This window comes from Hippichthys cyanospilos, chromosome 3 (genome assembly GCF_059441005.1).
Source record: "Hippichthys cyanospilos isolate Australia breed blue-spotted pipefish chromosome 3, RoL_Hcya_1.0, whole genome shotgun sequence".
NCBI lineage: Eukaryota > Metazoa > Chordata > Actinopteri > Syngnathiformes > Syngnathidae > Hippichthys > Hippichthys cyanospilos.
The window spans coordinates 28,636,633-28,922,475 of NC_142371.1; the positions used below are offsets into that span (position 1 = coordinate 28,636,633).

The 285,843-nt window shown below is 39.0% G+C and overlaps 21 protein-coding genes and 2 long non-coding RNA genes across 32 annotated transcripts in view; 12 read left to right on the forward strand and 11 right to left on the reverse strand.

Moving 5' to 3' along the window:
* Window positions 1-20,634: 20,634 nt before the first annotated feature.
* Window positions 20,635-27,400, reverse strand: LOC148426712 (sperm acrosome membrane-associated protein 6-like). Its single transcript, XM_088410696.1, has 9 exons — window positions 27,175-27,400; window positions 24,896-24,982; window positions 23,383-23,454; window positions 23,123-23,146; window positions 22,965-23,042; window positions 22,439-22,548; window positions 21,657-21,813; window positions 21,106-21,268; window positions 20,635-20,982 (listed from the first exon to the last, which is right to left on the reverse strand). The coding sequence occupies exons 1-9, from the start codon at window positions 27,398-27,400 to the stop codon at window positions 20,922-20,924; spliced, it is 978 nt and encodes a 325-aa protein (XP_088266822.1). The 3' UTR covers window positions 20,635-20,921.
* A 38,805-nt stretch (window positions 27,401-66,205) lies between these two features.
* Window positions 66,206-74,490, forward strand: LOC148426713 (uncharacterized). The gene is made up of 5 exons (XM_088410849.1): window positions 66,206-66,382; window positions 69,699-69,876; window positions 71,462-71,599; window positions 71,683-72,022; window positions 73,270-74,490. Exons 2-5 carry the CDS (start codon window positions 69,704-69,706, stop codon window positions 73,513-73,515), a joined length of 897 nt encoding a protein of 298 aa, XP_088266975.1. The 5' UTR covers window positions 66,206-66,382; window positions 69,699-69,703; the 3' UTR covers window positions 73,516-74,490.
* Window positions 74,491-75,827: 1,337 nt separating this feature from the next.
* Window positions 75,828-100,057, forward strand: LOC148426714 (intermediate conductance calcium-activated potassium channel protein 4-like). Of its 2 annotated transcripts, XM_088411525.1 has the most exons (9): window positions 75,828-76,249; window positions 83,500-83,595; window positions 85,286-85,722; window positions 87,018-87,153; window positions 90,368-90,478; window positions 93,967-94,088; window positions 95,474-95,543; window positions 95,807-95,973; window positions 97,929-100,057. In XM_088411525.1, exons 1-9 carry the CDS (start codon window positions 75,863-75,865, stop codon window positions 97,930-97,932), a joined length of 1,530 nt encoding a protein of 509 aa, XP_088267651.1. In that variant the 5' UTR covers window positions 75,828-75,862; the 3' UTR covers window positions 97,933-100,057. The 2 variants fall into 2 exon arrangements, with proteins under 2 accessions (XP_088267651.1, XP_088267652.1); XM_088411526.1 differs by lacking the exon at window positions 97,929-100,057 and having other exon boundaries at window positions 95,807-95,977.
* Window positions 98,333-104,045, reverse strand: LOC148426715 (uncharacterized). The gene is made up of 2 exons (XM_088411527.1): window positions 103,972-104,045; window positions 98,333-101,664 (listed from the first exon to the last, which is right to left on the reverse strand). The coding sequence occupies exon 2, from the start codon at window positions 101,536-101,538 to the stop codon at window positions 100,066-100,068; it is 1,473 nt and encodes a 490-aa protein (XP_088267653.1). The 5' UTR covers window positions 101,539-101,664; window positions 103,972-104,045; the 3' UTR covers window positions 98,333-100,065.
* A 64-nt stretch (window positions 104,046-104,109) lies between these two features.
* On the forward strand, window positions 104,110-111,065 carry LOC148426716 (nonsense-mediated mRNA decay factor SMG9-like). Its single transcript, XM_088410733.1, has 13 exons — window positions 104,110-104,796; window positions 104,876-104,950; window positions 105,534-105,768; window positions 105,847-105,944; window positions 106,023-106,135; window positions 107,691-107,802; window positions 107,883-107,978; window positions 108,078-108,163; window positions 109,176-109,282; window positions 109,376-109,483; window positions 109,679-109,804; window positions 109,883-110,030; window positions 110,565-111,065. The coding sequence occupies exons 1-13, from the start codon at window positions 104,650-104,652 to the stop codon at window positions 110,641-110,643; spliced, it is 1,530 nt and encodes a 509-aa protein (XP_088266859.1). The 5' UTR covers window positions 104,110-104,649; the 3' UTR covers window positions 110,644-111,065.
* Window positions 111,066-111,545: 480 nt separating this feature from the next.
* On the forward strand, window positions 111,546-113,543 carry LOC148426717 (uncharacterized). The gene is made up of 5 exons (XM_088410668.1): window positions 111,546-111,792; window positions 111,876-111,995; window positions 112,554-112,700; window positions 112,844-112,954; window positions 113,022-113,543. The coding sequence occupies exons 1-5, from the start codon at window positions 111,744-111,746 to the stop codon at window positions 113,216-113,218; spliced, it is 624 nt and encodes a 207-aa protein (XP_088266794.1). The 5' UTR covers window positions 111,546-111,743; the 3' UTR covers window positions 113,219-113,543.
* Window positions 113,544-113,830: 287 nt separating this feature from the next.
* On the reverse strand, window positions 113,831-119,192 carry LOC148426718 (sialic acid-binding Ig-like lectin 13). The gene is made up of 12 exons (XM_088410667.1): window positions 119,062-119,192; window positions 118,667-118,744; window positions 118,196-118,588; window positions 116,076-116,375; window positions 115,786-115,885; window positions 115,661-115,693; window positions 115,555-115,587; window positions 115,448-115,489; window positions 115,049-115,084; window positions 114,898-114,963; window positions 114,311-114,338; window positions 113,831-114,231 (listed from the first exon to the last, which is right to left on the reverse strand). Exons 2-12 carry the CDS (start codon window positions 118,710-118,712, stop codon window positions 114,169-114,171), a joined length of 1,140 nt encoding a protein of 379 aa, XP_088266793.1. The 5' UTR covers window positions 118,713-118,744; window positions 119,062-119,192; the 3' UTR covers window positions 113,831-114,168.
* Window positions 119,193-122,495: 3,303 nt separating this feature from the next.
* LOC148426719 (sialic acid-binding Ig-like lectin 14) lies at window positions 122,496-129,401 on the forward strand. Its single transcript, XM_088411112.1, has 9 exons — window positions 122,496-122,544; window positions 122,624-122,986; window positions 123,989-124,276; window positions 125,625-125,876; window positions 126,500-126,760; window positions 126,845-126,929; window positions 127,864-127,926; window positions 128,018-128,087; window positions 128,161-129,401. The coding sequence occupies exons 1-9, from the start codon at window positions 122,496-122,498 to the stop codon at window positions 128,203-128,205; spliced, it is 1,476 nt and encodes a 491-aa protein (XP_088267238.1). The 3' UTR covers window positions 128,206-129,401.
* Window positions 129,402-131,205: 1,804 nt separating this feature from the next.
* On the reverse strand, window positions 131,206-134,219 carry LOC148426720 (uncharacterized). 3 transcript variants are annotated; one of them, XM_088411156.1, is made up of 9 exons: window positions 133,738-134,219; window positions 133,283-133,648; window positions 133,160-133,192; window positions 133,047-133,076; window positions 132,847-132,958; window positions 132,190-132,264; window positions 131,819-131,896; window positions 131,458-131,536; window positions 131,206-131,390 (listed from the first exon to the last, which is right to left on the reverse strand). In XM_088411156.1, exons 1-9 carry the CDS (start codon window positions 133,799-133,801, stop codon window positions 131,319-131,321), a joined length of 909 nt encoding a protein of 302 aa, XP_088267282.1. In that variant the 5' UTR covers window positions 133,802-134,219; the 3' UTR covers window positions 131,206-131,318. The 3 variants fall into 3 exon arrangements, with proteins under 3 accessions (XP_088267282.1, XP_088267281.1, XP_088267283.1); XM_088411155.1 differs by having other exon boundaries at window positions 133,035-133,076; XM_088411157.1 differs by lacking the exon at window positions 131,819-131,896 and having other exon boundaries at window positions 133,035-133,076.
* Window positions 134,220-135,492: 1,273 nt separating this feature from the next.
* On the forward strand, window positions 135,493-141,416 carry LOC148426721 (TBC1 domain family member 15-like). The gene is made up of 10 exons (XM_088410898.1): window positions 135,493-135,877; window positions 137,520-137,705; window positions 137,784-137,902; window positions 138,630-138,733; window positions 138,974-139,041; window positions 139,121-139,267; window positions 139,345-139,435; window positions 139,568-139,716; window positions 140,329-140,470; window positions 140,684-141,416. The coding sequence occupies exons 1-10, from the start codon at window positions 135,679-135,681 to the stop codon at window positions 140,850-140,852; spliced, it is 1,374 nt and encodes a 457-aa protein (XP_088267024.1). The 5' UTR covers window positions 135,493-135,678; the 3' UTR covers window positions 140,853-141,416.
* Window positions 136,773-140,783, reverse strand: LOC148426722 (uncharacterized). The gene is made up of 3 exons (XR_015865105.1): window positions 140,654-140,783; window positions 137,768-137,890; window positions 136,773-137,689 (listed from the first exon to the last, which is right to left on the reverse strand). It is a non-coding gene; the product is annotated as an uncharacterized LOC148426722 (long non-coding RNA).
* Window positions 141,417-142,188: 772 nt separating the features above from the next.
* On the forward strand, window positions 142,189-146,605 carry LOC148426723 (heat shock cognate 71 kDa protein-like). The gene is made up of 9 exons (XM_088410920.1): window positions 142,189-142,328; window positions 143,546-143,759; window positions 143,847-144,052; window positions 144,136-144,288; window positions 144,539-145,094; window positions 145,166-145,368; window positions 145,442-145,640; window positions 145,758-145,990; window positions 146,105-146,605. Exons 2-9 carry the CDS (start codon window positions 143,555-143,557, stop codon window positions 146,282-146,284), a joined length of 1,935 nt encoding a protein of 644 aa, XP_088267046.1. The 5' UTR covers window positions 142,189-142,328; window positions 143,546-143,554; the 3' UTR covers window positions 146,285-146,605.
* A 1,180-nt stretch (window positions 146,606-147,785) lies between these two features.
* LOC148426724 (chymotrypsin-like protease CTRL-1) lies at window positions 147,786-150,732 on the forward strand. The gene is made up of 7 exons (XM_088410122.1): window positions 147,786-147,927; window positions 148,072-148,175; window positions 148,262-148,341; window positions 148,966-149,047; window positions 149,136-149,316; window positions 149,402-149,532; window positions 150,415-150,732. The coding sequence occupies exons 1-7, from the start codon at window positions 147,882-147,884 to the stop codon at window positions 150,574-150,576; spliced, it is 786 nt and encodes a 261-aa protein (XP_088266248.1). The 5' UTR covers window positions 147,786-147,881; the 3' UTR covers window positions 150,577-150,732.
* A 232-nt stretch (window positions 150,733-150,964) lies between these two features.
* Window positions 150,965-155,029, reverse strand: LOC148426725 (protein lin-37 homolog). 2 transcript variants are annotated; one of them, XM_088410124.1, is made up of 10 exons: window positions 154,690-155,029; window positions 154,221-154,296; window positions 154,092-154,142; window positions 153,927-153,956; window positions 153,749-153,834; window positions 153,505-153,668; window positions 153,300-153,431; window positions 153,032-153,105; window positions 152,463-152,561; window positions 150,965-151,385 (listed from the first exon to the last, which is right to left on the reverse strand). In XM_088410124.1, exons 1-9 carry the CDS (start codon window positions 154,721-154,723, stop codon window positions 152,474-152,476), a joined length of 735 nt encoding a protein of 244 aa, XP_088266250.1. In that variant the 5' UTR covers window positions 154,724-155,029; the 3' UTR covers window positions 150,965-151,385; window positions 152,463-152,473. The 2 variants fall into 2 exon arrangements, with proteins under 2 accessions (XP_088266250.1, XP_088266249.1); XM_088410123.1 differs by lacking the exon at window positions 150,965-151,385 and having other exon boundaries at window positions 151,574-152,561.
* A 149-nt stretch (window positions 155,030-155,178) lies between these two features.
* On the forward strand, window positions 155,179-161,757 carry LOC148426726 (uncharacterized). 2 transcript variants are annotated; one of them, XM_088410587.1, is made up of 13 exons: window positions 155,179-155,450; window positions 155,577-155,685; window positions 155,769-156,007; window positions 156,088-156,239; window positions 156,329-156,426; window positions 157,475-157,560; window positions 157,644-157,768; window positions 157,869-158,107; window positions 158,187-158,833; window positions 159,492-159,657; window positions 160,466-160,616; window positions 160,812-160,893; window positions 161,013-161,757. In XM_088410587.1, the coding sequence occupies exons 2-13, from the start codon at window positions 155,623-155,625 to the stop codon at window positions 161,068-161,070; spliced, it is 2,106 nt and encodes a 701-aa protein (XP_088266713.1). In that variant the 5' UTR covers window positions 155,179-155,450; window positions 155,577-155,622; the 3' UTR covers window positions 161,071-161,757. The 2 variants fall into 2 exon arrangements, with proteins under 2 accessions (XP_088266713.1, XP_088266712.1); XM_088410586.1 differs by having other exon boundaries at window positions 160,476-160,616.
* On the reverse strand, window positions 161,092-162,296 carry LOC148426727 (alpha-crystallin B chain-like). The gene is made up of 4 exons (XM_088410588.1): window positions 162,172-162,296; window positions 161,941-162,103; window positions 161,580-161,702; window positions 161,092-161,487 (listed from the first exon to the last, which is right to left on the reverse strand). Exons 2-4 carry the CDS (start codon window positions 162,094-162,096, stop codon window positions 161,323-161,325), a joined length of 444 nt encoding a protein of 147 aa, XP_088266714.1. The 5' UTR covers window positions 162,097-162,103; window positions 162,172-162,296; the 3' UTR covers window positions 161,092-161,322.
* Window positions 162,297-164,977: 2,681 nt separating this feature from the next.
* LOC148426728 (gamma-secretase subunit PEN-2) lies at window positions 164,978-169,207 on the reverse strand. Its single transcript, XM_088409298.1, has 4 exons — window positions 169,069-169,207; window positions 168,740-168,819; window positions 167,250-167,354; window positions 164,978-166,040 (listed from the first exon to the last, which is right to left on the reverse strand). The coding sequence occupies exons 2-4, from the start codon at window positions 168,798-168,800 to the stop codon at window positions 165,901-165,903; spliced, it is 306 nt and encodes a 101-aa protein (XP_088265424.1). The 5' UTR covers window positions 168,801-168,819; window positions 169,069-169,207; the 3' UTR covers window positions 164,978-165,900.
* A 951-nt stretch (window positions 169,208-170,158) lies between these two features.
* Window positions 170,159-195,732, forward strand: LOC148426729 (histone-lysine N-methyltransferase 2A-like). The gene is made up of 36 exons (XM_088410495.1): window positions 170,159-170,491; window positions 171,765-171,843; window positions 171,987-175,502; window positions 175,607-175,782; window positions 176,695-176,814; window positions 177,098-177,284; window positions 177,516-177,753; window positions 177,833-177,900; window positions 177,996-178,244; window positions 178,391-178,497; window positions 179,831-179,956; window positions 180,451-180,564; window positions 180,670-180,816; window positions 180,904-180,996; window positions 181,069-181,186; window positions 181,326-181,439; window positions 181,549-181,733; window positions 181,823-181,924; window positions 182,449-182,559; window positions 182,848-182,924; window positions 183,058-183,281; window positions 183,384-183,487; window positions 183,616-183,753; window positions 185,311-185,469; window positions 185,559-185,676; window positions 185,769-185,847; window positions 185,973-186,133; window positions 186,246-186,413; window positions 186,516-189,543; window positions 191,189-191,286; window positions 191,456-191,593; window positions 191,674-191,926; window positions 192,068-192,175; window positions 192,263-192,346; window positions 193,031-193,160; window positions 193,324-195,732. The coding sequence occupies exons 1-36, from the start codon at window positions 170,162-170,164 to the stop codon at window positions 193,597-193,599; spliced, it is 11,523 nt and encodes a 3,840-aa protein (XP_088266621.1). The 5' UTR covers window positions 170,159-170,161; the 3' UTR covers window positions 193,600-195,732.
* A 1,778-nt stretch (window positions 195,733-197,510) lies between these two features.
* On the reverse strand, window positions 197,511-207,313 carry LOC148426730 (uncharacterized). Of its 3 annotated transcripts, none has more exons than XM_088411099.1 (5): window positions 207,251-207,313; window positions 202,191-203,117; window positions 199,643-199,731; window positions 198,460-198,612; window positions 197,511-197,879 (listed from the first exon to the last, which is right to left on the reverse strand). In XM_088411099.1, the coding sequence occupies exons 2-5, from the start codon at window positions 203,093-203,095 to the stop codon at window positions 197,644-197,646; spliced, it is 1,383 nt and encodes a 460-aa protein (XP_088267225.1). In that variant the 5' UTR covers window positions 203,096-203,117; window positions 207,251-207,313; the 3' UTR covers window positions 197,511-197,643. The 3 variants fall into 3 exon arrangements, with proteins under 3 accessions (XP_088267225.1, XP_088267224.1, XP_088267223.1); XM_088411098.1 differs by lacking the exon at window positions 207,251-207,313 and adding an exon at window positions 207,053-207,088; XM_088411097.1 differs by lacking the exon at window positions 207,251-207,313 and having other exon boundaries at window positions 202,191-203,333.
* Window positions 207,314-212,889: 5,576 nt separating this feature from the next.
* Window positions 212,890-252,079, reverse strand: LOC148426731 (amyloid beta precursor like protein 2-like). The gene is made up of 17 exons (XM_088411921.1): window positions 251,817-252,079; window positions 225,122-225,301; window positions 224,224-224,353; window positions 221,758-221,870; window positions 221,483-221,670; window positions 221,098-221,405; window positions 220,159-220,286; window positions 219,847-219,921; window positions 219,619-219,777; window positions 219,424-219,552; window positions 218,523-218,622; window positions 218,266-218,433; window positions 218,163-218,183; window positions 217,464-217,522; window positions 216,400-216,465; window positions 216,166-216,309; window positions 212,890-215,967 (listed from the first exon to the last, which is right to left on the reverse strand). The coding sequence occupies exons 1-17, from the start codon at window positions 251,880-251,882 to the stop codon at window positions 215,869-215,871; spliced, it is 2,133 nt and encodes a 710-aa protein (XP_088268047.1). The 5' UTR covers window positions 251,883-252,079; the 3' UTR covers window positions 212,890-215,868.
* LOC148426732 (uncharacterized) lies at window positions 219,500-252,272 on the forward strand. Its single transcript, XR_015865245.1, has 3 exons — window positions 219,500-219,705; window positions 247,771-247,877; window positions 251,442-252,272. It is a non-coding gene; the product is annotated as an uncharacterized LOC148426732 (long non-coding RNA).
* A 337-nt stretch (window positions 252,273-252,609) lies between these two features.
* LOC148426733 (suppressor of tumorigenicity 14 protein homolog) lies at window positions 252,610-280,526 on the forward strand. 2 transcript variants are annotated; one of them, XM_088411919.1, is made up of 19 exons: window positions 252,610-252,839; window positions 259,556-259,703; window positions 260,254-260,411; window positions 262,690-262,760; window positions 263,889-264,061; window positions 265,485-265,520; window positions 266,185-266,413; window positions 268,741-268,880; window positions 268,966-269,069; window positions 269,348-269,457; window positions 270,550-270,680; window positions 271,064-271,168; window positions 273,374-273,481; window positions 273,553-273,666; window positions 275,146-275,265; window positions 275,620-275,800; window positions 276,439-276,707; window positions 279,128-279,264; window positions 279,348-280,526. In XM_088411919.1, the coding sequence occupies exons 1-19, from the start codon at window positions 252,819-252,821 to the stop codon at window positions 279,507-279,509; spliced, it is 2,517 nt and encodes an 838-aa protein (XP_088268045.1). In that variant the 5' UTR covers window positions 252,610-252,818; the 3' UTR covers window positions 279,510-280,526. The 2 variants fall into 2 exon arrangements, with proteins under 2 accessions (XP_088268045.1, XP_088268046.1); XM_088411920.1 differs by lacking the exon at window positions 252,610-252,839 and adding an exon at window positions 252,973-253,100.
* Window positions 280,527-281,586: 1,060 nt separating this feature from the next.
* LOC148426734 (kin of IRRE-like protein 1) overlaps window positions 281,587-285,843 on the reverse strand; it is a 42,171-nt gene continuing 37,914 nt past the window's right edge. The window contains exons 11-15 of one of the 2 annotated variants that reach the window (XM_088411523.1): window positions 285,746-285,843; window positions 284,135-284,242; window positions 283,906-284,015; window positions 283,673-283,762; window positions 281,587-283,565 (exon numbers count right to left, since the gene is read on the reverse strand). The exon at window positions 285,746-285,843 is cut by the window's right edge and continues 101 nt beyond it. In XM_088411523.1, coding sequence (XP_088267649.1) covers window positions 283,074-283,565; window positions 283,673-283,762; window positions 283,906-284,015; window positions 284,135-284,242; window positions 285,746-285,843 — 898 coding nt within the window. In that variant the 3' untranslated portion in view covers window positions 281,587-283,073. Of the gene's footprint in view, window positions 283,566-283,672; window positions 283,763-283,905; window positions 284,016-284,122; window positions 284,243-285,745 lie in introns of both variants that reach the window. The other variant, XM_088411522.1, reaches the window with a different exon arrangement.

The window sequence follows — 285,843 nt, forward strand, 5'->3', positions numbered from 1 at the left end:
ACCAAGTAACAGCCAGTAGAATGATCAAATGTCACAGACAGCCATTCTGCAACCAGACTTATCCATTCAAATCCAAGTTAAAAAAACATCTATATATTCACAATTCTGCATCTTGTTTTTTACTTAATTTTCTTACTTAAAAATCTTGTTTGTGTTATGAGAGTGTTGAGCATGATTGCAAATATGTATTTAAATAAAATCATGACTGTGCACGATATAATAAAAGGACTAATTGATGACACTTTTTTACAATTTGAGGGAAATTGTTTTGAAACACATGAGAAAATGACAGGAAAGTCACAGGTGTTAAAATCTTCTTCTTGGTGTGGGTGTGGCCAGAGCGTGACCACATTGCTCCCTCTTACTGAAATTATCAGTTGCGTGCATACAACTCAGAGCAAGCGTGCCCACACAGCACCAGATATCTTGTGGAAGTAGAAATTTAGGTTAAATCTGATGTGCTGGACTTAGACTTGATATTGTCCAAAAAGAATTGTTGAAAACTTGGTCGTGTTATTGCCTGACCAATATGGTTAAAACGGAATCTAAAAATAGTCGTCGATATTGTATTTAGCCTGTCTAATGTGGTACAAACACCGTTAAAAAATAAATGTTGAAAGATCATTGACCTTGGACCGAGGATATTGGGATTCCAATTGCAATATCCAGCTAGATTCCTTGGAAAGTTGCTTCATGTAATGTGTTGACACCTCAGATGAGTGACTCAAAGAAGAATAAAATTATATCGACTTGGATATTGCTTTTTCAACAAGATCCGCGTTGGTTACAAGACATCTTTTCAACAACTTGAAAAAAGACATTTTCATCTTTCACTTTTCAATCAAATTTAGACTGGACCTTTTAAACCTTTTAAAGACATCTTTTTGACAACGCTAAAATGACGTCTTCAGATGACTTTTGGAAGTTCAAAACTGATTTTTTTTTACAGAATTTTTTTTTTTCTCCAGTAGCCATCATGGGTGGTTACGCATGCGCACACCCGGCTGTTTACATTGAGCATCAACTTGGATTATTATGGCATTTTCAAAATATTTTGATGACTTGTCAGTTGATCCATAAGTCAACTTTTTTTTCTCTCTCTCTCTTGAAATAGTTTTAACACTCAACCATTTTATTGGCAGCCTGAAAGGGTGTTTACGCAAGCAAATTTACTCAATTGAATGCCATACACCAAGATGGTCAATGAGAAAAAATACAAAGCAAACGTGTCGGTGCAGAGATATTTGTTAGATACCCACTCGTTAACAAAAAGTCAATTCTTCTGAAAAAATCATAAACATGAATGAGAAAACAGATAAGGCTGTGGAGGAACTGGGAGACACCCTTCCAAGGTAATGCCATACAGTATTTAGATGGATGCAAACTACACAAACAAAAAGCAGGATCGCGTGGCACGTGTTTGGCTCACTGTTGACTTCATCAGAACTATAAAAAAAAAGGCAATATATCTAATCAGTGCCATTTGTGTCACGCTACTTTTATTTATTTTAAAAAGATCATTTTTTGTTAAGTCACAATGTATCTAGTGTTAACATGATGTCAGAATAAATATCTTATTTTATTTGCTAATTCTAGGTGAAAAACTAAAAGAAATAAACAAACAAAAATTTGCCCGAGACGGGCCAGTAAACACTTGAGCACATATTTGTACTTTAAGATTTGGGTTTTGAAAAAAAGACATCATTTTTATCTCTCAAAGTTTTAAAAATTGCTCTCTCTCCCGGTCTCTCTCTCTTTTGCTCTCGAGTGCGACAAAACAAATGGCGTTAATCTTCTGGCATGAGCCATGTTTATTGAGATTGTTAAGATAAAGTGTGTGTTATATTGAAGTCTGACAGCTGTAAATGGCAAATCACATGCATTTATTTCATCATGGGAACTGTTTTTATAAAGAAATATTTGAGCCAGATAAGTCACTGGGCTGTATTAAAGGCCTAGTGTACACTCTATGGCTTCATTTACAACATTTTGGAAATTGTAAATAGGTTTACACCATTACTGATTGGCATGCAACAAAATAGGTTGAATGGCGAATTGACACAAATACTGTTCGTATCGGTATGACTTCACTGGAAGATGACTGAAATAGATTGGTTCAAGCACCGTTTGAAAGAGGGAGAATTTGTGCTGACAATAAAAGAATAAGCTTGTAAAGCTTTAAAACTTGGTGCAGTATAAAATATCTTTAAAAAGCCTTGACTCACACTTTCAAGTAAGAAATCAATGGTGTGAACTCAGACATCATAAAGAAGGTGTTTCCAATTGTTCAAACATTTGGGTGGCATTTGATCAAATGAATGAAGTTTTGTCCTACACTTAAGAGTCCCTATATCTCTCATGTTTATTTGTATGCTCTCAAGGTGATGGATCTACAGTATGCATTCTGACTGTAGGAGTGGCTGTGGATGGCTGCATACTGTATGTCGATTTTTATGCATGAAAAAAAGACAAAAAAAAAACAACAACACCATACAGTGGTGTATCGCGTACGTATGTAAAATGCAGCATTTTCTGGACACTCACCTAATTCCCATTAGAAAGGGAATTAGAAAGAGTATATGCCAATCTCAATTTTAATTTTCGTAGACGTAAGCCCGATTAAATGAAAATTAATCACACTGAATTTTGTTTTATCAAGAGTCCTTCACACAATCTCTTTTTAGTACATGCACACGAGACATGCCAGCCATGCAGTAGCTACGGTTATTTTTGTTTTAAGTATAGTTTAATACTATTTTGGAGCACAGTACACAGTAGCATTGTAGGGCACAATAATATAATACAACATTAATACAAGTAGATGTTTGGAGCCATCGTTCATCGACAAATAATCAAAATCCTCAAATGTTAGCCCCAAAACAGTAATTATTCTGATTTCTCTCATTCTTTGTGAAAGATGTATGATTATCTTTTGCGTTTAGTCAAAATAAGACATTTGATTTTACTTTGGAAAAGCAATGACCGATTCAATGACTAAATCGATTTCAAAATGTAATGAGTACAACATCAACAACTTGTGTAATATACCTTAGTTGTTGTTAAGTTTTTTTGTTATAAAATAATACAAAATAAACTGTAAATGAAAAACATCTTTTGTTATACATGTTAACGCAAAATATTTAAAAAAAATACTCAATTAGTCAATGGAATAATGGATAGAATAATCAGTTGTGAAAATATTTGCTAGCGACAGCCCTAATCAATACTAAAGTCTCGAATATGGCACAAAGAAAACATGTGAAGCTCTTCTGCACAGCGGATCTAAGCTTGTCTTAATATCTTAACTTCGCCAAGTGCTTGTTTGTGTCAGGCTGGGTCAGTTGAATGAAAACTCAACTTTCAAAATGCCAAAAATGACTATAGACCAGCATTCTACTTCCCTGGCAGAAAATAGATGTTATATTTAAATAGCTAGGTACGTACTCTATGTGGAGTACTGGACTCAAGCTAGCAATGTTGGCTGCTGTCACACTAAAGGGTTACGAGTAATAGAATTTGCCATGTGAGAATGCAGGTGGACACTGTTCATCCAGATGTAAGATGAGGTCAGAACCAACATGGACAGAACCACAGAATGTGAAAAACCTCACGTTTTCATCCCGAAAGTCGGTGAATCACCATCTCCGTGGTTGTCAAAACAGTTGCAGTTTGCCAAAAGAGAACATTTTGTCGTATGAGTAAAAGTTACTGCATTTCCTTGAGGCTGGCGTTGTCGTGACTCATCCGTGATATACTGGCGTTCGATGAGAGTTCTGGTCGAAGGCCGGCATCACTTCCCTTTGAGGCTGTTTTCAATTAGGGTGACCTCCCCCACCCTGTCTGGGTTTTCCTCCCTTCTGACGTCAAGAAGGAGGAAGCTTTTTGGCTGGGCTGCTTTGGTACGTATTAGAAGCACGAGTATGGGCTGTCCTCATGCAGTTGTTTAGGGGTTAATATCAACTCTGACGGCAGTTCAGCTGGAAGCCATGAACGTTTCCATACAACTGCAGTTACTGGTGTTGCATGAAAGGGTAAACAATAACACAACTGCTATCGCTGCAATAGAAGGGACAAAGTGCACTTATGATCCAAGCAAAGCTGTCAGTGACTGGCAAAAGAGTGCAACTTTCAAACTTATCAATTCCAGGTAGCTGTTTTCCTTTTGTTTGGATTAATAAATGGTCTTCTTAGGAAAGAACAGCAGTTAGGGCTACTCAGTCAATCATCTTTTTTTTATTAATCGATGAATCTGATCAAAACATTTCAGTTTTCATTCATTATAGGACATTCTTTGGAAATCATGCCATTTTACCATTGATTGATAGTAGTATTTGATAGTAGGACTAAGTTTGTCCCTTCAGAGAAGCTGTAGCCGTAGTCAATTCCCCTTCACCATAAAGGCCCGATCCCAATACCCACAATTCCATCCATGATCCCCTCCAATTGCGTGTTCTCGTTGGCGGTGCGATAATGCAGGGCGCTCAGCTCTCGCTCTGTTGTTAAGTATACCACAGAGCTCTGCTAGGGCTCACTACATGAGCATCTTTGTTGCGAGTGTTAGCTGTGGATGCTGCTTCCTACATAGAATGCATATCACTCAATCAAAGGTGCTGTGGGGCAAAAAAAGTTACATATACCATTCACCACACCAACAGAGCTCACATCTTCTTTCATTTTTACCTTTCCTGAACTTGCCTTCCCACACTCAAAAGGTGCCTGTTCAGTTGTCTAATGCAATGAGAGCCAATCATTGTCTACTTAGGTGGTAAACAGCTAATTTGCTGCCATGACTATTGATGCAGAGCAAATACAATTGGTTAAAGTGGATGACTTAACACACACAGTTCTAATTTCTGCAGTTTTCGCATGCTGTTTGTCTGCACTCTCAAATACTTACATGTACTTCTCCCACGTCTGAACTTCGACTAGGACCGTAGGGTGTTGCGTGCGTTTTGCAATTGGGTCTGGATTGCAAGGAACGCACACTCTAATAGATGTCCATCCATTTTCTACAGCCGCTTCTTACAAGGGTCACAGGCTTGCTGGTGCTTATCCCAGCTGGCTTCGGCCAGTTGCGGAGGACACCCTGAACTGGTTACCGGCTAGTTGCGGGGAACACAGAGACGAACAATCTTTCATGCATGTAAATCAGACCTATCCAATACGTCCATTTCATCTCTAATAGATGTCACAAAAAAAAGAAAGAAAAAAACGTACATGATGGCGAAGAAAAAGTCTGACGCACATGTTATGGTGCTAAGAAACCAAGGAGAATCTAGTCTGGATGACGGCGATAGTTTTTCACCAACAACTTCGAAACGAGCAGTGTGGGTGTAATCTGTTTTCTTATAGGACAGCAAATGGAAAGTTACATTATGTCAACATAATTACTCTCTATGCAGAGAAAAAAATCAGTGCAGGGGGCAAGAGGTCAAATCTTGTGAATAATTTTTGTACTCTCCACCCAAAATTGTACACCGCCCAAAACCTTACTGTACTATATTCATCTTTTAATTCATTTAAGTAGACTCCATGGTTTTACATTCAGGATAAAGTTCACCCTTTTGGGGCTTCAGTTTTAGGTTTACATTTCTTTTGGTAATAATAATACTGATACAAAGAGTAATTTTGGTCACTCTGGTCGTGGTATTTCCAAACAAAGAAAGAAGAAAAAGGCTGTGCGGATCAGAGATCTGTCTCCTTAACAGGTATTGGAGGCGGGCAGCCGGGTAGAAACAAACAAGCTGCCGAGTTGCAGTCTGTGTTTTTTTTTAAATTTGATTTTATTTTACTACTACTACTATATTAGTTTTTTCTTTTGAAATTTTGCATCACCATTACGTTGAAACAACCACCCCCTCATTTTCTCCACTTTACACTACCCCTAAATGCTTCATCAGTGAAACAAGCTGCCAAAATGTTCCTCATCTGCTTCTGCCTCTGTGCACACCAAATTGGCTGTCACTGAAAATGGAAAATGTAAAGTCAGATGTAGTGTATGTGAAAATGTCAACATTCTAGAAAAACTGACTCATGTAATTTTGTTTGAGAAAAAAAAAAGTTAATCCATCCTTTTTATACAGTAGAACGCTTAGGGTTGTGGGTGAGCTGGACATAGAGGCAAACAAACATTCATACCTGCGCATCTTCATACCAATGGATGATTGTGAGTCTTCAATTAAGTTAACGTGCATATTTTTAGGATTTGGGAGGACGCCAGGTGCGCTGGAGAAAAGCAGCACAAGCACAGGGAGAACATGCAACCTCCACACGGCCATGCCTGAGCTCAGGTTCGAACATACAACTTCTAAACTTTAAAGCCGATGTGGCATTGTGGTTACCTTATCTTTACTCTTGAATGAACTTTAAAATGCAAAACTGTTCAGTGTAGCCTGCTCGAGGAGGTTCTCTGGGTTTAAGGGTCACCACATATGAAGTTTCGAAATCCGAACAGCACGCAATGAACTAGTGTGTTGGCTGGCACAAAAAGGCACTCACAGTTACCACCGTACCAACTGTTTTTCATGCCATTGCTCAAGTCTAAATGCCCTTGAAATCTTTGTCATAGAAATATTTATGATTTTTCTAACTTTAGATTCGCACGAGCACAGTTAATGACACAATGCTAACATTTTATGTGGTTTCTTTTTTCTCTGAAAATGCACTTAGGTACAAGTTGCTACCAAAGCTCCATAAGAAGACGAATTGGTGTCAAGAAAGTATGTTGAAAGATACATCTTGACTTCTACACAATCACTGTATGTGAAAAAAAGCTTAGTTTAACTTTAGAGTCTTGACCTATTTTGCATGTCAATGTCTACGTCCGGCGCACATTTTCCAAAATCAAGCTGTTTATTAAAACAGAGAGCCATTACTTTTTAACGCCGAAAAGATAAAAAAAAAAAAAAAAAACCCTTTTGGGACTACAATTTGTGGTATATTGATGGGTTTTATTGGCAATTTTTAAATTCTGAAAACAATGCTGCGTTGAAGCGGACTCTAGATTTGAGGGTTCTTAGATTTATGAAATGAAAGCCAAATTTATATGAACCACCTGCTGCAAATCAAAAAGGAAAACTAAAAGGGCTCATTCGATTCCATATTCAATAAAAAAAAAAAAAAATTGCAAATAATATCCGATTAAAATAATCATTTTCACCCCGTTTTTGCTTTCAAACATACATACATTGCATCCATTTCTTTCTTGGATGTTTAGATGTTTTGATATTTTTAGCAAAATCATTTTTTGTGTTATAAGCACACCATAAACGTTGAATTCAAAACTACATTTGCACAACAAGCAAACTAAAATAAAAACACAATTGTAATATGGATAATTAAGGCCTGCAATAGAAAAAAAATGAACATTGAGAGATCAAATAATTGTAATCTGTATCTAAATAATCTCATTTTAATCTCACCTAAATATTTCTGAGAAAAATCATCACTCAATATTCTTTCCATTTGGATACATTGTTATTGTGGCAGATCAAAAGTAGAGATGTCAGAGTGACAGATTAATTGTGATCAACTCATTACAAAGTTAAAGCGCTACTTTTAATAGCATTAATCACATTTTTCACCTCTAACATTGACATAAAACATTGTCGGTCCTTCCAGAAATTCGAGTTTAGTTTGGCAAAGAGCTCGCTACATTAGCGTCTTTGTTGCTATCGTTAGCAGCGGCTGCAGTTGCTGTGGTGTGCTTTGCACTTATGTGGTAAGCTAAACTTGAGCTACTTTTGTGCACCCACAACAGGAGCCTGTCAGGTTATGCCAAACACCACGACAGCTAAAGAGTGTCCGCTTCAGGTTGTGATTGACCTTTGTTTTCCAACCCCAACAACTAAAGTACAAGAAGCCCGGTGCTTAAAAACGGACCTAATCAGCACACGGAAAGCATAAAATAAAGCATAAAGTAATTTAGAGGGCATTCCGTCTTCTACATACGTATTCGAGTTACGTGGTTGTCATAGGAACGGAGCGCACTGGCCCTGGAATAGCTTATTTTTACTGTTACAAATTTTTAAAGTTTTCAACTTCAGATGTTCCACTTTTCTTCAATTAGAATGTACTGTATGTATTCCAGGATCTGACTTTGCACACAAGTTCTCATGAGGACACGCTCATGAAAGGCAGCACATTGCTGGGCGGAGGTTGAACACGACAATATGACACAGGGACTTCAGTCACATTGTGCCCGATCAAAAAGTCCTTTTGGAAAAACACAGCGGCAATGTAACAATTTAGTTCCCATGCAAGTCAACCAAAGGACTTGTGAAAATAAATGGATGACGCCAAGAGCATAATATTTGCAATAATGACAGACGCATGGCAGTTTGAAACAAAACAAATGAAGTGGGCCATGGTCGCTTTCTATGACACTCTTGAAAGGAAGGCTTGAAGTCCGGCCACACCCCCTCATACAGAAAAATCTCAAATAAAAAGACTTATGACCGTGTCAACAACTTTTTTTGAACGTCTTGCACTTTACGCATCCTAATAGCAATATCAGTGGAGAAGACCAAAGTACATTCAGATGATGACGTCACGCACACAGTTGACACTTCCTCCTTGGATGCCAGTGCATGTGAGTTACCATGGCGATGAAGAATACCAGTGGAAAAAGTCCAAGCAATGTCTGTGAAACGTCACGTTGAGAAGTTGAGTCATGTCTGACTATATTTAGAAATTTACAACTCCTTTTTAAAGGCTTCGCGCAGCCCGCTCACGCTCACACTTCTTGGTGCTGCACCACCACCAAGACAAGAAAGAGCACATTCTTGGCAGGACTTGAGTGCTTCCCTACAAAAAATCTCAGCGTTTAATAAATTCGACATAATAAGTCCATGACAGTAAGATTATAAGTTCAAAGCTCTTTAAAACAATAAAAGAAACAAAATTGGAACGGTGCCTTTGCATACTATTATACACGGGGGTAGATTCTGGAACAATTTAAACAAAATGTATTTGAGAATTCAAATTAAACGATTTAATTGGCAAAAATGTTAAATGTTGTATTTTTCTGATTATGAAAACGATGTCATACTTATTTCGTCATTTTTAGCAGTAAAGCGGGAATATTTTGGTTGTAAGTGATTTTATGAACTTATTTTTAATGTTCAATTAACTGCAAATTAAAACTCGCAAATGTTGGCAGATGATGCCTCAGGAGTAAATCGTAAGCTTAAAACATTTTGCCCCGATTTCATCTGTTGAGATGTTGAACTTACTCAGACTGTAAAGTCTTCTATCTCAGATGATGTCCTTACCTGCTTTTGGAAGTTACCCTCCAGTGGTCTTTTAACACTTCTTGAAAGTTCGGGGTCAATACCTTTTTTCCTAAGTTTTTGATGGCTCCAGACATTTGAAAGATAGAAGGGCCAAAACCGCAAAGGCGTTTTTCTCAAAACTATGGATTCTAACGTGGCAACTTTAAATCTGCTGTAACATTGTCAATTTCTGATCTGGCCGACCACATCATTTTATGTGGCCAGCGAAATGATAATTACGACTTCCAATTTCTGGCTAAAATACCAAATTCGCATTTTTCTTCAACTTTTACACATTTTTGGAACAGTTTTTATCGGATTTTAACATGTGTCAAATGTATTTGACTTCACACTCACAATGGCCCTCCGACAAAAACGGTAATTACAATGTGGTCCATGATAAAAATGAGTTTGACGCGCATGTTATACTGTATATCAATATCTCTGATTTCATTTTCATCAAAATATATCACACATATGGACTAACAATGTTGCTTACTCTTGACAGTGAAAATACCACAATGTGTCATTTTGTTCGAGCCATGAAGGGAAAACAAAGCCCCTCAAGGCCCAAATTCTCTGTGAAATGTAAAGGCAAATGTGATATTGTACGCTGGATGTTTGATGCGGTGCACTTCGTCCTTGAGAGGCTTTTATTATTCTGTACAGGGATCCCAGCGTAAAGCACGCACTGATAAATTTGTTCAGTTAAAACAAAAATGAAAGTATTATAATGTCAGGTGACTGCCCTCATAGGCAAATTGTGAGTCCATGAGTCCATTGTAGCCGGGCCACGCAAAGAAACTGCCGGAAAAAAAAAAATGGGGCACATGAAATATGGACAAAGAAGCTCTTGACTGTAAGGGAGATGTGCTCTGACCACTATGACGCTGTACTGCATACATCACAATATAAATGCCTACATACAAACAATTACATTAAAAATCTATAAAGGAAAAGTAGATTTGTAAAAACATCTGAAGCCCAAAGTATATATCAAGTGTTATTTTGTAATATCAACAGCTTTTTCAGCATTTAAAAAAAAAGAGCAAATTTAATGATTATTGTTTTGTTTGAACAAAGATGGAACAAAAATTGATTTTGTCTTACTTAAGATAAAGAGATGCCTTTTTTTTTGACAGTGACCCATATCTTGATGATTTAATGTACTGACCTGCCAAGTATATAATCACATCCTCGCGGGTGATTATTTTATGCTTGAGGGTTCTTAATATCCTGGAGCATGAAAAGTAAAAATATGCCGCCCCGTTCTGACTTGCTTTGAAACATTGTTTTTGTTTTTTGTTATTTTTTTTAAATCAGGTGCTGGGAAACCTCCTTCTTAGATCTCAGATGCTCCACAAATAGGGAATAAATTATAGGGAATAAAGCCAATTTCACATAGACTGGAAAAATTATGGTTTATCTACACTCAAATATACGAACATTCATTTTGAGGATATGTTGGATCTATTATTGACAATGGGTGGCACATATCCTAATATTATTCATTAAAACATTTTTTTTTGGGGCACATTTTTTTATAACTAATGGCTATTATTGTCAACCCCTTCACACCAATAAAGAAACTAGTCACCAATATGTCAAAACATCATACTGCTCTTACGCATGCAAATGGGTTTTGCTTAACTCTTCAAACCTTTGTAACATTTTTCATATTTCTCTGAAACTATTCACACAAGCATACAATGTAACTAGCGATTCCCTTTTCTGAGCACATGGTAGGCTATGTCAGTTTAAGATCAGATTTTTTTGTAGGTCTATAAACAAATAGGAGTCTGAAATTCATATTTTTATTCGAGACATTCAGAACATAAAAAAAATACAAATCTGTCACCCCACTACCAAACAGTTACTGACCTCTGACCTCTCTTGTTGACCGCTATCATGTATGTATAAAGTAGATTATTGAATTATGATGCGTATTGGCATGAGGCAGTGCTTCTCAATTATATTTTGCCAAAACCCCCTTAAAAAAGAAAACTTTTCGCACCCCCCACACTCAAGGATCTGACCATAAATAAGATTATTATCTTTAGAAATTGTAGAAGTATACCTATGCCTGTACCCTTTTTAACATTAACAACAGAAAAAACCCCAATATAAATTAATGAATAATGTTTTTTTTACAGTGTTTATACAGGTTACATCTTAGTCTAAAACTTAAAAAAACAAACCAAGTGCATCAAAGTGCCTGAAACTAAAAAAAATAAATAAATAAAAGATGGAAATTCTTATTTTATTGCAATTACACTTCACATGACAAAAACAAAGCCTTCCCCCTGGGGTCATATGCGAAGATTAACCCTATAACACTCCCACCAGTGGAATTCATTCGCTGCCGTCTGAATGCCAAATTTACATGAATTTGTCAAGTAAATAATTCAACCTACTTGACAAGTCACATTGAGAACTCACATATTGATCACTGTACACACAAAAAAAGGAATGCAATGATTTTTGTTTTCTTTTTATTTGGTATCATCACAACGCTCTCTTTAACTATTTCAGAACATAATATTTGCAAGAAAATGGAAATCTGAAGGCACAAAAAGGAAAAAGTGTGAAAGTGTTTGGCTTGTGTCTGTAATAAAGAGTGGCGGTCACAGCATAACATGACAGAGACAGCGGGCATGGAGTTTGGGGAGCACCCATGCTTGTAATGTTCCAACCTCTGCGTCACCACGTACTGTATATGTTTTTGTGCGCGTGTGTGTGTGCGTTTATGTGAGATGGTGGTGAAGGGTCGATGGGTGTGGGACTGACAGTGTTCAGATTGTGGCACACAGCATTAATTATATTAAAGAAATGTAGCCACTTGCGCAGTCTCAGGCACACACACACACACATATGGACACACGCATGAAATGTAATAGCAATCATTTAATGGACTATTTTTTGTGTACTACTGAAGAATACATAGCTCAAATTGGACTTTTGATACACTGGCACACAGAGACAAACGGACATACACAAACTGCTTATGTAACGTCAGCAAGTAGGGCTTGCGTCAAACTCAAGCAGTGCACTATGGAATATCTCATGACTTACATAATTGCATTTTTGACGTGTGAGACACTTAGCCACAAACTAAATCAAACATTATTCAAGGTATCAAATGGGGTGTGCCAGAAAATCATTTCACATAAGAATCGGGATTCTCATTTACCACTATTTATATCGATTTACTGTAAAACGTCACTAAATCGATATTGAAACTGAAAACATATGGGTACCCTTCTGTCGGCTTGGATGGAGGAAATTCAACTGCCCCGTTCTCATCGGATGCAGTCGTCGCGTTTTGCAAACTTGGGCCACACGTGCGCAAATGTAAATGCAACGTTTCACTCTGTTGCTAACGAACGGAGTTTGACCATCATGGATCTGCTGATTGAGTAAGCATTAAAAGTCGTTTTCCCTTTTGCGGGTCCCAATTACATTGAACCCGGCGTCGACGTGATTGTAGTATCACGTATTATTAATAATATTAAATATTCTGGCCACCTTCCTACTAAATAGACGAACAAAGATAAGAATAGCATTTTGTCATCTTCTGTTTTCCCTTACACCCACTATCCTCACTCTCTCACACGTACGTGAATTAAATAAGGTGACTAGGAACATATTTTCCTACAGTACAGTAAGCAAATGGTCTGTAATAAACACAAAACAAAAATTTAACATGTCTCGTGGCTTGCAAAGTGTGGTCTTCCTGAAACACCGTAGTGTGTGCTTCAAAATCATTGCCTTGTTTAGGTTGACCACTAGATGGCACTAAATTCTACACACTGTCACTTTAAACATTTGTGCATCAATCTAAACGTTTACATTTTAGCACGCGAGTCGTATTGAGATGACAAAATTATGAACATGTTCATGTTTACCATAAGACAACTGTTACCAAGAAATTAAGGCATTTTTTGCCTTGAAATTTTCTCAGCAACCCACAATAAATGACAGCCTGACAAGAATTCATGATAACACATTAGAGATATTAGCCTGTGAGTTACAGTATTTTTACGATAAGTGTGAACGTTGAGCTGAGTAGTTGAAAGCAAGGCTCACAAAAGCTTATCTTTCTTTTTTACAGCGTTTTCTCTTTTTATGTACAATTCACAAACTTTTTTACTGGAATGGCGTGCGCACACAGGTGTGTCTTATGTAATGCATGTAGGACAGGTGTGTCAAACATTTTTTTTCCAGTATCACATCAGCACTATGATTGTCCTCATTTGGCAGGCAATTAAAAGATAATGTAGTTTTTTTTTTTATGGTAAAATGATGTAACTGCCCTATGCTTTCATCTTTACTGAATTTAACCATTACTAAATAACTAGCATTAAATACAGAAATATCCAAGTCGATTTGCACAACTAGGGCAAATGAGATCACAATTTGATCGCACAGCAATAAACCTTTGCATGTTGAAGAAATAATGCATATATCATGTTGATTATCAGAAGCGGAAATCTGCATGCATTAAGATAAAACACTTAAAGAGAGTAATTTTCTAACCATCAGAATATCTTATCTTGGCACGCATCAGTATTATCAGTGTTTTATCAGCAGTTGATGAAAAAGTGAGATAACCTCAGACGCAGTGCCGCCACCTTTTCCATTTGCCCTCCGACTGGTGGGCCTGGGAACAAACAAAATAAGTTAAGTCTCGTTTCGAAATCTACATTAAGTCTCTTACTTTTAAACAAAATGTCAAGATTAGGAGTAGTTGTACATGATAAGGTGCAATAGAAAGAGCGCAAAATCTCAAATCTCTGACATCCTGGAACAACCTTGCACGGCTGCTTTTAGTTTGCTTGCCCACCTCGGAACAAAACAAACTGTTCTTCGAAACTTTGAAACGAGGCTGTCATCAAAAGCACGCGAGAGATTTTGAATCCTCTCAACATGCAGTGACTGTGACCACAAGACTGCTTGGAAACGTCACACTGCAAATCAACTCAGCTGGAGACTCCCATGCCATAAGCGAGAGCTTCATTGTATTATTAAAATAGTTTCAACGAATGGGGAATTGAAGTTCATGAGACGACATCTATTTCTTATTTGTCTGATAGCATTGCATTTTCACACAATTTTATAGATAGTCAAAAGTTAGCTTTAATACACTGATGGCTTTTACAGAACAATCATGCCAAAACAACAAATTACAAATAGCATTCGTTTCATCCAGCCAAGCCAGTCACAAAATCAAACCATCCTGTACAGTAAAGATCTTTTTAACAAACAGAAAATGTCATTTGCAAAACAAAACATACGCGCCAGAAAATGCTTTTCACCGCTCACATTCCTGCAAGCAACATACAAATAAAAAATAAAAATGAAACATTTTCAGAGTGCTCAAGGAATTTGGTGGTGCTCTCTATGATGGTTAAACGCACTAGAAAACGTGGTGTGAAGGCCACCTTTATAACAAACATTACTTGAGCAAATAATATGCTGACACGACTACTTTGGCTCGCTTTTATTTTGAAGGTGTTCCCGGTAGCATGTTGTGGCATAACACTTTGACTGTACCGCAGTTGGTCATTCATAATGAAGTGCAAACGTGTTATTGGGTCATCTGTGTTTGTTATGATTTTACACCTACCAAAAAATATAATTTTTACTTTGATCTGAATACTTGATGTTTGTTTCAAAATTTCTCAAGCATAGCTGAGTACCAAAAAATATCCAATAGCTGCACAGCCCATCACATGGTAGCGACTCATCTTTGACAGAATTCCCACCCTCAGAAAGCGTTCTCACGTTTTTGGTCTGTGTTTAATGATCGGAAAAAAATACACTGACTGAGAAGCGACCGACGCAGGGATACATCTATCAGTCTAGTTCAGTACAGAAAGTTCTTCCTCATTCTCTGTATTTCTACAAGGTTTCCCATCATAAAGCATTTACAGAAAGTGTGGAAGCGCTCGCTGAAGGTGGGTGTTCCATCAACAACGAGTCAACACATCTGTAATTTGTTCAGCTTTGGCTTGTAACTAATGACATATGACAATGTCCAATGATTGCAAGAGCAGGGTCTTTAAGTAACAATATGTAAGATTTAGACCACTATTCATTTTGAAAACCAGTATAAATATCAATAAGGTGTAAATAAATGTGTTATATCCAACCAACATATTTTTTTATACATATTTGTAGGCAGTTTTGGGCAAGTTACTTCAAAACTGTAATGCATTATTTATTATTACTGTCATTTCAAAGTACTGAAGTTGGTTACATTACAATATTACTGTATATGAAATTTAATGCATTACACTACAATTGCATTATTTATATTTCTCTCACCACCATACTGGAAATGTGGATTTACCATTCTAAATGTAGCTCATTACGCTCATTAGACATCCAGTGAAAGATTGGCTTGAGTCTAAAACCAGTACAAATAATTTCATCTGTATTTTAAACCTTTTAACCAAGATACAAAATCTTTTTTTTTTTTTGTATTTTAATACCTTTATAACTTAGCTTCACAGCATAGCGATGCACTGTTTATTAGGCAAAAAACGTTTGCATTTTGTTGTGCATTTCACAATTTCAATGTTAATATTCAAATTCAAGATCAGTTAGTTGGGTGAGAGACAGATGTTTCAAAAATAGGTGGTGTTGGTGGGACTAACTTTAGCAGGTAGCTTACATCATTGCTATTGTGTATCATCTTGATACACATTGACCAGAACTATTTATAGACTACTATTAATAGCAATTGTATAGTGAAAACTAGCGTTAGCTTACCTTGTCATTTTTGCTCGTTGCGACTGGGATCTTGCTGACAAAGTTTCCAAATGCTGCTGAATCCACTGTGGAAAGCGGCAGCACATCCCCTGACAAATCTCCTAACCTCTTGAGGTGGAAGTGGCATCCCTCAGCGAGAGAGCGCAATTCTCCACGTGTTTTCTTTTTGCTAACTTGACGTTACTATGGCCCCGCTCTTAATGGTTAGTCAAATTACTAGTCCTATTTCGTGAAGTGGACAGCTTTTTAGTGCACTTAACGATTGTATTTTTCTTGTCTTTATCGCTGATTAACTCAAAGTACTGGTCGTATGTCCGTCTTGTGAACATATTGTCCATATTCAACCTACCGTTTCACTTTAGCTGTTGTACATCAGCAAGTAAATATTTTGGCCTGGACTTTTCTCCTCCGATCCCGTGGTGTTTTTTGAGAATTGGGGGGGGGGCACTACTTTCAGGCTAAAAATGATATATTATAAATGATATATTACTTGGGGAGCAGTCATGTTAATTTTAGCTACGGAGAGCGAGGGGGGAAAACTTTCCCCAAAGTAATTCAGCTACGTTAGACATTTTGAGCAACAAGGTTTCGGTCAAAATTCTGCCACTTCATCGCACTCATCCATCAAAAGCACTTCTGTGTTTCGCAACTTGGAGAACATTCTGCCGAATGAGCAAAAATGAGCAGCGACTCATGCCCTGATATGAAAATCAGGATATCCCAGCCTTTGCACTTGGCAGCATATGCTATGTTTACAAACAAACAAACAAAAAAAACAATTCATTTGAATATATCTGGGCAAAGGAAGGACCGGGGCTACATCTGGCTCACCCACAGTCTCTGACAGGCCTTCACATTGACCAAGATGTAAAATCTAAAATATGTGATGCCTTCAATTTTGAAATTATGATTTATGATTGATACACACCCAACATTAACAAAAGAACATTTGAAAATAAATACATTTGTGGTTCTGAAAAACACCTGAAAATCATGGATATATTTGTGGAAATAATTTTGAGACAAATCTCTCAGAATCGATAAAAACGAAGCAAAGCAAACGACAGAAAAATTGCATTCAGTTTACTGTAACAAGTCTCTCGGCTTTGGAGAAGAAATCATACTGTAATCAATAACGCTAAACAGAACCATAAATCGGAAACGGAATACATTCTGCAACAGTCTACGTCAGTGGGAAGGACTGGCTTATTATGAAACTTATAAGGTTAAAGGTATCCAGCTGAAAATGTTTCTAGACGTAAAAATATAATTTGCTGCTGTGCAAAGTTTGAATTCAATTAAAAAAACCTGCTGATTATATGAAAAATGAAAAAAAAGTCATATTTTATATTTTAATTGTCTTTTTTTTGTTCCAAAATGGTATGTGTCATACAAATTTATATCCAAGCCTCGCTTACTAACAGATAGATTCATAAGGGATATACTAATGTATTCATAATAAAAGATTGTGACTGAGTATTCACTGTATTTTTTTTAGAAGTGTAAATTATATCAAGAGATGACAGATGAAGTGCATCACCATTTCTCTGTCGTAGATGATACACAGAATGCACCCTAACATTAATTTTTGCACAACAGCTTCCACCTCATTGAACAGAGAAAACGTGAAACATTTGTGAAATATTGAGCAACAACTCACTGGAACTCTGAGAAAGGATTTAAAGATGACATTTTGTGGACAGAACAACAATGACACATCCTTGTCGTCAAGGCAAATGAAAAAGAACGGCAAAACTGATGTCATCCCATACCACCTAGGATGATGCAGTTTATGTAATTTCTACAGCTTCAATCTACAATTTTCTATTGTGTTTATTTTCAGTAGGGTCACCAGGGAGCGGAAGCCAATGGGGAATAAAAAAGGAAAGATCCGCTAAAATTGACCCAAGTAGCGCATCGGTCTCTTTTTAACCCAATGTGGTACTTGTTCATTGTATATTGTGCATGTTAATTTTACCCAGCTCTCATTTACTGCAGAATGGACTCAAAATGTTTTTGGTGATGCAACGGTTTTATCGCTGCAAATCTTATAGCGGTCAAGTCATAAATACGCCATAAATACTTCGTCTTTTGTAGATTTTGATATGGATGGCTGGATTTTTCTATTTTGTGTTTATTCAAGGCACTTTTGCTAGTGTTTTATATGTGCATTTATGATCATGTTTTCAGGAACTGTATATTTTAGGGCAAAAAGGAGGAGATACTTTACCCACTATGGGGAAAGAATTCAAGACATACAGTAAAATAAAAACAAAAATTGCATCATGTTTTTAAGATGTGAAAACAATGTTTCACACCTTAATATACTCGGTCTTTTTTTTTTTTTTTTTTTTAAATCTGTTTCTGAGAAAACCATTATTCTTTTCTTTAATTTGAGTTGGTTGATCACAAGATTGATATGCAACAAAGTGTAGCTTCAGTGATATATTTTTTAACAGACGCAGTTGTAAGGATATACCTTCTGCTTTGAGACAAGTCCCAAATGCTGGCCGCAACCTTCAGGTTTGATCATCAGGAAGGATTGTGCTGTTTTTGTTGTTGATTGGCAAATAATTAAAAATGAACATTGAAACGTAACATCGTCAAAATCCTATCCAGTCCGTTTTCCAGTTTAGTCTGGCAACAAGTTTTGCTATGGTTTGCTACAGTAGTGTCGTTTTTTGCTATCGTATCATGCAGTCGCAGCCGGGTGCTTTGCATTTATGTGGTAGGCTAAATTCGGGCTGCTTCTGTGAAGATGTAAGAGTGCCATTCCACTTTTCAGTCAGTGTCCACATAAGGGCACCTTATGACCTTTAACAATGACAGTAATCAATTAGTCGCCATTAATCTGTTAAGCTCACACCCCTAGCATTACTATACGTACAAGATTGTCTTTTATGACTTAAATTAAAAAGGCCTATACAGCTCGGATGCCACCGTGTAAAAGTACTTAAAACATTTGCTTCATCGGTTTGAAATTGTGGTTTTGAATTCAGGCTGTGTTGTTGTTGCATAGTGCTGGTAGAAGGCAAATTTGTGCTTCGCATTCAGGACATTGGGACCCAGGGCATTAAAGACGGCGAGGACATATTGGGTGGGGGTGGGGAGTAAATGAAATGATGTGATTTCAGCTTTACTGCTCAGAGACACCCAGGCAGTAGTATTATTAGCACTCATTGGATTTATTGGGATAACATTTCTGCATCTACTGCCTAATTACATAACATTTAGTCATTTACATTCCAAAGGTGCATATTTGGTATGCTTTCCTCTGTACTTAAGTTCCATGCTGACAGGATACGTAAGTGGAGACAATGTATGTGAATGTTATGCAATTGATTTCCCTCTGGCCTACTCTTGACCTGACCACAAAGGCCTTCTGACACATTAAGTGTAAGGGGTGAGGCCTTCATCAAAGGTTTATAGTTGAGTTATACCTTAGTGATGGCTAACAAATATACAATAACATTCTGTCGGATTCAAGTATTTAGCAATCATCTTTGTTTTCTGAAAGGCGCCCATATACTGACGAGAGATATAAACGATAAGGGTCAAATGCCTCTTGAAGACGATGACGTCCTCATCTTCAGAGGGGCGTGTACAATACTGGCTATTTTGTGCGTCCTGCTGCCTCTCTGTGGCCGGAAGAGTAACTACAAGCATCGAGGACACATTCCAGTCTACCAAATGAATATCGCGTAAGCAGAACTACCTGCAGGTATAAATTAATTTCATGAAATCAAACTGGAAAAAAAATATTGATCTATAACTGCGCTAAATAAAATGTGCTGGAATTTAGCTTCTTAAAGGGAGATACAGTATGACCAAAAGTGTACTGTTAAAACAGCAATTGTTTCGTAAAAAAAAAAAAAAAAAAAAAAACATGCGATCGGGTAGAAAATTGTGATACAAATAAAATTGTATAATTTAAAAATAATCATTTTTATAATTAGTAACCTGTATTAATTACATAATTCAAAGTAAATATATAGATGCAGGGTGACAGACTGTTTAGTCCGTCCGCATCACAGTTCAGAGACTTCCTGTGCGGATTTTGCATGTTATCCCTGTGCCTGCGTGGGTTTGCTTTGGTTTCCTCCCAAATCCCAATAACATGCATGGTGGGTGTATTGGACACACTGCAGGGATTGGGAACAACAGTTGCTGCTATCATATCATTCCTTTTTTTTTTTTTAATCAAATGATCAAATGATCAGCTCATCAGCAGGCTCTGTGGAACCCTGTTAACGATCCTGATGATTTGAATCAGATATGTTGACACAAGCAGTCATTATGGCGGGATGTGGCTGTCGGGGAACCAGGCTTTCCCTACCGCTCCTCTAAATTTTCCTTCGTGGGCGATTTTCTGATGTGTGTGCCCTGCAATGGCCCAAAGACAGCTGGGATAGGCTCAGGCACACCCATGACCCTTGGAGGATAAGCGCTTATGATAATGGATGGATGGATTAAATCAATTCCAAATATAATCGCCAGGACAAAGTAATAATCACAGCCTATACACCTATAGACATACACGTTTAAAGAAAAACATACTGATATGTGGATGAATTGATTGATTTATTAATTGGAGGCCATGTGTTACAATTGCTGAGTTGCATGAGATAAACTGCTCACCTTACACGGAAGGACCGACAGACAGATTCTTGAAAAGTTCTTGATAAAACATAAAAAAAATGGAATGAGACAAATTACGCTTATGAGAACAATTTGCAGCAGTAGCTCATGGATGCCCTCTCAAGCAAACGCTGCTGCTTAAGATTGTGTTTCTTCCCTCTCTAGTGGTGAAAAGATTGAACCATGACCCATTTTTTAAGAACAAAAGCTAAGGGCTTTGAATCTCTAGCTTTCAGATCACGGTTCTACATTTCGTCTGGTCTGGTCATTGCCACTTGCTTTCCCCCAAAACACGTACCTGCAAATAGCCACGATAAGACTTAGAAGGATAATGGGGAGAGGTGTGCATAAAACGTCTAAAAATAGACACATTTACTTGCCGTTCATTTGCAACGGTATGCAAATAATAACCTCATCTTACCCCAAGGAGAGGATGAGGAGCAGCAGCAGAGATGTAAAGCAGATGGCGATGAGCGCGCGTGATGGGAGCCTGAAATGCACATTGTGTAACCTCCCTCCTGGGCGCAAAGACAGCGCAAATATGTCTTGCAGTTCGGAATGGCCTACCACAACGTGGGGGGTCACTGGAAAAGGGAAACGGTCAAAGGTGTGTGATATTCAAATAAATAATAAGTCGTGTGATAAAAGTTTTAAAACTCATGTTCCACAACTATGTGCTTCAATTGGATGAACACCCACGTCCCTCACATATGTGATGTCCCTGCTGTGTGAAAGCCAAAAGGTAAGCAGAGCTGCATTGAGTTGTGTTGGATCCACAGATTAATCAAGGTTATTATAGCTAAGCAAAACTAATACAAAATCAAAAACCACCACAGCACCACACTCGGGGTGGGCCTTGTGTCAGTCAATTGGACTCGGTTGATTTTTTTTTTGTTTGTTACGCTTCATAACGTTTAAATTAATCTCCAGAGTAAAGGCTTTAAGCGACATGTCATGTATTTCACAGACTACCTTTAAGAAAGTAGTAAATTCTGGCAATGGACATCTTTTCAGAGTTGATCTCACACTGGTAGGTGCCCTGGTCTTGTGTCCTGGTGGATGAGATGGAGTAGACGTTATCCTTCCCGAATGTGATTTCTTCAAACAGCTCAAACTGCTGAGTTTTCAACTAGCAAACAGGAGAAAACAAAAACGTTTAACTCGTTCACTTGAAAATTATTTTCGACATGCAAAAAATATCCATGTACTGCAGTGATCAATTACTTTAGTACTTAGTTACCCAAAGTAATTAACTAGATTAGTGATTAATTAGAACTTGATTACTTACAGTAATCAATTACTTTTGTACTTCATTTGTTTTGTACCAGCCATTTTTCGACCCTCTTTTGGCCAAACACGTGCATTTGGAAAAAATATCCTTTGGCCAAATGCTTGAAAAAAAATGCTGAAACATTGTGTGGGATTGAATCCTTGGACTTTCAAAGGTAATGTAAAAACATGTCTTTGGAACTGAATGAATTAAAAAAAATATCCGCTATTTCAATTAAAAAAAAAAAAATCGTTACTTCCATAAGGACATGGAAAAAAATTAAATCTCAGATTCGTTGAGTAATTGACAAACTAATACATTATTAAAATAATCCTTTGTTGTAGATCTTTAAAAAAAAACCTTACAAAGGTGTCGTTTGGTTCTGGAACAGTTTAAGAAATAATTTCTATAAAGTATGTGTGTATGTGAGAAAGGGGTGTTCTCGCTATTCAGTCTGAGAAGACTCAGCGGCAATGAAACTCACTTGCTCTGCAAACTTCCAGATCTTCGTGATCTCAATATTTTGGGGTAATGCAAATTGCACATCGCACAACATTTGAATGGGCTTTCTTTCTTCCACTGTCATGGTTTTAACTGAAAAAACACACACACACACAAAGACACACAGGCTGTACATTCGTTCCCCCGGGCCACCTTTTGCAGCCCGAAGCCTCCTTAATGATTCCACTTAAGCCGAATCTCTGAGGAGAAGCGTCGGAAGTGAGCATTAGCCGTGCTGTATGGGGCTGACATGATACCATAGCGCGCGGGATCCGACTGTCACCTTGCATAAAGAAGCCAAAGGCTTAAAGTGGAACCTAGTGCACGCGCTATAAAGTGTGGAAATAAAACCTCGCCGCCAGTCGCTTCCACCAAATCCTGACTCGGTACTAAGAGCATTTTGAAGATCAAAAGCGGAGCGTTTCCAGGAACAAGGATGCTTGGGAGGGTGAAATCAGACTTATGTAAGAACATGTCAAGTGTGGATTGCAACACTTTTTTTTTCTCACCTGGGCAGTCAAGAGGAAAATTGCAGGAAACGATTTTGCAAGCTTCACAGTCGTAATGGCTATCTGCAGTCTGATATCCTGGTTGAAATATTTCGTTTTATACGCTATCAAGAGGCCTTGTGCAAAGTGAACATTTTTAGAGGATATTTGGCACTGACCGCATGGAGGGATGCATCCAGTGGCTGAAAAGAAGCAAACAACAAGGTTACTCTCATAAGAACTGGACAGATTCGACGTGGCCGCTCACTGGTTGCTCGACCTGATAGCGTCTCGTCTTCCCCGCAGCGCGAGAAAAGCTGTGATAACGCAACCGGCCTATTACAGTGAACGCACGGAGATCTGAGGGAGCTATAATGACTCAATAGGGGCTTCGCAATGGATGAAAAGATGAAGGGAAGGGGAGGAGACCACGTCTCACCTCGAGGCAGCTTGGAGGCTTCCGCGATGAAATTGTCTGCCGCCGTCTGCAGCCTGCTCTCATACACGCTCCCTAATAGGATAGGACAAAGACGAAGAAGACAGGCGCTCTTTTCACTCCATGTTTCAAGCTGTGGGGCGTCATTTTGAAGCGTCTCAATTTCAGCGCTAATGTGATTCACATGCCTGGGTTGTCATTTAGAAGTAGTGTCCACACGTCATTCAAAAAAGAAGGCTAAACAATCACCGCAAAGTGCCAATGAGGACTAGCGTCAACATTTTTTTATTAGAAACCATATGTAAAAATGTCATTTAGGAATGATGAGGATATGCCATTGAGGAATAGGGCTGAAAAGTCAATTACAAGTAATATTAAAAAGTCATTGAGTCTGATGACAAATGCCAATTAGGATTAATGCTGAAATGTCATTGAGGAGCAATTTCAAAATGTAATTCAGCTGAATGATAAAATGTCAATTTGGGGTAGTATGAATATGCCATTCGAAGGCATGTAAAAGAGTCATTTAGGAGTCTTGTTAAATCATTTAAGAGCAGTGAAGCGTGCACCTAATGCATGACTATTTCCAGTTAATTCAAATTAAACTTACTCCTCTGACATCATCATGAGCTATTTTTGATTATGTTTAGGCTTCAAAAAGTAGATAACATGAGAATTCTAAGAGAAATACATACTACCATTCCATGTCTTAACACCAAGTCACTTGGCTAAGGGACCAGTGAGAAAAAATTAAGACTTTAATAGAAAGCACACACTTCTCAATCACGGTGCAATGTAAAACCAGTAATGTTTAATAAAATACTGAAAATCAAATGATTCCTAACACTCATTTCAGCCCATAAAAACACCTCCACATAATAAAACACCTAATAAAAAAACCTCTCGTAGTGAACATAGTGCAATGTATTATGGGAGTATTTGATCATATTAATTCTGTTTATTATGTGAATTATAGATGTTTTGCATCACATCTGGTTAAACATGTCGCGTTAGACTCACTTTATTTGGGAAATTATTAAAAATGTATTTTTGTTAAGTCTGGAAAGACACAAATTGGTTGAGTGTAATCCCGAAAAATCAAATAATTTGATACAATAATTTCAACTTAAACAGATTCTGTCTATCATTTTTAATAAAAACAAACGCTATTGTTTATCGGCATTATTAAAAACACCCTTCCAAACAACTGGCAAAACTGGCTTTTCGTTAAGTAGGGTGGTCGGAGTCTGCAAAAAGTAACTTTCAAAGTAACTTGTAATCTAATTGAGTTAGTTTTTAAAGCAAGTCATCAGTAATGAAGTTACTTTTTAAGGTAACTGGCAACGCTGTGTTGAACTAGAGGTAAAATGTCATTTAGGAAAAACAAAAACAAAGTATAATAAAATGTCATTTGGGAGTATTGTAATAAATTGTGGAGATGTATTAAAATGTCATTGAGGAGTCATGTTAAAATTTAATTTAAGAACATTACTGCACGTCTGTTCGGTTTAGCTACCAGGGTTGGTTTTTTGATGAAACTCTTTCTGCAGGATAACAAATTGTGACCTCATGGCTTCCTTTAGTTTTGGCTCGTAGTTTTTCCCTGTGAACACACACACACACACACACACACACACAGACACAGTAAATGTTTTTTTTTTCCCCCAGAAAATTATTTGTGGAAATCGGTAGCAAATATACCATGATATCGCTTCAAAGAGGTCATGCCTGGTATTTGGGCTCACTCTAGTGGTACTTGAAAAAAAGCACTGCCCAAGCATATTTAATTTGTGTTAGTCTTCAAACTATTCATAACGTTGAAGTGACACACAATATTATTTTCATGTTGGTCATCGTAATGGTACTTGGGGCACTCAGTATTTCCTTAGGTGGCTCTTGGTGTAAAAAAAGATTGACAACCTCTGATCAACCTAACTCTAGCCAAACAGAATTACCAAGGACACTAACTGCATCAGGAATCATATACTGCAGTGTTTGAATTTTTCATGAGTTGCTTAATAGAAAGTAATTTAACAAAATTGAACTTGTTAAATATTTATCTACCACCAGAACTGGGATGTTTTGATTCATGGGACACACCACATAATAACCTCAGAACTTTTATTGGCCCAACATGGTAGGGAGGACAAATTAATGTATTGCCGCATTGAGCTCCATATGTAGTTATAGCGAGTACCTTTGAGATTTTTGCCAATAATTTTGAATGTGGCATTCCAGATTAAGCTTCCAATGTACCTGTTTGTCATGCATCTTACAAGTGAAAATTCTTAACAGAAACACTCAAACGCTTAGCCAACATACAGCAAACTGTATGAATACTCAAATTTTTTCTTTCTTTATGTGTTGTTTGACTCAATATCAGTTGCGGTTTCTGGTATGTGCAACATATGAGGTCCCCCAGCAAATAAAGGTTTTTCAATTGGAATCATGCCAATAGTAGTCTTAAGGCCTATGGGAATTTAAAAACAAAACAAGTCATTCATGAATAAAACAGTTACAATTTGTTAATTTTTCTGTCAATCACTTTACATTGGCTGCATGAGTCCACCAACCCAGAGGCGAATGCCTAGCGCCATGGCCACCCACGTGCCAACAAAAGACCAATCATAAATCCTGAGAGTTTATTACTAATGTGCCACTTTGCCGCTGCGGCAGTTTGTTAAGCCTGCTGACGGTGCCTAACAATGTCACTGTCTGATGATGGACAGCTATGTCAGTAGTATCGAAGAATCGGGAATGGAAGGGGGACCGAATCATTCAGATTGGAAAGTTTCAGTGGTAAATTTCCAATCCTAGTTAACCGTGTGAAAGGACGGACAAAAAAAGATTGTGGCCCCCTCGCGGTTACACAGTAGTCATTCCCTGCTTCTCTCGGTCGATCCCGCTATCCACTCTGCATCAGGTTTGCGAATGGGCTTTGACTGCTGCGTTATTCATTTTCTTGAGGTTTTTGGAAAAAAAAAAAAACGTTATGTGAAAAAAAAGTATATAAGATGCAGTTGCTGGTTAGAAAGGTTTTTTTTTTGGTAACTTAATGTGAAGTTGGCAAATAGTAAAAAACAAAAAAAATCAGTCAAGAATAGTTCTTAAGATTAGTCTAAAAATAAATCTGCTTAGGTCCTGTATTTTCTTAATGATTTTTTTTCAAAAAAATTCTGAAGACATTTAAAAAAATTTTTTTTGATCCAGCTGTTCAATCCTAGGTAATCTTATTTACTTTTTGTGTTTGGTTAAAGGATGGTCTAAAAGTGGCTGGTACTACATGAGATATTTAAGTACTCTTTAGTACTACATTAGGTAATTAAGTACTAATGTTATTTCTTTAGGTAATTAAGTACCAAGGTAAGTAAGTAAAAAGGTAATACTTTAGGTAAATATGTACAAACGTACCAGCAATCATTTACTTTAGGTACTTAAGCAAAATAACTTATTGCTTAAGGAAATTAAAGTAGTAATTGATACATTCACCATTTAATTACATTGGTATTTACTTACTATATACTTTATTTGAAAAAAAAAAAAAAAAAACGATAAAAGAGAGCCATTAGGTTTGGCACACACACTTACCTAGTCATACTTTTTTTGATCTACATTTTAAAAAGGTCTCAGATCTTTACAGGCAATGTGGCTTTTTCCTTTATGCAGTTATAAGTTTAAAAGTTAAGATCTTGCAGACCTTGTTACTTTTGTTTTGCATGCTTCCCCCAGTAAAGAAAAAAAATGGCTTGAATCCCAAGAATGACGTCACGCAAGTGTAACCAAAGGAATACCTACCGACTCTGGCGGCCTCGATCACTCGAGGATTGTAGTTGAACAGACGGTTAATAATTGTCTCGCATGCTCTTATGTCCCTTGAAGTAGAAGACCCTTTTGCTTGGTAGCCCCTACATATATCAGTAGTTTCCTGATCAGTCACAAAGCACTCAAAGCAGCCCATGGACAGCCTGAAAACACTAAACAACATCCACAAAAATAAAAAGCACAAAGCGAAGGTATACATTTTTAGATATTAAGTTCAGAAATTTAGTAAAAATGAGCAACAACGCACGCAAAACCAATGAGTCATCACCGTGATGTCACAGTTTCGTCATACCTTTGTGCTTTATGATGAATTTTATGTCACTAACGGGCGCATTCACCTGACACTAAATTTTTCAAGAATTTCTCATGCACGTACACAATACTTGACCATTGCATAAATATGATGAGTCAGATTTGCTTGTTTGGTAACAGTTGCACTTTAGAGGAAAGTAATTAAAGAGTGATTTTTTTTTTTTTACTGAAGTACACATATTTAAATCTTAGTTGTAATCTCCTCCCTCCCAGGAGTTCTATCTACGCTTGTCCCCATTGGTTGATCGTCAACACCGGGAGCCAATCACGTATCTTGTAGCCCGCCACACTCACGAAACACACACACACAGAGTTAGGTCGCGTTGTAAATTCTGATTGTTATGTTTGGTCAGCTACAGGCTTCACTCTAATTAGACTTCCGGGTACAGCTAATATAACCGTGGCTCTCCGTGAGACTACAGCCAAAGGGATGGGAATGAGAAGGGACAACAGTAAATTACTAAATAAGGTTTAATAATTTAAGATTTTAGTAAATATGTGTACTGCAGTAGTTCGATAGTTAACTCGTATGTTTGGCAAGCGAGGAACCTGCACAGCACGTCTTACTCTTTAATGAAAAAAAAATCTGTGCTGCACTGCGGACACGATACAGGCGCGACGTAGCAAGGGATAACTATCTGTTGCTTCATAGAATTGAAAAATGCAACTAATTACGGAAAATGTATTAATGGTTAAAAAAAAGTTGCAACTTAAAACTTATATATGACTGCTATGTAATTGCTTGTTGAGCCAAATTACTTAATGAAGGTTGTGTAGGTCCATTGACCATAATTATAGATGGTATGTGCATCATTTATACAACGCTCCCCGCAACTTACGAACTGTTTTACGAACATTTGGGAATACGAACACAGATGAAATGATTCATTCAAATTTGAGTCCGATTTTGTATTAAGCACCTACGTCTTTCTGCCACCGACACTGTACAGCCCTGCGATTGCAAACAAACCTTCCACCCAGTGTCACTTTCCTGACCTTTTTGCCGTGACTTGTGAGTTACCTGAATGTTCAGACCTCATCAGTGCAGTCTCGTTTTTTTACACATACGAACAACTTACAAATTTGCCTAAGGAAGGGCTCTTCGGAATGTAACGTGTTCCTAAGATGGGGAGCGTCTGTATCAAGTACATTTTTTTTCTGGCTTCCTGTGTATTATTATACTGACATACTCTAAAACCAGTTTGGTTAAATAATAAATTTGGGGACCTTTATAGGTTTTTTTTTTTTTTTTGCACAAAAAAAAAACCTCATCTGCATCATAAACCGAGAGCTACGGCAGCTAAACCAATGATCATAAATACTGTACTTCTTTATCATGTACTGTTCATGGTCTTTGAGTACGACTCTTCTAAAGTCTAGGTGTCATGTGGTATTGTGCTGCCTCTCACAGGTCTGCTGTGGTAGTTTTCGCCATCACGTCTACACCATCCACTTCAGTACATGACTACCCCATCCCCTACAAGAGAAGTGAGCCCACCTACTTAGATTTTCCCCGTCTTTCAAAAATCACTCAATATGTTAAAAATTGTTAGGTGCGGCCCAAGGATTCCCACATGCATAATTACGAAGCGCAGATTCCCGACACCCCTCTCCCATCTTTTGTCTTCTCCGGTCTACCTCAATGCACCAGTTTTACTGCAGAGCAGAGAGATGGAGTGAGGCAAAGAGGGGTGGGGTGGGGGGGTGGTGGTGGGTGGGTGGGGGGGGGGGGTTAATGCTGATGTATATATGGGGAGGGACGGGGATGAAATAAGGAAGAATGTCAGTAAGAACGCCTCAAGAGAAATAACGCCCTGAAGTCTAACCGGTCGTCCAGGAGGAACAAAGGAAAGCAAGCGGGTTCTTGGTGGCACCGAGCAAATGAGGCAAAATGAGGCAATGAAGGAGCAAAGGCAGCCAAAGGGACAACAGGGAGGGGAAGAGGAAGGGGTGAGCGAGGCCACAACTGACAAAAGGGGGAGATCGAGCAGGCGGGACTACAAATCACGCCGACCGCCTCATCACATCCTGTATCCCCCACTTGTCTACCATCCTCCCTCCTCACTATGGCTGCGTCTCCATGGCAACCAGACAGGGTGCCTAATACACCAACTTAATATATTTCCAGTTGCAGGGTGAGCGGGCTACTAATGCGTTCATCTGTCTCGGCGCAGACAAGCCAATCAATATTAGACAAAAGTCTGCTGCTGGACTGCCAAAGTTTGCAAGCGCATGGGGAAAATCCCAAGTGTGTGTGTGTGTGTGCGCGCATGTTTGTGTGTGTGAGAGAGAGAGGGCGGGCGAGGGTGGGAGTGTTCAATCTGTCTCTGATGTGTATGCTGCCAAGGGCACTTTGATTGAATCTCGTTATGTCCTACAACACTTAAAATGTGCTTGTTCACATTTTATTATAAAAAGCTATTTTATTTGTGCGCAAGTTATTTTGCGCTAGTTATTTACTCAATTGCGGGGGCTGGCAGTCCAAAATTTTAACAAACATTTTTAAATAAAATAGATGCAATACACAAAATAAAAAGTTTTAGAGTAAAAAAAAAAAAAAGGTTTTCATTTTGCTTATAAATATATGCAGCAAATCATCATAACCCAACATAGCCTGGGTACAAAGCTCAATTCAGGCTAGAAGTGAGGATTATTTTGATAATCTTTTATCTGCGAATTTTGTCAGATTTGTTAATTTTTTTTAGAAGCAAGTTTTAAGTGTGATGCCTTTATTTGAAATATGCCATTTTCTCAAATTTAATTCTGATTCAGTCACGGTCTTAGTTGAAATTTAGAACATTTGGACAATTTTAAATTGACTAAAGTATCCAAACGAGTTGATAACTGATTAGTTGTCAATCCATTGTTCCACCAGTCATTAAAAAATGTAGTAATGCTTCACTACTTTTTCCTGTAACGCAGGGAAATTTGAATATTCATAGATAACAATTAGTTTGTAACACAAATTAAAAAAAAAAAATAAAAATTTGCTTCAGACTCTCCAAACTCCTGCAACAATTCTTTTCAAAAAAATAAAAACTATCATGCTCTTAAATTATAATTGTGATGTGGGGTCCAATAAATCTGCTCAGGACTGTAATGTGGTCAAGGAATATAAACATGAATGAAAACACATGAACTACCCCATCATGAGTCTGGTGAAAAGATAATGATCAAAAAAGACAGTTTCTCTCATGAAACATCAGGCATTCGTTTTTAGTCAGCAACTGAATAGAGCTTGGCACTTAACTTTTTAAAATGTTTTTGTGAACAATGGATTGAGGCAAGTACAGTCAAACTTTTTTCATTACCCCTGTAGGAAAGGGATGCTGTTTGCAAAAGGCATTTGTCTTGTGAATGACATTACAAGAAAATATGCCATTTCCCCCCGACACGAGTGATAATTAACGAGCCCTACTTACGTGATGTCACTTGATGAGAACATGAATCAGTCTGCATCATAAAGTCACAACTTGCTTGACATTTTGAGGGCAAAAACGTACAAAGAGGTAAGAGTGCTGACTGGTGGCAAAAATGGCGGGGTTGCGGCTCTTGGCTGTCTTCCTTGGCCCCGTTTAGGGTGTATGTCACAAAGCCAGCCAGTAGAGTCACCCCCCTGAAAGGCAGCGTCCTTGCCTGGCCTCAGTCATGTGATCAAAACTTTTGACTGCCACACAATCCAAAATGGTAGGTTGCACACATGGGAGAGAGAGACCAAATGGGATGCGTTGTTGGAGACATTTGTGGGCAGAAGCAACATTCAGACCTGAGGGGCTTGGGCGAAACTAATCGAGCCATCTACAGCCTGCGACACAACGCAATACAAAAAACCCGAGGAATCATTGTAAATAGCTTGCCAAAAATGTACCCAAAAATGTCCATCATACTGAATACATGTTAATAAAATGTTGCTTTTTTTTATTAAATGTGGTATTAATTTCGGAGGACCTTAAAAAATTGACAAGATCCCTGATTTAAAAGGCTGAGAAGTTATTTCGCCACATCCTGATAATCAAGGTTGTAGTTTTTAAATGCGGGTCTTTCTAATTTCGTGCCTGAGCTGAAAGGTTCACACATCACACAGAAAACAACAATTGCAGCTTTGAAAGGAGCGTTGAAACTGAATGCAGCCCTGTTCCCGAGGACCTCACCTGTGACCTGCTTTGACCTCACAGGTTAAGGGTCTCAGGGACAGAGGGGCATACTGGGAAATTAAAACACAGCTTGGACGGCAACGACAGGAAAGAAAAAGGGACCCCTCGAGAGGAGACGCCAAACAGTGGTCGCAGCGCCAAGACAAAGACATGACCTCATCTCACATTTTGGATTCTGCGGCACCGACCGACCCGTCTCCTGCAGCCCAGTCGGCACACCGAGCGAACAATCGCCACGCCATCGCGTCCGTCTTCGTCAACATAGCCATCTGGCTTGGCAAGGCGCCATTTGATGGACAACTAATGCGAGTCAGGGCGGGCACAAAAACATTTCGACGCAGTTGATTAATCGACAAACTGCCGCTTCTCTCGGCGGAGTGAAATATACTCAAAGGGGTGACGGAAAAGACATCACACTTACCTTGCGGAAAAATACACGGTGCGTCAATCGCCACGGCTGCCTGTTAAGAAAATTAAACGACGCTAAAGATGAAGGATTTACCATTTAAGTCGACTCAAACATGCGCCTGAGTCGTGGCCAGTCCAATTAAGAACATTATAGACTGGCGCCCCACTCAAAGCTGGGCGGCTTGTGTGTTAAAAGGCACATAAACACATTTAATTGCCTTGACGTCATAGCATGAAACTTGACAGGGACGGCGCGTTTGTGTTCATGTGTATGCACGGGCGGCTCTTGGCCGAGCCTGATGGTAACCAACCTGTAATCCTTTAGTCTCGGTTCGTGATGGAGGGGGTAGAGTCGAGGCAGCTGTGTCACACCTGAGAGACGACAACTGCGTCAGACTTCATTCACGTTCACTAACGTCTCCAAGAATGAACACGCGGCATCGAGTAATATTCCTCTGTCAAGTTCACCGTCGCGTGTTACAACATTTAACGGGACCGGCGTTTAAATTCTTTGTCAGCTGCTCACTTGATTCATTCACCTGTCAGATTCAATAGCGGCGCTGTCTGAAAAATTTTACAATCGCTTGACAATGACACTGGACTATTTTTAAAAGGGATGCAACACTTCAAAGTGACAAAGACAATTACAAAAAAGTCTTTCCCGTAAGAATTACCTTCCAGTAGCACTTTTCCTCGCAGGTTGCGAGCGCGCTCCTTCGGAGCAGCCTCCTCTCTCCTGCTGCTCGACACCAGATGGCGAGCCCAGTGGCAGGTAGCTCACAGGAGGGAATATTGATTGCGTTTGCTGTGTTGTGCTGTTGTGTGTCTGCCTACCTGACGGAACATCCATGCACCACTGCAACCTTTTGTCTCTGCAGGGCTGCCGCCACAACGCTGCAAAGAAGGAAGTGACAAAGAGATCAATGCTTACTTAAACACCAACTAACTAGCCATTGCGTAGGATATTCAACACTTGGAGGCGACACACACCAAATCATTTACCCTCTGTGTTGCATTCAGTCGCCACGCGCCTCTTTGCATCACAAGTATTATCCCCTCCTCCTTTTTCACCCTCTCTCTGCATCGTCCCTCCGTGTCCCTCTTTTTCCCCGCACGTTTTCGCAGCCACACATCTGCACACACCAGTCTGTCAGCCACTTGCATGCGTGTTTGTGTGTGCGCGCGCGCGCGTGTGTGTGTGTGAGAGAGACAAGGGAGATGGAGGGCGGGAGTAAGAGTGCAACGAGTGCACAGATGTGTGTATTTGTGTGAGACTACGCAAGAGAGGGCGCATGCACGTGTGTGAGAGCGACGGAGAGGGGAGGGGTGGTGGGGTTGGTGGCAAAGCCGCTAGCTAGAAAGTGGGGATGAAGGGGGAGGGTCAGAATCCACTAATAGGATGAAAATAGAGAAAATATGAAGCGCGGGGGTACAGTGAACCTTCAGGGCTGATCTTTGCCGACTCCTACATGCGCCAATCGTAACGACATTTTGTCATGGATGAGCAACTCCATGGTGCTAATGTTGACCGATGTTTTGTTAAAGATCATCTTGACAAGACACCTTGTCATGTCACAGGTGGAAAACAGTAACCTTTGGTCAAAATGAAAACGTCAATATGAAGAAAATCAAAGAACTTCAGTGCACGTAAAAAAAAAAAAATGCATGATGCCACATCAGGGCAGTTAGCATTTTTAGCATTTTTACTCTGCACACATGTGCCGCTTTTCATTTGGTGTTTTGCCAACAAGAGGCAAGCAGTGATGAGCAACATTTACGTCACTTACGACACTTCAAGGGGGATATACTACTTAACCATTTTCAATAGTGAAAAGTTAGCACCAGTAAGTTGTCGATACAAAACTTAGTACCAGTATGTTGTCTATAAAGTTAGTACCGAAATGTTGGCTATATAATTTTATAACTAAACTCGAAAATGTGCGATTCCTGAAAAAAATTGCGTGTGGAGGCATATGTGCTGAAGGGAGAGGAATGGTGGAATGATGTTGAATGTTTGAATGGGTTGAATCTGTGAAGAAATGTGAATATTACAAAGTTGGAACAGTTTGAATAGACCAAATAATGCGGAAGACACAAAGCTGAAAAACGTGAAAATTGTGTTGGAATTCAAATTGCAAAAAAATTATTAATAGGTGAAAGGAAATGTATAGCAGTGGAAAGGACAATCTTTAATATATAAAGTAGGAACGGTTTGAAAAGGCAAAATAATGTAAAAGACACAATGGAAAACTGAAAAAAATGGAAATTGTGTGGGTATTCGAATTGCAAAAACATTGAATTGATAAGTGAAAGGAAGTGAATGGTAATGGAAAGAACAATCTTTAACATATAAAATTGGAACGGTGTGAAAAGGCCAAATAATGTCGAAGATACAAGAGAAAAACTGAAGGGGAAATTGTGTGGGTAAAACATGAATTAATAGGTAAAAGGAAGTATATGGCAGTGGACACAATCTTAACATATAAGGTTTGATCGGTTTGAATAGGCCAAATAAATAGAAGATACTGGGTAAAAACAGAAAGTGGAAATTGTGTGGGTATTCGAAGGGCAAAAATGTCACAATAGGAGAAAGGGAGTGTATGGCAGTGGAAAGCACAATTTTAACATATAAAGTTGGAACCATTTGAATAGACTAATGTAGAGGTTACAAAGGAAAAACTGAAAAAGTGAAAATTGTGTGGGTATGATGGGAATGATCCATAGGCGATATGAATGAGTTAAATGTTGTGAATATGAAATGGGAAAGCTCAAAATATGAAATGTTAAATCTCCCATTGGGAATGAATGGGAAGCCCTCACATTGGAAATGAATTGTTAATTATTAAAAGGGTGAAAAATATGAAATTATAGGAAAATATTGGAAATGATTAATTACTGAAATGATGGGAGTGATCTCTAAGGTGAGATGAGTGAGCTAAAATATTGAAAATATGAAATGTAAAATCACCCATTGTTAAGTCAATAGGATTTTTGGTGTGGAAAACGGAATTGTGGGAAAATGCTAAATAATTGGAATGAGAAAAATGGACGTGCACTTCTCACAAATAAGTGGAATAATATTATATTGAATGGTGTTAATCGGATGAACTGGGAATGAGTTGAAACATAACAAAACATAACCAAAAAGAGGAATAACGTGTGTGAAGGCTTACACATTGTCCCTTTAAGTTTTTGGTACAGACCATAACGTACTTGTTTTAATGCAACATACTTTATGCAGTTATGTAGTCATTATATTTTTTAATTGATCATAAATGTATTTATCAAATAATTATATAAAATCTATTAGCATTTTACTTGTGAAAATGACTTAATCGTTAAGGATCCCTTTAGATAACTTGGATTTGGGAACATACTTTTTATTTTTTTTTAAGAACTAACAAGTTCTTCACTGATACACATGCGGCTGTGTAATATTCTGTAACTTATTTAATATTTAGATTTTGCTTAAGTAAGCCATTTGTTTTGATTCAACAAGAAACTTGCATTTGGGCATTGTGACGGGACTCTTTTTACCAACTCAACAAAAACATGACCAACATTTTTGGCATCCCACTATTAAAGACAAATATCATCCTTTAAAAAAACAGATTACAAATTTGACAGCACCTGAATAAAGCACACACTTCAGTTCAAAATCTCCTGATGATTATGTTTTACAATCTTCTCAATGGGGACCATCATTTTTGTTCAGGCCTGTTTTCATGTCTTTGTTGTGTTGCTGTTTTTATTTTTTTCATACTTGTATTGAGCCAAGCTGTCATTTTTAAAAATTCTCAATGCTTCACTTTCATAAAAATCTTTGCTTTTCTTTCACTAACAGATGAGTTCCAGAAATTTTGTCCATGCATGGCCCCAACTACTGACAATTATAAGCAAAAACAAGCGAGAAAACAAGTGTGACTCACACTCAGAAGAGGCAGTCTTGACCTCACATTTAAGCTGTGTTAAGAAATTAGTGCATGAACTAGTTTAATTCAGAATTAAAAAACAAAAAAAAAAACACTTGTATGGTGCAAAGGTGTAAGAAAATTAAGCTCACGAATCCAAAAACCAACTACTGTACTACGCTACGAAGCTCTTTATTCCCAATTTCTTGCTCCAAGCTATGACTCTCAAAATACTGTCATTTCCCCATTGTTGTCAACCGTTCAGCCTCAACGAGTAGCCAGCTGCAACTTTCACCCTACGGACTCAAAAACATGACTGTAGACCTGAATGTGCAAGCACAATTACAATCCGAGGTAGGACCCAGGCTGAGGTAGGAAATTAGATGTCGCTGCCTCTATGTCCCTCTATCTGCCCCCCAGTCTTTAGGCAACCATAAAACCAGAGCCCACCTGCTACTTTAGACTGATCCCAAACCAACCGCTGCAGTAGTTTTCACCACAGTACCATGTTCGCTTTGTAAAGATTGATACCATTTTGGTTGTAGTTACAGATCAAAATGATCTGTGTGAGTTTGCCTGGCTGATATTTGATATTTGATGCAAAATCAGTGATCGGTTCAATTTACAGAGCGATCACTGATATCATTGAATGGTTCCTTGATTCCTTGAATTTGACTTGGAATGTTTCGATTACTTGATTAAATCTTTAAATCCCGTCTAAAACACATTTATATACGCAAGCATTTAGTTAATGGGTCTGTCTGATTGCAGCTTTCTTCTTCTCCTTCCTGCCCCCTTCTCCCGGCTCGGAGAGAGATGATTTGAACGCCGCAATCCAGCCCTGATCGACCATCGCGGGTTATGAAATGGACCGCCTCCTCTGCGGCGTTTTTGTTGGGATGGACCCACTTGGCCGGACTGTGGGGAGAATCCTGGCTGGTGGCTTCGCCTGCTGTCGAGACATCTTTGCACTGGACATTTCCTGCCTAATGTGTTCATCTGTATTTGTGCACTCAGCATCCACTTCAACCTGTTGAGCCTTTAAGGGGGCTCCTCCCACCTGTTTTCCCTTCTGAGGGTTTCTCGTTTTCCCTAAATTGGGGTTTTTGAGTTTTTCCTTCCCCTTCAGGAAGCTTTGATGAGGGGATGCTGTTGAGTGTTTATGATGAAAAGAAGTCTCTTTGTGACTTCACCTGTAAAGCCCTTTTGAGATTTCAGTGATTCAGGGCTATAGAAATAAATGTAATTTGATTTGATTACACCTTTTTTGCACTACTGGGACTTTTTAGAGTTAAAGCAATTTTTGCTATCAAATAATTTCCTTGTTGGCTGTATTTACTTGGTGCGATAAAGTAATTCAGTTGCAATATAGTAATTTGATTTCTGTCATGTTTTTATTTTACATGACTGAAGTTTCACACTGTCTTGCTCATTCTTGAATTCCTTCTTGAGGTCATTAATGTTTTTACCTGTTTACAGTGGTGTGGTGGTTGCTATACAGCGTATATTCACTTATAAGCCCCCTCTTTCTAACTCCCCGATTGCCTGTTTTCCCTCAAGGCTGGTGAAACCGTAACCTGCTGTGTATCTTTATCGGTTTTTGGTATGCTAAAGATTGTTAAAACCATGGATAAATACATACAACACATATACAATAGAAACCTTTTTGATACCCTATAATCTGTACAGAAGTATACACAGTAAATAAACAAGTTAAATAGATATATTTCCCCATAAAGTGACCAGATACTGTAGGTGGTTGACAGTTGTTTTTAAACTTGCTGATAGGCAATTCTGATTGGCCCCCCAAATCCTAATTGTGCAGTCTAGTTTTTGTACAGTCCGTAAAAAATTGCGGAAAAGTCTCTTTTTTTAAATCCATTTATATTAGTTATGGGCTGATGGTTTACACATTTTTTTTCCTAATTATAAGCGTTTGTTAAGATGCCCATTCAAATCTGACATCTTGAGTATAACACTAAGAGTTGTTAACCATGAAGCTTTTAAAAAAAAAAAAAGCTGAAAAATACACGGCCCTCAGGTGAACTACAAAATGACGGTAAATACAATTTGAACCATTTGATCAGAGGACTGTTCGACTGGGCGAGGAGACATTATACTGTGTATAATTAAGTGTTCAGACATAACATGAGCAGCGTGTCACACTTCTATACCTCAGTTGATAAAATACATTTGTAGTTTCCATTTGGCCTATAGGTCTCAGACGGCCACTATGTTTAACACCAATGTCAACAACAACAAAAAGACCATCTTCTAAGAAAAGTAGAGTCAGCTTTAGCAAGGATTTGCAAAGCCCTGCTGCCGAGGCAAGAGTTGACGTGAGGGGAATCAATTAGGACAAACTCATCTTCACCTCTGTTAAAAAGGCTTTCAGATGAGGATCTCATACATATGCATAGTCACTGATGCCAACCTTTTTTTCTGCTGGAATATAGGTTAGAAAAACAATCTACACATTCATAACTCCTGATGAATATTCACGACGCAGCGTGTTGTTTTTAGACCTACATGTATACTGCGCGGGTTCATCTACGTTCAAATTTGCCCCGGGATGCTTCTGTCTGGATGCACGTCTGCTCACCTCAATCTGATCACTTTGCACCGAAGTAGTGTGCAATGCAGGTCATTAACGCCAACATTCAAGACTACACATGCACAAAGACTGCAGCCATCACGGGAGCCATTTTGTCCTGAAACATTGAGCAAAGGCGTTTCTCTTAGGTCGGAGCGTAACTCCCGGCCACATAGAGAATGTGACAGTCAGGTGTGTGTGTGTATGTGTGTGTGTGTGTGTGTCAGTGTGTATGCGTGTGCCTGCGGCTGTACTCTGCAGTGCCACTATAAGAGACAAAGCACTCGGAGTGCTCCACAGGGATGACATCACCAGTCTGGGATGGTGTCTGCCTTGTCTGTCTCAGGGTCGAGACGCACTCATTTTACGCCCCAAGACCGTAGACGCCATGGCAGGAAAAAAACAAATGTGGCATTTGCAGATGCTTCAAACGAACCAGCGCTTATAATTTGCAATGGACTTTTTGCTGCAAACTTTGAGAGCGGCGCATGAATAAAAAATTAAACATAAATAACGTTGGAAATGTGGGACAGAGGGAAAATGAGGCAGACGTTTAGAGTTGCGGCTGTCTATCCACCTTGCTCATTATCCTTGGCCCACACACCTCACTACTGTCAGGTGTTCATCTGTCTCCACTGGCAGGAGGGCGGCGTGCTGCAGGGATGATAAAGACGACCGGCGGTGCCGAATCAGCACTATTCTTATAGATGCCCCTTTTCTGGGTGGTGGGAGGGGAGACGGCTATAAGGCACTAAAGTCGGCGTGTACTGCAAGCTGACAAACTGAGGAAATAGGAGGAGGAGGAGGTAAGGTTATTGGGTTGAAAACCGGAATAAATTAGTGAGCGAGAGAGTCAACAGGGTTGCCGGGGACGGTGGAAAAATGACCATGGCAGCGAGCGAGAACAAAGTCATTGACAAGGCCGCTCTACTTGCTGTATTAGGGTGGAAAAAAACATTGAATTTACTGCCAAGGACAAACAATATCCATAGCAAGGCCGTGTACATACATGGTTGGCTGGCCTGGAGGAGGCTCTGAGCGTTTGAGCTTGGGCTGAGTTAAAAATAAGTTGATAGTAAAACCGATATTCCATTCCGTAGCACAGTATCGAGTTAATGAGTTTTTTTTTTTTTTACTCAAAAATGGACATGACTTCTCATGTTGCGAGATTTCATCACCGCACGAAAATAGCGTATCCAAACAGTGTGGCAGAAGCAATAAAATCATCAAGCTTGAAGGCAGATGTCTGCAATTTTTTCAGTTAGAAAATATGAAGACGGCACAAACTTTGTGAAGACTGTCACATGGAATTGAAAATCTTGACTTTACAATACGTTTTATTTTTTTCTCTTTTTTTGTGTAACACAGGTGACAATTGTTCATTTCGTAGACCTAAAATTTAAAATGGCGTTAAAAACAAACCCCAACTCGGTTCTATTTACTTACTGTGGCAAATGGAATCTGCTAACTTGGCAAACAAACTTTAGAGGACAGACTAAAATGGATGTTTAAGTAGTGTTAACTTAAAAAGTTGCTCAAAGGCCCAGACATTTGCAAAGGCAAGTTCAAACACCGTATTAGTTATATATATTTGCCGTGTCATCTCAGAGCAAAATAACCTGCTAAAGTTACCTCCACAGGGCCTTGCAAATGCTGCTGAGTGTGGCACTATGGGCAAGAGACACATTTTGAGAATTGTTTCTCAGATGTGGATAGGAAGTCTAGAAAACCAATTGTTATTTTTTTGGAGGGTGGCGGTTCTTTAATTTGAAGCTTCAAAGACACAGGTCTTAACAGAGCAGTCTGCTGGTCTGGAAGTGTGTGCAGGTACAAGTGAAAGAAGATTCTTAAAGGGCCGCTGTGTAAGATTTGACCGTTTTTCATTACGGACAGCATGAGTTGCTGCATTTACCATTGTCTGTAGCTATAACAAAAATGGCAGCCTCCGGAGAAGTGGCCCCTCCCCCCCGTGTAATATAATTTAATAACTAGACCTATGATTATATTTAAAACATACCGTTGGTCGTTTTATTTGCACATTTTTGAAATTTATAATTTCAATTAGTCCATTTTAATGAAAAAGGGTCTAAATATTACACGGTGTCCCTTTAAGGCTATGGAAGGGAGGAACTAGAAGGGGGTCAAAATACAATATATAGACGTCTGTGTTGTTGGAACTCACTTTTCTGTCAAGGTTGTCTCATTCTATTCTTTTTTTTTTTTCATTGTTATGGCAAAGTGGTCAACCAGTATTAAAACAACATTTAACAGAATGCTGTACTAATACTGGCACAATACTATTAGTTTTTTTTTTTTCTTATAGTCTTCAAATAGAAACAATTCTCAAATCTTGCCACTTGCTGGTCGATGTCAGATTTGATAGTTATTTTCAACAGTTGTTTTTCTGGAAAAAAAACATATTAGACTATTAACTATTAAAAGTTTTTAAAACGAAGTATGTGTTGATTTTATATAAATCAACAGTCTTTAAAACTGTTTCATTCATTCCAATATTTTATTCAAGTATTACAAAATTTATAGTTATTAAAATGTAAGTTACTGAAAATACAATTAATTGTGAACATTTTAACTGGCTAAACGTGTAAACATGTTTAAGCAGTTTGAATATAAAAAAAAAATCACATTGATTTCTTGTGAATCAAAGGCTAATGAATTCAGCGAATTAGTAAGGATACCAACCTCCAGTTTGAGCTTTAGTGGAATATAAAGACTAATCTGCCACGGACCGAACATCTTTTCAGAAAGGTTTTCCACACGACACATAGAATAATCATAAAAACTTTCTGATGGCTGTGAAACGGCTACCGTTAGGCCCGGAGGGGATAATTGACGCAATATGAACGCAAATGAACGAGTTACGTCGTTATCCACAAAGCGATGTGCTCGCCGAGTAACATACTTACCTCTCGGCCGGGGGTACATTAGACGTGGCAAGAAGTGACTCCGCAGGGAAAGCTAGAAGGTTGTACAGTTATCTCCGTGCTGTTTATTATGCGAAACAATACAACCAACTACCTCACGCTGCAGAGCACAGACGGTCGAACTGCACCCCCAGACATCATTTCAAGAGTGTAGAAATGCAATTTTTTTTCCAAGTCCATAAGTGGGTTAAATGTATTCTAAGTCACATTTCTACGGCATTTTGAACGTATGCTGTCTTTGCACTCATATGCCATCTGTGCCGAAAAGCAAGCAGTAGATTTAAGACTAACACGTAAAAAAAAAAAAAAAAAAGTGACTGACACAAATACACTGAGTGAAAGTTTGTCATCAATTAATAAACCACATATTTACAGCTATCATGCAGGTGAGCGTACGACCGAAGGTTTGATTTCATGTTCATTCATGGACTACTCGTGTATTTTTCTAAGCATCTGACGCCCTCTACTGGTGGCTGCCCCTCATTGTTACTTTAATGCCAAAGGGCTGTTGTACTATTTGGAAAACCAGAAATGACAGAAATTTGGTGAAAGATAACGTCAATATTTTATCAAGTTCAAACAGGCATAGTCTGAAAAATGACCCAACACCAAAACTGCCTGAAAGCACTTCAGGGGCTCATATTTATACTTAAATATATATTTATAATAAAATATATTTTAAAAGTAACACCCTTTAAAAATATTTACTTTTTAATATTTCATGAAAATCCAAGGGAATATGATCAATTTTGGTCGGTTGTAGATTCATTGTCATTATCCTAAAAATCCAGTCTTCCCCATATGGGACAGGTTTCTTTTACAAAGTAGTTCTGTTTTGTGATCACAAAAGAGGACACCTAATATTGATCACTTTTGTGCACATTTAGTTCTTTTGATCTCAAAATAGTTCACGCGAGGCCACTCGACAAATGACGTTCTTAAGTCAAAACAAGCAACTATGGCTAAGCACAGTTTTATGTATTTATTTGTAACCAGTAACACTTTGCCATGGTCCATGGGTACATCCCTGAAAAAAGGTTGAGAACCACTGTTATATGAACTATTTCTTCTATTAAATTAAGCAGCGCTATGACACAGTATTTTCGCTTGCATTTTCTCAGCCTTTACACTGTATTGTTTATGACCAATTTTATCTTCACTTTTCTTTGTCATTTTTACAAATCTCCATATCAGCTCTAATTTAACGTATCACTCTAATAAACTTACAACTGTTCTAGAAACTAATAAAAGTAATACTTTTTGCAAGATCTGCCACAGCGGCGCAGATGTGGGTGACAGCGTTTTGACAGACAGCAATTAATGTCCGTGAATAGCTGTCAGTCGAAGGCAATCAAACAGAAACAAGAGTGATGGCTGCTGCAGTGTCAGCCATCTTTGGTCATCCCATAATGGCGCATTTTCAATGTAAAGCAGCTGCTGGCAAAACACAGTATACGTAGGTGCACTATTTGCATGACAAAATATTAAAAAGCAAAGAAGCATTTTGAATACAGATGACATTTGTCATATTCGACCTTCTGTTGAACTTTGCAGTTATGAGTTTACAACATGGAAAATAAACCATCATATGGTAAGACTTTCATCCCATTGTTTCACATTGCTACTCCTACACTGACCCTTCTGCCACCCCCACCACTCAACACACAAGTCCCTATTGCCCACCTCTTACCCTTTTTGCCCCCTCCGTCAGCATTTCGCGCCAAGTCTTTAGACAGCTCTCACCGCCTCTACCTTAGTTCCCAGTGTGTCGAACATTCGTAGTCAAATCACGCAGAAATGCTGTGTAATTGTGCCAGTGTCAGCCATCCTTCTCTCGCGTCCTGTTTCCTCTGCACTTTATAGCAGCAGGCTTGTCTGCCAAAAGGCATTGCTATGGACATTTTCTTCGGGGTGATCCATTAATGAGGCTTTACTTCAAGGTTTCGCTTAATTATAATACTCTCTGGCTTTGACACAAGTTGGCCTGCCTCTTTATTTGAGATGATGGCCATCGTGCTTCAGAGACATAGAAGAACTACATAGTAAATGATGCGCATCGCTTTGAAGCTTTGAGTTTGCGGCGGTGATTAAAATGATGGGACATAGAGATTGGGGAAGCTATGCTGAATGTTCGGTACACTTTCAGCAAGTACCACAGCAGCGGGGCCAATTTTCACGATCAAACATCCGTGTCCTCACTTCCCCTCCCTCACAATGCAGCAAAAGTGCGACATGTTGCAAGGCTGATTTTGTTTTCCTAACCAAGCTCCTAAACCAAGATGGCAAAAGGAGCGTTGCCATGGGAACCATTTGCCTGGCAACCCAAACAGCCTGGCAACTAGCCAAACTGTTGCTATGGCACAGATGTGAACCTATACATGCTTAGTTGCAGCTGTGATTGGCCAAAAACATGTTACCCACAACTTTTTTTTTTTTTTTGCCAATTTTCTACACTTGACAATAATAGCTTGTTACAATATCTCTAAAGAGTTCATCTTTAAGAGTTTAAATAGTCAAACAGAGCTGTGTGGGTGTTCTTCACTTTTTGTGCTGTGTGTGTGTTCTTCACTTTTTGGTCATAAGTTTCATTGAGTAATTTGACACGCACAGACAAACAAGCTCACACATAACTCCAAATTTAACCTTTGCGGGTAATGCCATTGCTCCTTTAAGTACATACAGAACACGCATGGTCTTATTTATTGAGCCGTAACTCTGCAGCACCAAAGCAAACAAGCGCTTGTGTCGGTGCCAAAGTGAAACAGAAGACTTTAAAGTGATGAAAGTGTAAAGTACAAATTGTACCTTACAATGAAAATATTTTTGAACAGTGACGTACATATAATCCATCAAATCTCGCCAATTGCCTTGGATTAGGTCCTCCACAATCATTATCATCTTTATTTTGACTAGAGATAGCTCTGCTTCATGTATTGTCCTGTTTTCTTTAATCCTGCTTTTAAAATGTCTTACTACGGTTTATTGAGTCAGCAAAGCACTCGTTTCCTGTCTAGGAATACCTCGGCATACCTGTCTAGGTATATCTCGTCAATTTGCTTGTATTTTGTTTAACCGTTTCCTTCCTTTCGTTTTGAACAACATGTTGCCTGCTATTTTTCTTGAAAAAAAATATGAAAACCTAAAAAGATCAAGTCTAGTTCTTTGTGCTGATCCTCACCACAGTAATGCATTGTTCCTTGGCATACTGTATATCTAACACCTTTAAGAAAATTGGGTTTTCCTTCTATTCAAACGTCAGGGTCTTTGCTCTATGAGGAAGTGGATAGGAATAAAAAATACTGACAGGTCACATGCATAACATCAAAAAGACCTTACCTTCTGCTGCCTTCCTGGTTCTCATGAAGCAGGTGAACCCAAGCCAGAAGGATGAGATACAGCTGAAAAACACACACAAAAACAGGTGGAGTTTATCGGGCCTGAAATGACTGGTTGACCAAGAGGTCACAGGGTCAAGATCTGCAGCAGCAAGTGTCACTGGACAAGACCATGACATTCACGAGCTGCTCAGACAACGTCATCTAAAAATGCGGTGGAAAATCCATTATCTTTGGAGCCTGGCGGAATACTAATCTTTTTAGCGTATTATTGTGTGGAGAGCAGCTAAGTCACATAATTCACAAAACTCACAAGTTCAGGTTACCTATGGTCTAATTATTTGATCAAATAATCCAATCATAGCCAAACTTACTAAAACATTTTCAAAACGTATATTATCAAATGTCTACAAAGATTCTCAATGGCATTTTGGTGAAAATGGCTCATTTGTGTTTTGACTGTTTTCTGAAACGACATGATCCGCCTTTAATGTCATACAATTACTGCTTGACAGCAGCTGGGAGGACATGGCTGCTGGAAATGCGGACAAACAAGGCATAAACATGTGCAGTATTAAACTTATGATATCTATAAAGCATCTAAATGGAGAAAAAAGCGCTAAGTCTACTGCTTCGGTCTGACTAATAGAACTTCAAAGAAGCAGCCAAACAGCTTTAGCTGTCCGACTACACAATGAGCATAATAAGTCCCTGCCTGCTGGGAGCTGCAGCCTAGTTCATTTAGCCATGTCCGTGCACATGTGTCTTTGTTCGACCGCCAGCTTCTCAGAGGCTCCCCACCTTCTGCCAGCTACAAAGCGGATGTATATAGGAACCTTTTGGACCTCAATTTTACAGAGGAAATGCATCCCCCTCCCTCTCTTCCCTTCTATTTGCTCCTCACATGTAATGCCTGATTGACCACAGCACCCCTTAAAAAGGTCAAAGGGCAGACAAAACAGTCTGGCGTCATGGCAACCTGTATGCCACCAACCAGAATGTTGAGGGGAAAGCAGGGGGGCTCAGATGAGCTGTCAGTTAAGCCTTTTAAGAATGCTGCCTTGTGTTTAGACTGCTGTGTGTAATACAGAAACACACACACACACACATAATGCACCTGCACCATTAAAAGGTCGCTTCAAATCTGCACCCCAGAATAATGAAGTCAAATCCCACCGAGTGAAGCATACAAGTGGCCGCCTATATAAGTATTGAGATGATGCGGTGACGTGTGTTCGCCTCTGTACGTGCACGCACTCCTACGTGTATATATTGGCGGGCTCGGGCCCGGTACACTCCTTTGGTAAGAGGTTCATTGTGACCGCTCGATGCAGTGGCAACGTGTCCACGATGAAGGGAGGGGGACGGGATAAATGGAAAGCAAATGCATTCAGATCAATACTGAGTTGAAAGAGGGTGATTGGGGTTGAGAGGAGAGAGTGGAGAGGTGGTGGTGGGGGAGGGGGGGGGGGGGGGGGGGCTGTGGGGGTACTGATTAATCATTCCTGTATTGTTATTGACTTTCTGTTAAGGGGGTGAGTCAGACTCTGAATTATGTGCCACTGTGTGCTTCAGTCCTTATTGGGAGCACAAAGTAATCAATTAGTCCCAGACTTCCCAACGGTTTCATGCTCTATAAACCCTTTGGAAACTCTGCATGTAGTAACTTTTTTCACTGCCGTTTTGTAAATTCAGAACAATATCACAGGACGTTTAATTGGCAATACCTCGTTGTAAAAAAAAAAAAAAAGTGCAAATAATGTTTTCAACGGTGAACAGGAACAAGGAAGAGAAGGGGGCGAACAGGAAATCCCCTGTGAGGAGCTAATGAGGAGCTGACGACCGAGCAGACATAACAGAGGAGGGGGCTGGCCGGGTCACAGGGGGCAACGGGGTTAAGGGCGTTCTGACATTGGCTGCGACTTTGTTCGGAAGCGGGCAAGCGCACCTGGGCTAACATGCGAGCGCAAGATGAGGTTTATGCAGTGTGCACCCTTCACTATGTGAATGGAACCTCCACTCAGCATTACCTTGAACTTGAACAATGAGCCTGGTGTTTGTGCTGAGGCCACTTCCTGACCTTTCCATCCCTGTATGGAGGCAGCCGACCGCGGCCTCTCCTTTCATCTTACAGATGTGACCCTGCCGACCAGAATGGACGAAGGCAGCTTCGCTTCCTCCTTACTCATGACACTTGTAAAGTTTTGTTTGAGATGCTCTGCAAATAGCATGAGAAGTACGTCTATGAACCATTGTTTATATACAACAAGGTCATTTCTAGACAGACTCAAAGTGTGTGTTGGTATAAAAGGGCTGTGTAGGAAACCTACTGAATATTTTCTAACAAGAACAGACTTCCACCAAGACCTAATTTATTTAGCCACTTTCAGCGGTATAAAGTTCCTATTCTGTATATTAATCATTTGCGGAAAACAAACGTTTTATTTTCTCCGATTAACACCCCAGCCATTTGGTGGTTAAGATGTATAAGATCTGTTTTTATTGGGCTGGCAGCAGGTAAGTTTAAATGCATTCACTGCCATTGACAGCTATCCCAGTACAAAATCCATTTTAATTGGACGGGCAGCTCACAGCTCAGGTTGCGAATACCGCATGAACAAACCCAAAAAACAGGTGAACCTTCTGCACCTTGTCATTACCGGAGCCGTGAGCACAGTGATGTTATTTTCAGTCGACGGCAAGTGGCATTGATGGGAAAAGACGTCAAAGTTCCATTTTTACTTACATTGACAATCATATAAATCGAAAACACATTTTAACTGAGCTTGTGCCGAATGAGTTAAAAGACATTCATTGTACATGAAAAAAAGTTATCAAATTAAGTTAGCAAGTGAAAGAGTTAAAACATTAATTGTACTGTACATGAAAAAATAGTTAACAACTTAATTAAAGAAATAATAACTTTGTCTATAGCCATTTTAAACATCTTTTTCACACCACCTTCTGTCAAATGAGAATGAGTTCACGTGGCCTCGGGGCTTAGGTAAGGACCAATCACAATTTTCTGGGTTTGGTCATGTGACTTTCACAACACCGGAATTGGTTGTTACTCCTACCCAGTGCACGTGATGTCATTTTCATAAAACACCACGCGGCAAAATGCGTTTTTAAAGGTACATGAAAAATAATGACGCAATCAAATGAACTCATTCACTGCCATTGACGTCAAAGATTCATTTTTACTATGCTAGCAGCGAATGAGCTAATTATTCCATGTCCTATATGTAAGTTGCCGGCATACTATGTATGCAAAAATAAGAAAGCATTACTTGCAGTAAATAACTGATTTCACCTGACATTTTGTGGAAGAACATTTAAGTCATATTCTGTCATTGATGGCGATAGATGTCAAACTGGGCTGACAGCAAATAATTTAATTATCGACGAAATATTATTTTTTTACTGTTGAAAATGGCTTAAACATCCCTTTCAAATTCAAATCAGTAGTCGAAAACTTTCTAAGCAATAACATGGTCTACATGCCTCCCACTAGTCTAAACGTGTTATTGTGAATAATATTACATTTGTTGAATAAGAATTAAGAGTGATCCACCCATTTTCAGCCATCCAAAGAAGCTGGCATTTTATGCATTTTATGCCACCTGTTGTCGACTGACATTTGATGTCAAAGTGCCCACGAGGTCCAAACCTTGCGAACATCACGGCTTACCTGTGTTTTGGGTTTTGTCACATGACGTTTGCAAGACGTCCCCATGGACACTTTGATGTCTATCTCAGTCGACAGTAGGGGACGGAGCCATTAAAAAAGCATGGGAGGATGATATATTAATCAAAACACTAAAGGGGGCACATAGAACATACGTATACTTGAAAAGGCAATATTCAATTGACTTCTGTTCTAAGAAAAAATCATTCAAATTCAAATGAAAACAATCTGAAAATATTTTACCAATAATTAACAGGCACATACTTACTCAACATAGACTAGCAATGTAAAAGAAAGATGCACACCCACAGACCCATCTTGAAAGAGATGGTGAAGGTCACGATTTGTTGAGCAGATAATGGCCAAGAAAAAAAATGCTACTTTCCCCTCTCCAACAATTTGATCTAAGTCACAGACGGTTTGCTTCTATCTGCCTTCATCTTTCTTCACACAGAGTCCGCCTCCTCCTTCTCCTCCTCCTCCTCCTCCATGTCTGGCACCAGAGAGGTGGCACACAGGCAGATAATACTTCTGCTACTGGTGAGCATGTGTTTCACATAATGGAGAGCATTGTTTGCACAAGATGAGCCGATGTTAAGAATGATGAATTAAAAACGTCAATTTCGCACTTAACATTTTCAAAGCTGAAAAATGTTCATTTGGTAGAAACAGCCACTTCAACATAACGTGTAAAATAGTTATGCTATGGATTACTATTCACTCTCAGTAGCCTAACTCACCAAAATCCAGACAAATACAGCAGTAAAACCAACGCAACATATTTGAGGGTGATTTAGGAAACAACAAGATAGAAAAGTTCCATCTTCGATCTGCAGGCGTCACAAATTTAACAAGATTTGGAGCCACTGAATTGCCTGGGGTTGAATTTACATGTAAATGGTTTTCTGTATCTAAATACCAGCCTTGTGACTAACTGGTAATCTGTCCAGGGTATAATTCGCCTCTCCCAGCGTCGGCTGGTATCGCCTCCAGACGGCCGTAACCAAGTACACGGTGAGCATTATGGCAAATGAGCTCAGGAAGAATACGCATAACCTCAAGCAACTGGCACAATTAGCCTGCAAGAGCACCGACTGCACAGGAAGAAAAAGTAGTAAAAGGCCTTCATTTATAGAGAGCCTTTCTAAATTCAAAATACCCAATGAGTCTTTACAAATGGTACCTCATTACCACAATGATGATGGCGTATGGTGCAGTGAAAAGAAAGTAAATGGCTCATTCACCCACTCATAAGGGTTCACTATCTAGCTCAAGGACATCAAGATCTGGGGGAATCAACCTGCAGCTTCACAGTTGAGAATGCTCCACCACCTGAGCAAAACCAGCTCATTGCACAATGCGCGTTTACATCCCAGTACAAAGTAAAAAGTTGTTAGAAGTGGTCGAACTCTGCTCTTCTTATAAGTCAGAGCTAATTGGATAATTTCATGTTCAAAGAGGAGACATGGATGGAAAAAAAGAATTCATTGTTCCAAAGGCTGATGACTTCAAATGAGTGTTTGATCATTGTTCTGAACAGGAAGATATGATGCTGAGGACAGCCCTGTTTCTCTGGGGTCGTAATTTTCTCCACATGTTGAAATAGATAAAAATAACCGATGACATGCACAATGATGGCACCGAGTCAATTAAAAAAAAAAAAAGAAGAAGAATCAATCCACTGTCACCCTAGTGCTTTAGCCTTCACAAGAGACTTTCTAATAGGGGTTATTGGACCAAAGTTTCCACAAATTGGCATACATTGTCGAAAAAAACAAAACAGCATATGCGGTATAAAAGGAAGCGATAAAATACAAAAAGTGTTGAAAGAAGATCAAATACAAAAACAACACATTTTTAATGCTGACTTGTAAAACCTTTGCACTATTTTGAAGCTACTTATCCTTCCTCACCTCTGCCTCCAAAAGAATTCACAAAGCCACCACTCAACCTTTCTAACAGAAATTATATTTATATAAATACCGCTGTAGTATATAGTCAAATTCTTCATTACAGTCAAAAGTGAATCAGAAATATATACAAAATAAGACAAGTTAGTCTCTAAATTCCAATCCAATCAATATTATTTCCAGCATCAAGGAAATGCTTGACAATTCATTTGTGCAAAAACAAACAGGAAACATAGCAGACATGGTGCTACACATGCTATGGCATCAACCATGAGAACATGCGTACAAGGTAAACAGTTTTGCAGGTTGTTTTCAATTCAGAGAAAAAATGAAATGGCTTAGCTGTTTTAATGAAATTCTTTAAACTGGGATGTTAAAAATATTGTTTTCCCGGCAAAGATACTGTACATGGAAACCGTGAGCAATGTGATTCACCTCTTTGTCAAAGCCGCCAGACTCTAAATGACAAGCACAAATGGATGCTGGGTTAACCCGTTTGAAGATCAAGTCCATTCATCATCCGACAGTAAAAGATTTATATACCGGCTGATTTAATTTTTATCAAGAGGAGCATGTTTCATAACTGTTATCTTGTCGTACATAAAAAAAAAGATAAATTGTCTCCATGAATGCTGTAAAAAAAGACCTGCATCAAGATATGTACAATTTTGTTCTCTTTTTTTGTGCCTCAAGCACTGTCAGCAATATTTAACCTTACAAATACTTGAGAGAATGAGATATTCATAAAAACACACATTTATGTAATTTTCATATTTTTTTTTTACTAAACACCACCACAATGGTCTCGAAATTAAATGAACACGATGTGATTTACCTGCAGGCTTTAAGCTTTAACTTGAAAGTGTTTAATGTACAGTATTTCCAAATCTGTAGAATGGTATTGAAATTAAAACAATTTGCATATGTGCCTTCTCCTTTTAAAGGAACTACAAGTAATGGAACAATCCGCTGCTCACCTGTTCCACATGGCCTGAACGGCTGCCAATGGAAGTGCTTATCTCATACTTATTGCTGATGTGACTGCTGAAAAAAGCAGCAGGATAAATTCTTCTGTGTGGCAACACTATTTGTTCTTATAAAGCCAATTGCCTCAGGATTCATATAGGACAGCATTTCACAGTGTAGATGGACAATAACCCAAAGCACATTAGAAGAGCAACCAATATTTTCTTTTTTTTCCTCAAGCAAAAAAGAAACTTATAGAAACGTAAAGTTCCCCAAGAACAAGCAAGAACTGGAGACAGTCACAGTAGATGCCTGGCAGAGCATTATCAGGAATGAACACCATGATCTTGTGACGTCTATGAATTCCAGACTTCAGGCTGTAATTGACTGCTAAGGATTTACAACCACGTAATAAAAAGTGAAAGTCTGCAATTTACGATTGTTAATTTTTCCCATTACTTTTGGTCCTTTCAAATATGAGCGGCACATATACAAGTTATTATAACTCCTAAACCATTAACCGATTTGAATGCAACTACCCTCCAGTTAAAGCTGAAACTCTTTTTTTATATCAGCGTTTGTTTTATAATGCATTGCAGTGGTGGGTATAGCCAAAAGTTGAAAATCATGTCAAAGTCCGAATATTTATGAACCTGACTGTGAGTCAAGGTAACGCTGTTGTGATTAATGAGAACAACTGGCTTTGGAATTCCTGAAACAATTGTTGCAGGGAACACAATTTAGAGTGTTCTATAGCCGTGCAACAGTTAATTGGGGCCCTTTTACAAATCACCTGAATTATGTAAATTGTACATAAATTAAAATGTTGATATTTATTTGGGGGGGGGGCATCTATTTATGTGATCTTTCCAGGATTAATAATAATTTTAAAAAAAGAGTATATAAACGTGCCACAAAGCAAATGGTATTTGTTGTTAACTACATCACCAAAATTCAACTTTAATCTTAGTGCTCTGTCTCGCTGAGTGAAACTGTGCACATGAAGTAGGAACACCCTGTGGGTATCCAGATGGAGCTCTCCCCACGTAGCCCCATTTCAACCCTGTGTCCCAGAGAAGACAGACAAATGCAACTGGAACACTTAGTCCAGAGGGAATATATAGCACACTCAGACCGTGAGAGATTTAGCACAACACTCACTCACTCACTCACTCACTCACTCACTCACTCACTCACTCACTCACTCACTCACTCACTCACTCACAAAAACCCCCTCACACCCCCAAACTGGATCATGCCTGCTGAGTGCATGTACACCTTCACACTAGGGCTGCATAACTGATGGGAAAGAACAAGTGATGTTTCATTACACAGCTGCAATCCCACAATAGTTTGGCACACGCTCATTCCAATGTTGCTGAGCTTTAATTTTCAACACTTCAAGCCAAATGTGGCAACAATCACGTTCACAATTCCGTGGCCAGACTAATCAATTTCATTTTGTCAGTAAAAGGTCAAGTTGGATCTGATTTTCTTGTAGGCTGAGCGTTGTATTAAAATTAAGCTTACTTTCAAATCTGCTTTAGAAACCCAAGTGCTCTGTTCAGAATAAAGAAATCTAAGGCCATGCTTCTCATATCTTTAGAAAGTCCTTGATAAAAGTCTTAAGGAAAATCACAGGATACAGGTGCGAACCTTGAAAAAACCTGACTCGAGATTTGCCTTCACTCCTTGGTTTAAGAGATATTTGCCACATCTTTAGACAGAATGCCTTTCAAACCTTTGTTGAAATATTTGAGATATGTTATGACATCTAGATTTTCAAATGAGTTGACAAATGGTGCGCAAGTTAACTTACAGCAGTGTCTCAAAAAAAGCCAAAAGTTGAATTGAAACATGGTCCAACAATCAATCCATCCATCCATCCATCACCACAAAGGATGCAGGCTTGCTGGTGCCTATCCCAGAACACAGACACGAACAACCATTCATCTACCCAATCACACCTAATTACAATTTAGGATGTCCAATATACCTGCCATTCATGTCTTCGGAGTGTTGGAGGAAGCCGGAGTGCCAGGAGAGAACCCATGCGAGTTCGGGGAGAACATGCAACCTCCACACACGGAGGCCAGAGTGAGCTTGGAACTCTGAACAGTGAGGCAGACAAGCTAACCACTGTCCCGCCAAGCCGCCAGTAAGAATGGTCCAAATCAGTCAAACTTGTTACATCAGTAAGGCTAATTTAAACCTTGAATAGAGGTTATCATCAAGGTATTTCAAGGACAGCTTTTGAAATTTCCACTTGGTTTTCTAAACAACAAAAGGCCAATTTCCCAGCCAATATATTTTTATGTTTACATATTTCTATTTACTGTTGTTATTAGTGAGGTTTGGGGCATGCCATATAATAATCACAAATAACATTTGGAAGCATAGTAATCTAAGCGGGACTGTGACTATTGGGTTTGTTAATCAATTATTCAATCAGTTATTACACATTTTAATTAGTTAAGCTGCCAGCACATTAGAGAATAGTAAAAGTAAGGAGCTAATGTTAGATGGAAAGAACTACTTTCTGCCATGGAGCAATTCAAAACAATCCAAAGAGTAAATAGGCATGAATGGAACAACAGTACAGTATTTAATTTCTCAAATTTCTGAGCTACAGTATATCTTTGCATCCAACTTCTTAAAGGTAAGATACAAATAGTTTTAGTTAATTACATCTCTGCGTTTAACACAGCACGAGATGTATGCAGTCTAGTGAAAGTGAGAGATAGAATAGCTCTTTATTGTCAATGAACATGTGCCGTGTACAACAAAATTTAAGTGTAGGTGTAATGTAAGTGTAATTTTTACTGTCATTTAACTACTGGTAATGACTGGTATTAACTCTCTAAATCTGTAAACATAATATTTTATGAACGTAATATTATTATAGGTTGATTGTCCCAATTGTGTTCTTGAATGAACACAGAGAAGAATTTAGAGTACGTAATTGTTAAGGTGCCATTGAAAAACTCTAGACGACTCCTTGCAAACGCTTACCTAGAAACTCCCTCACCACAGGTGTCAAACTCAAGGCCCAGGGGCCAGATCCGGCCCGCCACATCATTTCACGCGGCCCACGAAACGCCCATTCCAATTCAAGTTTCCGGTCAAAATATCACATTTGTAAGTCAATTTGAAATTGTTTGGGGGAAAAAGCAAGCGCTTTTTACCCTCACCCTCTTTCTGATTTCAAAACTTGTTGGAAGTGGGACAAATACACCCAAAATGTATTTTATCACGGTCATCCCGGCCCTCTGACAAAAACTGTAACTGCAACGTGGCCCTCGATAAGAACGAGTTTGACACCCCTGAATCTAGACAATGCCAGGTCAGAGTTCCAAATGAGAATCTTTTACCTGAATAAAAAAGGTCAGCAAAATAAATAAAATAAACAAGACATACATTTTCAAGTCAGATATTTGGTATGGTTCAAAATAAGTGTCAATAAAGGCTGAGCTAATGTATAGCTATGAAGACCATCAACAAGTCAGCCTCTGCGATTTTCTGCCCTCAGCTAAATGCCGTTCCCTAGCCGAGGAGCCAAGCAGAGGCATCTTTGTCAATTTGCATGCATGGGCACTGAAGTTCAAGGCCGGAGAGCTATAAGCAGGTCTCCATGGAGATAGGTAGGCTTGTTAAGAGCCTGAATTGAAAGAGGATGTATCACAGGCCCCGGAGGGCACATGTGGAGAGAAATGGTCACAATAGAGCACAGATAAGAGGGACACAATCACACAGGTACTAAGAGGTGTATGAAAACATTTTGAACCTAGGCAAAATTGGATGTTTCGTCACTGTGGAGGAAAAGGGACAGACAAATCAATAAAAATCTTGATTTCACCTTTTAGACTGATAAAAGCTCATTTGGACGGATGTCCTGTTAATTATATAATTTACAGACATCTAAAGTCAATGGAACCGTTTTTCAATTCATCTAATGTGCCTTTAGCTAATAGCAAGCTGACATTGTGGCTACACCTTAAACTGGAAAACACAAGAGATAAAATTTATGGTCGGAATAGAGGAGAAGCTTGGATGCAAGGAAAATATTCCAGTTGAGTGGCAAACAGAAGCATTTACTTTACAAACTATGAAACCCATGCTCCAAATAGACAAAGCAAGTGATTACAAAAAAAGTTTAACTCTAAAATGTGTTAAATTTTCTTGTCAAAAAACTTCAAAAGAAATGTAATACTTTTTTTTTTTTTTTTTTTTTACCTTGTCCCGCGTTTTCAACCACTTGATTCCTCCCACTTGGCCCACTCAGGAGTTAGTCCTGTCTCTCTAAACTAGCAGGCTTACATTTCTGTTTTCCCTCCAGCCTTTGCACCAATCCACTCTTCACATTCTGTCCGCCACGAGTGGTAAAATGAGCGGGTCGAGGTGCTGCATGTGCTTCGGCCGAGCAGAACCGGTTCCTCTGGATTGGGAGAAGAGAGCCACCAAAGTCTCGGGAGCTGAGAAAAGCCAAGGAAGGAGAGTGCATCAATCGCCTCGTGTGTATGTGTGTGAATGTGTGTGTGTGTGTGCGCATGTGTAGGTGTGTGTGTTGTGTGTGTGTATGCATGGTAGGAATGAAGGAGAAGTGAGAGGGAGGGACTGCAATTCAGAGAAAGGAAGGTGGGAGGGAAAATGTGGAAAGGAAAAGGGGAGGAGACAAATATCCTCAATTTTTTCTGTTCCGATCTTTTTGAATTCCCTCCTTTTTTTTGTCCAAAATGATCCATAAACTGTGCACCAAGGAAGCTTGCCAACAAGTCATTTCTTTCTTCATTTTTGCAGCTGTTTTGTTTCCCTTTGCTATATTCTCCTTTGTCAGAGCCAGCTGTGTCTTTAAGCCCATGCACTTGAACTCCGAGTGCTTTTCTTTCTCAGTGTACTTCCCCTCTGCTGGCCCCCAGCATACAGGAAAGACACTCAGCTTGCAGGAGTGTGAGTGTGTGTGTGTGTGTGTGTGTAGGGAGAGGCAGATAGAAAGAACGCACAGAGGAGCAAAAAGGGGCCGAGGGAGAAATGCAGATGGGGGGAAGGGAAAGGTTTGTAAATGGTGGTTCAAGGCTAGGGCAGCCATTCGTGTCACATGAAACGGCATTTCCGAAGACTGTACACCGAACTGCGACATGTGCGCCATAATCAGCACAATGACGCCTTAATGAGAACATGTGTTCTTTTACTATTTTAAGGGCGGCATCAATATTAACGGGCTGCCTAATGTGTTTGACGACTGCTGCTGAAATATTGATTGGGAGGAATAACGTGTGTTTGTAGCAGCCAACAGTCAAGAAGAGAGTGCAAGGTTAATGTCAGACCACTGAATAGATCTGCTCATCTCCATAGCAACTGCTGATATGTTTCACAAGAGCGCATTTTCTTCGTGCTTGGGGTCAGATTTTTGCTTTCCAGCATTAGTCTTGAACACAACTGAGAAAAAAGGAAGAGCCGAGAGAGTGAGGACCGCCCGCTCACCTTGAGTGATTGGATTGTGAAGACAGCAAAGAGAGGAGGAGGCCAGTCAGGAGATCTGGAAAGATTCAGTCGGAGGCCAACAAGGGCACACTGTAAACTGAACCACCCTCCGCCTCTCCTCTTGCACAGGCTTGCAAATGTTCAATTGTTCTACTTGACACATGTGGCCCCTATTGAGGCACACATTTTGCCAAGACGCTCAAAATCTCTAGAATGAAACAATTGTAGGCTATTAAATAACTAAACAATAACATACAAATGTGGTTCTTGCTAATCACAGCGCATACAGTATTGTTTTAATTCATGGATCGGATCTTCATATTTTTCAATTCAAATGAATGAAAATGCCATAGGTCTGTTGAAGCCTTTCTCCACATAGAAAATGAAAAAATAGTTTTTGAAAATCAAACCATTTTCATCACTGCATCATTTGAATAGCCGTTGTGCTGCTTTTCCTGTCGTGTCCACCTTGGCCAACAGGGGGCAGTCTACGACACATGCGCATACTGTTCATGACACAACACATCCTTACAGTTCTTATCCACATACAATAAAGAATACAGTCTATGACAATGACTACTGTTATATTGTCCATCCACATGCGCTGAACCATGTAATGCTTGGATGGTCATTTTAGCAGTCCTCAGAGTCAATATGTGACTAGCTGTGCTAATACCCTTTAACTCTTTCGGTGCCAAGCGTTATCGGAAAAGGCAACCTCTAGAGGGCCAGAATATTTCGCATTTTCATTCATTTTCCATTCCTTACTTTGAATTGAATGTTGGTAATACCTGTGTTGTATGTGTGGAAACACTGCCATCCAACAGTCACAGTTATCATTACAGTGCTCAATTGGCTTATATTAGGTTAACATTAGTCAAGGGTCTCAGCTACCCTTCCAAAAAAGTGATGAGAATTTTATTTTTTATCATTGTTATTTCTAGTTCAAAAGATGTGAATTCTCATCCATGGCACTGAAAGAGTTAAGCGGCACAGTCTGTATCCAATCCCTTGCTTACAGATGCCATATAGCATTAGCATTATGCTAGCAAACTGAAAGGCTCAGCTTTGTGGTTGTTTTTAAATACACAAGGTGTATTTCTCTTGAGCTGAACAATAAAATTGAATTTTGAGTGGCAATAACTAAGTGAAGCCTATTTTGAGGGGTTCATTGTTTGCTAAAGAGTTAGTTCACTTCTACTAAACAGAGGGTATATCTCATGTCGGCAAGTCGCAAGTCAAAGAAACAAAAAACTCTTTCAAATGATGGCATGCACTTAAAAACATGTAAATTGAGTCACATATCTCAAGGCACTAGCTGTATACAGTGACCAGAATCCTCTGCTGGGTCAAGGGTGGGTGAAATAACTAACCAGAGTGCTGTGTCTGAAAGCTAATCCAGGGTTATTTTGCCTAATAATGCATTCTGCTGATGAGTAGAGCCACCATGTTGGGTTTAAGATTTTGAATCAAAACCAATCCATGCTGCTAGGTTGAATCAAACAGGAATTGTGTTCCCCGGAAAAATGCAGATTTTTTTTACCAATATTCTTGGGAAAAAAGAAGAAAACAACATTTTAAAACAACAAGAAAAAGAAGCAGCAGCAACTGACAAAGGAACCCCTGTCATTTGCCGCCACAGTAGGTCATTCGGAAATGTTGGAAAAAGTTGTTTTTGTTTTGTTTACGCCAGTCGCCCTTCCGGAAATCCATTTTCTGTTGGCACCCTGACCAAAATTTGAACCCGGATTCCTGTCCAAACTTTTGTGTTACCCAGTTAGCCATCCACCCATCCACCACCACCACCACTTCCTAATCATGCTACATTAAATTTACTGCAGTACCAAACCCATTCAAACACCACATACTACTCCAAATACATACAGTAATAACAGCTAAGTAAAGCACTCTTCTTGGAACCACAAGCATGTGGATTACTTGTCGCACTACTGCAATCTCTCAAGATGTGATTTATTTCTACTCCACAAGGTTTCATTCTTTTCATGTTTGTTTTGTCTATTCCCAACCCACTTTAAAGCGCAGTGTATATGTAATATATTCTGTGTTTTGATGGGACCAGAGCTAGAGTGGATCTGTAATGCTCTCTGCATTTTGAAGGCACCAAAGCAAGGAGTGGGAATGAAATATGGGCAATTAAAAAGCCACAAGCAACATTCCATCGAGTGAGAAAGAGCCAGCTTGCTGATTTAAGATGATATTGGAGTTGATTTAAGGCCAACTTAACTGCTGAGAAAACATCTTTACATCAGATATACATTCCGAGAATCCCCCCGAAAAATTAGAAGGGGTTGTAACTAAAACACTGTCAACTTAATTGATAAAATAGCATAATGGCAAGATCAAACCCAAGGGCACAGAGCTAAATGGTGGCCAGGCCACCATGTATTTAAATGTATATAATAACTTGGGTTGTCAAAGTCAAAGTGTTCAGTTTAGATATTAAATTAAAATGACGAAGCATTACAAAAAAATTAGCTCCGTTAACTCAGTTCAATTGCCATTTTGTGAGCTCTAATTAGCAAAATTTGCAACCAAATTTGGAGGCGAGACAGAAACAAACATGGATGTTGAAGTCATTTGACTTTAAAAAAGTTGGTGGCTTATTAGAAAAATCAAGAAAAACGTGCACTTTGTTAAGCCAACTTCAAAAATCAGGTCAGTTCTAGATATTTTGTGTGCCATTCAGAACAAACTACCGGTACTCTGCTCAAGTCACCACCACAAGACCTTGCAAACCTAAACCAAGCAAAAGTATGTAAAATTGTTTCTATGGAAAGACTATAAGAAAAATTGCCTGTATTATGAGTCAGGTTTGGTTATTTTGTTCAAAAATTGTATTTTACTGGAAAATTCTTGTATTAAAGTATACAATCAAACTATTAAAAAAGCCTTTGAAATGAAATATGTTTTTTATTTGAAGATATTACATCAAAGATTTTACGCAAGTTAATATTTGTTCCAAGCTTTGCTGAAAACAGTTGGTGAGAAAATGCGATTCATCACGATTATGGCATTTTTTTGCACTGAATTAGTTAAAATGATAATCGTTTGAAAGCACTCCAAAAAATAACTTTACAACTTTACTTTTCATGAAATCATGAGTGCGTATGGTATGATAAAGAAAGAATGCAAGAATGATGCAATTATTATTCCGCTGTTATGAGATTATTATTTAAAGTTTAATTCTTTTTGGGGATTTCTATGATCAGTACAGTATAATGTCTTTTTCAATGTGAATTGAAATGAGTAGTTTCAAACAATGCAAATACAAATAGGTATCGATCCACAGCAAAGTGGAGGAGGATATGGAGGAAAGAGGATGCTAAAGGTCAAAGGAGGAGGTGTGAGCTTCATTTGTCCTGACCTTTTGTTCGGAAGGCACAAGCGTGTCGACCGCATTGGAGGAGCAGAGTGGAGGGCCCTAATGTCACAAAGACACACTTTTGCAGGCAGACAAACCGGTCCCAGGCCCAAGGTCGGTCATTACCTGAGGGAAAGAGCCGGCATGTGACTTAGGGCGAGGAATGCTTACACTGATCTTGAAATGGCCGGACCGATCGATGGCATTAAGCTCCCTGTGAAAGAGAGAAATCGATACGTTTTTTCAAAGCAAAGCAGGCTGCATGTGGCTTGTGCGTGTGGCCCACAGTGATGGCTCCAAATGTGTTTGGACTACAGCTGCTCGCCAAAAAGGCTAATGCTCACGTGCACTTGTGAGAAATATGTTTAAATCACAATTTTGCCGGTTTGTTACTTGCTCACAGCATAATGCGTTTGAGTAGCACAAATGCCATACCCACAGGGGAAAATCAATTCAGCATGGTGATGCACAGCTTGGAAAACAAGCATATCGTAAATACGCTGATAAATAAACTGGATGACCTATGACGCTTGGAGAAAATTAAGTGTTTGTTTAAAGACTCTGTAATGCAATCAGTGTTACAGTTAATAAGGGGAAGGGCCTCCATGGTTTCAGCTCAAGAACTGGTGGGCTGGCCGTTTGACCCACTATGTAAACCGGTAAACAAATCAAACCACTAGGAAGCTGCATTTATACAAAACAAACAAAAATCATATACACGAATGATGATTAAGTAATGCAAATTAGTTTGATCTATGATTATAAAAATAAATTTTGAATAGCCATAAAGAAGCACTAAAGAAGGTTAAGGGAACATAAAGTTCTTGGTAAAATACGTGAAAAAAGAGCAAAAATGGGAAATGCAAAATCAGGAGAGGAAATTAGAGTAACTAATGGTTCAGTCATTGTGAGATAATCACATACCCACAAATGGAAATATATGGGCTATAATCAGGCATGGAAATGAAAGGAATAATTTCTGACATCAAATTATTACATTTCTCAAAGTAACATGGACTAAAATACATAATGAATGGAAAAAAACAGACACAAATGAACATCCACTAAAAGAAATAATGTTTTACGAGAACAACTCCATCTTAAAAGTTAGGTTGCAAAGCAAGCAAGGTGTCAACTGTCACTCAATTAAACTGAGTTAAAGCAGTAATTAACTTATAACATTTATGGTTTTATTTAAGATGAAGCGCGTCACGATTTTTAGATATAAATTGAGACACAAGGCTGCCCTTTAGCGGTCACAAAGAGAAACGCATGACAGTGAAAATTCTAACTGATGCATTGTTGATAGAAACACAGTAGTGCCTCCTTTTATGGGTGTGAGACATTCAGTTTTACGTACGGGTAAATAAATATAGATTTCTAGGCACATATTAGATTGGATATTTGAGTGTAGCGAAGGTAAACTGACACTAAACTAACAACAGTTGGGTCGAAAATAAACCAAAATGGATCAAAAAGTTACTCATTCAACTATTTCGCGGGTGTTCATATAACCCAAAATGTCCTAAGTGACCGTTAATTCATCCGAACCCACCATTGTGGGTGTTTTATTTTATTTTATCCCAAAATGTGTGTCAGTATGCTTTTAATGATCAATATATGTTATTAACGACTTTTAAAAAAATGAAATAATGTTAATCCCTCCAAATTGTTATTTATTTATTTATTTATTTATTTGCCGCCCGGAGGTTTTGATTTGCTATCAAGTCCGTCAGTCAGAGACATAAATCAGCCAAAAGAGGGCAGCAGATTGAAGGAGCTGGGACGGGGATCCGGTGCATCGTCCGACTTATTCGGCCTTCTCGTGTCGAGTTTCCATGTCCCCCGTCGCGAATGTGTGGGTCTTCTCCACATTCCAAAAACATGCATGGTGGGTATGTTAGGAGGTTTTCACTGCAAGTCTTAATGTTCAATTCCAACTTATTTTCTTTTTTTTGTGGAATCCGACTTTTTCGTGAGGTCATTCATATTCCCAAATAAATGAGACCTTATATGACTTGTGTGTGAACACCAAATGGGGGACGTCGTGACGTCACAAGCAGCGGGCGCACTTAACGTTCGTGTTTACGGAGGGGAGAATGGCTGTCATTCTGGAGACACAATATTTTTTAAATGTTACATTTAAGGTTGAAAGAATGGAAAAAAGTGCAGTATTTGGCCATCACATCAACTCTCTTCTCTCACTCTTTGTGCCCTGCAATTGGCTGACAACCAGTTCAGGGTGTCCGCCCATCCACTGCCCGAAGATATCCGGGTTAGGTACCAGCAAGCCAGCGACCATCGGGAGGATAAGTGGCTATAGAAAAAGGTTGGATGGTTATTATAACGAGATGGTGTTTTTTTTTTTTTCCTTATACCTGCTTTGGCGCCCCCTGGATTCTCTGGCACTCTGAACATCTGCCTATTCCACCTAATAGACCCTGAAGTCGCGTTTGTGGGATGGCTATAAAATATGTACCAAAGTTTAGGGTCATGGCTGAGCTGGAGCCTATCTTAGCTGGCCTTGGGCAAAGGCAGTGTACACTCTGGACCAGTCACCAGAAAATTGCAGGATGTCTACTTTAGAGATAAACAAGCATTTATACTCCAATTCATACATAATTTACAATACATTTACAATGCTTAACTGTTCTAACATCTGTGTTTTTGGAATGTGGGAGGAATCTCTCACAGAACATGAAAACTCCACACAGGAAGGCCAAAGCCGTAATTCGATTGCAGAACCTTGTAACTGAGAAGCAAACATGCTAAGCACTCCTGCCAAATAGTGCAAAATATGTAAAGAAAAAAAAAAAACATAATTTGGTGTACAATGTTAACTTTTAAACACCTTTTTTGACCATTGAAATATACATTTCACCTTTATAATTTTTTCTTTAAGCAGTGCTTAAATCTATTGTTAATATCTAACTAATGATGTAATGTACTACGTTATTGATCGGTTAATGATTGACGTACAGGAATCTGTGATTGTAGGATTGTGTCATGACAATGAGTATTTATGTACATGGCGTCGTCCTTCAAAATACTGACTCACATTGTTATGGCTGGATGTCTGCGGTCTAAAGAACACCGGGCGTGTAAAAGGGAGCTGCATAAAACAGCTTTGAGATAAGCAAAAGGCCCTGAAAAAGAAACACACAGTGTCAAACCAGTGTAGTGCATTGCTCAACAAAATGACAAATTCAAAGCCTGTTGAAATTATTCACTGATTAAACCATTTCTCAACCATTTAAGATTGATCAGTTTTCAACATTCATCCTCTCACCAGTTTATTTCAAAATGTGTGTTAGGGGAGTTTTTGGAAAATTATAAGAAGAAAAAAAATCCTCCATTCTGTTCATTAAATCAACTATATTTATATGGCACTTAAAGCCATTGCTGCATGCATCGGTGTAAATCAGTGATGCAACAACAAGGTGAAAACAGTAAGGTAACACAAATCAAACAAAAAAAAAATATTAAATAAATAACTAATAAACTATTTAATACATGTTAGAATAATTCTATTAAATACGTTTGCCTGAGGAAAATGCACACTTTATTTGCTCATCATATTCATAGTTATTAGTAAGTAAGTATTAGTAAGTAATAGTAATTAGTGTTATTATTTTTGGCATATTTTTTTTAAATAAAATAATACCACAAAATGTATCCAACATTTATTTTACAACTCTACTACTTGAAGTCCTTCTAGAAAATAAAATCTATGCATCATACTCTACATAAATCTTGACCCTCGAATCTTGACAGTCCAACATGGCTGACATTATGCCTCTATAGTTCATTTGCATTAGAAACATCTCCATTGATGCCCCTGTCCCTCTTCGAGCAAATTAAAGAAGTGACAGTTTTCTATCACCTTAAAAATATTGCCGCATTTGCCCATCCATCTTTCTCTGCAGATGAAACCCTTAACCATGCCTTTATATCATCTCACATTGATTACTGTAAAAGCATCCTTTACGCCGGCAGACCCGCAAATCTCCTGAGCAAACTTTAATACGTACAAAACTCTGCCGCTTGTCTCCTCATCCATAGATGACTCCCATTGATCACATCACCCCTGTCCTCTACCCCTGCTGCCCTTCGTTCCTCTAACAATAATCTCCTGACCTTTCTGAGGACGAGATATCGTACTTGGGGGGGACAAAGCATTCGCTGCTACTGTGCCCTCTTAAATGTCATCTGTGACATTGTTTAAAATGTATTCACTTGCGAGGACACATTTAAATCACATCTATTCAACACTTTATTTTAAATCTCTAGTAACTACATCAATGGGAACGGATGCATCATCACTTAAATACCTGAACACTACATAAGCTGCAACCACTTTTATTTATTCTGGAGTACATACAGTATAGTATACTACTACTACATAGTACTACTTTAATCCTGGATTTAAACAATGAACTGCTTTTAAAATATATAAAATATATAAATATGCTTTTGTGCGTATATATATATATATATATATATATATATATATATATATATATATATATATATATATATATATGTCACTTCCGTACTATGTCAAAGGCGCAGTTTGCCATGACGTCGACTCGCAGTCTGTTCTGGAAGGTCAAGCCAGTGAGCAAGACGCACAATGACAATGGTGGGAATTCAAAGGCCCCGTCCTCATTGAAAGCAGTCTTGTGTGACGCACATAAGCCACCACGAATGTGAGTGCAACGTTTCACACCGCAACTAACAAAGTTTGCTCGTCACTAATCTGCTGATTAAAAGAGGCCTTTCCTTGTTGCAAGTCCCAAACACATTGATGCGTTATTTTGCCAAACTTCTATTATATAGATTGAACAACGAAAGGAATAGTGTTGTCATGTCTTTTTTTCTTCTTTCCCTCACAGGCGGCGACTATCCTTGTTCTAATGCACATGACTTAATTGCGCTGAGAGGAACATATGCAGTATTCATAAAGAACAAAGCAAATGGTCCATAATCAACTAAACTTCAGCATGTTCACAAAATAAAACAATACAGGATCAAATACAAAACAATGTATTCAAACTCCAAATTAATTCTCAAGTACATTACTCACATACATGGAAATTAATAAAAAATACTGTCTGTACTAAATAAATATGCAACTGTGACTGATAATGCTCCCGCTATGCTCACAGTGGCATGTTTCATGCTTTGCCCATGTTCTCAATTTAGCTGCTCACTACAAGAAGTACACAAGAGTATAGCAGTTGTCCCCACGCTATGTTTATGGGACAAAGCATGTTCCTTACAAATCAAAGCGCAAAATGTGTAAAAAAAACAAACAAACAAAAAACACTTTTGTCTCCCAGCAGTCTGATCTACGTAGTATGATAATTCTTTGCACATCTATTATATATTGAGGCAGAATTCATTTTTGATTGAATCCCATCCTATTGTTTTGAGTTGAAAATCATTTTGAATCGAAAATCGATTCTAAATCGAATCGGACCTAAAAATCAGAATCGAATAGAATTTTTAAAAAGCATTTAGTCAAAATGAAATACGTGAAAGGCATTGTTAATTTTGTTTTTGTCAATTCGTATCCAACCAGGAAAAGCTAACATTTTAGCTAGCAGAGCTGTAGCCAACACAAACTTCACACAATAAAGCTGAGCAAGCTGTCCCACCCTGTTATTGCTTGGTGTTCCTAAAAGCCCATTTGAGATCGGAGAAGAGCAGCGTACACTTTTCTTCTTTAAATGATTGGCGGATGCACGCAAGGTTCAGGAGAATACCGCCATGCTTATTTGGAAATCGCCAAGGTTTTGAGAGGCAGTTTGCCCTTATATGGTGTGGTGGGGGCGCGGCTAGTCGCGTCGGACTCGTCAGGGCGCGCTCATGACTGCTGAGTTACAGGAAGTGAGTCACACAACTGACTGTAATGTTGCGTGTTGCTTGCAGCAGCCAGCAAGCCGGACGACCACAGCCAAGAGAGAACGAGGAAGCAACATGTGCTGATCACAGTAAGTCTATACCGGACAACAGAGAAAAAGAGGACCAGCCCGTGATCGCGGTGAGACGAGTCGACTGGATACTCACTGAAAATACACTTTCAAGTACTCGACGGTGAGTTGATTTAAAGTCCGCGTGCTTTTTTTTTTTTCTTTCTTTCTGTTATTTTCGGTTAACGGCTCATCTTAGAGTTGGCGTCATTTCAGCCACATCTACAATATGGAACATGCGCAGAAAATATTACTAAGTTAAACCATTGATTTTAAAGTATACATTATTGTCTTATCAGTGTTAGACTTCGGCGTCGTTTGCAGTTGTCAATTAATTTCATATAGCCACCCACTTGATTTTCCACTGAGGGGGTTTCCACACCGCCGCCAACGTCAAATGTAGCATTTCGCTTTTCATCGAAACAAATCTCTGTACATATTAATAGTGTTAAAAGTTTTTGATTAGCGCGCTTCTCGCGAAGTCCATCCGAGCACGGCCACGTGTTGCCCCTGCTGTTTTATTTGTTTGCTCTTCTTTGTGGGTCGCGATGATGCCAAAACAAGTTTGTTGGGTTTCATCCGAGCTTAAATAACAATAAAACAGTCAAGTATCAAATTCACCTACAATATAACAATCACGTGTCAAATTCACCAGCCGCACTTGCCATCAGAAATTGGTGATTGGGTATTATAAATATAAGGTGGACTGATTATAACGATTTAAGAGAAAAAAACGACATGATTTCAAGTAGCATGTCTCCATGTTTTTAAATAAAAGAAAGCTTTTTTGTGTGATTCCAATGTTATCTGCAATTCATGTGGCCACTGGTTGGTAAACAGTGTCATTTTTGACCAGGAAACATTATTAGGTCAACCACTGATTGAATCAAACACATGAACATTATAAGCCAAATTAATCAGATCCTGCCTTGTAAAAACATTAGCAATAATCATTTAAAGAGAGTTAGTTGCAGACCTACACATCTGGTGGCAATATGTTTGTTGCTTTTAAAAAACAAAACAAAATATTATACATACACATATATTTTTGTCTTTTATATATTATACATACACATTTAGCATATTATATTAGCAAGCCAATACTTGCTGTTTGTGATGCAGCCAAATACAACCTGCTATGAGCTCATAGCCTTTCCAGACGAAATGCTCAGTCAGCCACATTTTATCTGCTTTCAGTTCCATAAACACAACTTCAGGATAAAGCCAAGTACAAGGTTGCATTTATCTGTGCCTTGAGAAGCTAGAAAGAGAAACAGTGGCAAGATGAAAAGCCAGGCGTCAGAATGGGCTTACAGTCTTATACCACTGGTAGAGAAACTGGAAGTACAAGAGCCAAGTTGTGTACGTGCAGATGTGTTTTGACCATTCAAACACAACTGAGAGCGCATGTTGACCTATCCATCCACCCTCCCATTTTCTATGCAAACCGTCATCAGGTTTGTGGGTGAGTTGGAGCCTATACCAGCTGACTGGGTAAGAGGCAGGGTACACCCTGAACTGGCATTCAGCCAATCACATGGCACATATAGATAACCATTCAGACTCACTCTCGCATTTAAGGACAATGTATAGTCTTCATTAAACCTAACGCAAAAGAACATGCAGACACAACATAGCATGGTTGGACTCTGGATGCAAAACCTCAACCTCAGAAGTATGAGGCGAATGTGCTTACTACTTGTTCACCATGTCACATTGGTCTCCCAGTTTATGTAATTAAGTACACAGAACTTAACTCTTCCAGCCCTTTTTTTTTTTAAAAAAAAAGTGAACTTGCCAGCCAAGTTAGAGCATTCTGACAAGCCCAAGTTGCTGCCCCCTCAAAAAAAAAAAATCTACATTTATTTCCATGAAGAAAAAAACTTAACGTCAAGTGACGTCGATGACGCTTGTTGATGGTCAGTGTTAATTGTTAGAAACTTCAAGGTAATGCTACTATTGATTGATTTTAAATGACGACTAATCGATTATCGAATTAATTGATAACCTTTTTCATAACCGATTAACAGTTTTGAGACCTAGTTTAATTTAAAATTGTCCAAACCCTCTTAATGTCAGTTTCTCACTAGAAAGTATTCTATTTCTGTAGTCCTCCTTGTAAGCAAACATATTTGTGCTGAATAAGCCCATTTTCCAAATATGTTGTGGAACAAACCAGTAACCGAATTTTAGTTTACTTATTTTATCTTACTGTCAATTTGAAATAATAATTTTTTAAATAGAGTTGTAATTAAATTTTATCCGGTAATCAACAATTAAAATAATCCTTATGTGCATCCCGAAACACCGTTTCTCAAATGTATCTGTGTTCATCACATTTTTCTCGATGCCATTGCTGACACCCTTTTGCAGTTGCAAAAGCTCATTAAATCAAAAGTACAATTAGTGGTAATGCAACCAATCAGCTCATTTCCACAGATGTGTACGTGATTGGCATATGTCAAAGTGTTGATTTCATTGCCGATCACAAAAAAAAGTATCACTTTTAGCTGCACCCCGCAGCCAAGTGGAAGCTGACAAATTCTGTCAATCTCATGAGACCTAACACCTTTTTCTCTTGTGCTGCTACAATGACTAAAAAACAAGTTTTGACTTCAAAGACATTTGAGTTTGGAGGTTGCTTTTGTAGTTTCTTTTCAAAAGTCAGCACAAAATGGACGTATTTGAGGTGTACTGCCCCAATAACTTTTGACTTCAAAGTAAAACTTTGTATATACACCACATGGGCAGTTGATTCAGCCAGTTTGGCAGCCCAGCTGGAGTTGCCTTGGCCGTATATTCATCGACGTGCTCCTTTTTCCCCGGTCAGCCTGACACACGGACACATTATCTGAAGATAAACAAGCGGCTCAATGTGCAGGTCACTTGTGAGCTTGTCTGCACTGCTGTTTGACTTCATTCCAGCTTCGTTTTGCCAGCTGCGTCTGTAAGATTTCCAGTTGTTTTTTTTTTGGATTAGTATACTTTTAAAGGCCATTGCAACATTACATCATGGAACATATGTGCATCAAAATGAGTGCTTGGATTAAGTTGCTAACTCTTGAGTTTTAATTTATATTTGCATCGGGATCATTTAATTCGACCCAATTGTAAATTTAAAGCAGAGTAATAATCATCGTTCAGGTAACAAGAATCTGAGAATGTTAAGTAAAACCAAACACAACTGTTTGTTAAATATGTAGAATAAAAACATGGAGAATGGACAAATGTGCAACAATGTTGCATATCGCCGATTAAAGCAGCAGTTGCACCACACACACACACACACACACACACACACACACACACACACAAAAAAAACCCCACAAAGAATCTTGTACATGCAGTCTGTCAGTAGACTGCTTGTAAACACGCACTCATAAAAACCAGTTATGTGTATTGTTGACAAGTGCAAGTTCTTTCTAATTTTGTCTACACAGGCAGCATGAAAAGAGAGGTGAAAGCCGGAGTCAACTTTTTCAAACGGCTTGCGATAGCGCGTGGCAAGCTGGACGAAGCCAAAGCGCAATTGTTTGCCGAGAAACTACAGCAGCTCTTGTGCGACAAGTATGACGGCCACTGGTACCCGGATTGCCCGAGCAAAGGCCAGGCTTTCAGGTGAATAGGCACTCTCACTGCAACAGTTACATTTATTTCAGCAATTTTGAAAATATAACTGTAATCGGAAATTTACATACCGTTTAATTAACTCTGACTTATTCTGTCATATTACACATGAGGGAAGATTACTGTTGTTCTGTTTACATGCTTGGTCAATTGGGCTGTACATTCTGTTCTTATTTTGTTGTTAGCATACTGTCAATTCTTCAATGAAAATAAAACTCGGCAATTCTTGTTTGTACCACCTTTTAGCGATGCTGCTATGACATCTCACTTCACGTTTCATTCATCTAGCACTTCCATAATTCAAATAAATAAATAAATACATTAAAGAGAACTTTACAATAAATAATAAGGAAGCGCATTCTGTCACAACGTGGTGTGGTAGTTAACTAATACTGAGACATTTAATTTATCAAAGAGGATCTTGTTCCAGAACCGACCTAATAGGTGAGAATCTGGTGAGAAGCCAACTTTAAAAATGGGTCAACTAAAAATACTCGCCTCGAAGCTTCGCCGGAACCATGTTTGCGCCGCCGTTTTCTACGCAGATCTTTCCTGCAGGCGTATGCCATTTTGCAATGGTGGCAAGGGACAAACACCTTCCCAAAAACTGGTCAACATAAGTTGGGGATCATTTCCTTTAAAAAAAAAAAAAAAAGTGACAAAAATAATGTTAATTCATTGCATAGTGGAATATGAAATGGTGCTCGCTTGTGCTGTAAGGGTAATCGTGATTGCTCATCGTTAGCATAGGCAAATTTTGTTGGTGTCTAAAAACTCGTGTAGAAATATGAATGAATGAATGATTGAAAAACCCTTACCCAGTGGTTCTCAACCAGGGTCGATCGACCCCTAAGGGTTTGGTGGAGCCTCCACTGGGAAGGCCAAGACACACCCGACTCATCGTATCAATTTGTGACTGGCTGCAGATAATCGCGTTACATTGCTTGCTAATCAGTGCAGTTCATGTTGTGTAGCAGAATAAAAAAACAAAAACAAAAAAAACATACAAATATCTTGAATCTGAAACATAAATCCCTAAAGAAGGGTTCGGTGAATGCCCATAGGAAACTAGTGTGGTTCCGTACCTACAAAAAGTTAAGAACCACTTTTCTAACCCTCCAAACACCTTGTAGTTTGCATTAGTTTAAAGATATTGTCTCTTGTTATGAAAGAAAATTCAGGATACGAAGGGTGAAAATGGTTGATGTATAATAATACGTAATGTAATTCCAATTTGTATTTGTTACATTTATCATTTATATTTTAAAGGGTTTAGGAGCATTTTTTTTTTTTTTTTTTAGATGGGCGGCTTGGAACGGATTAGGCTATTAATATTATTATATATTATGTAAAGCATCTGTACTTAATGGAAAAACTCACCTTACCAAATGACTTCCGGAAGAACTTAATTTTGTAAGTACAGGTACCACTGCACTTCAAAAAAATAATCTATATTTAGAAAACAGTGAGGTCGCCTATGATGAATCAGCAGATCAATGTAATACTTACAAGAATAGGTATGTCTGTTAGGGGTTCTAAAAGGGAGCTGTTATTTATTTATTGATTGATTTTGCAGATGCATCCGGATAAATAACGGAACACCTAATGATGAAGTGCTCGTGAAGGCCTGTAAGGAGAGTGAGCTCACCCCCAGTGATCTCTGTCTTCCCCCAGAAGTTACCGTGTGGATCGACCCGCTGGAGGTGTGCGTGAGGTGAGTCACTGTCTAGGAGTTTGAGCGTGTAGTCATCTAGCCATTCATTATGCGATGAATCAACATTTCATCATCTTTCACAGATCCAGGGAGAATAGCTATCCATTCTCAATAGCATGTTTCAAAGATGAGGAAGAGCATGAGGATGGAAGTGTAAAAAAAGGGGAGGAGGATTCTCCTGCGGACTCCACAAACCAAGACACGTCCGACTATCACTCTGCTACATCTTCTGATTGTGGTTCGGCTGTGTCCAGCGACACAGAAGAGGAGGCAAAGGACGGAGAGATAGAAGACAAGCTAGAAAAAAAGGCACCAGTGAAAAAACAACAAGTGGCAGATGACACTTTCAAGATAATAAAGGTTCCCAGAATTCGGAAACGTCACGGAGTTGGATCACATAGAGTCAGATACAGCAGAAACTTGGTAAGCTATGTTTTTTTTTTTGGTGGGTGGTATATATTTGTCTCCAACCTTTTAATGTTTGAGAAAAAATTGCTTGGTTCACACAATGTTTGGTTCACATATTGTACAGTATTCTAATCCATTTTAACCACGCACCGATATACAATGCACAAGTATAACTTTGGTCTGGGCTTAAACGGGTGAATTGCATTTCGGGTCATTTCAACTGAGAAACATTACCTAGGTTTACAAATGTTTTTAAAAGACGTTTCCTCACCATCTTACCAAGTGACGTCACAGGTCAAGACCCAAAGCAAGCCCAAATATCCGTTCTACTGGGTAAATTAGTTCAATCTGCCGGGTTTTGCAAAATAGCTGACCAAGACAAAGGCAAGTATGAAATTGTCTGAAGTAGGGCCCAGCAAGCCAGACTGTAATATGGAAATTAAATGACGTGTCACACAAGCTGGCAGCAGTCAACCATCCATAATAGACTTGTTTTCATACAATTTATCAACCAAGTATGATATCATGTAAGTAAAAGCTGAGAAGCTTAACAACAAGGTAAACAAATTTGTCCATTTTTTTTGTCCATAATTTCTATATTTATGTACTATCACATTTCATAACATACCTGTTCAAATTGTGTATTTCTGAATATGCACATCATAAATTACCTAGAAATTATGCACTTAAATCAATGGCAAATAGTGTTTGTTTTCGCTTGACGCATTCTTCCAAAGTATGGTTTCTCTGCGACGCTGTAGTATGCGCGCTGCATTCATGTAACACCAGTAAACGGCCTCTCTCAATAATCTGGCGGAAAAAAAGGACATTTTCAAACCTTTTTCGTCAGCCCACTAACAATTTAATCTAGTTCTCATCAGACAAAAACGTACTCGATTTTCGCCACATTTTAGTCTTTACAGGGCTATGGTGACGTCGTCAGTTTTGCCTGACGAAAACACAGTTATTGATGGTCTTCACATTTAAAATTCTCAACCAGGGGGTGGAACACATGGTTGATGTTTTATCAGGCTTAGTCAACAGGTGCGTGAAAAAAATCAGGATTGGTTAACTCTGATTTTTTTCCCAGTCAGAGCTAGTAAATGGACAAGGCAGTATTTATACATGCAATGGCTTTAGCATTGGACTTACAGTAAATGGGATATGCGTATGATTTAGACTGATTGGTAGTCTTAAATAGCAGATACGTACGAAAGGACATTACCAACGTATTAATGACTTGATTTTCTTCCGATGTTCAGGTTCCAGCAAACCTCCAATATTTCTGCCAACCTGTACCAGTCTGGTCCCATTGCATGGCTGGCGCCCCGATGTTTGTCACCACAGTTATGGCCCCTCCCCCGCCGCCCCCACCCCATCATCTACTTGTGCGCTACATCTTGCCACAGGCTTCCCAACATTTCGTTGTTCCTCGGGCCCCGCTACACTCATGGGAACCTGCGAATGATGAAACTGCCAGGCGGCGCTCCTCAGATCAGCCGGTTTAGCAAAACACAAGCCAGAAGAAGAACTTTTCCACAACAGTAATGTTGAAAGTTATTCCTCGCACATAATGTGTCTTTTGTGTCAAATGTTTGATTCTATATTCTGAGTTACTTATCCTCAGCTGAAGTTTTGCTGAAATGTGGTTAATCTACTGCTTTATTGGTGGGACCTATCCAATCTGCACAGGCACTTGGGTGCTTGAATAAGCTCAGGGATTGTCTGCAATACACTTTATGCCAGATAATTGCCATTTTCAGGTATTTTTCCATGTTCTGCAAATGCCATGATGTAGTGGTCCACTGTACACACACACACACATACACGCACATAATTTTTCATCTTTGTAAAATGTGATTTTAGTGTTTTTTAAGCTATTTACGTCTATTTTGAGAAGAAAAATATTTTCACTCGACTGCCTGTAAATAATACAAATACTGGATATAACAGACTAATTTTCACCTTTAACAGGTTTCTTTGATCACTGTTGGAGATAACTCAAAACGCACCAACATTGTAAATTGTTTAGATTTTACTAACAGGAGTTGCTGTATGTTGCTTTTAGAGCCCGGTTTAGGTTTTCAGTCTGTTGATGTGGGAAACCAGAGCTGCTGCTTTTATTTATATATATATATATATATATATATATATATATATATATATATATATATATTAGAATACTGTGCATGTTGGGTTTTTCATCTGCTGTCATTTCTCAATATTAATTACTTTTAATTACTTAGTCAATTTTCAGACAGCGTACATTTATTTCTAATTAATTTAGCTATGACATGGTACCATGCTTTCTGGCTTGAATATAAATGGGTGCCCACTGATTCTTACATTCTGTTATTTAATTTTTTTATTGCTATTTAATTACTATGCAGTTGCAAAATGTTTTAATTTAGTTTTGCATTGTTTTACTTGCACCATTTATCTATTTGATATTTCTCAAGGAATAAACTGACGCCAAACTCGTGGTATTTTTGTCTTTTTGTCTATATACATGCTTGGAATGCGTCATACTAAGAAGTGTCCCGTTGTCTAAATACGAACAAATCAATTAAAATCGGAGTTTGTGTATAGCAGCATGACGTGCAGTTCGCCGTTTTGCAAAACGGGATTAGACGTGAAGGAAAAGACCACCAGGGGGCCCTCAAGAGTGATTAAAAGTAAACGAGTTCTTAAGGAAGCTTTTGCACATTTGCAGCTACTGTACTTTGAAGACGTTATTCACTTTTATCCGTTTATTTGGACCGGTTTGTGTTATTAACTGAATGTAATTGTTGCACATATTGTCCTGGCACTTAGTTTTTTGGACAATACCGTTACAGTAACTAAACCAAACTACACATGCCTAGTGTAAACGCGTAGTGTTTTTTTTTTTTTGTTTGTTTGTTTTTTAAAGTGAGCCCAGATTATGCTAATCATCACATGGAATGTTCAAACTCTGCTCTTCTCGAAACGAATTGCTAATACTAAGTTCATATGAGTTGAAGTATATGAATGATCACCAACTTAATTAAAATAGCAAGAACTGCATCAGCTAAAGTAATCGATTACTTAAGTGTTTTCTTTTATTGAGCACCAACCATTTTTTAGACCGTGGATTGAATGTCTGAACTCTTGAAAAACGTAAGAATATGTCTTGATTTGAATGAGTTAAGACTCCTCATAAATAAGCACCTGCTCAGGGCTGCCACTAGGGGCCACCCAATGTTTTTTTTGTTTGTTTTTTAAATATGGTTGCGGCAGGACAAAGTATATATTCAGGTACCGCGCTGTCCAGTTATATCACAATTAGAATTGACTCGACATTTAATGTAGTTTTGTTTGTGTTGTTGCTTGCATGTTGTTAACTTCTCCGTGCTGTACATTTTATTATTTGTATACTGGTATATGATATAATTTGTTGTTGCACTTCATTGTTACTTTTGCTGTAGCATTTATTTCTTTTTAAATCCGCCAATATGATAAATATAATTCCTCAAGAGAAATCAAAATTTATTTTACAATCTCCTTTGTGGTTTGGGCTATAGTGATGCAATTTTTGCCTCACTTTGACTCTGTGTGTGAACAGAACATTCCTTGAAGTTGGGCATTCTTAAACCCATCCCGGCCTGGTTGCAAACACACGCCGCGTGAATCGTGCGTAGCGCAGCATATGCTGCACACGCACACATGCAAATAAGATAAGATAAAAGGTAGGCTAGGGACTGGCTGGCATGCAGCGGTGTGCGCAAACAGCAACAGTGCCGCGCCTCTCTTTTTCTAAAGGGAGTTAAGTTGACTTCCACAATTCGCGGCTTCCATGAACGTCAAACGAGACAAGGACCGTGCACACCTGCTACTATGTCCGGGGGCCGGGAGGGGACCGGACACGCGGGGGAGAGATCCCGATCACCGGCGCGCGACGAGAGGCACAAGGGCCGCCTCGTGTGCGCTCTCGAGATGGAGATGACCAAGCGCGCCATGCACGCAAACTCCAAGGTGGATTGTGACAACTACGACGGCTTGGTGCACAGAAACGGCGGGGACTCGGCGGAGGTGTCGGTGCCCGTGACTCTCGCCGGTAAGAGGGCTACTCAAATGGAGGGGGACGACCTGTACAGGCTGCGGGACAGAAAGTTTTTGTTGGAGGACAAGAAGCGGTTGTGCGCGCTCGCTTTGGGCGCAGCTCTGCTCGGAATACTGCTCATGATACTCCACACGGAGATGTGCCCCTTCTTCTACAAACCGGTACGTGCAACTACACTTATTTTTTTTCTATTAAAACGAACGTGCGTTTATATAAGAGGGTCTCTTGCGTTACACAAAGGTAACAACAATGTTCCCGTTAAAATGGTCATTTGACAAGGGGAGGTGGTGAAAGAGCCCATGCTTTGTAGAAACGCAGGACACCTGTGTAAAACAAAAGATAGATAAAAGTGGGAGTCCGGATTCAACTTCTTTACTCAACTAGAAATACAGACTTGTACCACGGAACAAAAGTATTTCTTTAAACCTGCATGTTGTTGGAGGTACTCAGAAAAAACATTCATTTGGGCAATATTTGGGGAACACCATGCTTCAACAAGTAAGTTGCCAGTCGTTCATCGTTCACATATTGTAAAAGTCTTCTAAAAAGACCCAAGTAAGGCTGAACAAAGTATCTAGCCCATTGTGACCAGGTAAGAAGAACAAAGTGGCTATATCTGTCTTCAAAACTTGTCAAAAAACTTCATCCATTTTCTACAGCCATTTATCCTTGTCAGAAAACTACTCAAATAAAATACACACCAAAAAAACGTCAAGAAAAGTGCAAATCACAAAAAACACAGAAAACAAAAAAGCTCATCACAAACAAAAGAAAAACACACTACCAAACATAAAACCCAAACAAAAACAACAAAAACACATTACAAGAAAGAGGCACACACAAAAAGGGAAAAAAAAGAACAAAGGACAACACAAGACACGAGTACACAAAAAAGGAGCACACGAGAAAAAGAGCACAAAAGAAAATAAGAGCATGTAAAAAATAAAACTAAAGAAAAAGGAACACACAAGAAAAAAAAAGGATAAAAAAGAGAGCATGCAAGAAAAAAAGGAGCACACAAAAAAAAGAGCACATTAACTATTCCCTACTGGAAGCGATTGGTGTGGGTGGAGCAAAGATGGGTGTGGATTGGACAACAGGGGGCACCTTGATTGGATGTACACAAAGTTCGTCTCAATCTTGTGAGAAAGTTTTTTGCTTTTTATAAATGAACGCTACCGGCGATTCCAGGACTCAGTCAAAATGGGGCATATACAAATTAAGCACCATATTTTGTGCCTTCGCATTTAATGAACACTATAGTTGAACGTCAATTATTAAATATCATCAAATAAAACAACTCTCAAACTGTCGCCACAGTCATTGTCCGATGTACTTCTTAGACATACAAAACAGTGAATCTGCATGCTTTTTAATGCTAGATTATTTTCTTTCCTGTGCGGCAGTGTGGTATTTTTTTCGGCCAACAGTTTGATATATTCCCTCTGTGGTTATTTGTATCATGTAGGATATTTATTTGAAAAGCAGTCGGGCAGAACGTCTGTGGGTGATCATGAGATTCCTTCATCTATCATGCAATTAATCTCCAACATTACATCATCGCACACTTCGGTAATGCCTGCAAAGCCAGATGCTCTTAAATCCTTACTAAATTTTATTTAGCAATTTCCAACAGGAAATATGTCAGTGATTTGTCTTTAAATAAATTGATAACTACATTATTTTTCTTTATTTTAATTCATACTTTTAAAAACACATTTTTCACTAAATTATTTTTCTTCTTAATTAAGACTTTTAAAAACACATTTTTCACTAAATTATTTTTCTTCTTAATTAAGACTTTTAAAAACACATTTTTCCACTTGCGGTTGTCCCATTCTGAAGGGTCACGTAATGAACAATCAAGGCTCATCTATTTTCTGGATTTGATCATGTGACATTTGCAAGCTGAGTAGTGATTGGTCATTACTTTAGCCTTGAAAATTTGAAGTCATTTTCATTTGAGAACAAATTATTGAATATAAAAAATATGAAAAGTAATTGTGCTATCATATAAATTATAGACACATTATTAATTTTAATTTATAAAAGCTGACGTATATCTAGAAGAATGATGGGGAGAAATTACTTTTATATTTTCCAATAAATGGTCCATCAAGTCACTTACATTTATGATTCCTTAACCAAATAACAAGTTTTCCATCTTCCATTTAGTGGTTGGTTTTTCAATGAATCAAAATAAAGAATAGAATACTAAATGTGTTTCACATGCTGTTTGTATGAAAAAAAATCACTTTCCTCAAATTCCAAACATAATACATGTAAAAAAACACAGGCACTTATTTGCCTCCATTTGTCATTCTGTCTTGCAAAGCAGACTGGGACACATAATGAGGATTCTTTGCCAAACTCATTGTCAATCAAATCATTTTGGATCGAAAATTGATTTTGATTTGAATCGTAGACCTAAAAATCAGAATCTAAACGAATTGCGAGAGTCAATGATTCCCAAGTAATTACAAAATAAGCCATGCGCCACATTTATTGGTCCTCATTGTTAAACTGTCATCACATTTAACACACGCAGAAAAGCACTGCAGTTAGTTTCTCTAGGCTCTTTGTCCCTTCACAACAATTAATCACGGATGCTGAAATATGTTACTATTTTACTATACATGATAGTGCAGAAAACCACCCACTTTGTTATTTGTCATCATAACAACTTCCATTAGCAGACAGGAAAAGCCCTGTCAAACCTGCACAGGGCCTTTGAAGCCCTCGCTGATTAGCGAGTCCATTTCCAGACACATAAGCTCATGGCATTAATACGCAGATCGCAGTGGATAATAAAGGCAGGCTTGTGCAATCAACACACGGAAAAAAAGGTTCCCATGCATGCAGCAAAACATGAGACCACCTTGCTGTGGAGTCAGTGATAGACGGACCCACAAGTGAAACCAAATAAGATGCAATTGTTTCCAGGGCGGGGCAAGTCAGCGTCAGGTGTTTAAATTAAGATGGAGAAATATCCTCAGAAAGCAGATTTGTCACTGATGGGGATCTTTCTCCTGGACACTGACTGAGGAACAAGGTGGAAAATTGCTGACGTTTCCGTGCGGAACTAACATACAGAATATTCTTCTGAAAGACTGGCTTTGTTCATGTTATATGTATAAGCCCTCATGTTACAGCATAAAGTAAACCTATTAGTCATGCAGAGTCTTTGTGCTCGGCCAAGTAATCCAGCATTGATTGCAGTCTAATTGGCTTTTGTTTTGAAAACCACTCCAGTGCATTAATGCTGCCTGGTAGTGAAAGTGGAGGGCCCATCAAAGTTAATGGCAGCATACAAAAGTTATATTTTAAGCTCGACCCTAATGCTTGTGCACGAAAAAGGGGTTATTTTGGGAGGATTTTTTCCACATTTGGCTTCTTCCCCCTGCAGCTAGATTAACCTCAGAACTTTCCGCGTCATTTAGTGTATAATGTGAGTGTTTGCACGGGCAGTCTGAAAGTCAATATAGTGTATGGTGAGTTTGTTGGCAAGAGGCTGCACTTGCCTTTTGCACTGTAAAGCCTGCATGTTGTTGTTTTCCCCCCACTGATTATTTAATTATGAGTGTCAGATTAACAGACTAATTGCAATCAATCAATGACAGTCAAAGCTAAAGTGTTGTGTTTTTTAATATCTATTAATCTCTATGCTGATGTATGCTGATTAGATCACTTTTTTATGCATCAGGCTTCTGTGCTTAAATTGTTGAGCGTTGGAACCCAAAGGTCAATCACTCCCTGAAGCGGACACTGGCTGTAATTGTGTTTGATTGGCTCCTTTTGTGGGGGGGCATGAAAATGAATGCAAATGTGAACGTTGTCTTTCCCATCAATGGTGAATTTATTTAACTACTGAATGAAAATGCTCCGACGGCACTTTTAACAAGATAGAGTGACAAGCATTTTTGTGAGGAGTTGGCTTACTACAAGAAGCAGCTCAAGTTGAGCCTACACATAAATGCAAAGCACCTACTGTAGTTGCAACTACAGCCACAATTTGGCATACCACAGAAATGTTGTCTGCCAAAATAAACTCAAGAACGAGTGTGCAATGGACAGGATGGGTGATGTTTTATTTTAATGTTCATTTCTAATTTGATGATCGGCAAAAGAAAAGTCCCGTTTTTCGTGATGGTTGTAACCTAATCTCTCATTTAAAAAAAATCTCTTACTAGCACTATTTACAAATATTAAATTAATAAAGACTTATTGGGGACAGCGCCGTAAAAGAGTGTTTAGAAAGTTGTTCTCTGAATTCTAATTTCCAGGTTTGATTCGTGCCTCCGGTCCTCCTATGAGGAGACTTCATGTTGTTTGTGTGTGTTCTAATTATTCCTGCTTCCTTCCACATTCCAAAAACATGTGTGTGAGGTTCATTGAGGACGTTAACACGTACAAAAGAGGGAATGCCAGTGTTAAGGGTTATTTGTAGTTATGTGTCCTGTGATTGGTTGGCAATTAGTCCAGCTACAACCCGAGTGATGCCTTAGGTAATGGATGTATGGATTTTGGCATTTTTTCAACAGAATGGAGAATCTCTCTCCGAATGTTCTGTTTCAATGCCAGTCCGCATGGATGCACCTCAATTTATGTCGCGATGTTATATAATTCTTCAGACGTCAAACTACAAGAAACAAGTCAACGCAAATCAATTGCACGTGTGTTGTGTGCAAGTCGAGTAGAAGTGCAACAACCATCCGCAATCATACTCAAGAAATGATGGATTATCAAATTAATCTATCATTATTTGATAGATAATTTATTCTTTCAATATTTATTGATTGAATGATTGAGTTATTTATCATTAAACATGAACCCCAAACTCTGAATTTCAGAGAGAATCTCAGTTTCTCAACAATAAACTTTTTGTGGAATTAAAGTCAAATTGAAACATTTGCATTTGCTTTGGAAAGCAATGATCAATGTTTTTGCTCAAAATAATTCATGTTATGCTAGTAATTGATTTATAACGTACCTATGTGATCTGCACTGCTGAATTGAGCAATGTTTCTGTTTTTTGTTTTTAAGGTTTAAAAACAGATAAACCAGATAAACCAACCAAACAATCAGCAGATTTAGCAATCATTGAAAAAGTCGTAAGTTGCAGCTCTTCAGTCATTGCATCATGTCATCTATCACAGGTGTCAAACTCAAGGCCTGGGGGTCAGATCTGGCCCACTCATCATCACTCATCATCATCACTCATCAATCATGAGCTCAGACGTCAGGCTAAAATACAGAATCTGCAAGTTTTCTTCAACTTTTACACATAATTTTTGTGACCAGTACCCCTTTTGAACAGTTTTTACCGGCCTGACAGAAACTACAACTACGATGTGGCCCATGATAAAAATGAGTTAGAACACCCCTGTCAGATATTCTCAAATTGCATTTAAATGACTGAAACAGGAAACATCAATTAAAATTAATCAATTAATTGAGCGGAACGCCCATCTCCATTTGTTAGAAAAGGAGTTCAATGATGAAACATTCAAATGAACATGAGAATAATTTTACCTGAATGTTTTTTGATTTTTATTTACTTATTTATTTATTATGAGAATAGATGTAGGGAAGGTTTAGGAAAAAAAAAAAAAAAAAAAAAATATATATATATATATATATATATATATATATATATATATATATATATATATATATATATATATATATATATATATATATATATTTTTTTTTTATTACTTATTTATTTATTATGCGAATAGATGTAGGGAAGGTTTGGGAAAAAAAATATATTTATATATATGTATATATATATATATATAATACTATATATAATATATAATACTAGGAGACATTTTAAATTGACTGTAACATTTTTAACTTGTCATAATTGATGTGACAGGACAATGTTAGACAATAGCAGCCTAAAGTGTACATAGAAAAAAGGATTGTATTGAATTGTTACTCACTGTGTGAAACTTACAATCCCCAAATCAGGTGCACGTGACCAGTCTTGGCTTCCATTTATTTATTACATTACTAACAAACCAGACAAATACCTTTGCATTGGATTTTCATTATGTTTTCCTCTCACTATTGCCCGGGGGAGGGCAGACCTGCTGACGATGTCTCGTCCAAGATTGTGAGAAACAATCTGCGCGAAGGTTAACCCCAAATTAAACTCATCAGGCTTGAGATGACTATTTCCAGCAGGAAAACATTACAAAAACACTTTTAGAAAACTGGCAGGAAACATGCCGTTGAACTCTGTGTTATGGAATGTGGTGAAATGTTCAGCCTTTTTTGTGGAGTCTGCTAATTAGAACCCTGACAGAATACAGACACAGTGTGGACGCTATTGCAAAAACGGGAGGAAAAATATAGGGAATGCCAACGAGGGCGTCACATCATACCACCTACACGCTCAACTTTCCTCAATGTCGAATGTTTGTCATTAACTTTTCAAATGTAAATCACATTTGAGTGCGTCAAAACTTCCACTGACCTTGCAATGCTTGGTGAATTTGAAAGAAAATGGATGAATCAATTCTGACTAGACAGTTTCGCTACTGTGAATTAGCCACCCATTTCCTACAGCCCTCGTCTTTATTCGGGCTGCGGGTGAGATGAAGATTTTTTTTACAGGGTGTCCGAAATCTCACTGTACATTTCTTTTTCTTTTGTCGGATATTATTTGGACAGACGTGAGGCCGTCAACGTTTGATCGTTTAGGTTTTCATTCATTTGCCGCTGGCCGGCCAATTGAAATTGGAGCAGCGTTGCAAATTTGCAAGAAATTTGAAAGACATTTTTGTTCCCGAACCGCAGTTCAATTTTATGGTCATCACTTGCAACGCGGCATAGCAAAAGCTCAATTCCACAGATGCTTCAGAGAATGATAAAGCTTTGTCGTTATTCAGGTTGTTCAAAGGCTCGGAGCGGGAGAGCCACTCTACTAAATGAGCCACAGCCTCCCTGACAACCCGCAGTGGGTACAAGGGAAGCTTCGTGACTCTGAAGCATTTACTGAATTGAGCTTTTGTTGAATCTGATGCTCTTCTAGTGCAGCCGCCCGGATAACTTTGATGATTTGTCTTGTAAATGTACAAGATTTGCACATGTGAAAAAAGTGTGTTCTTTAAAAGGTTTTGGCTACTATATGGATGGATCTCACAAACAGAAACCTTAAAAATAAAACTGATGATGTTTTATGATCTGTGTTCTGGAGTTGTTGAATAAATTAGATACCACTGCAAATGTATATTCAATCAAACGGAGATGGCACAGCATCATTTGTTTTTTTTCTCCATAAATACTTTACGCTGTTGTGTTTGAGAATACATTTTTGAGAGTATAATTTAGTCGCTTCCTATTGATTAAAATAACAATTTTCTATACTTGTTCACAATGTTGTTTTTTTTACTTTATCCAGGGCACCGACATTGCCTTAATCATCAACTGTTGCATCACCCTGTCGACTGGATGTCTTCTCATCTTCATCATCGCGTTCCATTACAAGGACATCAGAGTGAGTTCCTCTGTTTCTAAAAAGTTTGGATTCCCTCATGGTACTGTTTGCCATATTTTGTGCAATATGCCAAAAAATGTCTAAAACAGTTTACTGTGACTTGGAGGACAATTATTGGAAGTCTCACTCCACCGATGATAGTCTCAACACCAATTACTCAGGCCCTTTTTATTTAAATTTATATATATTTTAAAATAGAAGTCCATGGTCCAAAACTTTTCCCACGGACACATACGAGTACACATTATGTGGGCCTGCAACATGTTTCCAATCCACATGGTCGTTGTGTGTGAACACAGTATGCATAAAGGGATTGGACTGGGATTAAACATAATAAACCCTCTCTCACAATTATAGCATGCATGTTATCATTATGTGCATCACAAAAAGAGTGCAAACGTCTTTCCACACTCCAAAGTGGGCGGTCAGAGCAGGCCTGGTCTAAACACTATTAGAAGCCATGACTTGCATTTGCTCCCTAAATTTCAATATTGGTTCCATGTAATTGAGTTTACGTGGCTCTGATTGGCTTGGTTATGATCGGCCAATATTTGCCATTTTATGCAAGGTTGTAATTGGCTGTAATCTCATAATTTGCAGAGTGACCAATGATCTCTTTAATTGAATTGAATATAGATTAAGTTACGTTACGATGGCCTATATATATATATATATATATATATATATATATATATATATATATATATATATATATATATATATATATATATATATATTTATAGATCAGGATCTATAAATGGGTGGGCTGCGCCTTTGTGGGCTATATATATACATATATATATATATATATATATATATATATATATATATATATATATATATATATATATATATATATATATATATATATATATATATATATATATATATATATATATATATATATATATATATATATATATATATATATATACACACACGCACGCACACACACACACATATATTGGCCATTGTACTTTATTAGCAATTTAGCAATGTTTTTTAAACCAATCAGACTTGCCCTATCAAGCTCAGCAAGTTTCAATGTCTTCAGCATTTTCCATCCTGTGAATGGTCACAGAAATACCTTAAATTCACCTGACTAATACTACTTCTGATATTAATAGTAATTCTCAACAATACAAAAACGTGAATCTTGTATTGGTAATTTGTGGTGTATTAAGTTGGGTGTCCCCATTGAAGACCCAGTCAGAAACATCTCACTATTGACTATCTGAACCAGTCAGAAACATCTCACTATTGACTATCCTGCATGCTTCATGCAAAGTGTTTTTAAATGTGGTTAGAAGCCGTGTGCGAGCGATACAAGGAGGGGTCCATGCATGGTGAGAGGAGATAAGGAGAAGTTAACACAGTCGGTGTTTTAAGGCCTGTAGTGTTATTTTTTTGGGTCCTTTATTGTCAGCAATGATAAACTCATCACATTAATGTTCTTACCGTTTAGATTAGTGCAAGCAAAAAAACATTAACTGCATTAATCATTTATGGATATATACAGTATGGTTGTGTTGATGTTTGTAGTTTTCATTGCTAAGCTAAAATGGTTATGTTGTCCTGAAAGATACTCCTGAGCACGATGCAGCACCCAACCCGATTTTGTTGGGAAAAACTACTCTCGTGTAAATCTTATTTCATTTATAAATCTACTAAAATGACAAATGTTTTTCAGCTCTTCATCATCGATCAAAACCAAGTGGACTGGCGAATTGCCATGACAAGCCACAGGATTTTCCTGATCACACTCGAGCTATTAGCCTGCGCCATCCATCCCGTTGGCACATATTGGGAGGTGGGCCTCTACGGCAACTCGTCTTTCTCACCTCCACTATGTGACTCCAACCATCACAACACGGCCTTGGCGGATTTGGAGCTGCTCCTGTCGGTGTTGATGTTCCTGCGCCTGTACCTGGTGCATCGGGCCGTCCTGTTGCACAGCAAAGTGTTGCTGAGCGCCTCCTACAGGAGCATCGGCTCGCTCAACAATATCAACTTTACCTTCCGCTTCGTACTCAAGGTGCTGATGAACAAGTACCCGGCTCGCACCTTGCTGGTCTTCATCCTCTTCTTCTGGCTAACAGCATCCTGGATGCTTACTCTGTGTGAGCGGTAAGAAACACATCAACACAACATATCCTAATCAATACGGGGGGACTATCGGAAGTGGATTTGGTTGCTTTATTTATATTGCATAAACATGATATTAATCTGAATGCTGTGTTTTGAGTAGTGGTGGATTATATAACATTGGACTGTAATCACCACACATGACCATTTGCAATGTTGCTGTATTTTATAAGATTAGAGCATAGTCATTTGTTTTCCAATATCTCTCTATAGCATTATTTTGATGCTAAAAAATGTTACAGAAGCAAGGAGTGGCTAATCTGGAGTAAACAATTTTGACTAGCAAACTCATTTGAATTTTCTTGGAAGTACTTTAAAAAATGTTTGCTAGTATATTGGAATGTACTTGCAAGTAAATTCAAATGTACTATTAAATTCAACTATACATGTGGACTAAATGCTTAAAACTTTGTATTTTTTTTCCCATAATGCCACAGGGTACTGACGAGCACAGACGCAAGCAAAAGGGAAAAAAAACTGGTGCTTTAAGCATTTACATTATAGCATTTTTTAAAATTAAGTAAACACTGTTTATTAGTACTTTTTACAGTTTATAAATATACCTATTTTAGTATTTTCCCTATAAACTTAGGTTTTTGCACATGCAAAAAATGCTGTTTATAGCATTTGGCCTGCCTATGTAATCAAATACATTCAAATCTATTTGCAAGTATTGTATATTTGAATGTACATTAAATACACACATTTAAACATATACTTGTGATGTTACTTGTGAACCAAAATGCTAATTAAAAAAAAACATCTTCTTCCATAAAGCCGCGTGTATTTACTTGAGCCACATTATTCACGTGCTTGTCTTAAAAACCATACAAATTACAATAAAACAATGGTTATTTACATAATTCTTTGTAAGTACTGGTGCAAAGGAGGTCAAATTTACACCAAAGTCATTTTACATCAAAAGGAAAACATTGAAAGAAGACACTGGGGTGCTGAAATTTCACCCAGATGGTGACAACATGTCATAGTTTAACATGGTACAACCACTTAGTTATCACACCACCAGGAGTGTGCCATCCTTTGGCTAAAATACTGATATGGAAGAAAATGACCCAAAAAGGGTCAAAATAACACCATATCTAAAAATTTTTATTACAATCGTATAATCGGTCTAGCAATTGCTAATTAAATGGTTTGCGCTGTGGCTAACAGAGGGTTGGCATGTTTTGTCAACATTTTTGTTACGGACGCACTGCACCACGGTCTAATAGAAATTTAAGAAGACGTTCCACACTATTGATTCCGCTCTATTGCAGGCAGACTACAGGCTCGACTGATCACATGGAAACGGCATTGTGGCTCATCGCCATCACCTTCCTGACGGTGGGCTACGGCGACGTGGCGCCCAACACTCGCTGTGGCAAGTCGGTGTGTCTCTTCACCGGAGTCATGGTAACTAACTCATTCTCCTTTTGTTCACCTTTCTTGCAGAGCCATGTTTCTAATAACCTCTGAGATGCTTTATCTCGCTTTGACTTTGATTTGAAAGATGCTTCTTTTTTCATGCGGAAACACACTTGATAAGAAAAAGCTTAGAAATGTTCCATTGACGTTCTGTTTCATCAGATTGCATCATGTGTCTTTTCCTGCTTTGTTTGCATTTTCTGTGGCGAGAAAGCAGCACAGTATTCATTTCTTCTTTAGTCACTTTGTTTTTAATAACACACTTTTGTACCAGCTTTTTGTAATTTAATCCTCATAGATTTTATTCTTGATTCTTCTGCCTTTCAGTCAATTACATCCTATTCTAATCATTCTATGCCACATTGTGCCTTCATTTCGCGTTCATTTATGCCTCTTTCTAGGAGTTGGAATGCTTCATAGTCTGACAAGGGATTAGGCGCCATTAAATTAAATGTTCATTCTATATTGAAAGGTGTGAGAGTACATATTTGAGTCCTGAATTTGTGGCTCATTTAAATCTGTTTTGGATATTGTCTTTGCTCAGTACTGTGTAAAGGCCTTGTGCCACAAAATCAATGAGTTTTTGTTTAATATGGGGAGGGGGGGTGTCATTGATGGCCTTATTTCAAGGCATCGGTACACGCAATGAAGCCGATACCAGTGTCACTCTCTTGGAGCAGTTTTACAATCTTGAACTTATGAATGACAAACTACGAACTAAGAAATGACAAATTAGAATAATAGAAAATAGCAATTAAATGTAGGAACTTTTAAGGCAAGTCTTTCATTAAAAAGATCTGGAATTGTTTTTGTGGGGAAATTCTGTGTATCAGAAGTACTGTTGGTATCATTACTTAGTATCAGCATCGATTACTACCCAAGGGTTGAGTACTGGTAACTGGAAAAGTGGTTTCAAACATCACTAATATTTAGTATGCAAAAGTGTCAAGACTTGTTTTGGAGTGTAGGTTTGAATTGGATTTTGGTTGAGATTAAGGTAAGCATTAGGGTTACATAGTCGGTTGTTTTGGTTAGGGTTAGGAGCGAGGAAGTGCATTATGTCAGTGGGATGTCCTCACTACGACACAAAACAACCCTTGTGTGTGTTCGTGGGTGCATGTGTGAGTGTGTGTGAGTGAGTGTGAGAGAGACCTTCATATTTTACTCCACCCATGCCTGCTTTAGGGAAAATTTCTCTGTTCCATCATTATCTAATAATAAGGTTTTAAATAACCAAAATGAGTTAAACTTGTTATACACTATTCTACACAAGCAAAACAAATATCTCACTTCTCATGGGAATAAGTAAGATAATATTTGACTAAATTTCATTGTAAAAGGGCGGCTAAAAAGAACCTGCCCGCATAGTGACATCCAGGTGTTGAAAGAGGAAGTGGGCAAGTATAACAGGTAGAGCAGTGAGTGAGCAGTTCGCTGTACTGTATGTGGGGGAGCAGATTAGTGGCGCTGCCAAAGTGAATGGGAATGAGACTGGAGTACAGTGGAAAAGTATCATTTCTATTTCTCCATCAGCTTTTTATAAGCTCCCCTTATAAGGCAAAACTTTCCATCCTATCCATTTTTAGGGTCTTTTTATTGCCTTTGGCAGCACTACAACGAGGGTGTGCCAACCTGTGCCCACCACTTGGAAAAGATAAATGTCCATTTCCCAACGGGGCCTTGGTGGGAGCTTGCGACTGGAGCTGTGCACACCTGAAAGATGGTGGAAAGTGGTTGGTGGTTGAACGGAATCATGGCAAAGATAGCAAGAGAAAAAAGAAAAAAAAAACAAGGGGTTCTGCTGTGTACACTGTATGGACACAAGTTGCTAAGGCAAATTTAAACAGGCAAAAGAAAACAAGAGAGAGCCCCGTTTTTCAGCATTGGCTGGACTTTGTTGTTGCTGTGTATGGATCTTGTGCTCGCTGCTACTGGCCTGGACCGCGTTACAACTCAGGCAACAATGTATTGCAAAACACTAAACACGAGTCAATGGCAACAGCAGGATAAACTGTTTGGCATCAACAGTAAAGATTGTGAACATACTTTGTTGTGCTTTTTCTTTCACAATTAGGGCATCGTTTAAAAATAAAATAACATGGTTTTACAACTTGTATTGATAATTTGGAATTGTGAAACCCGGCAATTTTTGAGGGATCATGACTAAGCAATTCAAATAATAACAAGTAATAAGCCACACAAAATGGTTTATTGTATATTTGCCTAAAAAAGCCACATGGCAGCAAAGGAATACTTTTGCCTAAGTGAAGCTCCAAACTTCACATCAGCGTGGTTCTACAAGACACAAAATCCAATCTTATTTCTTTCTTCCGGAAGACATCAGTGACTTGGTTGAAGTTTTCATCTACTTTAGCCATTGTGGGTCGATATGTTTGTTTTTTTCCGGCTCTTTCTCTGATGTGTTCTACACTGTTTAAGCAGATCAACCAAGCTGTTGATTCTGAAGGCCTCGGGCAGATTTCGTACACCATGGAAACAAAAATTTGCGGAATTCTGATTGGACAAAAAATTGAACCTAAAACTGCAACACTGGAAGGAGGGTAACCAACTTGATAGAATATGACATGAAGAGAACAGGAACAAAATGAAACTGACTTTTATTATAATTATGATAATGATGTCAGGTTATGTTAGGCTAGCAGAGAAGGAAAGCCTTGATGGCTACATATATAGTGTATATTTTATACTTTTTTCCAAATAGTGTATATGAATTGAACAAATGGTGTCTTACATTTTCCTTTGTCCTTCTCTCTCTGACGCAAACTGAAGAAAACAAAAATAAAAGGTAAAACGTGCTTTTTGTTATTAACTGTGCAAGTCACGGGGTTCCAGCCGTGTTTTCAGTGTGTGTTCTGTGACGTGTGTGTTTGTGTTACAGTGTATTTTTGTTTTGTGGCCCATCTTAATCATTCTGTTGTGCGCTGCCCAGTAAAAGCAGCAAACTATTCTCACAGGGAACCTGCACTATTATAGCTGTGCCACACAGGCTTATGTTTATTGAACTCTATGTGTAAATAGAAGTTTAATATGTTCGACAAAACCATAAGCGGTATGAGAAGTGACACTGACCTATTTTTTTCTCCTTCAAGATATTGTGTCACTATGGTATTAATATTTGTTGATGGTACAACTAGAGCATTTATTACATTTTGTGTGTTTGTGTATTTGTGTTGGTTTTTAGGGTGTAGCCTGCACCGCTATGCTGGTCGCTGTGGTAACCAAGAAGCTGGCGCTGAATAAAGGAGAGAAGCATGTGCACTTTTTTATGTTGGACATCCAAATCTCAAAAGGGGTAAGAGCTACAAAAACACATTTGTAACGCAGGTGGCATTCATTTACTCACAATATAACAATTTGATGGCCATTTCATTGGTATATGGAAAATTGCACTGGAATGACATTGCAAGTCAAGTTGTGATGTTTTACTATGAGGTTGAACAGCAATAAATGAGTGTGACTGTGCTTAACTGTATATATATATATATATATATATATATATATATATATATATATATATATATATATATATATATATATATATATATATATATATATATATATATATATATATATATATATATATATATATATATATATATATATAAAACATTTTGTCATCATTATATAAGTATATAAGAGTGGAAATTACAAACCATAACATGACAATACATTAACAAATTCTATTCGACCATCACCCAAGGCCTCAGCTACTCACCCTTTTTGTAATACATAATATAAGCAAATAAAAATGTTAAAATATAATTATTATAACATCATAAATCCATGATTTTTCAAATAAGTTTCAAAAAATTGGTAATATTTTAGATATTGTACATTAATATTTCTCTAGATGTAAATTATAGTATATATTTACTTGCATCCTAAAAAGGGAAAAAGTTTCAGTAACTAATTGTGTCTGATTAAGTTCTGATTTTTGAGCGAAGCATCAAAGTTCGGTATACAGTGAAATGAGGACTATAGTCTGAAACTATAGTCTATTATAGTTAGCATTAATAAACAATAGTCTAAAGAATGCCGAGGGTTCTAAAATGTGGAAATATCTGAGTCAGCATTCAATCACTTAAAATACAATTGCTAAGCACTGTATTTTCTGTTTATAACTACGTGGTTTTATGTTTACAGCACAAGATTTACATTATTTTCAAACTATTATGGTGACTCTATTTTATTCATCTTCACCTCGTTGCTTTGGAAAGCATTGTGAACGAAGAGGAAGAACTTGACCAAGTTCCACTTGACATGTGCATGTTTTGGTTAGTAGGTCTTTTCCTATTTATTTTTAGCCCGGCGAACCTTTTTACAGCCTTTTCAAGGCGTCAAACAGAGGAAACCATCTTTACTCTGGAAAGCAACATATGTCAGTTCAGGACGGCAGTAGTGATCGGCAGGAAATTGTATGCGTGTTTATAAAATGGTGGGGAAGAAAATGATGTACAAATGCATTCTGCAAGAGCTCCTTTTTGTCACATGGTTGCAAAAACTCATTTATGTACACCGAGTCATTGATGAAACCAGCAAAGTAGTGATCATATAATATGTATGAATTGGAAATATAATTTCTACAATTAATAAAAATGAGAAGAAAGTATATTGCATTATATAACTCGACCAGGAATTGTATCAAATGATTTCACAAGAAACTCTTGCAAGATGGAAGTCATAACTTCAGGTATTTGCCCTTCAGGTTCTTCCAAATTTCATGATTTGGTTGAGTAGGTTTGCTCTTTCAACTAACCCCAGAAATTAGGACTTCTGGCTGGTCATTCGTGCGGACCTTGACAACCCATCCATCTTCGAGTGTCAGCCACAGATCCTGTGATCATGAGTTTTTCATGACAATTCTTGATTGACTTTGTGTCAATTTGAGCATGTCTTACCTGAATGGTTCTCCACCATCTTTGCACTCGAAATAATTGATCTCCAAACTTTGTAATGTGCAGCTACAGTATCTGGGCATGCTCCTGCAGGGTAAGAGGTCTAGCCATGTTCATTTTTTGTAGGGTTTAGAAAATGGATGAATGGATTCCAAAGAAGATGTGATGACAAAAGAAAAATGACACTGGGAGTATGTGTTCTATTTGGACTGACTTATTGAATGTTTACTAAGCACTCCGATAAACGGAGGAGTTTAATTCTAAACTCTTACTGTACAAAGAAAATACCGTGCGAAAGCTTGTTCGGCCTCATGATTGCTTTTGTGAGGTCTGATTCATACAAAGCGTTCTTAGCAAGCTAGTGCCTTTCGGTGCAATGTTTTGGAGGATACAACCGTTTCCTCTCTTCCACTGGCTGCATCCTGTCACAAGGTGCATCTTTACACATTGCTCACTGATTGTTTTGGTCCGTGTGTGTGTGCGTGCATCCTTCGAGGCCAGATTTACACTGACGGGAACAAGGGAAGACACCTGGCTGTGGGTACTGACAGACTCTATTAATAACCCTCGCAATGGGGCCGGTGTGACATCATCACAGGGCAGCTACGGTGATTGGGCAGGAAAACACGCACGCATGAACAGAATCAAAGAAAAAAATCTGCAAAATGTGATGCAATAGGCGGCAATCTTGCATAAGGCGTAGCCGGGCTTTTTTTTTTTTCTAGCGCCATTTCGATTTGTTTCCTGTAAATAGTGACTCACAAAAAACAAACTATGTTAAAGTACGTTGAGGAGCTTAGTTAGCATTTGAAGCGGCAATTATGTTTTGCTATTCACAGAAAGGAATAGCAAGGAAATAGTGTACAGTGGAGCTGTCAAGATAAATTGGTTATCCATTTTCGACAGCTGCTTATCCTCAGAGGCGGGGGACACCCTAGACTAGTAGCCAGCCAATAGCAGTATAAATCAATTATTCGACAACTAATTGATTATCAAATAATCAACAGCTATTTTATTAACTGAGTAATAATCGTTTAGAGCTATTCTGCAATTCTCCAATGTCATTTTCTCAAGAGTTTGTTTTTCATCAATAACAATACATAATAAACCACAATAAACTCCGAAAGGGAAAAATGGTGTTGCAATACCCTTTAGTAAAATGATTTTCAAAAATCTGATTAGTTGAATAAACCATCGATTATGACATTCTTACCCGCAATAGGGGAATACAGATATTTACAGTATGGAGTATTTTTGAAGACTTTCATTCCTCTTGCAAACCTTAAGTATAATTTTAAAACACTTAAGTTCATAACACACCAATGTTTGTTTTCAATTTCTACATATAAAAGAAAAGACATTCCTACATCATGCCCTTAGTCACTCCCTGTTAAAGTGTAATATAAAATTGACATAAAAACAAACACGAATTGTGTATTCACCTACTGTATCAAATGTTCACCTATGAATGTCTGCTAGCTTAATGCTAACATACTTACTAACATGAATAGAAATTAGCATAAATGACTCTTCAATGACGAGAGCTTCTGTTACACACGCACACCAAGAAATCAAATGGTGCATTAAGGATAACTGGGATATTGGAAACTTCCACATTCAGATTCTCTCGAAGTACACAAATAAAAATGAAAAATGAAAAAAGTCAGGCGACCACAAAAGGCAATAGTTGGGCATTCGGTGCACATTGCTGAAAATCAAAAAGAAAATAAACATTTTTTAGAAATCCTCTTCTATTTTTGGTCAGCATTAACTTTGACATGTAGGAGAGGAGAATCTAGTGACATATCTTTACACCTAAAAATTCAAAATTCAAAATTCATTGATGAAGCTCGGTCGGTCACATCTTTCTTTCCTTTTTGAGCAGATCCGCCATGCTGCTGCAAATGTGCTGCGGGAGTGCTGGCTTCTGCATCGAGCTAACCTGACCAAAGGAACCCGAGGGGAACACCGAAGACACCAGAGATGTCTTCTTGAGGCTATCAGAGTGTACGTTATGACGGCTGCAAGCAGGACGCGGATATGTGTGTGTGTGTGTGTGTGTGTTTGTTGTATTTGTGCACTTTGCTGTCATTGTGTAAAGATATATATTTAAGTGATCAATTTTCACCCAGAGGTGGGCAGTCCATCAGAACTAATGGACTGCTCAGAGGTCTGTCATTGATGGATTTCATTGATGGCCATCTTGCCAACAAATGATGTACAGTACCATCAAAAATATGTAAAACGCCTACCTCTGGTGGTGATGAAGTAATGACTACTTTGTTAAAATTATACCATAATTCCACGTTATGTACTCTTGTGTATGTATGCCGCAATGCTACCAGGAACCGTAGAGGGAACATTCTTTATCCTTTGAAAACCAGATAACATGAAAGGAAGGGAAGAAAATGTGCTCATAACTAAACTTGTGTGTGTGTTTTCCATTGATTTTTGCTACATAGTAGGGACCAATGCCCAGGTTTTATTGTCTTTGTGGGGACTTCTTGCATTTCTGGGGACCATTTTAGTGGACTCTACAAGTTCTGACCCTTTTTTGAGGGTCAAGGCTTGCTTTTAGTGCGCTGTATTGGTTTGAATTGGATATCGGTTGAGGTTAGGTTAGGGTAGGCAATCGGTCGTGATGGTGGAGTTTAAGGGCTAGGTAATGCATTTATGTCAATGACGTGTCCTCACTACATAGAAAAAAAAACGTGTGTGTGTGCATGGGTGCCTCACAGTGTATGTGCTTGTAGAATCTTCTCATAAATATTTTGTCATCATTTTCTTGTTAAAATCAAAGGCCCTTTACTAAGTTTGTTGTGATTTTTTTTTTTTTTTTACAATATGAAAATTGGCATTAATGTTTGATTGTGGCAATATTGGAAGTAGTGCTTCACATAGCTGACTGTGACTAACATTGAATGGGATAAGTAAAAAAATCACATGTATGTTCGATTATGCAGACACAGAATATGTGAGAAAAAAAAATGATTTAAAAGTTCCAATTTAGGGCAGCACAATGGCCGAGACGTTAGCATGTGTGTCTCACAGTTCTGAGGTTCCAGGTATGCTTCCAGCCCTAATCTTCCTGCGTGGATTTAGCATGTTCTCCCCTTGCCCGCGTGGGTTTTCTCCAGGTACTCCGATTTCCTCCCACAATCTCAAACACATGCACGGTCGACATGTTGGATCCTCCAAATTGCCCTTAGGTGTGTTTGTGAGTGTGAGTGTTGATTCGTCTGTGTGCCCTGCTATTGGCTGACAACCAGTCCAGCACGTGCCTGAACTATTGCCCAAAGATAGCTGGGATAGGCACCAGGAAGGCCACAAATCTTGTGAGGACAAGCAGTTATGCAAAACGGATGGATGGAAATTCCACTTGTTCTTTGCAGATTTCGTCACTTGCGACTCAAACAGAGGAAACTGCGGGATTACGTCAGCGAGATGGTGGACCTCCCCAAGGTAAACCACTAATAATTGATTGATTTTATTGCTAACGCTTGACCAAATGGAAAAATTGATGCAGGACCTGCCCGGAACAAAGAATGCAATGTTTCGGTTTGTCAATAGGTGCTGAAACACCAATTGACGTTATTATTAAAAACGTCAGTTGGAAAGCCAACGTAGAGAACCGGTTTATATGGAAAATTGGACCTGTTTATTTTTCTTGACTCTTGACAAGTGTAGGGATTCTTAGGACTTAAGCCTTTGAATTTGTTGACCAGATGCAGATGATCATGTGCGACCTGAGCGCCAATTGGAATAACTCGTATCGAGAGCTCGAGCAACGTATCCTGTCTATGGAGCAGAAACTTGAAGAGCTGAGTCGCTGCTTCCAAGAAACCTCAAAGCTGCTGTCTCAGGTCCTACGTCACCGCAACCAGGAGATCAGGTAAACAAAGCTCACAACACTCGCGGTTGATGTTGTGCAGATCAGCAACTTTCGACAAGATGGCTAAGAAGGGGCATCGTAATACAGTAGCGGGCTGTGTATTTCGTGGCCTTCAGTGAGGACTACTTGACCATATCCACCTCTAAATAATACTATGACGTTGCATTTAGCAATACTATCGAAGAAAATGTATACAGCATAGGCGGGAAATGCAGTCATGTCACCAAAAACAAACAAGACTTTCACAACTACCTTAAGTAACTCAATAAATTGTGAAAATATTAGTCATTTTTCGCTACAATAAAAGAACTATACCTAATGGGTATTGTGACATTGTCGGTCTACATGTGCTGATGCGACGTTTGTGTTCAAGTAACCATTATTTGAATAGAATACCTTCATCAAGGCTAGATTTTTTTGTTTTGTTTTGTTTTAGAGGCAGTTTTAAAATTTTCTGGAGCTTTTTTGCCGGTTAATCCCAGTTTGTTTTAATTAAACAATAAGTATATTACATCATTAACAATTATTATTATTATTATTATTACAGTTATTGATGTTTAATGCATCAGTGGCCTTTATTTCTGTATGAGTTTAAAATAGCTGACTGCATTTAAATGCGCCATACGTCTCGTGTTCACCTCAGCGGCTACTATAGAATTGTGCCGTATACGATGACAGTGAACGTGCTAAGCGGTTTCTTAGCGTTCGGAATCAGCAACTGAATATGATGTTTAATGCCGGTTTATTGGTAGCAAAGTAATGGACGTGTCAATCAGATCAGAATGCAACCGATGCTCAGAGGAAAAACTTCAAAATAAAAGCCTGATCATGTTATTGTATTATTCGGTGTGCTTCTTATGAAGTTGGCTTAAGTAGCACTTTGGTGGCATGTCACATTATGTTGTTGCGGAACTCGACTTGACTACTGCTCCTACGCTTCTTGCTCCTCCTCTGACAACAAATTTGCAATGTTACTTTAACATGCAGCCATCACGAGAGCGCTGACACTCTTAACCACAAATGGGCTGTCGTTCAAAACCATTTGTTTCCATATGTTATATGAGTCATAAGGCCAATATTTACATCGTAAATAACGACGTTAACCCGTTTATTTTGAGGCTTGCTTCATCCTCATTGTATAGCAGGTGTACAAAGAAACTGGGAAAAAAGTTTGAAACTTTTCTAAAGTAGAAAAAAAAAAAAAAACAATAAAGCCAGGAATGGCTTTTTGATTATTTTTTTTTTTTTTACAATATGCCATACATCTGCATTAGCTTAAATTTTGCTAGCAAACCAAAGCAAAAAACAAAAAACACAAACATAATGACAGATTATACCTCAAAATTCCCTTAAAGGGATAGTGTGTAAGATTTAGACTGTTTTTCATTACGGACAGCAGGAGGTTCTGCAGGTGCTGCATTTACCATTGTCCGTAGTTATAACAAACATGGCCGCCTCCGGAGAAGTGCCACCTGCCATGTAATATGATTTCATGACAATTAGACATACTGTTGGTCATTAAGAACACATTCCTTTGCAAGTTTTTGAAATGTACAACCATTTAATTTATTCCTTTTTAATGAAAAATGGTCTAAATCTTACGCACTGTCCCTTTAAGTCCGGTCACTTATATCTTAAGGCACCATTGAATAGTCAGTCCGTAGTTGGCTGTAACAACAACAGCATGATTGATTCTGAAGGCCCAAGCTGATTAGATTGGAGGTTGAAATTAGACGTAAATAAATTAATGAATATCCAACACACACAACACATACTGTAAACAGTGTGGTCGCGAGAAGCAGTACAAAATGAAGATGGTAAAACACTGTAAATTTTTAAAAAAAAATTTCCTGAAACAATTAACAAACACCAGAGTTTAAGTTGCGAACAATATGTGTAGGGCCTTGATGGTCCAGACTTAACTCCACTACCATAATGTGATGTTTCCTCTGCAGGTGACACAATCACCGCACACGCTTCAGAAAATCAGCGTTTGTTTAACAAAGCCTACAAAAGAAGGCGGTGATCATCTCCACCTGTGCAGAGCTACTTGCTTCCACTATTTGGAGGAGCGGAACAACCTTCTAAGAGTTCATCTTCAGGCCCGGTTTAGGCTATCCTTTACCAATGACTGAAGAAGAACTCATCGAGACCTTTCTAATCTGCACTGTCAAGCTTCAAGACTTGCTCCGCATTATTAATTTTATTATAGTAAGCCATTATTTAAAGGCTTTTTTTTTTTTTTTGATTGGACTCATTGTGCCTTATTTATTTTAAATTCTTTGGAGAGGTTGTTCAGTTTCTTGAACGATATGCACAAGTCAAAATGTTTCAACAAGACATAACAAAAATGCAGTAATGCATTAGAAGACGCCTTTATTTTAAAAGTGTTAAAACCTCGCCATGTTCATCTCAAACGTAAGACTGTCATAATGGGATGCAGGAGATCGAGTTTGTGTGGGGACATTGACAACAGTGCAGGCTGGCTGCTTCAGTAGCCCAACTGCTCCACCTAGCGGACACTGAGTAGGTCGAATACCTTTGTAATCAAAACATAATTTACATAAAGGATCATCAAACATATGAAAATATAAACCACCCAATATTTGACACACAGTGAACCCCCCATATTCGCTTTCACCTTTCTCATTTTTTTCAGGAATATGTCCTATTGTGCACTAAAAATGTAGTTGCTCTTTTTGTGGTTTTAATGAAGCATCTTTTGTGGTCATGTGTTTTTGGCGGTCCTTAAAATGATTAATAGTTTTAAGGAAACATAAATACATTGAAGCAGTTTATTTTCTCTTAGGTTTGCAAAGTAATCAAAGTTCCAGCTTGGATAATCACAAAGGGTACTTAAGTGTCAAAACTACATCATATGGCAAAATATGATGATCATTTTGGAAGCCTATTGCAAACAAATGACAAATTGTATGCTACCAAACTTAGTCACAAACTAATTTGTCCTCCTTAAAATTGAATGACAGTTTGATGGAATGGACCCGTTTGTATTTGTTGTGTATTAATGCCATTTATCACTTCATGCCGTTTATGTAACATGCTGGTGCACTTTTCATTTGTGTAATGTCAGGCTAATATGGTAGCTACCAATATTGGGATCTTATTTGAGGGTAGCTTCTTTGAATATTTACATAACTTATGAATCCTCATTATGTAATTTATTCATAATTGAATACAACCTAAAAGAATTCTGCTGTGACCAATTTTGAGTGCCACTTACCATTATTGTATTGTCAATTTTTCAATGAAATGAAAAATGTAATTTTCATTCCGCTTTTTGAAACTCTTTCATTCTGACAATGCAGAAAATGCACACAAAAATTGCTTAAAATTCTGTTGCAGATATGGTCTGAAACGTGTCAGAAAAAAAGAAAAGTTAAGAAAGAATTTGAGAATGGAGTTCCAAAGTAATAGCAGATGTTTGCACTCTTGTGATTAACGCAAAGATTATTGGCCTGCATTCGTTGAGGGCTACATAAATCAGAATATTTAAAAATAAGAGCCTAAAGTTTAGATATTTGAATACATTTAAGTTAAACAAGTTTTTTTTTTTGAATAATGGATTATATATGAACGGTTTATTTGATCAATTGAGTCAATTAATTGTTGCTCCATAAGCATTCTTTGCAACTATGTTGTGGCATCTATACTACCGTTGAATTCCTTTTTGCGGGGGCGTTAATTACTTGCACGTTTTCTCAATTGGCGGCAAGGCTGGGTTCCCATCCCTTGTGAATAGTGGGGGTTCACTGTATATTTTCCTAAAACTTATACCTCACTGGAAAGGAAGCACCCTCTGGGGAAACCTCACACTACTGGACAAACTAGCTATAAGGGAAGTATCAACTGGACATAGTTTAATGCATTGATGATCTGAGTAACATTTCTTGTATCTGCTATGTTGTCAAAATAAATTGGAATTTGCACGTCATTAAAACTGTCCAGGACATGCTTGGAATTAAAAGCTGTGTGGGGTGTTGACATGAGTGTTATCGCTAATTATTTCCAAACAAAAGGGCGGTAATACAATAATACATAAGATATTCTTCTTGGGTTTCACACTTGCGCTCGTCATTTACAGACACTTTCAAAATGTTTAGTTTTGATATTGTTTTTAATCTGATGCCATATATAGGCAGATGCCCTATAAAAGAAGTGTCCGCAGCTGCATGCAAGGGGCATCTTGCACTTCCCTTTGCATTTTGTCTTTTTCCATGTCTTTCCCGTCAAATGCTCGGCTAAAAGTCTCGCTCCGGTAAAGGTGTTGCCACAGTTGACGCAAATGTAACTCTTGGCCTCAGCGTGCTGCACGCAGTGCCGCAAAAGGTGCAGTCGGTGCTTGAAGGCCCGGCCGCACTGACACCGGTGTGAGCGGCGGCCCCGGTGGAGGTAGCGATGGCTAATGGCGAGGTAGGGCTGCCGTAGGATAGCGCCGCACTGACGGCAGGTGCGCGGCGCTCCCCCGTTGCGCTTCGGCAGGGGCAACTCTTGGCTTTGATTGTCCAACAAGGCCAGAATGGTGGGACGTGGAGCTGACCCTCCTGGGTTATGGTGGCTTGTCTCAACCTCTGCAGAATAAGAATATGTATGGTCCGTGGGGAGTCGCCCATTAAGGACCTGTTTGGGAATACTCTCTGCGACCATGTTTGACAACTCCTTATTGTCGGTCAAAGCCGGCGATTTCTTGATGATGCACAACTTGGTGCTGACCACTGACGTGTGAACTCGGGTGACGTGGCTAAACAGGGATTTTTCATTGACAAAAAAGGATTTGCATATGGTGCAGGTTTTGGGCATGGATTCGGAGCAGAAGCAGACCAAGCGCAAGCCCGGGTTGGGAGGCGGGTGCTGATGGTGCGGGTTCCACTTACTGAACACTTGACCGCAGCCGTCACAGGAGTACAAGATGGTGCAGTGCTCCTTGAGAGCCGTCTCGTTAGGAAAAAACATCTCGCAGCGGAAGCATTGACATTTTTTACCCACAAGGTTGGTGCAGTGGCGCAGATGCAACTTGATGGACTTGAAGGGGCCTTGCCCACAATTTTTGCACATGGAGTCCTTGCTATCAGGAAAGGCGGCCTTGCCTTGACTGCGACTGTCTGTAAAATCAGCAGACTCCGCCGAGCTTGAATTTGTCTCACCGTCTGATTCTGCGTCACTGAGGTCACTTTGAGGCGCTTTGAAGTCACAGTCACTTTTGTCCTCCGAGACACTGCTTGTTGAATCATCTGTACTCACGTCAGAGTCCAGGGGATTTCCCAATCCGTAGTCCACACTATTTCCAGACGTTCCAGGACTAGTTGCCAGCTCCATGTCTGATGCGAGGTCACTCCTTTCATCCGCAGAGTCCCAGCATTGTTCTTCCGCGTGCTTGTTAAGTTCCCACACGTTACTAAAAGACTGAGAACACTTCCAGCACACAGGCGGACAATGTGCATTGTCCAAGTGTAAGGAGAGTGATGTGATGCGTTGGAAGGTGATCTTGCAGATATGGCACGTGGTTGCGATGCTGTGGCTGGTGTTGCGGGACATCAAGCTGCTCATTCTGAGGAAACATTTACCACACTCCCAGGATTTCGCTTGCCATTGACCGGAAACCTCCTGCGCTTGCGTGACCACATGGCATTCATCACTACTTTGGTCCTCTGACCTAAGTGGTCCAGGGTTAATCTGAAAGCAAAGCATCAAATTGACATTTTTTTTAACTGTCATGAAATACAGTACAGCAAAACTCCTTCCCTTCTTTTACTGATGAGGTGACTGTTGGCTAACATCCTAAATTAACAAAAATGAGAAAACAGTGAAAATACGACTCCAAGAATATTAGCATTAATGAAACAAAAATAAAAAAATAAAATACTGTCACTATGGCTTACATATAAATTAATTACAATTATAGCTGAATTGCACTCTGGATTTGCTTTTCTAAATTAATATCATGCATCCGCATTCTAGGTTCATTTTAAATCAATAAGTAATTATTTTTGTCTTGTTGCATATCTGTAGCTACAGAAGAACCAAGGTCATTCTGACTCTTGACTAACCCTAACCCTTTCTTTAATCTTCCACTCAGCAATTAATCAATAAGTACTTTAAAACATGAGTAAAACTAATATTAAAATGAATAAAAACTAAACTAAAACAAGGCACAACCAAATTGATGATTAATGACAATACAAAAGTGACTTAGTCATAGATGACCGGGAAATTTCCACAGCTTCCTTTCACTATTTTACTCTGTACAAATGAGAGTAATGCAATGAATGCGTAAAAAGTGGTGGGTTTTTTTTCTCCCAAACGCGCCAAAAACACAGTGAGATCGGAGGAGAAAAGTCTGGGGTTTAATGTTTACTTGCTGTTGTTAGTGACTACTAACAGCAGAGATGACTGTGGTCGCAGCAGACCACAGGCTGGATATGAACAATAGATGGACAATAGATGTTTACTTGCTGTTGTTAGTGACTACTAACAGCAGAGATGACTGTGGTCGCAGCAGACCACAGGCTGGATATGAACAATAGATGGACAATGGACTTGTAATGGACTTGTGTCCATTACTTTCAATTAATCAGAAATAAGGACAAGAATAATATAATAGTTAAGTGCACTTTGTTTGTAATACCTAAAGAGCTGTCCACTTTGCAAAATAGCACCAGTAATTTGATGAACCATTTAGAACGGTGCCTTAGTAACCTTAAGTTAGCAAAAACAAAACACACAGATGATTGAGAGTGGGTATAAAACAAAGCAGGCAACATCAGCATGCTCAGGGATGCCACTTCGACCTCAAGAGGAGACTCGTGGTGGAGCATGTTGTACGTAGACGTTATGCTTTCCGCTTTCCACAGTGGATTCACCAGCATTTTAAAACCTTGTCAGCAAGATCCCTGTCCCAACCAGCAATAATGACAAGGATAAAGTAACGCTAATTTTCACTGTACAATTGATATTAATAATAGTCTATAAATAGTTCTGGTCAAATTGTATCAAGATGAAGCAAACCAAAAGTTATGTTAAACAGTACACTAAACACAATAACGATGATGTAGGTTAGCTGCTAACTTTAGCCTCACGAAACCATTTAAATGTTTGTCCTTAACCTAGCTGACTGATCTTAAATTTGAATACTAACACTAAAATTGTGCAGTAAACCAACCTTCCACTTGATGTGTAATGAGCGTAATGGGCTCCATATAGAATGGCAAATCTATATTTCCAGTTATGGTGATGAGAGTAGTATAAAAGTAAAGCAGTAGTAGTGTAATGCATTACATTTCAAATACAGTAATATTGTAATGTAACTAATTACTTTGAAATGACAGTAATAAATAATAAAAAATGCACTACAGTTCTGAAGTAACTAGCACAACACTGCTTATTATTTGTTTAGCCGGCAGGAAACCACGATAACCTGAATGTATTACACAGAACATTTCGATTGTACAGTAAGTTAAACGACGTTGCGTAGTGGCTTATGCATGTGATGCCACTTTAGAAATTGTAATCCCTCTCAGCCACCGTAGCAATGCGAGTCAGGCAACAAAAATTCTAGTTTCGGCATCCTATTGTGTTGAATTATTTGATAACAAATCTTTGTCTTGATAACAAAATTGCAGTGAAAAACGCACACACTGTGATGCTTGCATTTTACACAATGCGCATTTCTTTGAGATAAAAATAAACACGTCTTTATGTAATACTGAGCACAGTATTGCGACAGAAATAATAGTACGTATAACTGTCATTTACAGACAACAGCTAACATAAAACCCCGTTGGAGACAAGTGTATTGGTTGGTTCAAATGTTTCCATTATTGTAGACAACTCGACTCACACTTAGCTAAATAAGGTGCAGCCGGGGAATTTATCTGGAATTAAATGGCGTATGTATCCATTTTGTGCTCGGGACGATTAAATATCTGATGAACGTGCTTCTATGAAGCTACCCACACTAATAAAGGAAAAACACATTCTTACATTTCTTCATTTGATGACAGCGAAGTAGATGACGGCGGCACTCTTACAACCGGAACAATAATGCAGCCGTTTCCTGTTCCCAGAATGCACCGTCACAGACGGTACAAGTTCATTAAGCGAACGAGGCGTTTATAAGACGAATTGACAATGACATGTTAAGAAAAAAAATAATATTCTATTCATATGAATTATATTTTCTGTTGTTCAAGTGAAAATATTACAGTACGAAAACAAATCAAATGTGTCGGAACTACTAGTGTTCCAAACTGTTTCATAACGTCAAGATTCATGGACACATCGGCATTGAACGTCTAAGACAGAAAAATATCAAGAGGCTGGAGATAATTGTGTTTACTAACAAGCAACGCGTTCGATCCAAAGATCTTTACTCCTAAATTAATTTCAAAACCTACATCAGAACGCTGGCATTGTTTGTGTTTATTGACTGGCGCTGTTTTTTTTTTACCCGTATAACATTCCGAGAGACAATCGTGATATGTTATGAATATGTTCGACGAGAATAAGGTTTGTTCTTGTCGATACAATTCGGGGGGACACAAAGTCCTGATTTTGTTTCTGTGTGAATCGGGCAGCGCTTCCTAGTGTCCCAAAAACTGGACATTTCAATCACTGGCTATTTGTATGTAATTATTGATTACCGTGAACTGCGTGACAAACATGTCAGAATCGGGCCACAGCCAGCCTGGCTTATATGGACCGGGACGCAGGAGAAGGCGACGTCGTGGCGAAAGAGACATCGGACCTCCGGGACAAAACCTGTCCGGCCCTAGTCGGGATCGAGAATACCTACCACGGGAACGAAGGGTAACGCTTCACAGAAACACCGATTATTCGGGCGTCCGCTTCACTGCCCTCTTAACTGAAACGATTGATTTATTTTAAGGATGGAAGTGAGGAACCACCAGGTCCCCAGATTCAGAAGACTCCCATCATTCTGGCGAAGCCTCCCGGGGAGAGGGTATTTGAACTATTCACACATTAACTACTTTACCACAAGTATATTTCTCTCTAGTGTCACTTAATATGTCCAAAAAAGTTTTGAAGGCTAAAAATAACTTATCTTTGCACATGCCACGTGTATTAGAATAAAATAGAATGTCTTTTATTGTCATTGTACAGCATGTATAAAACAAAATTGGGAGCGCTTCTTTGATTTGTGCACGTTAAACATGAACAATAAATAGGATGTAGTAGAATGATAGTTTCACAGAGTGCAATCATTATTGGTATTTTCAATATATTTTTGTAAAGGCGCACACATTAAACATTATTTCAATAGATGCCAGAAGGTGCAATTAACGTAACTATCAAATGCAATACTTGTTTTGCTAGTCTAACTTGGCAGTAGTAATCTTTGCTCTGACTCACAATAGCTTGGTCATTAATGTAAAATAATCAAATGAAAAAGTTTTGCAGTACCTTAGCAGGCCCTCTTGTGACAAATTATTCCTGTGCAAATTTACCAGTCGCATTTGTAATCTTAAGATAAATTTTGAATGAATGTTTGAATGTGAGTAATTCTTTTTTGAACACTTTTGAAGGCCAAGCCATTACAGAACGCACCTGTCAGCAGCGCTCCAGTTCTTGACAAGCCAATCATGCTCATGAAGGCTCGGGATGACACAGGAAAGACAGCACCTCCTCCAGAACCGATACCTCAGACTTCAGGTACTGGGCCCTCCAAGGTGGAGAGGGAAGGCCAACGACCAACCCAGCCCGTTTACCAGATCCAGAACCGAGGAATGAGTGCCTCTGCAACAAGCAGCGCTGTAGATCGTGAGTTAAAATTGATTTCACTTTAAAAATACAGAGAAAATTTTTAAATGAATCAATAATGTATTCATTTGAATGCAGCCTTGGTTGGCCAGTCTAAACTTATCCCGCCAGAGAAGATGAAGCACAGCATCAAGCTAGTGGACGAGCAGATGAACTGGTGTGACAGTGCCATGGAGGTGAAGTCAGTGCATAGACTTGCCTTTCATGCTTAAGCTTTCAGTAGTTTATACAGTATGTTGTATACTGTTCTGCAGTACTTACGAGACCAAACTGATATGCTGGTGGTTGGCGTCATTGGCCTGCAGGGAACTGGAAAATCGACTGTCATGTCTCTGCTATCTGCAAACACGCCTGAAGAAGACCAAAGGTAAAGAACACACATCATAAGTGATGCTTGATGATATTCATGTTTGGTCAGGACACGCCAAGGTTGGGCTGGAAACAGAAGAAAAATGAAATCACTTAACTTTAATTCCTATGTTGGTTCCACCACATGGATGTGACCTGCAATCAGCAGTGTGTGACCTGACAGTTTTATGCAGTGGATGTCAGTAAATAGCTTTAATTGTAAAAACAGTGGCATCAAATCCAGCCATCAAAAGACAACATAAACAACTAGTTTGCCTAAGGAACAAAGCACGTTAGGGTTAGAAAAACTAGTTGCCATCATTATCATTTTTTTTTCTTTAGGGCTTAAAGAGTGAAGAGAAACTTAAATTTGAGATTAAGTTTGTTGATATAAAATATTAATTATTTGTGAATTAAAGTGGTGAATGACAGAGGTTGGAACTTTTTTAACATTTCCTCCTGGGACCCAGTCACCTAGCCCATTTATTTATGTCCACTGTTGTGTCCAGTTTGTCTCAGCAAAGCATAATTAATTGTATCCCACCCAAACACACAATCAAATGATATAACCCCAAATCAAATGTCCACTACCGTGGACACAAATAAGCTAGGTTTCAGGAAGTTATGGAAAAATACATGTGACTCCGTTACACTTTTGGCATGCGGGTCCACTTTTTTAACACACAGGGACATTGTAGCTATCCATCCAGCCATCAATCCATTCATTATCTGGAGCCACTTATCCTCACTAGGGTCGCTGGCTCGCTGGTGGCTATCCCAGCAGTCAGGCGTGGGACACCCTGGACTGTTTGGTAGCCAATCGCAGGACACACAGCGACAAAATACCATTCGAGCACCAAACTACACCTAAGGACAATCTAGTATGTCCATTGCACCTGCCATGCATGTTTTTGGAATGTGGGAGGAAGCCGGAGTGCTCGGAGAAAACCCACGCGGGCTCGGGAAGAACAAGTAAACTCCAGACAGGAAGGCGGGAGCGAGCTGGATTTGAACTTGGGGCTCTGAACTGTAAGGCAAACATGCCAACCATTCTTCCACCAAGCCGCGCGTTGTAGCTATCCGGCCATTATCGAAAGTGGCTTATCCTCACTCGGTTCACTGGCTTGCTGGTGCTTACCCCGGTTAGTTGCAGGGTAACCTCTGTAGTGCTGATAAAGAGCAATTTTTTATGACAGTGCATTCATGCAAGAAATAAAACATTTCAAACCTGGGTGTGGGTTTCTTTAAATGTAGACAAACAAACTCAGCCGTATAAGTGAGAGTTTCCCAGGTGAGATCAGTGGCAAAGGGTTTCAAATTGCAAATTTGGCACCATGCCCTCTTCCTGTCACCACAGGATTAAAAGCTTTCCCACACACCAGCCTTCAATTACCATTCAAGTGAAGTGAAAAAAAATAAGCACATTTATTTTTAGTCAGATATTTCAATAATGGCGATAGAAAATGCATGGTTGTTTTTTTTTTTAGGTTTCACACCGGCAAAATGTTTTTCATTGAATGCAAAGCTTATTGAACATTGATGCTTGGGAATAACCTGGTTGTTTGTGTGCACAGGGGTTACGTATTCAGAGCCCAAACTCAAGAAATTAAGGAGCGAGGAGGAAACCAGAGCACGGGAATTGACTTCTTCATCACGCAGGAGAGGATTATCTTCTTGGACACCCAGGTGGGAATCAAAATAATGGAAGGATAGTATTATCTGGTTTAGTGTGACAAGCTTTGAAAAAGAATGTTTAATTTCTGCAGCCAATGCTCAGTCCCTCTATCCTGGACCACCTCATCAACAACGATCGCAAGTTGCCCCCGGAATACAATCTGCCTTACACATATGTGGAGATGCAGGTTAGAGGCCACCCAATGCTAAAAATATTAGCTGTGAATGGAGACAATGAGGTCATTCTGAATTAACAAGAGAACTTCCTCCCGTTAACCTCTGTACAGTCTCTTCAGATTGCCTCCTTCCTGTTTACGGTGTGCCATGTGGTCATTGTGGTTCAAGACTGGTTCACTGACTTAAACCTCTACAGGTGGGCACTTGTTTATTCCAGACGTGTCTGTGTTTAAAAAGAAAATAAAGTGAATAGACAGGGAGACAATAACTCCAAACCTACCAAGTCTCCCCTCAGGAATGTTGGGCATCTTTTCCTGTACAGTGATAGGATATTTGTCTTCTGCTCTTTCATAACTTCAGTAATGTTGATCTAAAGGAAGGCACGTGGACAAATCCAGGCTTGTTGAGAACAATTTGCATTGCATCAATTTGTGCTATTATTAATGCAATTATCTACTGAGAATTCCCGTGTAGAGAGATTATGCCAGCTAGAAGGATTAGTATTACAATAATAAGCTTCTTGAAGCTTGAACTAGAGTATTATATGCCGGTATGTTAAAATTGAGTGGCAGAGCCTTGGATTTGACACCTGTGCTGTCAGTGTGGACTGCTCATAAGAACAATGACCACTGTCACGTTGCAAATGTACAAAACAAGAAATCAATGCTGTTAAGACAAAACACTATCCAACTTGCAACTGTGCTGCTTGAATCAATTAAAAATCAGTATTTCTCTAATAACATGATCAAAATGTAACATCATGTAAAGTACATTATACTTACCAGAGATGATTTTTTAAATGAACCCATTCCTTCTGTTTGCATATTGCTGCAGTCGTGTTGTGTTAGTCAGACTTGGCTCGCTCTAACCAATCAAACAGTGACCTGAAAAACGCCAAATTTGATCAGATCGTATCAGATTAAAGAAACTGTCGCATTTATAACATAGGTTAAATTTCAGTTTTACAGATTCTGAAAGGTGACATGGCATCACACAGAGGCCACAGTCTGATTGGACTAAAGATGTTATGAAATGGAGTGAATACACGATTAGGAATAAATGAATAATTTCTATTTCATAGAACACACATTTCAGTTTTGTTTACAAATGTAGGTCAACGCATCTAATACTCATGGCGGCAGGGAAGTTGTTGCTGGCTCTAACATCACTCTTAAAAATATAAGCATACGCCGTCTTTTTTGTGTTAGGTTTCTTCAAACGGCTGAAATGCTGAAACCTTCCACGCCGTCTGCAAGCCACGACAGCTCGGGCTCATCTGGCAGTGAGGACGGCGCTGAGTACTATCCGCATATAGGTGGGACTTGCTTACTTATGTGCCCACCACCTATACAATAGCATTTAATTTAATTAAAAAAAAAAAAAAAACTTGCACTACTTTTGCTTCCAGTGTTCCTCCAGAATAAGAGCAGGCGCGAGGACTTCTGCCCGAGGAATCTAAAGGACATGCATTTGGTGGTGGACAAATTAATGGCACACTCTCACCTCAAATATAAAGGTATGTTAACTTCCCTTTTTATATTTACTGTGCTTTGTCAAAGCTTACTTTTAGTACAAGAAGAACAAATGCAAAAGTGGGGAAATAAATGGATAGATAGCTGAATAGTGCAACCTCGAGGGCATTCCACACAAGAGATGCTACTGTATGAGTTTTGATCATGGGCAAGTGCCGCCTCATGTAACATGTTTTAAGGTTCACTTTCCATGCTGGACTGCAATATTTTTCCTGGCCTGAGCCAGAACTACATGACAACTGAAGTCAACATGTTCCTGCTGCCCATGCAGGACACTGACGGAGAGGATAACCTCACTAAAACAGGTCAGAAAAAATAAAGGTGGCTGTCTTCTTAAGAACTCAGCTTTCTGTGTGTGTAGCTCATCAATGTGCTTTGTTTAGGTTCCACAATGACATATCCCCTCTTCTCCTTGCTCCCGGGTTACAAGGGACACCCTTCCTTTGCCACCATGGTCTCCAAGCTGCGCAGCCAAATAATGGCCATGCCCCGTTGTCAGCTGTCACATACCATCCTCACTGAAAAAAACTGGTGTGTAAACCCTGTTACATGTATTATGAGACATTTGTGAATCACACACATACAAAACCAATTCATTGCTGTTGCACATTAGGTAATCTGTTGCCCATGCTACCTTTCTCGCCAGTTATTCTCCATCTGTGCTCGTTGAGTTTTTTGACCAAGTGTCGGCATTTGAAACAGGACTCTAATTTTGGCAAAAATGTCTCACAGTTTTGGTCCGCTTGAAAAAATTGGTGGATATTTTTATTGAAATTTGTCAGCCAATTGGAGAAGAGGGTTCCCTGAGTAGAAAACAAAATTGAGGAAGTGTGAAGAACATTGAGGAATGAAGACGTTATTCCGGTTTACTCTTTGAAGGTGTTTATTGACCAGATTTGCATTAGGTAATATCTTGCAATTTATTCTTTATTCTTTATTCTTTATTCTTCCCCACACACTTTCTCCAGAATGATTCATTTGATTTTCAGAATTCTTTTTGAGTTGTATTCAGGTTCAAGAGGCCTTATTTACATGTTAACCGATTCTCATTTTTCGTCTCTTCAGGTTTCACTATGCCGCTCGAATCTGGGATGGCGTCAAAAAATCCTCCGCTCTCTCCGAATACAGCCGCTTGGTGGGCTAGAATGGAAATCCCGACGCTTTTCCAAAGCAGTGGGCCACAGAAGTCGGCAGAAACAGGATGCACGACTTTTGAGATGTTTGCAGCCCTGAGGCAAGAAAAGATGTGCTGCCGATGGCTAAAGATGACAGCACCCAGGAATGTGGACCGTTTGGAGCTCCTTGTCACGTTACCTGAACTGTATCTTCTTTCCCAGGGGAATCAGTGAAGTTTAGCAGTGGGAGCTGCACCCTGCACCGCACTGGTGGGAAAGTGGGAAAAGCAGTTTTGTGGACATGCCTCCACACGATGAAATGTTCGTTACTGACCCATAGGACAGTGTGGCTGCACTGTTGTGCTTGAACAGCCTGAGCAAGTCTTTTCTGATATCAAAGGAAAAGCTTTTCATGAATGTGATGTTTGAATAAAGTTGGAACGTCGCTCAACTCAACTCAAATGTATTTATGTTTAAAAAATACTTTGCTACAACAAAGTACCGTGCATAAGCTTATACATCGATTATGTATCAGCTTCTTTCACATTAGTGTACAGGAGGTGAATTTTTATTGCTTATTTTGCACAGTCTGCATGTGCAACGTTGTAGTCGCCACTGCAAAATATATTTGTGGTGGGTTGCTGAAATGTTATTAAACTTCAAGATCATTGTGAAGTGATAATGGCATTAAAGAAAAAAAAATGTGGCTCAAAAACTGCCCGGCACATTTCACTAGTTTTGTTTTCATGTGATTCTGTGCCAGTTCATCGCGGAATCAGCTGAATATTTTAACATTTTTTAAGATGGTTATTGTAGCATATGGTATATGAATTTTGAGGGCTTTGATGCATGACCAAAAATGACACTTAAATGGATCTTGTTTTCTGTAGGTTAGTTTAGAAAGACGACAAAAAAATCAGGCTGCGAATGATTGCGTACCAATACATGTGCAATAGAGCATAGCGGGCATTTTTAGCATGGGAATGTTTCCTGGTGGGTTTTAAATTGTTTTTCAAGTAAAGAGAAGCATGGATGGGAGTGGCTGTAACTGAAACCCTCCTTCTGGAAGAGGATGACTACATAAAGGCGAAACAAATCCAATGAAAATTCACTTGCATGCCATTGAACAATGCATCACCTGCTGCTGCTGCTCCTTGGGATTTTACTCCTTCCTAAAGGCAAGTTTTTGTTTGTATGTGTGTGCGTTTGCCAACCTACTACAGATATTGAGTTTTTTTTTTCTTTTTTTTCTGTTGCCCAGCCTACACGTTGACGTGTTATGAGTGTGCGGCTGGAAGCTCAGCCACCTGCATGGAGACCAGAAAAGAATGTCCCCCACTGGCAACACAGTGTAGTGCACTCCGAATTATTATGTTTTCAGGTATGTGAGTTAGTGGTCTAAACACACTGACCTTGTTGTTGCTAACATGCAGCTTAGCTCTTAGGTTTACTCATGGCATGTCTGTAAAGTGAGACTATTACATTTGTAATGTATTTTTATCATTGGTCAGGTGGAAACTAAATCCTGGTTTGTGTTTGTTGACCTGATATGGTAATTGCTAGCATGCTAATGCTACTCGCAATGCCTAACCGTTTAGCTCTGGCACATTTTTGTAAGTGTAAAAGTTAATCAATTATAACATTTATTTCCACTCATTTCACTCACATCCATCCCAAGTAAACTTGTAAAAAGAACTACCTAAATAAACAAATACATGGATATCATTTAAAAATGGGGGAAGATTATCCAATAGAATGATTATTAGGATAATCAATTACGAAAAATTGATATTGACTGCTCCGTGTGACATTCGAGTCATTTTGGTTGTTTCTATAATCAAGATGTGACAGTAGTGGTATTCAGAGACGTACAGCTCAACAGACACGACCTGCCAATGGCTTTTGATGAAATTCTAAAGGCTTGTGCTACTTGGTGTAGGCGAGTCCGTTATTGCAGACATCAATGGGAAAAGCTGCAGCTTCACTGAACATTGTGCACAAGCCTCCGTCAATTTTGGAGTGAGCAGGACTGTACTCACCAACCAGTGCTGCACCACAGACCTGTGTAACAGCCTTCCCGCACCAGGTCATGCATTTGCATACACCAGATTTTTTCTTACTCTTTATTTAACATCTCTCAACACCTTTCAGTTGTGAGATGAAAATGTCAAGTGAGAACGACCAAACTGTCAGTGAGTCAAAGCGCAACTGGAATATTTTATTTTACAGATTACAGCAAGAGCAGGCCCAGTGGGAGAAAATGCTTCACCTGCAATGGGCGACAGTGCACTGCAACTGTGGAATGTCAAGGCAACGAGTACCACTGCATCTCAACCACAGGTAACCCACCTGTGCAACTCCCCAAAATATGACACAGGACACTCACAAGTCCGACTTTGTCTCTCAGTGGACATCAAGGGCCAAAAGACGACCATGAAGGGCTGTGCCTCCAAGCAGATGTGCACCAAGACGGAAGAACTGGAAGGTCTCATTGGAACCCAAATCAGCTGCTGCGAAGGCGACTACTGCAACAGCGGCAGTAGACCAAGAGCAGGCTTCCTGCTTTTAGTAGCGTCACTGCTCTCTTTGATGATGTGGCCTTAAAACTTTGGGCCTGTCCTGTTTAACTACAGTATAAGCTTTTCTACCATGCCGCTGTTAAGTTTCAAGTTGTAGAAACCAGGCCATATATAAGTAAAGTACTTTTTTTTTTCTAGAAATTAAGCCATGCTAAAAACTGTTCACCAGCCACCAGTGTTGCACCACCGACATGTGCAACAGCCTTCCCGCACCTGCTTGCACATTTCTGATACTTACCGGAGCTTTTTTTCGCCTTAGTACAATATTGCATAATTCAGATGCCAGATTGGGGAATGTGCTGCGTGACTTTAAAGGGAAATAAAAATGAATGGCCATCTTTTTCTCAGAATCTTGAAATAAGTGTCAGGTGTGAGAACTGAAGGGAAAGTGGGAGGTGTCCTTATTTTGGTGTATGCATGTGATGGAGATAGTGTTGTGATCGTCCCCTCACCACACACGTCCTTTCAATTGTGGAGTGAAAAAGGAAACTTGCACAACTCAAAAATTGTTAGGTCCAATTCAGGATTAACCTAAAATGTAAATGCATTTGACTTTAAGCTTTTCAGTGTACTTATACAACTGCTAGAATTTTAATCTTGCATGTTGAACTTGAAGAAATTCTCAATCGGGAAGAGAGTCATTTCCATAAGTAGTGAAATACATACTGTACTGTTGTAATGCTTTTGTTAGTTTTCTATTGCAATTCAAGCACATGTTTTCTAGATGTCCCACATTATTTTCTCTTATGAGGTTTACGTAATCAAAACACTCAATCCATCTGCTCCTGGCCCTTTTGTCAAATTCTAGAACCCTTTGCGGCCTTCGAGTCAAAAGGTTTGCCCACCCCTGGCTGAGGTCGTTGTTCTCGAATACACATTATAACATGCCAAAAATTTAATAGCTTTGCATATATTTCAATTGATGAAAACAGCAATGTCACTGGAATGTAAATACACGTTTATGAGCTTTAAACTTCAGAAGTTCCTGTACATGTTGAGCTCTCCTGTGTTCTCGTAATCGTCAGCATCGGAAACATCCTGTGAAAGGTCAAAAGATGCTCCCGTCAAAAAGGAGAGTCTTTAAGGCTTGTGGAATTATTGGGAGTAAGGCTCTTACTGGTTTGTTCTTGCAAGTTCTGGGCTGGCTGTTAGTCAACATCGAAAAGATGAAAAGAAAAAGAACATTAGAAACAATTACTATCACTCTTTTAAGTGAGCGTTTAGGTCGCCACCAGAAAAAAAAAAATAAATACAAACTAAGTCATAATTTTTAAAAAAAAATGTTGGAATATTCCAGATAGAACATATGTTTTAAATTACAATTATTATTATAATTAGTATTATTATTTTACATTTCTAACTCATAAATTCCAACTTAATCCTCGAAAATTTGTTGTTTTAACCTTGGTGCACAAAAATTTTGACTTGGACAACTTTATTATAGAAAAGCCTGTATGAAGTGTATTTTTTCATTTATTTTTTTGTAGTACTGTGACAGCAAGCTTACGCCATACTATTCCAGCATCATCCGCACAACAAATGCAGCTAGTTTTGTATTATTGATTGTTGATTATTATTACATTTTTCCTACTTTTTTGATGGAATATTACTGGGAAAAAGATTCATTTCACTCCCTCTCCTTGAATAATTCACTTTTCTCATTCTTTTCCACCTAGCCTAAAAACTGCGTCTGCAAGTTGATACCTTTTTGGAGATGGCAGACGAGGTTTCCAGAACTTCTGTCCAGCTCCAGGTGTGAAAGTATTTGGCCTGTTTGGATCACATTCACAATATGTTACATTTAAGGTTGAACCCATTTTTTTCATATACCTTTCTTTGCTTTTAAGTCACTTACGAATGATTCATTTGCATCATGTTCTCTCTCAGCCTCCTGCAATACAACATGTAGTGAATAATAACAGAGCATTTTAATTGAATTCAAATTAAAGCTAAAAGAAATGTAATTGAACGGATTAAAGTTCCATTGTAAACCAGCTCACAGCTGAACTGGTACACCTGCAAATTCAGAAGTCAGAAAAAAAAAACAGCCGCAAATGGACCAGCAGTTTGGAAGAGAGAACAGAAACTATTCAAATGAGGCATACCTATAAATAAAAATAAATAAATAGCTGAACTTCCTTTCTGCACAGTAGGGATTGTACACAAGAATGCCCCGTGGTTTATACGTGAAAGCTTAATATTAAAGCTTAATATTGTGTGTTTGTGCATGTGTGTGTGCGTGCATGCGGCTTGCCTTTGGTTAGCTCGGCCAAGCTCCAAATGATTAGCTTGGGTCCTGCAAATAGGATAAATTATGTTAAATGTAAATAGACAACGGACAACGAAGATAAAGTCTCTCACCTGCGAGACAATCTTGAAAGCCTGTACCGTTTGCTAGATGACAGAAACATTTGAAATTTTCAAAATTGTAATGCAGAGCTACTAATGGGTTCTCATCAGCACTCACCTGTATTGCTCTTGGAGTTCTGTAATGCGCTTCCTTGAAAAGAAAGCACGCACACTTTGCTGACAAGCACAAAAGCTAAAAATGATAACACTCTATTCCTTAAAAATGTTTCTAAAATGTCTTACTTGTATTTTTTTACTATTACAATGAATAGTCCTCCAAAAAGTGCAATGATCCCAACTGTTACTACAGTCGGAATGATGATGTGGTCATATTTTTTGGTGCCTGAAAACATAAGCTTTGCTCAGAACAATCTGCATACTATTTATACTTAAAATATGTTTTAACCAAATTTATGCAAATGATTGACGTTTTCATGATAAAGTAGTAATTTTTTTACATCCACCATATCAAAATAAAACTGCAGACAAACCAATTACTTGTAATATTTCGAAGAAGACATGAAATAACTCACGTTTGACAAAAAGAGTGAACTTGTCAGAGGATGACCTCCCTCCGTAAAAGGTGGCCTCGCAAGTGACTTCATCGTGGTCGTCCTTTGCATTGGGAATGATGATGAGAATGGACTGAACCTCCCAAAAACCGGGGTGAATTTCTTTGATGATCGTCGTGGTGACGTCATGTTGGTTATCCCTGCTCCACTTCAGTGAGGGCGTGTGGGTGGGGCAAGTGTAAGTCACTGAGCAGATGATGGTGTAGGGACGTCCTTCATATGGGATGTTGGCATGGGTCAATGTGGGTTTGGGAGGGTCAGCTACATGAGAAAAAAAATCAGTTATAAAAAAAGCATAATTGTACAGTATATTGACGTGATGTGGGACGGGCATTTGACTACACTCGCTTTGATCGACTGAGGTATCTTAACCATCGATTAAAGCTAACATGAAGTCAAAACGATGGCCCGAACGATTAATCATCCAGCCGATTACATCAGCCAATCATGGCCCTTCAAATATTCACGCAAATGCCTGCTAATTACCGAATATTTTAACAGGAGTTTTGTGCAAGTAACCGAAGTGTCATTTTTTTCTTAAACATATATCCATATTAAAATTATGTATATTTAAAATATATGTCATAAAATTTGTTGTGGACCTGTCTTTTAAAACACAGCACATTTTCTCCTTCACCATCAATAATTAGGTGACCAATACAAGAAAATTGTGCAAAGAATTGAACTGGATGTCACTACTTTACACACAACATAACACCACTGTTTGACAAAAAAAATTATAAATAACATAATTTAAATTAAGCAAGCAGCAAAATCCACCAGTTTTCCTCCTTATCACATTTTGTAATTTCCTGCCACTTGCTGTCGAGTGAAAATGACATCACCTGTTTTGTGTTGTGGGTCATGTGTCATTCATAAGTTGTGCTGGATTGATTGTTCCCAGATACTTGAGCAACTGTGATTTCCTTGTCTTTCAACAGCATGTGGCAAAATGGCCACCCCTTGAGATGGATAGAAGTAAAGTTTCCACCACACTGGTGAATCAGGTACTGTTATTTACTTGCGGATAAAAGCAACATGTTTTTTTTACTAGTTATGGTTATTGCACCGTATTTTTTCCTTTCTAAATTTGAGGGGTTTATTCCGCTTAAATGAATATGATATTCCATCCATCCATTTTCTTAGCTACTTGTCCACTCGGGGTTTGCAGGCATGCTGGTGCCTATCTCAGCTGTCTTTGTGCAGTAGATTGCCAGCCGATTGCAGGGCACACGGATGAAGGATCACTCTCACAAACAGACCTAAGGGCAATATGGCGTGTCCAATATACCTACCATGCATGTTTTTGTGAGTGTGGGAAGAAAACATAGTACTGTACCTGGAGAAAACTCACACAGAAACAGGGGAGAACACACAAAATCTACACAAGAAGCCCGAATCCTATACTGTATTTTATATTCCATAGCAGTGTTGTGAGTAATGCATTACAAAAGTCATGTAATTACTGTAATGCATTTCTTTTTGCTGTAACGCGGTAGAGTAATTTTTTTACACACAGAAGCAGTAATATTGCACTCATGACAAAAAGAGAGTAACACAATGCATTACAATGCATTTTTTGCCGGAAAGTGGTGGGTTTTTTCCCCCCAAACTTGCCAAAAACTCCGTAAACATAGTAACGTCTAGTTAGCGAAAAGAAAACACAGGGTTGCGCTCTCTCGCTGAGGGATGCCACTTTCACCTCAAGAGGTTAGGTGATTTGTTAGGAGATATGCTTCCACAGTGGATTCACCAGTATTTGGAAACCTTGTCAGCAAGATTCCTGTTGCAACTAGCAATAATGACAAGGTAAGCTAACGCAAATTTTAGAATATCGAATTCATATTTCCAGCTATGGTGGTGAGAGTAATATAAATATAATGCATTAGTAGTGTGATGCATTACATTTCAAATACAGTAATCTTGTAATGTAACTAATTACTTTGAAATGACAGGAATGAGTCGTAAATAACGCATTACAGTTTTGAAATAACTTGCCCCACACTGTTCCATAGAACGGAATTAGAATTCTCGATTTATACCCATCGGTAATAAAGATCTAGAAATCCTCGCTGACTTACGTAACATTTTCAACTTGACGCAATCTTCAACAAAGGAGAATTTGTCAGCATTGTATGCATCATTTTCTACTGGCGCCAATTCAATGCGGAAACAGAAAGGCCCATTGTCATAATCCTTAATTTGAGTAATCTCCAAACTGCAGTTCCCTTGGCCCAAATGCCCCAACAATCGAGTGCGACCCCGAAAGCTCGTCAGGACGTTTGTGTCATCCTGATGGTATATACGATGATCACGTTTGTCTTGCTGATGCCAGATTCCTCTGAGCCTGGAACTGGGGAGTTCCTCTTTCGGGTGGCTGAACGAGCAAGGAAACACAACACAGGAAGTTACCAGGGCGTCAATGCGCTCGACAACCCTGGCCTCCCATTCACCACTGTAAGCATTAGGGCAGGCTGAAAGAGAAATGTTGAAAATGATCTTGATAGCTCTCACAGGTAAAATACTGAATATAATGGAGAAGACACCGTTACCTGCTATCAGCGCACACAACACAACCAGCCTTTTTTTGATATTCATACTTTTATGATTTTATTCAGCTGCAACAGTTTCTGCAAAAAATAAACACATTATCACATTCGAAATATTTGGTTTGCAATATACGCTTCTTAAGAGTAGTAGTATTTTTTTATTGCACTCATATGACAATTATTATTATTATTATTATTTTTAATAATGATAAAAATGTCAATGACATTCTGCTTCAGCGATTTCAACCTGAACAATTTTCTTGCTGTCCCTTTCATTTTAAACATCTAGCAACGACTTAACATTTACTGTACATATTTATTTGACTAGAAACTGTAATGACTAAAAAATGAGACGCATGCAAGTTTTTTAAATGTGAGAGAAAATTTTGCTTTCCTACCTGCTGGAGGCTTCAGTTTAGATGACGAATCAATTGGAAGTGGCAAAAAAAAAAAAAAAAACTTTTTTTCCTTTAAATAGAATTGTGCTATTTTCTTTCAGACAAACTGATCATATGAGCTACAGGAGAAAACCCCCAGACTGTTTCTATGTAAAGAAGAGTTTCATCATATAAAAAAAATGCAGCCAGAACTAATGATGCAAATAAGTAGGTGGTGTCAATAATTGGCCAAAGGTCATACACATTTTCATTTTAGTACAGCATACATGTAATTTAAGCAACAGTGTCTCCATTAGATTAAAATTTCCCCCTAATTTATTTTTTTTAATTCATCCGTGGTCACCAATTGGCCAACTTTCTCTAAAATTATGCAAAATGTTGCTTCTTACAAACAAGTAAAAAAAAAAAAATGTACATCAAAATGTAGTCATTTCAAAATGTCAAACATACTTGGCCTGTTATAAATTTTCTTTCAGCTGTAAATGAACCAGCTTCCCCGAAAGTAGATTTTCCCATGCAAAGCAAACTTAACCGATAGACTACATTTCCTTTTTAAAACTGATTGTGTGCTCCTGTTTGAGTGATTGATTGACTGTGTCTTTACTATAGAAATTGAATTATTCAGAGCCTTTAATCAGCAGTGATCAAGATTTATTGTTCCTGCCATGATTAAATCAAATTCCCTCATTCAAACAGGATTAATAGCAGACACACCTTAAAATGGGGAGGGAAGCAACTTCGGATTCAGCGTTGGAACATTAAGAATATGTAAGGACCTAGAACATGTCATTGTTGAATGTGCATATTTTTGTACTAATACTTCTTTTTTTTAAATAAAGAACTTTTCCTGTGATGGGTAACCTGGCATCCTCCAGCTTCATCACCCCAAATCCCAGGAGACTATCTTGGGGGCGACCCAAAGAAGACACCGTCAAGCTGGAGGATTTCTTCACCCAAAGTGAAAAAGATCTCTGGAATATCAAAGAAAAGCAAAGCTACTCTGTGAAAAAATTGCATTTGACCGAGAGCGTTCGTTATGTCCACTTAACTCTTCAAGAAGAAGGCGTTTGTCATCCAAACGGCAGTGGAATTCTGAACCCCGCTTTTGTTGCGGAATCATGATTTGCTCCAGTCACCAACGGGATGTTCCGAAATGGAGTTTTGTCAGGAAATCAACGGGACGAGAGACCTCAGTGGAAAGGCAGCGCAAAAATGGAAAACTGGGCTTCATCTTTTTTGTGTGTTTTAATATATTGTTATGATAATTTGTTGCTTCAACATTTGTTTTGGAGCAAAATGACCCAGGAGCAAGGCCTTCCTGTCTTTTGTGCACCATGTGAGAAGAGGAAATCCTGTCGTGATGACACCTCTGACTTCAGGTACTGCTAGTAGAGAATTCATCTCAGTTTGAAAGACATTATTTAAAAATGAGCTGCTGTTTTCAACAACACTGTATCACGTATATTATCAAGCGTTGGTCTTGACATTTGTGAGACATAAAACTGAAATATCAGTGTTTTATTATTATATATCGCATTCTAATATATTGAGATACACAGGGTGTATATTTTAAATGTTTACAAGATTCAGGTTGAATGCATCAAATGAAAGAAAATAACCTTACTTTTAAGACAATTTAATTTACAAGAATAAGTCATAATTTGTTATAATTAAACTACACACAAAAAAAATCTGAATGCTAACGGGCAGTTTAGAGCAATTACCTTTTTAGTTTTTTTTCTGAAGGGGTGGTATAGTTGTAAAGCCACAGAGATGAACCTTACATGCTGGCATGTATCAATTCAGATGTCCACTGTTAAGTTGATTTGATTCATACAGTTACATCAATCATGTAAGTTTAACCCTTGTGCACACACTTTGCAAACTATTGCATTTTTTTCAAGTTATTTAGGATTTTTTTTCTTTCAACCACTTAAATTGTTCAGTGGCTTTTGTTCTATCCATTCATATGTAGGATAAATGTATTACACCCACAAAAAAATAAAAAAATGCGATTGTCTGTCTTTGTAGTCTGTGACGTGATGATGACATTTAATACATAGCCATTAACTGGTCTCTATCGCCACCTACTGTCTTGAGGTGAAACACAAGTCAACAAAGAATTTTCTGTCTGCTGACATAGTTTGACCGCCGCTCAAAGGAATGTTGCAAAAATCGCAGGAAAATTCAGGTCATATACCCTATTGTAATGCATCTCAAAAATTGCAATTGGAATGGTTTTATATGGTCCAAAATTTGGACAATGGATATTTTTTCAAACAAAATCTCACACGTCATGCTGCAATCACATAGAAATATTGTTGCATTTTAAAAAGTAACGTGTTAATCACATGCTACAATTTTCAGCTCCCTAGTGTTTTTCTTTCCCATCGATTCTTTTACGCTGTCCTAAAAAAACAACAACAACAAAAAACAACAAAGGAGATTCCATAATTTGGGATGTAATGCCACAAGGTTTAATATGACCTGATCAAAATGTTAAATAATTTAAATCAGTTTCAACCACAGCAATATATGTTATAAGCAATATATGTTCCCTTAAATGTGTGTGTATCTGTGTACACTTTTGTGTGTGTTTCCTTGTCATTGTGAAGAATAAATATGAAGTCTGATATGAAGTCTGATGCCCCCAGGGCAGATGTCTCCACTGGCCACTCTACGGGCTTTGGCTCACCACTAAACCACAAGTTTCAGAATTTTAGTTAGATTCAAAATTCGGCAAAATTAAAAAACGATGGCACACTATGAAACATATATGATCTTCCTCAAATCAAATTGGATCTGTTACTTAATGTATGTCTCGTCATATAAAGCCTAAACTTACAATAAATAAGGAATTACAAAATGATTCGGTAGACCTACACATAATTATTGTACTGTATCATAACCACAATGTAATACCATACATTGACCAAAGGCAATGATTAATATTATCCACAAAGCAAGCATAAAAATACAAATAGGGAAGTCATGGTGACTAAAATAAAGATCTTCCTTTTACAAAGGTAGAGACGATACCAACAAAGTTCACCCAGGCACTTAAAAAGATATAATTTGGCAATCACAAATAAAACCTAAATGAAGTCAAAAATGTCTACATTTCTTCGAGTTACTTTATGCAAAATGAAAACAGGAGGAACATACGCATTACTCACTACTACAACTATTCGTAGTAGTAATAGTAATAGTATTACTACTACGATGGTTTTTTATGACAAAAACAAAAAGGTAGGTGCAGTAAAAGTTAAGATAAAGATTCAGTCATCTTTGCAGTTGTCTTTTTTTCACACGTGGTTGCATGTGTTGCTTCCTGCTGGCATATTGTAGTCATCATGTCACATTTAGGGAGGTTGTACTTGTGCCACAGCCTAAACATCTCTGGGACTTTGTAAATCACATCGCAAGAGGATACAATGAATATTGTAAATAGTTCTCTGTTATTTCTTTGCTTTTTCTCCGAAGGTAATGGCATCACCACTTCATTTACGTGTTTCAGCCTCATTACTGAATAATTACATTGGCGTGTTACATTCCGTTCCAGTCATATGTGTAATGGCATCTTCCTGGACAATTGAGGTGCCATCTTCAGTGAACGGACTCCCTGGATCCTGTGTGGTGATTCCTTGCTCATTTAACTACCCAACTCCACAGAAGGCCATCAACAAACTCATCGGAATTTGGCTGGATGCAGAACATCACCTAACCTATCATCCCAATGGCTCAAAGATAAACGAGTTGTATCAAGGTCGAACTGAGCTGGTGGGAGACGTCGGGCAGAAGGATTGCTCGCTGAAGATCGATCCTCTTGAAGAAAGCGACAAGGGGCCTTTTCATTTCAGGGTCGAAATGAAAAATTTTGAAAAGTTCTCTTACTTACGAAAGACAGTCGCCATACAAATGATACGTAAGTATAAACCTTTTAATTATAGCATACCTGTATGATAGTATTGTGTATACACACTGTATTTAGAAATGTTGTTATTATTTAGTAATGACTTGGCTATCTTAATAGTAGTAAGTATTAGCAGTAGTTAGTTTGTGAGTACTGTATATTAGCTATTTTACTATGAAATATACACCATGCGTAATTACCAAGGATGGGACGAGATATTGACTGAAAATAAACCTTACCATAACAAATAATATAAAGACACGAATGCCTTGGTACGCTTTTATTTTAAAGTTGTTCCCAGCAGCTTTTGTGAAACGGACTCCTCTTTCTACTTCACAAACTGTTGCTTCTGGAGTGAGTTGTGACTCCAGATGTAAACAAAAACAACATTGGTCTGAAATGATATTCAATCACCAATTCGAGGAACTAAAAGAAAATTTCACTATGCTGACTGCTTTGTATGGCACCTGTTGTCTGCGTTTAGTGCAGAGTCTAGCATAAATTAGCGGCTATCGAGAAGATCTTGAAGCTCAAAGCTATCAAGAATGTTAGGTTATGTTTCAAAGGCAGTTTAATAAATATAAATGACCCTGCATGCAGCCGCTGACAATCTGACGCAGTTCTGTTGCCATTCCTTGCGCCTGTGGTTTGATGTCACTTTATCCCATTCGTCGAGAATTGATGAGAATTGTTGTGGGGGCATAATAAAGCCTTTAGAAGGTAAGTTGTGACTAAGATTTAGCGTACTCTGTACCTGCTTTGCTGTTTATTTTACGTGGATCTTTTGATCTAAATAAATAATTTGAGCTCCCATGTACTTCAATGTCAACTGAATCTTATTAGACCCTTGAGAATCAGTCATGCAAACTGACTAACTTTGCTAGCGATGGAAGTGCATTTTGTAAACGAAAATGACGTTGTAACTCTGTACCACTGCCAGATTTTCTGATGTCGTTTTAGGTAGGTTTTTTTTCAACTCATTATTACAACCAACCATTTTTCTGTTACATCCAGGTGAAGTAAGTCCTGTCGATTTGACGGTGATGCAGAACTTGGCAAATCAATTTGTGACTGCTTCCTGTTCTGTCATTCACTCATGCCCCACCTCTCCTCCTGTCATCCTCTGGAGTCACTCTGGACATCAACATTATGTGTCAAAACCCCTAGAGAACGGCCAATGGGAAGCTACTTCCACGTTGACCTTACATCCTGCCTACGCTAATAACGACACACATTTGCAGTGCCACGTCACATTCAAGGGGGGGCAGCAACAAGTGGCATCCAAGATCATAAATGTGAACTGTAAGTAGAATGCATATTGCTATGGAAGTGCCAGCATTATAACCTGCTTAGTACATTTGGTACCTTGGATTTCAGTGGGGACTTCTTAATACCACCAGTCTCTCATCATAGAAGTCATCATTATGATCTAAAAAAAAAAAAAAAAATTCCCGAATGCAGTTAAAATAATCTACGGACATTCCCCTGTGAACATCTCACACAAACAGCACACTCGTGTTAAGCTCAGACGTTTCATGCGTCATTCTCAGGAGATTCCATAGATGGGTAGGAAAAACATGAAATGTGTCAAATTGTGCATAAGAGGAAGCTACAAACCAACTATGTTTATTGTACATGTTTCAATATTTTAACTTCTATATGTTCAGTCATTTCGTCGTTTTTTTTTCGATGTATGAAGAATATAGATGGTGATCTAGAAGTCTCGGGCACATTTCAAGTCCTCATGAATTGTCGTAGGATGAAATTGGTACCATTTTAAAACCACATTAATTTCTAATGCTAATATATTTTTTTCACTTTTTTTTTTTCTAAATTCAGTAATGATGCTCACGCAACCCGAAAAGGTATTTTGCGTCCTTGAATTTGTGTTGATGTGTGCCATATGACCCAAAGGTGCGCTTTGAAAAATCCATGTAAAACTTGAGATGAAATGCTTTTGAATACATATGTCAGGCATATTTTTACATCCGTAATAGGTTTTGAGATATTCAATGTCAAAATGTGCCCAAAACTTTGGGAACTTTTGGACTTTTTTTGTTTTTAATGAAAATTATTCTCAACTCTCACCCAAAGCAATTTGTAGTTGTTAATCCGTTCACCAATCAAATACTGTAGTATTCAAAGAACTTTACTTTTTCCACACAATACCCCATTTTGTCAATGTGATTTTTTTTTTAACTTATTAAAAATAGTAAATGAAGAACTCACATTTACATAAGCATTCACAGCCATTGCCACGAAGCTAAAAATTGAGCTCAGTTGCATCCCTTTTCTACTGATTATCCTTGAGATCATTCTCCATCTTAATGTGAGAATTTACCTGTGGTAAATTCAGTTGATTAGACATGATTTGGAAAGGCATACACCAGTCTATACAAGGTTGACCATGCACGATGTTGAAGGAATTGTCTAGGCCTGCGGGACAGTTTGGCTTGAGGCACAAATCCGGGGAGGGACACAAAAACAATTTTGCTGTTTTGAAGGTCCCAATGAGCACATGGGTCTCCGTTGTTCATAAATGGAAGACGTTTGGAAAAACCAGGACTCTTTCTTGTGCTGGCCATCTAAACTGAGCAATTGGGAAACAAGAACCTTAGTCATGGAGGTGACCGAGAACTTTTTTCTACAGATGCCCCTTTCAATGTTGACGTTCAGTACAAAGCAAATGTGCAGGAAGGCGAGGCCGTACGTCTCAAGTGCAGCTGCATCGCCAACCCACCTGCCAGCAGCTACGTGTGGCATAATGAAAGCGGTGGCGAGCTGCACAAAGGCAGCGTCTTTGTCCTGGCAAATGTGTCCAGACACACAGGCGCCCTGTACTGCACCGCCATCAATATCATGGGAAAAGCTATTTCATCACCTGTGCAATTTGATGTAACATGTAAGTAAACAATAAACTTTTTTTTAATTATATTTAACCAATCAGATTTCATTCAGTGAATTGAAATTGACATATAAAGTACCATATGGATTTTTTTATATGGATGGATGGATGTATTTCACTATGTTAAACACCAGAGTTCCCTTTGTTAGTACCTCTACAATTTATAGTTATTTCTTTAGAGATTTCAGCGAGTACTTTAGAGTTAGGGATCAAATATCATAGCATATAAAAACATAACTACTTGCGGGAAGTTTAACTGATCAACATGTCCTGTTAGCCTTGATCTCCGCTGTATAAACCTGTGCTTGTTTGATTTATTTATCTCTTTCTATACACCTGTTCGTTTATTTAAGCTTCTTTTTCCCAGTTCATTTAAGTTTTTGCCGCTTGGAAACTGTCATGTAGATTTACATATACTCCCTTTTCAATCAATAGCGATTGGCGACTTGAGTGTCCCTGACGTTTAGTAGTATAGTTCTTTGTTATTGACGTTGGAGAATTATTTACAGGGATATGTTTTAATACAACAATCTTGGGGTGTATGCATGACAAATGAACAGTATTTAAGGGTTAAAATGCCACTCCCGACCACTACTTTTTTTTTTTTTTTTTATTAATAGATGCCCCTGGGATTAAGAGCATCTCATCCTGCTCCTCCGAGGGGGAGATGGTAAAGTGTGTGTGCATTGCAGAGTCCAGACCCCCCAGCAGGATCCACTTCTTACTGCCTGACGCAGTTCTTCCTAGAACCAACGTAGAACAACATGATTCCATTACTATCGGCACACTGCAAGCTTTGATTTCTTCTTCTGAGTTCATCATCTGCGTGGCTAACAACACCATGGGCAGCACCAGCGCCAATATCACTTTACCTGTTCGAAGTATGGAAGAAAGTGTATAATCTGAATTAACTTGTTAGATGACATAAATTCTGAATTTTTCATCAGCTTTTTGTTTAATTACAGGCAATATGCTGCATTTTTATATGATTATTGCAGCTGGAGCTGTTGTGATGCTGGTGATTCTTTTAGTAGTGATTATAAAAAAATGGTAAGCTATCTCAAGACTATAGGAAACCTTGAAAATTGAATGCTCCAAAAGTCAAAACATCGATTTAAGATTTTCAAATATTGCAGCATGCTTCCATGTTTCCCATCTGCAAGTGCATTTTGGAAAATATTCACTTTATTCATTCTGAACTCATTGTGACTCTTGCAAATTATAAAGACAATCTGAAATGCTCAGTATTAAATATATACAGTACATGCAAACATCTATAACAGTCTATAAACCCTGACAACCTTTCAACTCAAGTAGTTCACCAAAAATGTGCAGTAGTCAGCCCCAAAAGTCTCCACACCAAGGTCGAAAAAGTGACAATTTTGTGGAAGAAAGTTAAACTGTCAAAATTTTCAAAACTGGTCAAGCGCTACATATTTAATTCAGAAATATGTGAACAATGGACATCAAACTCTCCAAATCTTTTTTTTTTCAGTCATCCACTCATGACTAGACGTAATTGTTATGGGAAAACACGATTAATCAGGGAGGTGTGGTGGTTTCAAAGTGTCCACTTCACAGCACATATGTACAGTAGTTACGTTCTGGTGTGCAACTAGCATGGCACATTTAAAAGAAATGGAAGCTGTATTGATTAACAATGACTTAAGCTGGTTGTGACCACTTCTACACTAGCACAGCCCTTCCTCTTTTAGATCTGTTCTTGCATGGGTTTGCCATATTACCAACATCAGGTCTGACCTGCCTCCGCGCAGCTTAGCGCACATGCTGTTTATGATGAACTCATATGGCTTCACACGTTTTGATTAGTGTATATTGGTCAGTTCACACACGTTTGTACTACTTTAAAAAATGATTGGCAATCTAAAGTGTTGAATCTAGCTTGCTCTCATTGACAAAGCAATGTACAAACCTGCCATTCTGATGAACTCAAAAGGCTGACATACTGTTGTTTTGCCACCAGGGGTAGACCAAGAGACGTACCTATTCCGAAACCTGAATCCCTTCACACTGTCGCGTCAGCAAGGTTCGAATTCTCATTTCAGTCTTTATCATGGAAATATTTCCCATAAGCAATTAAAAAACAAAATCTAATTCCTTTCTTGGCTACCTTCAAGGAAAAGCATCAAGGCTGATCAAGATGAAAGCAGCATGTGGAATGGTCATATCTATGACAACACGAATGAGGTGTGTTAAGGCGTCCTGTGAGTTATTTCATTTAATATCTGCTCGGGATGAATCAATCTCATTTCTGTCACAGGATGAGTGGACTATAGACTGTGATCCAGTTTATGCAAATGTATAGAGGGTTCTCACTGACGTCACATTGTGGGGAGTAACCCAGATGCGCCGCCATTATAGAGGGACTCGACAAACGGAGTGCAATGCCATCATGTGTTTCTTGGACGGATGAAACAAAATTATCAATGTCAAGAAAAAAAAACTTAGCAAAGCCTGTCGCCGATGCGAAGGCATACATTGAAGGACTCAGAACACAAGAGAAGGCCCGGTATGTGGAAACATTACAGTTTATCGGCTGACTCATCCTGGATAAACGACGATCCGACTATTCTTCCCACAATTACATTTCCAGATATAGTCAACTACTTTTTTTTTTTTTTTTTTTTTTTTTTTACCGAGCCCATACACAGCCGAAGATCTTAAATCCTACAAAGGTTTGGAGGCTTATTACCAGATGGCGTGCGGATGGGTGAGGGAGACGCAACATTTTCCGAAGAATCAGAACAACACAACTCATTTATGCAACACGTGGTAGCTTGATAATAATAAATATGCCAAGATCAGTTTTATTTATGTCATAGCAAAGTCCCTTGCAATAAAATAAGCAAACAGTCAGAAAAACACCACAAGCAATAAACGTTTTTACAAGTTACTATTAAAATGTCATAATTGCATTACAAACTTTGTTTTTAGTTGCTTGCACCCAAAATTTTCTTAACTGAAAAAAAATGAGCGGAACAAATTCGGATGTTGTCCCGATTTTCTCCTCTCAGATCCTGGTTGAGCTTTGCCAACCACAGGCGTCTCCTTCCCCCGATAATTTCTGGCATTCCTCTCCTTGATATTTGATCACAATTGGAAGCCTGTAATCGTCTAAATGTTTTTTTCGGCCTGCCCGATTTGTGCAACCCGAAACACGGCAACAATTTACCTTTTTTCCTAACGATGTTACAGATAAACGTAGTGCCCATGCTGTGTTATATGGGACCTAGTACCTCCAAGATGGCAGCTTTCGGGTTTATGACGCGACGTGAAACCCCTCCATAGGGAAGCTCGAGCCTTCGTACGCCATCACTTCAAGTTTTTTTTGTATTCTTTTTGTTTGTACAAATGCTGGTTTTGTTTAATATTTTCAGTGGAAGTAAGTCTATGTGATGTTTTTGTATTCGAGAATAACCATGTAATTACTGTACTGCACAAATTCTTTGACTGTACATTAACACAAACAGTTCAAATGTGGATAAGACATAGCTGCATCAATTAAAGGAGGCATACATGTTCCCCAAGTGTCTCTCTCTCTCTCTCTCGCCCCCCCCCCCCTCTCTCTCTCTGTTGGTTGTGTTTGTTGCAGCTAACAAGCTGTTCATGTTAGCCAAGGTTGTTACAGCATAATTTTCAACTAAAGAAGCAAGCAGACTGAACCAGCGTCAGAGTCTATCCTTGTTCACACACGTGTCTTATTACAGTAGCTTTCAAGAAGAAAGTGATTCTTGTAACAGAGCAGGTTACAAACTGTGTGGCTGGTACATGGATTGGGCTAACAGGCTAACGGCCCTAGCACTCAGTCATGAGACATCTCCTGCCCACACATACATAAATACACATAGCTATATACATACTTACACAATAGTCAAGTTACTGTGTGCGTGTGTCTCTGGACACATTGCACAACTATGCAAATAAGTATTTGGCCTGAAACTCTGGTCAAGAAAATGTCTTAAAGTCTATGCTGGGATCTCAAACATTTATCATTTGTCTCGCATAGCCAACACCATTACAGAATGAGTTAGTTCCCTGTGTGTTTTGATTTTCTGGGAAGCGTTGGTATTTGGGTTTGCAATACTTTTTACGAAAGAACAATGGTGGTACAAGAAGCGTTTAACATATACCAGTTGCCTGTGTTTATTATTCTAATTGTACCTAAATATAAACTAGAGAACAATTTAGATCCCTCGAAAGGAACAGAACAGAAGTTTCATAAGTGCTCACAACACAGGAAGTGAGTTGGCAAACCCATTGACATATTGTGCAAGGCAAAGAAGGCGATTCCACTTAACTGTTATCAACTTACAGATATGAATTTGATTACTGACAATTTTGAAAAGCAGGACAGCCCAATTTGTTACATTTTTACTTTTATACATTACCCGCTTGTTTGATTGTCTAAAATCGGATGTATGTTATACTGTATTGCATTTCTTCGAGCAAATGCCATGGACAGACATTTGATTGACTATCCTTCCTTAAGAAACTAAGTAACTTGTACATTTAATGAGTTCGGAGAGTGTTTCTCAATGTTCTGAACACCTCTTTTGATCCCAGTGATGTCTATTGTATATCCATATATATAGTATATATAGTATAGTATATCTATTGTATATCCATTTTCTATGCTTGTCCGCATCATATTCTTGGGTAAGCTGGAGCCAATCTCGGCTGGCTTTTGGGCACCCTGAAATGGAAGGCCAGAACTGACGTTGGAATTGTCACCGCTGTCAGACCATGCTGACCCAGCGTTGTTGTAGGCGGTTAATGCAACTCAGGGGAGTGGCCATGATGGGGATCCAGCTCAACTTCCCCTAAGTGACATCATGCTGTTAGACTGAATCAGGAGTATTTCATTTAGTTTCATTTGCTTCAAGATGAGATGAATCACTTTTATTCCAAAAAAATGACATAATAGTTGACTATAAACTAGTCGGCTATTGGGCCGAGACCTGGCAAAGCAAACATTAAGTGAAAACAGTGATTCCACGCGAAACGTGGTCTGTCATATGTGATGACATAAAAGCAAACACAAAAAACACTAAACAAATTAGATTTCACGATAGTCTTATCTGTGGTTCAACCAATCATATGAACATATCTCAGTAATTGCAAATGTATGTTTTGTTTGTTTGTGTGTTTAAGCAAACATTTAAACCCAGCTGGTGCTGGGACACAAAAAAAAAGACACATAAAAATGCAATATACAGTAAGTTTAGTTTCCCTTGAATGAAATCCTTAAGACAAATCTCACAGTGTACAGTGATCATATAGGAGTTTTTATTTTTCACAAATACAAAAATAAATGTTTGTTTGCTCACAAATGTATAATAAAGCACCTTTATTTATTAGCTGTGTTTTTCTAACTGTGCACTTTCAGCAATAGACGAACAAGATATACGCTAGATTGCGCTACTTAGCGTGAGTCACATTTTCATAGATGTTTTGATCCCCTCCTCGTGCATCCGTCTGACCCGCAGCGTGCTGCAAAGACATAAGGCAAAATTAGCTCCATTCAGGATTAATATGATTTTCGTGGGGTGTCTCCTACCTGCACATTAACATAAATAGGCTCCTCTATAACCTTCTTGTCAGGGAGAGTTTTCTTGTCTTTCTTGCTAATTTCTTTTCTAGAAAAACAAAGAGAAAAATCAGAACCTTTTTGGCTTTAATTGGAGTTGTGGTTTGATCCTTTCCCCTTTTTGTCTGTTTTTTTTTGTTGTTTTATTTGTGAAAAAACTGTGTCTAATGTTGGAATGTGTTAACACAATGTGTAAGATTTAGACCTTTTCATGAAAAAGGAATGAATTAAATGATTATACATTTCAAAAACTTGAAATAAATGTGTTCTTAACGACCAACAGTATGTTTTAAATATAATTGTAGGTCTAGTTATCATTAAATTATATTACATGTGGGGTGGCACTCCTCCAGAGGCAGCCATGTCTGTTATAGCTACAGACAATGGTAAATGCAGCACCTCCTGCTGTCTGGAATGAAAAACAGTCTAAATCTTACACATAGTCTCTTTATAAAACAAAACAAAACAAAACAAAAAAAACTTCAAACACAAATATCAGTGTCAGTAATCAATTAAATTGGCTACCCGATTATTTAATACATTTGTAATAAATATATCATGTAAATTGTTAATAAACTCCTCAAAAATTTGAACTTTTGGGAGATGATGACTTATTAGGTCCCTGGATTATTGCGATTAGCGTTTGACCATTTTTGCAGACTATTTATGTAGACCCCTGAAATGGTGGTATACTGTACATACCTTGTGGCTTGGTTTGGCGATGCCCTGCTAAAATTCGCATAATATCCAGAGCCCTCCCTCACAAACGATTGTGACCTGTGAAAAATAATGACTTTCTTATTTTTGTGTTGCAGACATAGATATTTACAGACGGACAGACGGACAAGCCATTTGATTAGTGGATAGATAACTACAGACAGAAGGATGGATGGGCGGGCAGCTATTGGGTTTGGGCAGTGCTTCTCCAATAGTGGGGCGAAGTGATCCCAGGGGGTATGCCAGAGTTTTTTTTTGTTATGTGAAGTGTTATTGCAATAAAATAGGAATTTTCAGCTTTTTTTGTTTGTTTCTTTTGTTTTAAGGTACTTTGGCGCACTTTGTTATTTTTTTCTGTTTTAGACTAAGCTGTAACTGAGCTGTAGAAGTACTGTAAAAAAATAATTAACATTTGTTGAAAGTTGATTAATATTACTTTTTTCTTTTGTTAAAGTGAAAAAGGATACAGGTTTAGGTATATGTCTACAATTTTTATAGATAATAATCTTATTTATGGACGGCGTGGCAAGTAGTGCGATAGATTTTTTTCATTTCTAGGGGGACTAGGCAAAATCTAACTGAGAAGCACTGGGTTAGGGGTGGATGGATTCATTGATTGATTTCATTTCAATACAATATCACCTTGTGTGCTTTTTCCAAATAAGAAATCCCGCGGCTAAAAGGATCCCAGCCGCTGCAAGCGGGACAAAGATAGCAATGTAGATTGTCTGTAACATGTCCCTGTTCATTAGATCTGTCAAGAAAATAGACATTATTGTCAACAATGAAGGAATTTGCTATTTGGATTTGATTTAGAGGTATACACATACGCTGTAGCTCACTTGGCATAGCTGAAGTTGGGAAAATCATTTCTGGAAAAAACAAAACAAAACGACGCCTATTGTAATGAATTGGTTAAAGCATCAATAGTGAATGTTAAAGACTAGGCTTTTACCTGGATTCAGAGTGACTGGTACTGCACCTGGGCCTAAATGGGAAATTGAAATGAAATACAGTATACTCAATAATACAACAACGATTTGAAACAACTATGACGGTATTTTGCCGTACTTCTTACCTGATGCAGATATGGTGACGCGCTGTCGGTAAAAACTGTAGTTCTCCTTGGCAATAATCCTTAAATAAATAACCAGTCGGCTGTCCATTAGGTTTGCAATCCTGAGGGTGCAACTACTGTTTTTCTCTCGCGGCATCTGTGTCTTTCCTTGGTACTTGGCCACCACAAAAGTGTCATTGGGGTGATAAATGAACGCGTTGCCATCCCTGTCGTGGGTATTAAATGTGCTTTTCAGGCGCAGTTTCCAAAAGAGCTGAAGGTTTTCTGTGTGATATTTGTGCGGGTAACTAAACATACACGGTATAGTCAATCTTTGGCCTCTCACTGCTGTGATGCTTTGGTTGACAGTCACACCCCATGTTTCACCTGGCGATGACGAAAAAAAACAACAATTCAATGTGCTATAGTACAGAGCCCATGTGACAACATCCAAATCAAATCCCGATACTACCCACCATTTGAATGAGCGGCCAGGATCAGAGCGACGGCAAGCTCAAACAAAGGTTGCAGACGATCCATTACAGATATTCCGAGTCCAGATTCCAGTCTTGTTGATTTTGGAGAGCACGGTCCGCTACATGTGTCCACTTTGGCGCGAGCACAATCAGAAGTCAACAGGACAGCTCATTTAACTGTGTGTTAATGCTTTAGAGGAGAGGTCATTGCTCATGAATCCTGACGGTAATGTGAAATTTTTGGGTGTGTTTCCTGTTGCTTTGCAGTGGTGAATAAAAAAAGGAAGTCAGAACAGTGCAGTGAATGTTCATTTTCTCTCAGTGAGTTTAAGTAAGATTGGTTAAGAACACCTCAATATTGAATCCTGTCAAACAACTTTTTTTTTTTTGCGTAATTTGAAAATCTACATTTGTGGACCATTGTTGAACAAGGAAGCATATATGGTGATTATTCAAAATGGACACTGCCTCACTTATGGGAATTGAGAACAAAATTAGAGCCTTGTCAGTCCTATCCAAATGAATGAATGAATAAATGAGTGAATGAAGGTCAAGAGGGCACACATGTGACACCTGCGGCATAACACAAGGCAGCCAATCAAATAGCTTGTTCAAAAGCAGTTTTGCAAGTGGAGTGATGAGGTGTGTGTGAGTCATGCAAGGAGTAGGGGAGAGAAATCCCAAGAAGAGGTTCGATGTAAATAGAAAATTAGGTCCTTAAATCAGGAAAGAATTTCAATGGAGTTTAGTTGTTGATATTTTTTCATATCAATCATAACTGAAACATCAATGGTTTCACATGTTCCGCACCTCCATTTTTGAGGCAGCTAATCAGAGTTGTGGCCATAAGGTCGTGGTCTCTTCGGGCACGCTGGCTTCCTCCCACACTCCAAAAAAAACCAAAAAAAAAAAAACAGGTGTATTGGACATACTAAATTATCCTTAGGTAAATTGTCCTTAGGTGTGATTAGGTGTGTAAATGGTCGGCCGTCCCTCTGTGCCCTGCAATTGGCTGGCAACCAGTTCAGGGTGTCCCCTGCCCGGTGCCCGAAGTCAGTTGGGATCGGCACCAGCAAGCTTGCAACCCTTGTGAGGATAAGTGGCTAGAAACTTTATGAATATTTTGTCATTTCTAGTTTGTGAACATAAAATTGCTCCAACTGAGTTGCTAATCTCAGTATTGCCTGTCATTGTGATTACTGAAACCCTAAAATCAGGACAGGTACCAGACCGTTATAGAGAATTGGTATCTCCCGTTCCTAATTATTACTTATGGCATTTTACTGTAAAAAGTCAAAATATTGTATCTCTGGGGGGCAGTCACTTGGTGACAACAAAATATTTGTGTTTCAAGGTTGACTCAACTGTGGTGGTTTCAACAAAGCTGACTCGAAAAGGGCTTAACACCCACACATTTTCCATTTGTGCGATTGCGTGTATACATATATGTACACAACTACTGAGTGTGCATTTATGTAACATACGTACATACATACATACATACATACATACATACATACATACATACATACATACATACATACATACATACATACATACATACATACTGTACATGTAAAATGTATGTAAAAACGAAAGAAAGAAAGAAAGAAAGAAAGAAAGAAAGAAAGAAAGAAAGAAAGAAAGAAAGAAAGAAAGAAAGAAAGAAAGCAAGCTTTCTTTTAACGGGTGTTTTGTGGTTAATGCGCCACTAGGTGAAGCGCGATATTGACAAAAGGAGAGTGAACTTGAGTCCAGACTCCATCCGGAAAACAGTGGAGTCAGTGGAACCCTTCAGTCTCATGACGCATGAGTGCAGTTTGCAGAAGAATTCCAAAAGAACCCAGAATGAAGTCCGAGAGGCTTGTTGTTGACGATGGATGACGGGATGTGTTCCGGTGCGGTTCAGCGGCTGTCTGGCAGTGTGCGAAGAGCACGCAGATGGAGCGCCTGACTTCAGCGGATGAGAGCAGCCAAGAAGGACGCCCGCAGCAGCAGCAGCTGCGCGTCGGTTCCAGGAGGAGGCTGGCCGACGTCGGCTCACCCGCTCTGGCAGCCGCACGGCTCACCCTGCCGGGGGTCATGGACGCCGAGGGGAGGGTGGATGAGTCACGACTGAGAATGCACATTTTCCAAAACGGTATTGATTCTTCACTCTGTCATGACAAAAGAATATATGATCATAATGATGTTTCCTACAACCGCATTTAGCCATTACCGTTTTGCAAGGTATAATTCCATTACTGGATTCTATTGTTAGCATGTTCCTGATCCTGAATGATAATTAATTAACAATTATACATTGTTTTATACAATTTCCTTAAAAACTGACCCCAAAACAATAAATTCCAGAGTTTTTGTGACCAAAATAAAAAAAATTACAACATTTTAATATTATGACAAAAACAAGCTTACAACTCACCTAAAACTGGTCTAAAATCATAAATAACAACAATTTAGCTATTATATCAGTTAATGTAATTTGTTGGAACATGCATGTGATTTTGAACCCTTGTTAAAGCAATATTAATAATAGTTATACAATTTTTTTATATCATCTCCCCCACAAATGGACAATTAAAGACTTTGTTGTTTAACTATACAGTACTAATATTTATAAAGGTTCTGATGTGGTTTATTCCAGTAATATACAATTTACCATGCCTGTGACACTAAATAATTACCGATAAATAGTAGAAATTATACTTATTTTCATATGATACAATTTGCAACACCAAATATACTAGATACAATTTGCAACACCAAATATACTGGAATTAATGTTTGCATGCTGATATTTGCTAAATAAATAAATAAATAAATAAATAAAAACACTTACTAAAGAGAGACATAAATTGTATTTTTTGTTAAATTTTATTTGTGTCAATATATGAATGTGAGTGAGACAGTCGATCCCTGCCCACAGAACAACAAAATAATACAGGTATTACAACTGATGATCAAAACTGAATTTATTGTCAGTCAGAACATGAACGTGCTTGTTAGAAAACTCACATAAGTCCTGTGGCTACCTAAACAAAGTATTGGTTGTGGTCACATGCACAGCGGTTGAAGTGCTTGTTCCTAAAAGTAGTCAAGTGATGCTTTGCCCTCAGTGTTTTAGTGGCTGTCAGACATGGACATGCACAGTCAACCAGGCCTCAAGCAAGAGTTTCTGGGAAAGTAAAAAGGCATTTCAAAAGAGGGCAAGGATTATACAAAATCACATGAGTTTGAACAGAGATGTTCAGTGAAGTGTAAAAGCTAAAAAAAGAGGCTGCATTGGCACTAATATTTCAGAACCCGGAATTTGTGATGTGAATATTACTTACAGAAGCCATCAATGTGGAATTACAATTATTGTTTTCCTGGGTAAATTGGAACAATAACAATTGATGTAGATATTCAAGGGAAGTGATTAAAGCAGCAGTGAAAAACATTGCGTAACAGCATCTCAAATCCTCTGGAAGCAGAGCAAAGGTCACTACATTATTGTGTTCCACTTCATTGATTTCCTTATGACCTGCTTTGAGGATGATTTCTTAAAAATGTGCAGTCTTTTGGAATTGTTCAATGAGAAGTTAAGATGGAAAATTATTATTATACGTCCCACATTGATTAAGAAGTTTAAGAACAGTATTAAACATAAATATAACATGATTTTTGATGTTATGGGGCCCACAAGTAACTATATTTTCCATGGATTTTAATGCAAAAGAAATCATGACCTTTTGCAGCCTTATCCCCCATCAAAAGTCTGGCCAATTTCAATCCCTGTCTAGGAGGCGTCTCCCCCTCTGAGCGTGGCCTGGCATGGCGCTTCCTGTTCGGAATGTATCCTTGTGGCTCGACGGCTTCGGAGCGTCCTCTGCTTCAGGAGCAGCTAGCTGTGCGTTACCAGGTTATGAAGGCCAAGTGGCAGAGCTTCCTCCCCTCGGCTGTGCGGATACACCTCAATGGCACCGATGGTAAACACCCAAAATATTCTGTCACCCAGAAGGAAGTCTCAATCACAATTCCGATTGCCTACCTTTTGTGCTCGACAGCCGAGCTGGTGGCCGCAGTCGAATATTTTAACCAGAGGCAGGCTCTTATCCAGCAACAGGCTGACAACTTGAGGGACGAGGTCCGAGAGAGGTTTATGTTTTTGGAGCTGCAAGCACAGGTTTGTTTGATGAGCATAATTTTTGGTTCGATGAAGATAACACTTTTTCAAAATAATATTTGTAAACTCCTTGATTTATCTTTCTTGGAGCAACCTCTTTATGTTGTGAACTAACAGCAAGACTTTCTAGGATCAAGGCCATTCATTGCCATTTACAGCTTCATTCTTGGCAGAGCATGCGCTGCTGGTTGCACAAAAACCTACCTAAACTAAACAAAAAAGTCTTCCAGTATCTGGTCAAAAAATAAATAAATAAATAAAAGCCTTGTTGTCAGTTTGACGTAGCAGTTTGGACAATTTTAGTAAAATAATGTGAATGTCGCTTTAATATAGAAAGTGTGATTCACAGGGCTACAACTCAGGATCATTTTAATATTGATTAATCTGCGGATTATTTTGTTGATTAATCCTCAAATATAGGAGTAAAAGAAACAAGTTTTATTTCAAATTGGCAGTGAAATAACATAAATGTATAATTAAATGTGCTACAATGTTTTATTTTTTTATTCAGCACAACAAGAACATGGCTGCTTACATGGAGCACTACAGAAATAGCTGAATATTTACTGGTGGAACACAAATGTACAGAGGACTTGAACAATTTAAATTAAAGTCTCAAAACAATTATTCGATCATCAGAAATGGCATTGTTTATTTGATACATTGTTAATTATTCGATGAATCATCGGAGTGATATGTCATAAAATTGTTCTCTGCGTGTCTTCAGATATTGTTTGAGCGTATCACATTTGACCAAGAGGAGCTGCAGGAAGCTATCCGAATTATTAACAAAGATGTCCCAAGAACTAACAGAGACTTGAGCTTCTACCAGTATGTATTAACAAACGTTTTGTATATTTTCATTTTGGAGCTATAGTATTTTAATTGGAATTTCACAACTACACTAATTTGAAATAAGTTATGTTTGTGCATTTGGAAATTTTCAGTGGTTAGGATGAGTAGGTATTCATCTATGATACATTGGAAATTAGGTTGGAATATTTACTCACTAATTCTTTGAGTAGCCTTATTAACTTTCTTCTGTGTTTTTTTTTTTTTTTTTTTTCTCAGAGGAGAAGGTTTAGGAAATCTGCTGGTGCTGAGAGACATCCTCATCACCTATGCTGCTTTCCATCCAGGTAAACCGAAACGGAAGAACTTGTTTTTTTTAGCGCGGCCTTGACTGCAGCTGCAGCTTTTGATCTGTTAATATGGCAGAGGTGAGTTACGCCCAAGGAATGAACGATCTTTGCAGCCGATTCCTGGAGGTCATGGACTGCGAGGTTGACAGTTTCTGGAGTTTTTCGTGCTACATGGAGAAATTTGCCAAAGATTTTCGTGAAGATGGCCTGCACAGAAAAATAGGTGAGGTCGACTGTGAGTTCTTTGAAGTACCTGGTGGTTCTATATTGTGAAATAGAGTTTGGTTGAATGTCTTTAAGAGTTGGAGGCAGCCCTGTTAAAGGAACTGGACCCTCAACTTCATGTCCACTTGGTTACAGATAGCATGGAGAGCTTCACCTTTTGTCACAGGTAACATTTAAAAGCAGAACACTAGATTCAGTTGTCAGCCTTGAGGGCGCACATTATAATATTTGGTCATTCAGATCATTGTGATTTTCTTTGTTTAACCAACATTTCTTTCCTGTTTCGGGGGCACAACAGATGGCTGCTGTTAGGCTTCCAGAGAGAATTTGAGTACAGTGATGCACTACGTTTGTTTGAGATACTGAGCTGTGACCACCTAGAGCTCATTTCCCAGCAAGTAGACAGAGCCCGTTATCAGGAAAGGTTGGCTCAAAAGTGTTGTACAGGTGAGACCTTGAGCTCCATTTTTGCACTTAGCATGTCAACATGCCAACAAATCCTGATTTATATATTTTTTTTATTATTTTTTTTAAATCTCAGCAAGGCTCATAATGCGTCTTTACCAATTTGGAAGAACGTTTCTTTTCAATGGGGGTTCTCTGACTGCCCATTTCAATGCACAGGTGTTGTTCTTCTGACAGGGGTGGCCAAGTCCGGTCCACAATTCAGTCTGTTTTCAATCAATCAATCAATCAATCAAATTTTATTTGTATAGACCTAAATCACCAAAGTCTCAAAGGGCTTCACAGATGAAAATAGGTCATGTGGAGACTTCTTTCGAAAAAACAAGTCATACAGAGGCATCTTTTCGGTGTAAGGTACACAACAGCATCTCTAGTAAGCAGCCACCATGTCACTTTGAAAGTGGATGAAAGGAAGTGGTTTGAGTGGCCATGATTGAAATTTACCGTGACCACATCCACAGCGGCGCAACATTAGCACCAGATCTAAGCTGCCCTGCAGGATTCTATGTCAGTCATGAAAACACAGCCCTTTGAGTAAGAGTTGAAGTACAAATAAACACACTCGATTTACACAGATCTTTGCCTTGTCTGCAGACGACGAACGCGAATCGGAGCTGCAGGCGGTCAACACTGACTTTACATTTGAGCTGTTCATCTGTGCAGCCATCCTTTTAGACCACAGAGACACTCTGCTGCAATGTCAAGATGAAGTGCAGCTGATCCAGTTCACCAGCAGGTTTGTGTTATAATAACTGGCCATAGCATGGAGTACACAAAGTGATGCAACCTGAGTTTAAAACAGTGTCAGTTGGCTTAGTTCCGATTGACACTGGCAGTTTCTAATAGTGTAAACTTTACAGCACTGTACTTATACAGTAGATGTTTCTAATACTATGTAGGTGTTATTAAAGGCAAGTACCGGTAATGTGTACCCTTTGACGTTTCACAGCCTCCAGGGAACACTGGATTTGAACAGCACGCTGAAGAAAGCAGAGCATCATTTCTTTAACTACTGCAAACGCTGTGCTTGGGACTCCATGAACTGGCGCTGTAGAGCACACAAAAGCAAAGAAGAAGACTTTTTATTTCAACTTCGCAGTTTATTTACTTTAAGATGACTACTTCAGTCCCTATCACACTGTTAGTATAAAAGACCAAACATGTTTAAAGGAACACATTCGTTTTTTTTTTTTTTGCCTTAATTTTCCTAAGGTAAAATGATATACAGTATTAGTTTTAGTGTTGATTGTTTATTTGATCACTAATGAGAACATAGATGAACACAATGTGATTTTTTTTTTTTAGTTTGTAACTTAACATCGGCCTTTTTAAGACTTGTTACAAAGGGTTCATGCAATATTTAGCTATTGGAAGGTGACAGACAACAGGTGGTGTGAGTAACGTACTCCGGTTATATTTATAATGACTTATGTAACAAGTGTGTATATCCACGTTTTAGACACTGACAGAAAGAATGGGGTAGTGAGGCAAATTTAAAGGATGGAAAGAAAAAATATGAGCCTAAGTTATATTAATGTTAATTATCCATATCATGTGCAAATGATGAATTATATTGCAACGTGATCAACTGTAATGTGATAAAAAGTTGAAAGAAGTTAATTGTCAGAGTAACTACACAGTGGATTTCAAGTCTACTTATCTCTGGTTTTTGTTGTGAAATAAAAAAAAAAAAAATCAACATTTCAAATCATTAACACACACTATTAATGTTACCTGTACTTGTGCAAACAACATTTTTCATTGATAATTTTATGAAAGGATGTATAAATAACTTGAAACAATGTGGTGACATTTTTGGAGGACAATTCTTACAGTTGTCAAGTCATTTCCATCAATGACAATTACAAAGAAGAAACCATCAACCATCAGTTTAACTCTGGATACAAGGTACTGTACTGCAAATGGTCTTTCATTTGGAAAAAAAAAACAAAAAAAACACAAGTCAAAATTCTCTTCATATCAAACCTAAAATTTATTCTTTAGCGACATTTGTCAGGAATACAGTAGAATACTATTTCAAGGTAGGAGCCATCAACTGTGCTTGAATTTTGAGTGACTTTTTTTTAGAAATATTTGGACAATTTTGTTTGGAATTTGTGAGAGCAGTTTGGGAAAGCCCCCTTTCATTTCCAGCGTGGTTGTGCCTCGGTGCACAAAGCAAAGTTCATGAGTTCAAACAGATTTGGAATGAACTAGAACAGATATTGTGAGACTTCAGAGAGAATCATGGAGAAAGTCTTCCCAGAATAGAAGCTGTCATAGCAGCAAAAGGAGGGGCCGTTTCTGTTCCTCACACTGGATGTCTAAAGGTCAGCTGTCCCGATAGTTTCGTCCACTTATTAGAAGACCAACAAGCTTATTTAGGTGGGTCAGAAGGTTCTAGAACTTTCTGTGGAGGGTCACCTGACACCCAGTAGGGCTCCCCCTGCATAGCGCTCTATAAACACTGGGTGAGCACATGCACTCGGCCTCTTACGCTGCCTACCAGGACGCGGAAAGGAGCACTGGAGAGGAAGTCAGGGGTCGCTAGCACAAACTAATCTCAGTTAAGGTTGAACAGCTGACACAACAAGGTAACACGACTTCTAGCTGTGCTGCATCAAGCCTGGCTTCATAGTTTGTCTCGCTTCATTGCTACATTGAAAAGCTTAACTGCTACGTGTGAGAGGTTTTTAGTTTAATCACTGTGCTTGCATGGACTATTGACTGCAGGCGCAAATAGAATCAATAAGCTGCATTTTAGGTCTGGAAGGTCCAGCCCACTAAGTCTACATTGAAAGTAGGTTAATTGAATTATCCAGCAGGAAAAGCTTGAAAAAAGGCAAATAAATGTAAAGTGGGGACTAAATAATTATATAGCTTACATATCAATATTACAGTGTGTTTTTGGTGATGATGATCTTTTGTAGCTGGAGAAACAACCGAGCTGTGTCAGCAATCTCTTTTTGGTGTTGCAAAACAAGATAACAAGTGAAAATTCAATATTCTGTAGCACCCTCTAAAAGTAAGTCCTGGGAACAAGCTTTTACAGCAATTATAATTAGAGGAAAAGAAAATATTAAGCAAAAATATGATTGTCAGCTTCATTAGCTAGCTAATTGAGAGGGTCTGTCCCATCTGAATTGCTGCTATGAGTGTGGCCCCAGAGAGTGAGTAAATAACCTGGCATGTACAAAATATGTTATCTTGAAATATATGATAATATAAATATATACATTTATCTGAAATCAGTGTGTGTATTTCATTGCCTTTTACTTGAATAAGAGTTTCACATTTCCAATGATTCATGTTTTTTTTTTTATTTTTTTTTTTACACACTAATCATTTTCATATAGATACGATGACGCTTATTATAGTAACAGCAAAGTATTTAGAGTCAGCTGTTGGAAAACACAAGCACGCACGCACCCTGCATTCATACACACACAGGCAAACACCAATTACTGCTCTGGGATCAGTGTTACCGTCACATGATAGTGCTATGATCATGAGGGAGGTGTGGCAAACCAAAGTACAGAGAGGGAAATGAATCTGGCGTAGGCGTCACTTAAAAGTGATCAGAATTATCGTTAAAAAAAAATGAATACAGAAATGTTAAACTAACACTGTTTGCATAATTTATTATATATATATATATATATATATATATATATATATATATATATATATATATATATATATATATATATATATATATATATATATATATATATATATACATATATGTGATCATACCAATAAATAAATATCCCTGTAACTATCCTTCTGTATCCGTCTTTGTTTAATTCAGGATTTCGGGATGTCTAAAGGACCAGCAGTAGGCATTGATCTTGGTACCACGTATTCCTGTGTGGGGATCTTCCAGCATGGGAAAGTGGAGATCATTGCCAATGACCAAGGAAACAGGACCACACCTAGCTATGTGGCTTTTACAGACACTGAGAGACTGATTGGAGACGCGGCCAAGAACCAAGTGGCCATGAACCCATCTAATACAGTGTTTGGTAAACACGGCACAGTGATACGGCTTTAAAATTCTCCAAAGTCAGTTGAGAATAATTGGCTGATATCTTGTCTTGGTCTGTCTGCAGATGCTAAGCGTTTGATCGGCCGTAAGTTTGACGACTCTGTTGTCCAGGCAGACATGAAGCACTGGCCCTTCAAGGTTGTCAATGACTCAACTAAACCTAAGGTGGAGGTTGAGTACAAGGGTGAGATCAAGACTTTCTACCCCGAAGAGATTTCCTCAATGGTCCTTACCAAGATGAAGGAGATCTCTGAAGCCTATCTTGGCAAGGTAAGAACACATACAGTAAGGCAAAAGAGAGCTTCATAGGGCAGCAATAAATGTTTACCAAGACAAATCTTTCTATCGTCTAGTCTGTGACCAACGCAGTCATCACCGTTCCTGCTTACTTCAACGACTCCCAGCGCCAAGCCACCAAGGACGCAGGAGCCATTTCAGGTCTTAATGTACTGCGCATCATCAATGAACCCACTGCAGCAGCCATTGCCTATGGCTTGGACAAAAAGGTAACCAAAAAAGTAGAAACCCTTAATTCCATTTTTTTTCACAATCCATAACCTATACAGGATGATGGGTGAGCAATAGCCTAATTCACTTGAGTTTGGCCGTGGTATAACGCGAACCAATTGTTATTTAAATGTAGGCGTAGCACACTACTATGTTACAGGGCTGCTACCAGTTTGGAGCCATAAAATAAGATGGCCGCAGTAGATCAGAACATCCAGTGAGATCAACTGTGATTTACATTTATTTTAGGTTGGAAGTGAGCGCAATGTGCTTATCTTTGACCTTGGAGGAGGCACTTTCGATGTTTCCATCCTGACCATTGAGGATGGCATCTTTGAGGTGAAGTCCACTGCAGGTGACACTCACTTGGGTGGTGAAGATTTTGACAACAGAATGGTGAATCACTTCATTGGCGAGTTCAAACGGAAGTTCAAAAAGGAAATCAACACCAACAAACGAGCCGTGCGTCGCCTGCGCACCGCCTGCGAGCGCGCCAAGCGCACCCTCTCCAGCAGCACCCAGGCCAGCATTGAGATCGATTCACTCTACGAGGGAACCGACTTCTACACTTCCATCACGAGAGCCCGTTTTGAGGAACTCAATGCCGACCTGTTCCGCGGAACCCTGGAGCCCGTGGAAAAGGCCCTCAGAGACGCGAAGATGGACAAGTCCCAGATCCATGATATTGTCCTGGTGGGTGGCTCCACGCGTATCCCCAAGATCCAAAAGCTTCTGCAGGACTTCTTCAATGGCCGTGACCTCAATAAGAGCATCAACCCTGATGAGGCTGTGGCCTATGGAGCTGGTAAATATTTCTACTGCGAATATACTTGAACTTTTAAAAATGCATGTGTTGAATGTGGAAACTCTTTCCAGCTGTGCAGGCTGCCATCTTGGCCGGTGATAAGTCTGAGAACGTACAGGACCTGCTCCTGCTGGATGTCACCCCCCTGTCCCTGGGAATTGAGACCGCTGGAGGAGTAATGACTGTGCTTATCAAAAGGAACACAACAATTCCCACAAAGCAAACTCAGACTTTTACCACTTACTCTGACAACCAGCCTGGTGTGCTCATTCAGGTAGCGCCAAGACCATATTCCCAATTTATTACTCCTGTGGCACCACAGAATAAGAGTAGGCATTGTATTTCAGGTTTTTGAAGGCGAGCGAGCCATGACCAAGGATAATAACATCCTGGGCAAATTTGAGCTTACCGGAATTCCACCTGCTCCCAGGGGCGTCCCCCAGATTGAAGTGACTTTTGACATTGATGCTAATGGTATTCTCAATGTGTCTGCTGTGGACAAAAGCACCGGAAAAGAGAACAAAATAACCATCACCAATGACAAAGGTGCATTGATTTTTTTCCTTGGTATTTTTACACCTCGTGAGAGGATGGGTTTAGGGCTAACCCTAATCCGAACCTCTAACCCTGACCCTAACTCAAAGAGGTTTCTTATCCTATCAGGGCGACTGAGCAAGGAGGACATCGAGAGGATGGTGCAGGAGGCCGAGCAGTTCAAGAGTGAAGATGAAGCCCAGAGAGAAAAGGTGACAGCCAAGAACTCCCTTGAGTCCCTGGCCTTCAACTTGAAGAACACCGTGGAGGACGAGAAGCTCAAGGACAAGATCAGCCCAGAGGACAAAAAGGCCATCATAGACAAGTGCAACGAGGTTATTTCCTGGCTGGACAGGAACCAGGTAACTGAAGTCCAAGAGAAGCACTGGTTATTTTCAAAATACTGTCTCATAATACTCTTAGCTTTCAGACAAGCTACTCAAATGCTTGCTCTCTTTGCTTCTTCTGTTCTTTAGACTGCAGAGAAGGACGAGTACGAGCACCAGCAGAAGGAACTAGAGAAAGTTTGCAACCCCATAATGTCCAAGCTTTACCAAGGAGGCATGCCTGGTGGGATGCCAGGAGGCATGCCTGGTGGTTTCCCTGGTGGAGCTGAAGGAGGCTCCGCTGGCCCGACTATTGAGGAGGTTGACTAAACACTCGCTCTTTGCACTGCTGGAATTTCATGTCCTGTCATGACTCTTTCAAGGTTTTTTTCAGAAGGCTAATTGAATAAAAAGAAAAACGGGTAAACAAAAACAATTGTATCTCGCAAAAACTAAACAGCATACAATTTCAAGAAATAATCTTTATAATAAAGGGCATCCAAATATTTATTTATTTTACCAAAGATTAAAGTATCAGACAAATGATAAATGTCTCAATTTTGATTCATCCATTGATGAGATGGAGTAATATTGAACTGAAGTAATATTTCCTGAATTAAAATACTGTATATCAATAAAGATTGATGGCAACACCTGTGCTTTTCTTCTCTTAAACTGTTTTGTTGAAAAGCTCCACACTCAAAGAAAATGCTTTATGCATTTAACATACCTTAGTGGCATGCAAACATACGAGCACAAATGTTTGCAGGATTATAAGAATTCACCATCAAATGGCAAAAATACCATTGTGCTCATGTTCACATTCCCCTAGATTATCTAATTTATGAGCACAAAAGAGGTGTTTCTATAATTGTGCCACAACTGTATACCATAATCACCAATTGTATGGACACACCTCATTCAATGTGTTTCTGCATTTTCATGAGTATTTATATATAAGGTTGTCATGGAAGGTTTCAACACTATGAATGAACAACTAGAGGCACATACTTAACAAATAAAGGTCAACTCAAGACATGTTTGGTATTCTAGTTTCTTCAAAATAGCCATCCTTTGCTCTGATTACTGCTTTGCACACTCTCAATGAGCTTCAAGAGGTAGTTACCTGAAAGGGGTTTTCAACAACAGATATTAACAAATATAATAGTAAAAATTTATTATAATAATGGAATGAACTTACATGCAGCATCTATCATCATCTTCTTAATATTGCAACCACTGATATAACGTGGTCCATTTTGGTACAAAAGGCTGCTTTTTATCTTATATGTGTTGATTTGTTTGATCTCAACATGTTTGTTTTGTTCCTCTTCTTCGGCTTCCGAAGCATTTAATTTTCGCTTCTTTACTTTCTGGCTCGTTATCACCTGATTGTGTATTATTTTGACTTGTGATACTGCAAATAGCAATATACTTATACTAACAAAAAATTGCAGTATTTATTTTGTTTCAGGCCTAAAGATAGCACCTTTTAGAAGGCATTCTAGAAGGGAGGATGTGGGAGCTTTAAAAAAAAAAAAAAATCCCAGAATCTTTGTAAGGAGCTATTGTTGATATCCCAATAACAAGTGTTGCAAATAGACCAAAATATATTAAGATAATATCTCCTCATTCACAGTGATATCACAGTATGCGTAAAATTGACCTGTATGTGTCTTGGACGCAGGCAAGCGAGAGCACTGCGGCATAGAAAATGAATGGAGAAATGGATGCAATTTTATGCTGTTTAAGTAAAATACCAAACCGATTTGAATACATTCCAAGTGCTTATCTGCACTTGTTCCATTCCCACACCTATCACAAATGAACATATGGTGCTCATGGTCAGTGTAGGTCAGGCTCTTATAAAAGCAAGTGTCCCACGCGTCAGAAGCTCACGGACGTGATTCACAGCCCGGACAAAGCCATGTTGTTGTTCATCACTTGTTTTGCACTTGTTGCCTCCGCACTGGGTGAGTCACATGCACTCATTTACTCTTGCTGTGGTTATTAATCCAAAGGTTCGGCGGTGCACATTTATAAAACCTAAAAACCTTTAACGGTTTATTTGAGACTTTTTGTTATATTATATATATAATATTGTGATCGGGTGTCAGGATGTGGAAGGCCTTCAATCACTCCCCAAGTCAGCGGCTACAACAAGATTGTAAACGGAGAGAATGCTGTGCCTGGGTCCTGGCCTTGGCAGGTCTCACTTCAGGTACCCCCAATCCATTGCACATTCACTCATAAATACCATTGTCAATAAAAGAAAAAAGTTAAATGTAAAGAATCTCTCTTTCCTAGGATGGCAGGGGATTCCACTTCTGTGGCGGATCTCTGATTAACCAGAACTGGGTTGTTACTGCAGCTCACTGCCGTGTGTCGTAAGCACCACCCTTCTGTTTTTTTTTTGTTTTTTTTTCCCAAACACTTGGCTGATGCCAAATTTGTAGCCAATGTTTGTCTGCTTTTATTTTCATTAGTAATTGTCGAAAATGTTAGGTATCATTATCTTGATTGTAAATCAGCACAGGTGTCCTTATCATTAAACACGTTCATTTTTTAAATAGGTTTTGGAAACAATACAGCATTAGAAAGAGAAACAAAATCTGGAGAGGCATTTTCACAATCCACTGGTCATTTCACTTTTTGAGGTTTAATGACTTGTACACTAGTATTTTATTATTACTAATGTTGACTCTTCCTGGTTAAATTTTTCTATTCATCATCAGTCAGAATCAGAAATTAAACTGACATTTCTTGTAATTTTTTTGAATTTATAATTCAATAACTTCTCCTGGAGTTACTGAATAAAGAATGCCTTTATATTTCTACAAAATCTCTCTCTATAAATCAGACACAGATGGCATGGTACTCTTTAAAATCTTTTTTTTCCCCCAGTACAAAAATGGTTTGTGCTTGTTATGGATTACTTGACTGAAAAAAAAAATCACAGAGGCTATGTCTTTGGAAAAAAGGATGAAGCTATGATTCTGAATTTTGTGCAGTCCCAGAAGCCATCGTGTGATCCTGGGTGAGCACGATCGTCAATCCAACAGCGAGCAACTTCAGGTCAAGACCATCTCCAGGGTAAGTGGCGCCAACATTTCACGTGCATTTACAGTACTGAGAACTTTGCTCGCACGACGACGATGTTGAATTTGATGTTTCTGTTCAGGCCATCTCACATCCCTACTACAACTCCCAGAACTTCAACAATGACATTACCCTTCTGAAGCTGTCCTCTCCAGTTCAGATCACCAGGACTGTGGCTCCCGTGTGCCTGGCCAGCTCCAGCACCAGCATCCCAACCGGAACCAGATGTGTCACCACTGGATGGGGCAGGACCGGACAAACCTGTTAGTCATGAATACCTATGTAAAATGGTGAAAGGCACTGCGGAAGATGAGATGAAACACACCCCTCTGTGCTTTGGGTTTACAGCAAGCCCTCGCTACCTGCAGCAGACTTCCTTGCCTATGCTCAGCCCAGCTCAGTGCAAGCAGTACTGGGGTTTCAACAGAATCACTGATGCTATGATCTGTGCTGGTGCTTCTGGAGTCTCCTCTTGCCAGGTAAGAGAAAAAAAAAAGTTATATATATATATATATATATATATATATATATATATATATATATATGCACTGCTTGTTACTGCTCTGCACAACAGTAAAATACACTGCGTAACATGGTAAGAAGGTCAGCCAACGTAAAAATAAATCTCACCATAGCAAATACTGTACGGTCACCAATACCTTGGTGTGCTTTTAATTTGAAGCTGTTTCTGGCAGCAGGTCATGACAATGGCTGACTTGATCTTTCTACAGCACAAAATGTTGCTCCTGGATTGAGCCGCAAAAACCAATAGAAACAGCTCAATATTCTGAAATCGTGTTCGTTCTCAAGTTCGGGGTGTAAAAAAAAAAAAAAAAAAAAAAAAAAAAACTTACTTACCTTGATGTTTTATTGTTATGGTGCCTTGTTGCCATTTTTTTTTTTAATCTCAGTGTCTTCATAAATTAGCCACTAACTGGCAGTGCTCAGGTGCTTCATATCATCTGGCGGGAGAAGTCGAAAACTTTTCAAAGGCAGTTGGGTACATAGAAGTCAATGACTCTCCTTTGATAGGGAAAGCCTGACACAATTGCAGTTCCTACTGATCACTGTTTAAACATCCCAGGCTGCCTCAAATGGGTGTTATGTGGTTCTGACATCACTTTATCCCGGTGACTAAAATTCACGTTATCTTAAATCTGAGTTTAATTTACAAAAGTTTTCAAAAGATATAAATATCAAAACATAAAGTTGGTCATTCATAATTAAGTGGAAGTTTACCTTCTGTGTTTTTGCTTTTTAGAATATGCACTACCCAAAAAGGACTGATGGATAAACTGACAAAATGTTATTTCATATCGTCTTTCGCATATTTAACGGAACAATGGTTGTGGGTTTCATAGGGTGATTCTGGCGGTCCACTGGTGTGCCAGAATGGTGGAGCTTGGAGCCTTGTGGGTATCGTGTCCTGGGGCACCTCCAACTGCAACGTGCGGACACCTGCTGTGTACGCCCGTGTCTCCTACCTGCGCAGCTGGATTGACAGGACCATCGCCTCCAATTAAGTTGTGAACCATTCCTGTAAACTGACGACATAATGTGTCCGTTCATATGTCATCTAAGTGGCCTTCTATGGTCATTCCTATTTCAATAGAACTGGAATTCTTGCAACTATTTCTGTCCATCTAATCGGTGCATAAAATATAACGTTTGAAGTTTCACATGGGTCTTGCATTCCTGTCTGCTTAATTATTTGAAGAGTGAAACCCAAATCCTAAGTAGATTAAGCAGCATATTTTTAATCAGATGGTATAGTTAATTTGAAATTGGCATGGTGGAAGATTGGTTAGCACGTCCACAGTGTTAATTTAATTCAGGAGAGTACTTTTTTTCTGATTGATTGAAAAAAATAATCATCTAAAAAAAGTCTCAAGAACAAACTTGCCAAAAGTGAATCATGTTATTTATTTAGACCTTAACGTTAGCAATGTATTCAATATAAAATACCTCAATTCAAGAAATTGTGTTTGCGCTGCATAGAATATCTGGTCCATCTGTTGCTTAAAGTGTATATGTAGTGCTAATAAGTAAACATGGTTTATTCCCCCCAAAAAAGTGCACCAAAACATGTTTTTTTTTCGTCTGTTGTATTGAAGCAAACTTATCAAATCTTGGGAAACCCATTTTGAGACATCAAGCGCACACCTGCCAGTGGTCCTTACCAGCAGGGGACGCAGACGAGACATGGCATTGTTGACAACCAGTCTTTCCCGCCACTGCTTCCCGTTCAATGCATGTCATTTTCTTGCCCATACTCTGGCAAATATCAGACTTTCAATTTTCGACGGAAGGTCCTTGAATCCAGCAGCACTGACTGAAAAATTGCAAGAGTGAGTCAGATTTGTCAGACTATGAGGAAGAAAATGTGGTGTAATGAACAATGTAAGGAAACACTGTCAACGATTGCCATGACATGTCTCTGCCCCCTACTGGCAAGTATGGCTGTCCGCATGCTGCCTCGAATTTTATAAGCTTACTTTTAAACCCGTAAAAGCAAGAACGTGGTTGGATGCAGATTTTTAATTTTTTTCATACACTGTACTATGCTTCCTCCTCATCACCACAAGTACACTTTAAGGTTCTTTTATACTTTGTAAATGGAGATGGGGTGGAATTTTAGCACTGACTGGTGCACCAATCACAGTATCAATGCACTGCACTCCAGAAGCATTAGAACAGTGAGGCCAATTTCTTTATTTTTGCTGTAGATGTTTTGAGATCAAAAGATGTGTATGGTAAAACAAGATAGTAAGGGGGAGGTGCCAACTTCTTTTAGTATCTCTATGCCAATGTTGAGCAAAAGAGTGTCTACTATTAAGAGCCTCATTGTATTTCTGCCTTAGTGTTGTTTGTTTCTTCCGTTGCAAATTTGGTAGCCAAATGTCCCTCGTAGGCGCGGCTGCGGAACAAGCGGCATGATCCAGATATGTGTTCGGCACCTCGAGACTTTCGCGTCTCAGTCATGGGCATGTAAGCTCCTTGTGGTTAAGACAGGTTAGGCATTGCATTTGGTATTAACTGTCATCTACATCCAGACACATTAGGAGTAAAGGCTCTGCGTCTGGGCTAAAATAGGCTGGTGGACTCTTCCAACCAGATCCATCCAACTGCTTTGTGTTAAATCTTACACACTTATAAAGCGCTTTTATCAACACCGTATGTTGCTCAAAGTGCTTTATTTTCAGCCATATTGCCCAGACATACTTTTGATGTTCTTACTGGCAGTGCATTTTAGATACTTAGGTCTTGAAATCTGCAACCAAGAAATATGTTGATCTCTTGTCTCATTCATCTCTTGATGTCAGACCCAAATGTTCTAAGTCCAAAGAAAAACCAAAAAAAATTGCTTTGCTTTTACAATATTTTTGAAAGGGAAAGAATAAGAACTTGCAAAGTCTTCAACTAGTGGTCATAAAAGTCCTTCATTTCTTTCAGGATCTTGATGCTCTCACTGTATCGCAACTGGTTTTTGTTTGAACATTCCTTCCACCTGAGGAAAAAGAAAAAGTACATTTTACTGATATCAACACTTGATCCACATTGTACAAAAATATGGACAGTAGAATTCATCACATTCTACAACCTTTACATTTTTTTAAGATTTTAATAGTGTCTCATAACTTAGATTTTCATCAATAGCATGTGTGTCTAGAGCAGGTGTGTCCAAACTATTTTCCAAGACGGCCATATTTGGTAAGGTGAACACCTGTGACTACTGTAGTTAAACTAATATAACTAAGTTATAATTTAATACCCCGATCAATATTTTTTTAATTAATAAACATTGAGTAATATTTAAGTTTTCAACAAATGCACATTTGAATAAACTGGCTTTGTTTGCTGCAAACTCTTAGACATTGTAAATAAACTGCAGTATACAATACAGTATGTTGCTGATAGCATCATTAAAAACTGTATATACACTTCATATAATATATGATAATAATATGAGTCACATACTTCTGCCTGATTTTTTTCCATCGTTCCATGTGATCACATATGAAGGAGTTGGGCCCAGGCGCAAAATCTGTTAACTGGAAAGAAGATAAAACATGATTTATTAATTTACTATCATTAGCATGTGTAAAAATTAGGGCTGTGCAAACGCTGTATCTTGGAGCTATAGTAGAAATTCAGTTTAACTTTTTTTTTTTCTCTTTATACAGATTTAAAAACTGCAATTTGTGACTGATTAAAAAAAAAAAAAAAAAAAACTTATGTAGAGAACCGTGGTGACTGTGGGCTTTTCAGTTGGTGGGATCCTGAGGTTGATGGGTTCACCAGAAGGGCTGATGGGAGAAGCGGTTGGAGGAGGTAGTCTGTATACAATTTGCTCTTTGCCGTTGATCATGTCTGTGACCTGCAAACACAAGTTCAGTGAAGCTTTTCTCATTATCTCAGGTCAATACTGATTTCAAATAGGTGGCTCTTACCTCTTCCTCAAGCATGACTTGAGGAGATCTTGGGGATTCTTCACTAGGCTCTCGGACGGACGGATTATTTCTCATCCATGCACGACAAATAGGATAAAGGGGGGTGCTGGCATTAAACTGTGCCAAATCTACACTTCGGTCAAACAACTTAATAATGTAAGCATCTGGAAAAACAGACACAGTGAGGAAAAAGTCAGGATAAAACGTCAAAAAAAAAAAATCTTTGAAAAGTGTATTTTCTGACTTTGTTTTTGAGTGTTGCTCTCTGTTATGCTTTCATCCATCTCTTTGCGCTTTTTGCGACGATGCAGCGGGAATCTTGCAGAAGGCCTAAGAATTCAAATAGGGCAATAAGCATTATATGCATATCTGTCTTTTTACTGAAAAATGAAACCCAAACAAACAACATGTAGATATTTTACCGTTTTCCAGCAGACAATGGGGACAATTCCCTATGAAACAGAAACTTATAATAAGATGACACACATTTTGGGGTATGTACACTGAAACATTATTCTAACATTTACTCTCACCACAGTGCCATGTATGATATAGGCTACAGTGAACTGTATACATCTTGTACTTACTTGTTCATTGGGTCAACTGATATTTTTCCAGCCTCACTTTCATTTTGCTCCCTGTTTCAAACGCAGCAGCATATCAGTTGAGGCAGTCGGATTATTATCAGTTGATTTGAAATTAATTAAAATACTAACCTTTCATTTTCAGTCTTCTCTACCAGTCCCTTCAAAATAGAGTCTAGTCTGTTGCGTGCTGTGGCCCCCTCCACATCTGCAGAGAAAGTGTTATTTATTTGATACAAATACATTTATCACCATATGCGGTCAAGGAGGACAGAGTCCCGATGCGCTTCAGTTGCCATAATACCATGAGAGGTAATAGAATATTTTCAACCGAGAATCGCTATCAGCCACAACTCACGCCGAGCCCTCCTCACACAGACTAGCTCTCCCGGGCTCCCAGAGTTGAACCAACGTGCACGATTAAAAGACCCAGTCTACATTTAAAATGTTCCACCGTTACTTGGTTTTCATCTTCGGGTGATGTCACAAGCGCCATTCAACAAAATCGCTCCAGCCCAACATTTAACAGTTGCAGATATAACTTCACGTGTACCTGCGATAGTTCGAGGAAAGAAAGTGTAATAGGAGCAAAAAAGCTTACCTGGTCTTTCGACTTTGATCTTGATGTGATGCATTATAAGCCTAAATGTAGCACTGTCCTTCGATTAGAGTAAACAGAATAAAGGACTGTACAGTGGACCGTATGTATTCAAGCAGCTAGCAAGTCTTAACATTAGCTTCAGTCGACAACAGCGGTTGGCTACTCGGCTATTTCACCTTGAATCCAAATGCGGCAAAAAAACAACAATAAAAAAACCAAAACGGGTTCCGTATATTTCATTCAAATGTGTGTTAAAGAAGTAGTTCAATTTATGAAGTGGATGTTGTGTAGCTAAGGGATAGCATTACAGCTTTCTAAACAGACTTTCCTCTTCCGCGCGCTGCCCTTTTCCTATTTGCCGATTGGTGTTTTGGTATCAATAATGATCATCCTGATTGGCCAACTGCTATGTCAGTCATTACAAGGCCGCGTGTATTGGATAATCGCGTTTACGTAAAAAACGACCGGTAGTTTCAGACAATTGTTCGATTGTCAACAGCAGGACTAGAATTGCCACTGTAGTCTTGGAATTTAACCAAATTTATTGCAATTATTCAAAGGAGTACAAGTAGCAGATTTCTATGCTGGCCAGCGTAGAATTTGTATATGTTGAGTGCGTAACCCATAGTAGATCTTTTTGTAAAACTGTTGTAAATTGCCGTAAGAAACTTTAATGCGCGCTAAACGTCCTTTGTTGTCCGCATTTGGTTGACGACGTGTTCTGGTTTTTATTTGACACCATCATCTATTATTAAATCGAGGTAAGATCGAGAACCTCGTTTTATGCCCCAAACTAATTGTTCTTGTTCGTTTTCTGATCTGGGGTGCCTTGCTCAAAGTCAAAGTAGCTTCTCACCAATAAGCTGTTGACATTTTGCATCTTTTAGAAACTGTGCGACAAGGCACCACTCATCTGAGCCTGCAACTTTTCCAATGACGAAGCCATCCTTCAGCCAGTCCCTCACCAAGGACTTAGTGAACAAAAGGAACAAACAGGTATAACTGGGTTAACATGTAACAAACATATGGACGTTAAACTACATGTTTTTGTTTACAGAAGCATGTTTTTCACTTTTTAGAGTTTGGTTCCTGTACGCTCACACCAGCGAAGTCATCCAAAAGTACTCACGGCTGACAAAAATGAGAATCATTTGGCTGACAAATATGGATCATCTTTCATCGCACATTCTGAAGGTTCCATTGCTCGAGTTTCTTCTCCTACCTTAACTGACGTGGAAAGACCTCCATTATCTTTCAGAGCTCCAAAATCGACTGTTTCCTCTCAGCCAGAAGTTCATCGAGATTCAGTAGTTTCAAAGTATGATTCCAATTTAAAAGCCAAATGAAATCATGCTACCTTAGTATGTAAAATTGTATGTTCTCATGGGTACATTGCAGGTACATTGATCGTTTTCGCTACGGACAACCACTGAGTCGAGAAGAGCGCCAACTGAAGTCCCCTGAATTTGAAGAGGAGATGGTGCCTTTGTGGTGGATGTCTTCGTCATCTTTACCTCCTAGTTCCACTCCAACTAAAACATCACACAAAGGTAAAGTTCAACATTTTGATCAAATGGTCATGTTTCTAAAATATTAAAATAGTTTTTTTTAATTGTATTTTTTCTGCTGTATCCAAAAGACTATAATAGCCAAGCTAGCTCTAGTCCAGCAAGACATCCACTTGATGAGGACCTTAATTCTTCACCATGCAGAGGAGACTATAACACAAATACACATGTGAGTTCACTGGGCATGTGGTTGTTTTTATGTCACCTGAGGAAAACGATAGAGAAAAAGAAAGCACAGCTGTGCCCTTAGAATTAACATTTTAGCAGTATGGTACTGAATGATGTTTGTAGTAATGTTTGTAGTTTAGGGACTTTTGTTTTTTTGTTGCCATTTATTAGCATTTACAAATGAATATTGATGAACTAGACTATCATAGAAAAGTTATTTTATTTCAGTTTTGTAATTCCTTTTAAAAAGTGAAACTCAATACTGCAATACTGAGTATCGTATGTAATACAGCATGTTTGAGTGTGAATTTTCTGTTTTCTTTAGCTGCATGCCAAAATCATCCAAATTATTTGGAAGAAGGTGGCTCGGTGTTGTAGTAATTAGCCGGTCCGCCTCACAGTTCAAAGTCCCGAGTTTGATTTCAGCTGGCTCCGACCTTCTCGTTTGGGTTTTGCATGTTCTCCCTGAACCCGCATGTGTTCTCTCCAGGCACTCCAGCTTTTTCCCACACTCCAAAAACATGCATGGCAGGTGTATTGGACACTATAATATAGAGTGTCCAATGGACACTCTTAAGCAAGCACACCTAAGGACAATATATAGACTCTATATTGTCCTTAGGTGTGCTTGGATGCGTGAATGGTTGTTTGTCCCTATGTGCCCTCCAATTGGCTGGCAACCAGTTCAGGGTGTCCCCTGTCTACTGCCCAAAGACAGGTGGGATCGGCACCAGCGAGTCAGTGACCCTAGTGAGCGGCTATAGAAAATGGATGGATGGATATTCAAAAGAAAATGTTCACAGTGTTTAATGACTCTATACAGTTTGTGATATGAGCTTCACTTTTTGAATTGAACTACTGACATGAATTAGTTCATCGTAAAGTTTCCAGTGCAATTTTTAGAGATGCATCTCCATATTTTTGAAGCTCCTCTCAGAAACATGGAGGCAGGCCTTTTTTTTTTCTTTCCCAAATGCAGTCCAAAGCTTTGTGGTGTTCTTTTAAAAATGTCTCCTGTTTTCCTTCAATATCTTTTATTTTTAACCCAGATTCTGTCAGACACATCTCAGAGTGAATTTGAGGACACAGAGATACGTCACCTTCAAGAAAGGGCCAGTAGACTTCTGCAGAGAGGGTTTGCAATGCATATAGCGTCCAACAATGATGTCGCATTACTTGAATCCCGCACAGATTATAATTTGGTTTCTTTCCTCGCAGTGAGAGTATTCTCAGCAATGGATCGATTCCTGTCAGTTCAGAGGGCCTGGGATGCTCAGATTGTTCTTCTCCAGTCAATATAAATAAGACACCAGTGATTCATACTTCAATAAAATCTACAGCCAGTAAGAGATGAGTCTTCTCAGTATTTATTCACATTATTTTTATTTACTGTGTTCTTCCAATTTAAACTTGCTGCTCTTATGTGTATTGTGGCCTTTGCAGCAATGGCCGCGTTAGACTCAACACCAGCAGTGCCCCTCCATCAATACTCTGTCCCTTCAGTAATGGCACCACCAGTACTCCTGGAAGACGACATCCTCTCCCAGTGGCGTTTGAGAAGAAAGATGGAGCAGGCTAGTGAACAAAGACTGTTCGGGCAAAACTCCAGACTCTGTATGCCCACTTATGGGAATCTTGGCCCCAGTCTTCACTCCTCCTCAGTAATTTCACATCCCTACAAGGTAGGAGTCATAGTTGCAACATTCTTTAAATACTGAACCCTAACAGTCATTAATTTTAATTTTATTGTATCGTCTAAAGCAACAGCCATGTATTCAATACACCGAACCATTACAAGGAGCGTTTCCTGAGCACAAAGAAGTCCATGGACAGCTACAATCAAATTCCACGAACCTTGCCAGTGCTGTCACTGACACATCGGTTGCTCAACCACAGGCTCTTGCGCATGTTCCTGCACACATGCATCTCCTTTGCGATATTCTACCCTGCCCCGCTCAATCACCTAATTCTAACGTGTTCCAAGGAAATTCACACAAACCGGAAGAGACTTTAAGTAAAGAAACCAAAGTCTCTGGAAATTTAAAGCAGAGTTACATGGATGAGCCTCCTCACAGACACATTCCATCACCACCACTTCCTCCTTATAGACCTACAGATGTAGGTTGTCATTTTAGACCTACAGATGGCGATCTTTTGAAGCCTAGAGAAGGTAGAAGTTCATCTAGACCTTTGGAAGCGCACTGTAGTTCCAGATGTACAGAAGTCAAAGTCAGCGATCCTTTGAAACCCAAGGAGAAAAGGAGTCCGTCAAGACCTGGAGAAGAAGGTCATCAAGCGACACCCAGAATGATAAATGAGACGGCTAAAACGGAAAAAGATCAAGCAGAGCAAGTTGGAGAAAGTGAGAAGGGGGAGAGGGTTATCAGAAAGCAGAAGAAATCAACAAGGTAAAACTCAAGTCATGATTCCCCTTGACCCTTAGGCTACATTTTGCCAGCTGTTTGAAGTGACTCAATTCCGATTTTTATGCGATTATGCAGCCTGTATCTGATTATTTAATGGCAGTTTGAACGACACACATTTTCAAATGCAACCCATGCCATTTGGGTTTGTGGTCCTGAAACTGATCCATATCCATTTGTCATGCGCCTTCATCCGACCCGCACATTCTAATGTGAATAACCATGCTGTCAGCGAAACAAAGCACATCTCTCTCAACCACGCTTTGCTTCGACTCCTCACCCACAAGCTTCTCTACACACATCGCTGCCACTTTGCCACAAAATGCCAAGGTCCCCGGTTTGACAGCCATTCCAACATTGCTAGCTACTCAATTCGGTCATCCATTGTGGTACTTTCGTAAACACTAACATTAAGCGCACCTGCTGTGTGTGACTATGGTATCCTCTAGGTGCATGCATGGCATTTTGGGGTATTTTATAGTTCACACACAGGTCAAGTACAGGTCACGTTTATTTTGAAACATGATTGAACTCACAAAAAAAAATCGTATTTCACAAAAAAAAAATCTGAATTGAGCATTTAGCCCTGCTGCATGAGCACGGCCTGAAATTGAAAAAAATATGTGATGTGACATTCCTGCAGGTGTACTGGATGTAATGAGCATGCTGATGCACCAAACAAAACTAGGTCTGTCCATCAGAAGCTTCCAAAAAAGACCAAGACGCGGGCAGATTCCCAGCATCAGGAAAGGCGCAAAGATTCAGGCAATCATGCATCACCATCTCCAGTCCATCGTGCCTTAAAACAGGTCAGCGTTTAAGCAACATCATCACTCGTCCTAAAGTTATTACATGCCTCATACACAGCATTATGTAAATTATGTATAATGTATGACAGGTGGAGTTAGTGGCTTTAAAACTGCTTGCAAGATTTTGAATGTAGCCTCACTTTCAGTCTTCCCCTGCTGCGTGTTTGATCCAAGCCATGCCTGTCACCGACGTAATTGTGCATGTTCATAAGCCAATTTTAGCCACAGTGCCTCATTGCTAGCATAATTTACTCGTGGTGGAATGTTGTAAAAAGCTAAATGTTACAATTTTTATGTTGTCATTCCTGGAATGTACAATGGACACCAAGGCTGATGGGTGTTCCTGCGTGGCGGCAGTGTGTGCCTACAAAACCCCTTGGCCACGCCTTCTGTCTCTATGGTTTCTAATAATACAATTCTTATCAAGGTGTGGTGTATTTTAAAATGCTAATTATAATAAAATCAGAGGGGTGAAATAGCGACGGAGAGCGATGATTTTTCTCATTATTTTATTAATATTCTAGTTAGGTCATCAGGTCTTGTGTGGGTCTTCTCCGGGCACAGTCAAAAAACATGTATGGTAGTTGTATTGGATGCTCCAAATTGCCCTTAGGTGTGATTTTGCATGGTTGTTTATCTGTACGTGCCCTGCAATTGGTTGCCACCCATTCGAGGGTGTTTCTTGCCTACTGCCCGAAGAAAGCTGGGATAGGTACCAACTAGCCAGCGACCCCAGTGAGGATAAGTGGCTATGGATGGATGTAATCAGTGTTTTTTTTTTTTTTTTTTTTTTTATTGAATCTGTCAGGTTGTTTCAGAGGTCCTGTTCCCAGAAGATGATTCTTCTCTTCAAGATGCAGCTGTCCCATCGCCATTTGAGCCTCCACAATCCTCACTTCCTCCTTGCAACGCACACACCTCACTGGAGGTCGCGTCTCAGCTGCTGCAAGAAGCCGAAGGTGAGCTAAGGGGGTACTCAACCGTTATCCCGCTCTTAATTTTGAGCACTGCATTTTGTTCGGCTGTCATCCCTCCACATTTCTAAACATCTTGTGTCAAAGCTCCCGCAAGTACTTGATGTTGTATTGTGTGTGGAATATAAAATAGATGGAACAAATTTGATTGAAAATCCCATTATTATTCATTGTTGTCAGATTCGGATGAGAAAGAATTTGAAGACGACACTTTACTACGAGTGCTTCGCGCACAAAGAAAATGGGTCAAGGAGCAAATCGGGTAATATCGTAACTCAAATAACACTTTTTCATTTGACCATATCATATCCTTGTGTGAGACCCATTAGTTTATTTTGTTTCCTTTCGTGAGGGCTAATCTGTTCTCTTAATTCTTTCCAGTCAAGTGGACTTCATGTTGCACAATTTCCTGGATAAGCAAGAAGATACCCCAAGTTGACTCAGGAACTTTTTTTGATTTGAATTTGTATGTAATTTATTGACATTTAAGGAGGAAATACAATACATTAAAAAGTTCATCATCAAAACTTGGTTGCTGAAAATAGAAACAGCTTTTAAATTGTGGACCCAGTATTTACAGTGTGCATTCTTGAAATACAATGGAAGGGTGGAAGGCTAACCCTAACCCTTTAAAAGCATTATTTACAAATCTTAGAGACTAGGCCATGTTAGAACCTAACAAACATGGGTTTTATGAGAATGGCTGAGACGTGGACATCTCTGTTGGCAGCATGGGTGCAGATATGATAAGGACACCATCTGGAGAAACAGCTGATTCCAAAGCCATAGTGTCCACTCCCTTTGGAATTCGATAGCGACGGTTAAACTGGCGTGTTGTCATCCTGGGACTATCTTTCTAAAAGAACACAGCAACGGAATATTATGCTCCGTGACATGTTCCATCGTTCATCACTCATAATACTGCAACTAACCATACACAACACCAACCTTTTTTTCTTCGTGCTTTCCTTGTACCTCGATGAAATCCCCTATCACTTTGACCAGCAGATCCTTGGGGTTAAAATGTTTGACATCCACTTGAATTGTCAATCCGCTATCATCGCAGGTTGCCTGTCAACATATATTAGCACAATTATATCATTGGAATAAAATCATATGAATCACACCACAGCACTTTTTTTTTATCTTTACACATGTAGATTTGAGATAGAGCTTTACTCTCCTCTTAATAGGTATTAAGTTGCATTTAGTGAGCATTGTTAAAGCCCGCACAGAATTAGACTCATTGTTTATTTTGTCCAACTATATTTACAGTTACTTTGGTTTCACATCAAACATAATTAATTACCTCTGCAGCAGTAGTACTATCAATCTCTGGAATTAGCAGTTTGGGTGTCCAGCTATATAGGTCAGAGGTCCCATGGAGACGGGGAAAAAGTGGCGGTAGAACCTTATCCCATTGGATGCCACCAACTGGAAGTGTGGTTGGTAGGATAAAATCCATGTCAGATCTGAGAAAAAAAAAAAATTGGAAAAAGTCAGTTGTGGCAGCTGAATATCAGAGGACAAGTCATCCTACCGTTCTCGTCAGGATGCGTTTCAGAATCAAGGATTCCTTCTGCTGAGCGTGACTTTAGAGTGGCTGTGTGACTCAGACCACTGAGCATAGCTGGGTTATATACTGGAGTTGCATAATGAGTTGGGAATTCATAGGGACACCTTGCTTCTCTTATGTTCTGAGCATGTGTACCCTTGGGATTCTGTTCGTGCAACAGGACAGTTTGTTTTGGGACTGAAGCAGCTGTCATAGGCTTATTAGTGAATTAATGGGATCATTGTTATCTAGATTGTATCCACCAACTGTTTGTTCAGGGTGGATAATGGCACCGTCGTCATGAACTAACTGCTGTCATTGTCATCAAACCGAACATGCACGAAATGTAGGTTTTCAAGATAAGCATATCTAAAAATAAGTTCAAAAGCCGTTGTGGTTGAAAGCCTGAGAGACGGCGACAGACGGCACGAGTGCTTCAAACACATGCCACTGCGTGTAGGCTGCCAGTAGTTTGCCGCTCAATTAAGTCAGTGTACCAAGTCAAAACATTCTCCTACGATTAGTAAAAATCCCACTTTATTATCTTAACTTGAAAGTGGCTTATGGAGTTTAAATGTACTTATGAGGCTGACAATTTGGACCAGTCATCATTGGTAACGGATGTCCTATTTTGTTGATGGATGGAGGACATCACATATTTTTGTGATGAGTTTTTCTTCAGATCTCTTCAAAAACTAATAACAACCTATAATGGATCCTTGAAAGACTGTCAGTTGTAACGGGCTCGATCAGAGATTGCAGGTACATTATTATCATTATTTTTGCCATTTAAAGGCAAACAATTTGCAGATTGAATGTCAAGCGATCAGTCCTTAACTGCCTGAATATTGGCTACGAAGGACTACCTCAATATTTTTAAGATAAGCTCGTGTTTTCTCTTTTTTAATGTACATGGATCATGGTCCAAGCTACACAAAACATGGTTTGTTGACATCATGTTGTTTCAACTACAATGTAATTCATGTTAAAATGGTAAATAGACTTTGTCTAAGTGCGTTTCTACCTTAGATACTCAAATTGCTTCGCGAACTCCAGTCCTCGAGGGCCAGTATCCTGCATGTTTTCAAACCCTTTCTGTCAAACACGCCGGATTCAAATGATTAGGATCATTTTCAAGCTCCTGCAGAACTTTCTAAACTAATCATTTGAATCACGTGTGTTTGAGGACAGTGTTGGACAAATTACTTCAAAACGAATGCAAAACGAATACTTATTACTGTCATTTCAAATACTGTATTTAAAATGTAATGCATTACACTACTATTGCATTACTTTTATATTACTCTCACCACAACTGGAAATATGGATCAGCCATTTAAATGCACTTCATTATGCTCATTACACATCCGGTGAAAGTTTGGCTTAAATCTAAAACCAGTACAAATCATTTCATCTGTATTGTATTGTAAACCTTTAAGGACAAGCTATAATTTTTTTTTTTTGTATTTTAATCCACTTAGCCTCACCGCATAGTGATGCATTGTTTATGCTGTAGGCAAAAACTGCATTTTACAATTTCAACATTAATATTCAAATTCAAGTTCAGTCAGCTGGGTTAGGGACAGATGTTTAAAAAAATAGATGGTTTCGGTGGGACGAAACAAAGTTTTCAAATGCTGGTGAATCCACTGTAGGAAGCGGCAGCATCTCTTCTACGTACGACATAGTCCATGAATCTCCTAACCTTTTGAGGTCAAAGTGGCATCCCTCAGTGAGAGAGCGCAATCCTCCATGTGTTTTCTATTTGCTAACTTTACGTTACTGTGGCACCACTTTAAATGGTTTGTCAAATCAATTGTCCCATTTCACTAAGTGGACAGCTCTTTGAGTGTTGCGCACAACGTGCACTTAATGATAGTATTATTCTCTGTATCTCTGACGAACTGAAAATAATGAGCATATGTCCGTCTTGTGAACGCATTGTGAATACTCAATCTGTTGTCTGCTGCTGCCACATTCATCTCTGCTTTAGTAGATACTAACAACAGCAAATAAACATTTTGCCCTTTTTTTTTTGGGAGAAAAAACTGGAAAACATGCAGGATACCGGCCCTCGAGGACTAGAGTTTGACACCTATGTTTTAAACTAAAAACTTATTTACCTACTGATTTTGCAGCATCATGAAGAACTAGTATCTTCTTGATAATGATAACAGTCACAATGTTAAGAGGATCAAACCAACATCCTCTCAGTTGGGAGAAAAGCACTCTACCACTGGGTCAGCTTGCTTTTTATGAAAACCTTTGGGTTTGTAACTGAATTTATAGGATTACCATTATAAAATGTCAACAGGTAAGACCAGTGTCATCGTTAAAATTTTGAGAGACTGTACCTCACCCACTCTTAACAAAAATAAATTCATAAAGGACCTAATTTATTCCCTATTATAAGTCTGTCTCTACCCTCTGAAAAGAACAGAATGTTCTGACACATCTAGTCACATTGGAGTGACACAGTAAGTAGAACCTGTCACCTTAGTTTTGACTGCACTGTCTAAATATGGCACTGAGTATGTTATGACTCAAAGGATGACAGGGAAGTGAGGGCACATTTTAAGGGGATTAAGGTATTGGGTTTCACAACAGGCGCCAATAATGGTCCAGACTTTAGGGGACCTCTACTGCACTTCAGATTATGCATGTCCACAACATACCTCACAGATGAGTCAAAAGAACATATCTGTCTATCCACATGTCATACAGTATTATTGTGCTACACTGCTTTATGTTGGCATCTGTTACTGTTTCATGCAGGAATGTACAACATACGGATTGTTCAGAAGTTTTATTTCAGTAAAATGGTACTCATACACAAAGAAGAAGAAAAAAAAAGGTAAAGGTAAGCATGGATTCATCATTTACAAGTGGTTTTTAACTTTGTTGGAACTAATGAGCCCTGCAAAGTTCATGATGTCGCTTCCAGCATTCTATGGTCCCACACACTCAGCACATACACCCATCACCAAGCCCCGGGGCTCAAATGATATTTTGTTAAGAACCAATAGTCTAGCACAGTAGTGCTCAGGATCTATCTTGAGAAGCCCTCTCCAGCCTGATGTTTATAATTCCCTGCTACAACACACCTGATTGAAATAATCAGGATCGTTATCAGGCTTCTGCTGCGATTGTTCCAAACGTGTTGTTGAGGGAAACATCAAAAATAGCCTAGATGGGGGCTTTCAAAGACCAGGCTCAACACAATCTACCTGCAATAACATTAAACCTGAACGTTACATTGTTTTTCACATTTACAAATGCAAACATACTTGGGGACATACTTGTTGAGCATGTTTAATGCAAAACAAAAAGACTTTAAAGGACTTATATTTTGGCATTTTAAACTTCCCAGTTAGATTTATGCATATAAATCATGAAATCTTACCCTTGGCACATTCGTGATTTAAGATTTTTGTGAAATGTGCATGTTTTTTAAAAGAGACATTTCTAAACAGCAAGTGAAATGTCAATGTTTTAACGGCAGTGCGGGGGGTGTAGAGGCAGTACGACACTGTTCATCCTCACTGTGACGTTACATAGAGAGATTCGACAACGTTATCTGCCGGTGGGGCCGGTGCTGGGAGCACATGAACGAGCAAGGATAATCAGCCATAGGTTCAGGAAGTAAAATAACTAAGGGTGGTTAGGGAAAGTAATTGACAATGTGACACTGTCATAGGCTTTGATACAGGCCCTTCAAGGAATTCCCAGTGGAATTGTGAAGGAGATGAGGTCCCCCACTTCCCCCCACTGAGCTCTGTAATGTTGATAAATGGTGATCCAAGTGGTGAGGACTGCAACCCATAACAGCAATCCCACTGCCGAGCGCTTCACATCTACGTGGAATTGAAACCAAACACAAAATGACACATTGTCAGTTGTCAGTCACACTCACACTGGTGCCTTGACATTTGAGTGACTTTCGAATTTTTCCAATCACGAACCATCATTCAGCCGATTCTTTTGAGTTGCGAGCACAAACTTGAGATAAAAGATTTGTATACTGGCAGTGAAATCAACTCATTTCATATCCAGCATTAATTTGGCAGATGGAATAAGCAAGCAATTCGTAGAGGCCTCCAATTGTCAATTGCTGAACATACAATAAATCAAAATATTATATGTGTATTTACACAGTCTAGCCTTTAAATTTGCAAGCTTTATTGCAAATGCTAACATATAATGGGAAATGCCTCAGGCGGGCTAATAACAATAATCTGAATGGTGGCGTTACAACGCATTAACTCTTTTCAGTGACAATCGTTATTTGAAAAGGGAACCTTTAGAGTGCCAGTATATAGAGCATTTTCACTCATCATGGCTGACAGAATGTGTACTATGTCTATGTAAACATGGGTGGTATATGAAAGATTGATCTCCATTCCTTACTTGCAAGTATGTAATGTGTTGTATATATGGCAACACTGCCATCCAATGGTCATAGTTCTCACTACAGTGCTCAATTGGCTTAGTTTTAGATAAACACTAGTCAAAGGTGCCAGCTACCCTTCCTAAAAAAAAATTATTTGACGAGAACTTTATTTTTTTTGTTACTATTTTGAAAGATGGGAATTCTCGTCCATGGCACTGAAAGAGTTAAGCAATGAATATTTGGCCACAAGTAAACAGCCAATATGTTCTTTATCCTCTGTATTTACCATTTTAGTTAAGGGTATTTACTGTATGTGAAGACACTGGTCATGCTAATCTATAATTATGAAACAGATTAACATTACCATGCAACAGATTTGATGATCCTGACAGAATTCATTTTTAAATTGATCACTTTGACAATATTCCTAGAAAATTAGGAAATATCTCATAAGTGATAAGATATTTTTAGGGACAGGCCTGCAGGCTACGAATGTGGCGCTTGCAGGCAACCAGGTGACCACAATGGGAAAATTTAGAGGTATTTAACGTTTTGCATTCAGAATAAGGTTGACTGTAAGACATACCGACAATTATAATAAAATACAACCTTATATAATGTTTTTCTTCATAAGCATTTAATTTACAGAAAAGCATTACCAGTCTGCACTCACATGTTTTTATCTGCAGTTGTTCAGTATAGGCTGGTTTTACAAACGCTTCTCGGAAAAACCAAACAACGTTGACGAGCCACAGGAATGGCAGGAAAGCAAATCCACCTGAGAAAAACACAAAGTATAAATAATACAAAGAGTATTTGTGCTGTGTTTAAGTTGGCCTTTCTAGCACCTGAAGCATATAACTCACTCTGTTGACACTTTGGTGACCTTAAATAACTACACTCACTGGCCAATTGGACTGTCCTGTCCTTGGTCGAGATTTCCCTCCCACTCCACTTCTGTACAGAATTGGTCTTCGTTGACCACTATTGCTCAGTCATCATCTCGTTATTTTAATGTGTTATTAACAATTTGTAAGAACAGCAACTTACAATTATCACATGTTTAACTTGTGCTTGTGTGTACTCATTTATATTACCATAATCTTGAGTAAAATCCAAGTCCAAAAAACAAAGTCCACGCTTACTGGACTCTTGGTGGTGAGTATGCCAAAGCACTGCACAGTTATGATTGGCCCAGCAACACTGATGCATTGGCACATGTCAAGCTCACAGAGCGAAATCCCATGTCTGTGCGCATATTGCTTTAAGAAAAACCAGGTGACCAACGATGCTGCTCATATTGAATCACATGACCAAGACAGCAACTTGTATTGGATCACGCGACCAATACAATCGCTGTATCGGTCAATCAATACCAATAACTGAGGCGCCAAAGTTAATAGGAAATGCACATGTTTGTGGGTTGCGTCTTTATCCGCAATGAAGATTAAATATTCCAGCTTGAGGGCCCATTTTGATCTCATATTGGCAAATCTCAGTAATTTAGTTTCTCATCCTTTGCCTTTACTTTGGCGCATTTCACAAACATATTTGAAGACATTTAGAGCAATGGTTAACATGTTGCGCTGAAATAAACATGTATATAACCAACGTGGGTTCCCAAAAATACTAGTTTACTGTCAAATTAGATTGATGGGTTTCATTTATTAGAACTTTTAAGTTATTTTCTTTTTTTTTTAATAAATTCTTTAAAATCTGTGACATCACACGTTTTGTCATAAACAAAGGTTTTTTCCCCCCCACATGTAACAATAAAGGGTGACTTAAATGTTAATTGGAAAGTTCGTAAAATTATTTGGAAAAAATGACTCGTTTAGGGCTAATGGATATGACACAGATAATTATTGGCTCTACAAGACAAAACAATACAATTAAGAAAAACGTTTATAGGTTGGATGTAATCGAAACACGAGCCATCAGGTGTCCCGTTGATCAACAAAATGGCCCAGTGCCAACACAGTATCCATTAATTGCACAAATTTGCCAATTGTATGCCTAACCTTCTCCCTAAACACATTAGGAATGTAAACAATTCCAAGTTTCGCACGCACAACAACAAAGCCATATTTAGATCTCCTCTGTGGCGTTGTCATCAACAGCACGGTGACGTTTCATTAAAAAATAACTGTCTATTGCTCTCACCGAGATAATATTTTCTGCATAAGCCAAGTTTCTCCTCATTTGGCAGTCTTTCCAGATTCATTGTGGCTGTGCGGCCGCTCCTGTGATAAATGCAGAGAAAAACAAATCTTAAGACAACATGACGCCGAGATTTATGCAAAAAAAATACTATAATGGTGGAGCTTCTAATGTAAAATGAGTGGTGAATTCGTGGACTATGTAGCTTCAGAGGCTAGACCGCTAGCTAGATAAAGCAACATCATCTTCGTCGACAATCATCAAATCCCTTGAACCACTTATTGGCATGCTAATACATACTCACATTTCTTACAATAATAAGAACAACGTACCAGTGGTTCTTTTCGAGGGAAAATGCTGATTGTGAAGCAAAGCGAAATAGACGTTTAAACTCAAGTTACTTCCGCGTGCCTTTGTCTGCCGACTTGTTTGAGTCGTCACTTCTTCTTTGCCGCGCTCTGCAACTCAAGGTACAAAAGCGCCATCTAGTAGTGTACATGCATATTACAGCTCGATAGCACTTTGCATGACTGTGTGTACGGTAGTAGTTTTTTGTGCACTACATACACGAATGAAGTGGCTCAGATTTGCCTCCTTCGCCTTGAGTTCGCCACTTGCCTAGATAATCAATATTCAGCAACCTACTTAGAGATTTATAACTTTGAATGTTGTGATATTGAAATCAAACATAGGCTGCTTTTGCGGATTTTTTTCAGTTTTTAATTCAATGCCTCCTAATTCCACCTAATTCATTAGCACGTCCGCCTCACAGTTCAGTCCCCAGTTCAATTCGACCTCGCTCCGGCATTCCTGGGTGGAGTTTGCATGTTCTCCCCGCGCCCACATGGGTTCTGTACGGGCACTCCGGCTTCCTCCAAACTTTCCAAAAATATGCATGGTAGGTGTATTTGACAGCTTAATTGTCCTTAGGTGTGATTGGTTGCGTGACTGGCTGTTTGTTCGCGTGTGCCCTGCAATTGGCTGGCAACTGGGGCAGGCACCAGCAAACTAGCGACCCTATAGTGAGGATAAGCGGCTATGAAAAATAATGGATTGATGGATAATTCATCATAACTATTATTCTCCCTCGAGCCGAAATTCAACAAATCCCAATACGACCGGGAGGAATATAGAGCTACCTTGATAGTAGTATAATGAGAAGTATAATGACCTAATTTTTAAAAGAATAAACATAAACTGTATTTTAAGTGTCTTGTTTATTTATTTGTTTGTTTATTTGTTTATTTATTTCACAGTTTGCAACAAGCGCCACCAAAATCTACCAAACGTAACCTCGCCTTTCTGGTCTGAGGGGAAAACTCAATTTCCCACAGAGCCTCGCGCATACCCCCTCCCATCTCGCGCCTTCCCTCTTGTCTCGTCGCTCGAGCCTGCTAGCCGTCGGTGTGTGTTGTTGTCGAAGCAATGATGGCGGCAGCGGGATGCGGATCAGCAACCGCGGCTGCCGGAGGAGGCCAAGGTGGAACCGCTACGGCCAGAGGTCGTTTTCCCGGTCGGCCTTGGTCATCTCGTAGTCGTTTGCGCTCCGAGAAGCGCTGGCAACTCGGACGCTCGGGCTTAGAAGCTGATGATGTGACTTACGGAGGGCCAAGGCCCGCAAACCTGGTTGTATCGTTAAACGAAGACCAGTCTCACTTGCGCTTACTTGGAATAGAGGCGAGCCACAAGACCCTTGGCCAGGCTGGGTACAGCTCTAGTGGGAGTGAAGAGGTGAGGTCCCAAACCGACTCAGGAGTTAGTATCCTTATTTTATTTTTTCCACTCACTACAATACAGATAAATGTGTCTAAATGAATGTTGTCTCCAACTGTGTGTCTATTGGTGCCATGGAGAAATGTCAACATCCCTGTGCTAGGCTAACCTGTTAGCGCGCCACCCCCCATGCTAACATGAAATGCTAATCAATGTTAGCGGGGCTTTTCGTGACATTTCGTGAGTGGCACCGTAAAACACAACATGATAGGGGGATAGTGCAGTAACATTAACGCTGGTGCTGCTGCGACCGTTACACACGTTGTAAATGTCACCGCGCGATACTTTGCTCTTGAATATTTAATGAAAGCTAGTGAGTGAGTACGCCAATTTGTAAACAGCAAACGCAATTAGCCCTCCAGTGGCCCACTCCTTATCGGGCCAAAGTAGCTGGTAGCTAATCGTAGCGAACACAAAGAACGGGGAAGCTAGCACTCGTGCCCCGCTCAGCAGCTAGCCGTAATGCTAACTTGTGTTTCACTAACGCGCTTGTCATTTTTAAAAGTAAATACGCAATATCGTGCGTAACCACAGTGCTTATCTTTAAATACTACTGTGTTATGGACCCGCATGAAGTGAATTTTATCCAACTTATAATGTCCCGCACAAAGGCTACATGTTTACAAGCACAAGAAACAACTTTTTTTTACGTACAAACATACTTGTTGAAAAATGTAACCAAATTAGAAAAGCTTCAGTAATCAAGTTAAGTTCTTATTCACGCTGTTCCTGTCTCAGTACGTCATAGATGTGGTACTTTGAAGGAAACGTCATTATAAACTTATCTTGCATGATTAGTTTGGTTACTTCATCTCGAGTTGTCGTTCTTTGATAATAGTTACACTATTCCTATGTCATTTAAATTGAACTTATTACTGTATGATTATTTCATCAGCAGCTCAAATTTGTTCCCAGAAAATAATCTTTGTCGATCTAGTAACTTCAGTTAAATTGTCAATTGCAGTCAATGTCATCTCTGTTGTCTACAAAAACGTTGTGTAAAAGAATTTGTATTGGATCCTTAAATAAGTATTAATTCGTTAAAACAAGTGAATGTGCAATTGGGGCATATATTCACTCATGGCATCTCTCAAGTTATATTAATATTTTTTGGCAATATTACTCCTTTTTATAACCACCTGCTGTCAATATTGTGTGTGCATGAATTTGTGTGCATTTGTGTTTGGACATTGATTTTGCTGAGTTTTATTCCATAACGTTTTTGCACATGTTAATCATTGTTTTTCTTTTGAAGGGCGATGACTTTCAAGGTTTTGAGGCTTTTAGAAAAAGCTCTAAAGGAGCTCTACGGTCTCGGCAAAATGCTTCCAAAGGTAGAAAACACATCATATGCATGTTTTAATTACTTATGAAAAAGTTAGAATGTAAACTCACCAGTATATACAGACATGCTTCTTACCTCAAATGTTTGTTTTACAAGTTGCTGGATATTTACAATACATTATATGTTTTGTAGGTGATGTCAACACAAAATCTAAACGACAAAGTAAGAAGGTTGCGCCTGTTACGCCAGCTGAGGAGGTAGCTATTTGTCCTATTGACCCTGTTGACGATGAACATTTGTTCGAGGAGAAACATACTGCATCTTCCAAATCTGAGCGCGCTAAAGGTTCCAGAAAACGTTCTAAAGTCAAGAACACCGTGGATCAGGAGTTGACCAAAGGCGAAGTCTTATCACCAGCTCCAAGGATTACTATAAAGTTGGTGGCGAAAAAGAAAATTAAAACAGTAAAGGAACCTCATGAAAAGTCTGCCAAGAAGATGAAGCAAAAAGGCAGTGCGGTAAAGCCCCAATCCGTGAACATTCAGGCTGACAATATTTCTAATGCTCATGTTAAATTAAAACTTGAACCACATGAGAACGTTGAAGATGGTAAAAGTGTGGTGGCTTTACCTGCTAGAAGACGTGGGCGATCTGCTTCAAAAGGGACCGTATCACTTGACAAGCCTGATACTGAAATTGTGGCTGACGACCAGGAATCGCAAGAGACAACATCAATGGATCAACCTGACACTGTAAAAGAGACTGTTGAGCAGAAAACAACTGCAAAGCAGTCGAAGCGTAATCAACAAGCTGTTCGACGGAGCAATAGAGTTACCAACCCGCTCTCGCAACCTGTTGTCGATGCTGCTGCTGCTGCTGCTGCTGCTGCTGCTGCTGCTGCATCTGCTGCTGAACCTAAAGATACATTGAAAAGCGATACAGTTTTATCAAAGTCAAAAGTGTCCAGAAAAGCTGAGCCAAAAGGGTCCATGGTGAGGGTCAGACAAAGACAAAGTAAAAGACTAAACAAGGATGTTCCAGTCCCAGAAAACCACATTCCATCATCCACAGAGACTGATCCATTAGGCGTGCATCCCAACGATAGTTTGCCTTCAAACAAGGAAGGGCGGGTCCCAAGTTTGAAATTGATAAAAATGAGAAACCCCAAATATGATGCACAGTCCAGCGGGAAGTCAGCTCGAAAAAAGAAGCGGAAAAAGTTCATCTGGACTTTATCATTAGTTAAGTTAGTGAGTAAGCTCCAGCCTGCTGAAAACACTGTCAAGCTGACAGAGAGTGTTAGAGAAAGTTCTGAAGTGGATCTGTCCACTCTAAATGACAGTCATGTTGACAAGAGTTTGATGGGGTTAGAGAAGCCGTTAAAATTGGACAATTTGGCCCCACAGGACAGCATCACAGCAGGCAGTGAAGAGAAAAACTACCAAAACAAGCCAGCTGGAACATGCCCCAAAACGTCTGCTTTACAAGTGGAAGTCAACAAGGATGGAAATGAAAGCTCTCTGCAAGAAGCCTCTCAGCCAAACTGTGGAAAAGTTGTCCCACCTTTTCAAATAAAGAAACTCTCATCTCCCGGCAAACATAAAAAATCCAAGATGTCATTTTTGGTTCAGCAGGTTAGCCCTGTGTTTGAAAAATCAGATGATGCCACTAAAGAGGTAGACAGTGTTCAAGAGGAAATTGCCCATTCTCCCAAGCCGGACATTCTACCACCCAGGAAATTACGGAGGAGAACATTAAGTCTTGATTTACCTCCAAAAAAGTCGGTCAGTCGTAAACCTGTCATGGCTATGCCAAAGCGACGTTTGAGAACGAGTCCACAAGTTGAAAATACACCGCAGTTGAGTATTGAGGCACCTGCTCACATTTTAACAGAAGAGTCAAGCACACAAGTTCTTCCAGAAAACACCTCACACGAAACAATTATAAAATCTCCGCAGGAATCTTGCATAGTTTCTGAAATTCTTGAGGAGTCCGCACAGATAACGGATGCTGCTCTCACGGTGCCTGTTGAAGCTTTGACACAGAAGATGGAGAATGAGGCTGAACCACAAATTATTGAGGCCAAACCGTTGCCAGCTCCTTCTAAACCTAAGCGACGTCACAATAACAAATTAGGAAAAAAGAGGTCTATTCAAAGGAAAAAAGCTGTTGCACCTCAAGAAAGTGTGGTCAGGACAGAATTGGTTGTTGTGGAACCTGCAAACACAGATACTCCACAAAAGGAAGGCAAGGCTGTAGAAATAGAAGCAAGTCAGCCCGAGGCAAAAGAAAGCGCAGAGCCTGAAGAAAATCAGGTCATGATATCTGTGGAGGAAGAGCCAAGTCAGCCCCCAGTAAAAGAAGAAACGGACATTCACTTGATAGATTTTCAGCCACCGTTGGATTTGGAAAGTCAAGTAAGTGATCCAAACACATCACAATGCTCGAAGAAGAAATCCCACAAGAAAGGAAAAAAGAGGCGTAAAACTCTAATTGGGCAGCGTCAGAAGCACAAACACAGGAACACAGATGGAAAGTTTGCTCCTCTCAACTCATCAGAAAAGCAGGGAACGTTTGAAGAGGTCATTTCCAGCCAGTCAGAAAGTGGCACTCCAGCCCCTGGTCCGAAACTCGTTGGTGTGCAGAAAAAGTACAAAAGGAAAGCTTCCCGCATCAAGCTCGACCCCAAAAGGCCACAAGCTGAGTCTATTCTTTCTACGTTGATAGAATTTGGGCTTGACAAAGAGGGCAGTGATTTGAAAGAAGAAGAAACAGACTCCGTTGTGGATGGGCCACGAGCAGATGCAGTTGATGTGCCGTCTGGCAAAACAAAGTTTGTCAAAAACATCAAACACTTCATCATGCCTGTTGTAAGTGCCAGATCCTCTCGAGTGATCAAGACCCCACAAAGATTTATGGATGATGTTGGAATGTCCATGTTGCCGCGTCGAAACTCCCCCAAAAAAGGTTTGCAACTGGGCTTACAAATACGAACAGGAAAGAGGCGAGATGAAGTGATTGGACAAGCCATTTCCCCAATCCTACCCGTTGATGAGGAGGACATATTGCGAGAAGCTCAATTGGATCTGGACCTGTTTTCATCCGATGATTTGGATGATACAGCAGATATAACAGCCAATTTGTTTCCTGTGACAAAAAGCATCAAAATGGAAAAGAAGGGCTCACTTGAGAAAGATTCAACTTCTAGGTGGGATCTTCCTGCAGAGTTGACAGAAGAAATTTTTACTCTGGATAAAACTCCAGCAGACCAATGTGAAGATCTGTTCTTATCTCCTCCTAATGAAAAACCACAAGAAGTAATTTCTCCTGGCCTTCTGGATGCTCAGAAAAAGACCAAACCTCTAAAGTTTGGTAAGCAAGCTGCTCACTTTAAGATATATCAAAGACTGAACAAGCTGCAAAAAGGACTACCCCAAAGCAAAAGTGCAACAGATATGGAAAGTAGCAAATCTCTTCAGCCACCTGTTGATTTAGCTGAAGGTCTTGATGATGAGGTCATGAGCATTAGTCTGCGGCAGCGCAACACGGACACTGGTATGGAAAAGTCCAAGCTCAAGATAGAAGACTTAGGAACACCAGGAGTTGTGCGAAAAGTTTGTATTAAGACCACAAAGTCCAAGTTGCTTGCTGTTGGGAACTGTGAAAAAGAGGATCCAGCAGGGAAGGATGAAATCAAGCTTCATTCAGGTACAAGAAACCATTATTCACCTATGTTATGTGTAAGGATCAAATCTGTTGTTTACATATAACAATATTTAATGATTTGCAAACTTCAAAATGTTCCTTCATAGCCAAGCCGCAGTCAGGAAAGGAGTCAATTGAAGACGAGCATCCTCCATCTATAGGAAAAGGAGCTTCACAGAGAGCGCGTCTAACTGGAGCGAATAAACGAATGTTCAACCTGCTCAAAAAAGCTAAAGTTCAGCTCATGAAGATTGACCAGCAGAAACAGATGAAGTCCTCCGGGGTAAATAAATGTTCTCAAACACATAATTTATAACAATGATTTATAATATTTTTTTAGATGTTTTTTCAGGCATTTAATACTATGCAAATATGGTGAAACCAAACACGCAGTAAAATAAACAAAACATTAAACATCAATTGAAATGGCAAATGATATGGGACCGATGAAGCAAAAATACTTAGTAGGTAATTGTTGTCCATTGTTTTTTAACAAATCAAATCAAATTTTATTTGTACAGCCCTGACTCACTGAAGTCTCGAAGGGCTTCACAGGTGAAAAGAAGTCATATCGAGACTTCTTTTGCAAAAAAGAAGTCATACAGACTTGTTTTCATCATAAGTACATATTGCTGGTCTGTCTGGTGACACAATGTGGAAGCTATCAGACAAAGTCCAAAATAAGTCGAAAGCTAATGATGTTTCCCCCTACCACTGCTAGTTTTAATATTATTGGCAAGAAATAAAGTCGATGGCACTAAGTGAGACTTTGTTGGCAGATTATTTTCATTGATGTTCAGATAACTGTATGATCAATATAACATTGGAAGTGTAGATTGAATTTATGGTAGATTTTGAATTTGTCTAAGATATTGTCAGAAGCTACAGCCAGATCATGGAGTTTCAGGATAGTAAATAGACGATCGCTGCTAGAGTTGGTTGTTGGCGATACTAATGACTGCTCTTTCAGTACTACAACAGATGGGGAGGAAAACAGACAGGAATTGTTCATTAAGATTTTTGGACTTGAGGTAGAAATGGAGTTGAGAGGTGATTGTAGATAAAAAAACAAAAAGTGATTAAAACTAAAGAGTAAAAATTTAAAACGAATCTTAAGAAAGAAGAGATTCTTAAGAAAGAAGCGATGCTTCAAAAACATAATTAAAGCTTACATTAATGCTTTTTTCCCCTGAAGCTGTTATCTGGAAGTGCGAGTGTCCGATCAAGAAATTTGACCTCTAAGAGACAAAGGAGGAAGCAGAGAGTGCAGCTCGAGACTGAGGTTCCAATCAAAGCGGAGCCATCTCAAGGACAAGTAAGTGCGCAAATCAATAAGTCTTGTGCAGAACAATTGATTAACTAAATATCTTACATCTTTCTCCATTACCTTTATCTGTTGGGTGCTCAAGATTACAAATACATTTTCATTTGGGTTATGTTTAAAGATGTCCCTACGGGACACACTATTTATATACTGCAATGAAGTTGTGTCATATTTAATGCTTGAGCAATTATTCCAATTTCTTCCTGACAGTTCTCTCATCTTGGTGTACCTCTCTCAGCAGTTGAGCATTTCTTTTGTTTTGTCACACCTCTAGCTGCAACTCATCTCGCCACTCTGCCAAGAGTTCCGCCAAGCAGGAGGTCCACGCATCAAGCACGTTTGCCGCGCCGCTTCTGTAGTGCTCGGGCAGCCTCGGGCGTTGGTACCAGATGACATTCCCAGGCTCAGTGCACTGCCTCTGCATGAAAGAACAGGCATCTCTCCTTCAGCTGTCGCAAAGGGTAGGAAAACCAAACGATGATCAGACACTTCAGTTTCTTTTCTTATATTATTTCTGTGACGTACTGCACCCCTAGTATTTGTTTGAAAATTAACATCATTTCAATATAAATTCAGCCAATATCCCATAGTTTATTTGAAAAGGGGAAAAGACCCCTGTTCTATCAATTCACTTAAATAAATATTATACTGTATCCCTTATTCCCAATCTCCATTGCTTTCATGTGTCGCAGATGTTGCAGATGGCTCGCTATCAGAATCTGACGGTCCTGATTTCTCAGATTCAAAAGTCACTAAGGTCAGGAAGACTTCCAGCTTTGTGAAAAGAAAAGGACTTGGGCCTTTTGGGTACCGATCTCGGAGGTGCGGCGTATGCAAGGGTTGCAACCATGAAGAGGATTGTGGGAGATGCATCAACTGCCTAGATAAACCCAAGTTTGGTGGTCCCAACACTAAACGACAGTGTTGTGTGTAAGTGGTTAAATATTACAAGTTATGTTGGAATTGGAAGTGGATTGCTATTAATAATCCTTACTTTTACCCCTTCAAGGTTTAAAAGATGTGATCAAATTGAAGAGAGAAAAGCCCGAAGACTAAGTGGAAGAACGGCACCTAAAGGTGATTTCTTACTCCTGTCCATATTTAAAAAAAAAAAAAAAGATATTGTGGTAATGAGTTTTGCACCCCTTTTTTTCCGCTCTCTCTTTTTTAAGGTTCAAAACGACGGCGATCTTTCAGTGGAGGACACTCAAGCAACGATGAAGGGATAGAGGGTCCGGCTGACTCGCCTGCTAGCCTCCAGGCAGACGGCAACAGTCCGTCTGTGAGAAAGCAGCCGAAACGTGTTGTAAAACCACGCGTTTACTTTGACCTGGTGGACTATGACTCTGAACTGGATGAAAAGGACCTAAGCTCAGCCTCACCCGCCAGAAGGAGAGGCAACGGGTCTCGCGTGAGTCCAGGTGAAGTAAAACAGCGGATCAATCCTGAGCTATCACTGGCTTGTTGGCATGTTGCACAATTATTTACAATATACAGTTTGAACAAGACTCACATTTATAGTTTGATGCATTGTTAACCCTTACATTTTTATTACTCCCCTGTAAAGATTTTGTTTCACTGGATGGATTTTTGGGAGATATATCAGATGATGAGATCCGGCATCGGAAATCTGGCTCACATCGTGTGCCATCTGTTCGACGCAAACCTGAAAAGGTTAGAAGAATTAATACTTGAACAACCTTCATTCTGTGTATAGTTTAAAATCCGTTGTTGTTTTCTTCTTTATCAGACAGTAGCAAGGCTTAAAAACTTTGAAATTCGAAAGTAAAAAACTTTAAAATCTTAACATTTGTAAAAGGTTCTACCTGGCATGTTTTGGCGTTTTTCTTTTGTGGATAGTTTACCCTTAAAATACAACTTTTTTAATAAAATAAATTGAGGTAAGAGATTTCCAACAGTCTGGTGAATGTCTGCTCCTTAGTGTGTCTCTGTGCCTTGAAAATGTGTGTGGGTACACTTGATGACTGCCACGGATCTGCCTGTAGATTAAAACTCCACTGGCACGCGCCGCATAACTCATGAAGTGCACCTCGGTGCTGTTTTTGTCAACTAGCAGCAGGAAGAGACACTCGACAGTGAAGAGCAAACGGTCCACCAGACCGTTGGAAATCTCTTACCTAATTTCTTTTTTAATAAAACGGTATTTCAAGTGTAAACTATCCACAAAAGAAAAACGCCAAAATGGTATTTCAAGTGTAAACTCAACATTGTTTGATCATGTACAGATTAGACTTTCATTCAACATCCGGCTCGCTACTAATATGACTGCAGCTGTGCGAGACTTCAAAAGAAAGGGCTTCACTATGTTCTTCTTCCGTCGGCAGTCAGCAATCCTGATTGCTAAAGCAGCTACCATGCGGACAATCGTTTAATTACGAGCCAAGGTGATGGCAGCCGCCGTCTAATGTTCGCCTCGTCCTGAATGTAGCGAACTGTGGATTCATTCACTCCAAAATGGTGGCAACGCAACTTCTCCCTTTGAGAAGTATCACCTTCTCAGCGATTGTCATTCTTTTTTGTTGGTGTTTAAGCCCAGTATAAGCATTCGCGGGGGCAGCACGCTTGGGCGCTATTGCAAAAGTTCAGTATGTAATGAAAAAAAAAAAATCCTCAAAGTCGTGAATCTGCGTAATGGAAAAAAAAATCCGCAATGTAGCGAATCCACGTAATGGAAAAAAAAACTCTGCGATGTAGCGAATCCGCAATAGTGGAACCGCAAAGTAGCAAGGGTTCACTGTAATAAAAAACAAAACAAAAGCTTGACTTTTTAAATGTTAAAATACACGAGGATCAGCTTCAATAATCATGGCAGCCAATATCGTGATTGTGATTAAAATTTGATGAATTGTGCAGCCCTTTTATATAAATATACATGTAATAATTTAATTCTCCTTACAAGGTGTGATTGCAAAAAAAAAAAACAAAAACAAAAAAAAACATGCAGGTCTAAATTCTCTCTCATGTTGAAGTTATGTTTGTCTTTCAGGGATTTTCATCACAGGCTTCCTTTGAGGAAACACCACCAAGTGTCCTGGCTGCTCTAGCCCATGGATTTGAGCAGCGGGAGGTTGAATCTTCAAAACCTACCCATAAAATCCGGGTCGACTACAAGGTGCTTTTGAGGGCAGGGGCTCGCAGATCTGGTCACAAATACTTTAAAAGAAATGAAACGTTTAAATGCAGATCTCAATTTTTGCTGAAATGAGGAAACTGTTTGTTTTTTTACTTTTGCTACTTTTTTAATATCTCATTAGTACTGTATATAAAATACAGATCTGGATGAGAAGGACCAATGATGAATGGGCCTTAAGGCTATTTTGGGAAAACTCTTTAAACTTGAATGGAAAATGCCTTTCAGTAAAGTTTTGATATTTCTTTTTTTGCAAAACCATACAAGCGCAAACCACACACTTTGTGCGTGAACTCTAAAATGTAATTCCTAACGTATCATTTACTTAATATCTTGTTAAAAAATATAATAGCTTCCTTTCCTCACATCTCAGAACTGAAATTTTAAGACCTACCCATTCATCAATGTAAATGTTGTGGTCGACACACATTGTTTTCTGCTCTAATGCAATCTTTGTGGTATGAATTGTTTTTTAGGAGGACTGCACTTTGGAAAATGTTTGGAACATGGGTGGTTTAAGTATACTAACCTCTGCACCCAACATGCCACCACATGTGTGCCTACTTTGTGCCAGTAAGGGGCAACACGAGGTACACTAATTCTAGCTTGGAGTCTTGTGAGGTCCTTCTCACATAAAAATATAACTTGTATGCATTTAAATGTATATTAAAACTTTAAATTCCTTTCATTTTTAGATGTTGCATTGCCAAGTGTGCTGTGAGCCCTTCCACTGGTTTTGTCTTGAAGAGGCAGAGCGTCCTTCGGTGGATAACAAGGAAAACTGGTGCTGTCGTCACTGCAAGTTTTGTCGTGTGTGTGGTGGCAAAAACAAGCAATCAAAGGTATATACCGCAATTCATGATTTCTCAATTTATTTTTAATTATTTGTAAATCAATTTCACTGGTAGTTTTCAAACATTACCCCTCAGCCTTTGTTGGAGTGTGAAAGATGTCAGAACTGCTATCATGCTTCCTGTCTTGGACCAAATTATCCAAAACAAAACAAGAAGAGGAAAGCTTGGGTAAGTTGATCACCTAATAATACTCATGCATGTTTCCTTGAAGCTTTCACATCAATGTGACTGTCTCTATAGGTGTGTATGACATGCATCAGGTGCAAGAGTTGTGGGGTCACACCCGGGAAGAGCTGGGACATTGATTGGAACCACGATAAAGGACTCTGTCCAGACTGTTCACAACTATATGAACAGGGTAAGTTTTTTTTTAGGCAATTTTAGGATTTTTTTTCTTTGACTGTGTGTGAGTTATTTTTACTTGTAATTTGTGACTTTCAGTGTCATTTAATATTAACTATATTTTTGTTGTTGTTGTTGTTGTTTTGTCTCATCAGGTAACTACTGCCCAATCTGCTTCAAGTGCTATGAGGATAATGACTATGACAGTCAGATGATGCAATGTGGCACATGTAACCACTGGGTACATGCCAAGTGTGAGGATCTAACAGGTGATCTAATATAGCGCAAACAAATCTTTACTTTTATAGAATTTGTATTTTTACATTTAACATTTTGACATCCCTGCTAATCTCTTGTCTTGCTGTCAACATATTTCAGATGAACTGTATGAGATCCTGTCCAGCTTACCAGAGAGTGTGGTGTATTCATGTCGGCCATGCAGTGTGACTCAGCCCAGTGCCTGGAGAGAACTTCTCTACATTGAGCTCCGATCTGGGGTAGAGAAGGTTCTTGCCTGCTTGCTATCTTCCACCCTTACCCAGCACCTTGTTACCTGCTCCCAGGTAAATCATTCTGTCCTATCTTAATACGTCAAAAATATGTAGTCTTATTAACTTTGCAAAATTGTCCTAATGGAAATCAATAAATACAGTGTGAAAGGTCAGTGGGGCTAGACAGCGGAATTGAAGGACGACCAGCCTGCGATCTCCGAGCTGTGGGCAAGAAGTTTGACAAAGGCCTTTATACGACATTGGTGAGTCTAAACATGTCTTCATCTAAATCTGAAGTTTTATATTAAAAACAGTTATATTCTGTCACTACTCCTATTTGCCCGATTTCATGCTCACTCATAGATTTGAGAACAAACAGTTGCAGCAGATGGATATTAAACGTGATTATGCATAAATAAGAATTTGTAGCAATGGACCACAGTTGCTAATTGTTGTATGCCCCTACAGTATGTACATATGCCTTAATATCACTTGTCAAAGAAGAAACTGAATATATATATATATATATATATATATATATATATATATATATATATATATAATACACACACACACATATATATACACACACACATACTATATATATATATATATATATATATATATATATATATATATATATATATATATATATATATATATATATATATATATATACTTTTTTTTTTTTTTTACACAAAAGTGAAAAAGACTGAGCTAATCCGAGGTTTTTTGAAATCACCAATGTCCTATTCAGTGGACTAATATTATTTTTATTTCTTGACAGAAAATGTTCCATGAGGATGTAGTACAAGTGGTGAGAAAAAGGCTTGAACAGGAAGAAAGCCTTCCCGAAAACCAAAGACCCACTGCCCTGGCACGCTCATACTATTTAAAGGTCTGTATTTTATTTTTTTTTTTTTTTAATAGCACATGACAGCCCACAATAAACATCTGTCAATGGTTTTGGTCTCTTGGGTTATTCAAATGTTCTCCCCCATCAATCAGTTGATAGACATTTTAATTAAACTTTATGTCATAGTGACACAAAACATATTTCCACTTTCCGGTGTTGTTAAAATGTACGGAAGCTTTCAGTAAACATCAACTTTGTATTCACCTTTATACACATTTTGTCACAAGTGTCAAATGAGATGAGAATCGTATCTGGTATTTTTCTCCAAAGCTGCTTGAAGAAGTCTTCAATTGGTTCAACAGTCAAGACCCAAAAGTATGGAACTCATGTACCAAAACATTGCCCGTGTAAGTAATGAGTCATTGCTTAGAGTTTGTACATCTGTTTATAGCTGATGAAACTGTTTTGGTCTTGTTGTGAATAATATCGAAAACAATGGACAGTTGCTGATTGTTTTAATTTGTTTTTATTTCACCACAGGGGAATGCTGTCACATGCGGTTCATCCTCCCACCACGGAACATGTCTATGCTCAGTGGCAGGAGAGGGAGGAGGTCCTGTCTAGAACTCCTTTGGGACTCTTGCAGGATGACAATGGTCAAAGTTTAGATGAAAGGAAAGATGAGGGGAGTCCTCCAATGTCTGCAGAGCATTTAAGCTGGAACCACTTCAAAATGAGCAGTGCCTTCCGGCACAAGTCAAAAGGTAATACTCTGAATCTAAACCTGTTTTTAGTCTTATTTTGTTTTTCCAGTTTTACTTTATCTGAAAATCTTTTTTTTTCTCTTCTTTTTCACACAAACCCAGGAAAAAGGGGACGGCTTTCCAAAGCAGACCTCGACACAGGCTGGTCAAAGGATGATGAGAGACAGTGCTCATTATGCCAAAAATATGGAGACCGTAAACCCAACGTAAGTACAATAATGCATTCGTCTTAATTGTCTGAGAGGCTGGCATCCTTTGTGATATTTCTGGTCTTTAACAGCTAGATGGCAAAAGTTGCTTCCCTTAATGACAAAAGAACTTTGATGTTTAATAGGATGCAGGGAGGTTGCTGTACCTGGGCCAGAATGAGTGGGCGCATGTCAACTGCTCTCTGTGGTCAGCTGAGGTGTTTGAAGAGGACAATGGCTCTTTACTACATGTACACAGTGCTGTCACAAGGGGTCGCTTAATGGTTCGTTTCTATTTTGCTTAATAATATAACCTGATTGTGAATAATTCCATCTAAATATATGTACAAAAAAACATATATATATATATATATATATATATATATATATATATATATATATATATATATATATATATATATATATATATATATATATATATATATATACAGTGGGCCCCCGGGTTACGAACTTAATCCGTTCAGCGGCTACGCTCGTATCTCGAATTGCACGTATAGCGGGCAATCCAAACACATGTTAATTCGTGAATGCGTGCAACGCGCGCCGAAGCCTTAGGTAAAATCGACACACTGTATACATATATTAAAATTGAGCGACATAATCTGCTGTACGCTTGCATTATATAATAAATACAATGGATAATTAGCTTTTACCTTTGAAACGACGAGACTTGAGCTGGGTGTAAGCAGAGGGAGGCAGAGTTCAACGCTCTAAGTTAACATGGCGATAAATATGCTATTGGTCTTACAGTGTTACAGTAACTCTTTCAGTCAGGGTGCAAATCACGCAGATACTAAAACATCATCCTCTTATTTCTTTCTTTACCGCTGCTAGTAATTTTAGAAGCTATGTCTAACAGATAAAGTTTGCAAAGTCTTCACAACATTCCGTTTTTCACTAATTTTCTCTCCTCCTTCCATCCTGTCCCATCAAGCTAGATAAAGGCGTTCGGCCAATAGCATATCGGCATTTCTGTGATTGACGTGTGACGCCGGCCAATAGCATCTCCGTGAGTGAGACCGGGTGACCTTAATCGACCAATAGCATATTCGCATCTCCGTGATTGACTGATAATTATTCGCACTTTTTTTTTTAAACGGTTGGAATGTATTGACAATTAATTAAAAAAAAAAACACACATTTAAACCAATGACAATTCTTTGTCCTGCAATCGGCACATTTAATTTCATGTCAGCTGTTTTTCCCTTTAGCTGTACAAACACTACACTTAAATGGTAATATATTTAGACACCGTGAGTGAGACAGTCAGTGTGACGTTGTAAGACCAATAGCGTTCACGTTACTGCCACAAGTATCTACTGATGAATGATGATGTCGCTACTGTTGATTTTATTGACGTAATTAAACGAGAACATCTCTACATACTCAATGGCCGGCATGTTGAATTGCTCGTTAGGCGAGAGGTTTGTTCGTAAGCGGAGGACAAAAATCTCCCTGATCCACGCTCGTCAGGCGAATTGTTCGTAAATCAGGGTGCTCGTAAGCCGGGGGCCGACTGTATATATATATATATATATATATATATATATATATATATATGTATATGTGTGTGTGTGTGTGTGTGTATATATGTATATATATATGTATATATGTATATATATATATATATATATATGTGTATATATATATATATATATATATATATATATATATATATATATATATATATATATGTGTGTATATGTGTGTGTGTGTGTGTGTATATTTATTTATTTAATTTTTATTTATTTAATTTTTGGGCAACTTCTCCTGAAACAAAAGTAAAATTTCTGTCCCCATCAATCCTGTTTTTCTGGCAGCGGTGTGAACGATGCAACCAGACAGGTGCCACAGTTGGCTGCTGCCTGACTTCTTGTCAGAGCAACTATCATTTTATGTGTGCCCGCTCCCGTCACTGTGTATTCCAGGATGACAAGAAGGTATACTGCCACAAACATAAGCATCTGATCAGTGGAAAGGTAATACTTCTGTCATCTCCTTTTTAAATAATATGGGCTTGGCATTTGGAGCATGATAAGGAAATGTTTTTGTTTTTGGATTCATGAAGATGATAACCGGTCAGGAGTTTGAAGTAAATCGACGGGTCTATGTGGATTTTGAAGGCATCAGCCTCCGAAGAAAGTTCTTCACTGGACTGGAGCCGGAATTAATCAATGTCATGATTGGTATGCTTTAAGTCTCTACTTATAACTTTTTGCTGCAATTCTTTCTCAATGTTGGTTTAATCATATACAGTATATGCATTTTGTTTCCACAGGCTCTCTACAAATTGATAAACTAGGTATCCTGTCAGAACTTTCAGCAAACAAAGGAAGGTTGTTTCCTGTCGGATTTCAGTAAGTTATGTTTGTGAATTTGAGACTACTGATTGAAGAATATATCTTCAAAGATTCAAAGAGATTTATTGTTACATGAATAGCACAAAATCACAAAGCTCTGCACTCTTTTTTTGTTTCCGTAGGTGTTCCCGGTGGTACTGGAGCACTCTTAATCCACTGCAAAAATGCAAATACACATGCACGGTCCGTGAAGTCCAACCATTAATACTAGAAAAACCCACTGAGGAGATGCCTGACCAAGGAGCCAATCACACCATTGAACACAATCCCTGCCCATTCCAGGGTGTGTGCCTTGTTCATTATCAAATATCGTCTATTAGAAATTATTACTTTCGTAGAATCAATTACAATTTTTTAAACTTTTTTTTTTATTTTATTTTTTTTATTATTATTAGAATCGGAGACCCAAGTAACCGAAGCATCAGAATTGCAGCCCCAACTTGATGAACGTCTTGTTACAGTTCAGTCAACAAAACCGGATCATGGAGCAAAGCCAAAGATTCCCAGCTATCCACAAACCAGGAGACCAGCTGGAGGAATGTTCCGACCTTTGCCATCCCCAGGTAAAGAATTGTTTGTATGAACTTGCGAAAAGAATAAGTCACACAAAACAGGTTGATGCTTGTCATGGTTTAAGACAAAGACTTCTTGTGTTATCTTTCCAGGAGCAATCCCAATAAAACCTCACCACATACTAACTGTAAGTGATCTTGAAGAGACCAGAAGAGCTCGGCGCCACAACCCTCTTGCGCAGGCAGCAGGCCTACGAAGTAACAAGTCTTCCACTTCTCTGGGACCCCCATCTGGACCAGTCACTCTTCGAGCAGGAAAATCTCTTCCAACTTCTCAGCTTTTCTCAAGTGCTACTTCAGACAGCCTGATAAATTCTTCATTATCCCGCCCAGCGGGGAGCAGAAATGCTTCCGCAGTGCGTTGCACTGGCAATGCAAAGCTCCATTGTGCCTCAGGTTTCTTTCCTCAGTCTCCCTGGCAGGACAGTGCCGGAACATTTGCAACTTCAAGTCTGTCTTTCTCTCCATCCTTACAGAATTTACCCAGGACTCGATTGTCTTTTGATCTGAGTCAGTCAGATTCCGTTGAAGTGCCGCACAATTTTTTGGCGTCACCAGAGCCGGAAGATGTCTCTCCAGCAAATGGAACTTCACCTCAGAGGGACTTGGACGAACAGAAAAATGAAGATGGATTTACCTTTACTTCATATCACAAGGATCCCAGCATGACTATTGGACAGGAAGTGAGAACAGAATTGGAAATTGAGGAGACAATCCTGAATGAAGTCGTGGCTATGAACTGTGATGGACAAATAGTGGTGGAAGGGGATGATCAAGGAGAATATTGGGGTCGAGCCCAAGAGGTACAAAAAAGAAAGTCCCTTGTTGCCAGTTTACCACGGTCAGCAGCCTCAGGCAGGAATGAGCTGGGCAACACCTCCTCAGATGAGGATGTGGAACATTACTTTGACTTCTCTCGGACTATTGTTAACCGTCCTGGGTCTAAAGAGCATTCCAAATCTCCTACATCATCTTCCTCCCGGAACATGGCTCAATTGGATGGTGTGGATGATGGAACAGAGAGCGATGCAAGCGTCTCTACAAGTGATGATCCTCAGAAAGTTGATGGTTCTGGTAAAAAGATATCAACCAAGAACCTAACTAACAGTGACATCCCTGAATCAGAAACATTTAGTAGAACCAATATAATTGTGAATCAGAACCTCAAATTGCCATCAAACTTCAAGCACAAAGATGCCTCATCTCCGACGATCTTATCTGCAGCCTTTAACCCCATAGACACATTTCAAAATCCTCCAGGATCTTCAACGGAGATCAGCATGTCTGTGGCCTCATCCCGTGAAGTGGAAAATGCTGACAGAAAAAGTGTGCTTCCTACCCTAGAGACGATGCCTAATTTACTGACAAAGGTGTCGGAGACCAACTGTTCACAGGAGTTTCTCAAAGGTTCCTCTGGAATGCCTGCTGATCCTGAGACACATGACTGTAACACCCATTCAGGAGACGTGGTTCCTTCAAAAGAATCCACACAGTCACATTCCCAAGAGGATGAAGCTTCTAAACCCCTGAAGTCAAAATCTGACAATGGACGTTTAGTTTCAACTGTGGAGGCCTGCACTGTGTTAGGGAACCACATAACTGGTAGCTCTGTGGCAAATTCCGCTGGCAATACCCAACGTGCCCTAAAATCGACACATGCACATTGTCCTTCTCAAGGACTTTTAGAGTCTCTTCAGATAAATTCTAGTTTACCTGGTTTCATTCAGCCCTCGCTTACAAATGTTACACTGCAGCCTCCAAACACATCCCAAGACTCAACCTGTGAGCATAGGGATCCCCTTTCTAGCAAATTAGCCATCCCAACTAATGTAGGGGACCTGACCCAGATCCTGCTGAATGTTGCACCCCAAAATGAATCTTTGTTATCAGGGACATCCGTCCAAGCAGTAACCTCCTGTAGTATCTCGGTACCCATGCACCTCAACCAGGCAAAGCCTTTGGGATCGACAGCTGTCCACCTTGTTTCATCGTCCGCTTCAGTATCGGCTCTGCCTGCAGTTAGTGCATCTGCATTAGCACCGGTCCAAACCACCACATCCCCTCTGATTTTAAATGGCTACAGCTCTTCTTCCATTCAGAAAGACGCGTCTTCTGGTCACACAATCTCAATCAACTTTTCTACACCAAGGCCTGCTTTAGAACCTCAGCAGCCTGTGGTATCCCCAGCTCTGCCTGGTCATGCCATTCTAACTGTGAAGGAAGTTGGAGGTCCAAATGTGGACCCTACACCTCATGTCTTGTTGGTGAACCGTCTTGGGCAAATTTTTGTCAAGAACCCAGACAGCAACACATTCCAGTTGCCAAATCCTAATGCTCCATCCTTTAACTGTGTGACTCAGATTGCCAGTCTTTTGCAAAGCAATGCACTGTCCGCCACCCTAGCAGCAGCTGGAAATATAGCTACTCCGCCTCCTGGGCCAATCTTAATGTCAACCGCTTCCACAACAACCACAACTGCAGAGCAGAATCCTACCACAATTACGCATTTGCTTACTCACAATAGCAATGGGGCATTGTCATCAATTAATGCGAAAAAGCCAAGAAAGAATACAAAAAAGCCCAAAGATGACACTGCATCTGAAAAGAAAAAACCAAAGAAAACGAAAGAGTCCAGCGCAGTAAAGAAATTAAAGTCCTCCAAAACAGTTGGGCAGTGTACTTCAACAACAAAGAGTTCAGACATATCTCCTGCAGAGAGTGCAGAAGCAATTATAAACCAAGCAATGGCAAGCAACTACACCCCCAAGTGGAGTGGGCTTCGCACACTCAGCCCTTCGTCACTGGTTTTGCCCCCTGGCCTACTCATTGAGCCCGAACCTCCAGCACCATGTCCCAAAACAACACCTGCTCCCGCATCCCGCCCTCGCACCCACGTTCGCATGAAGAGGGTATCTTCGCTTTCTGACCGTATAGTCACAAAGAAGTCTAAAGTGGATTTCCTAGCATCTGAACCTACCAGTGAGGAGGAGTGCGCCCGACCAAGCGTACCAAGTATCTCCAGCAGGGCCTCTGGAGTTCGCATCAAGACCCCGACTGTTAAAGGAATTTTAAACCTTGATGATTTAAAGCAGGAACATCAAAGTGATTCTGAAAGCTCTGGGTAAGATAATCCTTTTTTGAATATGGTGATCTTAACCTACTCATGGCACATTATTAGACAAGATACTTGCTTCATTTTTAATTGATTCTTTCAATTTCACTTAAAAAAAAAAAGTCTCATCCAAAATTGATGCCATAACCTCAGGAAAAAACGCTTCAGAGCAGTAACTGGTCATACGAGGGTCATACATAAGAGGGCAGCAACCAATGATTATTTTAACAATCTTTTGATTTATCACTCACGTTAATTGTTTATTTTTATCGCCGCTCAACTATGGTGACACAATCTGTAGAATTGCATATCCCACTACCCTTGCGAAACTGGATCCTATTCATCACTCTACCCTGAGATTTATAACAAACTCAGCCCTCAGAACATACCACTGCACCCTATAGTCTCTCAGGACTATCATCCCTCAATAATCGAAGACTATCACACTGGTATTACATGACTTATAAAGCTGTTTCTGGGACTCTTCCTCAATACATCTGCTCCAAATTCACTAAGGTTCAGTCCACTTTAAACCTCAGGTAAAATAGTTGGCTGCGTTTTGAAGTTCCCGCTATTGGGACTGAGCTAGGGACGAAGAGTCTGTTCTATTTTGCTCCATGGGCATGGAACGATCTGCAAGCCCACTTGAAACTAATTTCTAACTAATTTAACTTCATTTCAAACATGCTGTCTCCAAACTCCTTGTCACGAGATGTTCTTGTAAATTATTGACTGAACTTGCTGCTTCCATTAACATTTTTTGACGTCATATTTATTCTTATTTCTTTATTGCTTACACTATTGTTATTATCATTATTATTTCTTTTCTGTTTTCTTATACTTTCCTCTTTCCAACATCCTTACAAAAGAGATGTAAATCTCAATGGATTTCTTCCTGGTTAAATGAAGGTGGAAAAAAAACTAATATATATATATATATATATATATATATATATATATATATATATATACACACACACACACACACAGATATAGATATACACAGATATAGATATATATAGATATCCTAAACCTTTTGTCCCCTCGGGATTTTTTTTTGTAAAAATAGACTGATGAAAATGCACAGCCTTATTTTATAATTACGGTATTGGTTTGGTCCGTCACATGTCAGAAATAGTCATGTATATATATATATATATATATATATATATATATATATTTTTTTTTTTTTTTTTTTTTTAATAGAACCGTTGAGACAGTAACAGAGGCCAAGGCATGTAGACAGAGATTTGTTTTAAAAAAAATTGCTGAAAAGTATCTGCAATTTTCCCATTTTTCAGTTCCAGCTGCATTATAAGACCATAAGTATAACATAGATGATAGTATAGTTTTTATCGTGTCACTTGTATGCTGCAAGCTATTGTCAGTAGCTGAGTGGTTGAAACCACATAAAAAATAGTACTTTGGAAATAATTAAAAGCAAATCCATAACTATCAAAAACTATTTACAAAAATAATAGCAACTCAAGGCTTGATGCGTAGCTCCAATCCCTTCAAAGTGCATGAGGGTCAAGCAATTTTGCATAGCAGTAAGTGAGCGTAATATGCATCTCATACCTCTTTATACCTAAATCGAATTATAGATTTCAAATGCAGCAATTGTTTTTCCTCCTTCACCTTTTTTTATCTTCAGGTGTGAACCGTGGGACTATATGTCTCGTGAACATGGCAAGCAGCACACTTTGGAACCAGTCGGCTATAGCACATTCATTGACTGGAAGAAATATTCAGGTACTTTTTTGATATTCTTTAACCAGAAAATGCATCACAGCAAAGTTGTATTAATGTGTAGTTTATCCCTTAAATCAGTAGATGACTTGTGAAGTGTTTAAACTATGTACTGTAGATCGGTTTGTCGTGTGTGTTGTGTATTTTTTCTAAAGAAGCTTTGTGTTGCTAGGTGCAGGTTTCACATCAGATGATGATTCTCCGCCGTCCGATGAGGACGAGGAGTGCTTGCCAAACCAAGATCAGCCACACTTGAGATTCCAGATAAGCAGTGACGATGGCTTCAATGTAGAGGCAGACTCTATTGAGGGTGAGACTAATTTTGTAAAATGATTCGACTCCCATTTCTCATGTACCTTTAACACACCTGACTCTCGACTGTCCCTATAGTGGCCTGGAAAGCGGTCATAGATGGCGTGCAAGAGGCGCGAGCAATTGCAAAGTTGAGGCCTCTCGCTTTCCAGAGGATCACAGGGGCCCGAATGCTCGGTCTGCTCCATGATGCCGTGGTCTTCCTGCTGGAACAACTTGAAGGAGCGCACCGCTGCCAACATCACACCTTCCGTTTCTTCAAGCAGTTCAACCAAGAAGATGATCTGCCTGTCAACCCCACCGGCTGTGCTCGCTCCGAATTCTACCTTAGGTGGGTGCATAAAAAGTACAGCAAATTAACGGTAGACTCCTGTGAAGTAGTACAGTAAAATATATCCCTTGTGCTTAATGTTTCAACTTTAAACCAAGGAGGCAAATACTAATTCAACTCTGAAAACACTTCTCTCAACAGAAAATCCACATTTGATATGTTCAACTTCCTAGCATCACAGCATAGGCAGCTTCCTGATATTGGGTCTTATGATGATGAAGAAGATGACGTTCTTTTGAAGTCTACAAGGTCAGGTGTCTTTTTGAACGTTTTTTTTTTTGTTCATATTTTCATATTTCTCTGACTCAATGCTGAATCGATCCTCTCCTCTCTTAGACGGGCCACGAGTTTGGAGTTGCCAATGGCCATGCGCTTCAGACATTTGGAAAGGACATCAAAGGAGGCTGTCGGCGTGTACAGGTCAGCTGTGGTTTCTGTTGACCAAAACACTTTGGAATGCTGTGAACATAGTTAGAATTCATTGAATTTGGTCATTTTAAAAAATCTTTCTACTTGTGGTGCTCAAATTAATTAGTCGATTTTTGTGAAGAGTATGTGACCGCCATTTGTCCGTCGTGCCTAATGTGCAAACTTATCTCACAACAATCTGTGGAACAGTTCTTCACAAAAGAGGCTTCAGACCGTTTCTTGATATTCCCAGTTGACGTTTCCTATCAAACTAAAGATAAAATGCCGATAATTACATGTGAATTTAACCAAACCATAAAACTTAGTCTTAATCAAGTCTTCTCGCTTAGTGCCAAGACATAATGCAAAACACTGTAGGACGGGTGTTTAAGATTTGCAGACTAACATGGATTTGATTTAATTATGGAATTATTGTATCCTTTGTTCAAATATGTTATAGAGTGCATTTTTAGTTATTAAATAACAAAGGGCAGTTTTTAGTGGGGGTTTTTTGCCAACGCTGAAATGGCTTTAGCATATCCATTCATCTCAATGAGGACATATCATTTCCGTTGTCTTTTGTAGTGCATGCACCGAATGATTGAAGTACTATTAATTTCTTGTATTTCAAGGAAGCGCTGCAAATTTTTCCTGAGGTAGGTCATGTCATCAGATCTCTTATTCCACTTGATACAGGTCTGCAATCCACGGGCGTGGACTCTTTTGCAAGAGGAACATTGAAGGAGGCGAGATGGTCATCGAGTATGCTGGCATTGTCATTCGCTCGGTGCTCACCGATAAACGGGAGAAGTACTACGATGGCAAGGTGTGTTTCATTGTCTTACCACACCCAAATATGTCCTGTAAACACGATCAAATATCGGTGGCACAGCAAGGGAGCAACTGATGAACTGTGATATAGGGTGGGAACACTGGTTTATTGACTTATTTAAAGAAGGAGCAAATGAGTTTGTGTCTGTTTTCCCCAGGGCATTGGCTGTTACATGTTCCGCATCGATGATTTCGATGTCGTTGACGCGACCATGCACGGCAACGCGGCCAGATTCATCAACCACTCGTGCGAGCCTAACTGCTATTCGAGAGTGATCAACGTGGAGGGCCGCAAGCACATTGTCATCTTTGCTCTGAGGAAGATCTACAGGGGAGAGGAGCTCACCTATGACTACAAGTTCCCCATTGAGGACGCCAGCAACAAGCTCAACTGTAATTGCGGCGCCCGGCGCTGTCGACGGTTCCTCAACTGAGAGGGCCCTCGTCGTTTGAGACTGAGAGATTCTTGTTTACTAGAAAGCCTTAAATCAAGATGGCACTGGATGGCACGCCGAAATATTGAAGGCGCACGGAAATTAGCCACTATTGAGACATGATTCTGCCAGCATGCTTTGGAGGAGCAGAAGAGGAGGTTGTCCTACACTGATGCCTTCTTTGAAAGGTACCCAGGCTGCCTGTGATGACGACTCACGTTTTATCTGTAGTATGACCGGGGCTCCCGGTTCACTGTGGAACCCCAGCCGCATTTCTTAGATAAACACACACATCAAGCCTTATCTGTCAAAATCAATGCTGTAAAGCTACAACTTGGCTTTGGGAGATTCTTTTAAGTTTGAGTCTTTTTCCTGAGAGTTGTCTTTCTAGAGAACATTCTTAATCATCTTTGCTCCATCCTGTAGTGACGGGATTAGTCCCCCAGCCCAGTAGTTGTAAGGTCAGTTTTTGAGCTATATATTCACCTAAACCTGATCCCCCCCCGATAACAACTATGGTGCTAAGCATTGAAAGGTATCTCGGGACTGAGATGTCCCGGGTTGGGTGGGATGGGTTTAGCTGGGTGTTCACCTTGCGCGGACATGGCGCTTTTTAAGTAAATGTACTCAAGCGGTACTTCACAACATTGGATAACTCACTCCGTTTATTCTCTCTGATTGTTTTCTCTCTGTCGATTTTTAGTTAAACATTTCAGTGAAATGAATACTTTCTTGGTGTACAGTATATGTAGCAAACACTACCCGAACCAAAAGTTAAGAGTGATAGATATCCATTTTTAAAAAGTTATGTATTCCACTGTACTTTTCAGCTATTCAAACAAGGCTGTCCCACAGGTGCATATCAACGGCGATACAAATTTCCATTTTGCCAAACCCGCAACTGTTGATCTGTAAATCAGGGAGCACGCTAGTGTAAATTGCCACTGAGTGTGTGCGTTCATCTCCTGCAACAGGCTTGCTGTGTACGTGATGCACACACTTTGCATCACAACAAGCTGCCAATGACAAAAATGGAGCCGGGGATGACTCACTCAGCACCTAATTTAAGATAGTAAAGACATGTTGTTCTTAGTGATGTTCAGTACTGTCCTTAATGAGCGTATTTGAATTGACACTGTTGCAAATTAGTCTTGATATTTATTCGCATTTTGATTTTTAAATTTAATGGTAAGACGTTGTTTTGTGTAAATGGTGGTGGGTGTACAGCTCCTTTTGTAGTCCCGTCTTTGTTTTGTTTGCCCTTCGTTTCACTAATTTACTTGAATATTCTGTTAAGGCAATCAAAATATACTTTTACGGCTTTTTTTTTTGAACCAGGTATTTTCCGAGAAGAATATTTTATTTCATTTTCATGTTGTGGCAACTAACTGATAGTCAGAATGCCACAGAAGTAAAGCAAGCACTGTTTGCCTCTTTAAACCTTTGTTGACTCACCCCCACCCCTTCTATTTCTGTTTTTCTCCAAATATATTTTGGCAGACTTTAAATGTGTGTGTCAACCTTTGTGACCATTTTGCATGTCCAATCACTGGGATGGAGCCCAGATTGTTTAGTGTCAATCACCTCGCTACAAAAAGAAAAGAAAAAAAAAATCACTCCCAACTCATTGCAAGGATTCTACCTCAGCTGTCATGACAGATGTTTGGGAATACTGATGCAAAACAGAGGATAGCTCGATTTTAATGTCTGAAGAGTTGACGTGTGCTAGTCCACACTTGACTTTGTGTCATTTTAGGTATGTGTGTGTTAGCGCATTTGCAATGAAGGATGCAAAATTGTAATCAAACCGAGAAAAGAAAAGAATTATAGGTTTCTTGACCATCTTCCCCAGAATCTGTTCAAAAAGCTATCTTATATATAGACACACACAAATACATACATATATATATATATATATATATATATAAATATAAATATATATAGTAGGGTTATTTTAAAGTAAGTTTAAAAGACAAAAATGAGGAAAATTGTGATCTTTAAATTTATGTCTTTGTTACGATGTACAAATGAACCCTGAGTTTGTAAATATTTGTATATGTATTTCTAAACGGTTTAATTTTTCTATGCACTTTTTTTTATTTATATTATTTGTTTAAATAAAGATGTCAAACTGTTTCAACACATTTGCGTTATTTGTTTTGATGTCAATATCTGTGTATTATGTCACATTTGCCTGTGACAAATGTGCAATTTGAGAGTGAAAGATTGTCTGGGTCAATTGACTGCACTGGTGGCGAGTCGCCCTACATTCACCTAAAGTCAATTTTGACAGACGACTTTTGACAAATGACAACATGAGCTTAACCTAAAAACATTGGAGTAAACCGTAACAATCTATTTTAAAATATTAAATTGCTAGAGAAGCCTGAATATTGGCTGCACGGTTTACTTCAGTATTATAAGATTAAGCTTGCGTTTTCTTTTTTCAGTGTAAACATTTTACAAAATGTCTAATTTCAGCAGATACCTGGAGGGCAAAAAAGATACATGTTTCTTAATTCTTTTAATGATAGTTTAACCAGCATCAGTAAATTAAAAATGAACTTTTGCTCATGTAGGCGCAGCTCCATTAGTCAGAACATGGAATCTTGAAGACTTGTGTTTGTAGAATATGAAGTTGCAAAACCCACACATTTTTTAAAATGGATTTCAGGGGTGTGACGCTTGCGAACAAGAAAATGACATCAGTTGTTCAGTTGCTCAGGTCACAACCAATCACGTCCCAGCAAGACCACTCAGAAAACAGGTGGTCCCCTCCATTTTTTTATTTTACTTTTTATATATATATATATATATATATATATATATATATATATATATATATATATATATATATATATATATATATATATATATACGGTACTTTTACTTTGCATCACTTCTGTAGAGTACTGACTCTGACCCTAGCTTCCATTATTTGTGTTTTGTATAAGCCTTACATTTTTATTTTGTTTTAGCCTTAAACAGCACATAAATCGCAAGTTTTCTTCTTTGGGGGAGGAAAAAATAAAATAACTAAATTGCCATGTAAATTTCCAATTTTTACCTTTGCATTTCAGTTATAAATGTATTTTTTACAATGTTTTTTTCTTATAACACCCAATTTGAAATTTTGATATGCTCCAATTTTTAAACAATTTGTGAGGGGACAAGGTTCAAAAGTTTTCTCTCAAAGAGTGCGATTTTATAAAACAAATCCAGAAACTGTTTTTAAATCAAGAAAACAATATTTTTTAAGAGTTTTTAAGAATATTTTTTAAGTGCAATTTAAAAAATGCAAGTTCAATCTTTAATGTAATCATGATTACATTCTTTTAAACTCTTAATTCGTCTTGACATTGATCAAACAGTCTTTTAATGCAATCAGGAGTTGTTGTTTTTTTATTCTTCAGATAGTACTTTCCACAAACCTTTATTCTTAATCTCTGATTGATAAAGTTTGACTGGGTTACCTGATTGTTTTCTCGACATTCTCTTTAGAGCAGCTCCATCAATCCATTCATGTTCTCCAGCCACTTATCCTCACAAGTGTCGCAGGCCTGCTGGTGCCTATCCCAGCTGTCTTCGGGCAGTTAGGCAGGGGACACACTGAACTGGTTGCCAGTCATTTAGAGGGCATGACGGGACAAACAACCATCCCATACACCAAGCCTATTTAGAGTTTCCAATACATCTGCCTTGCATGTTTTATGGAGTGTGGGATGAAGCCGGAGTGCCCAGAGAGAACCTACACGCGCTCGGGAAGAACATGCAAACTCTACACAGAAAGGCCGTAGCGAGCTGAGGCGGATGTGCTAACCACCTTACCACAGAGCCGCTCCAGCTCCAGCTAGTGGATGCATAACGAAAGCACAGCCACTATTGTGGTTTCTATTCTATGTGCCTTACAATCCGGTGCATCTTATAGTGCAGAAAGTACAGTATATACATTTTTTATTTATGACCTGACTTTGTGTTTATCGGTCACATTTTATTTCTATCATTGCATTTTAACACGATATGGATCAGTCCACAAGTACAATGTCAGTGAGCGATGTGTGACGTATACAGGTAGGTGCTGCTGATGCTCCAGTCTGGAGGGAAGTCGTGGACAGGGTGGCTCTTGACGTGCCTCTGCATGGCCACCAGACTGTTGCAGAACTCCAAGCACAGGTTGCACCGATAAGGGGACGCCCCACCGTGTGTCCGCAGGTGCTTGATTATGGCCGAGAAGTCCCGGGAGCGCTGACCACACAGACGACACTCAAACGGCTTCTCACCTTTGGCACGAGAGGAGGCCATAAAAACCTGTCTTACTTTTACTTTGAAGTCATTGAATTGAATTCAATTCAATTCAAAAATCAAACAATATCCTGCAAATTTCCTTCATTTTTACCCTGATCTCTGTGTTGTAAAATTGAATCACAACCGATTTTAGTCGAGAGGCAGGATACACTTTGGGCTGGTTTTCGGCTTGTTTCAGGGCGTTTATACGAACGACCTTGTAAGTGATCAGCTCGTTAGCATTTTCCTTTGTGCTAGGTATTTCCTTTTGGTACATGTTGGCATATGCAAATGTTTTGCATTGATGATCATGCTCGTTTTGTACCGAAAGGAATAAAATTTGTAATTCAATTGTATGATTGATTTAATCTAGGCAATTTGTGTACATTTAGTAAAATATATCACTTTTATTTGACCAGAAATTGACATCAGAAAAGTAACTCTAATTGAACATGAAATAGTAATTCGTTTTATTCTATTTTATTTTTTTTATCCGCTTGTGTAATATACTACCTTCGCAATCGACTGGTCCATCGCAACACTGAGCATCGGCACATTGAGCACCCCTGATCTCACCTGTGTGAATTCGGTTATGTGTGTCCAGTTGATGTTTTAAAGTGAATTTCTTGGGACAGTGTTGGCATTGGTAGGGTCTCTCTCCTCTCAAGTCTTGTCCATTAAATTGGGATTCACAGTCTGCAAAGAGCTGACAACGTATGCAGGCGTCACCTGTTCAACAGCATGGTGCAAGAAATATACCCATCATGCTTTATTTTCAACATAGTATAGTTTCATTCATACATGTAAATGCCATGACGCAAAAAATGCAATCTTTCTTGTCCTACACAGTCAAATATAATGCCAGATTTGAATCAGCTGTGTGATGATTTGAGTCAGCATGTCATTGCATTGTGTTCAATTTCGAGTACAGAAGTAAGGGAGGGAAACAGCGTGGTTAAGTCAGCACTATATTAGATATGCTTCCCAAAAGAACATATAGAACAAAATGCATTAAACAAAAATATTATTGTTTACTCTTAAACTATTCCTCTATTTTTTTTCTTTTTCTTTTTCTTCTTTGGGTGTATCATATATTCTAATTGCAAGGTAAAGTATGTTTAAAATTTTCCTTTCACGAACTTTTGAGAGTGCTTCAAACAAATTCCCTTTTCAGAAAATTAGGACACTGTACTAGTTTGTATTCAAGATAAATGTTCTTTGATAGGCGGTTTTAGTGTCGCAATGCATTAGTCCTATCTGTCTGTGAACTGTACAGACATTTGTGGCAGGGCAGGTGGACGGTTTTGTTGTTATCTCTTGTGAGGCAAGAGCGTGATGTTCCATTGAGCAAAGATGTGAGATAAAAACCAGTTCTACAAATGAATTTAAACCAAAGCTGGAGGTGAGGTACCATTCAGTCCCGCTACGTCAAATATGGTTATAATAGAGCAAGTCGTGTACGTGATGTGATTTTGTTTTTGTGCACACACCACACTTGGGTGCAGGACATACTGTACTGCAGCGTCTAGTAAACCGCATGCAGCACCATGCTCACAAAACCACAAGTCTCTTCGCTACTTTCCACAATGCTTTGCACAATGTCGGAGGTCATGACAAGTGTTGTCTTTTTTAAAGTGTTACATTATCTCCCGCAAGGGCGTCGTATTTGACAACACTTAGCACAAACGCTACTGAGGCCCTCTGTTATGTATTTTGCATTATGGAAAATATATCATGCGTATTTCGTGTTATGGCATACCTGGTGAGGAGGAGGCTGGATCTCGGCGCAGACATGAGCTGCGGCGCTTGCAATCTTTTTTTGTCTTGGCTTTCTGCATGTCTGGGCAGCTATAAAGAAAATAACATGATTACTTTGTTTACGTGTGGAAATTAATACCTGCTCGGTGGGACAGTGTTTAACATGTTACAGTTGAGAGTTCAATTCCAGCCCGCAGGTGTATTGGGCACTCTAAACTGTCCCTAGGTGTGATTGGGTGTGTGAAAGGGTGTTTGTCTCTCTGTGCAATTGGCAATTGGTTGACAATCATATCTGGTTGTCCTCCACCTATTTCCCGTAGACAGCTGGGATATTCACCAGCAAGCCAGTGACCCTGTTGTGGATAAGCGACGATAGAAAATGGATGGATTGATGGATAGTACAAAAGAAAATAAGAGAGAGATTTGGGATGTCCCACACATTTCTATGCACTTGAATCTGAGATTAGTACCAGAATACCACGGCCCCTCAAAGCAAAACATTTACTGTATTTATTTATGTTTTTTGGGGGGCATACTTTTTTCAAGGAGTGAAATACCGTATATGACTTGTGTTGAAGGCAGTCATATCCTTTTTGTCACGCAAAATGCACCATTTGCACACATTGCATGTCATCGTTGCACTGTTTCCACTTTCTACAATAAAATACTTCCACATGACAATTATCATTGTTATTTAATGCTAGCTTCATGGGAAGCTAATGTGAAGCACGTATTTGTTATTGTTGTAAAATAGCAGAATATTCACTTAGAAAAGACAGATTGAGAAGTGGCATGTCTCGTATATCGCTCCTTAGGTTGTGCACGTGTACCTAATATAGTGAGCTTTGAGCTTATGGCTTCCTCTTTTCTCAACCACAGGAAAAATACTTGTGAAGACATTCTGCCTTGAAGGTGGTTTTAAATGATGTGTTGCATTAAAGTGGGAGGAAGAGAATCATTCAATGAAACACAAGTTTTGTTTTTTCACAAAGTTCTAAAACACTTTCACAGTGTAGAAAATGGCTGTTTTTTGCCATGCGGCAAGGTTTCCGTGGGTGGAAAATCTTGATTTGTGCAAAGGAGGGGAGAAATATAGGGGACTTCCCTCTTCTCACAATTAGGTATTAAAATGTGGAGGGAAAGGCTGTGCACATTCAAAACAAACATGTAAGGGTTCGGAGACATGGTAAACATCTATCCGACCATTTTTTTTTTTTTTGCCATTTATCCTCACTAAGGTGGAAGGCGTGCTGGAGCCTTCTCAGCTGCCAATTCATTAAAAACGAAACAAACTAACAAAAAGAATATTTTATGGTAGGTCTGACTTTTTGTTTGTTCATCTCAACTGAAAGACATCAGAATCAGCACATGTTGATGAGTCAGGTGCTGTAACATTCTGAAGGGGAAAAAAATCAAGTTAATTCGGGGAAATAATGTATTGCTAGAACCACTGAAGAAAAAAATAGACTGATGATTAATACTTTAACATTTGAGAAAAAAGACAATGATGAGAACAGAGGTAATGTCTAAGGGATATCCGGCATTCAAGCTTGTAAAAAATAAAAGAAGAATGAAGGGATGAATTAATAATAAAAATGATAATGATCCTAACTATAATCATAATATTAACAACAGTATGCATGGGTCACAGGCCTGCTGGAATCTAACCCCTACAATGTGCTTAGTGTTTTTCAACTATAATAAAGCACCGGTATAGGGTAAAATATATACTCTGCAATATGTATGTTATAAGAATATATTTGAAACAACTTTAATGTAACGTATATACATTATGACATTCACAGTGTCCTGTTAGGACACTGTTCGAATATTACATATAATATGTGCGTATGCAGTATATTAAAAAGTATTACGCATACTTGTGTATGATATCTAATATGTAATGTATCCTATATTTATAATATATATTAAATTATATCTTAATGCATATTGTATGCTACTTCCTCAACTACTATGACTATTACCATAAATAGTAATAAAATAAAGTAAAATTAAATTAAAGGAAAAAATAACAATTACTACAGTATTGTTATTATTGTTAGAGATAGGGCAACTACCAATACCAATACTAGTACATTCGATGGCAGTCGATATTATCGACCACCCATTCAGAGCAGTTTTTTATCGCAATGAGAAATTACAAATTAGAAGAATAGAAAATCGCCATTAACACAGAAAGTTAACTCATTCACTGCCAGTCCAGTTAAAATTGTGTTTTATGCATTTTGCATTATGCATTTGTTTTTCATTATATAGCTTTCAATGACAGTGAAAGAGTTAAATTCATGACATTTGAAGAAAAATGCTACATTTGAATATTTTGATGTTTGCTAAAAATGACCTGCCATTGTGTTTTGGGATAAATATTGTGTATCAAATGTATTAGTGATATTGGTATTCGCTATCGTTATCAGTGACTACTCAAGAGTCGAATACATGTACTGGTATCGGTCAAAGAAAGTGGTTCCGAACGTCCACCCAATAAAACAAAAAAAAGTAATAATAATAGCATTATAGTGCAGACTTACCTGAACTGGCTGTTTTTCTCTGTCTTCTGCCTGGCCTTTAAAGTTGTCACCTGCAAGACCTGGTTGATGTTAGCCCCCATACCAATAGTGGCAGAGTAAAGCTGTGGTCCATAGTGTGAATGCAAGCCAGCAACTCCACGCTGAGTCGGTGACTGGAAATGAGGTCCTTGCAAAGGGAAGATCCGGGGTGCGGGGGGGCTGTGGGCATGTCCATGTCCATGGGGATGCTCCGCTATGAAGTTGGAGTAGTTCTGGGCTATGCGTCTCAGGTTGCTTGCAGAGCTCCACATGTGGTCTGGACTGGTCCAAGGAGAGGAGGAGAAGTGGGAGACTGAGCTGGTGATGACGCTGTCTCTCGTGAAATTCATCAATTTGGACTTTTTTCTCGGCTGTTCTGCGGTTATCTTTTCGATGTCACCGGTTATGATCAAAGTACTCTCTTGCAGTTTCTCTCGGTCATGACACTTTTTCTTAAGATCCTCTTCTTCATCACTCTCACTCGTTGCTTCATGTCTTTGTCCCGCCTGTTCTGTCCTGATGAGGAGTGCGTCCAAATGGCGCTGGCACTGCTCCTCCAGTTGTTTCATTTCCAGAAACTGAGCGGCTCGGAGAAGCTGCCGCAGGTCCTCATCCGGAACCTCCAGGCTCTGCGTGTAGGCGAAGTCCAAGACTTGCTGGAAGGTTCCGGGTGAGAGTTCATCCAGTGTACAGTGGACCTCTTGGTCTGTCTCCGCTTGGGCGAGTTTCTGTTCGAGTCGTCTGCTCGCACAGGCCAACACCAGCCGATGAGCTTTGAAAGTCTGGTTCTTGACTGATATGAGGGCATCGCACATTGAACCCGAGCGGCGTAAAGCGTTGGCCCGTTGCAGGAAATTGAAGTATTGAGCGTTGTCGAGTCGAATCATCGCGGAGGTCACTTGATATATTCTGAACAATGTGTAAATACAAAGCAACAGAGGGGAGAGAAAATATTGCAGCGAAATGTATCTCATGTTCCAGTAGGGTCCTACCTATGAGGCACCGATGACTCACATCGTCATAAAACGGTCTCACCAAGACATAAAAGGTCTTAGCAAAATAAATGATCTGCATATGTTTTTTATTTCAATAAAATGGTCTTGGGTAAAGAAGTTACTCTTTATGATGTGAGTGAGATGTATTTAGTGGAGGATGAGAGGAGTTTTTTTTTATTTTTTATTTTTTGGTGCATTTCAGTTGTTTCATGAGTTTTTCGTTTTACGACATGAGGATTTTTTGTGAATATGAGATTTCTTTTAAATGTGTCTGTTTATTGGAAATACAAGATTTGTTTGTGAGATATAAATATCGTATTTTATGCTTTTAGTGCACCTGGAGTGTTCCCAGGTTGTATGCAGTATTTCTAAAAAGGAAACCAATCAGGAAAATGAAGGCATTGTAGGAAAAATGTGTTAATAAAAGTCCAACAACAATAAAATATCAGTTAAAACAAATTTTTGCTGTGAAACTAATAATACATACAAGTCAGTTTGATTGAACACACTTCACCAGTAGGTGCCTGATCCAGATGGATATTTTTAGACCGATACTGATTTTATGCAGGAAAAAAAAATCCACTTACCGATTAATCAGCCGATTTTATAGGTGCCAACCATATTGAGATTTTTACTCTCCATGTTAACTATTCCCTGCAAATAGCAGGGCTCAACAGTAAAAAATAAATAAATAAATGAAGAAAAAAACCTTTTCAGTTCACAGAATGCATTGCATGGCACAATTAATAAAGCTACAAGGACATGAATTCATGCCATATGTGTTTACTTAATAAGTTATTGACTGTCAAATCGAACACATTTTGGCTTAATTTGAGTTGCACTATGCACTGTATTTTATGATCTTTTTTTTTTTTTTTTTGCAAACTGACTTTAAAATAGTTCCATCCAGGTCAATTCTTTACACAACTTCCTTGCAGTGTTCACCTAATCATTGCTTGTAAAGAAAAATTCAAACTAAAATTAAACTAACTAAAGTTAAACTAAACTTTTCTATCAGCAAATTTTAAATATATATATATATATATATCTATATATATATATATATCTATATATATATATATATATATATATATATATATATATATATATATATATATATATATATATATATATATATATATATATATATATATACTGTATATATATATACACATATATATATATATATATATATATATATATATATATATATATATATATATATATATATATATATATATATCTTAAGGATACAAGGTTATAGGTTATAGTATGGATTTATATAAAATAATTAATGAAAGCAGTGTTACTTTCATACAATTGCTGCAAATGCTTAGAAAAATGGTAAAATAATCAGCAAATACTATTTTCTTTACTTTTTGACCGACGATTGAAGGAGCATAATCACACCAGGAAACCTACAGTACTTCCTTTTTCTGTTTGATATAATCATTTATCTTACTTCATTCCAACACCGTTTCTTTTCGGTAAAAAAAAAAAAAAAAAAAAGCACAACAATATAAATTAGTGAATCACAATGGAAAAAAACATGTAAGCTTGGAAATAAAGTGACATAGTGTTATGAGAATGATGAAAAAGAAATATTCTCTAAATTATTTGACTTATAATATTGCAAAGAAAAGTAATAAATCTAAATATAAAGTCTGAATATCATGTACAGTAATACATACAATCACTAGCTTTCTCCACTTTTGATCTCCTACAATGAATGAATAAATGAATGAAGTTACCAGGATCTTTCAGTTCCTCTTAATTTTTTACAAAATATATATGCTTGCCTAAAACGGCTCATCCGTACATCTAAACCAAACACAAAGCTCGTTTTCAAATTTTTTTCTTTTTTGGATTGTAGTATTGCAAAGGACTTGCTATGTATTCTTGTCTCACTGTCAGTCAGATCTGAAATCACAACAAAGTGTGCGCAACTGTGCTTGTGTTTTGTTAGAAAGAGCGCATTCGGTACTTACATATGCACTGTGAAGCCACAAAACTCCCTTCACAAAGCCTGAGTAAACACTAAAATTATAAAAACGTTCAAGTTCAAATAGAATTTCAGTGATGATCATTTTATCTTCACAAATTAAAAATAATGCTGTAATGTGTTGCCCGGATAATTGGGAGCTAAAAGATCTTTTAAATTGATGCAGCGCATGAGCCACTTTTTAGAAGCAACCCCCTTTGAAAGATCAAATGTAAATGTGAAACAGAATGACATTTCATTGCCTCTCACCGGGATTTCTTCAGAACATGCGTCAGTTTTTCATAAACTCTTCAGCCAGTCTATCTGTCCGTACTTGCTCGACTTAATTTCCACACACACTTATTTTCCCGCCCAAACATTCAGCATTTTTGCATATTTTTCAAATTTTGAGTTTACATGATATGGGGTATAGTGTATTAAATGTCCAATGCTGGCGTGTCATCTTTGACTCTGCTTATGACTTATCACCACATTTTTATGCACATTATATTATTCCTTTTGCTGGTATTTATCGAAGCAGATGAACATGCTGAGTTAATAAATATTAAACTATAAAATCTGTAAAGTAGATAACTACTCACAAGTCCTTTGCGCTACTCTCTAGTTTGCCTGATGTTGTTTGTTATATAATACTATGCATATATAAATATGACTGTTCTAAAGTTAGATGTCACCTGGACAATATTTTCCTAAACGATGTACATTATATATTCATTTAAAAGTTTAAGGCTCACATAGACATACCTCTTTTGTTAAAAAAAAAAAGGTCGTTTAAAAATATGGTTATGAATATTATGATTATTATTTATTATGTTTGCTGTTATTTTTTTAACCAAAATGACATGTGTTTGTGTCCTGTAAATATGCTGTACACTAGTTCTTTTTGTTAATACATACTGGTCAATTCTGAGAGATGTCAAATGTTTAATGACTTACTATCCTGTGAGTATTCATATACAGTACACGGAAGCAAAATAAAATAGAAACCAATGCCGATGCAGAATAATCTGCTTCTCCGATTTTGCTATTGACATGTAAAGTTTTTTTTTTTTTTTTTAATTCTATAAACGACTAAGAGCATAACTCTCAAATACAAAAATCCATTCCCTGAACTGCTTATATTTATTGGGTTGCTGACAATATAACAATTTATATGCAAAAAGTCAAAACATAAAAAAAACATTTTTCTTTTAATGTCTTATCTTCTCTAGAGCTGTTTGTATATTTATAGCGTGTACATCTACTAATTTGCAATAGCGGACCTTCCTTATCTGCAATATCCAAACATACTAAATGGCAGCTTTGTGAAAATGATTCCACATTACTGCACCTTTTTTTGTATCCTTCAGAGCGTTACATTTAGACAGCTTATTGACATGAAAAAACTTTTAGAGTACAGCTTCCTCAATTACTTTATTGTTAGGGTCGGGGCCAAATCAATGTAAGCATGAATGCCGAATTCGGTTATCTTCCCCTGTACCAAAAATGTAGGCTGTATCATTCTGCCGCAGGAAATAACTTATAACCACAACTGTATATTCTTCTGTGATTCTGCCGACATTGCTCTCTAGATGACACTCACTGTATTTAAAGCTTTTGCATGTGTTCTACAAAGTGTGCAATGCTTTGATTTACCCTTACCACACCACTTCATAGTCTAGTGAAAAAAATTGAAAAAAAAAATATGATGCTAACATTTGACTCTGTCAGAGAGGTATTGGTTTGCAAGATATCCTATGTTCTATTTGGAAATGTTTAGAATTGTATTGTGCTGAAGGCTGTTTCTAATATTTTGAGTTCTGTAAGACAGCGGCTACAGCTTTTGTAATCACACCGTGCTGCTATACCTAATAACGTGACGCGTTGAAGCATCCATTCCTTGACTGGACAACTCATGAAGTTCAGCCTCCATGCGAGAGAATAAGAGGAGCAGGAGAACATCAGCAGAAAATTCAAATATTTTGATAGAAAGCCAATGATCACTCATCAGACAAGTGTGCTGAAAGGAGTGTACTTAAAGAAAGAAAAGTTGATGAGACACTTACTTAGTATACAGTGCATATTCTCCCAGGTGAGTAATGGGATGTCTCACATCATGGCAATGATGACATTTGATTGGGGATGTACATTTTGTTAGTGTAGTTTCCGCTGTGCTTGTAGCCCCTCCCCTTCATCTCTATCATTGGTGCTTTTATTGCTACCTTGTTTTGGGCATTTGCTATGTCACTGATGTGGAACTAATTTTAAAAGCGAAAATTTAGATCATCTTATAAATCACAAATTCCTTTCTATATAATACAACAAGGCAAACTATTATTTTGATGATCAAGATTTTTTTGTACAACTCTTATATTGCACTTTATGTAATTGTATGGGTGTACTCAAAGGGGGTAGCTTGCAGTTTACAAAAATATAGGGGGCCAAAATAAAAGAGTGACATTAAATTACAATAGTTAAAGCTTTATGTGTCACCTTAAGCACATTTTTGATCTCTCACTTTATGCTTTCTGTATGTTGACAAAATCCTTTTTTATTTTCTTATTCTCTCAAACCTCTAATGCTTGAGTTGTTGGTGTTTGAAAAACAAAGGTCAACCACATCCAGTAATGGACTCTGATTGACTGTTATTGTGTTTGGCATAACCTGATAAGCTCCTCTTATGAGTGGGAGGGCAAGTTCAGAATAAGAAGGAAAAAAGACGTGAAAATGGAGGAACATTTGATACTTGTCGGACCGCTGAATGGTAAATTTCAAATGAAAAATGCCCTAATGGCTCCTTTGATAAAGAAAAATGATATGAAGTGAAGCGCTATGCATTGACTTGCTTACCACAAAAGCACCTCTAGTTTAGCCCTACCACATAAATGCAAAAACCCCAGCTGTGAATGCAGCCACAGCTAATGTTAGTAACGAAGCTTAAAGTTAATGTTAGTAACAAAGATGCTAATGTAGTGGAGCATTGCAAAGCTAAACTCAAGAACACCCCACATTTGAGCAAGTCTGTGACATACAGAATGAACAATGTTTTGTTTTCATGTTATTTTCTGATTATTAGGCGAATCACAAAAGAAAACAGCCTAACGACGGCAGAAAGTAAAGGTTGTAGAGAATATCTGCTTAACTTGAGTTAACTTACGAAACTTATTCACTCACCTCATTCACTCATAAACATTAATTCATCTACAACTGCTATTATGATTTTTAGAAACCACTGTGCCTGAGGAAAAAGACCCCTTCGGTCACAGTAGCCATGACTAGCGAGGTATCAATCATTCTATACCACTTGCATGCGCACTTACACATTTTTTTCTCATTTTTTGATTGATCATGTTATTTAAAATATAAAACATCAAAGCAATAGCATGTGGGTCTCCGTTTTTGATTATGTACGTTTCTTTAGACCAGCTATCTACATTTGTGTTAGGCATGCAATGAGCAGGCATAAGGTTTAGCTCGATTTTCTGCCACTAAATTGTCACTCCATCAGGCTTTCTAGGACACTAATTCTGCTGTGCCTGCCCAACCACCTTGGCTGTAAGTGGTGTACCAACTTGGTAAAAATGCACAATGAGCCTTGGACTCAAAAAAATCTTAATCTGCTGACATTTGCACTACAAACTACAGAAACTACAAGAACATTAACCTTAACAACACACATTGTTGACCCAAAGTGACAATTATGAGTATGGACTAACAGTCCTACCACGTCAAGTTAAATATTTGGTCACTACGTGAACACTTTCTTTGCTCTGACACCAAACCACAGAGAAGATATTTATCTGTGACAGGAAACATGCATACATGGGGTTGAGCGTTCAGTATTTTGATGCGTTTCCAGCAAAGTGTTAAAATAGCTGCAGCAGTGGTTGCATTACAGTACCCATATGTCACAGTAAAACATGCTGAAAAAAGGTGTTGAATTGCGTGTTTCCTAAACTTTGCTGCTGGAACACAATGCATTTTGGTGTTTGACTGTCAAGCTGTATGGCACCATTAACTCAAATATATTTTTTTACATATCCATCCATCCTATATCGTGACCACTCATCCAAAGCAGGCAATCCAAACCTATGTTAATTAGCTAATGCATGTAAAACCCTAATAATAATAACCTAATAACCATAATATGTCATAATATTTACCTTTGAGTGAAGTTTGTTATGGCCATATTCGCTGGTAAGAGTAGCCTAGGCTGGGCTAGCTTAGCTTTTTTCATATTTCTTGATTATCTCCAACTTCGTTTTCATATAAATCATCTTCTGACTTGTCTCTTTAACATCACTACAATCTTGGGACTCATGGATAACCAATTCGCGTTGGTTTCAAAGCACTAAAATGCATAATAAATACAATATTGAAAGCGCTCTCACACGAGATCAAGTTTTTAGGCAGCCATCTTTGTGACCCCGTGCACCAACCAATAGCAGACCAGCGTTGTAGTGACCCCATCACGCTGACCAATAGTAGACCAGTATCTTAGGGAGTCGAGATGCCAAGGTGCAGACCAGCATTGTAGTGACGGGTTGCAGCAGAGGCAGTTTGACGGCAACAGAAAATAAAAGCAATGACCTAAAAACGCCAGGAGGAGGCAACACAACAAACACTACCAACCCCACAGGTCTTGGCAGTTGTTGATGTTAATTGTAAAGCGGGATAAAAGCCTTGAAGAGGGGACGATAAAACTCAGTATTCCACATAGTAACGTGACAAAATGCAAGTCTGCAAAAAGCATCCTTGCTTTGGAGTTGACAAACTTATGCAATATATCTAGCTCATAAATACGAACCACACGAAAAAGTATGAATGCTATTTCCTTATATTTTACATTGTCAACTACAAAGAATAGATTACATTTGGTCATTAATTTCTGTGAACCAAGATGTTTGTGTGGGTATGAAGTGTTGGTGTGTGACATTTGTGGTCTCATGTCACATATGACTGGACAGTCAATTTTTTTTCTCATTTACATGATTTAGCATGTTAAATGTCATCTGAAACATGACAAGAGCAAGCTTTGCTTTTCCAGCAGACCGTAGTAAGAGAAAGGAAGCAGTGACATCATTCATCCCCTTTCAAATTGAAAAGCATGCTTCTGTGAAAAATGTCTTGTAAACATTTGATAATTTAGTTTTCTGTCGATGACAGCAATGCATTCAGGACCTGACCGAGCAAAGCAGTCCCAGATGGACAGTCGAGACTTCCTCAATCGGTGGTCGCCACTGATTCTGTTCTTGTTTAATTCTCCAGTTAGCATCGACTCCAGTTAGCTCCAGGAAAGGGTATTACCCTACAGAAATTCTGACTTTTTCCATCACACCCCTTGAATCGTTGGATGCATAAAATCAGCTTTCAGGCAGACTTTGCACATGTTCCCAGGTCCAATGCCCTTCAAAAACCAGAACACAATCACTATTTATTCTCCCACCTGAAGTACCAATTTATATATTGTTGGCATGTTTTTTTTATTCATGAATGAATCAAAGAGTTAGTAAACTAAACAACATGCAGAGGTAGATTGTCGTGTAACACACGTCGTGGTAGATGTGAGTCATTTTACCACAGTGGACGTATATGAGCTGTGGGGTTCTGAGGAACCACAAGTCTGATGAGTGATGCAGTGACAAACTGTCACTGTATACGGCCACAGTCTTTTTTCACACTAATACAACTCACTGTCGTAGTTGTGGTGTGGCTGAAGGGAACCTGTGTGGTGTCTGTTCTTCTTTGTAATTTCTGAAGCAAATGTGCATGTGGCCGCCCACTCTTCAGAGCTAATGAGCAGGATCTGTGTCAAGGCGTGAAGTGCTGCTACTGCTTGTGCGACGTTTTTGCCAATGCTTGTCAAAGTTAAGCACAGAACCGAAGTCGCTGTGACGTGAAAGGAAACTTAACACACACACAGGGTGCATTCTTTTTTCCATGTATATTCCCTTCTTTCATCATTAGCCAGGTTGTACTGACCAGCAAACATCATGTAAAGGTTCTCCTGTGGTTTCTCTGAGCCTATGTGGCGTTTTAGGCAAAATTTTACTTGGGGCCCTCCCCTCCAACCACGGTTTACTGTAGAAGAGCTTACAAGAGAAGATGAAGTTATAACATCATTTGTCGTTAAATTACTTAGGCATTGCTTTTCATTTCTGTCAGCTGTTATATTTTCTTGGTTAGTTGTCACGTTATAAATGTGGACGCTGGAATGAGGTTAATTTGCCCACATACAATTTTACTCAGTGATCAAGTAATATAGTCATGAAGTTTAACAGTTTATCATTCTTTGTATTCCTTACATTACTCACTGGCAATCAGTTGCATTACATGCAATGGCTTTTGCGTTCAGCTAAGGACCCCGCAAAAATAATACCAACAATTATTTAAATGTGTAAGTATGGTCACATACACACATTTTTAACTTTTGAACAGCCTCAGTTTTAATTTTTTCATTTCTTCTGGTACACAAATGTAGATGTCATTGGTGTTTTTACTTTTTAGTTTAATGATAAATGATTTAACTTAATTTATTCCTTGATTTAGGATTTTTTTCTTTTTTTACCAAAAGAAAACCGTTATTTTAACTTATGTTACTCAATAATAAAATTATTTCATTTTATGTACCGTTAACAGTGCAACTACCAGATTATTACATTTAGAAACATGAGCACCTATCCCAGGCAAAGTTAGGATAATTCATCGCAGATGACACACAGTCCATCAGCCACCTGCCTGGGTAGGAATGTTGACTTTCTAGTTAATTCAGTTCATTCATTTTACACCATGATCTCCGTATGACATAAAATTGATAGTTAATACTGTGGAAATAATTAGTTTAAATACAATTGAACATAATAGAATGTAATACTGAAGCACTTACACAGATTATGCCGTTTTGGAACCCCTAATGTCCGGTGTCCTTATTATTATTATTCCAATATTGACGAATGAGTGAGTCAGTCCTGCCAACACTGATACTGTTTTGAGGCATGTCAGATTTACAACATACACACAAGCAAAAGGAAAAAAAAAAAGATTTTGGCACCCAATCTGCCCTAAAATGTATTCTACATTAAAAAAAAAACAAACAAAAAAAAACAATAAAACAATTAACACCCAAATCATTTTCTGAAGCTGCTTTAATTTGGTATATAGTATGGCCAAATACTAATGAGAATAATGTATTTTGACATGGTATTTTTTTCTCATTAAAAATGTAATTTTCCTCTGCTTAGCAACCTTAAATATTCCACTATTGATTTTCTATTAATCCAAACTTAAGATGGAGAGGAAAAATCAACAACATTTTCTAAGAGAGCATCATGCACTTGCTCATTTTTTTAAATTTCATCATCGAACATTAAAGTTTAACTTCTAGGGTGACAACTGGAGCATTGAGCAAATTTGACTTTTTTTTTCAAATTATAGGATCAATGCCAGAGTTACAATTGCGACTAGTTTTTATTGAGACATATCATTTTCCTTTGTGATTCTTTAGCTGTCTGTTTTCCCTTGTTTTGTGGAGTTAGCAAGGACGATACAGTCGAAACCATGAAGAAACAAAGTTGTCCTCTTTAGGAGCAGTGTGGCTTTTCAATCCCCTGCGCTGCCCCAGCAAACACACTGTGTCAAGTTTACTGAATTAGCTACAGAGAATGTGCAAGTGAAGACCAATGCTAAAAAAATGAACACAAAAGTGTATGGGTCATTCGATTTTATTACACTATCAATTAGATTGGTGTTTTTTTTACAGCCTCTGGTTGCTTACAAGTACATTTACACAACAGAGAACATTTTTTTTTTTGGTCAAATTAAAATATCTGCTTTTTCTTGGTGCATGGCTTTGGTTTAGGGATCACAGGGGGAAGAGAAACAAACATCTTCTCTTCATGTTGGAACCAAACCAGTCATATATTTTTGTATATCGGTAAGCCAGGGATGGGCATGATAATTCTTCTTTGTTTGGAGTTGATTTTTCTGCAACTTGGAGCAAGTGAGGCAAAATGGAGAGCACTACTTGGCTGCCAGAAGCAGAGGCATTTTTGAATCATCCACAACAAGTCTGCTTTCTAGAAGCCCAGCAAAATTAACGGGAAGTTAAGTTATTGTATATTCAAGAGCACGTCAGCGAATGACACCACTCTCAGGGGCAGCATTATTCTGCCCTGAAAACAGGAGTTCAGAACTTTTCAAAGAAAATTCACAAATGATAAATAATGAATTAATTGCTCATCCCCAGCGCATACCGAGCAATTTGGTTGAATTGTGCTTAGTGCCACACTGTCGCAATCAATACGGCTGCATACACCTGACTAAAATTCACATTTATCTCAAAACATGTCATCGTTTTACTATACAAGCCTCTAAAATGACATGTGAAAAGCATGACCCTTGAACCAACTGATAATCACGTCCAGTATAAATAAAAAATACAATTACATCCAAAACACAGCATTGTAAAAGGCAATAACGCAGCAATTAAAATCTCAATGACATATTTAATATTTCACAGGGAGGGGATTGAACAGAGGACACGTATAAACATGATTGGGAGTAACTACGGTATTACATACCTTACTACGTCTGCTAAATGCTGGTAGGGAACCCTCAGTGGTGGTTTTTGCGATCAAAATAAAAACAGGCAAGCTTATTCTCATCTATGGTTTCAGTAGTATCATTAAACTGTGGACATTCACTAACATAGCTGTACAAATTATACAAAGGCTGTGACCCATCGTTACACAGCCCGCCTCTTGAAACACACCATCACAACCCCATTGTGTGTGTTTTTGCATCACCTCCAGAAATGGGGAGTATCTGCACACCCCGCAACGTGACCCTCCTAAGTGGCTTTGTAAAATGACACAGACAGCTAAGAGGAAAAAGAATATATCAAAGCATCGATAGAGTGCTAATATTTTGTGTTAAGATGTCAAGACGAGTAGCTTAATGACATACTATCACTACTTAGAACTACGTGTGCTGTGTTTTTTTTAGGATTGAATACACACACCGACACAATATACTGCACTCCGTATTTTACACCTTTTTAATTCCTCTGCCTTGACACTCACCTGACACAATACGAGCAGGCTGCTACAAAATACCGACCGGAGCATCGTCGCATGTTACGTCGCTACTGACGTCACTACTCTGGGAATGACAGCGGGGAAAATAAAGGAACTAAAGGAATGGAATCTCAACATCTACCTTAAATACATTCAGAAAGAAGTTACTGTGTCGTCTTGTGCTGGTTTTTTACAACAGTCCGTTTTCAATCAGCCATGTAAGGAAATTGCTTCTCCTTCTCGTTTACAGCACAATGCGCTAGTTGATGTATTACTCCGTTACACCAATGAGTTAAATAAACGTCTACTGGGACATCTACTGTACTACTAGGAGGATACATTTGTGCCCAGAATTACTCATACCCTCGACAAGGCAAATAGTTATCTTCTGGCTGGACTGACACAAATAGCTGAACGAAGTTGTGTCAAAAGGTGTTCTTTTGGAATAATTGTCCAAAATGTCTCAGGCATTCGTTCTATACCGCTTGCTCTTATTCCGGTCGTCGGTAAGCACGAACTGCCCTTGCGGTTACTTGTTAGTTTCAGCAAGTTACACTTAATTTTCACAGCAGGACAAGCAACACTCTTCAGCGATTGTTACAAGCATATTTTAGGAATTTGGGAGTAAGCCACAGTACCCAGAGAAAGCTCTCTACTGTTCAAAAACGGTGATCAAAATGACCTTTAAAACGATGAATAAGAATATGTTTTAAAAGATGTGAAAGACTGTGACTAAAAAGAAAAACCAATGATCTAAAACAATAATATTCCTAACACAGCTGCTTCAAGCCAGTTTCTGCTCCGTCAAGTCATTTCCAGACAGAAGATAGCCATTCAACAAATAACTGGAGGTATGAATCATTTGGGGCCTAAGTGTACGTCCGATGTTATTTACAGTGTCCATTTGGAACGTCGACTTTTTATAAAGCAGTGACAGGAACAACACAAATAGTCACAGGCGCTTCATACACCGAGTTGTCATGCTTTCAATAAATCTATACTCTGTTTTTCGTTTATTAAGGTTGCGGTACAACTAAACTTAGGCTATACGGAACATTTTTGCTCTATACTTGCCAATCCGTTAAAAGCAAACGTGGAGGGCTGATACTCGAATATACGTGTGTATATTTTAAAATAATATCTATCTGACCTCATATAAGGTTTTGGATAAAGGCAAATTTCATTGAATTGCTCATATGTGGCGCTAGATGAAGATGAACACGCTGCCTACCACACTCATCTACATGGATACACTATAACTATGTGTGACAATATGAAGTCAATTGTGGAAAAATACATATTTTAAAGCATTATGCACCATTCTGGTGTGCCAGTGGGTCAAGTCATGCCACTGTGATGATTGTTTCAATGGGAATATTTTCTACAGTAACATCTAATCCAATGGAGATTAGATCAGATCAAGAGTAATATTCACTATTCACATTTTGGAAAGAATGATGGATGTAGTTGATCATTTACAATAAGTACGGATTTAAGACTGAGCTTATCCAGTTAATTAATGAATCTCAATGTTGTCAATCCATTACAGGTGTGTGGCTGGTGCACCACCATGGCGACGGGACGAAACCAGCGTTGGACTTGCTACCGACTCAGTTCATCTGCTCAAAGAATTTGTAAGTGGGGTTTTCATAGCCGTGGTTTTGCATTTTGGTGAGCTGTCGCTCTTCTGGGGTCAGCATGGGGTCCACCTGTTGGAGACAAGCACAAGTTCAATCGTCATACACTGTGCTCTATGCCGAGTTTAGCTATTTTTGTAGACGCACTCAGCTAGGCGCGGTTTCAAAAAAGTGGTTTGCGCCGTTGTGGGCGTGACCGCTTTCCACCCAAATAGTATGCACTACCAAGTCCTATTATAGTTTTTCAATGGCATTTGCTTGTGGTCCTACCTCCACGATGCCGTGGCTGATGGTGCCATAGGGCTTCCTGCGCACCAGCAGAAGACTGATAACCATCACCATGGCGATGGCTACCGCCACCACCAGCAAGCCCACCATTGCTCCACGGTTGAACGTCTCCAAAGCGTCGGGTTGCTTTGGAAAGAAAAATGCAAGGCGATGACTCAGTTTTTCTTTTTTAATTACTTGAACATTGATCACAGTTGAACATTGATCGCATCTCACCAATTCATCTCGCTCAATCTCATCAGGCTTGTACACAACTTGCTTGAGTTCCACAGAGGTGTTGATCTGCAAGGAAACAGAATGCACCAAAACATTTAGACACTTATTAAGAATGGGACAGAAAAATAATTTAAAAAAATAATCAAATTGGACATATTATGAACTTAAACTTTCTAATTGCTTACACACAGATACAGGAGTTGGACCTGTGAAGTGCCTGCCCAGTAACCATTTCGAAAGTAAGTCTGTGCATAAAGCAGTTCTAAAAAATGTGTCTGAATGAGCCGTTGTGTACTTCCGCCTTACTGTCAAGTATTATTGGTCTACTGAGCAAGTGGTTCAAAATTACGGCATCTGCATCTGTATTATTACTTGCAAATAATTTAGCCATTCTGAACTTTTTTTTTTTTTAATGTCGATTAATTGACCTCTTTAAATGATCAGTTAATATCTGATCGGTTTGATTATAATCAGCTGATAGTTTCCATTTTATGGAAAATTGATTATTAGCTGTGATGTGATTGATAAGGTTCTACTAGAATGGTTCGCGCTTGTCGAGTGTCACCTTTTTGTGGACAAATATTTATGAATAATTAAGTTATTACTTTTTGATAAAAGATCTCTTGTATGTTCTAAAAGAGGACACTTTATGTTGATTATTTTTTGTGGACCAATAGAAATGAAGTTTGAAAGGTTCTAAAGTTTTAAGTTAGTTATTTTAAAGACATGACGTGTTTTTTCATTTTTAAACACCCCAAAATGCTTTGCGCTGGTTTTGGACTACTTGGCTGAAAAATTATTTCACAGGGGGTACATTAGTGAAAGAAGGTCGAGAACCACTGTGCTCTTGCATCAGCTCTATATTTATTTATCAGTTTTATTTTATAATTAAAAAACATGCACACATGCATGAAAATTCCTGGAGGGGTGGAGAGAGGGCCGATTTTGCGGATGTCACTTTTTGCGTCTTTTTTTTTTTTTTTTGGTCCGCATTAACCGCGAAAAATGAGGGAACACTGTATCTCTGAAATAGTAATTGCTTTAGCCCAATAAAAGAATCCTACCTTTTCCTCATACTCATAAGTAGGAGCCCTCTCAGATGTTGCATAATCGTATTCATCTCCTGTAAACACAAAATCATCATCTCATTAGGTTAAAGAAGATTCAAGATCAAGAGCTTTAGTTTCACATGTGTAGTAATACTACACAATGAAATTCTTATTCTGTTCACTTCTCCGAGCAGACTCCTTTCCACAATCAAGCAAATAATAAAGTTTGCTATAAAACTGAAAAACATTAATAGAGCAATAAGGGCAACAATAGTGAAACACGAATAAATGAATAGACTCACATTCTGCACATACTCTATTATGGAGTAGATGGAGTGAAATAAAGTGTATACATACTGTAGTATACATGAGGATAATAGTGCAAAATACCATGTTAGTGCTGAAAATGACAAATTTAGCAGTTTTCCTGCATTGTGCAGGATTTGTAAGGTGCAGTGCGGTAAAGCGACGGTGATGAGGCAGTTGGTGCCTCACTCACTCCACCTCACCCACTAACAAAACTTATGAATAAATATGTCATTACAATTCTAAATACTTGTCTCAGAAAAATAATTATATGGGATGGACAGTCATGGGATAGAACAAGACAACCGAGTAAAGTCTTTTACTTTAGTGTTATTACAAGGTATGTCTTTTCCCTCATTACTTATAGTTTGCACAACCCCAATAGATAGAGAATGAAACTTTGCTCACCTTTTTTATTTGACTGAAGGTCTGTAGCGACAAAGACAAAAGACAATATTACAAAAGACAGCCGAACGCAATAGATGTAACGCGATGCAGACACAGCACATACCGACGCGGGGAGGATAAGGCCTGTTCTGGAACTCTCTCTCCTCTTCTTCCTCGTCATCCTTCTCTTCCTCGCTCTCAGCTGGCAGAAGCTCCTCAGTGGTGTGCGTCTCAGAGAAGGACGTGGTCATGAGCTCGCTGATGTCGCCGCGCTCCGCCCGCACCAGCTCTTCTACGGGAAAAAGACCACTTTTGTGAATTTGATCTGTCATGAGACCTTTTGAATTTTTCTAATTCACAAAAGGAAATGTCCCAGCATACGGATGTCATCATGGAGCTCCTCGGCCAAGATAGGATCCTTGTAGAGCAGCGCCAGACTCTGGTTCATTCTCTCCTCGATGACATGCAGATGTGTGTACACCTGGAACAATTGCAAGTCACAATAAATCTAGTTTGGAATTCAACCCAAAATGGTACAATTTGGAGTTCAACCAAAATCTCTACATCTTATATTGGGAGTTCATGGACATTTCTAAGTTGTACATCCTGCAATATTGCCTCCTTCACCAGACGCTGCGCACATTCCCAAACGAGCATCCCGCAGCAGGCCCTTGCCGATCAGTGCCAGAAAAACATGCGAGTTTGTCGGTAAAACAAGATAAATATACCACTCCAGCCCCCAATTTTTTCTTCATACACTGTCTCCCCACCCCCACCCCCCCTAACGCCAGAGTCCCTACACCGTCTGTCAACCTTTGAACAATTGAACTTTTGGCTACTTCTTAAAATATTACCCTCAACTCATTTTACGGTGTAGTTTTGTAGAGTAGTTTCCTTTTACGTTTTACTGCATATTTTCAAGCCTTTTCATGGAGAACATAGACCAACCGGAACTATCCTGTTTAGACTTTATTGCTTATGCGTACATTGCAGATCATCAACTGGTGATTAGTTTGACATTAGTTTCTTTGAGATTACTATGGCATATCTAGAACTAGAAAGTCAACTAACTTCACGTAAAGGATTTTGTTCGACATCCACTGGAGGGTCCACTGCAGAACCAAAGAATAAAGTTGGTTCTGTTGTCAGCAAAATTTAACTTTGATCGAAGCTTCAAGAAGATGAATAGATCCTTTACTATACGTTTTTTCATGAGTTTATTGAAGCGACACCAAGAGCTCGATTTTCACTAGTCTGCAGGAAATTTCAAAGCGTCACGCACCTGGAATTTCATCTGCTCAGCCTTCTGCGGGTCGACGGCCACAATATGCTGGTAGTGTCTGAGGGTGTGTCTGCGGTCCTTCTGCTCGGCTGCCATGTATCGCTTCAGAGCCTGCAGCACGCGCTCTGGCTACAAGGAGGACAGGAATGTTTCATGGCGGCCATTTTGCGGTTTCTACCTTCCTTCTTGTTTTACCTGGGGCTCGTCGGACTGAACTGCAGTCAGGTAGTTCTCTAGGGCCAGACGGCGGTTATTGTTGAGGATGGACTCCACTCTGGCCAGGTGAGTCTCCACCAGCCGCTGCCTCTCGCCCGCCACTTGTTCCTCCAGCGTCTGCAGCACGGATTGAAAGTGCTGCGGACAAAAGGAATAAAACGGAGGTTATGCAAGCGCTGCTGCCATAATACCACCTGGCATACTGACCTCATTTAGGGCCTGCTGCTCTGACTTTGGCAGATTCTTTGACTTGTTGTCTGCTTCAGCCCACTCCTTCATGATCTGACAAACGGAAAGATTTCACATCAGAAAACATACACATGCACGGTTTCCATTGAAAATACAGTACATAGGTCACAGGACATAGACTGCTTCCTAACAATTTTGCTGGGAAAGGCAGATTTTTGGGTGAAGGAGCATTTTCATTGTCGAATGTCTTTCTTCTGGCTCTGAATTGTGTGAAGCAGGTTACACACATAATGATAATCGGGCCAGCTTTTCTCACCCTGTGAAATTTACCTCATTGATGCGCTTCATCCGCCGTTCTTCCAGGTCTGTTTTTGCACGCAAAAAGTTGGCATGCTCCGTGTCGTCCACTGGCTTCTCGAAATAAACATCAACGCCATCTGTGGGTCGAGTGGTTGTCACTGCAGTAGGAGCCACAGAAAATACAGCTTTCACTTTCTTTGATTCAAAGTAGACAAAGTGCATCTGGAAAATATTCAAATGCTTCAATTTTTTCCACATTTCATTTTACTGCCTTACCCTGAAATGGATTTTAATTTTCCCAGAATTTGTCATAAATCCCCCCATAAATGTGTGAATGCTAAACACATTCACAGTTTCACACGTTATTCCACTGTTATTTTTACGATACCTTTTTAACTGTCATATTTAGCCATTCGAGCCTTTAAAATGTTCCAAAAATTCATGCCTGAAGAGCTAATATTTTTCTCATTTCTAACTTTCTCAAAAATGTCAGCCATTCGAGGTGCTCTTGTAGACTTGTAGAACTTGAAGAAATAGAACCTCTCCTAATTTGAAGAAAGAAATGTAAAGGATCGATACTAATTCTGGTATTGCTACAATACCAATCCCCACTTTAGTATCGATTCGATTGATACTTGCACACCCTAACAAGCAGTCAAACGAGGGCTAGGAGGGAGAATTGGGATTGCAGTACTGGCAGTCTGTAAAAAATCATAAATTAGCTATAGCATTGTTTAAGGTTTAAGCTGCAGGGTTCAATACGTACAAAAACAAAGCATCATTTTAAAGACTGGAAATTATATTACACCGTAAAAACTGCAGGACCATCAGTGAAAACAGAATGCCTTATCATTTTGAAGGAAAATACTCATTTGATCCATTTTGGAAAAACAAAATACATGGAAAATGGAAAGCAGTGTTATCACCCCATATTTGACATCAGTAATAGTTGTGCTTATCATCACGTACCGCTGTCCCCTTTCATCAGAGGTGGCGAGGTTGTGGCTTTGTAGCTTTTGTCATAGTAGGACGAGTCCAGGTAGTCAGACGTCTGGTAGGGACCAGAGTCGATGGGGTATTCGTACTTCTCCGGGTTTCTCACTGCTATGGGTTCCTCCTCGTCTTCCTCGTCAATCGGCTCCTCGTCCACCTCGTCCTCTTCTTCCTCTTCCTCCTCCTCGTCTTCCTCCACCACCTGGTCATCGTCGTCCTCCATGTCCGTCTCGTACATGTCGGTGTCGGGGGAGGGACTCGGGCTGGGTTCAATGACTTTGGCTCTGTAGGGAAAAAAAGTCAGTGATTTATCATTCGGTACATGCTAAGATGGCAGAGTAGAATCTGTCGGCGGTCTTACGCAGAATTGAGTATTCCGCGATTATGTGAGGTCTGGTGACCTGCTAGGAGTTCTCTTTCCTCCAGTTCTGCCTTACTGTTGGCGCTGCTTCGACCTGGGCAGCATACATACTCCACCCCGCGGAAATTTTCTCCACATGGCAAAAGCATGCCATAGCTGTGAAGCTCCAGATTGTCCACAGTGCACGCCTTGAGAACAACACACGTCGTCCTCAACGCTTTACCAACACGTATTAAAACCTCACACTCATTTAGATGCACTGATGTGTATCACACCTCCTTTGCAATGTTGTGCCAGTAGACATAACTCTCGCAGGCATCCATCTTCTCCTGGTGGAGGAAACGGCAACGGTCCGGAACGAGCAGGGCCTCGCTCACATACTCACCTTCTGAAAAACACAGAGACGTCAGTGTCATTTTCTCCTTTCTGGAATACAGGTCTGGCTTCCAAAGCGGGGCATCGTTCACCTGGCCTAATTTCAACATCTTTTCTCTTCATGCTGTCTTTCAAAGAAGAGAATCAATTATTGATTGTCTTTCAAAGATTAGCCCGACTTGTAGTGTGCGGTGTGACTGGTTGCCGTAACAACTGTACAGGAACAGTACGTGAGTGTATTTAAGATGAAAATTTCCCTTTTTAGTCAGTGTCAGCAACTCACATATACTGTGAATCTGCATACAATACAGTATGCAGTACAATACTTGAAAAATTATTATTATTTTTTTTTAGCGATTTTGCAAATTATTTCCCTCACTTGAGGAGCAACTTTCTAATTTTGTGGACCGTTTTTTTTTTCCTTGTTTGCAAGTTTATCACATGTACCTGAAACACTGATTTTACTGTATTGAAACAATAATAATAATAAATGTTTATTAATAAATCATTACTAAAAGTTATTATCATTACCATGATTAATACAGTTACCAGTGTTTAATGCATCAGTGGCCTTACAATGACAGCATACAGGCGAGCAATTTCATTGTGTCCATAATCAAAGATTGAATATGATTATTTTATAGTGGTGTGTTGATGTTGGTAGCTATGTAATGTGATGACAATAATTTGGAATAAATGAGATGCAGGGACAAGTCAGGCTAATCGGAATGAATCCACCGAGGACAACTTCAAGCCACCTACATAAGTTAGCAGGGTTTGGCTGTTACAAAATTTTTTTTGTGTGTACGGTATATATTCCTCTACATATCTAACCAACGATAGGTTGCATGAGTGTGTGGGAAGTAGTTGGCAGTTTGCTATATTAGCACGGCCAGTTTTCTCCTTTATTTGTACTTAACTGCCCAATTTTGTCATTTAGTGTTTGTTGTGCATCACATTAAGCCACTGTTATTAGTAATTCTGGCCTTGACGTTCTTTGGCAGGGAGTATTGGCACATGCAGTCTTGCACGCCTTCAAAGACAGCCAGTTTACAAACACTTCTGTTATTTTTACCTTAATTTACACCCTATCATCCTTTTGCTTTGGACTATGGCAGGATTTTGGCAATGGTGTTTTATTGAGCGGAGAATATTGGCACAGAAAAATTTTCATCAACATATTTGGTGATGAGTACATTCTGGAATAGATACAGGGAAAAAATAGAACCGATGAGTGTTAAAATTAAGTAAAGTGAAGCGACAGAGAGGACTACATGAAATGAGAATTGAACCAATCATTCTCTATGTTATCGTTCGCCAATAAGCAAACTATCGTCTAGGATTGCAACTAATGATTATTTTACAGATCAGTCTGCCAATTGTTTTGTCAATTCATTGAAAAATTTAATGTTTAAAAAATGTATTTACATTTATAGAACTAGAGAACTCCATTTTCAAATGGACTTTAAAAATTGTATTATGTTTTTTTTATATTTTTACAATTCGGTGTTGTCAGTAAAGTGTAAAAAAAAAGCCAAAAATGTTGATCATTATTTTCCAATAAGCTGGAGTTGTATATGTTACAATATGCTTTGATAAAATGCCAATCGATTAGTTTTATAAGCATCGATACTCGAGTCATTGTTGCAACTCTGTTGTCTCTTCAAAAACTACATTTGTATTTTTTAGTTCAAACTGTGCCTGCTGTAAACATGAGATTATAATTTCAACACAGTATTCTGTTCATAGACATATATGTTTCAAGCAACCTCATACTGATCATTGTAGACTGACGATATTGATCCTCTTTAACTACTAACAGTTTCAAACACCTCTTTATTATTCATGTTTAATTTATTTTTATACATTTTATATTCATTTAGCCTACACAGAAACATGTAAGGAGTCATTTACTAAAGCAAAAATTCATGTAACGTTATTAAACTTATTAAAACCAAAATATAGTTTTAGATTTTAGATTCTTCACAGGGGTAAAGATTTCCAAGATGAGAGCTTTGCACATCTTGGTATTTTCTCAGTCAGCTTTATGATGTGGATAATGCTATATGATTTTGAATGACTTTCAGTTCACAGCTGTGTGTTATCAATATTTTGTTGACCTCTTATTGTGTTTGACTATGTGAATTTGAAGGTATTTCCAAACTTCTGACCTTACTGTATTACTCACGACAAAACAGACTAAAGTGTGCTGTAAGTTAAATGACTTTCTCTTCCACATTTTCCTCACCTTCTCGATTAAATTAAGTCAACATTGCAAGAAAATGTTTCTTCTTACAACCCTGCAAGCTGAATTGCAAGTTACACATTTGGCTGATTTGTACTGCAGTGGTCTGTTTGGTGCTTACCTAGGCAGCGATAGGGCACCACTATGAAGGGGCGCGCCTGGCAATGGCTCCAGCCTTTCTTACACCAGTAAGGGATGTTCACAGGACTTTTTGCCTCCTCTACATGGGAGATGGAAAGCGCTGGGTACATCTGGTCGTGCAGGTCCATGCAGAGATGGAAGAGAAGGAAGAGGCATTGCAGAGGGAATGAAGGCAAGAGGAAGGGACAGGGGACATTTGGTCAGAGGAAAGTGTCACGCTGGATGATCAAATAATGGTTGTGGGCTACAGGAAGATGACTATATAAAGGAAAGGCTCATGCACTTTTCTAATACCATGCCAAAGCCTGTCTAGTACTTTGTTAAACATAACTTTATTATCACCTTGTTCAGTGTTCTTGACTGACTTTCTAATTTAATCCCTCATTGCTTTGAAACACTGGGATTTTTTTTAATTTAACGAAAGAGGTGCCCCATGATATTTATATAGCAAGTGTCAACAAATATAAAACCTATCATGAACCATCAAATAATGCTGCTGCGTTGGTTTTACATGTGCATCCTGTGGCCGCCAGATGGCGCTTGGTTGCCCTTTCCGCTAAAATAGGTAGGTAGTAGTAAAGACGGTGGTGTTAATGCTTTAGTGTCTCTTAATGTCAGGAAAAAAGAGTATAATAAGACGTGATATTATGTTGAACGTTTTTAATAATTATATAGCCATTGTTATCTAATTAAAAAAGAAATTAGGAAGGGTATAATTCTACAAAACATTTTGCAAATTCCAAAAATATTCCCTAAATAGTATTTTCATTAGAGTATACTAAACTTAAAGGCATTAGACCAAATTTTGTATTTCTATATCTGATTATTGTAATAGTTTTTAGTCACATGAAGGTTTTAGTCACATTTCTCAAGCCTACCTCCTGACAGTAGGAGAGAATTTCATTGGGATCTTTGAAGCAGTCCTTGCGGCCTTGAGGGTCCGGCTCCCACTGGCCAGTCTGTGGGTTCATGTGCAGCAGCTGACGGCCGCAGAACATCGCAATCTGCGGTTCTGCCACCTGGGGGCTGGGCCCGTTCACCTCACTCATGGACAAGGCCTGGAGAGGTTGGGGGGTTGGAGATACAAAGAAGATGAGGATGAGTCGATACAAACTCAGTGACAATAATAGTCAAGCTGATCCAGGGGCAAGTGGGCCTCACAGATAATTAGTAGATGCACTCCAGCAATAAACCCAGCGCTGACTGAGGATGAGATATCAAAAAAGAAAAGTTCAGCTAATACACAGGGAATCGAGCTTTAAAAGCATATCTATCGACAGAACCCAAAGTCAAAGGTGATCTATTGATAGCTCACTATTGAAAAAAAAAAAAGACCTTTAAGCCAATGAACAAGAGGCAATAAGAACCCAAGTTTGCTGGGAGCACCAAGGGTCGAGGCGTGCAAGATGTAAATATATATGATCTAATAAAAATACAGTATACAGTCTAAAATATAGCTTCCTTTGAGAGCACGCCTCGCCCCTCTGATGGCAGCCTTCTTGGATGTTGCTATTGATCGCGGAATATGTTGCCTCCACTCGGGGAGGTCCCGAGGGACCTCGCACTGAGGAACAAACAGCCGCTCCGGCTAGGAGTCAGGTGTTAAATCTAGCTCATTGACCGATGAGCCACTTCACTACATTAACAACACAGCACACATCAAAAAGAGAGGGCCCTGGAATAGCACAAACAAGTACTTCAACAAAACATGTTCTTTTCACCGTGTTACCTACAGCAGAGCCGCATGGAGGCCACATAAAACAAAATAAAGATGATTTAGTAGTGCAGAACAGGAACAAAAAGTCAATTTTCATAAAACCTGTCTGAGGAAAAAAAAAATAGGATTCTTTGTATAGCTGCACTCTTTTCATGTCTACAGAAGGACTTGAGAGATAGAGCAAAAGATGACAGAGAGGCTTGGAAGCACCGCTGAGCCAATTAGAAGAGAGTTGCCCGGAGGAAGAAAGTGAGAAGAAAAAAAAAAAATAAGACTGATGTCTGATCAAAGAGAAGCGCTGCTTGGGCCGGCTGCAGCTCAACTGTTTGAAGTTCTAATTAAAATTCATAGCGATCATTTAAAATTGCTGTACTTCCTATGGGGAAAGTAAATTAAAAATGAACAAATGGGAAGTTTACAGGTGTTTCAGTACATGGTGTGGTCAACCTTAAGCAAAGTATGCATCATCGTTAGGAAATTTTCCATGCAAACTATTTAATCGTTAGGTTCACAAACCACAAGATGGATCAGGATCAGGCAAAACCGGCTATAAAGAAAAGGAAAGAAGTCCAGTTTGCTGTAGATATCATTTAAATCCGTATTTGCTTTTTGAAACCGAAGCTTGCTCAAATGTCTGATTTTTCTTCTTCTAGAATGGTGACCTTAAAACACTTTTTTGATATTATCATAGAGAATATTATTACTGAAAACAGTCAAAACACCTTTGTATTTCATTGCACTTTTTTGTAAGGTTGAAACAAGTCCACAACGAATTTCAGAACCTTGATTCAAAAACATGTTTGAGGCATTTTTTTTTCTTATGCAGCAACAACTATTAATGCTCTGCTTGACAGGAAAACACGCTAGAAAATCCAACTTCGAAATAAAGCTTAATATATAAATGTACATGGATGCTTGGTGAGCTTTTATTTTGAAGTTTTTATGGCAACATGTTATGGCCTAACAATTTCACAAGTCTTTGCACTGCAACTATTGGCACTAATTCCTGTTACAAACAATAGAACGGTGTTCTGAAATAATGTTGAATTCAATTCATTGCACTAACAAACAACTTTGTCGTTGAGATACAGCACCTATTGCAAGTGTTTGCCAAGTGTTGGCTTGGGCTGCGTTATAGCTGCATCTAGCATAAATTAGCCGCTAGCGATCAACGATCCGAATCTGGACTGAACAGCACATTTTAGTCAGCACGGTTTATTAAAATATGATTAGTAGGAAAAGCAACTGTGTCAGCCTGTGAGCATCAAAGTGTGCAGCCATTTACATCTTTTATGCTAGAGACAAATGTGTCTCTTAGACCAAATTTTATGGGGACAGATTTCACGAACCAAATGTTTCTATAGAGGAAAGTAGTGTGATGCAAAGCAGTTTAACTCTGTGAAAACTTTCCTGTTTGGCTGTAATTTGGTTGTTTCTGAGGACAGTTTTTTGGAGTTGACAAACTACAAGCAAAGCTACTGAGATACACACCTAAGTAGAGGCTCAACATTGCTAACAATATTTCAGCACTGGCCCCATAAGCCACAGAGCAGACATGGAAAGAAGTCGAATACACAAAATAAGAAAAAGGTATAATACTGGATTAATGTGACTACGTTAATCCAGTATAGAGTACATTTACATATGTGTGCGTGTGTACTGTATGTGTGTGATGTAAGGGGCTCAAAATAAAGATCCATAGGGCCCATTTCTTCTTGACGTTTGCCAGAATATTCCAGCAATAACAATAACAATGTGTTCACGGAAACATTCATGAAGCAAAAATACACTGAATGCCCAGGTAAAAAACTGATACACATTGACAAAAAGAAAACAAGGAGCATGAAGCTGGAAAATGGTCAATCAGGTTGGAGTTATAGCTCCTGATCACCAGCAATAGGGAACACTTTTTAAAGGCACAAGCCAACAAAGACTGCAGCTGGCCTACTTTTCTATTTAAAAACAAAATGAACAAAACAATACCAATGGTGTCCTTTGATGACGCTCCACACAGTACAGTAGACTCTTGGGTTACAGCGTCCCTGGCTCATGTTTTTTTCACATTACGATGTGGAATACTACGTTTTTTTGTCTCCTCTTTATGGCATATTTTCCACTTTATGCCATCAACAACACAAAATCAGTGGCGCGTGTATGACTCTGCGAGTTGCACCATGCTCATACATCACTACATGCGTCACTGTATACGTGACTAAAATGCAGGTCTGCTATTGGTCGGTGTCATGGTGTCACTAAGATGCTGGTCTGCAATTGGGCGGTGTCATGGTGTCGCCAAGATGCCAATATGCCAGGGGTGGGCAACTCCAGGCCTCGGGGGCCGGTGTCCTGCATGTTTTCCTGTTTTCTCTCTCAAACACACCTGAATCAAATGATTAGGATTATTCTCAAGCTCCAGCAGAGCTTGTTGATGAGCTAATGGTTTAAATCAGGTGTGTTAGGGAGAGAAAACTGGAAAACATGCAGGACGCCGGCCCTCGAGGGCTGGAGTTGCCCACCCCTGCAATATGCTAAAGACTTGACCTCGTGTGAGTGCTTACAATATCGGATTCATTGTACATTTTAGTGCTTAATTCAAACTTTAGTTGCTTAGCCATGGTTCCCAAGATTGCTAGTGATGGTAAGGGGAGAAAAAAGATGATTAAAATGGAAACAAAGCTGAAAATAATCAAGAAATACAAAAAAAGCCTAGGCTAGGCTACCCTTGCTAGGGATTATGGACATAAGTAGCTCAAGTTAACGTCACTCAGAGGAAAATAACATTTAATTTTTCCTTCATATATATTTTTATTTATGATGTTATGTAATTGTATACATGAATATTATATAAAAGTAGCGCTTACATATAATATTAAAAAACCTGTATATAAAATGTTGATGTTTTTACCTGGGGTTTTGCACGCATTAACTAACTACCATAGGATTCTATTGTCCGCCATACGATGATTTTGCCTTACATTCCCAACTCCGGAAAGGATTAATTTTGTATGGCGGAAGTCCACTGTACTTCTCAATCTTTTTATAATAAGGTACCCCCGTGACATTTTTTTTTTTGAAAGCCACCTACCTCCTAAATAGTGCAAAGCATTTTTTGTAGCGGTATCCTAGAAACATTTTATTGAGCAACTCCGGAAGGCAGATCATGTGTTTTATTTGTATTTCATCTAGCAAAACATTGTCACTGAAGACAATGCGCCTCCCTGTAAAACAACAAAATAAAAGCATACAAGGTTTACCAAAGGAGTCATCGTCACCAAATTTAGTACCACATTGCTTCATGTTCCAAATAATTTACCCTCAATTTGAAAATGTACAGTTTCAGTCACAGCTTTGAAAAATGTTAATTTTGATTTTCTTTGCGGATCCCTGGGGGTACAAGTATACCCATTGGAGAACCACTGGTCTAATGGTGTTTCGATTCATTCCCTTCAGTAAGATTTATATCGTATTTTGATTTTGCATTGTGACATGAGCATTTGTGCAGACAAAACATGGCGTATTTAGAGCAAATGAGAATCACAATGCCACTTTGCATCTCCCGCTGTGGATACTCTTGCTTTGTTTGCCGTGAGCTTTCTCACAATCTTGCCTTCTAAAATAACTCAGCTCTACTGCCAATAAAAAAGCTTTTTGGATCTTGGCCCTTGCTTCTGTCTTCATCTTGCCAGGATTCTTCTCTCACGCCGGCTCTCTTGCAAGTAGCTGCTCATCACATCAGGTCTCCGAGGGTTGGGGAGCCAAATTAGAAAGTGAAATAAGTGCTTGTTTGACTTTTATTGACTATGTTGTATGGCTTCAGGGCTTGGTTGCTTAAGGAATGCATTTGCTGAGGTTGCTGTCCTGCGAAGCTGCTGAGCTGACGTCTGAGCAAGTATCTCTCTTTGACGCGGCGAAGGTCAGCGCCATGAAGAAAAAGTACTTCCGGATATTTGAGAAGATAACCTCGGCCGCTCCCCTCGGCCCAAGCTCTCTCATTTTGCCCGCTCTCCATTTGTGCACTTGGCGAAAATCAATGCAGAATGACTGCAACTGAATCACCGCGCTCCCCCTCCAATCAATGGGAGTCCATAAGGAGCGCGAGGCTCCCGACCTCCATGACAGCAACGCTCGCTTGCCCGCCTGATCTGGGATCAGATTAGACGCCCTTCTCATGATGAACCCTGTTAAGCAAGGACTGTATTTAAAATGCTCACTTTTGTTTATTTTTCCCCAGCTTGTCCCAAAGCGGCGTGCCATCATGTGGAAAGCCTCCTGCTGGTTTGTGACCCAGTTTGCTGTGAAATCACACGCATTCCACATGCTTGTAAGCAAGAACCATGCAGCAGGCAAACACAAAAGCTTCTCTCAGACAAAATGCCACAGAATAATGCAGTTTGCAGTATATAGTCTGTTTTGTCATTGTTTCATGACCTCTGCCAAGGATGCAATGTCTTCATCTGCCTGTTTGTGCTCCACCTGCCCATTTTTGTTCAACTTTTCGTGGTGTTCTATATAAGGATAGAGAAAAGTGCAAGGTCAATGTGAACATCTTTTTAAAGAGACCATTTGTTGCATTATCATTTGTTGTGCAGTTGCTATGGTCATGTACATATTTGTCAGCTTTGTTGTAATGTCGTGTCCTTTTTCATTGTGAGTCGGGTATTTGCTGTTGTGACTTGTTCTTTCATGTTGCCAGTTTGTTTGGTACTTTATTTTCAGGTTAGGTTTGCCATTTTTTGAGTTGGAGCTGACACATCGGCAGAATGTCAAACTGTCCTAGGAATTCCAAGTCTCGTTTCTGAGTCTAGTTATCGAAGTCAAGTTTCTGAGTCTAACTTCCAAAATAGTTTTCCAAGTCCAGTTTTTTAGGTCTAATTTCCAATGTTCACTGTGGTTAGTTGGCTTTTTATGTATAAAGTCATTCTATTCTGCCCACAACCCTTATGAGGATAAGAGATTGCTCTTTCTCCAACACTGTGTCCTGTCTGCTTGTGCATTCAATCCCTGCTCCTCATCTGACACCAGTGTTGTATATTAGAGGGTGACATGGGAGTGGACTTAGACTGCCATCCCATCCCACTCCCACAGAGACAATCACGACTTCATGACTTCCATCTTGTCATGTTTCTATTCAGACTGACTCCCACTCCCATACATTTCCCATCTTTGCGGTCAGCTACATAGAAAAACAAAACAAGATCAAAGAAGACATTTTTTGTTCCTACCTACATAATCCCCTTTCTATCTGCTAACATCAACTTTTTATCCTGTGCTGTCCCTATCCTGTGATTGTAAAGCTCCCGCTCCTCCAAAAGTCAGCCTCCACTGTCCCCCCCCCCAAAAAAAAAAATACAGTAATAGTAAAAATTTAGACGAAATAGGCAACTTAATACCTTGGATGAAATGTAAACATTGTCAGCGGTTCTAGTTTTGTTCTGTAATTTTTTGTCATTAAACATTATCGCCCAAGTGTGTTACTCATAGTTCCCTGAATTTGAGTGTTAAGTGATGTGTGATAATGAAGTTGCATGTTGGTGTCCTGTAACCGTGACTGTGACTTATGTGTGAAACAGTAACATCTCAGTTGTTGAAAGAGACTCCAACTTGAGAGATGCTACAATACTAAAAAAATCTAAGTCATGTACAGTATTATTAATAAAACACGACATGTACAGCAGTCTGGCTGGAACTGTAACATCCAAGCAGATTTCATCAGATCCTTGCTAGTTGCATAACAAAAGTAAATAGAGTCAGACTCATGGAAATTAAATGTGCCAAAAAGCACATGAGCAATATTTAAGCACGCGCCTGTCTCCTGTGTTGTTTAAGCCAGTTGAGTCCCAGATTTCATTCGGTGGTGCTGATGAGAGTGAAATGTGCCAGTGGGCTGAAACAAGATTGCTGCATCATTAATAAGAGCCCGCTGATAGAAACGCGGAGACACGCATCGACTATCTGCCTCTCTCTGCTGTGCAGCATGTTCTTTGCCTTTGTTTGCTCCCATGGTTTTTCATTTCTACTGACGACAGTGCTGCACAATCGTGTATGTGCTTCACAGTCTCCATGGCAGGACGCATCTCTAACAAACACAATGTTCCCACAGGAACAATAATGCACTCAACCACAGAAGTTGCACTATGGATATGTAGCTATGATTATGTTTAATTAGAGCTGCACTTCAACCTGTGTAAGAAGTATGATGTCATCTGACTACAGATTCTTCCAGTAGAAACACAACAGACAGTGAGACTTGTTTTAGTTCAGCTCAGAACAGTTGATTTATTTTTTTTTTTCCTCGGGCATCACCCCCCCCCCCCCCCCCCCCCCCCCCCCTTTCAAATTAAATTTGCAGCACCTGTTCCGCCCTTCTGTTGCAGCATGACTTCATCCTCTTTAATGATGCAATCTTTCGGCCCTGGCAGGCAAGCCAGGGCAGGAGAGGCGGAGCGGAAAAGCCCTCCCATCATTTGTCACCTATTACAATCTGCTTCCTTCCTTCCACCATTAATGCACCACCGTCAAAGTACCAGGCTTTTGCCTTGCCAAATGTTACACATACATTATTTTTTTATTCCTGAGACACGGATAACAAAATATATCATATAATCCATTTCTCTGAAAATCTTTCCTCAAGGAATGTGTGAAACATCAATTCGCATTTACTGCACTTATTAAAGTCTTTAATCACACTTTCAGAATAATTCAAGCACATTTAACACAAATATATAAACACAAATATATTGCATAAATAGCGCAACAGTGTACCAATGCCTGATTGTGTAGGATTGTCCAGGAAACAAATACCTTTTCCCTTTTTATAACAGAGCGGCATGGTTGAAGAGTGGTTAGCATGTCTGCCTCACGGTTCTGTGGGGAATGGTTCGCTTCCGGAGTTTGCATGTTCTCTCTGTGCCCGTGTGGGTTTTCTCGAAGCGCTCGTTTCCTCCCACAGTGCCCGAAACATGCGTGATAGGTGTATTGGACACTCCACTTTGCGAGCGCGAAGGGTTGTTTGTGCCCTGCAACTGGCCGGCAACAGTTCGCGCCAACCAGTTCAGAGTGTACCCCGCCTATCACCCTGAAGATGGCTGGGATAGGTACCAGCATGCCAGTGACCCTACTGAGGATAAGCAGCTATAGAAAATGGATGGAGGGACAACATACAACAATAATCATGTAACACAAATGTACATTATAAAATTAATCTAGAGCTGTCATTCACTGTAGCAGTAAAAAGCAGGGTTACATCAAAAAGACATTTAATAATTTTCAACCAAAGTGCCCCCCCCCTCCAAAAAAAAAAAAATCTTCAAATATAAAAGGAGTTGATTGTGCTGAAAATTAATATAGCCTATTGTTTATGCTTATCTGTGGTGGAAAGTAACTAAGTACAGATACATTTCTAATATCACACGACCAAATTCATAAATCAGGCGACCATATGCTTGTTCGGTATTGGGATGTTATTTTCACTTGACAGCAGCTGGCAAAATGACAGTGCCCCTGAGATGAATATAAGCAGATTTTTTTTTTTCCATATTGAAGCATACCTCCAGTGGCCCACTTTGAGATATTTATGGGGTTAATGAAGCATTATTGTAATTTGACAAATATCTGGTCTTCCCATTTTGCGTCTTGTATTTGCCAAAAACAATGTCCCTGGTTAATTTTAATGCACTGCACCGATCTAGGGCAGGATGTGGCATCAAGTTGTTTATTAAGCCATTCCTTGCACCCACCAGTAAATAAGGCGCCATAGAAAATGCCTTAAAAAAACGGCAGCCGTGAACTCCACTCAAAAGCTCTATATAAAATGGATGAATGACAATGCAAGGAATTTGAATGGCATATTTGTAAATCACATCCATATTGTTTGAATTCTTGGATCCGACCATCATGGTCCTTCTGAATTTATAGGACTTTTATTTAAGGCAAATTGACACTTCCATTTCACAATGACTACTGGAGGGTACTGAGGATGTATCCTGATTTGCATTCATGCAGCATGGTTTTATTTCCCACTCATTAATGGTGTGAATGTGAGTGAGAAATTTTCACACTTTTATATGTGCCCTGTGACCAACTGTGGACCAGTCTAACCTGGGCTATGGTCTGGCTCTCCATGACCCCAAACAGGAGAAGCGGAGTAGAACATGGATGAATAGCAGGATAATGACTAGTGCTGAGTCTTGTTCTTCAAAGGGCGATATTATGTCGTGACTGCAAACTGCTATTAATTGCCAGTAGCATGCAGAGAACATTCACATCGAACAGAATCAGATGGATGATAAAGCTGAGCTTGTATGAAGCATGCACACAGTCACAAAGGTTCTAATGAGCAAGTCCTGGTGCACCCCAGCGTCACAGACGGCTTGAGTGGTGGGTGCTTCAATTTTTCTTTATATTCACTACTTCTTTTGCTGCCTCCCATTATGTTAGCGCTACATCCATGAAGCCTATATTTAAATCAGTCCATCCTTACAGCTTTGACACAATATGTGACACGCCACCCCTTCCACCTCAACACTCCAACCTCCCGCTCCCTCGGACACTGCTAAATGACCCGAGAGATTTGTGAGCTTTCATCACTGTAATCATGTTAGTTAATTATTCATAGGCTCCATCAGACGTCTTCCTGATGCGGTATGCATTTACCAGAGAGGGGTAACATTAGTCTGAGGGCCTCTCATTGAGCGGGTGGGGACAAAGAAGGAAGGAGCTCTGCACATTGAAACTCATTATTATCCATCTCTGACTGAAGACTAATTGAATGCATTCATTTCCTATTCAGCGGAGAGCGAACGGAACATTACGCTTGTGTTCCACCTATTGTGCTATTGCAAACTCCAATAGCAATTTATCAAAAACCGTACAGCGTTCATACTCAGAACAATCTCCAAGGTTTCATTCAATGTTCAAACTTCCATACAAAATAAGGTAAAGCCATTGCAATATCGTTCTTTAAGCATTTTTATCCATGCATTTATAATAGAGGTGCAACGATTAATCGATTAATTGACAACTAATCGATTACCTAAGTAATTGAAAATTATCTTATCAACAGTAAATGATTGGAAAACAGTGATCAACATTTTTGGCTGTTTTCTGACCAAATCTGTAACTGAATCATAATTAGTGTAGATTTAGAATAATAACTTAGTTTTAAATAAAAGCATAGAAATTAAAATGTATTTCAAATCCGATTCATTGATTAATCGACAAAATGGTCGGCAAATTAATTGATTATTAAAGTAGGCCCGTGGCTCTTTTGGTTATCAACATTGTAATCAGTGGATCTTTTTGGTGGCATCACAAACATTAAAGACTTAGCAAATTGAATCATTATTTCAGCTTAGTTTTGGCACTTTGGAGTTTCCACTGTTCATCATTTGATAAATGCAATGCCAAGTATTTTTTTTTTTTTTTGCATTTGGTGACAAAATATGTACTACTATGATAGTCTGCTCAAAATCCAGCCTCATCAGGCCAGATTACAACAGTCCAGCTGAGCCCAGTGGGAGCAGATGGCCCCATAATCGCTAAGATACATACGGGTTCTCAAACAGCAGCCAAAACTGGCTCCTGATATTTATTTGCAAATAAGGCCGGGAATCACAGAGTAACTCAGCATACAATAATATTGCGATATTTTACAATGACCATGAGTGATGATTAATATAGTTAAAAGAAAATGTGAGAATTGTTGCTGTTTTGGCAGGATTCATGAAAATAGTGACATCGCCGTCATATTATGTGTAATTACTTGTTTACCATGCACAAATTTACAGAATTGCAATAATATTGCGATATTTTACAATGACCATGAGTGACGATTAATATACGTAGTTAAAAGAAAATGGGGGAATTGTTGCTGTTTTGGCAGGATTCATGAAAATAGTGACATCGCCGTCATATTATGTGTAAATACTTGTTTACCATGCACAAATTTACACAATTGCGATCAATAAAATAACTACAGTACACATCTATTTGTTTGTGCTGGAGTCTATTCCAACTGAGATTGGGCAAGAGGCAGAGTGCCCTGGACTAGATGCTAGATTATTATTTTTTTAAACAAATGAAAATGCGCTTCCTTTTGGAAAAAGCTCTTTTTGTCAAATCATACATATGACAGCACAATCCTTGAACTGATTCATTTCAAATGTTTAGCATCACAAAACTGCATGATTCAATAGAGTGATTATGCCTTTTGCCAGCTTTCTTAAATCTTCTCATATAGGCAAGGTGACCTTGAAAAAATATTCATGGAATAGAAGCACCTATAGGTAATATGTGTCAAAATTCACCAACATGTTGATAAATCACTGTGCAATGTGGGCACCATGTCTTTGGCAGTGACTGATTGTAATTGCCTTTCCTTTTATATGGTCCACTTTCTCAGTGTGATATAAACTCTCTCGTCGCTTTCTATAAAGTACATGCTGAAACTGAATTTCTAAGTTGACAACACTAAATCTGATTTCCTGAAACTTTTTCTTCTCCTTTTGCAGCCATGGTGTTAGTCTAAGCTAGTGGTTCACAAATGGGGTTTAAGGGATTTTATCCATCCATCCATTTTATAGAGCTGCTAATCCTTACAAGAGTCGCAGGCTTGCTGGTGACTATCCCAGCTGAAGTCAGGCAGTAGACAGGCAGTTGACACCCTGAACTGGTTGCCAGCCAATTGCAGGGCACAGAGAGACAAACACGAATTCACGAACCCAATCACACCTAATTTTTGGACGTCCAATACACCTGCCATGCATGTTTTTGGTGTGTAGGGGGAAGCCGGAGTGCCCGAAGAGAACCCATGTGGGCTCGGGGAAAACATGCAAACTCCAACAAGAAGGCTGGAGCCAGCAGGATTTGAACTCGGGTCCATTTGACTGTGAGGCGAACTTGCTAATCAGCGCTCCACCACCTGTGAGATTTGAATTAAAAAAAAACAAAATATTAAGGGCACGGCACGATGGAAAACTGGTTAGCACTTTTGCCGCACAGTTCAGAGGCCACAGATTTGGAGTTTGTATGTTTTTCCCATGGCCATGTGGGTTTACTCTGGTTTTCTTCCACATTCCCAAAACATGCGGCGTGTTTGTGAGAGTGAATGTTTGTCCTCGTGTGCCCCTGCAACTGGCTGGCAACCACTTCCGCTGCCCAAAGATGGCTGGGTTATGCACCAACAAGCCAGCGACAGTGACTCCTGTGAGGACAAGCGGTTAAAAAACTTGTTGGATGGATACAATGAAATATCCATATGTAAGTTCATAAAAAAATTAGATTCAGTAGGATATACAATTTCCCAATCATCAAAGTATCCCCCAAACCAGAATGGTGTGACCCAAACTGTCATTATCCACCAACAGTCTGTCACCTGTCAATCACTTGGAACTCTTATGTCAGGTCTTCTCAATTATATTTTGCAAGACCACCCCTATGAAAGGGAAAACGTCCCCTCCAACACGATGCACTGACTATAAATACAATTATTATCTAAAAAATGATATGCATATTCCCAAACCTGTCTTGTTTTGAACATTAACAAAAAATCCAATATAAATCAACTTTCAACAACTGTTAATTATTTTTTACAGCGTTTATACGGGTTACAGCTTGGTCTAAAACAGAAAAAATAAGCAAGTGCATCAAAGTACCTGAAAAAAATAAGATTAAAATTCTTCTTTTATTGCAATTACACTTCACATGACATTCGCATGCCCCACCCCTCCACCCGTCATCAACTCTTGCTCCTCTAGTACAATATTTGAGAAGCACTGCCTTATTTTAACAAATTTATTTATGAGAAGTTTGAGAACAGATCTTCACTATAATACCAAAAGAGGACACTTCATGAAGATACTAATTTTATGTGCACAAAGCTTTATTTATTATAACATTGATGATTTCCTTTTGTGCTTTATTTTCAAATAGTTAAGAGTGACCAGTATACAAATAGCGTTCCATTTGCGTTAATAATTGTTTGCATTTTTTGTTTTATTCTCAGTATGGAGGGTTTTATTTTTGCACTTGCTTTGAAAGTCTGCACCCATTTTGTTTTTGTGATCACATCTTTTTTTGCTGGATTTTTCAATGTCTGCATGTTTGTGTTTGCAAGTTGTTTTTTTTGTTTTTGTTTTTTTTCACCTCATTCCTGTTTGCAGCATTTTGCTGTTCGCAGCATGTTTGCCCTTGTAATACTAAATCAGTGCGGTTGAGCTTTATAAAGCTAATAAAAAATTGGTTTGAATTTTCATTGATAAAAACAATTATATGCACTGCCTAGTACATGAAGAGTAACAAGTATTGCGATACTTTGTATCACAGCTACTTTGAATCACAGCTACTTTGAAGTGTGACTTGCAATATGCGACGTGGCTTTAATGCAGCAATTTATTTTCACAGACAAGAAAAGTCTTTTGACTATGTCACATCATATAGATGTGCATCGTAAAATGCATTTTACACAGAACTTCTCTCATCAAGGCTGACAAATCATGCCCATAGTGCTACTTTGGAAATGGCAAATGGATGAATTCCCACATGATCGTGCGAGATAAGAGAATTGTCTGATGAGTGATGGTTCCTTGGTAGCGAGCTTGATGCCCACGGGGGCTGAGACTTCATTCTTCAGAACTGACACTCCCATGAATCATGATTAGAAAAATCATGTTCACACGTGCCCTCTGTTTAACCTTATCTCCTGCTGATACAGTCCACAAATTACCTTATCCATTCAAATGAACGCCCAAATAATCAAAAGAACGAAGCAACAAAATCCCACTGTTCAGTTTTTTTACACCGTGAGTAATATTCAACTGATCCAAGTGACGCCTCCTGTCCCACCCACGTTTCAAAAATGTTTTTTTCAGAAGTCACATGCTGTGATGACGGCACTGAGCATGTTTCCAAGACAAAAACATGCAACATGCTTTTCGAACAAATCTATCACCGCCTCCTGTCGAGAGCGTGGGAGTCAAAACCCTGCATAATAACGTCTCATAACGCCAAACACAAAAACATAAAATGCATATGAATTCCTTCAATCAAGCCAGACAAAAAATGATTTTGTCTTGTGGTGGTTTTCTAGACGGATTTGATTTTGAGCTATTACATAACCAACGCTGCTAAAGCTCCATCCCAGTTAAGCAAGACAACATGGGAGTGCCAACATGTTAATGCTGAACGCTAAGAGCCCGCAGATGTGATTTCAAGCTGAAGCGCTACCTCGGGGGGATTGGAAGAATCAAAGGCTTAGCAGAGATTTCAACGCTGCAGGTCGGCTGAAACATCACATAATGTTCCGATAAACGTAAACAATGCAAACGACTAACCATCTTCTGTAACTGTCATCCAGCTATGAATGCAAGGTATATTGATTCAAATGGTCGATTAGGAAAGATCTGTCAATGTTTGCATGCCACCGACTGCCTTTATTTAGTCTTGGGTGGCGAATATATGTGACCGCTAGCACTATTCTGTGCTCTGTTTGAAAGCTACAGATTGTGGTTCAAAGGTGACCTACTTTTCTGAAAAAAAAAAAAAAAAAAAGCTGGAGCTTAATCTACTACAAAATATATACCAGTAATAATAATAACTAGAGGGTGTTAAAATATCAGATTCCATTGATTATTGCTTCAGCATGTCGGGAAAAGACAAAATTAGAAGATCCGTGATGGTCAAACTCCATTCCTTAGCAGCAGAGTGAAAGGTTGCATTTACATTCGCGGCCCAGTGGCTTTTGTGAGTTTGCAAAACGCGAAAAGAGTGCATTGCTTTTGATGTCCAGGCATCATGTGTTAGTGCCGTTCTGCTCGGTTCGGTCAGGGCACTGGTGACTTTTCTTAAACTGCATGGCATAGCTGTCTCGGACGAAAAACTTTCCTGGATGGTACAGTATAGTGTACCTGGGCATAAATCTTTGCTTTCAATGACGACAGGATGGTTGAATTTCTTCCATTGTTTTCATAGTCGTCCTGTGCTAGCTTGACTTTCCAGAACGGTCTGCATGGTGAAATCACAGCACGCCTCACAGCGTGTCACAGAGCACCTCCGACAGGATGAGGATCGATTTATTTATTTTATTTTTCATTTATATTACAGTGGGCCCCCATGTTACGACATTAATCTGTTCCGTGGTTGGGGATATGTATGTACAACAAAATTGTACATACATATTAAAAATTGGTACCAAAATAGTATAGTATTTGCTCCATATATATATAATATACATGTATGCAATCAGAAAACATCATAAATAACAAATATGGAATGGATTTATTTACCTTTGAGTGACGCTTGTTATGCCCATATTCCCTTATAAGGGTTATCCCCAGCATCGTTTCCATAAACAGAAAATCATCTCCTTACTTCTCTCTTTAACATCACTAGCAGTCTTGGCACCCGTGGCTTTGAATTAAGCAGTTAAATGCACTATAAATACAATGTTGTAACCACTCACAATCGAACAAAGCTTTACCGTTCCGCCATTTTAAACAAGTGAGGCCAACCAATAGCAGACCACCATCTCCGTGAGGAGACGCCGACCAATAGCAGACCAGCATTGTAGTCATGCACGCGTTGCATGGAAGCAGTTAGACAGCAATGGTAAATAAATGCAATTACCTAAAAACGCCAGCAGATGAAGGCAAAACAACACAAATACTGAAAGCCCCTAGGGTCATGACAGTTGTTCTGTTCACATAACTGGGAAAATGTCATTTAGAGGGAATGAAAAAATGTAGTATTCCACGTTGCAACATAAAAATAACGTAAATCAGGGACGTTGTAACACAGGGTCCACTATATCTTTATTGGGACATTTTAAAATGATTCTGAAAAATTGTAAAGACTCCTGGGTTCATATGTGAATTGATTTTTTTCGCACCCTCTCCTAAACACCCATGAAGGCCCAGACGCAAAACTCAGGGTTGAAACCAATTGAAACCAAGAATGCATAAAATGTGTTATAGAGGTAAATTACAAAGATAGTATGCTCATGTTGAGTATGGAATCAAAGCATGCAGTGCATTATAACATATTAGTAGATTAAAAGGAAGAGGCCCTTTTATTTCTTTTAATGGCCTCGTGAACAAATTGCTGTTTACGGAAATTAAATAAAAGGCTCACTAAGGATTTAAAGCCTTTACACTAAAAGCCATGACATGCATATGGTCAGCTATTAATCTGACAACTCCTACTTCATTTTTATACATCCACTATGTATAAGTCCCAAATATATATATATATATATATATATATATATATATATATATATATATATATATATATATATATATATATATATACGTGTCAGAGTATAATAACCTGCTTGGGGGGGGGGCTGCAGCAAAAGGGGCAGCGGTGGGTTAAAACATTCATATATCCTTCCGTCTTATATTTATGCATGCTTTCAATTGCAATCTCATCACGCCACTCCCCCGGGAGTCTGTCGGCTAGATGCATTTTATGGAAATGAAGCTTTCATTTTACAAACGCATACAGTGCATTCAGTGAGAGGCCCATAATGAGGAAGTAAGGTAAAAGGAGTGTGGTGGGTGCCACCGTAGCTACTATGTTTTTGTTGTAAACCAATGACAATATTATAATTTAGAGGTAAACGCGCTTCACTGAAGAGCAACAAAATTTATTTGATGCGAATGCGTGTCTCCATTTTTTTTTTCCTCATTTAAAAGTCAAATCTTTGTTTCATTAAATAATTAAAATGTTGTCCCAAATTGTCAGTCAGCTTTCATTTCAGCATGTTTTTGACTTTTACGTTATAGTGACATTATTGACTAGGCTACGTGCGTGTTTAGTGATGGGGAGGGGTAGCGCTAAAGACAAACTTGATGCGGCGCTCACGTTTCACATTAGCCCCCGCTCACTTGCCCATGAATACCCGTCTCATTTTTAGCCACTACTTCATGTTCCCCCACTCAGCATCACTTGGCCACTGAGGTTGGTTTCCATGGTAACACCACCCACAGGAGCAGGCTACCTTCCCTGTTACCGTAGCAACTGGTTCCCTACAGACTCTCCTGCATGTCACTCAGTCTCCCTCTCGCTTTCTCTCTCTTGCGTGTAAACAGTCCTTGCTTCCTCTATTTTGTAATATGATGGTCTACATATGTTTTTGATTGGTTATTTTTGCCTCAGCAGGTCAATGATCACCTGTCTGATGGTTGGTTTTGCATTCTATGGTACCTCCCTTCCTGCTGCTTGTGTATATCCTATTTAATGACTCATTCTCTACCAGGCCCCACTGAAATGATGGACACAGTACTTCACTAAGAGCCAAAACAATAATACCAGAATTTTACAATCATTAGGAATCCCCAGCTCCCCAGATATTTTTTGTTATCGTTTACTATGTTTGGTGAAACACAAACCTCCCAAAATTTTGGAACAGAGAGGCTCACCAAAATTGATCAATCCTGCTGCATGTATGTTTGTTGTATTTTACTGATGAACATGCAGTGCCCCTTTTCAGTAAATGATAGAAAATACATAACGAATTGAAAATGCAATTTTAATCACATCATATTACTAAAAACTCATTCATTCATTGTCAAATATAAACGTCAGAGATCCTTTTCCAATGGGCTGGCTGTGAATGGCAAAATCGCAGCTGAAAATGGCAAAAACTATGACACAAGTCAAAGCACAAAAAGAAAAAAAAAAGGAATAAGGAGCACCATATTTCATATTTCCCAACTATGACCACAAGCTCATCAAATTTGGAGCTGTTTGATTTTGTGTCAGATGACGAGTAGGTGAGCCGTATACTCACAGTCAAGGGAGCTGCTTGCTTGAGATATGTGTGTGAGTGGCGTGTATAGACCGATGACGTTTTTTACAAATGCGGGTACGGAAATTTTGGCAAATCTCCAGTTGGCTGGAGTTTTTGGACATCTCCTTTTGAACAAAGGCGAAACAAAACGAAACAAATACTTTGCTTTGCAACTGCAAAAAAAAATCATACAAATTTCATCGCGCATGCTATAACATGTACAAGGTGTTCAACTAGGCCAGTGCATTCAGGATTGCTTTTCCAAAAAACAAGCAAAATTGTACATCATTCTCTGTGTTTTTAAGTATTGGGAGAGGCAGATGGAGAATGATTTCAAATGCACAATGTAAATTATGAAACATGAAATGAAATGGTTGAGTTTGCAACTCTACATACCACATTTGAAAGTTGGGTGTAAAGTGTAGTTATTGTGTCTTGTTTGGTTTGTACCTCAACTTCCATTATATTGTTGACATCATTTTTTTCTTTTTTGACAGGATTGATTCATGGACCCACGAAGTAACATTGCTTTATTGCTGCTGTTCAAATGTCATGCAAGTCTCGACTTTGAATGGGTACATTATGGTTGCTGATCCCAACACTTAAGGTTCAGCTCTAGCCTCTAGCCTTTGTTTGAATGGCAATTTTAAGAGAATGAGACGACCCACTTCGATTGGTGATAAATCAAGCAGGCTGCGTTCACTCCCACAATGGTGCAGCCCCCCATATTTTTTTTAAATGTTCGAACTTACACCTACCGGTGAGCATCTGCGAAAATACTACCACCCGGTCGACGAACCTGACTTGACTTGTAATGGGCACTAAAAAAGAATTTCATTATGATTGAGAAGTTGTTTTTATATTCTGCATGTCATGTGATTAACTGGGGACCACATGGGATATACCTACCCTCCAAAAAGAGCAGCCCTATTTACATTTTCCTTCTCTTATTTGCCCAAGGGGGGTTGTGGCCTGGCTCAGCTTTGGTGGTTAAGAAACGCTGATGTAGAAAACAGTCTAAAATTAAGACTTTGCGCACAATGTCCCATCTGTGCAAAGTGTATGAAAAACATGCCAACTGCTGGGAGCTCTGTCTCGCTGGCCGTGGAGTTAATTACTGTGGGAACATTGGGTCTCAAGAGAGCAGAAGGCATTTTGTGAAGCTCTCCATTATTCAGAAAATGTGGAATTTCCAGACAAAAACATGGCTAACATATTCTGAAAAACAGGAAAAAGTGCTAATCAAGACATTTTTTTTGTTATACCCACAGTAGTCACGAGCGTATTATTAAAGTGAGCCGGTTGATACAGCATATTGAAATGCTCACGATCCAGATTTGGATGAGCATCAGGATTTAGGATTTGGGTCATGGTGTTAATTCATAGGGTCATACTACAGCAACAAACCCATGTTTTCCATATCTGTAGATGACTTTTTAAATTATGGTAGGGTAAAAAAAAAAAAATTGAGATGCCGATATGCTATTGGTCGATTAAGGTCACGGTCCCGGTCTCAGTCATGGAGATGCGGGTATGCTATTGGCTGGCGTCACGTCAATCACAGAAATACCGATATGCTATTGGCCAAATGCCTTCATCTAGCTGGATGGCACAGCTGGTCGGTGTGTTGTGAAGACTTTGCAAACTTTATCTGTTAGACATGGCTTCTAAAATTGCTAGTGGCGGTAAAGGAAGAAGTAAGAGGATGATGACAATAGAAACGAAGCAGGAGATAATAAAAAAATAGAAGGAGGCGGACGCATAATTAACCTTGCTCGTGAGTATGGCCGTAACCGCTCGGCAATCTTCTAAGGGCAAGACTTTCCTTACCAGGGGACGGACCTCGGTCAACAACAAAATGGAGAGGCTTCTTCTATTATGGATTAAAGAGAAGGAAATCGCCGGTGATATGTTCTCGTTTGAGAAAAGTTCTCGTTTAAGAAAATAAATAAATAAATTCTGCAGGTTGGTCTCTGCTCCCCTCCGCCTCCACCAGGCTTAAGTCACGTCGCCCCAAAGGTAAATGTCATTTTTCCTTTGTATATTTATGTTATTTAATTTAGCTGTACAGTAGATTATGTTACTAATAACATAATCATATGTGTATAAAGTGATGTTTTTACCTAAGGTTTTTGCACGCATTCACAAATTAACATAGGTTTGGATTGCCCGTCATACGAGCAATTCGAGTTACGAGCATAGCCACTGAACGGATTAAGTTCGTAACACGGGGGCCCACTGTATTTGTATACTATAGACAAAGAGGCAAAATCCTAACCGCGTCAGTTGGTGGAGTTAATAAAAACAGAGTTAGCGGCATGAATAATTCATGCAATATCAAAGAACGCATGAGAAAAAGCAAAGATGTCACAGGCCGTGTGTAGGCGTAGGGTAACGAGCGCCTCTGGGATGTGGTGGACGAGGCAAAGGGGGATAAAGAGGTGAGATTAGGGAGGAGGCAGACTACAGGATTTTCTGATGTGGGGGATGGCTGAGGAGGGGACCGAAGAGTGAGAAGAATGAGGAATCTGTTGAAAGAGTGCGTGATGAGCAGGAGCTCGGACCTCTCCACAATCTTCAATAATTGATGCTGCCTCTCCTGCGCACAATCTTTATAAAGCAGTTGCTGTAGTGTAGAACGTGTATGTGAGCATAAAGAACAACTGAATAACTGAAAGAAAACAAGTGTCCGAGCCGCCAATTAAACATTCCCAAAAACCTTGAAGCAAAGGATTTCGCCGTTTTTCTTTTATACGTCTCCCCCTCATCTCATTTGATAGGCGCCCATGAATACATCCTCATGACAAAGATGGATCTCTTTTCTTTCCCAGCTACAGGGTCTCAAATAGGGCTGGTCACTATTAACATGCACTCCACCCTGCAACCCACATAACATTCTCCTCCACTTGCATTCTCTCTCTCCTTCATCTTTCAAATCCTCCACAGTGCCAGAGCAAAAGCTTTCCCTCACCAGTCAGCCCTAGATCTATTTAACTGTACACCCACCCCAGCCCCTTTTCCTTGCATGGAGGACAAGTGTTATCACTGAATTGCAGATGTTTTCAAAGGGCCCTCCTTTAAAACCTCCAGCTGGCTGCTGCAAGACCAAACATCTCGCTTCGCCCTTAAATTGATCGGTTCCGCAGAAACCTGAGGAAGCTATGCAGGGTGTGAAGACCTTGTGCACCGCTGATATCTTTGCTCTGCAAGACTCCAATGCTAGATGACTTGCCTCGTATCTCGCGCGAACATCTAAAACCAGATAAGAAAATACTGTATACAGGGGCATATCTAAGACAGTGGGCCCCCGGTTTACGAACCACCTGTCATACGTATTTTTCATCTTACCACGTGGACCGCGGCATTTTTTTTGTCCCCCTCTTACACAAAAATCTTTCATCTTACGAACCATCCAACACGCCGGTCAGTGTGTCCGCACTATTTTTTTCGCTTTGCTGCATCAACAAAACAACTTTTCTCGCATGTCACGGAAATGCCGATATGCTATTGGTCGATTGAGGCAGTCACGGAGATGCCGATATGCTATTGGCCGGCGTCACGTCAATCACAGAAATGCCGATATGCTATTGGCCGAACTCCCTCACCTTGCTTGATGGCACGAGCTGGTCGGTGTGTTTTGATGACTTTGCAAACTTTTATCTGTTAGACATGGCTTCTAAAATTGCAAGTGGCGGTAAAGGAAGAAGTAAGAGGATGATGATAATAGAAACGAAGCAGGAGATAATAACAAAATATGAAGGAGGCGCACGCATAGTTAACCTTGCTAGTGAGTATGGCCGTAACCGCTTGACAATCGGTACAGTTCTCAAAAACAAGGAAGCCCATAAAGCAAGCAAGTGTTCTTAGGGCATGACTTTCCTTGCCAGGGGACGGACCTCGGTCAACAACAAAATGGAGAGGCTTCTTCTATAGGAAGAAGGAAATCGCTCGTGATATGTTCTTGTTTAAAAAAAGTTCCCGTTTAAAAATAAGTTCTCGTTTAAAAAAGTTCTCGTTTAAACAAAAAAAGTCATTGTTTAAAAAAAGTTCTCGTTTGAAAAAAGTTCTCATTTAAGGAAAAAAAAAAAAATCTGCGGGTTCGTCTCTGCTCCCCTCCACCCACCACCAGCTCAAGTCACGTCGCCCCAAAGGTAAATGTCATTTTTCCTTTGTATATTTGTTATTTAATTTAACTGTACAGTGAGATTATGTTACTAATTTTTAATATGTGTATAAAGTCGTGATGTTTTTACCTAAGGTTTTTGCACGCGTTGCACGCATTCACTAATTAATATAGGTTTGGATTGCCCGTCATACGAGCAGTTCAAGTTACGAGCGTAGCCACTGAACAGATTTGACTTGAGCTGGTGGTGGGTGGAAGCGGAGGGGAGAAGAGACGAACCCGCAGAATTTATTTTTATTTTTTCTTAAACGAGAACTTTTCTTAAACGAGAACATATCACCAGCGATTTCCTTCTCTTTAATCCAAAATAGAAGAAGCCTCTCCATTTTGTTGTAGACCGAGGTCCGTCCCCTGGCAAGGAAAGTCTTGCCCTTAGAAGACTTGCTTGTTTTTTGTTTTTTTTAAGTTTGCAAAGTCTTCACAACAGACCCGAGACCGTGACTGTGACCTTAATCGACCAATAGCATATCGGCATCTCCGTGATTGAGACCGTTACTATGACTGCCTTAATTGACCAATAGCATATCGGCATTTCCATGACATGCGAGAAAAGTTGTTTTTATTGATGCAGCAAAGCAAAAAAAATAGTGCGGACACACTGACCGGCATGTTGGATAGTTCGTAAGACGACAGGTTTGTGCGTAAGAGGGGGACAAAAAAACGCCGCGATCCACGTCGTAAGATGAAAAATACGTAAAACAGGGGGTTCGTAAACCGGGGGCCCACTGTATACCTAATACTGCATCCTTATTAACATTAAGAAAAAATCAATATAAATCAACTTTCAACAACAGGACTAAAGTGCTCCATTCCAACAACATTTTTTTCTCCTGTGTTTCAGTGCTGACGCATGATCACTATGATCCTACAGGTTTAAGCCAAGCTTCTACATTGGTGTGCGTGTGTGTCTCCAAAGCTTGGGGGGAAGCCAGATCCAGAGAACAGGAGGTAAGACATGTGATACAATAACATGGTGCGTTTGATGCCCACTGGCACTCGGATATTGTAGAGCGTACCAAGCACACAGGAATCCATTAGCGGAACCTGATTATCTGTTGGCTCCAAAATTAATTAAGTGAAGGGGTAGGGCTGTGTGTGCGTGTTTGTGTGTGAGGCAGAGTAAGAGAAAAATCTGCTTGTCCCTTTCTTTCTCTCCCCAAATCCTATCACATTATTGCATTGAAAGGCAGATGACGTGGGAGGTGCTTGAGTCTGTATGTATTCCCGAGTAAAGCACGACATTTTCTGCTCGTGCTGGTGGAGGCAGTGGGGGCTGTTTGGTGACTGCACAGTGACTTTGTGACTCATTCATTTTTATTTCATCTCCAGGCACTCTAAAATTGTCTCCACATTGCTCTCCTCTTTTTAGTACATAAGACTTCTGTTCCGCAGTAGACTCGAGGATGCTTTCACTTGCTATGCATCCTTAACCCTTGTGTAACCTTGTTTTTTTAATGAACTTTTTTGAATGATTACAAAAAAGAAAGAAACAAACAAAAAACCTCCGAAACTCTTTGTAAAATGTACTTAGATTTCTATATGAAAAACACTTCCTAGGTTTTAAGTATAAATATTTTTGTTTACTGTAATGTGCATCCAAATTCAACATCTATCCTTCCGATGCTATATTAATTTAATGAGAATTACTTTTCCTTTTTAAAAGGGCTCAGGTAACAACCAATCAAACCTGAGCTTGCGGATGTCACATGATCAAAAGAGGAAACAGGGGACCGTGATTGGTTGTCACATACGCTTTGAGCGCATGTGATGTCTTTTATAGTTGTGAACAAAAAGAAAATGTCTTTTTAAAGATTTCAATTCCAAATGAAACATAATTTAGTTCCCAGTTAAATACAGATTAACCTTTTACTGCATAACATGTCTAAATAAGTATCCCTTTACATGCTACATTTACGTAGTAACTACTATAAAAATGTCCAGTAAAGCACCCATCCAGCATTCTGCCAGTTGTGTAATACCTCGAAAAATCGTAGATTTTTAAAAAGACAAATAATCAAATTATTTTACAGTCCTCCAGCCAAATCTTAGCAAAAGAAGACAAAGGCACAGTAAATCAGCCCTGCTTATAAATACACCTCATTGACCCTGTGTTGAGGCCGTCATATTGACATTGACAACTCCGTCCCTTCTCCGTTTATGTTTGCCTCGATTGTTCTTTCACAAGTTCACAAGCAGCCCGTGAAGGTGATAATGTTTGTTATCTTCTCAGGGATGACCTTTCTTGTCAGGATGAGCACAACTCACTGTGCGAAAGGCCGACGTGACAGCTAAATGAAGCCATAACTGAACATTATTTATATGACAAGCGAGCCACGGTAACAAGACGATGAACTTCGTTGAGGGACTATACTCATAGACGTTGGGACAAAATCGCAGAGCAGTAATAAATTTAAATTCTGCGCCACAAAAGGGGGATCGCACCAAATTTGCCTCATTCAGACATCTCAGACGCACGCTGAGTAAATCAAGGCAAGCTGACACTTCTATTACCACTAATGCGCGGGGTAATCCAGCTAGCCGGCCCTCTCGCCGTGTAATCTTCACAATATAAACCTTCATGGGCAGGTTTGTGTATGTGTACTCCTCCTCATCCTCCTCAGCGTCACAGTAATCCCCCTAAGGCTCTTACACATGTGAAATTATTTAAGAATGAAAGGAGGCGTGTCACCCTACTGTTACAGGCTCAAGATGGCCAATACTGTAAATAAACACTAAACAAATCCTCTCCAAAAGGGAGAGAGTGGGTGGCCGGCTCCGTTCACTCTTCAATTGCGGGATGAGGAAAAAAAACAAAACAAAAAAAATTTGAACATCAACATCGTCTCAAGCCATCCCGGCTCAATCAATGTCACCGTCAACCCTCTTGACATTCACACACACTTCGAGCAAAAAACAAACAGTTCTGCTCCAGAAGGCAAGATGTCGATGATAGAGAATGAAGAATGAGAGACCTCTGCCAAGGCCTACAGATAACCACCTAAATGACGTGGGTGATAATATTGTAAAAACGAAAAACATGGATTGTTTGATACTGCTGTGACTGAATATTTCATTTCCTCCTATTAAAACAACATTTCATCCAAGTTCACTGGCCACTCACTGATGCGTGAACTTGAGTGGGGATAGTTGTGTGTCTGTACATGTCCCCTGTGAATGACTAGCAACCAGTCGATGGTGTAGTCGGCTCTTGGCTGGCTGGGATTGGCTCAGGCTCTCTATAACCTCGGACAGGATGCGTAGAAAATAGCATGAGATGGGATAAGACATTTTCCACTTCACAAGGCAGGTGTATTACATGCTGTTAAACCAGCAAAATTAAAGTAGGGCATTGGACATTTCATTTGTCGGTGCTCTTGGTGCTCTTATTTTGAAATCCATTCAAACCACTGCTGATGCACAACACAGCAACGTCCCCATTATGAGTTGTTGCATTACAATTAATACATGTGATTGTTATTTTGAACAGACAGGGTGTAAAATAAGTGTATACGTGTGTGTGTGTGTGTGCGTATATGCTGTTGTTTCTCTTTATGATTAAATAATTAGTATTTTGTGTATTAAAAATGATCACATTGTTGAAACAACGGAAAGACAAGGTGTTTGTTGGATTCAAGGATTCAAATCTTGGGCTGACGATATTTGCTGATTTAAAAACAGATAAGTGGACATGAATAGCACCCTGAATGATAGCAGCTCAGCGGGAATTCATCAAAATGTTCATACTAATCACTCCGGGCCTGGACAGATGAAATTATATCCACTATCAGAGAGAAAAATGTGATCCTACAACTAGAACAGCATTTTGTATAACTGCAATTCCTAATTCTTTATCAATGGGGATTGTCTTTCTAAGTTAAATAGTTGAACAAATGTGGGTAAATCTGTAATAAAAAGATTAATGCCAAGTTTGTTTAATGGTGTGAACAGTATTTATTTAACAATGTATATTAATGTGGTTATAAGGTAAGTCATCCTCGAAGGGCTTTTAAATATTTTTTATTCCGTTACAAAACCACCAATGTGATGATTGTCAGCAAAATTTAATTGGACGATATCCGCATTAAATAACCGTTAATAGGTGGCTTTCCCGAAACTAACACGAGCAAACACCTTGCCTATAACAACATTCAATCCCTGGGAGAGGTAATGAAGGTATGTACAGTGCCTACAGCCATGGGCCTGATGTACAGTAGGTGGAGTTGAGATGGGAGCGAGCTCATTCATCTGCAGTTCTGGACTTCATCTATCTTCTCTATACATAGTGATGACGATGGATTCCCATAGATTGAGCCCGGATTCTCTTATTTTCACTAGGCTTTGAAGCGTGCATGAATTCAAATGCATTTGGATGCTGTGCAGGGAAACCTGCTAATATCTCATGTAGTACAGCCTTTAAATGCCTTTTCGGTGTCAGGACAGCGATTGAATATGCATGACCATTTCCAGGGCCAAGGAGGTGAAGATGAAAAGCGTGTGTCTTCTTTCTGACAGGAGCAGATGGGGAGACAAGAAGCAGCCGTTTGATCTCCATCCTCCCACCATCTTCCATATCTGATGCAGGGCCCTTTTGCTTGACTCAGCCAGCCAAATAGTCACATAATAAACTGTCTTCTTTACGATATACCACAACTGCCATTGTATTGCTGATAAAATTATCTACGCTTGGGATTTTGCACTGTCACAGTCGTGTGTAGATCTGTTGTCATCATACTGGTAGCTGCAGGACACATTTACTCATTAAACGTCTGTACGAGTGTCAGTAATGAAACAGTGAAGTGCGTTCGGGAGCAGTAGAACAGTGTTAATACTGCTGTCATGCCCGTAAATAAAGAGAGAAAAAGAAAGATATTTGCGCCATAGTCTTACCTCGACGTTTCCACACGCGCACAAGGACAGGACGGCCAGCAGGATTGCAATTGCGGAATGTCCCATTTTTGTTGTCCTCCCTTTGTTGTTGTTTTCAGTCGACCGAGTAGCTAAAGTGAAACGAGTGAGTCCAACATAAGCTCAGCGAAGTGATGCTCCTGAGACACCTTCCGCGTCTCTGCGACCTGCTAAGCGCCTCTCCAGTCGCAGTGTGGCTGGGATGTGGATCATCCACGACTCGCTGAACCAAGCCCTCTTTCTGCGGCTGTTTCTCACAAGCTGTGACATAGATGGTGCGTTTTGTCTGGTAAAGGAAGCCATCTGCTGGAGAAAACTTGACATTGCATCAGAGAACATATGTTGACGTGTACCTCTGCAGTGAAGTGCAGTTGCCACACTGCATCAGGAAAAGTGAAAGGAAGATGTACCAACTCATCAATGCCTTGAAATGCTGTATTTCAAAAACCTATATTAAAAGTTTCATGTGTTGTCTCGAGTTTCATCTCCTCCCCAAATGTTTACGTGCATGTTTTCGTGCGTGCGCCTGTGGGGAAATAAGTAGCTAACTTCACGCGTTGGGAGGAAGGCGCTGTACTCTAGTGTGATTGGTTCATAAATACTTAAACTGGAGTAATTTTCGGACAGGTTTTCCACATCCAATATGGTAAACAAGAAGACGTGTTGGAGCCAGCCAGCGATTCGTCTAGAAGTGCATGTTTAAGGCCGTGAGTGGCTGCAGGTATTTGTGGGCGCGGCGTATGAAATAGGTGTGTAAGGAAGAAGTTTTTTTTTTTTTTTTGAATGTGAAACCTTTTCTACAATCTTAGACACAGGAAGTCGTTGGTATTTGTTTAACTAGGACATAACTTAATTTGTTTTCCTTCTTGTCAACACCCCACATACGTTCATTTTTATTTTAACATTGTAACTTGTATTAAAACTAAAAGCGGTTCCAGTTGATCGAGGAGGTTCTTATCCTGTTGATTTGAAGCGTCGTTGAGGATGGATGCTGTCAGATACGACGTGAGTGACTACAACGAAACTATTTTTTTAAACACACACGTACGTTCTCGCGCGCGCACACACACAAACAGACACACACTCTCCCATGGTCTTGCTCCAAACAGTGAAACACCAACATGTTTCGACCACAACTCTTGTACATTTGATCTTACTTTTTTATAGAAAAGTTATCGACCATTTTAAGATTTACCAGTCAAAAACTTGAGATATATGCTGCCAAGATCATGCTTGGATATTGAACGCCTTTTCTAGTATGTTGAGGTGAGTATTAACGCGCTCTAAACCACCAGTGATGACACCAGGTCAAAGGTAAACTTTCCTCTCCAAAGACTCATTAATGGTTACATATCGCTGTTGACATGACCAGATCTTTACATGTCAGGAACATATTCTACTATTACATGTTTCATTTCCAAACGCTTGCATAGTTTAAAAATATTGATTTTGTTGTAACTAGAATTTTTCTTTCTACTGAAACAAGCTGGTGTTGAGGAACGGTGAACAAGGCCACCAAAACTTTTCATTTGACGCCCCTGTTTCTGTTGTAAACCAGGAACATAAAGTAGAAAACATGTAGCGAGCTTTTAAGTAAAATATTAAGCTCCTTACAGATGTTCTCACTGTTCACCATTACATACACCTACACAATCTAATGATAACCACAGCAGCTTTACCAAAGTGATGCCTTAGCAAAAGATGCTATTGCTTACATTTGACTGTCAGCCAGGTGCAGTGCTACAGCTGGCTAGGGGTAGATGAACAACCCATTGTCATTTGAAGACCACCCCTCTCGCCAAGCCTATAGCAAGGGAGGTCATTTGAATTTGTTGGTCTGGTATTCTTTAGAACCTTTGATAACCTCACAATTTATTTTTAAATATTAAATACTATTTAAAGAATCAATTACAATTGACCTCAATATTTTGACCTCAAAATAATCCGTTTTAATGTGGGAAGTTTGCTAATAAATGAAAGTTGAATTAATAGAATAGTTAATAGAAATAATCGCTAGGTTTCTGCCCTATTTACAATGGTGCATACATAGATTTATGAAATTAAAAGGAGCGGTGTTTAACATAAATTATTGCACATCCTCATACACCCTCACACTTGTGTTTTGTTGGAAGAAAAGTTAACGTCGCCTAATACATACTAATATGTGACGTTTGTAGCTTGATTTTACACATAGTAGTATTTCTAAGTAAATGCTCTACAGGTAAATGGGGTAAATGTCACAACTCATGAACAATATGGACAGAATATTGAAACAGTATGAAAGTTAACTGTTTAGACCAGTTATTGGTGCACAGCATAATCCTCCTGATTGGTGATCTTGGTGGGAGAGAAAAGAGATCATGTATATGCGTGTTTTAGGATTGCCGGAAAAAACAAAAATAAAGTTGATCTTCATCTATTTTCAATGTCTGTCATAGCAATTTTAGCCCACACTTAGTGTGCCTCAGGAAACTATATGCACTCAAAATGAGTCCACGGCCCACTTTAAATACATTTACAAATACATTCAACTGCCTTACTGCAGTCTACACAGCTTTTGTCGGATTATATATATATATATATATATATATATATATATATATATATATATATATATATATGTATATATATATATATATATATATATATATATATATATATGTTATTGTTTCAGTATTTTTTTGTGCCACCCATTGCTAGGTCATGTGTCATTTTTTTGATATCACTTTCAGAGAAGGAATAAACAATGACACATTGCAGCTTTAACAAAAGTTAATACATGTTGTTGTGACTTTTTTCAGAACTATTTCAAAGTTCCAAGAGGCTTGGACAGGGATAATAATGAAGAGATGACAAGACAGTTTAATAGGTGCAAATAAATCTGTATGCAAACTTGCAAAATGTATGCAAAACTGGCTAATGGGCTTCCTTCTGCAACAAAGCATTACAACCGCTATTTTTTTCTTTTTTTTTTTAACAAAACAACTGAAAACTCTGTTTTGCATGACCAGAAGAAGCCGAATACAAGCTAATACAGTACGTATATCTATTTAAACGTATTTAAAATTATTTTTGTTTACTGTATTGTCACTCCTCACTATTTGTGAGAGTTTGGGATTCACCCTTACCACAAAGAGCCAAAATTTGCATAACAGTTAAATAAGATCAATCATATCTGTAAAGTCTGCTTTGTAAAGTCTATTCAAAATTTTGCTTATATACATGTTTCGATTAAAGAAACAAAACCAAAACAAAATAGGTATTCAAATGTAGATTGATTGATTTATTGAACATATATACACACACACACACGCACGCACACACACACACACACACACACACACACACACACACACACATGTATATATATATATATATATATATATATATATATATGTATATATATGTATATATATATGTATATATGTATATATGTATATATGTATATATATATATATATATATATATATATATATATGTATATATATATATTTATATATGTATGTATATATATATATATATATATATATATATGTATATATGTATATATGTGTATATATATATATATATATATGTATATATGTATATATGTGTATATATATATATGTATATATATGTATATATATATATATATATATATATGTATATATATGTATATATATGTATATATATATATATATATATATATATATATATATATATATATATATATATATATATGTATGTATATATATATATATGTATGTATATATGTATGTATATATGTATGTATATATATATATATATATATATATATATATATATATATATATATATATATAATAAAAATGTGAGAACATAAAAAAATACAAAAAAGAAGCAAATAAATGAAATTGTCAGCATATGTTCAGTCCAATAAGATTTGCTTAAATATATACTCTTAAAATACAATTTGCACAATTATTAGGCAACTTATTTGTGTACAGAATTGCTATGCAACTGTTCTAAAAATGACAAAATTTTCCCCATCACTCTTTTTTATTTTCATTTGTTCAAGTGAGAATGATAGACACAAAACTCAAAATTGACAAATAAACATAAAAAAAACCTTATGTGACAATATAGCCACCTTTCTTTTCACTAACAGTTATTAGCTCTAGATTCTGCCAACTTCTTTCTTTGTTGACAATGGGAATTATTTTTAAGTCCATCTTCAACCCGAAAAGGTCCAACCAGCTCATCTTTAATAGTAAAAGCCCAGACCAGTACCCCACCTCCATCTTGCTGGCGTCTGATTGATGTCTTTTCTTCCTGTTACTTATCCAGCCACAGGCACATCATTCTGGCATCATTCAAGAGTCACTCTGAGCTCATCAGTCCATAAGACCTTTGAAAAATCTTTCTTCTAATATTTCTGGGCCAGTCCTGACATTTCAATTTGTGTTAGTTGTTAAGAAGCACTCGGATTTCAGCCTTAGGTTACTTTGACCATCTCTAAGAGCACTGCACATCTGGTACTTCTGGGCACTCCGGGTAGGTTGCCGTTTCGGAATATGGTAGTTCTGTAGGGTTCCTGAAAGCCTTATTTTTTTAAGTCTTCTCAAGTCTTTGGCAGTTAATTTGCACCTTTGTTCCTCAAAACATTTCCTGCGACCCTGTTGAATCGTTGTAATGAAACGTTTGATGCTTCTGTGATCACGCCCAAATATCTTAGTCATTTCAAGAGTACTGCATCTCTCTTTAAGAATGTTTACAATTTTTGATTTTTCTGAATGACTTAAATCTCTTTTCTTTTTGCCCGATTTTGCCCAAGTAAAAGAAGCTGCTTCATACAGTAAATTTGCATCCCATGATAATTGGTATTCAACTCCTTAGGCCCCACCTTCCATCATTAAACAAATATACATCACCTGAGAAGGGTATATTCAATAAGCATTCAAATCTATGCAACTTGATGTGGGAAAATATGCATAAAAATGATGATATGGTCGAATCACTCACTAGCCTAATAATTTTGCAGACATTATAATCTCGGTGTTTAACACATTTTATATTTTAAAATGAACTAAAACTATATAAATGCCATACATTTGAAGGGGTCTATTTAGCCAAAAGTCCCATAGATTTGCACTCAAGATTTTCCTTTTAAACACTTAAGATTGATTTAGTTATTGTAGAACTTTAATGTGTGGAATGAGCATGAGTTTGTGAAGATGTATAAAATGGAATCGTTTTGACCGATAGTTATGATACTTTAGATGCGCTGCGATTGGTTGCTGACCATTTAAGGGTTGACTGATTCGTACCTCTAGCTCATAGTCAGTTGACTTGATGGATGGATGCATGATTCTTTTTTTTTTTGTGTGTATATTTAGTTCCAACACTAGACAAGATTGTTGCCGGGGAAAAGCGACGTGTGTTACTGTTTCAAGAAAATAGATGGATTCTCCCGTATTTGCAGGGTTCAGCAAAAGAAGAATGCTTCTGGTCGTTAAAACGGGGATAATATCTCATTCTCAGAGTGAAGAATGGGCCATGATGGAGTTTGCTTAATGGTTTTATTAAGCCGTGATTAATTGATGGAGGGGGAAGCTGATAGAGGGAAAGACCCTGGAGCACTCACTGACCCCATCTCTAAAGATTTCTCTCATTCTGGCCCATGATTGCCGTTTGAGATTCCACTTAGACAGCGTGTGTGGAAGCCAGCGTTGAGTAAGAATAGGCCTTAATTGCAGTGAGTTATCATCGAGACTCATGTAATTGAGCCCCCATCGTAAGGGGCAGCCTGGCTGACAAATTGATTTAATACCAATGCGGTTCTCCATCCCTAATGGCATTCGGGCTTCTTCGCTCATCTCCTTTAGGCGCTGAATTCATTGTGTGTTGATTACACTGCCAGCCTGAGTGAGAACCTTATCGGGCATACATCTAGTTTCGACGCACACACACGCACACAATTTGCCATTCAGTGTCTGAAAGCATGTCCACGACTATGAATGTTGGATCTTTTGCCTCGATCCTAAACAGGTTTGACCAGTCTGTGTTGCTTGTTACTGCATGCTGATCTTGCAATCTTACGCAGCACTTGAACATTTTTAACCACGCAGTCTGCAGTGGGGCTCTGCGCCAAAATGACGGAGATTCATCCACTTTTATGAATCATCTCACCCAAACTGTTCTTCGTGTTCTTAATGTAGACTCTTCTAAAAGTACTGCTTTACCAAGTACAAGATGAACATCGTCCAGTGCCTGATTTTTCCCATGGGAAAAAAATGGATAGAATATGTAATTGGAATTTTATTCCATGGTCAAATTGTCACCATCATAAACTATTTAACTGTGCAGTCATACAAGTTTTGTGAACAGTGAAATAAAAAAAAAAAACATAAAACCCCTAAATTCAACTGAAATGGGTGCAAGTAAACGCATCTCTGTTTTTAATACATTTTTATTGCCACATGACATAAAAGTAACTGCTACTGGTAATAAAATAAAAATAAAACAACGTAGCTTAATTTTCATAAGTCTGTATGGGAAATGCTGGAGTCTAATTTCCATCCATTAATCAATTTTCTACCACTTAGTTTCTTCTTCAGGCTTGCAAAAGCCAACTTTGGGGATAAGGCAGGGCTGTATGTAGTAAGATCCCTGTCTAAAAGACATATGCCCGTTTAACCGTTCGTATGAGAACGACTCTAAAATTGTGTTAAGTTAATGAAAATTTGCTAGTGCAAAAAGATTTTTGACTACAACTCCCTACACAACTTCACGTCTTTGTATGAATAATCTCCTTTGAATTCATGAGTCTGATTCTTTGGATTCGAGTTGAATATGTAAATTAAGATGATATCACGCTAAGTTATCACGCAAAGTACCGCATTTTCCGCACTATAAGACGCACCGGATTATAAGGCGCACCCTCAATTAATGACATATTTTAGAACTTTTTTTCATATGTAAGGCGTACCGGATTATAAGGCGCACCCTCAATGAATGACATATTTGAAAACTTTTTCAATCACAAAACAGTAATACTCAAAGTAAAAACAATAACTCAAATAACTAAACTCTCAATAGCATAATAACTCAATCTCAATATGACCAACCTTCTTCAACTGTAAACACACAATAGAAACAGGTAAAGCTTACTTTATCAGTTCATTCCCCATCTACGAATCCCAATCTCAATATTGATTCATATATAAGGCGCACCTGATTATAAGGCGCACCATCAGCTTTTTAAAAAAAAAAATAAGGCGTTTAGGTGCGCCTTATAGTGCTGAAAATACGGTAAGCTGATCTGCGAGTCATTTGCTCTGCACATGCGTAAAGCAGAAAAAAATGGCCGAATTGAACGCCAAACAGAAGCTTTCAAGTGCTTTCATCAGGCTTCAATTTTGGACAAGTTTTTAGTGTTGCTCAAATGAAGCTTTTGTGGGCCATTTGGGGCTATTTGGGGCCAATTTCTTCGAAAATGGTGTCACTTTGGAAAGCTTCTGTATGTGCGAGTGACCTCTGCTCCCAATTGAAAATTGGCATTTCCAAAAAAACAAAAAGGCTTCTCTTTCAATTGGTCGATGTGCGCACAAACACTGAAGTGGAATTCTATTACAAAATAAAGATTAATGAATTACAAATACAGGTTTTTATATTATTTATTGTGTACTTTACTCTTATTTTAACAGTTTTAAGTCAGTGATTTGTTTCATAAAACATGCTCTTATTTCGTTTTCTTGCCTCAGGGCCACAGTGATCGTCACGAGCGGATCGACTTCTTGACCAGCAAGGAGAAAGCCTCATCTAAGCGGAAGCTGGGTGCCATAATCGGTGTTCTAGTGGCAGTCCTCGTCCTTGCCGCTGTAGCTGCATTCCTAATTTGGCTTTTTGTCTGTAAGTGCTGTAGAACGCTTCCCTCATTCTATTCCATCGTATAGAGCCTTGAAGTACCCTGCTATGCTTTTATGAACATCATGATGACATTCCTTTTCGAATAAATCAGAGTTATTCTTTGTAAGATTTAATAAGACGTTTGAAGTGTTTACCCCACTAACGTCAGGTCGCGCAAAGACAAAGCTAGCATCAGAATTGGTGTTTATACTTGCTGTGAAAGCTCTATGACAGGAGGATTGCTACACGGATTTGTTTGGATGTGTTTGATTTCCCATTAGCTTTAGCTCAAGTGACAGCTTCAACTCTGATAATGCGGAGATGAAAAAAGTCAGTCAGAAACAAGAGTTTCCCTGTCACTTCCACATGCAAGTTCTGACAAAAAGCTCTCTGAAGCCTTGATTAGCAGCCCCTTGACACAGGAAGCAGTTTATCTGTCCTCTCAACTCGAAATCAATCCGCACAACTTTGAAAACAGAGTTTCAGGTTCATTTGTGTCATCAAATGTGAAATATGTATTTCAAAAACTCTCCTTTGCCTTCTCACCTTCAAGTTAAAGATGCCGACGAAGCCTCCATCAGTCGGCAGCAAAAACCTGCAGTGTTGGTGTTCAGCGGCCACATGGCAATGCCCGATGTCGAGTACAAAGAGAAGCTGGAGGACACCAGCAGTCCTGAATTTGAAGCTCTGGCAGTCAAACTTGAGGCCTTTGTGAGTTTGATGCCGAATGAGGGCATACGCTTTTTAACACACTTACATGCACAGATTGCTCTATTTCAGGGAGTATTACCTTTTTCAATCTGAAATCTAGTTTTCCAGCAGCCAGGGATCTGCCTTTGATAATAATGATAACCCAATAACCCTTTATGTCCGCCTCAAAGTTCTCTCTCTCTCTCTCTCTCTCTCTCTCTCTCTCTTATATATATATATATATATATATATATATATATATATATATATATATATATATATATATATATATATATATATATATATATATATATATATAGGTAATATCCTCTGTTGCAGTGTTATCACTGAACAAAAAATAAAACGATGCAGGCAGGATAGACACATTTAACGAGCAGTAACTACTAGGGATGAACCGAAATATATGGTGAGAATGCGCTGCCTGCCAATCTTCTTAACTATAGTAAAGCAACCAACCGTTGTAAGGCCAGTCATTGCACTATAACCATAAGTGCCATAAATACCATAAGTATTGTATGACACCTACAGCCTTGCTATGTTTTTTTTTTTTTTTTTTTAAAGTTCCTCTCGGAAGCATGGTATGGTGATAATAGTAAATTTGGTAATAACCCTCCCAAAGCAGCTCCCGAACAACAGTGTTCTTTTTTCTTTTTTACGTTGTTATATTTCTGTTTACTTTTTCTCCCCCATGTAGTGTGATGTCATGCAGGCAACCAATAATACCTTAGTGGGAGACGGGTTGACCACGGTCAACACATTGAGCGCTCCTGCTATATTTTGTGAAGTACTTTTGGAATACTGACATTGTGCAAACTTTTGAGGTCCGTGTAATCAAGGTCCATTCCAATGGTTTTAAGAGTTTGTGAGCAGTGATTGTACAAACATTGTTTCACATTGGGGTTATATAAGTTTTAAATTTGTCATTATACAGTACTTCGTTTTCATTAGATTTTTAATTTTGATTAGATTATAGAGCAGGTTTGTTAGCTTTTTTTTTTTAAATGTGTTGTTTTAGTTTGTTCATTTTTGTTCTTTAGTTCCAAGATTTTATTTTTCAATTTTTGTACAAAGGTCAAACGCCTGTTTGGCTTTCTTTCTTCGTTACAAACTGCAGTTAATTAAACAAATAAAAAATGCATTCATAACTAAAAAGTAAGAAAAAAAAACAACGTAAGACCGTGATATATTGCAGTGTTTCCGTTTCAGTTGTCATTTTAGTTTGACTTTACTCGATCTGATCAAAATAACAAACGTCTATTTAAATAGGTATATTTACCACATACACCTGTATATTGTTTGAAGAGTAACAACAAAACTGCAGTATTTATGTACTATATATATGAAATAAAGTTTTTTTTTTCCATGGTTTAACAATCTTTGCCATCCTCCAAATTAACAAGATGTGCATCATTGACATTCAGGAACTCACTAGACGTCAAATGAATGTCCAGTCAGGTAAAACAAAAAAAAATAGAGATAGAAATAATGGATGCAACAATTCATTGTCATTAAATTACTATATTGTAAATAAGCAGAACCAAGTAAATACTACAAATAAAGAACTGATATTCCTATAAATCTATCAAATGAACAGTCAAAATAATGCAAATAAAATGCATTATGATGCCCCTCAAATTATCCACCCAACATATAATTTGCAGAACTGATCAATGATACAATTAATTGTTCTGCAAATTAGGGGTTCAATGACCAATTTAGCATAAATTGGAAAATATAAACATAGCACGATCATGCCGAGCAGATCGGCATAGTCTGCTTGTTTTGATTAGAAAGGAGCTGCCCATCAAAATAATCTGATGAAAATGAAATATGAAAATTATGTTCACGTCTACTGCTGCCAGTGCATATGTGCTGCACAGTGGTTTCAACTAGCACCTGCAGCATCTTTTAAGAAGAGTTGAGGAGCAAAAATAAGGTCCACAAATCCATAGAGTGGAGGTTGTTTTACATCTATAAAATAAAACAAGCAAAAACAGTCTTATTGTTGATGTAAATACCTATATACCTCTACCAATATTAATTATTTTGCCATGATCACTTTAGTTGTGTATGAATGGTCTTTCCATTTATTCAATTGCCCAGACTGATAGACTGATACTTATTCAGTATGTGACTTTCACACTTATGTGTATTCACTCAGGGTAATTGAATGTACCGGTACTTATTTTGTAATTGAAATGCAATTGGTCTCTTCAGGGAGGCACACACAGTAACTTTCTCCATGATCTATTCTTAAAACGTAATTTTCTCTTCACAGCTGGACGAAAGCTTGAAGAAGGATCCATTGCTTGCCACCTACTACACAAAGTCTATTGTTACGGCATTCAGGTACATTTTGTTTTTAAGGATGATGAGAATGGTGATGGTAGTTATTATTAAGTAAACAGCCATTTACACTGAAGCCATAGTGCTGAAAATGTTAATCGTGCTTTTGAAACTCAATCAAACAACAATTTGAGGGCCTGTTGGGATCAGAACAACTCAGTTAATAACATGTTTGTGTCTGATTTATTGGACATTTTCTCACTGATTAAGTTACAAAAAAAAATAAAATTGAAAAAAGCCCACTGATGTTTCAATTACGAGTTTTGTCAGAAAAGCTTCAGGACTTTGTGCCGCAAAAGATACTTTTCAAACCTAAACTCCAAACCGCTTGCTCACCCATCCACCTGTGAGTCACCGGTAGTGTGTTACTTCAATTCTCACTCATTGATTCTAGTTAGCATGAACGGCTCTCTTTCTCTAAATGTACCCCGTGATTGAATGGTGACCAGGGCGTACAGTCATCTCATACATACTCCTCGAAATTCTGATCAGGAACAATGGTGGCAAAAGTGTTTGGAAACACAATAAGCAGTCTTTGATATATTTCACTTTCTTATCACTTATTAAGATGACTGCATTACAAAAAATATTTTATCAAGTTGAATACATGTGTTTCTTTAGGGTACTTATTTACTGGAATCTGCAGGCAGCAGAGTAGACAATGTTATACCCACTTCATGGAGATGCGGTGTATCACCGAGGTGATTCATATGTGTTGTCGTTTCATGATTCACGCAAAGCTGCATCTTCTGGATGTGCACTTCCCCCCGCATATTCCACTCTGTCACTCCAATTTTATGACAGCCTCTTGGCTGCTTTTGTGTTTTATGTTAATTTTTTTCTGTTTAGAGCTGGCTTTCATTGCAAACCCTTGTGGAATGTGAAACCTCACAATAAAAACAAAAAACAAAAGTGAAGTTCTTTGTGTTGTCTGCACAGCAGCTAATCCTATAAAAGTAACACTAGTTTTGTGAACCCCTGCTAGATAATCATCAGCATGGGATTACGCTGATTTAATTTGTTTATCAGTTTTGTCTGTATTGGAGATTTAATTCCATGACTAATCAGTGATTCTTCTTACATCTTTCAATTTGATAATTAATGACTCCATGTTCTTTCTGCTTGCCCCAGTGAGGGTGTCATAGCTTACTACTGGTCCCAGTTTGACGTCCCAGTGTCGGACCTCGAGGTTGTGCCTGAGATCTCTGAGGAGCTGGTGTCAGAGACCTTGGAGAATGCAATAGCGGAGGAGCAACGCACGAGGAGCAACAATCCGATCAAAATCAGTGAAGTCACGGCCACATGTAAGCATCATTTGATTTCTAATTGACGTTTTCCTTTTAAATATGACACACACTTTGATGGCACTGACCGTCTACACCTAGGGAGCGACAACGTAAATCATAGAGGAGACCACAAATTTTCATCACCGCTTCTTGTTTGTGTCTAATAAAGGTTGTTTTTGCCTGTTTAGACTATCGGCCGAAAGCGGTCGCTGTGCTCGTCACAGTTGCTCGGAGCTTAAGTAATAAACAAAAGTGTTGGACCATTTTTAGGGTTTGGTCATGTGAAGTTTGCAAGTGGAAATTAAATTCACTATGTGAAAAATGTGAGCTTTTTACTGCTGGAAATGGCTTAAAGAGTAGAGTAGAATAGAGCCTTAACCTTGTAACCTTATATGCATTTCTGCAGTTTCAAAAGTGTCCATATTTGGTACAGTGGGTCACGACAAATGAATGTCAACCACCCCAGGTTGCTATTTTTAAAATATCACGTGCCTTTTAAAGAAGTAACACATTTTTCACCTGCAACTAATTACGCCTTGAAATTGGCTCGTCACAATGTGAAAAGCTATACTCACCGCATCAGTTAAGGTTAAATAACTTGTCCTCAGGCTGAAGTTTATTAATCACTGCAATAATTATCTAATGAAATGATGTTTGCTTACCGAGGTGGTGACCTTTGACCCGGTACTAGGGTTGCGTGTAATGAAACAACAAATGAGAACTTGAGTCTGTGGTCAGTTGAGCAGTCGACAGTTTGTCAGGATGCACTGCTCTGTGACAGCGATGTCAGCCTGCATATATGCCTGCTGCATTTGAGCTCAACAGTCAGCAGATAAAAAAGACTGAGAATGCGAAGCTGAATAAGCTTGCTGTCATCTCATATCAGCTTTGCTATTGTGTGCAGTATGCTTTGCATTAGAAGAGCTTACTTAAAGTTCTGCTGATAAGATGATAAGGCATCTAGCAGACCTCTGGGCTTGTACTGCACCTGAGATTGTGCATTCATACAGCTTAGACCCTCTAATGCTATTAGGTGAGGCCTGTATAGCCCCTTTGGAGAAGCACATTATTCTTCATTCTGTCTTCCTGGTATTCCCATTGCATTTGTCCACTACCTGGCCACTGGCCAAAAGCTGACCTTGTGCCTCTGAGTGGTTTGGCTCTCTTCAAAAAGATTTCTATGGGTGTGATTTGATGTCCCTGCCGTCCATCTTTAAGCAAAGATGTATGGCTTGCTGCTTTAAGGCGAGCTGAGATGGATCCCAAAGAGCTATACACAGCATCGACGGTGCCCCTAAAGGGGGGAAATGGAACAGAAAATGTGCAAACCTAAATATTTTAGGCCTCTACATCACAATCTAGTTGCCTCCAAGCATCTGGGACATATTCCGGGCTTCTTTCGTGGTTCTAACGCTCTCCCTTCTCTTGCGTCCGCCTGCAGTCACAGACCCCCGCATGGCCAGGAACCCCAGAGCGAGTGAGTACAATCGCTCCCATTTCAATCACACATGGCTATCAATTTTTGTGTCTCGGTATGACCCACACAACTAGTCACGCTGCAGCCGGTCAGTCACCATGGACCACACTTTGATTCATAATTTAAGCAGGCGTAAATTTTGCTTTTTTTGCTCTCCCCCATTCCAATGAAATTCCTTTCCATGAATCTCTAAATGCAATCTTACAGCGATTCGTTGTTCTGTGAATGTTTTTCAGGTTCCTTCCAAAAAAAGTCGCACCTGATCTTTATGCGGAAGTGCACTGAAAAAAAAAAGGGGGAGGGGTAAACTTAAAATAAATGAGGATTAATGAATAAAATCAGAGCTGTTTCAAAAAATCTGCCTTGACAACAAAAGTAATGCTTATACACTCAGAAAAATGGAGCATTATTACCTCAGCCAAGAACAAGATAATTTCAATGAGTGAATTTATCTTTTTTGTCCAGCTGTATTTGATCATTTTTGCATGTCAGCTTTTTGACTTATTTTACCCCCCCAAGCCCCCCAAAACATTTTTCTCTAACTTTTTTTTTAATACAGAGTGTATACCTCTCTTTAATTTAATATGAAAGATAATCCAGTAGAACATTTTCCTCTTGCATGTACTATGTGTCCATTTAGAGATTACGCATGTGTGATTCCCAGATGAATGCTTCTTTCGTCTGGAGGCTGAAGAAGCTGCATCCGAGTTTTCATCCCCGGGGTACCCAAGGAATTACCCCCCTAAATCCCGCTGTATGTGGCAAATCCGAGCCTCTGCTACAAACGTGATCTCCGTCACGTTTCCTTTTTTCCATGTGGAGGACGACTGCTCCGATGACTTCGTCTCCATTTATGATTCTTTGAGTCCTGATGATTCTCAGGCGATCACAGAGTAAGTGACATCGTTTTTAATGATGGGGCTCTTCAAAGGGAGCCGTTTATTCACAAACCGTTCACGAAAAAGCACCGGTCCAGAGACTACATCTTTTATTTTTTTTTTACTTTATTTGAAAACAACAATGTTTTACTCATAATATAAATCAATATTATTAAATATAATAAATAAAAAATGGTCTTCTTCTAAAATATTGTCAGGAGTAAATACATTCGGGATGTTGGGAATTGTGGCAAGCATTGCTTTGGTATGTCACATGGAAAAGTAAAAAAAAAAAAAAAAAAAACTTTCAATAACATCTTGTTGAATTAGAATGTACCATATTTTCCGGACTATAAGGCGCACCTAAAAGCGTAATTGGTTTATGAACGTTACATCACTACTTCCAATGGACCTGCTTAAATTACAATTGAAATTTTATACGGATTAAGGTCTGTTATGTGCATTCTGTGTGTGTGTTTGACTCCCTGCAGAGAGATAACAATTAAATAGTCATTTTACTCCAGAACAGCATCGGTACATCGCTTTGACTTAAATCACACTCTCGTTTGGACTTAAACCTCTCGGAGCAGGATTTGTTTAATAGCGCTCAACCAATGTTAGTCTAATTTATTTATCCTTGAAGATCAGACGGAGGAAATGTACTCCTACAGCATTCCCAAAGGACGAGTACGAAGAATCACTTTGTATTTGACTGAAATGTTGCATAGGGATTTAGGGATGAAAGCGGTTTTGATGTGTGAGAAAAATAAGTTCCACTTCATTCCTTTCACTGGATTTGTGAGTACAACATTTTTTTTCCTCCCCTCTATTTGGCCCTGAAGCCTTTAGCGCTGCATTTATTGTTAACTTTCTCGACCTTAGTGAGATTGAGTTGGCCCAAAAAGACCTTCACTTTCAAATCTATGAAAGGTGCCAACCTTAATCCTGCCACACTGCTCTGTGTAATTGCACTTTGTCTGCGGGGGAAGGATTCAATTCTCAAATATAGAGGCCCTTGAATGCAACACTAGCTGAAAATGTAGGTGATCCCGCATTCAGTCCACCGCAGAACAAATACACGGTATGAACGTATTGCATAACATTTTCCAAACATTATCGAGCCATCGTTTTTATCCAAGGTGACAGTGAGTTTTATGAGAACCGCAACATAATAGTCTGTAAAGATGTTATGTGACTAGAGGTACGCATCTACGATTGCTCTCATTCACACACGCATACACACATGCACGCCCGTATCCAAACTTTCGATAACGCCCCCCCCCCCGGCCCCCCCCGTCTGACTTTGAATCTCCTCCAAAGCAATCTCATCTCTCCTTATTTATCTTTCTCCATCTCGCATAGCTTATTTATTGATTTATTCTCAAATTAAATCATTTCAATCTTGTTTGTGACATTGATGTTTAGAGTGAAATAACTCAAAGCTTAATGCAAGCTTCTCAAATGGTCCTGGCACACCTTTTCCTCAATACAGAAAGACTAAAAAGTACGTGACAAATGTTTTGTGCAAAAATTGCTATACATCTCTCTTAACATGGCGTGATTTTTTCATCAAATGTAATGTGAAATCCATCATGTACAGTCAAATGGAAAAGAAAATTATTTTCGAGAGTAGAATTAAAAAAAAAAAACGCTATTATGTTTTTGCACACGTGTGTACACCTTACAACTGATCATGTGGCTGTCTTCACAATTAACCACTCACATTCAAACGTGTTAAATGAAAGTCAGCGCATACTTGCCAGCATTTGACGTGCCTCTAAGTAACCCAAATTTAGCTTATTTTTTTATTTTTTTCCCAAATACTCCCGTAGGAATGGCTTGTGCAGAAACTGGTATTTAGTACTGTTTGTCATTTATTTCACTTGGACTAAGGCCTTATTTCCAACCGAATAAAATAGTTTGTTTTTAGCCCAATTTTTTTGGAATTATGTGCAGAAAGTTGAATTAAATCAGTCAGGCCTAAAGACTTTGAAATTAATTTGGGGATAATCTGTGGACTTTAAATGGTGTTTGCTCTGTGACCAGCCCCACGAGTTTCAACAAATCCACAACCCCATTTATGAGGTATGCACAGTTTTGCAACTGCATTTTTACATTTTTTTTTAAAATTTGATTCCCCCTCTGGGAAAAAAATAAATACATACATTCAATTGTACACTTAAGTCCACATTAATGGCTGACAAATCACAGACGAGGGTGTGTATACTTATTTTTTTATTACAATTGTGCATACATTATGAATGTGTTATTCATAGTATATCAAAAAATGGAGGCAAAGAAATATTTGCATTATTTCATATTGTGTTGATGGTGTCCCTCAGAAAGTGTGGTCACAGACCCCCCTCCAACCCTCTGGAGGTGGTGTCGTCTGGCAACATCATGCTCATCAACCTGATTACTGATGGCGAGGTGCAGCGGCCTGGCTTTCAGGCAGTGTACAAAGCCATTCCTAAATCTGAAGGTAAATAATGGCACAAATTGTGCCACCTGCAGCCGTTTTACATCCCTGCTGATGTGAGATAAAACGTGTGATGCATTGTTTTCAGTGAGAACCTGTGGCAGCGTCCTTACAGCGAGCTCAGGAGTCTTCACCTCCCCTCTCTACCCTAGTTTCTATCCTCCCGCTGTGGACTGCAAGTGGACCATTAAGGTTTGCAACAATGCCTCACCTCCACTTTATGTGAAACGTCCCCCCTGCCGTTTCCTCCCTCTTCATCAGCCTGCCATAAGAGGAATGCTGAGGCAGCATTCCAGAAGCCAAGCTGTTCAGTATCTCTTCTATCTTCATTTATCAGGCTTCTGCAGATGAAGCTGAGCTGCAGCTTGAATGCATCCACTTACAAATCCGCATGTCCTTGTGTGTGCTTATAAGCATACAGTACTTGATGTATATAAGCTTTTAATGACAAAAATGCTTCTGTGATCTAGGTCCCCCCTGGGAAAAAGGTGCGTGTGAAGTTCACCCTGTTCCGAATGAAAGAACCTGGGGTGGATATCCGTGTGTGTCACAAAGATTATGTGGAAGTTATGGGCACAAGGTATACAATTTGTACCCACTACTTTATATGGTTGTGGCATTAGTTACACTAAACAATCTCACACACATAAACCAGCCAGATATGTCTAAAAAGATGGAGTAACCTACTCAGCATAACTCAGAGCTCTACTAATGCTAGGCAGGATTAACCTTGCTTGATAGATAAATCATGGTGTGTTGGGCAATACTGTTTGGCTCCAGTCTCACAGGTAGAGATATTGCAGAAAAAAACAAGTGGGAGACCAAAGGCCATGGAAAAAAAAAGCAATGATGCCTCTGCTGGATTGGGTGTGCACACTTGCCCCCCAATGTAGGCTGACTTTAAAAGGGGGGTGTGGCGAGGCGAAGAAACCACACGTTGCTGTGCTAGTGGAGATCTTTACTCTTCGCATGCCATCACAAAACTGATACAACAAAGTCCAAAACAGCAAAGACAAAGCCAACAGGTTCAAAGCATCAAAGGATCATAGAGACATGCCTACTGGGTGAGAGACATGGTCCTAGTGTCCGCCACAGGGGGAAACATCTTTCTATTGCACCTTTATGTTCCAAATGCAATGGCCCTTACATTTTTAAACATAATTTCTCTAAGAACCAACACATCTAATAATTTGTTTACTTACTGGGTCTCTTGAAATGTGATAAGACATTTATTCATATTTTTTTTACATTATTATACCTCACCATACTTATTGACATTCTTTTAAAAAGTCCAAAAACATGGCCAAATAAAACCAACTGATTAAAATGAGATGATGGGGGGGGGTATCAAAAGTACAAGCGGTATCGGTAACGGTGGGTAAAAAATAACAGTTGAGTACTTGAATCGTGGGGGCATCGAACGTCTTGTGGAAATAATAGAAATAGTTCTTCTTTTGATGTAGAATACTGAAACGTTTTTAGGCAACATCTGAGCTGTCAACACATTGTAACATATATATATATATATATATATATATATATATATATATATATATTTTTTTTTTTTTGTACCCAACAAAATGTCCTCTGAGTTTAACTGATAAAAGAGTAGATTTTTTTTCCTCAAAACATTTTCCTGAAATATTTTACTCTTGGCTTTTTTTTGCATCAGGTACTGTGGCGAGCTGTCGTCATTGGCTCTGACTAGCACCACTAATACCTTGGATGTAACCTTTCACTCTGACGAATCATACACCGACAAAGGCTTCAGAGCTGAGTACAGTGCCTACGATCCCGGAAACCGTGAGTTAAAAGTCTCTTGAGAGTGAGAAGATTTACACGCTACTTTACAGACAGACAAGACAAAAGCCTTCCATTAACTGGTGGCGGTGGGGTGGCTGCCTGACTGTCAAACCAAGCTGTCAATTGACAAAGGGTTAGACAGTGTGTCAGTGAAACTCCAGCTGTACTAATTGTCAGATTGTCGGTTGTTTATTAGGTCCGGTTTTATTTACCAGTGCCACTCTGGAGCACTCCGCTTGAAAGCCCTCCTCCGCCCTTGACGCCGTCTTCACAAATGGATAAATAATTGCGCTGATCAATGGGGACGGGCGATGGCAACATGACAGCTGTAAATATACTGTGTCGCTCCTGTTCTTTTCAGTATTCCTTTTGTTCTGCCTCAGCATGCCCCAACATGTTTGCCTGCGCGTCTGGCATTTGCATCGGCAGAGAACTCAAGTGTGATGGCTGGAACGACTGCGGCGATATGAGCGACGAGATAAAGTGCAGTACGTTTCCTCTCCTGCCTTGTGATTTTTCTCATAGCTTATATATGCTTCAATTGGGAATGGGGAAATATCTACGATTTTCTTACACACACACACACACACACACACAAATATATATATATACAGTATATATATACAGAGTGTGTAAAAATATTATCTTGTGTAATGGTGTTTCATTACTGTACAGTACGTACGCCAAATGCATACATATTGAAATTTCTAAATGCGATAATAAAAGAACCTGTGGTGTTATTCTCCTACATTTAGGTAGTAATAGCCTCCACTGAAAAGATTTCCTGGGGGGAATTTTGGAAATTTTGCCTCACCTCTTGCCTCTTCCAAACCAAGCTCTTCCAAAAATATTATGTGCCTTTGCTTTGTGCACTGGCTCCAAGTGGTAATACCATAGCTTTCACCAAACTGTGCATGTGCAGATGGATACTTGGTCCGTATTTGGAAAGTCAGATCTCATAACCATCAAAGCAACTATTGTATAAAATGTCACCCGGATCCTTTCAAATGAGGATGGATGAGTGTCAATATGAGTAATGCTAACAGGTTGATTCCGTCCTTATTTTAAAGTGTCAGATACTTGCACAGGCTGCTGGTAACCACCCATGACTACTTTAGGCTTCATTCACTTATTTAGCCATTTCGGTAGTAAAAAATATGTTTTGTGTAATTATTTTAACCTATTTTAAATATATAATTGCAACATTTCATGTGCACTTACTCTTGACTGAAAATGACATCCAAATCTACTCTAAGCTGCTCGGGGAAAGACTAGTCATGGATCACCTGTTTTCCGCATATGACTCTCACAAGCTAACCTGTGAGTGGTTGTTACCTGAGCCTTGAGCACATGCAATGTCATATCCGTGCAACAACAAATTGCGGAATGTGTTTTTAAAGGTATGAAATGAACAAGAAAAAAACAAATATATAAATATATAATATTTAATAAAAAAATGTGTATAAATAAATTCATATATACAAAATATTACATTTTCACGACTGAAAATGGCTTAACAGGTACACTTTAAAGGGCTTTAACATTGAGCAAGTCCTGCTCTGAAACAGTTGGTGCTATATTGCAGCAGTTGAACACATCGGCGAATTAACATCTACTTCAGAAAGAAAAAGGCTTACTTAAAGTACTCAGCGGGACTACTCAGTATGGTATCGGTCTAATAAAAAAGTGATATCAAACATTTCTACTCTCAAACATGGGAAAAGACAGCACTCTTTCAAATGAATTCAAATTTCTATGACCTTTCCTCCAACTGCTTCTGGGCCATCTGGCTATGATAGGATAGAAAAGGATAGTTCCTAAGCCAAATCTAAAATCCCAGGAGATCCAGAGAATTGCCCAACATGCCTTTTAAAATGGAAAAATTGAAGCTTGTCCCAATAAATTGGTCCATGCAGTTTAGGAGAAAATAAAACGGAGAGACTAATGTTGCAAAGTTTTAACAGACATCAAACAGCAGTTTGTTAAGTCTGTTGATGTCTTTGGGATACATTTCTCAAAGCGTGCACAGATCTTTTTCCCAGCTTTTTCCCGGTTTCCCAAATTTGTGCCAATCACCAACATAAGCTAATATTCCACTAATAGTGTTGCTGATACCAAAAACATGCATGATAGTTATATTGGACAATCTAAACCACAGGTGTCAAACTCAAGGCCAGATCCGGCCCGCCACATCATTTTATGTGGCCTGCGAAATGCTGATTTGACTGATTTGAGTTTCTGGCTAAAATACCAAACTTGCAAGTTGTCTTCAAGTATGTTTTTTTTAAATTCTCAATACGTCTTTTGAATCATTTTTGCCATTCTCTGATTTCAAAACGAGGCAAGTGTGTTGCAAACACTTTTCAAATTTATTTGATTTCACAGTTATACGGCCCTCTGACAGAACTACGATGTGGCCCACGATAAAAATGAGTTTGACTTCTCTAAACTGTCCGTAAGTGTGATTGTGAATGGTTGTTTGTCACTGTGTGCCCAATTAGCTGGCAACCAGTTCAGCCTGCGACTCTACTGAGGATAAGCGTTTGGAGTAAATGGATGGATGGATGGATGAATGAATAGTGTCTCTGATATTAAAAGCCTAAATCCATGGCAGAACGTATATTTTTGAGCCATTTCTGCCCGAATTGTTTACTTCATTTGTAATTGCCTAACATGTGATTGTGTTCCCTCAGATTGTGACAAGGACCAATTCCACTGCGGCAACGGTTTGTGCAAACCTAAACTGTGGGTTTGCGATCGCGTTAATGACTGTGGGGATGGCAGTGACGAGAAAAGTTGCAGTAAGTCAACCAAATACTTATTTTTTCCTCTCCTTCGTGGTATTTCTAATGTCCTCACTATTTGCACGCAGGCTGCGAAAAGAACGAGTGGCGCTGCGGGGATGGCATGTGTCTACCTCAGGACGTGGTGTGCAATACCAAGACGGACTGCGTCGATGGCAGTGACGAGGCCTCATGTAAAACCTGTAAGTGCTGCCGCTTATTCTCTTGAAGCTCAGTCATGCATTCAAAAATCCATTTATAAGCATGTTACACGAGCCATTAAGTGCTTCATCCTACAGTGGAGTGGTGGTTTAGGCTTTACAAAGCTGCTGCCTTTTAGTCTCCATTGAATGCAGGTTTTTTTTTTTTGTTTGTTTGGTTTTTATCTCTATGGTTTCCATGGGGATTTGTCTCAAAATTATTCACACAAACACATCCGTGATTTTCACATTTGTTGAATTCACAAATATATTAATGATTACGGCTGGCACTGTTTTGTTTTTTTTTTACATTGAACGTGAGTTGAAGTTGAGTTGATCTAATTACTGTACTTATTGTTTGTAATCTTCTTCTATTCTTCTGTAAATTATTAGACATCAACAAAATGTGCTACTTTGTTAGCAATCACAATCAGCATTAGCACACTAGCAATAACTATTTCTGGTCAACAAGCATTAACTCCTTATTAGCACAGATGGGCAATTTACAGTATTTTGCTAGTCCACATTAGTCAGAGCCCCGCCCCACTTTCTGTCTTCGTCAGTCTGTCGATTTTTCAAGCCAGAAAAATATTACAATTCGGCAGTGTATTTTTTGCTCACCCTTCCGCCATCACTAGAGCCAAATTTGGCTTTTTTTTTTTCAAGTACGTCATTGTAATCATCTGTAGTGATGGGCTGCTGACACGCAAAGGTCCGACGCTTGCGCCATACGCATCAATTGATCGACCTGTTTAAAATCGAGTCACTTGCCGGGCTCGAATGTCCCCAGGGATCGTCGATCGTACTTTGTTTTTCCGAATTGCGTTCAAAGAAACACGAAATGCAGAATCTGATAGTGGCTCATTTTCCAATTTTCAGTTTTCGAACAGAAAACAAGCAATACTGCCTCCACGTAGATGAACAAGAGATGGTTGTTCAACATACGTTTCAAACAGCTGTTTGTGAATACCTTAAAACTGCATAACATTTGTCTCAAAAATTGCACATTCAGTATTTCACAAGCAGAATTGCAAAAGCGGCTGTAGAAAATGGATGGATAAATAATAGTAAATAAAATAAATGCACACAGATTAAAAGCACGTGAAAACCTCATTTTCAACCCCGTTTGTTGTATTTGAAATGTATTTGTGGTTATGGAGCACGTGAAAATCTTAGCTATACATTTAGGAATAATTTTGAGACAAACTTCTCCCCATAGTTTTCTAGTCTTCTTGTTTTACGCAAAGGCCGCTTGGGTTTTCCTTAGTTTCACTGCTGTGACTAAAGCAGTATATTAAACCTGGAGCCCACTCAATACACCCAATCAATAAAACCTCCTCAATCACAATGCCTTGTGCATTTAAGGCTCACTTTGAAGTCTCCCTGATTGCACGGTGTTGTTTTGGTTGGAGTTAGCGGTCGATTTGAATAGTGAATGTGTTTTGATCTGGGCTATTGCTTGTCCCCACCTGACCGCCGCAGCCCCGGGTATCTGCTCCGACTTCAGCTTCAAGTGTAAGAACGGCGACTGCGTCAACAAAGTCAACGCCGAATGCGATCGAGTCCACGACTGCGACGATAACTCGGATGAGGCCAGCTGTAGTAAGTAGTCGTCTTGATCTTTAGTTCCAGTTGCCACATTCAGTATTCAGCTGAAAGTGGCTTTAATCTCCCCATTGTCATTTAAAAGAGATTATGAAAAAAGCAGTGTTGAGCTGTGCATTTGTTAGAAAAAAAAAAGCCTGAGGCATTGACTGCTTTATTTTTTTAATTCTTTGTAAGCAGCTTTTATCTGTATAATTTCTTTATTCAAATTTAGCCTCAGGATATAGCTGGTGTATGTTGCTCATTTTTGATCACATAATGTGACATTCTGCCTTTTATTAGTGTTCCTAATAGTCAGAATACCTGGAAGGCATCTCATATTCATCAGTGGCTCTGTCCTCACGTTTCCAGGTTGTGGCACCCGGCCGTATAAACTGAACCGAATCGTAGGAGGCCAAAACGCCGAGCTGGGAGAGTGGCCCTGGCAGGTCAGCCTGCACTTCCTGACCAGGGGGCATGTTTGCGGGGCCTCCATCATCTCCGAAAAGTGGCTCCTCTCAGCGGCCCACTGCTTTGTTACTCATGACCCAGCGTGAGTCACAGCTGAGAGAGACTATATATACATTTAATGTATAAACACAGAGGGGATTGCTTGTGCATACTGTTATCATGTTTTATTATTCATTGTGTATTTGACATTTTATCAGATCTCATTATGCACTCTTCTTGGAAAAAAATGAACTATGCACAACAGAGGACAAATTATACAAATTTCAAAGTCTGAAAAAGAGCCCCTGATGATACAGTTAATTCAGAAAAACCTTGGGGGGCTTACATTTACATCTCATTTTGGGTAAGGACAGAGCTGCAGTCATCATAGCGGCCTGTAGGTGGAGCACTATCCCTGCTGGACGACATGAGGCACTCCAGTATAATTGAGCAGGATGTTGATTGTTTCTGCACTTTCCCTCTAAATATTGATATTTGTTGAATAGAACAACATTATTTAATCAAAGTATTTACAAGACTACAAATGGGGATCACTTATACCCTTTCCTTGCCAATATATCATCATAAGGAGTAGTGACAGTGCAACTAAACAATGAATGTAAATTGGACCCTGTGAAGACGAATGGTGTTTACTTGAATTTCCTCATTTCACAAAGTATGAAATCTTGTTCACAGCTTTGTTGCAGTTACATAACCTTTGCTTCCGTTTTGCCCAAACAGAAATAGAATTGCGTCCAACTGGCAAACGTACAGCGGCATGCAGGACCAGTATAAGCACGACGACGTCCAGCGCCGTTCCGTGAAGATGATCCACAGCCACCCGGATTATAACCCCATGACCTTTGACTACGACATTGCTCTGCTGGAGCTCAGCGAGCCTCTGGAATTGACTAATACCATCCAACCCATCTGCCTACCCGCTCCCTCCCACGTCTTCCCTGCAGGCATGTCCTGCACGGTCACGGGTTGGGGCGCGCTTCGAGAAGGAGGTAGTCAGCATACATTACATATTATGCTCCCATCTTCAATCCTGCTCTATTTTTAAAATGGCTGATTTAGTAGGGTTGGGACAAGCCGCAAATCCCACAATATGAGATATCTCACGAAATTGAGTTTGCGAGACGAGATAAGATTTTTGCAAAATTTGTAATAACCCTAACCCTAACCCTAGTTTTCAAAATGTTCTCTCTCTACTCAGTAGATTGCGACAAAATTACCAACCTAGCGTGCAAATGTAAATAAGGAGAATCAAGCTCGTGTTGAACTGAGATCTTTCGTAATACTGAATAGTTGAACAAAATACTTACAGCTCCTGTTAGCTGCAGTGTATGATGTCATTTTTACTTTTTTTTGGCAGTGTTTCCAAATCGTTTTTGTTTTATGTGCCAACATTTTATCTTGTTTTTCTGAAAACCAAAATAGTGCAACAGTTTTTTTTTTAGCAGTTGTAGCATCCTGTATTTCTCTTGTAGGGCAGCAGCTATTGATTAATGGCACACACACAATAAGATACATGTAAACATTACAAATGGAAGCGCTTGAAGAATTCTTAACACAAACTAAATCTCATCTTTATAATTTCTTCATATTTTCTTTTTATTTATATCCATATGTAATATATTAATGATCATAAATCAGTATTTACCAACCTTCTCTCTTGCACCACTTTCTGGATACAGTCATTCACATCAAACATTATGGCAGCCTCAGGATTTCCAACCTGCTCAGCTACAAGAATCATTTCCTTCTTGAAAGCTACCGTAATGTCTGTCTATGTGAACAAGGATGGACATGGACGTTGGTTCAGTCTGATTGTTTCTTTTATTGAAAGTAATGTGGTGACAACTTCAGCTAACACGAGTTTCTGTTGGCTGCAACTCAGGCATTGGCTGCTAACCTCTGACTTCCGCCCTCTAGCTTGTCCCATTACCGTAATTACCATAAAAGAATATGCCAACTATGGGAATGGTAAACTGTACTTAATACCTTGGCTTATCTGGCTGACTAAAGCAATCTCCCTTGAATGTCGTCGCACCCATACTTTTGACCGTAATTTTTGGGGGAAAAAAATACATCCTACATTTTGGGAATTACGGTCGCCCTCGTGCTGTTCGGCCACAGGAACATGTCGTGGCATTCTAATCTCGCAAGAGCTCGTCATACGAGATCTGATCCCATCCCCGGTAATTACAACAGTGTTCCCTCGATTTTCACAGTCAATGAAGAAGGTTAATGAGCTCCCCACAATCCTCCTCATTGGAAATTGTGTACACATACATATGTTTGTATGAATGTGTTTAATAAAACCTTGCCATCCTTTCTTTCCCATGCTCAGTGGTCTAACAGTAGTGCTGAGGTTGCGCGCATCTCTTTTTGAGCACGAACTTTATTTTCTTCTACAACAGACCACACACAGTGTGCAAGAGCAAGTTGAGCAGCCGCTAACTCTCTTCGCAGCCCGAGCACTACCCTCCCCCCTCTTGTTGCCCCATCTATTCCCCACAATGCAATTCTTCCTAAAGGGCTAAACTCAGCCAGCGTTATCATTCTTTCCCTCATGCATCCGCTCATGCTTCCCCTCCCCCACATGTATGTCTCCGCACAGCCCTCTCACTCACCCCCATAAGCGCACCACACTTATGTCATGTCATGAATCCGTCGATGTAGAATGACGAGCAGCGGTTCAGTTTTTAAGAAAAACTGCCTTTATTTGCGGCCAAATAAAACCAAGTATTAACAGGCTGTTCGACTGCTTCAGACTCCACTTTAGGACTGAGAGTGGGAGTGTCATTGCAATGCATCCGGTGGACGTTGCTGTAAAGTGACGGTCTTTTGGAAAAACAAACACAAAAAACAAAACGCTAAGCACTAAAGCCACAAAAAGTGAAGTGCAAAGTGGCGAGATAACCCGTATACCCATTCTGTATATTGCAGCTTTTATTCCCTAATTATGGGTGACCCACTCTGTAGTACTCTGTGTGTGTGTGAGTGTGTGTGTCTGTTTCCCCACTTTGCATATCCAACACTCATCAAAATTAAGACATTGCACTCCTCCCCGATGCCTCTTACAATGAGCTATTCATCTCAGCCCTTCATCTTCCATCATTTCCTGCTTCGTCTTTTTATCTCTTGCATTTCATCCCGTCCTCCTTCTTTCCTTTAATGTCCTTCCTGCTTCTTTCGCTCTCACATCACGGCATGCTTCTCTACTGCCTCCCTTCCCTTCTCTTCATTTTCTAATCTGCTCTCTTCCATTAAGCCTTTCCCCATATCCATACATCAAGACGGATGCCGATCCTCTGGGAAGCCTCTTAAACCTTCATTAGCTAACACTAATCCAGCCCATTAACACCTTTGATTTGAGGGGCGAACATTGTGGAGCGCTGACCCCCTTGTCCTATTTTCTCAGGTCAAAAGGCACAGCTTCTACAGAAGGCTTCGGTGAAAATCATCAACGACTCCGTGTGCAATGTGGTCACGGAGGGCCAGGTGACCTCTCGGATGCTCTGCAGCGGATTCTTAGCGGGAGGAATTGATGCATGTCAGGTGAGAGGAAGTTAATAGATGGATGTTCTTCACAGCCCTGTGAGTGCCCTCATCCGCCCTTCTTTTATGACCCCGTTCACCAGGGAGACTCCGGAGGCCCCCTGGTGTGTTTTGAGGAGAGTGGGAAGTGGTTCCAGGCTGGGATTGTGAGCTGGGGAGAGGGCTGCGCTCGCCGCAACAAGCCTGGTGTCTACACTCGTGTCACCAAGCTGAGAGACTGGATCAAAAAGGAGACGGGGGTTTGATCATGTGACGGAGAAGCTCGGGCTAACGGACATGGAGAATTTTTTTTTTTTTTTTTTTCTAGCGTTGGATTTAGGTGACATTGCATAGACCCAGACCCTCACATGAATGACTCCAAGCACTTTATTTCCATTTTATTCATCCTCCCACTCCAAGTATGACGCACGCATTGGCCACATTGACTCACATTTGGTATTGTAATCATCTTCTGTTTTATTGTTTACAGATAAAAATATCCTCACTAAAATCTAAAGTCAAGTATTATCCACATTTTGCCATTGTTTTTCAAATTTCAATGATTGAAGAAACAATTGAAGTGCTTTTGAACAGCAACGATCTCTCATCCGTTACTTATTTTTGGGATTTAGCCACCAAATATGAACCTACAATGCCTCTTTATAGCCTTCACTTCACTGTTGATACATTTCTGAACCATTTTTTTGCTTTTGTGGCAATGAGAAAAAAAAAAAAAAACATCGAAAACCCCATTAGAGCGCTGGAAAATCACCAACTGTGGTATTCAGTCCACTTAGTAAAACCTATCATAAGATTGTTGTTGAATGCGAATCAGTTCCATAGTGGTTGAGGTATTTGGTGTAGTTCCACAGTTATGCTTAAGTCACCTTCTCAGCTCTCATCTTGTTTGCTTGAGAAACTAAAGCATCTTTTCAGTCTGTAAAATTAGGCAAATGTTTTCTTTTACAATTTACCTTCCAGACTTCTCATTTGTTGCAAGTTTTAATGTAGGGATCCAAAGTTTTCGATATTTATCGAAGGGCACAAACAATCTGGGAAATAAATACTGCTGTTGTGGAAGGGAATGGAATTTGTTTCCAAACAAAGAATTCACAATATTTACTATTGACAAATATTTTCATATACACTATGCAGCAGTGATATAAAGGTCCCAGTTTAGTATTTCTTGTTTTGTGTGAGTGTGCGTGCATGTGTATGTTTGTATGTGCGTGCACACGTAGGAAAAAGTAACTCCAATAAACAATTTTGATTGTGTTCCCCAATTCCTCATTAAATTTCTTCTGATTTGCATTTGACTGGGTCATGGCTGCTGCATTTGTTATGTTGTGGATAACAAATGCATACCTTGTGAGACGTTGTTGAGTTCTAATGAGCATGTTCTTCACGTCCCCATGGCGAGCTGCGTGCCTACCAGGGGAACACAGGTGACAAGACAAACTCACATTGTCAATAATACCTGCTTTTGTCTCAGCTCTGTCCTATTAGCCCGCGAGATGGGCATGCTGTGTTCCGGGAGGAACGTACACGTGCAGTGGGGGTTGTACGATCGCATCTGTCTTCATTAAAAGCCGAGCACTGCTATGGGAATAGGAAAATCAACAGCGCCGCTAATTTACGTATTCATCATTGTTGCTATGTGAGAGGCTTTGTTTGTCACACCTGCTTGAAGCTGGCCCCCCATTCCACACCAAAATGGGGGCAAATGGGGATATTGTTTGCTTGGTTTTTTTTTTTTTTTTTTGGTCTTCCAAAATTCAGCCCTCCCTCCAAAAGTATATTACGCTGTTGCAAAAGAAAAAAAAAGCCAACCTTGTTCCAATCTGTGATTTTTTTGGTTTTTTTTTTTTTTTTTAACCTACAACGTATGTTTGGTAAGGTGCCCCCCCTCCCAAAAAAAAGAAAAAAAGAAACAAAAAGAAACTATAATGCAGAACAAGGCATTTAATTAAAAAAAAAAAGGGTAATGTATATAGTATGCCGGGAAGAGCATTGTACATTTTTTTTTTTTTTTTTTTAAACAAAAATAACTATCGGAAGGTGTCTTTGGGGGTAATTACCATGTATATTTTCTCAAAAATAAAAAAATGGGCAAGTATTGTGAGGCTATTTTTAAAAGTAAATAAAGCAATAAAAATGAAAAATAAATGGATATGAGATGGGTTTTTTTTCTGGGGGGGTGCATATGTGTAATAAGGTGTTTGAAAAACAAATAGAAATAAAAAAAAAAAACATCATTAATGTGTGTGCGTGCGTGTGCGTGTGTGTGTGTGTGTGTGTAACATTCCACAATGTTACACACAAAATTCCACACTAAATGCTGACTTTATCGGAAATGGTTTTATTTAAATATAAATATGTGTACAAAGATACGAGCAATGGTAGCTTATTTTTTCAGCAAATAAAACTCTCAATACATTATTAAAAGAATGAACAAGCAAATGACAATTAGTTGCGATAAAATAACCAACAAAAAAAGCATTAAATGATTGGTAAAGTAAGGAAGAAAACAGTGGCTTCAAATAAATCAAACAAGATAGATACATTATTATATAAAGATATTTTACAGAGCAGCTTACACGCTGTACATTAAGGCTTATATAAAATATAAAAATAAAGACAAGCAATGATTTTGCCTCCACTATCAAGTTTTACTTGTTCTCGTCAGGCTGCCTGGTAACAAGCGTCAAATGGCAGTACAGGCATCATACACTGAAACATCCACAAGGTAAAATGCAACTGAGCCAGGTGCAGAAACAAACGTCTCAAACATGAAATGGACATGACTCTAAATGCGGAAGGTTTTCACTAGACACATCATTTGCATGCAACAGAGAGAAAACATGGGCTTAGGCCTTTTGTACAGATGCTGTATTTCCAGGGTAGTACTGTTTCTTGTAAACATTTTAAGACCATTTGATTAGGATGTAAAGCGTCCATCTGACTGCCTGGCATATTGCCCCTCCTGATGTGGCACTCAGGTTTTGTTCGAGTTCAAGATTGCCACCATGTTACTTACAAATGATCGTGTTTGATTGTTCCGGTAATACCCTTTTTCCCTGCTTCACAATCACAAAATACTGTAGAAAACAGTACCGGGTAAGGAATGCAGTACTGGGACCCCAACCCTGTAAAACGGTCACCATCTTTGGGCATTTATGGCCTTTCCACTTGCCGCCTCCTTAAAACACACAATCGCCTTACAGTTGTTCATGGAAATCAAGGCTAAAATACAACTCCTTTTCACATTTTGTGGTCCGGTTGTTTTATAGGGTCCAGAACAGGCCAAAATCATCCGCAGGTTAGTTTGTTTCTGTGGCTAGCTCAGTCTTTTGTTGGAAATGGACACACACGTGTGCTTGGTACTGTATTCCTTTCGCATGCCAACCAAAAAACAGCAAAAGACATTGGTGGTAGTTTGTTGGTGTCCATTTTAAGCTGTAGGAACGCCATCTTGCTGATGTTTCACCTCGAGCGTTGACATTGCAGCTAAATCACTTTTGTCAAGAAGATCTGATTTTCGAGTCCACCGATAGAGTATCTCCTCATGTTTGTGTCATGTGTGGTCAATCATGCAGAGATAAACTGGTGAGGTATTAAACTTCACAATCTGCTGAAATCTCCAGCTTTGTTTAGCATCAATGACGATCCTCCGTTTGTCACGCTGACAGCTTAGAGTGACTTCCTCTTAGTATTTGTCCAAAGTTGACAAAGTCTTTGTTCATGTTAGTTCTCCCACACGGGTATGTGGCGGCGACATATTTCACTACACATTGCTTCTGTTCTTTTGATTTCCAACAGCCCTTGTCTGATCACACATGCGTCTGCATACGCTGTGAGGGCCGGCCGTAGTCCGACTGTTGGGAGGACACTTGTGACGAGGCGTAAGAGAAGCGGGACGAACTGGACACCTTGCTGGCCTCATCCGACTGGTCGTACGCGTCTACTTTCTCATAAGAAGCTGGCTTGACGTAACTGGTGAAGGCGCGGCCATAGGTTGCCGGCAGATATGCGGAGCCGCTGTAGACGGGGTCGGTGGGATAAATGGTGGCCGGTTGAGCGGGCTGCTGCTGGGCGGCTTGTTGCTGTTCATACGCGGACTGGCTCAGTGTGTTGGTCGTGTATCGGTGGGCGAAGTCGTAAACCCGTGGCTGGGTGCCGTGTTGGCCGTACATCGGGCTCGGAGAAGGCAGCTGGGATGGTGTGTAGACAGGCCGAGGGTTGGGAACGTACTCAGAGAAGCCCCCACCGCGTATGTGTCGATCTTCGTGACCACGCACGTTGTAGTAGCCGTTGGTGGGATCCTTGAGTGGATAGAGATACATGTCTTGAGTACTTGACATACCTCAGACACTGAAAATAAAAGTATGGATTTGCGCTATTTGGCAGTCTTTTTCCAGTGAGTGTTTACCTTGATGTCCGATCGCTCATCCTCCTCCTCTTCCAACAGATCACTGTGTTCTGTGCGAGACGTCCCAGGAGACTCGCTACTATTTGGCGCCTGAGGAAAGACCACGCTTATTTTGATGAATTAATACAGAAGACGAGACCTTGCTTGGAAGAGAACAAGGCGACTCTGTTACATGATTTAATGTTCGCTATGAATGACAAGACTATATCGAGAATGGATTCCTGGGGTTTTACCATTGGCTCTTTGACATCCTCCTCGTCATCGTTGCCGCGTGTGGCATTGTGATCACTATGAACAATTTGAACTCTGATGTCACTCTTGGAGAGGCGGGTACATCTTTTGCCTGGAGGTAATGAAAGGGATAGGCTATAGAATCTATTCAACATGAAACAGCACTGCAATTGTTTGATTTATAAAAATGGGCAAGTGACCCATCTGCCCTATACTGACCGTTGAGCTCACCTTTGCCAGTGTGCCTGCAGCAGATGGAGACCAGTGTGATAACGCAAATGATCAGGACGCTGCCTCCACCCACTGACCCACCAACAATTAACAGCATAGGTGGGGCTTCTGTAACAAGAGTAACGGGGGCAGAGTTAAGCATGATCTTAGGAAAAGTGTCAGAAACATTTGATACAAAGAACCAGACACTCCCATTTAATTTGCTAATCCCTGAGATACCAGCGCTTGAAGGATGCAAGCTCAGTTAACCGTGACCACGAACGTTTGCTTGTGCGGGCAATCTGGAATCACACCACCCTGGCTATTGTCTCTAATCTCTCTGAAGTAAGGGTAACAAGGCTTGACATGCAATGAAGCAATAGACAGTAATCTAATTAGAGATTCTAGAAGAGATACCGGAGCCCATTTCTCTGGAGACTTCACTCTGCCACAGTGATGTAAATTACGAGAGAAGACCTTATTTTTGGTGTCTGCTCCAACAAAAGTCTTCCACTGGCTACAGCATTCCAGTGTAATTTTAAGATCACTTTAGTGGAATGCAGCCAGAGATGCCGGGCTTGACTGACACAATGATAGAGAATATCAGACCAAACTAAAACACATGACTCCATCTAATTGACTTTTGTCCCCAATCAATATCTATGTTATAAGGGCAAACATATTCATTAAAGCTAACCATCTGCTGATTAAATCATATCGATTAGGAGCGTATAATTAAGATAAGGAGAGGCATGGGCTCTGCTTTTACCTAATCTGGTCCTTCTTTGCAGAAGGATTGAGAGTTTCATTATGTTGTCTTCAAAGGGCTTCGGCGGGAGACTTTTATGTTTTGATTGCCTTTGTTTGGTGAGTTAGTTAGCAGGATTAGGCAAAAACTACATTGCTGATTTTTACTCAGATTTTGTCAGAGCCAGTGCTTACGTGGGACAAGGAAAGGAACCATTCCATCTTGGTACCGAACCAGAAAAGTGATGATGGAAGTGCCGAAAGTGATGACGGACGTACCAGCTTGTATCAGCAGAACAGTTAATGACGGGAAAACAAAATAAATGAATAAATGCCCATCTGATAGCAAAGCGTTAAAAAAAAAAAACATGTATAGCAAGTATAGTGACACATTTTCTGGGGTGGCATGTGTGGTAAGCCCTCCCATTTTTAAATGACTGTGTATAGCAAAGCATTCCCCAACAAAAGGTAACCCCATAGAAAAAAAAGTATAATGAGGCATTTTTTCAAAGATGTGTACGAAGGTGATTTTTTGGAAAGAAAACAAGCATGTATAATAAGGTGTCTAAAAAACAACCATGTATAATCAGGTGTTAAAAAGAGAATATCTTAATAATTTATTCATGAATTCTGAAAAAAATTGGAAAAAAATCAGAGGCATGTCGTATACAGGTATATTAAAAATTATGGATTTGATGTTGATTGCTCAGAATGAAGTTATAATAATCCATTATTCAATCTGCTTATCTTCACAGGGGTGGTGGGGATGCCGGAGCCTATCTCAGGTGACTTTGGGCACAACGTTTCTTCACGTTCACAACGTTTATTATCATTAGTATTACATTATCAGGGTTACAATATTAGCTATTCTTGTTGTGTATTTACCTTGTTCCTTGAGTGTGACCAAGGCGGTACCGGTGCCAAAGTTGTTCCAAGCAGTACAATTGTAGCGCAGCTCAAAATCAGGCGCCAGAGTTTCGGAG

Coding starts and splice junctions, on each gene's coding strand:
- LOC148426717 (XM_088410668.1), top strand. CDS start 111,744: ATGCATCACCTGCTGCTGCTGCTCCTTGGGATTTTACTCCTTCCTAAA. Junction 111,793..111,875: donor GATTTTACTCCTTCCTAAAG/GCAAGTTTTTGT, acceptor TCTGTTGCCCAG/CCTACACGTTGACGTGTTAT. Junction 112,701..112,843: donor TAACAGCCTTCCCGCACCAG/GTCATGCATTTG, acceptor TTTATTTTACAG/ATTACAGCAAGAGCAGGCCC.
- LOC148426715 (XM_088411527.1), bottom strand. CDS start 101,538: ATGAGCAGCTTGATGTCCCGCAACACCAGCCACAGCATCGCAACCACG.
- LOC148426716 (XM_088410733.1), top strand. CDS start 104,650: ATGTCAGAATCGGGCCACAGCCAGCCTGGCTTATATGGACCGGGACGC. Junction 104,797..104,875: donor ACCTACCACGGGAACGAAGG/GTAACGCTTCAC, acceptor ATTTATTTTAAG/GATGGAAGTGAGGAACCACC. Junction 110,031..110,564: donor ATCCTCACTGAAAAAAACTG/GTGTGTAAACCC, acceptor TCGTCTCTTCAG/GTTTCACTATGCCGCTCGAA.
- LOC148426724 (XM_088410122.1), top strand. CDS start 147,882: ATGTTGTTGTTCATCACTTGTTTTGCACTTGTTGCCTCCGCACTGG. Junction 148,176..148,261: donor CTTGGCAGGTCTCACTTCAG/GTACCCCCAATC, acceptor TCTCTTTCCTAG/GATGGCAGGGGATTCCACTT. Junction 148,342..148,965: donor GCAGCTCACTGCCGTGTGTC/GTAAGCACCACC, acceptor AATTTTGTGCAG/TCCCAGAAGCCATCGTGTGA.
- LOC148426731 (XM_088411921.1), bottom strand. CDS start 251,882: ATGGGACATTCCGCAATTGCAATCCTGCTGGCCGTCCTGTCCTTGTGC. Junction 221,671..221,757: donor GGCACAACATTGCAAAGGAG/GTGTGATACACA, acceptor GTTGTTCTCAAG/GCGTGCACTGTGGACAATCT. Junction 220,287..221,097: donor TCTGATGAAAGGGGACAGCG/GTACGTGATGAT, acceptor CTCCTACTGCAG/TGACAACCACTCGACCCACA.
- LOC148426728 (XM_088409298.1), bottom strand. CDS start 168,800: ATGAATCTGGAAAGACTGCCAAATGAGGAGAAACTTGGCTTATGCAGA. Junction 167,355..168,739: donor ATGCAGAAAATATTATCTCG/GTGAGAGCAATA, acceptor TGTTTTTCTCAG/GTGGATTTGCTTTCCTGCCA. Junction 166,041..167,249: donor ACAACTGCAGATAAAAACAT/GTGAGTGCAGAC, acceptor AATTCCACGTAG/ATGTGAAGCGCTCGGCAGTG.
- LOC148426720 (XM_088411155.1), bottom strand. CDS start 133,801: ATGGATCGTCTGCAACCTTTGTTTGAGCTTGCCGTCGCTCTGATCCTG. Junction 133,649..133,737: donor CCTGGCCGCTCATTCAAATG/GTGGGTAGTATC, acceptor CGTCATCGCCAG/GTGAAACATGGGGTGTGACT. Junction 131,897..132,189: donor TCGCCAAACCAAGCCACAAG/GTATGTACAGTA, acceptor TTTTCATTCCAG/ACAGCAGGAGGTGCTGCATT.
- LOC148426727 (XM_088410588.1), bottom strand. CDS start 162,096: ATGGATTTTATCCTACCAACCACACTTCCAGTTGGTGGCATCCAATGG. Junction 161,703..161,940: donor ATAGTACTACTGCTGCAGAG/GTAATTAATTAT, acceptor ATATGTTGACAG/GCAACCTGCGATGATAGCGG. Junction 161,488..161,579: donor GAAAGCACGAAGAAAAAAAG/GTTGGTGTTGTG, acceptor GTGTTCTTTTAG/AAAGATAGTCCCAGGATGAC.
- LOC148426733 (XM_088411919.1), top strand. CDS start 252,819: ATGGATGCTGTCAGATACGAC. Junction 262,761..263,888: donor TCTATTGTTACGGCATTCAG/GTACATTTTGTT, acceptor TGCTTGCCCCAG/TGAGGGTGTCATAGCTTACT. Junction 266,414..268,740: donor GATTCTCAGGCGATCACAGA/GTAAGTGACATC, acceptor GGTGTCCCTCAG/AAAGTGTGGTCACAGACCCC.
- LOC148426729 (XM_088410495.1), top strand. CDS start 170,162: ATGATGGCGGCAGCGGGATGCGGATCAGCAACCGCGGCTGCCGGAGGA. Junction 177,754..177,832: donor ACTAAACGACAGTGTTGTGT/GTAAGTGGTTAA, acceptor TACCCCTTCAAG/GTTTAAAAGATGTGATCAAA. Junction 185,677..185,768: donor ATTAATCAATGTCATGATTG/GTATGCTTTAAG, acceptor TTGTTTCCACAG/GCTCTCTACAAATTGATAAA.
- LOC148426723 (XM_088410920.1), top strand. CDS start 143,555: ATGTCTAAAGGACCAGCAGTAGGCATTGATCTTGGTACCACGTATTCC. Junction 144,053..144,135: donor CTGAAGCCTATCTTGGCAAG/GTAAGAACACAT, acceptor TCTATCGTCTAG/TCTGTGACCAACGCAGTCAT. Junction 144,289..144,538: donor CCTATGGCTTGGACAAAAAG/GTAACCAAAAAA, acceptor CATTTATTTTAG/GTTGGAAGTGAGCGCAATGT.
- LOC148426721 (XM_088410898.1), top strand. CDS start 135,679: ATGGAGCGCCTGACTTCAGCGGATGAGAGCAGCCAAGAAGGACGCCCG. Junction 135,878..137,519: donor AATGCACATTTTCCAAAACG/GTATTGATTCTT, acceptor ATCCCTGTCTAG/GAGGCGTCTCCCCCTCTGAG. Junction 139,268..139,344: donor TGGCCTGCACAGAAAAATAG/GTGAGGTCGACT, acceptor AATGTCTTTAAG/AGTTGGAGGCAGCCCTGTTA.
- LOC148426725 (XM_088410124.1), bottom strand. CDS start 154,723: ATGCATCACATCAAGATCAAAGTCGAAAGACCAG. Junction 154,297..154,689: donor GATCAAAGTCGAAAGACCAG/GTAAGCTTTTTT, acceptor CTTTCTCTGCAG/ATGTGGAGGGGGCCACAGCA. Junction 153,957..154,091: donor TCAGTTGACCCAATGAACAA/GTAAGTACAAGA, acceptor TCTGTTTCATAG/GGAATTGTCCCCATTGTCTG.
- LOC148426719 (XM_088411112.1), top strand. CDS start 122,496: ATGAATATTGTAAATAGTTCTCTGTTATTTCTTTGCTTTTTCTCCGAA. Junction 126,930..127,863: donor GTAGTGATTATAAAAAAATG/GTAAGCTATCTC, acceptor TTTTGCCACCAG/GGGTAGACCAAGAGACGTAC. Junction 128,088..128,160: donor TCTATGACAACACGAATGAG/GTGTGTTAAGGC, acceptor TTTCTGTCACAG/GATGAGTGGACTATAGACTG.
- LOC148426726 (XM_088410586.1), top strand. CDS start 155,623: ATGACGAAGCCATCCTTCAGCCAGTCCCTCACCAAGGACTTAGTGAAC. Junction 157,561..157,643: donor AGTAGACTTCTGCAGAGAGG/GTTTGCAATGCA, acceptor CTTTCCTCGCAG/TGAGAGTATTCTCAGCAATG. Junction 158,108..158,186: donor TAATTTCACATCCCTACAAG/GTAGGAGTCATA, acceptor TATCGTCTAAAG/CAACAGCCATGTATTCAATA.
- LOC148426713 (XM_088410849.1), top strand. CDS start 69,704: ATGAAAAGAGAGGTGAAAGCCGGAGTCAACTTTTTCAAACGGCTTGCG. Junction 71,600..71,682: donor CCGCTGGAGGTGTGCGTGAG/GTGAGTCACTGT, acceptor CATCTTTCACAG/ATCCAGGGAGAATAGCTATC. Junction 72,023..73,269: donor TCAGATACAGCAGAAACTTG/GTAAGCTATGTT, acceptor TCCGATGTTCAG/GTTCCAGCAAACCTCCAATA.
- LOC148426718 (XM_088410667.1), bottom strand. CDS start 118,712: ATGAATATCAAAAAAAGGCTGGTTGTGTTGTGTGCGCTGATAGCAG. Junction 115,886..116,075: donor GTTCACTCTTTTTGTCAAAC/GTGAGTTATTTC, acceptor TTATGTTTTCAG/GCACCAAAAAATATGACCAC. Junction 114,964..115,048: donor ATGATGCAAATGAATCATTC/GTAAGTGACTTA, acceptor TGATCCAAACAG/GCCAAATACTTTCACACCTG.
- LOC148426712 (XM_088410696.1), bottom strand. CDS start 27,400: ATGTATACCTTCGCTTTGTGCTTTTTATTTTTGTGGATGTTGTTTAGT. Junction 23,455..24,895: donor TCATCAAAAAACCAACCCTG/GTAGCTAAACCG, acceptor CTATCCTATTAG/GGAGCGTGTATGAGAGCAGG. Junction 21,269..21,656: donor AATTTACTACTTTCTTAAAG/GTAGTCTGTGAA, acceptor TCCCTTTTCCAG/TGACCCCCCACGTTGTGGTA.
- LOC148426730 (XM_088411097.1), bottom strand. CDS start 203,182: ATGAGATACATTTCGCTGCAATATTTTCTCTCCCCTCTGTTGCTTTGT. Junction 199,732..202,190: donor GAGAAAAACAGCCAGTTCAG/GTAAGTCTGCAC, acceptor TTTTCTTTATAG/CTGCCCAGACATGCAGAAAG. Junction 197,880..198,459: donor ACATAACCGAATTCACACAG/GTGAGATCAGGG, acceptor CTCGTGCCAAAG/GTGAGAAGCCGTTTGAGTGT.
- LOC148426714 (XM_088411525.1), top strand. CDS start 75,863: ATGTCCGGGGGCCGGGAGGGGACCGGACACGCGGGGGAGAGATCCCGA. Junction 76,250..83,499: donor GCCCCTTCTTCTACAAACCG/GTACGTGCAACT, acceptor TACTTTATCCAG/GGCACCGACATTGCCTTAAT. Junction 87,154..90,367: donor GTCTCTTCACCGGAGTCATG/GTAACTAACTCA, acceptor GTTGGTTTTTAG/GGTGTAGCCTGCACCGCTAT.